We start from the raw sequence: 218,641 nt of genomic DNA on the forward strand, positions 1-218,641 counted from the left end.
ATTACCAGTTTGAGTATAATTTTTGCACAGGAGTAGACAGTTTTTTTTTTAAATATATATATTTATATAATAATAAGTAGAGACATTTACAATCCAAGGTCACAAATTGAACACCATCCAACTTTTAAAGAGGCATTTCAAATGCACACATTCTCTTTGTGTTGTCATTTTTCATCCTCACTTCCTGACTCGTGCTCGTTTTAATGTGAAACAGAATCATGACTCATTCGTACAGTAAAATACAGCTTGGGAGAGCTGGTGAAGATTTTGTTTGCTCGAGTCGGCCCGCAAGTTTGTGTGGTTTCAGATTGCCTTGCTGATTAGACCGAAGGCAGAGAACAAAGTGAACGTGCTCGCATGCTTCCATTCAATCAGGCATCAAGCGAGAACTTTCTGCTGACGGCTCTTTCATCCTCTTCGAGCTGTCCTGAGAATAAAAATCATTTGAATTGAGCTCATTTGTCTTCATCATAGACTGGCTCATCTTTCGTCTAAAGTTTGTTACTTGAGATATTTCAAGGGGTTAAAACTCGACGAGAGGAAGCTGAGTGTTGGACTGTACACACACTATAAGCTGACATTCATTGCTATATACTTAATCAATGCTCAAATCATCAAAACAGTAATCTTTAGAATGAATGATCCAGCCTTTACTGATTAGCAACTCTTAGACTGCGGTTCGACATGAAGTGTGACGAAGACAGAGGTTCCACGGTACTACTACGGTATGGAGTTGACATGCATTCATCGATGGGAAATAGAGGAGATAAACAGAGACATCTACTTATGTCTCTCATCTTTCAGGTTTGAGACAAAAAGACATCACCAATCTCACATGTCTGATCCTGTATTAGATAGATCTCAACACATTGTCTTCAGATCTGCCAAGTTCCCATGCATGCATATTTATTTAATTTTGATATACCATCATGCAACTATATTGGCTGTGTGTGTGTGTTTGATATGCCAGTATAAAGTACTTGGAAAGAAGAACACGCTAGTATTTGAAAGTATACTTAAAATAATTAACTATTAATTTAATACCAGGTCGACTTATTCAGGATATTTATGTATGTTTTCATTAACTGACTTTAAACCCGTATGTCCTGAGTATATTTTTTCCCATTAAGCATTATTCTTGAGTCCCATTTCCCTTATTTATTTTAACACATTCCTTTATTTAACTGTGCTGTTCGCCAGCAATCACTTTTAAAAAGTGGAACAATAAACCTACAAGAGATAAGCACGCATAAAATGTTTGTTTTAGCATCAGTGAATGAGCTTCTAGGTGGTGAAGTGGTAAAACATTTGCTTTGTGACTTGCATATGACTGCATGTTATAATCCCACTAATGCCGGTCGATGGAAAAAAAAATCTCAGTCATTTTTTGCATCTGTTTTTTTTTTTTTTCTCCTAGGGAATTGTAGGAGAAAGAATTCTGAGAAGAGTTGCTACGTAAATAAAACATGAGAAAGAATTGTTAATAAATATGCTGAGAATAGCAGCAAAGAGGGATTGTTCATGTGAAGGGCTGTTCAGTGATTTTATACTGTACCTGTATATGTACCTGTTTATGTACCTGTATATGTACCTGTATATCTACCTGTATATGTACCTGTATATGTACCTGTATATCTACCTGTATATGTACCTGTATATCTACCTGTATATCTACCTGTATATGTACCTGTTTATGTATAGGATCTGCTTAGGATAGTGTTCCGATATATAATATGCATCACAGCTAAAATACAACCCACATATTTGGATTTCCGTGTGTGCAGATAAGGATGGTGTCAGAGAGACTGAGAATGTCCACCCACATCTTTCTAAAAAAACTAAACGAAAACAAAGAAGCATCCCCAATATTTCAGTAAAGTCCACCAATGAGCTCGGAGGTGTGCAATAAGATTTTAATGTACACTACAAGTTAATAATCATGACTATACTGTATGCTGTCCTTGGTTTCCAATCACTGCAGGCACGTCTAATGATTTACTTTAATCAAGCTGCAAATCACGGAGCGTTCGAGTCAAACCGGTACTTTTAGTTTACTCTTTAGTGACTCAGCAGTGACCTGCTACACTAATGCACTTATCCCAGCGTTTCACTAGTGCTTTTAATACCATTTGGACTATTTGTCTATTAGAACGTTTTTTTTTTCAGTACACCAAGATGAATGATTGTGTGCACAGTTGCCAGAGACAGATGTTTCTCTTCCGCAAGTTGGCAACAAGCTATGTCAATTTTTATAGATCAGACGTTCCACTCGTTGAATATTCACAAGAAAGACTGCTACAGTATGAGCTTCTGGATCATAATTAACGGGCTTATAGCCTTTTTAAAGGATTTGCACCATTCAAATGTTTTACTGCGGCTAGGAGTCTCATCACCGTACTGTGCTTGAAGTCTTCTGTAAATGTCAATCGATTTTGTCATGTGTGTGTAGTTTAGATATGGGTTTCCTCCAGGTACTCCTGAGTCCAGAGTGATGAGTCCATCAGGGTACAAAGGGAAGCGAGAGTCCACTTTACAAGTCTCTGGAGGCAGAGTTATGATCTGGGTCTGCTTCGGTCGGTCAGGTCTAGACTTTGCAACGTTATGTGGCAAAAAAATAAAGTCAGCTGATGACCTGAATGTACTGAATGAGTTCATCTATGGAGTTTTTTTTTTCTCTCTGATGGCACAGGAATACTCTATAAATCAGATCGTGAAAACGTGGTTCTAAAAGCATGAGGAATTCTTTTCACACATGAACTGGATGCCACTTTGTGCTCTGTAATCAATGCAAACCTCAGGTCAGGGGTAAATGTTGCAGAAATATATAAACTAGCTTTCAGTGTGTTAGGCTTCCAGTGCTGCTCACAATTTCAGTTTCGTTTCAGTTTTTTAATGAGATCTGGTTTTGTTTAGTTTTCTCAGTCTATACAAATATTTTAGTTTTGAACGTTGTTTTGATTTCTATTTTTAATTATAAGTTTATAGGTGACAGGTGTAATTCATGACCCCATCGCAAGTGTATGTAACGTAAAATAAACTGACTCTGAAAATAATTACATCCATATTACTGATGAGCTGTGCATTCATATCATTAGAAAAATAAATATCTAAATAATAATGTGGGTAATTATATTAAAAGGTTTGTAACCAGGTTATATTACTAGTTACTAACAAAAGTCATATAATTACAGTAGCGCCTTAAGTACAGGACTGTTTTCTTTGGAAAACACTTAGTCTCGCATACTTTGGTGCACACAATAGACGATTCATATTCCTTTCTCCCAAAAAAACACTTTTAAGTAAGAAATCTGCAGAAGCGATTACTGGATACTTATTACGATTCAGGGAGTTTTGAAAATCTATTTTGTGCTCATAAGACTGTGTAAGCACCAACAATAGGAAATATTCACACACATGTGAGTAAGAGAGAGAGAGAGAGAGAGAGAGAGAGAGAGACTTTGTGGTTTGGCCTTGACATAGCCTTCTATTTCAAATTTCCATGCAGAGCAGAAAACAAGAATAAAGCTCAGGAGGTGAGTGAGGGTGTTGCTGCACTTCATGTGCACATTAAGACTTTTTCGAAGTCTGTGCACGCATCATTCAATCAACCAATTTGCAATTTCAACCCTGAGCTTAGGTGTAACTGCTACCCGCATGTAATGCCCGTCTTCAAAGCCGTTTGCTCTCTCAGATCCATCAAAATACATGCAAATCAGCATCATGCCACGAGCGCTCATGCTGCAACCTCCATGCTGATCTCTGCACGGATACCACCGGCTTTGGTGCTTTTCCTGCTCTGAGTGGAAACCGCACGAACCAAGAGAGCGGCTTGGAGCGGAGCAAGAGAAGCAGGACTCATAATTACAAGCCATAAATACAAACCCCGATACATATTCATCCTCTGATGAAGGATCAAATGCCCTGAGCCGTGTCAAGGTTTCCACCCATGGTCAGGGTTGGACAGGTTTTTTAGAAGCTTTTAAGAAGCAGGGAGAGCTTTGACACAAGCAATAATACCCATGCTTAGGGAGATGCTGAACAGATGTGGCAAACACTCTCTATAATAAAAGAATGGGGTGTTTGCAGCACATTTTTGTATTGTAATAACTCCATTGTGGTTGTGGTTGTGTGAGAAAGATAATGTGTGTAAGTGTTTGTGTGTGCAGTGAAGTCTATTGATCTTACACATTAATTTGTTCCATATGCAGCTCATCTGTGTCATGCTGTCTGATAAAACATAATTGCTGATGTTTACAGAGAGGAAAGAGAGCACTTTTGTGTCTCTCTCTGATGTCCGTTCTCCTTCGACTTTGGCACGATAAAGTGACACAATGTGACTTGGCAATACGGAACTTGAAACAAGGTTAACTTAGGACAAGATGTGTGTGTGTGTGTGTGTTTTTTTGTTTGCATGTGTATGACTGAATGATGGGTGTGCATTCAGGCTTCTATATAAACACATATATAGCATATACAAAAAGGTGGCGGAAGCGTATAATTACATGATCGTGTTCACAAAATGTCTTCAGAAGGATAGGACCTCAGGGAGACATTAGGCTGGTTAACATGAGAAAAAAAATTTAAGTAAGAAGATATGACCAGTTTGACAGCAGAATGCAATAAAAGCCAAGATTGTGTGTGTCAAAACATTTCATTTGAAAACTTTGATTAACCTCATGTTAGAAGCTTTAAACTTCCACACTTTGAGCAAGGCACAATTATCTGCTTTACAAGCAAAAGCCATAGCATCATGATGAGCCATTCGCATCGCTTCTTTATGTCATGTGATCAGCAAAGCGAAGATACTTCCTGTGCAACACAGCGACTGCCACGAGTGGTATGAATGTGTTCAAAGGGGGTTTGGAGAATGTTGAAGGCAAGACAATGTTTGTTATAACAAAGGGACAAGAAAATTGAAAATTTAGTCCAAAGCAGTTAGTTAAGGTGTTGAACTGCTGATTGGGAAATCCCAGGTTTAAACCCCACCAGCACAAAGTCCCAACTGTTGGTCTCTTGAGTAAGTCCATTAACCACCAACTGCTCAGATGTATAATGAGTCGCTCTGGATGAGGCCTTCTGCCATAAACGCTATAATGCAAAAGTACCAAAATCGTTCCACCAAAAAATCTCCAACTTTACAACAAAAATAAACGTGTTTACAGCCTGGTACAAAAACAGCTTTAGTCCCCTTAACTAGATTTCTCATGACACCTGTATGGGGTGAATTGTCCTTTTATGTAACTCATCATGCCCTGTGATGTATTGGCACCCTGTCCAGGGTGTACCCAGCCTCGTACCCTAAGCCTCCTGGGATAGGCTTCAGTTACAATTCAATTAAACCATAAAGTTGTTAATTAGGGCCACGTCTGATTTGAATGACAGCTCCATTGCAGGTGTCGAAACGTTTTCTGTCTGCTATGCATTACTTTAGCGAACCAGCTAACTGGAATCACGGTAGCAAACTTAGCATAAGAAATGTAAGAACCGACATGGGATGATGTGTACAGTATGGATAAAAGAATGCAATCAAATGCAAGCTAACGTTAGCATATAAGCATACGTGATCAATGTGTGATCATACATGCCTGTGGTAATTACAAGTGTGTGTGTGTGTGTGTGTGTGTGTGTGTACATGAAAATGTGGTTTATGTCACTGATATCAAAATGAAACAGAGACAGAAAAACAGAGAGAGAGAGAGACAGAGGGGTAGGAAGGTCGAACTGGACAAAAAACATGATTTTGTCAAATAATATCTATGGATCTAACAAAAAAAGATGAATGCATGTACAGAACAGAAATGGCTGAGTGATGGCAGTGTATAGGAGTGTACACGCTTACATCAGGGAGTGTAGACATGTGTTTATTCAGTCAAGACAGATTAATATGCTATTCTGCCCTTGTTCAGTCCAAGTTACTGACAAATGAGGAAAAGTCTTGCAGCAAAAGTCGGAGGAAAAATCGTTTTTAACGCTGGATACCATTTACACTCATAAGTCAGGGGTCAAAGGGGAGGGGGTCAGGCACAGATGATAAGAATAGAGGCAGTGGAGACAGACAGGACAGGGAGAAATATGAGACACACACACACACACACACACACCACTGATGCCTCATATAGAAACACTGATCAGAGCTGCCCAGCAACTACTTAATGATAAAGTGCTTATGAAAAGAAACTACTTTGTTTGCTTGTTTAAAAGAAGAATTTCATTAAAATTCAGACATTGCTTAACGTTTATTTCTTTTTTTTTGACAGGAAACACAGAGAACCTTTACTAAGGTAAAGAACCCTCATGCCAGCCTTCAAGAGAATCATTATGTAATTACAGAATCTCACATTTTTCCCTCTTTACTTTCACTTCACAGCTGCATGAAAGTCGGAAAAAGACCCGCGTCCCGGTCAGTTCAGCTGCTCATCACTAGCAGAATTTGACACCAGCCACACCTCTGCTGTTCCAGTTTGTGCACCATGTGAAGAAATCAGACCCTGTCTAATCACAAAATCATTCGCCTCTATTTCCTCCAGCAGCATCTACGCTTCAGCTCACAGACGGGCCGGTTCTAAACTGCTGACACGAGCTCTACTCAGATAGACCTGATCAGACAGGCACTACAAATAGAAGCTCCACTGGGACGTCGATCAGGATTTAACTACCTTCACAATCTGATTTTTCTTTTTCAACTTAATGAAATACATTTGTTTTATATTATTATGAAAATACTCATGTCTAGAAACTTTAATATCAAAACTATTCACTGTGACACAAAAAAAACCACTAAATGTAAACCCAGAAGTGAAGAACTGAAAGTTTCGCACCCTTACCTTGGCCTTGACACACTCTCAAGTAAAACCTTATTTGATCGGTACAGGCTCTAAATCCGTGCAACGTTTACTCTTGAGCTGACTTGTCCCTCGGCTTCACTCAGACACACATGCATAAAGACACTCCTACTACCAGCTTAAGTGCTGCTGACAGTGAAACACACACACAGAAGGTGGTGGGGTGGGGTGGGGTGGGGTGGGGTGAGGAGGGAGGTAGGAGGGAGCGCTCAAATTTAGAGAGAGGCAAAGAAAGAGAGAGGGATTGACCCTGACACACCAACACACATATAAAACCAGACAAAAGTAAAGTTTTTTAGCATTGAAGGTGGGATAGATATGGTGTTAACCTTTTGGCTACAGACGACTTTGCTTTTAATTCCCGTTGTTTTACACTTTATTGGCCCCTCTCTCTATCTCTCTTGTCGTATTCTCATCCAATTAACACGTCTACTTCCTGTGTCTCTTCCCGTCTGTCCATTTTAAAGCTCCAGTCGTCTGGAGCAGAAAGACAGAAAGCACCATCAGGTTCTTGCCATCGGCTATTTAGCTCACACCTCTGGTTGTGTTTGGGACATATCACTCACGCAGGAGAAATAAACAGACTTTTCAGACTAATCTAAACCATTATACTCACGCATAATCATTCATAGAGGTCTGAATTTATTTTGTTCGCTAGTTAACTTAGTAAATGGTTTATGGATTTTTGCAAGGGAGGAACTTTGACTGAAATCTGTGCCTTTTAAGAGAAACACATCAAATAAAAACAAAGAGGTGGCAAAGAGCTCACAATAACTTCACCTTCAGTTTGGCTTGCACTGTCAAAAGTTGCTGCCCCCCCCCCCCCCCCCACACCCTCATTTCTTCATATCTAAGTTCAATAATGTATATTAAATGAAAGAAATGGAAATGAATGATTTCCTCTGACAAGCTGCAAAGTTGTTTTTAACAACCCCAGCAGCAACCTCATTTCCCCTCTCGTCTGTTCCGAGCACTCAGCAGCCTGATCAGCTGTCATGATCTGCACCTGGTTCTCACTGGTTCATACTTTAAGTTAGATGTTTTTTTTTTATGTTTGAATGTTTCATAGGTCACTGAGTGGCGTAACAAACAAAAAACATTCCTCTTAAACTGCTCAGGTACAGGGACTGGACTGAAAATAAGAGACAAAAATGAGAGACAAAAAGTCTGTGGAACTAATCCCCAATAATACATAACTCTGGAACTAAAGTATGAAGACATAAGAGGGGTTAGAGACTTTTACACAGTACTGTAAGTACTTCTTTACTCTGCAAAAAATGACATCTGAGCGAGTGAAATAATCTTGGCTCTAGCAAAAAACTATTTCTATAATTTCTTAATATACTGTAGCTTTACAACAAAACAAATATAGGATTCTTAAACATGTTTCTAGTCAAATGTTACTAAAATCACAAGCAAAAAATGTCTTTAATAATTTTGCTTTTTTCAAGAGATTTATTCCTTAAAACTAGCAAAATTATCTGCAAATAAAACAAGACATTTGTCGAACATTTGCAATTTTAATCTTATACTTAGTTTGTTGTAATGTTATTTTAAGAATTTATAGATATGTTTGGTCAGGAATATATCACTTCCTTAGATGCTAAGATTTTTTTTTTGAGTTCCCCAAAATGCATTGGGTAAACTTCCAGTTCTGGTATCACTGAAATTCCATCTCTTCGATCCAGTTCCAAATTGTTTCAGTGTCTATAACTTTAAATGCAAATGAGCTACTGCCCAACACCCCTTTGTGAATGTGCACTTTTCTAGCAAGTCACAATATAAGGACACAAGACTTTCCTAAAAACTGCGCCCGAAGTTAAACGGATTTAGGTCTATGTAAACTGCCTCTCTCTTTTTTTTCTTCTTGCCTGAAATGGCATCATACCAAGCATAACAATCTGAAAAAATTTAATGTTCAAGCACATTATAGACAAACAAAAAAATTTTTTTTTTTCTCTGTGTACTGTACAGACACTGCAGATCCATGTACGTAGCTACCCAAAAAATAATCAAAATGTTTAAAAGAAACGCATCCAATAAAAGCAACGAGTAGGCAGGGCTTACAACACCTCGATCTTCGTGATAATTAAACCCACTATGAGACATTTCTATTAAGCACATATTATTGTCCTATTTAACAAAAATCTGGGTCTGAGGGTCTGTGTGCATGTTCTCCCTGTGCTTAGTGCGTTTCCTCCGGGTACTCCAGTTTCCTCCCAAAGACATGCAGATTAGAGTAATTGGCGCCCAAATTGCCCAAGGGTGTGAATGCCTGTGTACAGTAAATGTTGATTGGAGGTCATTAAAATGGGAATAAATACAATGGTCACCATTGGCCTCCACAGGCCCTAGTTAGACTATGGAGGTCCCTAGATGGATGGATGGATGGAGTAATATTTAAGTAAGAAATACTAGATGTATTTGACACTATTTGAGATATTTTCACATGCTGAGATTTTTACGATGTCATTTTTGCAGTGTCCTCCTAAAATCTAATGTCTTGTCCAACACAAAGCATCAACAGCTTTATAGTTTACTAAAATCAAACAGTATAGTTATGTTAGTTAGTTAGATAGGTAAGTTAAATAGTTATGGTATTGGTTACAGTTAATCTGGTATTTCGGCTCTCAATATTAAACATAATTTGTATCTAAGGGTTATGTCTGCATTTTTTGTGTGTGAGAGTGTATGAGTGTGTGCGATAAAAGGTTAATCCTGAGGTCATCACTGTTAGAAGCCAAAACAGCAAAAATCCCAGTATGCAACTTCCAGCTATAGTGGTGAATAAACACACACAGTGCATATTTATCCGCCTAATACAGTCTGTAGGTGAAATGTAGATTGCAAATGCCAGTTTCCCATGGCAGAGTGAAAGCCCAGGTCAAAACACACACCCACACACAAGCACACACAGAGTCAAAACTTTCAGCTATTCCTACCTGATCCAAACCAAGATATATCCAATGAGAATAGGTCTATCTAAATATGTTAAGAAAAAAAAAATGCGATACAGATACTTAGTAACTCTTCCCAAAATGACTAAAAGTAGATCTAGTATTTTTTGGACAGCATGTATAAAGTATACCATACAGTTCTGCATAAACAGAGTATACTGTATGTGTGTATATGCTCATACACGGTATACACAGTCCTTATTCTAGCCACAGATTCCCCCGCTGTACCCCCGACCCCCTGGGTCTCGGTTAAAATAGGCACCTCAGTAGGAGTCTAAAAGAGGAGCAGCGGCACCTGGTCTCTGTCAGACAGATGGCCAAACCCCTTGTTTAATTACAGCCACTGACTAACACAGTAAATTCCGGGGAGGTTACAGCACTGAGCACTTAACGTTAATGTTGATATCACTGCCATATCAGCATCATGCAATCATAACTATTAGACATCCTTATAAACTGCCAAGATTACTCAGTGCATGTTCTCAATGAGCGCATCCACCTATAAATCATCAGGAAGTTATATGCAAGGTTGCTCAAGCTTTAGATATAGGCTATATATATATATGGTCCTGATGTATGCTGGAATGTAATTCATTTAAAACGGTTTATGATATAAGGATCAGCAGTGGCAAGTGACATCAGAGGTGGAAATTAACGTATTGAATTTAGGAGGAGAGTATTTTCTGTATTTTTTTACTTTACACAATTTTCTTTTTATGGAAAACACCAAAGTGATTGATGGTTACATTGAAAAAAGATTCCACCCATCTCCGGGCTGTGGATCCTTCTGACATCCGTACTTGTCAAGGTAAGATAAGAAGTGATCTAACTAACTAGGTAACTCACTGAGAAAAAGTCATATGAACACATTTGGTTGGTAGTAGCTATATTGTTTTCATAACAAGCTAATAATTGTAATGTTTTGACGCATCCTTTAACGTTATTGTATTCTGTATGTTTGCAGGGTAGCAATGATAGTAACTAGCTAACTACTGAATAATAGAAGATGCTAACAGTGCTACCCACCATAATTTAATGTCGAGCCCATGAACACTACGCTACCATCAAAACAGGGATAAAACATTATTGACTCAGTCACTTTGCCCATAAAATTGCTGATCTTTTGGGATTTCCCCAGAATAACAGTGTTTATCCAGAGTGGTGTGCATAACAAAAAACAGCTTTGTTGCCTTGTTAATGAAAAACTGGTTCAAGCTAACAAGAAGGCTATGCTAACTCGAATAACCACTCTTAGGAGCCAGGGTGAGCAGCATTTGGGCAAAACACATCCCGCTACACTAGACAACTGAGCATTGGCCAAATACTGACTGGTCCAATGAATCTCGATTTCTATAATATGGGGTAGTTTGTAATGGCAAACCAACTCTCTACAACTTTCTGTCAATATGCAAAACATTAAATGTGATAGGCACATCTGAAGACAATATGTTGTAAATTAAATATCAGATGTGTGTCATGTCTGTCAACATATTGTGCATTCACAGCATGAAACATCTTAGTTAGTATTGGAAGATATGTGAAACGTCACCTAATACTTGTTAAAAATGATTTCTTTTAGCCATAATACAGTATTGTGCATGATTCCTAACTAGTAGCTACATTGTCTTAGCATGTTACCTATGTCTTAAATCTGGCGGGACAAAAAATTGATTGCAAGCAAGCTAAAAAAAACGAAGTGTGCACCAGTTTTACTACGTATCTTTTTTCCATGCTCTCATAGCTTCTAATCATCATACTTTATACAATCAAAGCCACTAAACACCTCACTTCACCCTCGCATGATGCTTTTTGAAATCACCATGACAACCTACACATCTCCCCTAGCAAAAGGGACGACACAAACAAAAACAAACCACAAGCCACTCCAGAAACGCTACCCAGCAAGTCCCCTAAAAGGCTCCAGGGATGTAAATAAAACTAAAACTAAACAATCCATTCCACAATACAGTACATACAAGTGCTAGCCTCAAAATTAAACACATCGTTCATCAGTGAGTAAGTGTTGCGTGATGATGAAACCTCAAGACTGTGAAGAGCTGACCAATCTGTTTTTCTGTGGGTTTTTTTTTTAGAAGGGGTATTTATAAAGGAAATATTTTGGTTAAAAGTTAAAACCAAAACTTTTTATTGGAAATCTGAAATGTCACAAACTGGTAGATTCCTTTAGAATGAACAAGATACAAAACAAGCATACACACACACACACACTATACAGATAATGTGCAACATCATGCTTATTATTTATTATCATAGCTGTGTGCAGATCATGTGCACAGATCAAAATAGTTGCAAACCATAAAACAAATCTACAGCCATGACAGTCACAAATTCACAAGGATCCTATAACAGCACCCCCTCCCTTCCAAAGCCAAAGTGATCTAAAGTTGAAATTACCAGACACATGCATGACACAGGTCGTTTGCATTTGTTGATGCCCACAAAGCTGCATAAAATAAGGATGAAGTAATAAAATAAAACATTCTTAGTGGCATTAATGGGAGTTATTTGTCACTGTTAAGCCCATATAGATAGTGATGTGCAAATACTTCAAATCAAAAGGGAAAACAATCCTACAAAACCAAGTAAATAGTAGGTAATGAAACAAAGTCAGTCTTTATTTATACTTAGTATATTCAGCATATACTTTATATATAAGGCATTGGACTAAGCTTCAGGTCCCAAAACCCAACGACCACCAAACTGCCCCTTTTAGGGCCTTTAGCAAGACCCTTAACCTCAACCGCTCTAATGCATGATGAGTTATAAAATGTAAGTTGTTTTGGATAAATGACATGTTATACACACATGATACTTTTATTCATGACCAAATGAGCTGGTGCTGACACACAGCATTTAATAATCTAGCAGTAATAATATAATAATGCATGGACTGTTAAAAAAATGCATGGGCATATTTGTATAAATACTGTACATGTGAAACATTTTTTTTTATTTCTTAGGGATGAATCTTTGACCAAAGCTGTATAAGACTGTATAAGGCCTGTGGCTATGGCCTAGTATCATGTCTAGTGTCTGTTGGATCCAAAACTTACCTTAGTCTTAGCTCTTAACTGAGATAAGCCACATGCATGAGTACTAAACTATGGGAACAGTGACTGAAAATTGAGAATGTCGTTCCAGGCAATATAGGGGAAAATGGGGGTCGTTGTTAAGAGGTTAATAAACACTTTCTAAGCTGGTTACTCTGGTTGTTAAAGAAAAGCATGAAAGTTTTTTTTTTTTTTTCCTGAAAACCCGTGCTGCTGGCATTATTTTTAGGGCTAGCAAGGGAATCCTAGTGTAAAATGATCCCGAGGCTTCCCTGGTTCTTAACACATCAGCTGATTGCAATATACTAACAATACGATTTTGGCTGATTTTTCCGAGGCATTAGGCAGAACTAAACTGGTTATCAAAATGAAGCTTACTGTATTAACCAGGAATCTAAAAGCATCCCAGTATATATTCTGTAATATGAGAACAAATCACAGAAAATCTGACTTTACATCTGATGTGTTGTGAAGGGTGACATTTTATCTGTGCAACACACAATTTATGTAACATCACAGTTTAAGATATACCAGATCGGTCTTTTATCAATTACTTAAGTAAGCTGTGGCGAAGAGAACTGACTTACACACCGTCTTGTTTGCTGCAGCACCTCATCTATTTGTACAGCAGAATAATGATATTTTTCATACTTTATGTTTTTTCATTGTGGCACGCTGGCGTAGTGGTTAGCACTTACACCTCTACAGTTAGACATTCGCATCTCTCTATAGGTCTGTGTGTGTAGTTTGCATGTTGTCTTGTGTTTGATGGGTTTCCTATGGGTACCCCGGTTTCCTCCTACAGGACAAAGACACGCTGATCAGTGTATGATTGGGTGTCTGATCCAGGGTGTACCCCGGCTTGTATCCCAAGTTCCCTGGGTTGGGCTCCAGACCCTTCGGGATCCTTCACTGAATAAGCAATACAGAAAATGAATACTTTTTTAACTAATGCCACTAATATTAAACATAAAATGATCAAATTTGCAGCTCCTCGTTTAGAGTATATGATTTAAAGACGATTAAGCTTTACACTACATTAGTTTGTCTTGACTAATGTAGTTTGTCAGACTTTGAAGCGACATCGGATACGAACTCTTTGTTATATTTTCCAGTGAATCAGTCTCAATAACCAAAAGGAAATCTATTGAGCATTTTACTTTTTTTAATGAAATATTTTCTTTTAAAAAAGATTATTTGTGCCTGGTGATGTCAATTTTACTAAAATAGAATTAAGTTTGTTAATGTACTTCGTTGTATCTAATAAATTTACTACAAAGGCAGACATTTTAAAGATTAGTTACCATTTTTCATAATTGATGTAAAATTTAACCTTGAATATTTCTGCCCTTTACTTAAATGTGTTAATATCGGATTTTTTTTGTTTACTGCACCTAGGTATGAAAACATGCTCCTTCTTTTGCTTTCTCTCTGACACTCTTACCACACACACACACACACACACACACGCACGTGCACACACACACACACACACACACACACACACTACGTCCCCACAGCCCTCCTCTTTATACCCATATTCAGTCAATGCAGAACACTCTTTTAAAGATGACAAGAGATCTTCCAACTGCTTTTAGAATTAATCATAAATCATCTCCATCTCCCTCTCTCTTTCTCTTTCTCTCACTACTGAGATCATCCCCTAGGCCTGAAGATAAGTATCTGTCTTGGCATTTACTCTGAAATATCTGTCAAACATAATGCTTTCTTGTTTGACTTTTACAGAAGTGCCATGTTTTTATTATGTACATGGTTAAGCTGAGTTAATAAAACTGTAACCTCAGGTTTGTAACTCCCTGCAGTCTGAGTGCCTCCAGTGTTCTTCAGCGTAATTATTCCACTCGTGGCATCAGCGTGCTCGGTTACAACCTCGACCCGGATATTCGGTTCACTCGGTGCTGGAATGGAGTCTGAATCCAGTGCTAGCGTGAGTTTAATTACAGCCTAGTGGTCCAATGTATCTCTGTAAAACCTTATTCCAGCATCTCATGGCCAGACCTTAGTGCGTCCAGGCTTTCAGTTCAAAGGAGACGCCATAGTTATTTATGTTGAAGCATGTTATTCAGTAACTACTATGGATTATTCAGTAACAACAGTGAAAGTAAAAGGAAAGGTACGCAAGGTCAATAGTGTAGAGTGTAGCTTTGGACACACTCCCAGAGACGAATAAAGAGGGACTGAACATCTGAAATGCAGGTTCGAGTATTTAGGGCTAAGTGGCACGAGTAAACACATCCAAAACATGATGCCAAATCAAAAACAGGGTCAGGCAGTGAGTCAGGAGATTAGCAAACAGAGGCAACTCCTAATAAAAACACAAAAGCAGAATAAACATGCAAGGCTTGGTCGGTTCAAGACTACTGAGTACCGAGTTTGAGTCCCGAGCTTGTTTAGGTAGGGTGTGGTGGGACTGAGGACAGGTGTATTTGTGCACAAGTGACAACGGACGTGACCTCGGAGGGTTGTGATGGGTGTTGTAGTCCAAGATGACCATGTGTGCAGGTCATGGTGTGCCGTGGGAAATGGAGTTCTGTGTGGATCCTAGTAACATTATTTCATCTACAGCTAATATACTGTAAAATCCATGAATACTACCCTGTGCTTATCATTATGCCATTTATGTTTTCCGGTTCAAATTAGGTTATAGGTCAAAATATGTGCATGATAAAAATCTTTTAGATACGTATGTCATATGCGAGTGCCTGTCCTACTCAGGCTACACTACATTTCCCAGTCTGTTTCGGCTCATTCCTTATAGCATTACTGTCGGTTTTCCATGTGCAGTGGAGGAGAAGTAAGTGAGCATGTAATTCAAGACAGAGTCATGCTGACCCAGGCCAGGCTATCCTCCGTGTCTTCGGACATTTATTAGGATTGATGGCCGACCTTTATAGCAGAGAGAGAAGGGGGAAGGAAAAGGGGAAAGGAGGAGATAGAGAGAGAGAGAGGAAGGAAAAAGGGGCAAGAAAGTTTCTTTAGTGCAAATGGAAAAACGTAAATCTCACAAAGAAGCGTATCAGTATCAGTTGATGCAGATGTTGATTGAAAGCTGCTTCTACTTTTTAGGTCGTGCAAGCATGAAGCCATGGGGATGTGCACGCTTTAACTAGAAATGCAGATGCACCTGTAGAAATAAAAATAATAAGTTGCACAAACAAATAAAGGTGGCACAATGGTTGAGGGTTCGATTCCCTCCTCGGGTCTGCCTGCATGGAGTTTGCGTGTTTTCCCTGCACTTGCTGGGTTTCCTCCGGGTGCTCAGGTTTCCTCCCACAGTCCAAAGACCTGCAAGTTAGGCTAACTGTTGTTGCCAGATTGCCTGTAGTGTGTGTTTGAGTGTGCCCTGCCATATCCTGTCCAGGGTGTACCCCGCTTGGGCCCTCAGTCTCCTTGGATATGAACGACTAAACAAATAAAGAAATAATCTAAACAAAAAAGCTTATTTTATTCTCACAAGTCTGTTATAAGACATTGTGTATGTAGAGTAGAGTATCCTGACCCTGTGTTTTCCTGCTTGTAATCAGGCCAATAAGAAACTGGAGGGATGTGAGCCCCCTGCTGGCCAATCCGAATCACACATCTCTACAATCACACTGGAACAGAGAGCACACCTAAGACTTTTATAATGGTAGTAAAACACCTTACTGTATACTGACACAATAAAATTATAACCAACTTTGACCCTAGTAGTCTGTAGTCTAGGGTTTAAAAGACATACTCATGAAAATACTTAAAGCCCAGAGTGTCCACTTTCATATAAATTTATATTTATTTATGATTTGAGACTTAACATGGATCTGAATTCTATTCTTATGGCCTCTGATAATAAGATTTAATGTTGGTGAAATAACATGTTTACACAATGCAGTTTTAGGACCAGGGACTTGACAAGCTGTGCCTTTTTGGTTTAAAGTTTAAGTGTGAGAGAGAGAGAGAGAGAGAGAGAGAGAGAGGCTGGTAAGGCAAAAACCCACTGTGTCTGGAAACGTACTGACTTTAAGAAGCCTCTGACACTGGAGACTCCTTCCATACAGAGCCATACGTGTTATCATTCCGAATCTATTTCTTTTTTAAACTTGCTCTTGGACATATTTCTGTGAATGTGCCGTTACTATACAAACAATTAAATATTTAAATCAGCATATTATGAGGGTAAGTCAAAAATTTTCCGCACTCTGGTTGTCAAATTTATTTTACCCTTAAAGCTCAAGCGGCACAGATAGGTACGTTTGGCAACACAGCAGGTCACTGATAAAAAAAAAAAAAAAAGTGTTTATATGGAAGCCTTCCTGGGGTGTGTTTACAGGAAGACTTCAAGCTTCAAACTGTGTATTTGGCTTTTTGGATATGTTAGGTAGAAAACAAGTTATTATAAGAGCGAGATCAGGACTAATGGCCTAGGTGATAAAGCATCAGCGTGTGGACAGTGTAGGCAGAAGTGTGCAGACGAGAGGAGATGGTGAGAGAAGATCACAACGCCCTTGGATAGCAGTCCCCTGTGTTTAATCCAAAGTTTAGGTTTCATCTGATAATGTTCCATTACTGGTCCTTGAGAATCCCAGAAAACTGTAAAAATCTATTTTCTAGCTGATGGCTGACTTTCCTTGGTCTGAGATTAGGGATGTTTCTGTTCCAAACTCTGCCGTTTACTCTCAGACTCATAGTGATGAAGTTATGTCTTATCACCAGTAATGATTTTCTTTAAGAAACGTTCACCTTCCTTAGAGTATTTTGGTCCAATTTCTTTTTTTGCAGCTATCCAAATGCTTCAGTTGATGGTTTTCCAGGAATTGGTTTGGCACCAGATAAACCCTCAGACCACAAAAAAAAAAAAAAAGGAATCATTTAAGCACTTCCTTTATTTCTACCTAAATTCTTGCTCGATTCCTTGGAGAAATCATCAGATCTTTTTGGTAGGGGTGGGAAGCTGTACAGATGTACAGTAGACTCAGTGGTGGACTTGCTCTTCCTAATGTCCAAATATTCCAAATGAGGCTGCACATATAAAAAAATATATATATATTTTTTTTATAAACTCATCTGAATCCACATGGTGCAAACTAAAGTTAGTGTCTTTTATTTCATCACAACTTTGTATTTAAGTATTTTCCCAATTTTTCTTCTATATCGCTCAAGCAGTAGGAAAGCCAGATCACAATTAATCTAATCAAGAATATATAATTCTATCTTATCACTTAGTATTTGTAGAATCACTAAAACCAGGACTGCTTGGAAAGATGAATTGGGATTGCAGGTGAGTTTGGAATGCTGGGAGGAAGCGATAGACAGGATACGCTCCAGTACTTCCCACTCAGTCTGGAGTGGCACTGGCAGGAATCCATCCTGATGTTGGGAATAGATGTGACAGGTGCCATGGCTCTGCGTGTAATTTAAGTTGAAACCATGTCCATTAAGTGCTATATTTGGCATTACAGATGATTCGGCTGCATTGAGTTCTGCACATTAAGATGTTATGGCTTTCTCATCTTTGTTGGCCAGACGTTCCAGACTTTTACATTGGAAATCCATTAAGCGTCCCTCTATCTCTCAGTGGTTTAAAGATTTATTACTTTTTCTTAAGCTGGAGAAGATTAAATACATCCTGAGAGGCTCTACTGAGATGTTCTTTTACAAACGTTCGGGTATTGGCTGATTGATTATTTAAACTGGGTCATGTGTATATGCATGTATGTGTGTGTGTGTGTGTGTGTGTGTGTGTGTGTGTGTGTGTGTGTGTGTGTGTGTATGTATGTTGTGACATCACCTTGACATCTTTGCCTGTTAGCACCACTGTGTGTAACGTATCTTTGTATCCGTCTCAGCGTCAGGACAGTATGCGATTCTTCACCATGTACATGTTGTGTTTGTATTCGAGTGTTTGTAGATGCTTTAGGAATGGCATTGTCCGCCGTCATAAGCAGTATAGCTGTCATACAAACACACCTCACCACTATTTCACACAGCTGTGCGAACTGAAGAACTACAGTACAGCTCTTAATCCTAACTTCTTCCCTTCTTCTCTATTTCTGCCTTTTTCTCATCCTGTCTGCATTCTCTGAGTCTAGGCTTTTATTCCTATTCCTTTCTTATTATGAATTCATCCTTGTTTCTGACTAAAACAAACTTTTGTACGAATGTCATGCCTGTTTTGTTCCTGTCATGCCCTCTTGCCCTCGTAAGGAAACACCCACACGATCCAGACAACCTCCGCTTTCACCTGATCATCATCAACCCTTCGCTCACCTGCAAGTCATCACATGCTATAATTACAGGTTCTATAGGCTTAGCTTGTCAATAGATGCATGCAAAGGTTGGCTTTTTTTATAGTCATGCAGCTATAAATGATTGCTTTTCCAGTTTGTACTTTCTTTGGTTATGTTTTTTTTTTTTTTCTTTTTTACTTTATTATTATTGTCTTGGATTCGTTTCCCTGCTCTGTGTTTTCACATGTTTTTGACTTGACTTGTTATTCCATTGAAAATCTTTATGTTTATTTTGTACGCCTGAACATTTGTAATTTCTGTATCTGGCACGCAGAGAGAAATATAACAAAGAGTGAAATACGAGCCAACGCTTTCTGTTCCAGTCCACCACTGAATTGTCCCAGCAGCAACGTGTAGGTCAAAGAGAGTCTGTACTGTATACCCCTGTTATATGGAGCTGGGGACACAGTTCCAGTGTGATCTACAGTATGCTCGTTCTCATAAGCAGTATATGTACAGTATAGGGCTGAAATTAGTGGACACACAACCTTGACTTACAGCACAGTGCAATAGTATTGATCCCCCCTCAACACAGTGAAACGACCCACTCAAACATACCTTTTTTAATTCATTCGATCTAATTGAAGGTATGAACCAGTGAGAAACAGGTTGCAGATGATGACAGAAGGTCAGGCCGATGATTAGGGTACTGGTGTTCATCCCCAAGGTGTTCGGTGGGGTTGAGTTCAGCCTGGACACTCGAGTTTATCCAACTTCAGCAACCTTAACACACCATGTCTAATGGAGCACTCTCAATTTACAAAATATTCGCTGGAGTAATAAAAAATTTACACCACTTAAATATTTTACTGTGGCTAAGAGTTTCATGCTTAATGTCTTCTGTAAATATCGGTCAGATTTATGTCTTCATTCACCAGAAATTTCATCATGAGTCCCGCTTTAACTTGAACACCCTTCATATGTAGTATTTAACATATCTGCTAATATATTATAAGATACTCTATAACCTTATACTTTCACTGTAGAAGTACTTTAAAGACATCTGTAGCAAATGAATGAATAAACTGTTTTTCACCGGGACATCACAGGGTCATCCAGGTCAGAACACCACTGACAGACAGCTGCTGTGTCTGTAGAGCAACTGTGCACCTGCAAACCAGGTGGAGCACGGTCTGAGGGTATTCATGGCTAGGTTCCACCAAGTGATGAGTCTACACCTGCATGAAGGTTTAACAATGACATCATGCATGTGTCAGCGGATCTTCGGGTTTGTTTAAGGCTGTGCACATCTTTGAGATTGCTGATCCATTTGACCTCCATCAGTGCACTCAGCACTCAGCAGTTAAGTTAATATGAATGGAGAAATAATACACGTTATGCTTTTGTAGAGCATTTCACATATTGCATGTAACTGGTGAATGATTAGAAGTGGTAGTGGTAGAAGTAAAAGTGGGAGTTTCTACAGTAGCAATAGTAGCAGTAGGAGCACTTACTGTAGTAGCAATACCAAGCGGGTTAGGGGATGAGGATGAGGATGAGGATGAAGAGCAGTATTAGGACTAGTAGCATCAGTAGGTGCAGTAGGATTTGTAGAATCACAGTTGTAGTAGCAGCAGGAAGATAATTAGGAATAGTAGTCACAGTAGATGAAAGGAAATAGGTACAGGAGTAGTAGTTCTAACTGAGTAGTAGTAGAAGTAGTGGCAGTAGCATAAAAAGGAGTAGTTGGAGTAGTAATAGCAGTAAGAGGTGTAGGAGTAATGCCGTTAGTAACTATAGGAGAAGAAGAGATAGTAGCAGGAGTATGAGTATACTGTATGAGGAGTACTTCCAGTAGTAGAAGTAGTTGCAATATTAGTAGTAGCAGGAGAAGGAGGAGTGCTAGCAGTAGCAGCAGTTGACCCACTCCTCCATCTAGGAACCTCTGTAGTCCAACTAGGGATCGTGGAAGGATCCCTAGTTGTCTAGGATCTCAGTGTCTCAGGCTTTCGAGTGAATGATATTACAGTAAGATACCAAACGCAAAGGCACAGATGCAGTTGACCAGAATCTTCTCGTGCAAGAATGAATCTACATTTAAAATATATATAGAATGGAAGAACGCAGTCCTCTCATTAAAAGAGAATTTTCATCTTTCCTGGCTTAAGTGTCAACCCTTTAAATGTCTGTTGTTTTTTTGTCCTGTTTACTGTAATTCACATTCATTTAGATAATAATGTTGGCTAGACACTTTGCAAGTGTTTCAAAACCCTGTGGATCATCTGGCAAGAAGTATAAGTATATAGTTGTGGATGTTTAGAAAGAAAAGTTCAGGAAATAGTAAAAATGAGACATTTTCTACAGCAGATAAGGCTATTTTTCTCTACTAGGAGAAACAGCTAAAAACAAACACAAACACGCACAAGGATGGAAAAAAAAACCCAACCGCTAGAACTGTTATTAGGCCAATGCTTTTGACATGATGTCATTATTGTGAGCCAGTGCAAACCAAACAACAGCAGGTAAACACAGAAAGCAGCCATTTCGCAGCTATTATTGAGGCCTTCAAAGCCCAAGCTCTTTAAATAAGCACGCTCTCCGTGTAGCTGTGAGTTATGGTGCATTTAGTATGACGTCAAGCCGTTTTGGGAGAACAGAATGTCCGTGAGTATGTGTTTGTGTGGGTTGTAAAAGATAAGCAAAGGAAAAGCACGGCCATGCTTGTTTATGCATATGAGAAGAACATACAGAGTAATATGGAAGATATTTCTGGCCGGCGATGCTGGAGGCAGTGGAGTGTTTAACCTTATACCTTATAATTACTGCTGCTCGCCTACACTTTTGTAAGAGGTTTTGTCATTTAAAAAACTAAAAAAATAAGGTCAGCACTTTTCATTAAAAAAATGCACTTTGTGTATGATGTTAATCCCATAAAAGCCAAGCAGCACAGATCTGCACTGGCAACACAGAATTGGTCAAAAACTGAAAAAATCTAAAATGTCAGCCTTGCCGGAGTGTGTTCACGGGGAGGCTTCAGACGTTAAACTGTGCATTTGGGTTTTCGCATATGTCAGGTAAAATAATGAAAGTTATTATTTATTTTATGTTGTGTAAATTTGGCTATTACTGGAATATGAGAATGATGTCACAAAAATGTAAAACTCTTAAAATGAGCTTATTTTTGGCTCAGTCATGTTTGAGTTATTAAAATTGATTAAAATTCAGTTTATCGTATTGCCCACATACTGATTACTTTCTCTTTATGCTTAAGGGCCAGAGCAGGGCTGTCAAAAATTACAAAACTAAACATATTACAAACTTTACACATATATATATATATATATATTGAATATTTCCAGTCATACAGTTTGTTTTATTATGGAATCACACTATTCCTGATATAAAATTACTACACCTTTAAAGCTGAGTCTATTAGCAGATACTTTCACTAATTTTTATTTTTGCTCATTAATATCTAAAGATTTATCCATTATTTCTATTAGATTTATCGTGCTTTTTTTAAGGAAAAAATCAATACTTTTAACTATATATAAGATGTTTTTACAAACTAAGACAAAATAGTTTTGCAGTATAACTTTTTAACAACTACAAATCCTGACATCGTGGCTTGTCAGGGTGTGGCGAGGTGACTTGGACTGCTTTGTAGCTCCATGATTTTGATTCATGAACATATGACTTCTTATGACCTGTAGGTTTACAGCACGCTTGCGTAGGACTAAAAAAAATCTAAAGTGCTAAGAGTTCCTGGTAAAGCTACAGTGTTAGCCACAAATCTCTTGTCGAACAAACCTGAGATGGCTCATTGTCTTATTCTCTTATGATATTGTTCTGTTCAAAAGTCAGCAGCGATAAAATCTGGGGGAACTAATTTAATCTTCCTGAAGGTTTTCAATCACAGAGGGGGGGGAATGACTTGACTCCTGGTGCTGGATACTATTGCTATCTAGGATAGTATTGATACGCAGTCTTTGAAGACGTCTATAGTTTTTAGACATAATATGACATGTAATAATTCTACACATAACTGACTGTAACCACCCAGACACACCAGTCAGCCGAGGGGGAAGGAATACAATTGTGCACGCAACTCTTACAATTATAAGATCCAACACCACACAGGTAGTTTTTTTTTTTTCGGTACGTGCATGATGATGAAAAAAAAACTCAACTCGTTATCTGTACAAAAGTAATTGCACTGTTAGTACTGTATAAATCCAGTGGTTTCACAAAGAGGTGTGCTGTTGGTCACAGACTGCAATTGGATTTGCCAACCAGTATAACTTGTTTTAACTAATAATTATAAGTCTATGTATTTCAATTAAAATGTCTGAGAAGCTTACATTGCAACACTTTGCTAAAACAACATTACTGCTAATAAAAGGGAAACTTGTTCTCATCAGTGTGACTGCAGTGTGTATGGTGTACTTTTTTTGTGTGCGTGCGTGCGTGCTTGCGTGTGTGTGTGTGTGTGTTGTGGGAAATCTTGGCAAGGTTATCCCATCTTGTTACCACGAGCACTGGCGTGGAGCATATTTAGAAGTGAGATGGGGATCTCCTGCTAAGACTTGGCAACCCCATCAAAGAGTTTGCCCAAGGGAAATAAGCGATAAAATGGGGAGGAACCATTAAAAGGAAAATAATGAAGAGACATATGAGACGCTCAAAAGCATGTGTCTGTGTGCGCTCAGGGAATTCAAATGCTTTCTTCAAAGAACAAGCAGATCTTCCTCTTCACTTTGTTTCCAATTAGTTTTACAATAATGGGAAATGTTTTCTCCTGCTGAGTGCCTGTCTGTTGCTTATTTGTGTGTGTGTGTGTGTGTGTGTGTGTGTGTTTTCACTATGCTCCATGTCTTCCTGCACACAAACAGATGTGAATGCTGAACACTAAGCTTATGTTTATACACATCTTTAGATTGAAATGCTTATGCATCACTTGGCCAAAAGTATGTGGACACCTAACCCTTACACCCAGATTACTTTAAAAACGATAGTGATAAAAAACATTGTTAAGGTTACATATACCATAATGACTACATATAGACACTATATATATTGCATATCTTCCTGCACCAGGGCCAGCCTCCCACACTTGGCGGAAGCCCTTCTCCAGTAGCAGGATCTCACAGTTACCCATAGTTGTTACTGTTGCTGGGATTGATTTGGGGACGCGAGTATGCCCCCCAATTTTGCTTCCTAATTTTGCTCCCTATGACTCTCAGCATGTGATCTCCGTGTGCGAATGCTTTTCTGTAACCACTTCAGTTTGGCCATACACACCAGTGTGAGGAGGTGGGGGTCATGTGTGTGTCTGGTTTGTTCTGAAAATTTTACCTATACCCCACTGTTCAGAAAAAATGTTACGTTACCAAAAATTCACCCAGAAAGAGAATGGCTTCCCTCCCTCTGGTTCCCTTCTATTCTCATCCCAGGGAGTTTTTCCTTTTAGCCGTAGCTCATCAGGAACAATCTGATCATTATAATTTATACATATTTCCTATATATATACAGTTTTTAAACTTAATTTCGTATTTTTTTTATTCCGTACAGTTGCTTTGTGACTGTTAAAAGCACTATATATTTAAAAAACTTAATTAAACGTTGCATTTAGGTATTATGATCTTGATAATATTGTTGAATGCTATCTTTAAGGTATTTGATAATCAATAGCTCTAGAATAACTTGGCCTTTCTTTGAAACTCCTTGTATGCTACTAAATTATTGATTCACCTGTTTAACATCACTTGTTTCTCATTACCTTGTTATTTCTACTTTTCATATTGTTATTAGTCTTAAACTGACGATGCCCCAACCTTTTTGAGCCACCAGATTTGAAATAAGTGCAAATGATTAAATAGAACTTTCTTTCGTCTTTTCCTGTCAAAGGATCGTCACAGCGACCATCTGATCCTCACAGAACTTGGCACAGGTTTTTATGCCGGATGCCCTTCCTGAATTTTATGTGTTTGGGACTGGGACTGCATGCAGTGGCTGGGTAAAATGGAGCGTGGCAACATGTGATAATCATCAAATAATGTGTTGTTGTAGTACAAGATTAAGAGACTTTATGGACGATTTCATTTTGGTTTCATTGGCAATTTCCATTTCTATATAGTACCAACTTTTTTGGATTTGGAATTGTAGTTCCAGTAACTCTTCCAGTGCACTCCCAGTGTCAGTCCCCAGCCCTGATAAACTGAAGAGGGTGTGTCAGGAAGCGTACCAGACTGGGTGATTTATGGTTGTCACCCCAATGCCCCTCCCACACACATGTACCCATAAAAACTCCACTAAAATTGGGAGCAGCCAAAACAAACAAAAAATATCCTGACACATGTGTTCAGTTATGAGGATGAGTATTTCTAGGGTCTCTGCACTGCCCTCATGTCATAAACCTTGTTGCACTCAATATGAAATTGAACTCTTATTCCATGTCGACGTCGAGACCTTTTAATCAATTATTCTCTCTGCATTCACGTCCAATTGCTTTATAAGCAGCAACTGAGGTTTAATGCCAATTATCAGTGTGTATGTGGGTGGCACAGTTGTCGGGATCAAATGCCAACTGAGTAAAGGAGGTTTATGGATTTATTGCTTTATGATTATGTTCCCACAAGAATGATTCTACTTTAATTTCAATGTAGAGACTGAGGGAACATTAGGCCAAGAAACAGATGTGGAATACAGAGGAGAGACTCCATGGACACACACGTACACCAGTATACAGTATACACTACACACACATGTTTACAGCAGACAGTCACAGACAAACAAATATTTCTGTATACAATATTTCTGAATACATAAACACGCAGAGGGCTGGCTGGGATAAAGGACAGCAGGGGAGAGCACTCTGTCTGTTTAAACGATTCAAGAATCAAAGAGCTTTATTAATCGGAGAGGGAAATTGCTTTGTCTTAGTTACAGTTGCTGTTTCAAACGAGTAATTAAAAAGTAATAAATGAAACAAGGGGTATTAAAATAACTTTAAAAAGCGGACATAAAAGGGGGGGGGTACATAAATAAACCTGGTATTTACCTAGTAAACAGTAAATCCCGTATGGCACTAATAGCACTTGGGTTATGACATGATATGGCACTTAGGGGAAGAAATGAGAAGAGAAAGAGCATTGCACAAATAATCCAGTTAACGATATTGCACTTGAAGAGTGGTAAGGCCCAATAGTACTGGGAATTGACCGGGGGAACAAGTAATGTATTATTAATAAATATTATATAATTACAGACAGTCACTACCCACCCAGTGTAAACATTACAGAGATGTGTAACTTTACGCCAGTTGGTGGAGAGGATGTCCTGTGGCGCTCTGTAGAACACTTACTGTAGTAGTAATTAGTCTCTGGCTGAATTTGTTCCTTTGGTCGGAGAGCACGCTGAATAGCGGGTGAGAATTCTGGACAGAATTCGTCTCTTTGCCACAATCTCAACAGAGACAAGCTCCATGCTTAGCACAGATCCGGCCCTTTTAATAATCCTGTCTACTCTCATTCTGTCAGACTTTCGTATTGCAGCCCCAACAAACCACAGCATAAAGAATGACACTAGCCACAATGGATTCGGAGAACATTTGAAGAATGGAGTTGCAGACATTAAAGGATCTTAGCAACATGTGTTGTCCTTTCTTGTACATTCTCATTGGGTTAACACACACAATCCATTTCCCAGAACACCACCGTGCATACTGTACTGGCATTAGTCTATAGTGACATCTCCATAAACCCATAACTCCAGGACCTAAGCCCTTCCTCGGCCCCACATCGAGCTTATAGCGAACATAACACAATCTTTTCACACCTGCAAATAACTGGGCTTGGAAAGAGGTCATCCATCATAATGTTCCCACAAAAGAACGAACTAATAGTGTTTCATTTCAAAGAACAGGTAAGCTTCATATACGTCAAAAATGTCACCCGGGTATTACTTACAGCCGGGGTAAATGATAGTCTAAGTGCAAGTCCTTTAACCTTACCTCCAGGGTTGAGGCTTGCCTGGTATGCTGTAGACGTTACACCTTTCAGATATTTAGTGTTTATTTTTCTCTCCTTGATATTGTTATCTATTATTAATTACATCAGAGCATTTGTGAATGAATAATGACCTTATTTATATCAAAGAGTGAAGGAGTGCACATTTATATATATATGTATAAACTTTCCGTACCCACTGCACTGTATATATATATATGATATAGGAATGTGCACTACATACTCACACAAACAAAACAGCAGCCTCTTCCACCAGGGTGTACGTCACAAATTATATGATATTTTAGACCAGGGAGTGATAAAATTAGTGGTTAGTTTAGTTTGGTAGACAAGACGTCTACCGAAAACCATAGCAATGTTGGCAATTTTGAACTCAAATTATTGACACCCACTATTTTTATTAATATAAGGAACTTATCATATATAAGAGTCACTTCTTTTTTGATTTAGATATGGCTAAATATTTGACAATAAGTGCACCCTTTACTGGGATTTCCTTTTAAAAATATTTTTTAGTGTAGACCATAAGCCTTTAATTAGATACGACCTCCTAGTCAGTATGTTATTCTCAGCACTTCTCATGGACAAAGTGACAATTAAAGGCCTGTCGTGTCTTCTGTCTTCTTTCACTTCCTTATTTAAAGTGCTCTCCCACCCTGGGAGCCTGTGATTCAAGAGAAATCCAGGATGATCAGGAGTGAGAGAGAGAGAAAGGAAAGAATGTTTGCAAGCCTTATCTAAGACACCGTGTATAATACAGAACAGAAGCCTTGCTGTGTTTATCTTTATCTTTATTTATGCATGTTTCCTTGAAATAAACTCAACCCCGAGACGATGGATTCTCATCACACTAGCACACCGAGTGTTAGAACAGTACACCATGTTCAGATGCAGGATATCTAAACCAGAATCACAGATTTTGTAATGACACAAACCAGCAGAATGCGTAAAATTAAATAAAAACAGGACCCTTTTTAAAAATTAAAGCAATGGTCCTGAAACAATGAGTTCTCTGCTGTGCAAAAACCAAAACCCTAAAGTAGAACTTCAAGTACTTTTAGATGTAATCTGATATTAACCATATTAGCGTGTGGATTTTATGCGGAAATGATCCGATATTTGCACTTCATGCAGTTTTTTTTCTAAAAGAACAAATCCACAACTCATAAGCTACTAATACATATCAATTTATTTAATATTTCACATTTAAAATAACATTATAAAATAACATGTGTGCATAGAGTTTGCATGTTCTCCCTATGATTGGTGTGTTTTCTCTGGGGAGATCCCAGGTTCAAACCCCACAACCACCAAGTTGCCACTGTTGGGCCCTTGAGCAAGGCCCTTAACCCTCAACTGCTCAGATGTATAATGAGATAAAAAAAAAAAAAATAAAAATAAAAAAAAAAAAAAAATATATATATATATATATATATATATATATATATATATATATGTAAGTCACTCTGGATAAGAGCGTCTGCCAAATGCCTAAATGTAAATGTGTGTGTGTGTGTGTGTGTGTGTGTGTGTGTGTGTGTGTGTGTGTGTGTGTTTTGTGATAAATTGGCACCCCATATTATATATACAGGGTGTGTATATAGACTTGTGCCCTAAATCTCCTGGGACAGGCTTCAGACCCCCTGACCCCCCACCCCTGTATACAGGATAATGCTGAATAGACGATGAGAGAGTGAGTGAGTGGTACGTATTTATGCTTTCTGAAAAAGGTACTGTGCAAGTTTGGTCAAAATCCCATTAATGTCCTTTTTGTCCAGGAAATAAAAATTACTTACAAAATAAGAAAATTACTTGTGGATTTTCTTACTAGTTATAACATCATAGTGGCAATCACACATAATAGATAACACTATAGCAATGTCAGAAATGGTCAGATGATAAAAGAATTATATCCATTACTAGGAAAGTGCTTCGGTCTATGTGTTAAACCTAAGCAAAAGCCCTATTCCTGGGTTTACTCAGCACCTCAGTAGCTTTCCTTCTGGCATCTCCACTGGGGAACACGTTGAGCTCCATCTTTTATTTCAGAAGACAACTGTAGTACATTTGTGCCATCTAGAGGATAGTAACAGTGCGCTCAATAATCTTTGACATATCAAAGATTCTTTCATAGTCCAAGAATTACACTACCGATTAAACGTTTCCGATTAAAAACCGATTAAACTGTTCAGTATAGAATAATTGGACCAAATAACTGTAAATTGATCCTAATGGCAATAGCAATGTAATCAGCTGCATGTAGGGGCAGTGGTAGCGCAGTGTGTTACTGCTCTGTGCTATAAAGCCTTTAATCCTGTGCCACAGTATCATAGCTGACAGTTCTACTCTGGAATGACTTTTTTAAGGTAGGATATGTGGGGAAAAGAATGTATAGGTGACAAATTAAGACTGAAAATGAACTGTGCTCAAAAAAGACAGAGCAAATCACAAATGAAACATAACTGACCCCTCCTTTAAGAGAAGCTGGGTTTCAGAAACCACAGAGTTGAAGTTCCATAGGATACAGCACAGTGTACACATTAGTGGACCCCACATCCCAAACCCAACACGTTCACACCTCATGACCCATATAAAGTAAAGAGACATGTCTGCATCATATTTGCCATGAAAAATTATTTGCCCCCTTCCCAAATGTTTTTTTTTGGCATATTTGTCACACATAAATGATTTAAATCACCAAACAAATTTTAATATTACACAAAGATAACCCTAGAAAATACATGTAAATGCAGTTTTTAAATGATGATTTCAATTATAAAAAAAAAAAAACTCAAGAAAAATCATGAATAAACTGTGATTTTTGGAAAGCTTAGTTAAATTTCGCTTCCCTTAACCAGGCCTGATTATTGCCAGACCTGCTGAATCAAGAAGTCACTTAAAGAGAACCTATCTAAATAAAAACATGGTAAAAGATCTGAAAAAGCATACGATCAAAAGATATCCGCGAACAAAGTGACATGTATCACCAAAGTAAGGGTTTCTAAAAATAAAATAATCACAAAGGAGCCAATACTTTTTCACAGCACTGTAGTAGCTGGGATTATGCTGTTAATGTGTCATGTGAAGAGGCAATACCTATTTAAAAAAAAAAAAAACATGCAACATTCATGGTTCAGGATCCGTCAGAATCAACTGTATTTATGTTTCAGTGTTCTATGTTTAAGAAGCCGAAATATATCCTTCCGTTCCAGAAGAACACCCAGCCATGACCTAACCATGGATCTGAACAATGCATCTTCACATATTATACATATAGATGTCCTGCTTTATATGGATGAATGGTTGGAAAACCCCAACAGCACATCAAGAGCCAGCAAAAGCAACAACAACTTTCGTATCTTTCAAGTCACGAAAAATGTAAAGTTTAACAACATGTGTAGTGTATCAGTTGAATTGGCATGTGCAAAATGAGAGAGTAAATCTGAGAGTAAAAAGAAGACTCTAAATACCACTCCATTGTCTATTAGCTTCCTTTAAATGAAATTAATCTTAACTAGTGCTACAATATTTTCCGGAATAAAAAAGTCAAATTACCTAAAGGGAATATAGAAAGGGAGCAAGAGGGCAAGCCTTCATGCTTACTGTAAATGCATGTCTCTGTGCATATTTTCACAATCTTTATCTGTTCTGGACAGTTTACATATGAACATCTTACTTTCAGCTCCTCTCCTTACATATTACCCAAGAAGGTGTGGAGAGGTGGAGAGGACAGAGCGCAGTGGAATGTGTCAAGTCATGACATGGCTGACATGGTTAGGGGGAACCTATTTATACTGACACTCAGTTACAGAGACAGAGAGATAGAGAGACAGTTGGTCTTCACCGCTAATTTGCAACTCTCACGTCACCAACGATTTGTCACTATCACTCAGAATTATCTGGACAGTATGGTACAATCTTAGATATACAGTATCTTCTACTAATTAAAAGATGAATAATCCCAAGTCACAAGTCCCCCTTCCTGCTGCAGATGAAGATGTACTGTATAGAGGGAAAAGAGACAGGCATGTGGTTCATAGGAGTGCAGTTGGAAAACACTGCAAGACACTGTATTCCACTGTATGTCACTCTTTACCAGCGTGCCATCGTAGATCTCATTTTGCAGACACGGTTATAATAATAATGGGCTACTGAACACTGATCTGTGTGGAACCTTGGCGCAGGTTCTCCTTGGGTTGGAATGGGTTTCATCTGGATTCTGTCTCTGTAGTTGGCCTGGCTTTACTAAATTGTCACCGTGAATATGTGTAAAGAAAAAACTCGAGTTAGACCGATTTAGGGAATGATGCATTTAGACCACTTAAATAGACTAATGCACCTCTATTCTTTCTGAAGAAAGGTACTGTGCAAATTTGGTGAAATTCCAATGAACGGTTTAGGAAAAAATGCAAAGAGCAGATTTAACATCCTCCCTAAATTTTATTATTATTTTTTTTATTATTATTATTATTATTATTATTATTATTATTATTATTATAGATAAAATCCCATTTATTTAGATTGAAATTAAATAGCTCATGCACATTTATACTTCCTAATAAAGTTTATATGAAGGGTTGGTCGAATAGTTGGAAGAACATTTAAAGACAGTAATGTGTAAAGACAGTAGGTAATGCTAAAGCAATGGAAGTGAATTAAAAAATACATTTAAAAATCATTTACACAAGTGAAATATTGTCCATTGCACTCTGCTTCCCCCTGCAGGATATGAATGGAAATTTACAAACAAAAAGTTGAAAGTTATAGTTTGGGGCGGCACGGTGGTTAGCACTACCCCGCCTCGTGCCATAAGTTTACTGGGATGGGCTCCAGGCCTCCCGCCACCCTGTAACAGGATAAAGCGGTATAGACAATGAGTGAGTGAAGTTTCTTACTAGTTATAACATCAAAGTGTCAATCATACATAACAGAAAACACTATATCAATGTCTGGTACACATCACAAGAAAATGACAAAGCTAAATATACATCTATCCTTCTTAGTAAAGGTTCAGTGAGTGTTTGGTCAAATTCTCATTAATGATTTAAGAGGAGCTGCGAATAGAAGAAAAGTGTGACATTGACGAACGACAGATATGTGTCATCTATGCTTTGTAGGAAGGCGACACAGTTATTTGTTATCAGTGAAATATCAGAAAGTGAACATTTCTTAAAATATTTAAGCCACCGAAGTGCATCAAACATGAAACTTCTTTGTCTAAATAATTAGAGGTCTAAATAAAGAAAATGCCACAATAATGTAATTTATCATGCCATGACCCTGGGTGTGCCAAGGTGCCTATGTGCCAATGCCAATGGCAAGCTGAGCCCATGCCATTAGATTTGTAAGCTGGCATGTTCAGAACCTCGGTAGATCACCAGATTTACATTTAGATGTTATCTTTGCTTTGATCTTTAAAATGACATTTGCCCATATTTTCTTACACAATAAGTCTTAGCCACGTAACAGCATACTAAGGTTTCCTCCCAATCATTTAATAAGCAAAGCAAAACAACTGATTTAGTCACATGACAATTTTATTAGACAACTATTTAGCTAGAAGATATTCTTGCACAATACTTGTGTTTATTATCTTTAAAATTATGCTTATTACCCACCAATCAGTATGATTTACTATTTTTTTTAAAAATCAAATTAAAAAAATTTAGATTTTTATTGTAAATGTCTGTTTGTTTTATTGTTTTTCTTTATAGTCACACCTAAATGCATTAAATTCACCCTCATAACACTGGGATTAAAGTGTCCATTGCAGGTCATTGTGCACACACATTCAGCCATGTTTACGCACTTATTCACACCTGGGGCAATTAATCTAAATTGATCCAACCAAGAATAGAAAGAAATTGAAGACCCTGGAGGAAACCCAAATGCACATGGGAGGAACATGCTCAGAAATTTCCCTTGAGCTCAAGATTGAATCAAGAGCAAAAAATCACAAGTCATTGACCCGGAGTATTCTTAGATTTGACTTTCAACTAAATAAAGTTAGCTATATTTTTAACCTGCTTTGCACGAAACAAAAAGACAGTATGCAATGACATTTCCATCGGGATCTCCAAGCTGTTTTGAAATACGTCCAACCTTTCTAAAACTGCAAACCGCTTTATGCAGGACAACGTAATGTTTCATTCAATGCATGCTCTGTTTAACATCGCCTGCGTGATTAAGAAGTGCTTTCCAAACTATTACTTAAATTCTTAAAAGCATCATGATTATGAGTGGTCCATTTTCAAATACTTTAGTTCTTTACACTTTCTTGAAGGGGAACCGCTCTGGAACAGGACCAACAGGGAGCTTAACTGCCTTGCAACCTTCACTCTAAAAATAGATGCTTGCGATAGCACCTTCCAGTACTGCCAGGAGAAATAGTTGTTCCTGCTGTTCGACCCCTGAGCCATAGCTGTTTCATGGCACACCGCCTAGCCAAGAGGTAATCTCATTGTCGGTCAACAACATACCGGGTATGCTGATGAATAGTAGGCAGTGTTTAATGGATTTCACGTTTACTAGTTAAACCTGCAGGATTTTTCATTAGCTACTGTACATGGCTCAAATGGTTATCACTTTTATTTTTTTGCTTATTGCGAACTTTTGGGAATGGTTTCTTTCAACCATCAAGCAACAACATAACACATCTGTACTTACCTGACCAAAGGCTGGGGGTTTCCCGTCACCCTGCATTCTAGAGTGATGGGACTTCCCTCCGCTACCTCTTGGCTCTTAAGCTTCTGAGTGAATCGAGGAGGTGCCATTGATCCATCCGTGCTGATCTCACCAACCTGGTGCTCGTTCCCGTCTATTTCCGACTCTATCTCAGGTTTGCCTTCAAGACCAGCTGATTGGGGCACTTCTGGAGAAAAAGATGCAGATGATGAAGAGGACTGAGCTTGCTGCATTGCCAGTTTGTGGCTCTTTGGAGACCGGTAGCCACTGTCGGGTGAGGAGGAGTCATCATCTTCCTGGTGATCAAAACGGCTCGACCCTTTAAAAATAGAGGAAAGCTCCTCAATGAAGGTGGCAGCCCGGCTGCAGAACTCAGTGGTAGAAGCCGCTCGCTCATTGACCTCCAGACCTCCATGGACCAACCGGGGACGCTCCTGCTTGTACATGGGCACACTAGGCTTGGGGTGGGGTGGGGGTTCGGGTTTGTTGAGCTGAACGCTCTGACTGGATGTAACCTTGACAGATGTAGCTTCAGCTGGATTTGATGAAGCCATTGCAACAGAATTGTGTAGCGTGCTGCCTTTGGTTTGCAAATGAAGAGGTGGATTCTCTGTTGCAGTTAAATGCTGAGGGGTGGAGTTCAGGGAAGAGGGTGGGGAGTGGAGTGCTGGCTCAAATTCTTTGGGTAAAGATGCAGGAACGGGCACATCAGAGAAATCACAGGGATCACCTGCGTCACTCATGGCTTCTCGAGCCAGGTCCAGACTGCGGTTAATCTCATCCTGACTTAGGAAGGCAGAGAGTTCCAAAAAGTCCCCGTCCCCCCCTTCAAACTCTGCCAGGTACACTTTTCCATCTGAAGATGCCTCCAAGAACACGTCCCTGTCCCCATCCTGAGACACACCCCCTGGAGGACACGCTTCCTTTAGAAGCACTGCACGGGGGAGTGTGTCATTCCAGCTCCCATCCTGCATCCTGCAGTAGAATGAAGTGCACACACACACACACACACACACACACACACACACACACACAAATCAGTGTAAATGTATAAACTTTTAATTAGAAAGTATACAGTTTAATATTTCTGTATCATATGATGTTGATGTCTCCAACAGAAACTGTATCAGACTCAGCCCGAGATCCTGCTCTAAGAGTAAACACACTGGTTCGACAGGGCAGTTGTTATACAGTGACTCAGACATTCCTCGGGCACAGCTGACGGGTATTAACTAAATAGATTAACTCTCATAAAACACTACACCTGATCAACCTCTATTACTGTTATCACATGACATGATTTATTCATTCTCATTAGGTCTGGTCCCTTAAAATAACATTAATAATAATTATTATAAATAAACAAATAATAAATGCAGCATTGGTTAGAACAATATTTTCCTATCCAAGGTATCTAAACACCATTTGTGATCAGACGTTATACACAGCTAAAAATGTTATTTATTTATTTATTATGATTATTATTATTATTATTATTATTATTACTTATGGCTTTACATTATACAGTATATAATATTGTAGCATCTCTTTCGCAAGTTGGAAATGAGTGATCTGTCGATTTTTAAAGACCAGGCATTCCACTTGCTGAATGTTCACAGGAGCGCCTGCCGTGGACTCCGAGCCACCTTAAAACGTTTGAGCAGTTCAAATGTTTTACTGCGACTAAGAGTCTTAACACTGTACTGCGGTTAAAGTTGGCTGTAAATATCAATCACTTTTACATCTTTATTCACCAGGAATATAATCACAAGTCCCGGTTTGACTTGAACACCCTTGTATTTAAAAATAATACATTTCACGGTAAACAATTAGCTTACAGTCTGAAAAAAAAAAAAAACAGTCTCTGCCCTAAACATATCAAGTGTCACAGAATGCCTATGAATACACAACTGTGCATATCTGTATGTGATACACAAATAAGACGTCCCAGTTAGTGCTTGTCTAAGATACATAGATCAGGATTTCTGTCAGGAGACAAGTGTTCTACAGTATATTAATCACACCAACACTATAGCTTTACTTTAATAGTAAGTACAGAGGATTTTCTGAATACAAGCCCTGGAGTCAATTGTGAGTGTATTGGTGTGTGTTTGTATATGTGTGTGTGTGTGTGTGTTGGGAGCGAATGTGATGGTGTGACATTCTCTCTCTGTCACGGCGACCTGGAGGCCAGCTGTTATTTTTAATCCCAGAGGGGTACGTTTCACAGCTTTAAACTCTTACACTTCTACAGATAAAACAACAAACACACGCCCTCAATTTTTAAGCCTATTATTTAAATGGAAATGTAAACATCTCTGTGGAAATACTTAATAATTCATAGTGGAATGCAAACAGATCAACAGCATGAAGTAAAGCCAAATTTGCCTGGTGTCATTCTTTCATTCATTTATGGCACAATGGATATAAAAGCAGTGTGTGAATGTTTAAATAGTTCTAGCTTAAAGCACACATAATTCATAATTCATTTCTTAAACATGCAGCCAAACAAATAAAAATGTCTGCTAATCACGTAAAGGACTTCCAGGTGTTTAGTAGAATTAGAGACTGCAACACATCAAATTCAGGGATAAAAATGAATGTTGTTAGTATTTGGTATAAGAGCTGATAATATTCTTCTTTTTACCTTCAAATATTTTTCCTCGAACTTCTGTCCCACTATGTCTAAGTCCAGTTTTTCTGAAGTTAATGACGGTCAGTCAGGTAAAGCACAAGATTTTTCCGCACTAGTGTATATCTTGTCTTTGTCTTTTCTCTCCCTGTCTCTCCTGTTTGGTGTAGACAAGCAGGAGTTGTACAGCGAGCTGATCAGTGCTGTGCAGTGGCTGAGGGTGGCCTGCTGTCCCACCTGTCCTGAGCCCTGACGGCTCACCCGGCGCCGCTATATTTGGCCCACTGGCTCAGGTTTCACAGCTAGAGAGAGGGGAAGGAAAAAATTGATAGAGAGGCGGCTCCTTACCTCTAACATCACAGACATGCTCTCCCGACAGTACAGCGTTTTTCAGTCTTAAACTCATGTTCACACACCTTAAAAATAACTTTTCTGTTTCTTCCATCTGTAGTTGTTGTATAATTGGTGGTATACAGTAGTGTTCAGCAATGTCACCTCGCACCTCCGGGATGGGGAGTGTGAATCTCGACTCACTGCTCTGTGATTTGTGGATTTCCTCCAGGTACTCTGGTTTCCTCCCACAGCCCAAAGACATACATGACTATCCACATTGTATGATTAGGTTGTTTGAGTAATGTAACACCAACACTACCATGACCACTGACTTGAAGTCATAGGTCATAGAGATCACTGCAGCCAACCATCACTTAGCAATAATGGATAAATAGATGGTATATCATTTATAGTAGATACTGAATAATATGCTGCAGAATGCAAAACTGAATCAGGATCAAAGATTAAAGATCATGCATCATGTAAGCATAATGTAAACAAAACCCACAGTATGTTTCTAGGAGTTCACTCTCTAGTACCAACAATGGTCCAAATTGTCGAACCATATTGACGCTGTCAAGGGGTTTACGATGATTTTAAAGTCTACATTTTTATTAAAATGCAGCATAACATTGCGTTTATCAATGCCAATATAAATTACTATGCCATATGGTTAAACAGTGGGCACTTTAAGACTCCAGAATGTCCCCAGGATGTCTACATTTAAGACCTGAAAAATCTTAACACCTTAGACATCTTCTCAAACTAAAGTCATCTTTAGGGGTCTTCACAGAGCAATAAGTCATTGAGGGATGTTTACAAATAAGGGACGTTCAAGTCAAACCGGGACTTGATTACATTTCTGTTAAATAAACGCGTAAAACTGATTGACATTTACAGAAGACGTCAATACAGTAAGAATTTATTGGACGTTTAGGAACTCACCTGGGAGTAATATAACATAGAAAATTATCCAATGTCTTTTAAAATGATGTACATGTAATCAAGCAGAAATCCTATATAAAGTCCAGTCCATTATATTTGTTCTCAGCTTTTATGTTATTTCGTGAAAGTTTAGACAGACATGACTGACCCTGATGATCTAGTCTAAAATCTTTCTTAAACTAGAACCTAAATTTTAAGAAACGTCTTTGTAAATAACCAAATTGCTATTTGCGCTCACACCTGTCAAGACCATGAGTGTGTGTCTATTTTTATAAATATCATTATATAGCCTTGCTATAAAATAAAGAGACATGAATAATAATAATAATAATAATAATAATAATAAAATAAACATAGTGAGAGTTAAATCAGACGTCCATGTGGGCCAGTTACATAAAGCACATGCTGAATATAGCATCGCATGGCTCATACAGGCCTGACACAACACACTGCTTTTAGTGAGGCACAAACACAAAACATATTTAATCTCACTACCATATTTGCGTGTCCCATTTGGCATTTCCGTGTAGTCTGGCCAGCTTCTTCATCTGATTTAACTTTGCGCTGTCTGACATGAGGCCAGTTTTTAAACTTAGAAAGAGAAACGGGAGCCAGTCTGCTGTTTAATGATGGCTGACTAGCTGCAGAGGTGCTTGAAAGTGACCACGGTGACTCTGTGTGAGTCCGAGAGAGGCAGCGAGGCTCTATTTAAGGGCCCTTATCATATTCGCTGCTGAATGTCTGACAGCTCGGAGCTATTCCCGTTTCCCAACAATTCACTGATTGCAGTTGAGCCATCCTGACTGTACACAGAGGAATGTCTATCATGAGAGGTTTATCAGAGTGTGACCGTGATCACAGACCGGTGCTGTGTGTCGTTTGTGTCATGTCCCAAGCACTAACGCTTTAACAGCCCTCATTTAGCAGCCTGGGTATTCCTAAATCATAAGTACAAGCGTTTATATTTTAATATTCATACTGTAGAAGTCCTATGTATACATCTTTAAAACAATGTTAGATCTCCAGTGATTGGATGTTTAGGTTGATTAGGTCCTGCTTGATAAATCCTGTATACATGGCCATAACTATGTATTGTATTTAAACCAAGTAATTATGTACTAAAACAGCTTAATAAGGTGTGATAATTGTGCTATGCCTCCAAACTAAAGTGTGCCGTATCTGATTAATCTTAAATTGTGAGCATTATTAATGTTTAAAGGCACAGATTATGCTCCGAAACTCTCATGGAAAGGAAGTGGAAATTAAATAAATTCATCCCCAGAGCAATTTAGTGAAATTTAAAAAACGACCACAACAATATATTATACTAGTGTTACTACCTGTCGCTGGCGGTTAGGGAGTAGAAATAGTTTAAAGGTTAAAGCTAAAAATAAGCTGATCAGCTTTAATGCACTGTACAGTGATATCATTATTTCAGGGTGAAGCCCACGTACATGACTGTCTGTCTTTCTGTACAGCAGAACTCTTTGCCTAACTTACAAAGCAATCAAATTTTGTAATGTTAAAGAATAAAAGTTTTTAAGAATAGAATAAAGATAAAGAATAAGTTTTGTCTTGGAACGACTCCAGCATGTTAGAATTCACTCATGCCACTTTAGCATTGTTATTTCAGCGGTAAAATTATTAACTAATCCGAGTAAAAATGTTCAGTTTAGATTCAAATAATATCTATAGGTGCTGGTGTTTGTTTACATTGAGTAACTAGCTTACTACAGTAGTAGCTTATCTTAAAGTAAATAATAATTAAATTATGACCACGTAACTGATCATAACATCACTTTTATTCAAAATTTTGATTTCAGTTATGGTGCCAGTTAAACTTCAGACAGATATTGAAGTACTGCAAAAGTTTCTTTCAATGCTGTCCAGCAGTCGATTTAAGACGCGCCCACAGTTTGATGTATGAAAGGTCGCTTATAAAACTTGCACAAACTTGCACATAACTTTACTTCTATTAACATTTTGATTTCACTTATGGTGCAAGACGTAGTTTTCATAGAGTATGTCCCATTTTTCAGAGTAAGCCATGATAAGTCATGCTGTCGTGCCTGTGTCTTGAGGATTGTAACAGCTTGTAGATGCATGACGGTCATTCGTTTGCCTTCCTTCCACATACTCTGTGCATACACAGTAAACTACCGCGTTGGGTGGCTCTGTTGAGTGATGCGTATATCCACAACCCCCTTGAGGCAAAAGCGCTGAATGAGTAAAAACAACTGGTAGATGCTGTCACGTAATCTGGCTGGACAGACAGAAAGACAGATGCACATACAGACAGAAATTTCTCTGAGACTGGTTTCGGGTCCTCCAATGTATGAAACATAAAGATATTATTGAAAGAGTGTGTTCTGACCAATGTACAGACAATTATTTTATTCATATAGATTGTTATACTGTATTTCTAAGTTTAGGTTGTTTTAAAAAAGCTACAGTACCTGAAGGGCACTAGCATAGTAAAAAATATTTATATAAAAATATTATACACAGTATGAGTGCAGATCAATCCCTTTTATTCATTATTACGCAGATGAGGATGGGTTCCCTGTTGAGTCTGCTTCCTCTCAAGGTTCCTCTCTATTACCATCTCAGGCAGGATTTTTTTTTTTTTTTTTTGCCACTGTCACCCTCGGTTTGATCATCAGGGACTATCTAATCATTTTGATTCATATAAACTTCCATAATTTATGTTGATTGTCTAAAGCTGCTTAGCAACAATGATATTTCTTAAAAGCGCTATACAAAAAATTTTTTATTAAACTGAAAATTCAGGGGATATTAAGATTATTTCTAGTCAAATGTTACTAAAATTGCAAGCTACAATTTCTGGATGCATTGGCAGATAATTCTACTTCTTTCAATAAATAAATTCCTAAAAACTAGAAATTTTAGATATTACCTTATTGTTTATTATTAGTTCTGAAATTAAAAAAGATTTAAAAATATTTCACTTGCTAGGATACCTTTTAAAGTTTATTTTACAAAATTCACACAAATGTAATATTCGAACAGATTTGAAATCATTTATGGGCGTGGCTCCACTCAGAGTGGGTGTGTTCATGCTGGCCCTGCCTCCAATAACAGTTTAATGATGTCGCGTGCCAGGCGTGGTGTAATTGGGTCCAGCAGAACTGATCACACACATTCACATCACCCCTGCGCACAGACTTACACTGCATTATCTGTTATTTACACAATAATAGTGTACAGTATATGTGTTAGGGCCGTAAAAAATAATGCACTAATCTGAACCTTTAGTCCGCATGTTGTCTAAACTAGCTGCACATGTACCAGAGCTTACTGAGAATTATGTGCAAGTAAAAATGGCACATAATGGTTTAATCATAATAAAAATATATATAATTAACATCTATGAATAAAAAGATTATCAAGACAACATTTATTATAAAATACTTATCATCCTGCTTTCTGTAGTAAAAAAAAAAAAAAAAAAAAAAGAATGTTCCAATAGAATTTCTTTAAAAGAGAAAAAAAAATGAGGAAACATAATCTGAATACAAACAAGAATTTCTGCTGAATTATTTTTGGTATAATTGCAAGTCCAAATCAAATGCAGTTATTTCAGGAGGAGATACAGGAAGAGCAACTGTTTTCCTTAACATAAGAAAATAATGGATTTGACAGAATAATATTTAATTAACAAAATTACATGAAATTAAATTACATTTATTCTCTTCTCTTGTTAGCTAAAACATATTTATGATCTAAACCCCAGACTTGGCATGTACCATGGAGTTTTTTTGTTTGTTTGTTTTTTGTCCCTCGTCAGTGTCCGTAGCTAACGAGATGAAGCTGCGTTCTGATTGGTCCGCGCTGACTGTGACTCTGTTTCGCGGAAGTTTAACGGTTTAGAGCCGAGCTGCGTTCAATAACAGCAATACTGAAGTGTTTTATATCATTTAGTTTTACACTTAATCTTTCGTGTTGGTGTGTTGGGTGTTACTTTAATAAACACGGCGGATCCTTCTAGCAAAGAGCGACAGATACTGTAGTCAGATAGAGGTTTACTCCTAAAGAGCGGTTCTGGTTCCGTCCACAGTGTTCAGGATGCGAGCGTTTCGGCAAGTGGGAGAGAAGCAGCTCCCCAACCCGGTGCTCTACATGGCCTGGTCTCCGAGGAGGGACCTGATAGCGCTGGCCAACACTGCCGGGGAGGTCAGCGGCACACTATACACTATACACTACACACACACACACACTATATACACACACACTGTACACACACTCTCTCTCTATATATATATATACACACACTGTACACACACACACACTGTACACACACACACTGTACACACACACACACACACACACACACACTCTACACACATACACACACTCTACACACATACACACACTGCACACACATACACACACTGCACACACACACACACACACTGCACACGCATACACGCATACACACACTGTACACACACTGTACACACACACACTGTACACGCATACACACACACTTCTTATTCTACTACAAATCAGTAGCTTAGACTTTTTATCATATCCTGTTACACTGTTCAGGACCACCTGCCTAATCAATCCCCCCCCCCCCCCCCCCCCTTTGCCACCATAACAGTGATGAAGTGTGTGTCCTGACACCTGTCTGTCACAGTCAGCATTAATCTTTTCCTCAATTCGATCTACACTAACGCCTAACGCTTCTATTGGACCGGACTACACGGGCCAGCCTTCACTCCTCATGTGCATCAGTGAGCCTTGGCCACCCTTTTCCCAGTTCACTGGTTTTCCTTTCTTGGGACACTTTTGGTTTCTCCTGATCGCTGCAGTTTGGCAACAGCTTACAAAAGCTGCAGTTACTCTGACCCGGTTGTCTAGCCATCACAATCCAGCCCTTCTTACAGTAGCTACATTTTCAATATCCTGTCATGATGGCGGCTGTAAGTTGGGATGTATTAGGCAGTAAATAAACCTTTTTTCCTAAGGTTGATGTGTTGGAAGCAAAAAAAAAGTAAAAATGTAAGGATTTGAATTATTTCGACAAGGGCCAAATTGTGATGGCTAAAGGACTGGATCAGAGTAACTTCAAAACTGCAGGTCTTGTGGAATGTTCCCAGGCTGCAATGGTCAGGACATACTAAAAGTAATGGCACAGACAGAAAGAAAGAAAGAAAGTATTTTAAACACCTTTATTATCTACAATATATTTTTTATTTTTTAATATTTTGTAAATATAATTGTTTGTTTATATACATTTTCATTACTGTTTAAATAAAATTTGACCATAAAATTAGCGGTTTAAATTTTACAGTATCTATAATCCACATAAAATGTAATTGCGATATAGTTTATTATAATATCTCTGTTACATCTATGTCAGCTCTCTCAGCACAGTATTCCCCACACTGCAATATTAAGCAATTAAATAAATTCTTTCTCTCTGTAATTAATTAGATTTTCACTTTTTTAACTCTTTTCCTCCTTACTTTTAGCTGCTGCTGCACCGGCTGGCAAATTTTCAGCGTGTTTGGAGTTTAGCGCCGAACGAAAACACAGGAAAAGAGATCACATCCTTGGCCTGGAGACCCGATGGCAAGAGTAAGAGTATTATAATTCTTATTTTCAATTTTCAATTTTCAATTATTTTTTTTTGCAACACAACTCTGATATGGCTAAACGAGGGGCATTCGAGTCAAACTGGGACTTTTGATTGTGCTGTACAACAAAACATTTATGAAAGTACCCCATATTGCTCTGTCACTAGTCACTATGTTTCTAGTGGTGGGATACCATCATCCGGGGATACCATCAAGGTAGGAAGTATTCTCACTGCACCGGAGCCATGATCGGACTGCCTGCTTCACGTCTAAAATGCAGAACGAAACTCCTTTAATGGCCCAAACGGACCTTGTAAAATTGAAAATTCAAATATTTTCTTCATGACATTTCCCTGACAGTCTTGGCGTTCAGTGTGGGCGACACCAAGCAGGTTGTCCTGTGTGACGCTGAGAAGGCGGAGATCCTCCACCTGTTTCCTGTTGACTGCCCCGTGTCCTGCATGCACTGGATGGAAGTGCAGAGTGACAGCAAGTGCGTCTTCACTGTGATTCAGAATAGTGCGTTTGAGAGTTTTGAAAGTTTGTTTTAACACTTCATATCACTTGTTTTAAAGCTCTTCATCATCATCATCATCATCATCATCCGGCGATTCAGAGGACGAGTCTAACCGGTTCCTGCCCAAACTACCAACCCTACCCAAGAGGTCAGTTTTAGGGTCTGTGTTTTGTGTTAAGGAGATGTTTTAGAGAAGAACAATTAATTACAAAAGTTCTTTTGTGTTTTTGTGTTTTCAGCTACAGCTCATCATCAAAGATATTCAGGTGAGTGAATGGAGTGAGTTGACATTGCTTCTGGAGTAAATTACAAATCAGGATGTAGTTCTATTTAGGTAATTCTATTTAAAGTAATCACGTTGGTGGACAGGGTCTTGTGTGTCATCACCCAGGATTGCTTCACTTACTCATTTTCCTCAAACTTTATGTGAAAGTCCATGCACATATTTTAATTTATTTAGAGTTACCTTTAAAACAAGTTCATGTTTGCACTTATATTACACCAGCCTTAAGCCTTCTTTCTCTCATTAGCTACTATTTAATTTGAGTTTAAGACTAAAGTTGTGATTTAATTGATCATTTGTTGGTCAGTTAACTGAGTCAGTAAGATCAGTCTTCAATTCAGAATCAATCTACACCTTTTAAATTATTTAGCCTTCAAAAAAAAAAACTATTTACAAAAGTAAATGGTTTAAAATCGACAAATTCTCTATAAATAAACCATACCTAGCATTTTGCAAGAGTATGGCTAATTTTTCTTCTTTTAGGATTATGAGTGGTTGGTGCAACACTGCCTCCTACAGGAATGGAGTGTAGAGATATTAGCAGAAGCAAAAGTTATTCAGAAAAAATATATATATTGTACCAGACTTAACAATTAAACAGTCACCATCAGAAGTTATATTATAGTATTTTAATGTTTATTAAATAATTTTAGTACTTTTCTTTTATTATTATTTGTTAAACCTGTAAGAAATCTAGCTGTTTGAGCTATTAGACAATCACAGTAAACAAAGATTTCATTGAATCGATTCGCCAGCTTGCCTCTGATTGGACAGCTTTAATACATCTAAGATAAACCACAAGGTTGGTTCGTAATGAGAAGTTTCTTAACATGTTACTGATTATATGTTTCTCTACATAAAATTACATGTGTAATTTGTGTATTATTAAGCTTGAATTACATCAGCGTCCACCATTCATAGATTTTTAAATACCCAGTAACCCAGTGTAAGTATCTATTTAATGACAGAAATTTCTACGCACTTTTTCTAAGTCGCTCTAGATAAGAGCGTCTGCCAAATGCCTAAATGTAAATATAAAAATAATCTATTACCGTGAGAAACATTTTTAAAAGCTTGCCTTTATGACCCACTAAACTGAAGAATTCGGCTGTACTGGTGTTGTATGAGCTCATGCCCTTGTTTTTCTTTTTCTTTTTTCTTTGCAGTGAAGAGAAATCTGATGAAGTCACTAACCTCCTGGGGGACGTCAGGTTAGTGGTCAGCAGTGGGATTTTATTCCCTATTATTATTATTATTAATATTATTAATTTTTAACCTCCTGACTGTTCATTTTGGCCCGTGACCATCCCACTCTGTGTGTCGCAGGTTTAACATCCTGGTCGTGGGAGGACCGTCTGGTTTTGTAGAACTTTATGCCTATGGCCTTTATAAGATTGCTACACTGAAAGGGGTGCGTCAGGGGTTTGCTACTTTATGTTTAATTCTCTTCATCACCTCAATTACTTAGTCTGCATGAATCTACAGTACTGAAGCTAAAAGTACTAATGATTCTGATTGCTGGTGACTGTTTTAGATCACTGGAACATGCAGGAGTCTCTGTCTGTCCAGCGACCTCAGATCTCTCTCAGTCATAACAGAAATAAGATCCACTGACAGAAACTCGGAGATCCAGTACATCCAGGTGAGAACACCACTGGGACCAGGTCTGAACCTGTGACAAAAGCATCATCATGCCAATCTCAAACTCGCAGTATTAGTGCCGATCCAAATGTCTGAGATCACTGGATTTTTTTTTTTATTGTACTTTATTGCCTCCTGCAGCTTTTATATACAGTATTTATATTATGTTTATTTTGCTAAAATTAATGATTTGTAATATATTTAATTATATTCAATTATTATCACATACAGATACCAATTGTAACATTTATTTATTTATTTATTCATTTGTTTGTTTGTTTGTTTTATGTGAGGGAAGACTTCTACCTTTAATTTAAATACATTGATGCATGTTTTTTGTTGTGTGCATTCTTTTTCTAATTTTTACATATGATATTATTGACATTTACATGAATTCCTGAGTTTCTCAGTATTCAGAATGTCCTCATTTTGTTTGTTTACCTTAGTGACAGTATGCACTTATGCTGGAACACAACTGTGTGCAAAATATTACAATCCATTTAGATCAAGTCCCGCAAGGTGCTGTCTGTTCAAACACTTCAGAAGAAGAGATTTCTTATTTTTAAGAATTTAAGAATTTTCTTATTCACCAGATTTTTAATTTTTTTATTTAATTTGTTACTCGCTGATTTGGGGGCAGAAGTTTCAGTGAGAGACAGAGTGGGGAAGGGACGGAGTGAGTGAGTGAGGGAGGGTGAAAGTAAAGGAAGTAGAGAGAGAGAGAAACAAAGTCGGGGAGGGAGTAAGTGAGGCAGGGAAAACACGAGTGAGAGATGCCAGTGATTGCTGGTGCAACTGTTTATCGATGTAACTTGTTTCTTGAATGTTCTGCAGAATTTAATCTGACTGAGTCTCACTGGTGGATGCAGTCTAAATGGGTGGTTAAACATTGATCAGATGCTTGCCTTAAGTTTGTCTTAAGATGTTCTGTTTTTCCTATCCAGTTGGACACAGGACTGCTGTCCTCGTGTCTCCCTGAGTTAACAAGGATGGCTCGCAAATTCACACACATCTCCACCCTGATACAGGTTTCTATTTCGTCCCATATATTTATATGTTTAGGAACAGCAGCTGTTTTTATCTATCAGTGTAATGATAAACTCAAAATGATGAAAATAAAATAATTTTTTTTGTCATTTCTGATATGCGTCTCTTGAAGTACCTACGTCTGTCTCTCACCTGCATGTGTGAGGCCTGGGAGGACATCCTCATGCAAATGGATCTCCGTCTCACCAAATTCGTCCAGGTCCAATAACGCTGTCTTTATTGCTGAATTATAAATATTTATTTCTGTTTATATGGTTATAAACTTTCTGATATGTTTGAGAAAGCTCCTTCTGCTGCTGCTGTTTTACAGGAGAAGAATACAAGTACTCAGGTTCAGGATGAGTTTCTGGAGCTGTTGCTTTGGGGACATGCCAGGTAGATATACAAGGAACTGTAATGATGTCACACTTATTAAAGCTCCAGGGTTAAACCAAAAAAACTTGAACTACATAAAAGCTTTTTTTTTGTTTGTTTGTTTGTTTTTTGTAAAGTTCATAAAGTGCTTGTAACCAAAAAATTGTTTGTTTAAGACCAGCACTACTGATACTACTAGTTCATATGGCACCTTGAACGTATAATTTAGTGTTAAAAGTCTGTATTAGTATTCTCTGTCCAGCAGGGGACACTGTGTGACAGCCAATGATGTCTATTTTGGTTCTTCCCCCAGCCCTGAATTGCAAGCTCTTCTCATGAATCAGCTGACAGTGAAAGTAAGCCTGGAGCTTTTCTTTTTTTAGTTGTTTTTACAAAATGCATGGAAAGTCTAAAGATTGAATCAGCTGTCATTAATGCTCAGTGGTCTCACTTAATATGCTTGTTTGTACACATGTTTGTGTGTTTTTGCCATTGAAAGGGCTTGAAGATGTTGGGCCAGTCCATCGAGTCATCCTACTCAAGCATCCAGAAGCTGGTTATCAGTCACTTACAAAGGTACAAGGAGAAACACATCAGTAGCTTATGTGATATATGCGGTATGTGATATACAGGGTGGAGTCTCTTGCGTTCTTCCTCCCAAACGTAAAACCAAGCCAAGAACATCTTATCAAAGTGCTGCACATGGTCTCAGGACAGCGTAGACACTCTCATTGTTAGAACTCTTCTGCCTATATAACCTTACAGTCCAAAGTGATTGGATAGTATGGTTATGATTGACAGGAGAGAGAGTAATTCTGCTCCTCCCATTCAGAAAGCACGGCCAGTATTGCAGATGGTTGATCTGGATTAATTTACTGGACACTGAAGCTCTGCACTGAACAATTAACTTTACAACTTGTGATATTCTGACAATAAGGCAAATAATTTTCTCTGGCACTGTTAAGGAGCAATATGGGTATTGCTGATATTACCATTACTATTATTATCTCTTGTTGTAGTGCATCCACCTGGTTTGCAAAGCATAACAAAAAGCCCCTATACATATGGAAATGTATTTTCTATGGTCATTAAAATGTGCCTTCTCCCCATCAGTGGCTCAGAGGCTTTGCTGTATCACCTGAGTGAAGTAAAAGGCATGGCTTTGTGGAAGCAAAAGTTTCAGCCTCTTGGTCTGGACCCTGCAGCTATAGAGGGTAAACTGGACATCAGATTATTCTGTATTTACAGTAATGCAACACATTTGAAGTGAAAATACGGTGGAAAACAAGGAATAATGTGTTCGGTCCTTTAAAGCAGCACTCTAATGATGTGTGTCTCTTCCAGATGCCATCACAGCAGTAGGCTCCTTTACACTAAAGGCTAGCGAGCTCTTACAGTAAGTTATAGCACCTCATGTGGACACAACATGTTCTTCTGTTATGCTTTGCATAAAAAATGTGCTTGTAAATGTGCCATGAACTGTTCATCACTGAGTATTCAATATATGTTTGTGTGTTTGTCTTCATTGCAGAGTGATTGATAAAAGTATGAAGAATTTTAAGGCCTTTTTCCGTTGGCTCTATGTCGGTAAGGCTGGAAACGTTCAGTTTTTATTTCCTTGTAATGCTTAAAATAAACCATGACCACATGTGTGTCACTGATGTAATCATGGTGTGTTGATTTGTTTTTTGGTAAGCAATGCTTCGCATGTCAGAAGATCACGTCCCAGCAGAGCTAAACAAGGTGAGAAACCCAGAAGCGGCTCCATGAGAATAAATGCAGAAAGTCATGGATACGATGATACAGTAAGAACGGCATTAACATCAAGTCAGCTGACGAGCTGAGTGTACTGAATGACCTGGGTATCACATCTATGGAGTTTGTCTTCCTTGATGGCACGAGCGTGGTTCTGGGAGTGTGAGGAATTGTTTTGACACACACGAGCTGGATCAGAAGGCCGCACAGTGGTGTAGTGGTTAGGGCTGTCGCCTTGCAACTCCAGGTCATGGAGTTCTCCCTGAACATGCTTGGTGGGTTTCCTCTGGGTACTCCAGTTTCCTCCCACAGTCTAAATTGGTGTTTCCAAATTGCCCATAATCTGTGAATGAGTGTGTAAGTGTACTGTAAATATGTGTGTGCTCTGTAATGGATTGGCTCCCCGCGACCCTGAAGACTTTATACCACTGTGGAGTGGTTTGATTGTCACATCATCAGTAAAAGATCTCAGGAAAAAAAACACATAACTCTGGATGAAAATAAATGTTGCTAATGTTGTTAAAACTTACACTGTAATTTATTGTGATCCAAAAAATATTAGCGTGTGAATGTTTTTTTTGTTTTTTCCTGTGAAGTATACAGCTTTTTCAAATCTGACCTTTTTTTCCATAGGCAGATTAGGTTATAAATGTAGTGAAGGCAGACTGTCTTTCTGAAATCAAATTAAATTCTCTTGCTTCTGGTTGAGATTTGTGCGGTAGAAAACCGTATTCCAGTTCAGGATGACTTGCTCTGTGCAGAAATGTATCCTCTGGCAAATCTGACTGTGTATTGCGTGCACTAATCATGCTGAATGTGTCCCCAGATGACCCAAAAGGACTTGGCATTCGTTGCAGATTTTCTGTCTGAGCACTTTAGTGCTGTGAGTAACCACTAGCACTTTATTAAAGATTAATATCTCTCTCTATTATTACTACTCTATTATTATCATGGCTCTTTGTCCGACAGAACGAGGAGCTGTTTGATCGGAAAGGGAAGTACTTCAACGTGGAGCGAGTGGGGCAGGTGAGGACAGGTTTGCCAAGTGTGCGTCTGTACATGGGTGTGTGTCCTGAAAGATATTTGGCACAACTGATTTTCTCTGATGGGGTGTTCAAGTCAAACCAGGACTCGACCAGACTTTCACATGTTTGGGCCATTAAAGGAATTCCTGGGAGGCCTGCGCTTCAGGCATGAAGCAGGCAGTCCTGAGAGAACTTTTTATTTTGATGGTATCTAAGCACTAGTAAAACACTAGGATAAGTGCATTAGTATAATAGGGGATTATATAGAGAAATAAATGAAGTTTTTACTTTCAAAACAGTTTTTTTTAATGCAGAATCAAAAGTCCTGGTTTGATTTGAACATCACTTATAGAACATCATCACTGAAATGGAACTCAGATTTATGCAAGGAACATATGCATCTAGATTTTGCCTAATGTTATATAGATACATTTGTGCAGGAATATATAGGTGTGTTTAATAAGTATAATGTTCTAGTTCAGGTTTAACTTGTCACACGATGAAGCAGATATTCATTCTGTGATTTTTTTTTTTTTTTTTTCCAGTATCTGAAAGATGAAGATGAAGATTTGGTGTCTCCTCCAAATATAGATGGCAATCACTGGGTGACATTTGTTCAGCAGAGCACACACCTGAAAGGCAAAGACAGTTCTCTTATCATCAACTACACACACTTTATTAGGAACACCCGTACCCATGCAGATTTATGCAGTTATCCAAACAGTCAGTCATGTGGAAGCAGAAGTGCAAAGCATAAAATTATTCATATGCAGATTAAAAAACTCTATTTAAACATCAGGACACACATTCTCCAGTGTTTTCCACTGATGTTTAATATGAACGTTTAAGGTGCATTAGAGTTTGTTTTGTTAATTTTTTCAAGGTTAGGTCTTCTAGCTGATTTTGACCGTTTTTACGGTTCACGTCTGTTCATGAAGTTCTGTGATCAGGATCATAGCTGGCCTGTTGAGTATAAAATGACTGACAGGACAAAACAGGCATAACAGACTGGGAATCAGTTTTCCCAAAGGGTTTTCTTAACAACTATATATATACACCACCAAACATCAATAAGTAACCATAACTACCTCGGTGTAACAGCACATCCAATGACAAAACAAACATTCCCAATGTTAATATTTGAGATACTGTATTATAAAACTGCATAATCTGTTTTCTCAAACCAGTTCGTCATGCATTTCTTTATTGCAACATTGCACATTTTGTGAATTGTGAATAATCAGGATTAATTTTAGTCTATGACTATGATTAACTAGATCTTTATTTATACAGTATATATAAATTATACAATTTCTTTTGGGGATTAGTAAAGTATTCTATCTATAATGATTTAGGGAAGTTAATGCAAGAATCCTCATCTCTTCTTTATTCATGTATTATTTTAGCTGTAGAGCATTTTAGTTACAGTAGGGTCAGATTAATGTTTATCTTTTTATTGTAAAGATGTATGCACTTCTGTAATGTGTGTGTGTGTGTGTGTGTGTGTGTGTGTGTGTGTGTGTGTGTCTCTCTGTATTTGCAGAAAGCCCACTGCTGTTTCCCACTTACCCACAAAAGTCTCTGCACTTTGTGAAGAGGTTGATGGAGGGCACCATTGACCTTTGTCTGCAAAAACCGGCTGTAAATCATGCACACACACACACCACACACACACTGTGCATCTCTCTCTCTCTCTCTCTCTCTCTCTCTCTCTCTGTTACAGTGACACAAACTCACACACATGCATAACTTCAGGAGTTCCTGGTTTTAGACTTTTATCACTTGCATAAAAAAAGGAGTCATTGCAATGTTCACATTTCCGCTGAAGAAACCAGATTACACACCAGCTTTGTATTTATTTCTCTTGTTAATGTTTGCCTTGGAGTTATTGTCGGGTTGTGTGTGTGTGTGTGTGTGTAAAAAAGTGTGCTCTTTGAATTCCAGTCAGGCTGAATGAGCCATTATGAATTGAATTGCTGTAGCATGCAAGCCTGAAAATCCTCACACGCACACATATCAGACACACACACACATCACACATACCTCCTATTCATCTTTCCCAAGTCTGTATATCTTTTGATTCCATTCGTCTCTTCACATGATCCACCTGTTTCTCCTGCACACACCCTTCATTTAGAAGGAGATTTGTTTTTAATATAAAATAAAAGTTTAGTTTTTTTATCTTGCTCTGTTTTCCCACTGCTCTTCATGTGCATTGCTTTTATTTTTTTCTCAGGAGGTGATCGGGAGCTCAGTGAAGCAGGCTGTGTGTTTGCGGCTGTACTCTGTGCCTGAGAGGTAGCGCATATTGCTGTTTAACGCCGCTGCTAGCAGTAAGGTTGTTTCTATGACCGGTGATGAGGTGATCTTAATGCTTATGTTTTTGACAGTTCCGAAAGCACACCACGGCTGTTCGAGCTTCCATCACTGTAAGTGTACACCAGTAAAACTTTACCTGCTTATTGAAGGCTCATCACTAAAGACTCTTCAGTATCATGGAGCCATAATAGACACATATAAAGTATTTGTTTCATCACAATGTCTCAGCGTTATGAAATCAGGATCATAGCCAGATTAGGGGAGAAATTGGGGTTGCACCAAAGATATCCTAAAGAGGCTGTGGGAATTGTGTACACGTTTAAGACCTTACACAAAGTAATGTGATGCATTAGTGCAATAAACTGCTCATAGAGATATGAGTTCCTGCTGGGGAATCCCAAAGTCCAGCTAGCAGCAGAGTACAGTCGTGGCCAAAGGTTTTGAGAATTATATACATATTGGAAATTGGAAAAGTTGCTGCTTAAGTTTTTATAATAGCAATTTGCATACTTTGCCATGAAAATTAACTTAATCCTAAAAAAAATCTTTCCACTGCATTTCATTGCTGTCATTAAAGGACCTGCTGAGATCATTTCAGTAATCGTCTTGTTAACTCGGGTGGTAATGTTGACAAGCACAAGGCTGGAGATCATTATGTCAGGCTGATTGGGTTAGACTTGACATGTAAAAAGGAGGCTGATGCTTGAAATCATTGTTCTTCCATTGTTAACCATAGTGACCTGAAACGTGTGCAGCCATCATTGCGTTGCATAAAAATGGCTTCACAGGCAAGGATATTGTGGCTACTAAGATTGCACCCAAATCAACAATTTATAGGATCATCAAGAACTTCATGGAAAGAGGTTCAATTCTTGTTAAGAAGGCTTCAGGGCGTCCAAGAAAGTCCGGCAAGCGCCAGTATCGTCACCAGTGCCACCAGTGCAGAGCTTGCTCAGGAATGGCAGCAGGCAGGTGTGAGCACATCTGCACGCACAGTGAGGCGAAGACGTGAGGGAAGATGGCCTGGTGTCAAGAAGGGCAGCAAAGAAGCCACTTCTCTCCAAAAAAAACATCAGGGACAGATTGATCATCTGCAGAAAGTATTTTGAATGGACTGCTGAGGACTGGGGCAAAGTCATATTCTCCCTGATGAAGCCTCTTTCTGATTGTTTGGGGCATCTGGAAAAAGGCTTGTGCGGAGAAGAAAAGCTGAGCGCTACAGTACCATCAGTCCTGTGTCATGCCAACAGTAAAGCATTCTGAGACCATTCATGTGTGGGGTTGCTTCTCATCCAAGGGATCCATCACTCAGAATTTTGCCAAAAAACACAGCCATGAATAAAGAATGGTACCAAAACACCCTCCAACAGAAACTTCTTCCAACAATTCAACAACAGTTTGGTGAAGAACAATACATTTTCCAGCACGATGGAGCACCGTGCCATAAGGCAAACGTGATAACTAAGTGGCTCCGGGACCAAAACATTTGTGAAAACTAATATTTATGTCATTATCAAAACTTTTGGCCACTACTGTAGACTTTCTGGACTGGTACAAGTTTAAGCAGAGGTGTATATGATACTCAAGTAAAAGGAGAATCATCCATTTACATGTGTACTTAAGTAAAATGTACTTAAGTATTAGAAATTGCAATTGCAAAACTCCACTTCTGAATTTAAACACCTGTCACATTAATAGGCGTGTCTCTAAGGAAAGGCAAGTCAGGCAATTAAGCATAATAGTCAGTGTACTACAAATACTACATTCCAATGTGGTTAGGTAATGCAAATGTAGGTCAGTAACAGTATGATTGAAGAATAGTAAAAAGTATCATCTAATAAAACTACTCAAGTGAAGAGACCTGAAATATGTCCATAAGTACAGTAATGAAGTAAATGTACTCACCTCCCACCGCTGCCTTTAAGTAGGGCTAATTAGGGAAGGGAATGACCGGGGATCTTCCGATATGATATTATGCCAATTCAATTTGCATTGCAGTTCTGTAAATGTCATGAACACTCAAATGCAAACAAATATACATTTTACATTTATTGCAAAAAAATTGTCACACACATGTATGTGTACAGTACATGTATTCGTCCACAAAAAAATCCTGATACATAACTGAAACAATTTGTCCCACCATGTCCAGTGTCTATAAACCCTAACTGCCCCTTGTAAAAGTATTTGGCCCTTCCCTTTTTTTTTGCGTATTTGTCACACTTAAATGATTCATATCATCAAACAATTTTTAATATTGCACAAAGATAACCAGAGTAAATACAACCAGAGTAACCAGAATAAATCCAAATGAAGTTTTTAACTGATTTTATTTATTAACAAAAAACTAAAAAAAGCTGTCTGGCCCTATGTGAAAAAGTAGTTGCCCCCTAAATGTAAGAACTGGTTGTGTCACCCTTGGTGGCAATAACTGCTATCAAGCGTTCGTGATAACTGTCAATGTTTTTCACATCGCTCTGGAGAAACTTTGGCCCACTCTTCTATGCAAAAGTGTTTTAATTCCGGCACATTGGAGGGTTTTCAAGCATAAACAGCCTATTTAAGGTCATGCTACAGAGGAAATTACTTTTTCACATAGGGCCATGTCACAACACTGTATGTGAAGGTGTATGTGTGAGTGGTGCTTTGTGATGGATGGGAATCCTCCTGGTCAGTGTTCCTGAGAAAGATCCATCTTGACCCTGACTAGAATAAACCGTTTTTCAAGGATGAATGAATGAATGAATGAATGTAGTTAGTGACTGTACAAGATCCCTCAACAGACCACTATTTCTGTAATCTACTTGACTTTACCATCTTTTTTAATGAGCATTATGATGGGATGTGGTACTATGTCATCGTTATAATCATTATGATATTACTGTACAGTGAAAGTTGTTCATATTGTTTTTCCCTCCTGCAGATGGAATGATAAAAATGCTGGTATGCTCTGTGTGGTTTTCTGCATGCCAGAGATGTCAACTTCTAAAATCTGCATCCTGAGAAGGTCATCAGACCCAAACAGGTGTTTGTCAACCTTTCCTCTAATATGTGATTTGCTTACATACTCAGTACTACTGTGTACGCGGTGCAGTAAAGAATGATGCTCGCTTTCCAGCTGAAGTTTGCTAAAGTTTGTTTTTCCCCCCTTTTTTTTAAGATCTCTCCAAAATGGTTTAGTGGCGATAGACCTCAACAATAATCTCAACACCAGTGTTGATGACGAAGTATCTGAGCATTCGTAAGTTTTAATTAAAGGTAAAAGTACCTTTAGGTGCATATTCAGGTTAACGTAACTGATTAAAAACGGCATTGCATTGCAGCAATCGCTCCTATAGCTGCCTGGATGCTCGTCTCTATGACGACGAGACGTTGACTGTGGTATTGCAAGCTCAAGAAGAGAATGAGAACAGGCTCCGCCTTTTGGCTCAGCTTCCTCTTGGCCCCGCCCTTAGTTGTGGGGAGGAGTTTAGCTGGGATCCTGCTTTCAGGTACATCCTATTACTATCTACTATTACTCTAAGTTTATTTTTTGTGTTTAAGAAGAGGTGCTTTATACAAGATTATGACTGTAATTATTGGGCTAATATTGTTGTATTTGCCTAATATTGAGACTTGCTATGATCAGATGATTTTTATTATGTTTTTACACACAAAAACACCCCCCCACATCTGCATGTTTTTTAAACTTATTTATATATTCTTTAAAATGAGAATAGGACATGGTTTAAAAATATTAGCAAAGCAAAAGACTTTTTCTGATGTCCTTAATCTTATATGTTAGTCCCTTTTACATGTTTTAATGGTTTACTGTGCTGTACATCAAGCTGACTGCAGCCCTGTTTGATTGTGGAGTAGGTTAGACCAGCAGAGCGGTGAGATCCCTGTTCGAGGGCTGACATGGGGAACCATGAGCCGAGATCTAGAGAACATGAAAGCGCAGTTTGTGGCTGTGAACGGAATTCGCAAAGTGTCCTGTGTGGTAAGTAGTTTGCTCCTGTTATGGAAGGTTAATGATTACTGTATTGTTCTTCTTTAATATTTTTTTTTGTATCATAGAGAGTTTACTGTTATATGTTTGCTTTACAGCTTACTTATAAATCATTTATTCGTGTGTCTGTATGACTACCTTATTTTAAGTCTGCAGAAACTTGCTAATGCTAATCCGTTAAACTAACCCCTGACGTTTTGAACTAGCTGAGTTCGAACCTGCGTCACGTCCGCGTGTTTGAGATGGACGTGGAGGACGAGGAGGAGGAAGAGCGGGCCGATGATTCGCAAGATATCAGCTGTGACCAGGATGGACTGGTGGAAACATCGGCCAATCAGGGTGCAGATAGAGACGGAGCAGAAGTAGAACCAAGTGAGGAGATGGGGGAAGCGTCTGGGAACATCTTGGAACAGACTTCGGGGTCAGACACGTTATGATCTTTGAGTGTTTGAGTCTGCCTGGTTCAGCTAAACGCTAAAATCTAAACAATGACCAAGGTCAAACAAAACATTTAATGTATATTTGTACTGTATGAAATTCCCATCTTACTGCTGTACTAAGTTTACTTCTAAGAATAAAGGGATGTTTTTGAACATATTGTGCTTGATTTTGTTTTTATGTTTGTCATTTATGTTTATAAGGTACATTTACTACTAGACTCTTTGTTGTGTGGGTTTTATAGCTTTTCACAAAATAAAATTTTTGCTTTGATTATTAAAAGTTAACTTATCCTATACATCTGTATCACTGTGGCCTCGCACCTTTAGCCTTCAGGGTTACGTTTTTTTACGGTTTGCCTCTGGTTCGCTGACTTTTTATTGCCACAGGACATTGCTGAGCCTGGACCTGACCACCTGAAGCGACCTTAGATCTTAACACTGCCTCCAGAAGCCTGTACGGTGGCCCCTATGCATGATGAAATAGGGTCACTTAGACACGTCAGACCACATGACCTTTTTCTATTGCTCCAAAGTTTATGCTCCCTAGCAAACTGAAGCCTCTCTTTCTGATGAGTCTTACAAGTGGCTTTTTTATGGTTAAGGCGCTATCCGTCCAGGTTTTAACAATGTGTTAAAGGGTTCTTAAACCAGTTAATCCAAACTAAGTTTCTTTGCTTGATGCAGCCCAAAAATTTGACTCTTCTGAAATAGTAACTGTTGGAGCTGTGGGCAAAAGCTTTGACGCCGATTGATACAAATATCTGCTAAATATCTGCTGATACAAAATAATCTGCTGCAGTGTTTTTAGATCTTTTTGTCAGATGTTACTATGCTTTATTGAAGTATAATTACAAGCAGTTTATATGTGTCAAAGGACTTTATGGACAATTACATTAGGTTTATGCAAAGAGTCAATATTTGCAGTGTCGACCCTTCTTTTTCAAGATTTCTGCAATTTGCCCTGGCATCTGTCCTGTCAATCAACTTCTGGGCCCCATCCTGACAGTTGGCCACTCGTTCTTGCATAATTATTGCTTGGAGTTTTTCAGAATTTGTGTGATTTTGTTTGTCCACCCGCCTTAAGTTCTAAATGGAATTAATGTTTGGGCAGTTTCCTGGCCATTGACACAAAAAGTTTTTTATATTTATCACTTTTGCCTTATGGCAAGGTGATATTATTCATCAGTAATTGTTCTTGGATGGTTGGGATGCTTTGGGCAATTTGGAAATGCCAATTAGTCTAATCTGCATGTCTTTACTGTGGGAGAAAAGCCCACCAAGCATGGGGACAAGGACAGAGAGAGAGAAAAAAATTATACACACTTCAGAAAAGGAAAAACTTGCTTAAATTTATTCCTATAAATTACATATTGATACATCATGCTATTTTTCTTTTATTAAAGTGGTTTTTTTGGCTGTATATATAATGTGTGTATGTGTGCAAATATCACTGAATGAAGATGAATATTATATAAAAAATAAAATGCATTTGTTTTGCCTTCTCACTCATGTATTCTTTATAAATAGTAGCCTATACTGTACAATTTACATCGGTGGTATACCTATTGCAAATTCTATGCAGTTATGCAGGCTTTTAAACACAACACACACATATACAGTATGTGTATATACCGTACATGTATCTAATTAGTGGCGTTCCGGAAGCATGCTTGTAATCCAAAGCACTTATACATCAAAGTAAATTTCGGAAAGAAATAATGGACATTCAGATGATTAATTACACAACCCAGAAATATTAAAATGATAAATACAAAAACCAAAAAAAAAAAGGAATAAAACAAAGTTATGGAATAGTCTTCCAATTAATGTTTTGGTGTTTAAGTCTAGGCTAAAAATCAATTTATTTAGCCAAGTATTTTTGTGAATAGATTTGCCTTAGGTAAAGGAGCAGACCTGGAATTAGGGTTAGATGATATTAGGTTACATGGACGTTAAGTATTATGGTGAACTGCTATGTTTAGATGCTGTCTTCCCCACTCTCATTGATCACTCAGGTTTGTTGATGGTAAAAGTGATTGGTTGCGTTACATCTCAGGAAGCCCTAATGTCTGTGTTTCCTTCAGTCGCTCCCTTAAAGTTATTTGTCTTGGTGACCCGCTTGGTTAAGGTCCAAGTGAAGTCGTCTGATACGTCTTGGTGACCCGCTTCTGGTTGGAGATCTTTGCATAGTTGCCCTGTGTTGTCTGCTTGGGATGTGTGTGGTGATTGGGGACGGTTCCACTTTACCATGAAGACGGTCCTGGCCTTGGCTGATGCTGACAGCTGTTCTCTGAGGACTTGTGACTGCAGTTGTTTAATAGTTCAGGAATTTCCTTGGAATTTGGAATTTCCCACAGTCTATCTGAGCCTCCAGTAACGAACTGGACTCCATATTAACTTAAAGACATCAACTGTTATATTAAACTTTCAGCCTTCTAACACACATTATTACCGCCAAACAATTCCTGCTATCCGTTATCACCCAAATGAGGATGGGTTCCATGTTAAGTCTGGTTCCTCTCAAGGTTTCCTTCTATTGCTATCTCAGAGTTTTTTCTTCTGTCACCCTCAGCTTGTTCAACACGGCGACATTTTTCACATTTCATGCAAATTTCCATAGTTTTCTTTTGATATTGTAAAGCTGCTTTGCAACACGGACAATTGTTAAACTGTTGCGATATCTTTTTATAGCCTTTTCCTGCTTAAATTTTAACTTCTTTATTACGCAGGTACATTGGCTGTTCTTTTGTCTTCCCCATGCAGTATCCAGCCAAGTCAGTGCATCGGATCCTCAAGGTGCTAATTACAGTTATAACGTCATAGGTGTGGAGACTCTCCTATAATAGCTATTTGACCACTATCCTAAAATAAGAACAAAAATGATTTGCATTATCTGCCATTTATTTGAAAAATATGACTATGTTTAACAGTTTCTTTCACATTTTTTGTTAGACTACACTATACTGTACATTATTGACGATCTGTAACTGCTTCTACATGTTATTGTTTATTATGTTACACATCTATCTATCTACTGTACGTTATTTAATTACGTCAATGTATTTTCTAAAATTTCTTAGTTTTTAAAGGAGAGGGGAAACGCGCGTTCGTGTCAACTGTCACTCCCAAAACGTGCACGCTCCCGCTTCGCATGCGTGATGACGTAGCGCGTCAGCTTTTTCCGCTTTCCGTATTTGGTGACTGACGGACAGTAAAGATGGCGCCGGAGCCGCTCGTGTGTTTAACTAGTGAGAGAAGATGACGGTCCTAATCACGGGAACGTGCCGAACAGCTGCGTCATTTACTGAGGACCGTTAAGGGACTTAAGGACGAACACTCGAGCGGCTTGTGGACTCGACAGAACCGAACATTTCCCCCGTGTAATTTCTCCTGTTCGGCCCGATGGAGGATATCAACTCGAACATTAACGCTGACTTGGAGGTGCGGAAGCTCCAAGACCTGGTCAAGAAGCTCGAGCAGCAGAATGAGCAGCTGAGGAGTCGCTCCGCGCTGCTCTCGTCGTCCGGCGGTTTAGGGGGCAACGCCAGACCGCTGAGCGCCGGCTACGACTCGCCGCTGTCAGCGGGACTGACGGGCTTCACCGGGGCGGGGTTCGGCAGTGTACACAGGGGCTTCGGCGGCGGCGGAGGAGGAGGAGGAGCGGCGCCGCTCGAGAACTCGCGCTGCCTGAGCCCGAGGCGCTCGTACCATGGCAGCTACGGCTCAGCGTATGACTGCGACGGCTCTCCCGCGGCCACAAACACCAGCAGCAGCCCGTACTACCACCGCGAGTCTCTGGATTACAGCGACGAACGCGAGTCCTCGGTCCTGGACGAGGTGGAGGTCCTGGACCTCGAGGACATGGACTGTCTGAACGAGGACGATGACAGCTGGTGAGTCAAACAGCGGGGTGTAATATTATTATTATTATTATTATTGTGTGTGTGTGTGTGTGTGTGAGTGAGAGAGAGAGAGAGAGAGATCACACCCTTAAATTCTTTGAGAGTTCAGCACAGCAACTGTTTTCCAGCATAACACTCCAGGGTTTAAACAATGACGTCATAAACGGTTAGTTAGTGGTGCATTAGCTCCTGTCCTCTTTACACCCGTCCAACACCCAGGGACCGTGGAGGCCAGTGGGACCATTGGATTTATTTACATTTATACGCCTGCCATAGGACCTCCGTTCTCTTCTTTACTATACTCCAGATATGTGTGTGTGTGTGTGTGTGTGTGTGTGCGCGCGCCATGACTGTCACTTTCTTGGGCACTAAATGCCATGTGAACTCACTACAGTGTGCAACAGATTCTCCCCCGCAGGCCTTGTCAGGGATGGATCTGGATTTTAGATAAGTGTTCTAACACTGGGCTCCAGGGATACACAGGGGGAACCGAAATGTGTCAGTGGTCAGGAATCATGACCAGCTTCTCATCATCATCATCAAGTATTATTGAGCATTTGAGTAGGTATTATCTATCCAGAAATGAAATCCAAACTTATAGACAACATGACCAACTAAGATTTAACAACTTCTCGTTTTAAGTAAATGTTCAATAAGATAAAAAAAAAGACATCTCCATGGCTAAAAGACAATATAGTCCTGAACATAATATTTAGTTTCTAATATCTTAAAAAGATTATTAGGCCGTGAAACGCAGCATGGCTCAGGTTCAATTCCCACCCAATGCCCAAACCCCTGCCACTGGATGCAGTGCCGGTCCCAAGGCCGAGGATTGTGTCAGAAAGGGGATTTGTAAAAATCGTGTGTGGTTCAGATGGTCCGCTGTTCTGACCCCTTAACGGGAGATTAACCAAAAGATTAACGTTAGAATTAATACTGTCTGTTACACTTACTTTCAGTCCGAATATTTCTACATTACATTTACATGCACAGACATGCAAGAAGTAAACATACCCCAGAGTTCCCTGATTAAAATTTCCAGTGCGTACATTTTGATCAAGTCACATTTTTTTTACACGATAAACACTTTGTTGACGTCCTTCTAACCACTCTCGGAGCAACAACTCACCCAAGCATAGAAGGAGTAAGTTAAAGAGCAGCATGAAGACGTCTTTCAGATGACCATGTCGACTAGTTCAAATAGAAGAAAACTGATAGATAGAAAAAAGATTTGGTGTACAAGTTTTATCATAGAACTGTGGTTTTCTGTTTACTACTTGCATCTCTGTGTAGTCGAGTTTTGTTTTCATACAGGAAAGATATGATTAGATTAGACTAGACTAGACTAGACTCTCTGATGTAGGCAGCTTGTTTGCAGCTCTAAGAGGGGTACGTGTTGTTGTCACTTGTGATTACTGTATAAACAGTCATAGCAGGCAAAACTGATCTGCCCAAAAAAGTCAGAATTAAACAATGTAGCTTGTAAAGTGAACGCAGCCATGGAAAGCTATTATTAGACAGCCCTTGAGTTAGCTTCATGCCGACTAAATATGTCCCAAACAACACTGCTGACAAAGACAGGTGTTCAGTAGTACGCGTCAGGGAGAGATCAGGGGCACAGTGCTGTTTGACACAACCTTTCACTGTGACCTTGTTAAACTCACGCTTATAAAAAGTGTGCTACATAACCATTTTGAGGTATGAGTGTCAGTCTGTATTAAAATATTTAAACTCTGTCATACATCCGACTGCCTGTATTTTACAGCTTTACACAGACAGGAACAGGTCTAGGTCTGGAGTTTGTATAAGTAGGTTTGAGCAGAAGCACTGCAGAGTTTCTGGGGATGTGGGAAATCTCTGCAGCAGCTGTGGGTCATGCCTGATGAGGGTTCGACCATGAGGTCACTGATGAAATCAGTGACGAAAGGTAGAAACTATTTCATGTCTCTGTGTTAACATGCCTGTTGGTGTGGAATGTGGATGAGTTCAAGACGCTTCTTTGTGATCTAATCAGACAGAGCAGATAAGCGAACTATTCAGAAGCAATAAACGTAACAATGCTCGAACTGATAGCAGTGAAGACATCTCACAAGCAGTGGAAGGGAGAACCACTTTTTGAGTAGCAGCTGGTATTCATATTAGACATTTAATATTGATTTCTTTAAAATGTACTCACATTTACTACGATGTAAATACAATGAAGTCTAAATTCCCCTTTTCCAGTTCTAAATTAAATTTCTTTTCCTGAATCCAATTTTAGTTATTTTAACGTTTACACACTGACACCGGTGACCTTTAACATTATTAGCATTTAATGCTTTCCTGTCTCTTGCTCAGTCTCTCTGAGAATAGCAGGAGAAGATGGATTCTGTGTTTAAGGTAACCTCCAGCTAGGAAAAATGCGAAGAAGACAATCGGAAGTCACTCTTAAACTTAGAATTCCTTTTCGTAAATTTAAGGGTATTTGATGTCAAATCAACACGTTTGCTCACATGAACAATAAACCGTCTAGCAAATTGTACATTTTATATTCATGCTGTCCTGTTGCCAATATACAAGGTGTCCATGTTTTTATTTTCCCGCACGTTATAGCTTTAGGGAAAATGATGTCATTGAGAGTCCTGACTGTCTGCTTTGAAGGGAAATTAAGTGCCTGTCTCCATTCCTGAGTCATGCTGTAATAGTGAATTACTATTATGAGGCATTAACCGGATACCAGAAATACTCCTGTAATCCTAACTATTTTGCTTTGGTCTCCTTAACTCATGGAGCTAATCAATGCTTCTCTTCTAAATCTTCTGAACAGACCTTTGTTTCTCTGCTTGTCCACTAATAAGTGTACTTTCTAAACTCATTTGTCTATCACTACGAATAACTTCTAGTACAACAGTTTACAAAGAAGAATCGCTTGTTAAGAAATTCTCTTGCTTTCAGTCTATTTATTCATCCTATAATTATTATAAAATAATTAGTTTCAACAAAGTGACCTGATTGCACGAATGGCATTCCATGAGTGATGATAATAGACAGTAACCGCACTGGAGTGTTTAACTATATGTATCACGTGGCATCACAGGTGTCTAATAATCGTTCGATAATCGTCTTAAACAACACACTGTCCACTTGAAAACTGCTTCTAATTTGTTCCGAATCGCATCTGTGTTGTTTTATTTACACTAAGCCAAGCTAGAAAGCAAGCTAGCTTATAACACAAGGCTGAATTCCAAATCCCTCTCAAGTGCCTGATCAAGGACACTATTTGTTGTGTGGAACTGTACACTCTACACAGTTCACTTAACATTTCCACTTAACGCTATTTGGGATTCAACCCTGGAACCCAGGAGTTAACAGAGCTGATGTTTTAAAGTGGAAATATTAAGTAAATCTCAGTACAGTCCACCACCTACATGGTTTATTCTCCTCACCTTTTGTCTATGTAGTACTAGTAAGAATTAAAAAGAATGTTAAGTGTTAAAATAATTGGATTGGACAAACCAGCAGCGGGAGAGTGAGACATATAGATGGCGGTAATGCAACTAACTGAATGCCAGTCGCTATTAAACAACGAGTAAGAGGATAAAATAATTGTTGTATAAAAGAAATGTCATGCTGTTGTCCTAAATATCAGCCTGGCTATAAAACAATATCACGTTGCTCGCCCTATCATCCGGAGGTCGCAAGTTCGATTCCCAGGTATTGTTGTAACCTCTTGTAGCCGGAAGTGTAGAGAGAGCTGATTGCCTGAGCTCTCTCAGAGAGGCGGGATGTGCTCCCATATTAATCACAGACCGGAGAGCGCTGTCCTCCGAGTGTGTTACGCCGCCCCTAACGGTGCGTGAGTGAGCAGTTTGAAAAGATGCAGTCGGCTGGTTCAGGGGAAACCCGTAATAGTCTTTGGCCCTCCCAACTGAGTGGTAGTAGTAGCCTTAATAAGGGAGCCCCCTAGTGATGGGGAGGAATTGGACACGACTAAATTAGGGAGAAAATCAGGAAAGAAATCAAAAAACAAAAAAAATATATATCACAGCCGTGGTGATATTCAACAATGCACCACTCTCTCATGTGATACTGCTTTTAGAGAGCTTCAAACCAGCTACTGTGACCTTTTTCCCAAATAGATAGAAAATGTAATTTTCTCTGTAGCCTTAAGACAAATAAAACAAACATGACCTGATGCCATGATGTTGCCTGAGCAGCAGTTAGAGCTTAGAGGAAGCATGTGGTGGCCTTTACGCTCCCTGTGCATCTACTAGAGGAGGGTCATCTAACATGTGGAAACTGGCCAAGACTAAACTAGGGAGACAAAGAAAAAGACTCATCTGAAAAGAACTGAATAAATGTAATTCTATATTTTGAAATAATTAGCCCTTTGTGACCTGAGACACTGACCTGAGATCAGTCCTTTCTGTTCATATTACTTGTCGAAAAAGATTGCCATTCATATTAAATGAAAGCTAATGCTTTTTAATGTGTGTGTGTGTGTGTGTGTGTGTGTTTTGTTAGGTTGTATGAGGCGAAGCTGAACAGCCCTTTCCAGAAAGCCCTCAGTCCTATCGTGTGGTGTAGACAAGCCCTGGACAACCCCAGTCCTGACATGGAGACAGCCAAACGTTCTCTTATCCACAGACTAGACCTCACAATGACAGGTACTACACACACACACACACACACACACACACACACATACAAACATTACAGTATATAGACTTTTTTTCTCACTGTTTCTCTTTTTCCTTGCTTTAGTTGCATAGCTCTCATGACTTTCAAGAGGGTCTCCTTGTTCCTTTTCTTTCCTCCACTTTAGCTCTTTTTGTCTGTTTTCCTCCCATCTCCCTCTCTCTGAGTGTGTGTTCAGCATGTGGGCTGGCAGCTTACAAACCCTGTCCTTTGCTTTAAGATCCTGCACATCCGGCTGTGTGTGTGTTTTTGTGTGTGCGTGTGTATTTTTGTGTTTGTGTGTGAGCATGTAAGTCCCACACTCTAATTATAGGAAAAGCTCAGGGTGTTCTAGGAGATCTCTGAAGAGGTGCTTATGCCATTTTTACTTAGGTGTGCTCTTATGACTGCTGATTTAATTAATACTACTGCCTGTGTACATAAAGTCAGTGTGATGCATTAAAGCCCTCCCCCAGGCATTCTACTACTATAAAATTCACAGATTTTTACAACACACACACAAATATATATTATTTTTGACATAATAGAACAATCCCTCATTGGAGGTAGCAGAGCTGAAGGTGTTGAGGTTCTCCTTGGGAGTGACAAGGATGGATAGGATCAAGAATGAGTTAGATGTTTTGGAGATAAGGTCAGAGAGGCCAGATTGAGGTGGTTTGGACATGTTCAGAGGAGAGATGGTGAATATATCGGTAGAAGGATGTTGAGGTTGGAACTGCCAGGCCAGGAGGTCTAGAGGGGATTTATGGATGCAGTGAGAGAGGACATGAAGTTAGTTGGTGTGAGAGAAGAGGGTGCAGAGAATAGGGTTAGATGGAGGCAGATGATTCGCTGTGGCGACCCCTGAAAGGGAACAGCCCAAAGACAAAGAAGATTTTTGACATAATAGAAGATGCTTTCATGCAGACACAAAGAGTGTTAAATACTTGCGCAGTACTGGTATCCGAGCCCACAACGTTTGGGTACTCGGCCATTGTTTTGAAAATCTCTGACCCATTACACCATTCTCGTCGACATGGGATGTGTTTCAAATGCTTGTCCAGCTGCAGAGCTACCATAGATTCATGGATTAGGGCTGTAAAGATCAGGCTCCGTCAGAAGTAGAACAGCATTGGAACTGGTACTCATATCCTTCTGCACCCAGATGGTCATGTCATTAGCTGCTTGGTAGCTCAGTTGTCCATCTTTATGTTTAGATGTATGGTCCCTGGGGCCAGGGGTAGCTCAGTGGTTAAGGCATTGGACTACGGTTCGGAAGATTCCAGGTTCAAACCCCAAAGTTGCCATCGTTGGGCCCTTGAATAAGGCCCTTAACCCTCAACTGCTCAGATGTGTAATGAGATAAAAATGTAAGTCGCTCTGGATAAGAGCGTCTGCCAAATGCCTAAATGTAAATGTCCCTAGTGTAGTCTTAGATATAGACACAACTTGTCTACAGAGGGCAGGTGGTGCAGACCCAGACATATATGGACCAAAGTATTTGGCCAAACCTGTTAATTATTGAATTCAGGTGTTTCAGTCAGTGCACTTATATCCAGTAAGGGACAGTCTTAATGCTTCAGCATATCTTAGGCAATGCTATGCTTCAAACTTTGTGGCAACAGTTGGAGAAGCCCTTTACTATTCCAACATGACTGTGCCCCAGTGAACAAAACAAGGACTATAAAGACATGGTTTAAAGAGTTTATTGTGGAAGAACTTGACTGGCCTGCGCTGAGCCCTGACATCAACCCCATCGAGCAGATTAAGGATGAACTGGAACAGAGATTGTGAGCCAGGTCTTCCCGTCTAACACCAGTGCCTGACCTTATAAGTGCTCTACAGAATGAACAGGCACGAATTCCACTTAAAAATCTTGTGAGCAGCCTTTCAAGAAGAGTATAGCTACAAAAGGAGATTAACTCCATATTGATGTATATGTAGGTGTCATTGCACCTTGGCCAAGTACTTTTGTCCATATAGTGTATCTATCACTTGTTTAACAAACGTTATTCTTCATTAAGGCCTGAGTGGTCTACGATTTACAAACCTGTTTAACAAACGCACGTTGAGGGTCTGTTCATGCACTCAGCTTGTGGACTGCCAGATTTAGCTCCATAGAGTTTTTATTGCACTTAGTGGCTGCAACATGTGCTAATGGAGACTCTGGGGTTGAAGTGGTGTTGCCCCATGCGTGTGCTTTAAAACTTTTCATCAGATGAGAAGCAGCCGATATATGGGTTAAATAAAAGCGGCACTGTTGCCAGATCAAGTTAAAATCCTCTGTCGATGTCAAGATCTGATTTGATGGCAAATAATCTGGATAGAATTAAATGTATTTTAATAAACACAGGCCAGTTGTTGGTGTAGACTGCGTTTCTCTCATATACTGTACAGAATCATCACAAATATGTTCACCCCATGGTTACCTTGTGAAAAGGCTAAAAAACAAAAACAAAGTTTTTTTGTGAGTTTTGAAATGTAACTCAACTAGAAGCTTTGCCCAGGTAATTATTTTAGCCCTTCGCAAAGCACACCTGCTGCACCAAACATCTGTTCTGTACAAGTTAGGAGTCACAGCCTTTCGACTCTGCTTATGAGCAGCTGACACTTTTGCCTGCGAGGGAAGGAACCTGATGAGAGGCTTTACACTCACCAGTCTGCAAAGACTGTCACCTCGAGTCAGTCTGTTTACGTTAGTGTGTAACGCAGTGAAGCCTCAAGAATTTTTCTTCAAGCTCATTGATTTTAAAATTGCAGGGATTGTGTAGCTTGTATGATGTTTTTATAAAGCAAGCCTTTTCACTAAGATTTACTGAACGGAGTTAATGTGCTGGGAATCTCTGCATGCTGCTGAGTCACAGATGAATTTTCTCATTTCTTAAACGAGGTCTACGAAGTGAGTTTGTGTGTTATTGTCTTGTTCAGTCCATGGTAACCAGCCTGGTGTCACTCCTGCATGGAATCTGGAAGTGGCCCGGCTTAATGGTTAGCAACCATATCCATGTACAGTAAATAAAAGGGAGGTTTCGTCTGTACATTGGTCAGAACTCGCTCTTTTTTTATATATATATATACACATATATATATATATATAATGTGTCCATGTGTCTGTATGTCAAAGCGGGGTGGGCATGTGTCAGACTGTGTTAAATTGACCACTGGACAGAATTTTATGAAACTTTTCCATTTTATGAAACTCTTTATCCTGCACTATAAGTTAAATCAAAATGTTGAGTAAAAGCGATGTAATGAACAGTTATGTGGCAGATTTAATAATCTACTTTTAAAATAAGCTTCTAATAATCTACTTGCTCAGTGGAAACAAACACCTGCACCAATACGTATTAATTAGAAAAGCTAAACTAAAAATATTTACTGGTATTAGTTTATATTTTTACTGCTAAAGTTGGTATAAGGGAATTTTAACGCGCTAGAGTTGATTAAAGACAAAACGTAATCTTTATTCGATCAAATTTTTTATTTTTCATCTGTAATTTTTTGAACAGGGTGTGTATTTGAAGTATTTGAAGAAGTACAACTTTGCGTAAACAAGGCGTAAGATACAATCAAAAATAATAATATATATTAAAGCTGATCAGCTTATTTTTAGCTGTGACGTTGTAACTATTTCTACATACTTTTTACCTGTCAATGACGGGTACTAACGCATTTATAAATAAAGGCTGGAGGGAAAAACAAGGAATAAAATGTAATATCTATCAGCATTATGTAAGGAATAATTTGTTGCCTAGTATATGAGGTTTCACTAATGGATCATTATTTCTGATAGAAAATTCTGACTGTATTTATTTAACTATTGTTTCTCACAATTAAATAACTTTAAAGGATTAAAAAAAATCAGTACAGAGGTTATGGGTTGAGTTTATTTTACAGATAAGAATCCCTGCTTTAGGCCATGGCTTAACCCCAAACACACACTCACTTTTTCCTCCCTCTGTTCATTTCCCCTTCCTTTCTGTTCAATCTTTTTTGGTCCATATTTCTGTTCCTGCATGCTGTTGAGTTTCTATTTTTTCTTTTTTCTCTTTTGGCCTGTGTTTTCCACTCTGACACTCACACAGCCTTTCTCCCCATGTCTCTCTCTCTCTCCCCTCCTCCTTTGACTTACCCTCCACCTTATTTGTGCTTGTTTCTTCCTCTGACCCTGTTTGAGTCTCTGCGTTCTTCTTCGCAGCAGCTGTCGGCTTTTCTCTTAATAACCCTCCTGTCCTTTCTCAGCACAAAAACATTTGTTTATTCTAAGTACTTCTTACTTCTACTTTTGGGTGTGATTTAAAAGCAGAAAAGTCATAGTTTGGTAATAAATTGGTGCTTTGTGTGTCCAAATTATTCCAGTTTCCGTCAGACAGAAAGGCCAAGCTGCTTATCCACTAATAGACTCTACAGACGCATTAGTCCTGTGTGGGTGTGTGCACACCAGGAAAATAGTCCCAGTTTATTTGTGCTGGTAATTTAAAATGAGTCAAGATATGACCCTGCATTTCTTTAAAATTTACTTTGTGGTTTGGTCTGTCAAGTAGATATATAGTGACAGATGATCAGACGTCTATAAAAAGACTCCTCTCTATTAACTGTACTGATGTGGAAAAGCCATCATTTTGACCCAGTTATGGTTGAACAGTCTTACGTTAACAGGAAGGTATGTGGATCTGTCTGCTTTTATGTGGAAAAGTGTTAGTAATAAATAAGACATGATGCAGTATTCCCCCCCCCCCCCTTTTTTTTTTGCAAGTTGTCCTCTTTTTCCACGGCGAGCTGTGAGCTTGAGCTGTAATGATATGGTGTATTGCATATTTTACAGTTTCACAGATGTGACATTTATATGTTCTGTTAGATTAAACCCAACAAAAACTTTATTGGATTAGAATTGCTTACTTATCCTTTAATACGCTGCCCGGCCAAAAAAAGAACTCATTAAATGAAAAAGAAAAATTCCATAGATGTGATAATCTGGTTAAATGTTTAAGTAATCTACATTCATGATTTTTTTTTTTTCCCGTCCACATTTCTTCCACAAAGCGCCATCTTTTCAGGTTTTGTTAATGTAAACTCTCCTAAGTCGTTTTTTTTGCTTGATGCAGCCCAATAATTTGACCCTTAATTCATTTAGATCTTATCTTCAATCACATCCCACATGATCAAAGTTGTTATACTTTGGCATCCGTGCACCCTGTCTTTTATCGCTCCAAGTTTTAGAAATAATAACCTCTATACTGATGAAAAAAAAAATCATACATAGAGGGTGTGTGAATTTCATCTTAAGGGTAAAAGTGTAGCTGATTACAGAAAGATGTGGCTTTATACCCAGGTTTAATACTCTCATTGAATTCCTCTTCAATTGTTCATTTAACAGCTCTTCTATCTTAGGGGATTCTGTGTGTTAGTGGTTTTTAACGTATGTTTGTTTGTTTAAATTTGCTGACCCTTAAAGCACAAACTCTGAAAATAATACAGACGTAGCAGGAGAAGAGTAAAGATTAAAGATGTTGATCAGCAAAACAGGAAGTGGGAGGAGTGTGGAGGATGTAGGCACAAAGAAAATGGACTCTAATGGTGTCTTGAATGTCAATCTGTGAGTGTGTGTGGATGGTCATGTGAGAGTGCGTCCACTGGGAGAGTAATGTATCCGTGCTCTTGAGATGCCAGTAAGTAAGGAGTTCCGGGTCTCCAGACCAGCCTTAAAACTGCTAGCATTGGACTTTCACGAAGAGTTCAAATTCAGTACTGCAGCGTAAATGACTAAAGCCGCTAATGGTATTGTGTAGTAAATGGCCACTGTGTGTGTGTGTGTGTGTGTGTGAAGGATACATTGTGGCTGTATGGAGTGAATAGAGTCTATTGTCTAAGAACTGGACACATCACTAAAGCCTTTCTGTGCTGCTCTTGCTTCTGTCATATGCTTTAATAGACTTGCAGCACATCGTCATGCGCACACAGTCAGCAACAGAGAGAGACGTGATCACTGTCTTTAACCTTTAGCTTTCACTATCTTTAGGGGCAATTCCACATGAAGTAAAATTGATTTCATAATGTGCAGCTTTGTTAAAAGCCGCCCCAATGCCAACACTGGTTGCATTTCAATGTTAAATTTGTTGATTTGATGCGGTTTCCATACCCGAGTACCCTTACATACATACTCATAAAGGTAACAAAATTGGAGGAAAATGTAAAATTGAACCAGTTATAAAATTGCAATATTTTATAAAATTTTAATACAGTCGGAAACCTCTAGGTTGTGATATTGTATCAGAAGAAGACTGGTGATTCCCATCCCTACCTACTTCCTTTATTTATCTGAATGTTTGAGAGGGTGGTGTTAGTGATGTCATATTTTAAATTGTCATCCATTTGCATGTTTTAACTTTCATGCCCGATGCAAACTGTTTTGCTGATCCGTGGCCCAGTATGATGAATTGCTTCATCTGCAATACAATACTCAGTATATTTCCTTCTGCACAGGAAATAAAAGGCGGAGTCTGTACGGCAGTGCCTACAGTCCTCAGGTGGCCTATGGAAGCTCGTGCAGCCCGAACGCATCCAACAGTCCGTACAGCAGTGGCTTCAACTCGCCTTCCTCCACTCCCTCCAGAGTGCCTATCGTCAAGCAATTAGTACTGCCAAGTAGCACAGGTGGGCATCAAGCAACATTGCAATCAACACTGCAGCCACATGCATTGTATGCCATTCTATACAACAACAGTAACAGTGTGTATGAGGTCGGTGTGTTTCTATGTGTTTGCAGGTTATCAGCGTGGCTCGGTGGACAGAAACCCCCCGCCAGTGAGCCCTCAGTCATCGGTAGACAGTGAGCTGAGCACTTCTGAGATGGACGAGGACTCCGTGGGATCTTCTACCACCTACAAGCTCAATGATGTCACTGATGTGCAGATTCTCGCCCGCATGCAGGAGGAGAGTGAGTGACTCTTCGTGTGTTATCTAATTCCAATAAATCTTTGGTTTTACATCAGAATATCTCCCAGTACATTTTATTTCTCATATTACGTGACTTTAACAAATCATCTATCAGTGGGTGAGGTCTATGTTTTAGGCGTTCTCTGTGACGGTACAGAGATGTATACAACTCCTCTTTGTGCTCTTTGTATGCGTGTTAACAGGTCTACGTCAGGACTACGCTGCTACAGCGTCACGGCGCAGCTCAGGCTCATCGTGTCAGTCCCTGAGACGTGGCACGCTTAGTGATCAGGAGCTGGACGCACAAAGTCTGGAGGACGATGAGGAGGCAGCAATGCCCATGGCCTACCACCACCCACCGATCACCCGCTTCAGCCCCTCACCTCGTGTCTCGCCCCGTGTCTCACCTCGCCACTCTCCCCGCTCACGCTCACCCGCCCGCGCCTCTCCACAGCCGATCATGAGCCGCCTGCAGCAGCCTCGGCTCTCGCTGCAAGGCCACGCCCATGAACCCCACACAAACGCCATCAAGAATGAAGGTGGGTCTGTAGGGTGTGTGTTATCCGATTACACAGCAACACTGTTGGGGTGTAAGGAAAGGGGGGTGTCTTCGTTAGTGGGACCGAATGCGGTGACCTATTGATGCTGTGTGTGTGTGTGTAGAGAAATTACGGCGCAGTCTTCCCAACCTAACACGTTCCGGCTCTGGCCCTGCAGCTGAACCTGTCAAAAACAGCCGCAGCTGTGAGTCCAACCTGCAAGTGCCAAACGGATCGCCACGACACCAGAGCCAGTCAACTAGTGAGTATATACACACACACACACACACACACCTGCTCGTTAAAGCAATTACCAAATCAGCCAGTCACTGCAGTAGCAGCGCAGTGCGTAAAATCCTGACCTGCTCACTCAGTGTGTTTTCTTTTTCGTTCTTGTAAATTTGTTCGTGTAAATTCTTGAAACTGCTGTCTGAAAATCTCAGGCGATCAGCAGTTTGTGAGATACTCAAACCAGCCCATCCTGCAGCCATGTCGCATGTTAAAGTCACAGAGAAATTGTCCTGGAGCTCTTGTCCTGTAGCTATATAATTTTATACACTACATGGTGCTGCTGCTACATAGTTGGCTGATTAGATAACCTCAAAAATAAGCAGGTGTACATGTCTTCCTGTTTTAACAGTAAGTGTATATGGAAGTCATAGTTTACTAGTTAAATTCCTTTATCTGTTTATCCTGCACACTGCTGCTGAGTTTCTTTGTTTTTTTGTAACAGCATATTTCCCGCAGATTCTAATTAAAAACCAAAAAATTACATTCAGCAATTTCCAGGATTAAAAAAAATTATTCAAAATGCTCTTAACCAGTAAATGATTATTTTTTCACTTTGGCTGTTAGACTACTTCTCTGCATACATAAATGTTTCTGTTTTTATAATTTCCTAGCTGCGTACCCTTTCTTGTTCCTGCCACATTTCTCTTCTTCTTTTTTTATTTTAGTCACTTTAGTTCATGGCATTATTTATCATGTTAATTATCTGGAAAAGTAATTAACATTAATTTGACGTTTAGTAATGAGAGAAGGAATGCTGTTAGGAAACAATTTGTTGATGGGAGAGTGATTGATGCTGTGTGTAGAAATTAAATCATTTTCATCAGCTGAAAAAGTGTTACTGGTGAAACTTCCCACTTTACTCCTTTCTCTCTTTTTCTTTTACTTGCTATTATTCAGCATGGTGACCCTATCTCTGTCGACTGCCCCTTCTCTCTTTAATAGTAGCTTGGCTGTGTTATCGGCGCTTCCTCTTTACGTTGAAAGGATTCTCTTTTCCATGGCACCCTCTAGTGGCCGGTGACTCTTTGGCTAGGTAAAGGTTTTTCCCTCCCTCTCTAATGGAAGCATGGCTCATGCACTTTGCTTCACCTGATAAACCCTCACGCTGGCTGGCCTGGCTGTGCCTTCTTAGGCTGTCCTCTTTAATGTTTACTGATGTTATTTACTGATCCTAGATCAGTGTCTTGATGGTTACTATATTTAAGGCAGACCTCAGGACAGCCTGAATCAGACCATGATTCCTGATTGTCTCCCAGCAGCGCAGTACCAAAGGCTTTCCGGGCCGGCACGCGTCCCCCCGAAACCCAAAGAGCGGCTGCAGAGCCCCACGTCTCTACGAGGTAAAGCAATCTCATAGGTGAAGCCTGGATCCTGACCACTGGAAGTTATTTAGAGTTATTTATCTCGGGTTCGTATTGTTAACAGAAAAAAACGCTGCTAGAAACTGAGTGAGTTCATGGAGTTTTCAGGCAATTACTGATCTGAAGGTTATGAGGATTTATAGAGAAAATATTAACCGCAACGATTATTTCCAATGGTGGCGCTTAGTTTTATTTTTCACATTTGTACTTTGACTTTGGAACGATGACTTATGGATGGTTGTTTTAACAGCAGAAAGCCATTTTTTTTCTGATGATTTTTCCCTCTACTGTCTGGCTGAAGTACAGTTCTTAAAACTCCGCCCACTCCCACGTGAGTGAATGGGAAAACTTACTTTTTAACTACGTCTGCTCATATTATTTTTGTAAATGCTTTTTTTTTTTTTTTTTAGTTCAGTGGACCTTAATTTCTCCTTCAGTGTGTTTTCTTTAAGTTATTTGGTAAACTCAAGTGAGGTGAACAATGTGGTGGCTACGTGCGAGTTACTGAAGTGAAGCTAACTTAACTGCAATGTTCATTTCAATTCAACTGAAAAAGCCTTGATAAGCATTCAGTGGGAGTAAATAGTGCCATTTTTTCCAATCATGTATACAGTCATTGGTTTAAATTCATTACCATGTACATCGATCAGCCATAATATTATGACCACCCACCTAATATTGAGTATTTATATAATAATTATAGTAGTATTTGCCATCAAACAGTAATTGCACTGTGTGTTCTGACACCTTTCTCTTAGAGCCAGCATTAACTTTTTAATCAATTTTAGCTTCTATTGGATCGGACTACACGGGCCAGGCTTCGCGTCAACGATCACGGTAGACTGGGAAAATCCAACAAGACCTGTAGTTTTGGAGTTGGTCTAACCCAGTCGTCTAGCCATCACAATCTCACCCTAAGTGGTGGGATGTATTAGGTTGCAAGTGTTTTTTCAAATTGTAACATCAGAGCAACTCATGGCTGGAATTCCCAGGCAGTAGTGACCTACTTAAAGTGGTCCAAGAAAGGAAAATGAGCGAACTGGCCACAAGGTCATGGGTGGCCAAGACTCACTGATCCACATGTGGAACAAAGGCTGGCCCGTGTAGTCTGATCCAATAGAAGTGCTTGTGTAGATCAGATTAATGAAAGGTTGATGCTTGTTCTTATAGGAATGTGTAAATGTGTAGCACATCAATGTTTGGGGGAGATATTTCGAATTTACTTCTAACTGAACGTATAATTTTGGATTTAACTAATCAACAGGTTGATCCTGTTCTTACTAGGGCTGCAACTAACGATTATTTTAACAATCGATTTATCTGTCGATTTATCCCCCGCCCCGATTAATCGCATAAAAACCAAAAAGCAAAAAAAGCACTAATTTCCAACCCCATTATTCAAAAACAGAACTGAAATCTTTAGAAAGTGCACAAACATGTTGCTCCTTGAGCTGTTATAATAATAATAAAATAAAATAAAAATGGACTAACACAAAAACATACACATGTATGCTTTACATCTGCCAAATATACAGTGGAACCTTGGATTACGAGCATAATTTGTTATGTGTAATGTGTATAATTTGTAATTTGTTAAGTGGCTCGTATTCCAAAACACTAGTTAACCAAATTTCATTTTTAAAAACACACTAACGAAATCACTGCTGTAAAGTAAAAGTTAAACAAATTAACCTGCATTTTACTTTTAAAAAGAATTGTAACAGAGCAGTAGTAGGTGTGTTAGGGTTAGGGTTCTACAGCAGGCAAAGAGAAGGCTAAACATTGAGCAGAGAGAGAAAATGGATTTTTAACATCTAATGATACATTCATTTCCTTTACATGCGCGCTGTACACACATGCATACAGACACAAAATAAAATATGTTTGATGCACACACACACGGATGTTGATTATACCAGTAAAAAACCCACTAAGCACTAAGATCCAGCAGCCTCAGCCATGTATCTTTGTTCTACCCCCGACCGAGTGTGTTCACTCCGCTCCGCGCTCAACAAATTTGTTTTAATTTTAAAATCAAACGTCGCCTCGTCGCGCGACACAATGAATCGATTATGAAATTCGTTGCCAACACTTTTAGTAATCGATTTTAATCGATTCGTTGTTGCAGCCCTAGTTCCTACAGCTGAAGAGATGCTTTCCTGGTTTCATGCTGTAATTTATATGAGGGAAAATGCCTTAGGCAGTTGAAATGTTTGCATCTGCCATCTGATGGGGTCTCATGAGTCTCATGAACTAAACCAAAGCGCCTTGAGGAGCTTAAATTAAAATGCCACCATCTGTTTTTCTGGGTTTGTTATGCCTTTATTTTATTTCCTCCTGGTTATCTCTAAGACTTGCTCACCTGACATTAAAAAATGCTGAATCGTTTCCTCTTCTCAATCTGGATGTGAGAGGAAAATAATTGACACATTCAACATTACTTTAACGAGGGCTGCGCCCAATCCACCTTCTGTGCACTACATAGGATCCTTTAATACTGTATCGACACCATAATGCTCAACAATGACTATCCTGGATGTTTTTGGAAGAAGCAAGATAAATTAAAAGATATGTTTACCTATAACATGGGTGACCTTCTCTTCAGGTCAAGTTAGATGACTAAGGATGTATAAAGTCTTGCTGCGAAAGCAAACGAAACACTCCTGCATGAAATAACTGACATCCACATGCACATAGCGGGCCGCGGAAGGCGACGGCCCCTGAACGACTGGTTGTGAATGTATTTGAACCCAAGAATTTCCTGTTTTTATCTTTAGTTCCTCTTTCGTGTTGCTTTGGAGAGGAAGCAGATTTCAGTGAGTATTCACTGAGGTGCCGGCTCTTTTCCATATCGTGATATGTATTTTGTGTGTGTGTGTGTGTGTGGTCTGATTGTGTTTTGTGGTAATTAATTTTCCATTTTGTACTAGTAAGGATCCTCTCTTAGTAAGTATAGTGATCTAAGGAATGCTAGAGACATTCGCACCTTCATCGCAGCTCATTTATTCGTTTTACTTGAACATCAGTTAATTACTTGTGAGCGGAGTTTTTTGTTTTGTCATATATATGTGTGTGTGTGTGTGTGTGTGTACACTGGTGATGTGGTGTAAAAGTCTGTTAGTGGATTCAGTGTTCTTTTACACACAAGCTATAATATTGTGTTGCCAAAAAAAGTGGTTTATGTGTGTGTTTCAGCTTTTATGTTCATCCAGTGTATTTTTAAGCGTTACAACTGATCCATCCTATTTTTTGGTTTGTTTTTAGTTTTTTTTTTTTATTGTGGTTCATTCATAGTGATTTTTTTTTTAACATTGCTTGCATTTTGTTATACATCTTACATACACTTGATTTGCGATATATCACTTTGTGATATGTCACTTTTTTTTTTTTTTTTTTTTTTACACTTCTCTGCTCTTCAGTTCCCCCTAGCAGTAAGATGCGCACACCGGCAGCACCATCGCCTCTCGCCCTGCGGCAGCCCATGAAGGTGGTGTCTAATCCTGGTTCAGTCACGGCAACACCCACTCGCTCTTTAGCCCAGCCTCGTAGTGCTCTGCCCCGCCCCAGCGGCCCTGCTCCCGGGGGTTTGCCTGTGCCTCGCAGCAAACTAGCCCAACCAGTGCGCAGGTATACACACACGCACACACACACACAGCCGGGGTATAACTCCGACAAATATTTTGTTCCTCTACACACAAGATTTGGGACAATTTCTACTTCATTTATAAAACTTTACTGCCTGTAAGTCAACTTAAGTAACTTCTCCAGACATCTTTTTTACTTCCTCCAGACAATAAATAACTTCAATAATCTTAATCTTTGTTATGTAACTTAAACTTCCTATTAGTTTCTTCCCATAATCGTATTTACATTGTATAACTCTAACTTTGTATTCTAACTACTGCCACCTATAAGACGGTGGTGGTGTGTGAAATACACTTCACATGATGATATTTTGTCATTTATAGTTTGAATGGCTTGGAAAACCTGAATATCGCTCAGGTTTTCACACTACAGGATTGCTCACAGATGAGGTCTTTACGTTACACAATGTTCCACCATAGAGTTTAAAATCCTGATCCATTACGAAAATAATGTTAGCACTGTCTATCATGTGACTGTCACTGCTTTAAACGAAAAGGAGAAATGAAAATAAATGAAGGAAATGCAGATTGAGGCAGTGCTGGAAGAGTAAAGTGAAAATAAAATAAATGTTTTGCTTTTCTTAACTATTGTTTATGTGAGATGTGACTGTTAGTGAGGCAGCGTTAGAAAAGTACACTGTCTCCAAGTCTCATTGTAATTTAAATTCATTTGGTGTTTGGATTGCAGGTGCATGAGGGCAGATAAACTTGATTTCCTCTCTTTATATAATTCAATATAAATCAGTAATTATGTGAGAAAATCAGGACAGATGAGTTTAATCTTAAACATCCATGAGTTTATATCCAGTTTTGGGTGTAACGCGTTAGAGTGCTTGGATTACTTTTTTGATTTAACGTGTAATCTAATGCGGTAGGTCCACTATTTAAGTACTCAGTTATTTAGTTATTTAAAAAAAAATGTAATCCATTATTCAGACAATTTATGTAATCCGTGAGCCAGACAGCAGTCTTTCCCAATCTGTTAGCGTGTGTGTGTTAAAGTCATCCTACAAGCTCTGCCCCCCAAAACCCTCCCCCCTCTGTTATTCCTGCTGTTATACCCCTAATTCTTGTATGCGGTTTGACTTGGTTTCCATCTTTTCGCGCGTTGGTCCTCACATAATCACAGCGCCAAAACTTGCGGTGAATTATGATGAACCGTACTTACGGTCACCGCACGAACCACGTAGGTGAGATAGGGGTATTAGTAGTTAACAGATTATGGGCCAAACTTGGCTGAGTGATGATGGTAGAATAATTATAAAGGTCTTGACTAAAACAACATGCATGAGGAATCACAAAGGAGTTTTCATTTTCTGCAGTGAAAAAGTACTCGAACTAGTTACTTTTATCAGAAAGTAACGCTGAAAAAAGTAACTGATTACAAAATTACTGTCTTTAAAAAGTAATGTAATTAGTTACTTTAAAAAGTAACGTCCCCCAACACTGTTTATATATTTTAGTGTACACTTACATTGCAGGCAAAGGTGGGCTTTATTTGATTTTAAGACCAAATTTCTTTTCTTTTTATTTCAGGCTGTTCATACCGTTTCCGTAAGTTATTTCTTTTTGCAAGTTGTACTTCAGCTGCGTTTTTGCATTTTTTAAGATCTTAAACAGATCAGTTGCGATATGCACCTCCACCTTTGCTGATATCATCCCATAGTATTGATGAGGTCTCACCAACAAATTTCTCCTCCACCATCCTGTTTCTTTATTTCCTGGTGTGAAGGAAATAAGATTCCTCCTTGATTCAGTACCAGATATGGAAGTGCCCTGAATCAGAGTTGAAAAGATCAGATTCTGTATGATTGTCCTGTTCAGTCATAACAGTGTAATTAAAAAAAAAAAAAAAAGACCTGAGTCACATATGAGCAACAAAAAAAAAAGATTCTGGTCACTTTTGCCTGCAGTGTAAATGTTCATATATGGACATGGATTTTCTCCCAAAGCAATTCAGATTCATATACTGATAAATTTCTACATACGACCATAAGACATAAGACATCTTATATGACATCTATAAAACATCTCGAGGCATACGTATATGCGCCGTGTTTGTAGACTCGTTATCTGAGAGTGTGTATGTGTGTGTTTCCCCTGCAGGTCTCTGCCAGTTCCTCGCACCTACAGCGGTATCAGGGATGAGAGCTGGAGAGAGGGCTGCTACTGAGATGCCTACAGCACAGAGACGGACTGTCTAACCCGGCACTTTACTACCCAACACAAACGACAGAGAGTAACGCTCTTTCTATCCCCAAATAATCAGCACGGACACTCATATCATGGCTGGCTGGAACTCAGCGAATGCCAAAGAACCTGACTGAGATATAGACATTCTTGCCACAGGGCTGCGCTCTCACCCCAACCAAACAGCTCCTACAGAGAGAACAGATCACAATCATCTCTCTCTAATAACCTAATAAACACTTTATTGCATTTATGCCCTGTGAAAGAGCCCCTCGACTGTCGCTACACACAGTTTTTCCCCCCCTGTAACGGGCCTGTTGCAATCTTGTCAGGGTGGAATGTTTTGTGAAACTCTTCTGATGGTATTTCACAATGTGTAGCTTGATGGCCATACCTAAAAACAAACACAAAAACAAAAAATTCAAGTGGCTGTATGGTGATCAAACCCCTTAGTGTCTTTCAGCAGGAATGTCTCGTCATTTCTATGTGACAATTATTTATTTAGAAATGATTATGTAAAAAAATATTTACAGAATATATTCCGATTCAGTATTTGCTTTTGATTTTTTTTTTTTTTTTGGCCATTTTATTTCTGAATGTTAAAGATAATGTTAAACCTCAGCTATAAAGCTATGTTTCCAAAGCTTTCTTTCCCCCCTTTTTTGATGGATCCATGGCAAGCGCATATGTGTGTTTTAACAAAGTTTGGGTTCAGTGGGTTTTTTGTGAACAAATATGCCATACACCAAGGTTAATACAAGGGGCGTTCAAGTCAAACTAGGGACTTGTGATGAAATTTCTGGTGAAGGAAGGCATAAAACTGATTGACATTTACAGAAGATTTTAAGCACAGTACAGTGATGAGACTCTTAGCTGCATTGAAACATTTGAACGGTGCAAACGTTTTAAAGGAAGCTGTATGATCACCCTGCAGTGTAAGGCCTAATTCTTGAAAAGCGACAGATAACTCGTTGCCAACTTGTGGATGAGACACATCTGTGTGTGGGAACTGTACACACAATCATTCACCCACACCACTTGCACATTACAGGAACTCAGGTGGGAGTTATTGTCACATCCCAGTACAGGGATGTGACTAACTGGTGTCCCCAAATTGACCTCACTCCAAGTCATTTCCACATGTTTGGGACATTAAAGGAGTTCTTGGGAGGCCAGTGTTTCAGACCTGAAGCAGGCAGACTGATCATGGCTCCAACTGAGAGAACTTTCTACGTTTATGTTATCCAAGCACTAGTGAAACACTGGGATAAGTGCATGAGTGTATCAGGGGATTATATAGAGAAATAAATGGAGGCTTATCAGAAATATGCTGCACAATCAAAGGTCCTGGTTTGACTTGAACATTCCTCGTAGTTTAATACATTTTCAACTATAACCTTAAATAATCATGGACTGGAGGATCATGGGTATTACTGTATGTTGTATGTCCAAATGGGGGTAGTACTCAATGTCATTTCCCAGAGTGCATCATGTTCCAATTTGGCAGTCAGATTATTGTAATCCATTCGATGTTAAAGATGAAGTGTTACGACAGTAGCATTTGTGCATATTATAAACTGGCGGATAGTGACTTTGTCCGTCTGTCTCCTTTGCTCAGGGGTAGGGAGGGGGGGTCATAAGATGACATTGTGATATGTAGTGTTGGTGAAAAAAAAAAAAAGAAGAAATGAATTGAAAAGTATAATCACATGAGCTTGTCTCTGCAATCATGTCGATGATGGAATTGATTTCAAACCCAGTTTTTGATCAGTTTTCCAAGAACAGAAAAAATAAAATAAAAAAATAAATTGTAAAAAAAAAAATTGTGGTTCATAGTCTAGGAACAGAAAGTCGAAGATCAAGAAAGAGATCAGGAACAAACAAAACCGCACCTGAGCAGCAATGCCACTGCAGACATTTGCAAACGTTTTAAACATGAGTGCCTATAATTTATGAGATTGTGATAGTTTTTCTTTGCATTTTATACATTTAATTTTGTGTGCCAACTGAGTTGATTTTTTTTTCTTTTTTTTTCTCTTTTTCTTTTTTTTTTTTTCTTTCCGCCATTATTATTCGCTTCAGGGGTCTCTGCATTTGTTTACGTTTTTGGCTGATATGTTCTTATTATTTTCTTGGTTTTGTAATTGCTTTGATAACATTTATATGTATGTTATTACAAACGCTTTGATATTTATGAGTAAATGCTCTGATGTAATAAGAGGCTTATTTATTAAATCCGAGCGAAACCTGTGCACAGTGAGAGGCAGTGTGAGTGGGACGTCTGAGCCTGGTCTGGCCATGAGGACACTCATGCCACACCATTTTGTGGACAGTTTTGTTAAAACATTTTTATATCTCCACAAACATGATGCTCAGTTTTTTTTGCCTGTGTTCACATTTCAAATAAAAAAATGTTTAAAACAGCACATGTAGTGGTCTGGCTAATTCATAATTTAAAGCCTCGGGAACAGGTTTACCCTCTAGGAAGAGAACTGTTAGTACTGGGAATAAATGTCATCTTTCATAAGATTTAGTTTATCGATATTTATGTGAAGTAATTACAGCAGCTTATAACAGAAGGTCGCAATCTTGGATGTTCCTTTGATTTAATTAAAGTTGTTCTTTCCATTATGGAACATTATGTACTTGACTTCAAATTTCTCTAATGTTTAGGGTTTTTTTTTTTTTGGTAACTGAGTGTTACAAAGCAAGGCGGCACAGGGGTATAGTTGTTGGCACTGTTGCACCTCCAGGGTCCGGGTTCGATTCAAGACCAGGCTCGATTCCCATCTCCGTGTGCAAGGAGTTTGCATGTTTTCCCTGTGCGATGTGTTTGTCCAGTTCAGGTGTGTAAATAATTTCTCATGCTTCCCGAATCACTCTTTTACAACCTAAGTCCTGAAATATCCCTGTGTCATCAGGGAGGGAACAACTCCATAGATGTTCAGGTCATCAGCTGACTTTATTTTATTGCCAAATAACGTTGCTGAGCCTAGACTAGAGCAACTGAAGCAACCCCAGTTCATAACACTGCCTCCAGAAGCGTGTACACTGGGCATTATGCATGATGGGTGCATCACTTCATACACTTTATTTCTTACCCTGATGCACCCATTACTTTGGAATAGGGTCCAAAACCTTTATGCTCCCGAACAAACAAGCCTTTTTACTAAGGAGTCTCACTAACAAGTGGTTTGCTTTTAAACACACTGTTTAGTCCCAATCCTGTAAGTTCTCATTACACCGTGTGTATAGAAATGCTCTTACTGTGCAACTTCAGCAAGTGTTCAGCGCTATCCTTCTGATAATTTCTAAAGGTTTTGATAATGTGGTGAAGGATCCTTAACCAGATTCCAGATTCATGTGAACTCGAACTCCCCTTAGTTGTTTTCTTTGCTTGATGCAGCCCAATAATTGACCCTTCTGAAACAGTGACTGTTTTTGCCATCCAGTGTATTTTCAAGATAAACTCCCTGGCCAAAAAAAAAAAAAGAGTTGTTACTTTGGAAAGAGACCAAATCAAAAACTCAGGAATATTAGGTAAGTCTGCATCTATTTAAGATATTTTCTCTTGCTAAGAATTACTGCCATTTTTTAAGTGTTTAGTCTGAAAGTAATCAACCATGCATCATAGACTTTTATTATCATTCCAGATTAAATGCGTCACACAAACAGATTTTTCACATCTAGGTATAAATTTATATTCATGAAGAAAGTATACAGGATGCTGCAGTGGCATCTGCACAATTTCTGAATTAGGATGTGTATAATTTGATTACAATTAAATTGGTTTTTAAATCTCTTTAAATCTCTTTTAATTATAGTAGGATCAGCTGTACATTTATTTGTTGTATTTCCTGTAAGATGTCTGGTTATACTCTGATCTCTCCCATTAATAAGGTGTTTACACACACACACACACGCACACAGTGTGGGCAGTTTGTAGTCTTTCATCATGAAATCATTTATTTTCTTATCATCTTTAGATCAGAACATAATAACCTTCCTCTTTACTGTTGTACTGTTTATCACAACGTTACTGTTCACTAATTTCAACATTTCCACTATTCTTCATCCTTCATCACATCTTCATGCTTTCTTTCTTCACTCTTCCAAGCCCAGCTCTTTGCGCGTAAGTGCTGCAATGACTTTATCCTTCAGCGTCTCGGGCGCAGCGCACTTCGGCTCAGGCTGCACCGCCGCTTTGTTTAACCTCTTCCACAGGTACTCTATTTTGGCATCACAATTCCAAGGGTTAAGGGTCAAATCAACAAAGCTGATCCCTAAACCAAGGGTGTCAGGTGCAAGGAAGGTCAGCTGGTTCTCTGAGAGGTCCAGGTACTGCAGCCGATCAAGGCCGTGGAACACTGTGGCTGGGAGAGACTGCAGCTTGTTCTTCTGTAGGAAAAGGTGAGTCAGGTTGGTGTTGTGGGTAAAAGTCTCATTCTCCAGGGTCTTAAGTTTGTTTTCTTCCAGATAAAGTCTCTCTAGAGCATGAAGAAAGTGAAAGCTCTCAGATGGAAGTGTCTCTAAAAGGTTCTGTGAGAGATGCAGGGTTTCCAGGTGGCTCAGCTTCTGGAGTAGAGCAGAAGGAACTTTCCTCAGTTCGTTCCCTGACAGGTTGAGCCACGTGACACTGCTGTTAGCGGGCAGCCAGTCACTGTTGACGCTAGTGAGCAGGTTGTCTTTAAGAACCAGGTTGACGAGCGGGGCATGATAAAACACATGAGCAGGAAGCTCTTTTAGCTGGTTACCTAAGAGAAAAACACAATTACAAAAAGTAAATTAATTTTTACCACCATAGTGTTGGCCTGTAATTTACACACAAAGCCTCCATCTGTATATCTGAATATGCTGAAGCAAGGAGGACCATCTTAGTCCAGCTTCAGATTGTGGCTTTAAATCTGTACGTTAAAATTAGTGAAATTAATATATTACTGCAGTTTCCCAAAATACACATGTGGACAAAATTGTTGGCACCCTGCATGTTTCAGCTCTTTCCTCAAATGTTCAGTAGGATTTAGATCAGGGCTCATAGAAGGCCACTTTAGAGTGTGTCCAGGACATAAAAGATTGGATGACCAATAACTTTCTTTTACTAAATTCAGTCTAATGTTTTGTCCTTGGGTGTTTTGGGTCATTATCCTGTTGGAGAACAGCATAGGGACTACTTTTCACCCTGAAATAGGCAGACTGACTGATTACAAGTTTTGAAGACACCTGTGATGCTAAACACAGGTCACACTTTAGTGTAACATATCCCTATAGTCAAATTATTCTCAAAGTCTTTTCTAGGGGTACCATCATTTCTGTCCATTCTTGTTAAAGTTAGTTTGTTTTTTAATTGCTTCTGTTTAACCACAATTCAAAAGCAATGTCTGTTTTTCATTAGTTAATTTTCATATACTGTATTTTTTATTTATTCAGTCATTCTTGAGAACTGAGACAAAACATGTCCAGCACATGATAGTGTGTTTTTCTGTAAAATTTAGAATTTAATTTTATATTCTGATTCTGATTTGATTATGATTAATTCTATATAAGCTGAATCAACTTAGCATAACAAAATAGCTTTTCAATCCTATTTAAGAAAGACCTGAAAAAGTCCTTGTCCAGAACAAGGGTTTACATTTTAAATAAACAGCTAAAAAACACACTAAAACCTGCATGCTAAGTAAAAGTACATGATCATTCATTAATGGCTGATAAAAATCATTCATTAAATCTTTTTAACTCTAATTTTTAATATACTGAATTTGTATCCTGAGGCTCTGTCACTACCGTCAGTCATTTAAAAAAATATATATATATAAAGTCAGGCAATCTTCTTCCAATCAACCAAAACTCCAAGCACCCCTTCATGTCTCCTTGTTTGTTCTATAACCTGTTCAACTGCCCAGGTTCTTATCATTTTGAGAATTTGTTTTACATTTTGAACAAATCCAAAGTTAGTTTTATTTTAATACTTAAAATACTTTTTATTTTCATCTGCAAAACACTAGTTTTTTTTTTAAATAATTTCCTGTTAGAATTATTTATTGTTTTGTTTAAACCATGATTCATTCCTTTGAAGAGGCACACATATACACACTCATTTACCTCACTATAGGCAATTTGGGGAAACCAATTAGACTAACCTGCATGTCATTGTTCTGTGGGAGGAAACCAGAGAAAACCCAACAAGCACACGGAGAACATGCAAGCTCCATGCACACAGACCCGAGGCAGAAATCGAATACAGATCCTGGAGCTGCAGGGCGACAGTACTAGGTGGATATGAATCCGACAACTAAAGACAGATTCACAAGTAATCTGCCGGATCTGTCCCAATTTCTTATAAAACCCCTAAATGCAGACGATCCAGATGAAGTGACTAACAACATGGGCACTATTTTTACCAGTACATTAGACACTGTTGCTCCCATCAGATTAAAAAAAGTCAGAGAGATAAAACACTTGCACCGAGGTACAACAGTCATAATCGCACCCTAAAGAGAGCAACCCATAACCTTGAGCAAATATGGAGAAAAACTAAATTAGAAGTTTTTAGAATTGCAAAAAAAAAGACAGTATGTGCAGCTATAGACGGGCTCTAAAAGCTGCTAGGACCGAGCATCTGAGCCAACTGATAGCAAGAAACCAAAACAATCCCAGGTTCTTATTTAGTACAGATTTACTACTTATTTCGCCTAACAAAACCTATGATGCCTGCAGAGAGTATCCCATCAAAGTTTAGAAGTGAAGACTTTATGGACTTCTTCAATGAAAAAATCAATTGTATCAGGACGAAAATAACAGAGGTTCAACCTCTAATAGTATCTCACGATAAAGTTCAGTCTAAAGCTTCACATTTAGATTTTCAGTGCTTTACAGGTGTAGGACAGGAAGAGCTGTATAATCTTATCACCTCGGCTAAATCAGCAACGTGCCTATTAGACCCAATACCAACCAGATTTTTAAAAGAAGTGATTCATACAGTTGAAGAGCCGCTTCTAAAACTTATTAATTCCTCATTATATCTAGGTCACGTCCCTAAACCTTTCAAGTTGGCAGTTATTGAGCCAAAAATTTTAAAAAATCAAATTTTGACCTGAATGAAATTACAGACCGATTTCAAACCTTCCGTTTATATCAAAAATATTAGAAAAGGTAGTATCAGCTCAAATATGCACATTCTTGCAGGAAAACAAAATTCTTGAAGAATTTCAGTCAGGTTTCAGGCCCCATCATAGTACAGAAACTGCATTAGTTAAGATTGCAAACGACTTGTTTTTAGCTTCGAACCAAGGCTGCATCTCAATACTAGTCTTACTTGATCTTAGTGCTGCATTCGCACTATAAATCATAAGGTACCTTACATAGGTATCCAGGGACAGGCATTAAAATGGTTTAGATCATACCTGTCTGATTGATACCATTTTGTATATCTGAATGGAGAACCGTCTGGTGTAATGCCAGTAAAATATGGGGTCCCACAAGGGTCAGTTTTAGGACCTCTGCTGTTCTCAATATGAATGCTTCCCTTGGGTAACATCATGCGTTTAGAAGGATGTACTGTTACTACCAGCTCAACAATAAAAGACCTGGGCGTAATATTAGACAGTAACTTGTCCTTTGAAAATCATATTTCCAATATCACAAAAACAGCCTTTTTCCATCTTAGAAATATCTGATGCAGAAAAGCTAGTTTATGCATTCATGACCTCCAGACTGGACTATTGTAATGCATTACTAGGTGGTTGTCCTGCATCTCAATAAACAAGTTTCAGTTAGTGCAAAATTCAGCCGCCAGGGTTCTCACTAGATCCAGAAAATATGATCATCAAATCAGCTTACCAAAATTGAGCAATGTGTGCAGGACATAAGAAATTGGATGCTAATTAACTTCCTAAGTAGTCATAGGACCGCATACAGCTAGGAGTAAAATTTTAGATCACACCGTAACTTTAGATGGCCTTTCTGTTCCATCAAATGCAACAGTGAAAGACCTTGGTGTGATCATTGATTCCAGCCTTTCATTTGAAGCACATGTAGATAATATTACCAGGATAGCATTCTTTCACCTCAGAAATATTGCCAGAATAAGAAATTTATTGTCGCTAAACGACGCAGAAAAACTAGTTCATGCTTTTATCACCTCTAGGTTGGACTATTGTAATGCCTTACTGTCTGGTTGTTCAGCTAGATGCATAAATAAGCTTCAGCTAGTCCAGAATGCAGCAGCGAGAGTCCTCACCAGAACCAGAAGATATGAGCACATCACCCCTATCTTATCTTCACTCCATTGGCTCCCTGTGCAATTTCACATTGATTTTAAAATACTACTCTTGACATATAAAGCATTAAATGGTCTCGCGTACCTGAGCGAACTGCTAGTGTCTTACGATCCGCCACGCCTACTTCGATCAAAGGATGCAGGCTGCTTGTCAGTACCGCGTATTATGAAAAATACAGCTGGGGGCAGAGCTTTTTCTTACAAAGCCCCAAAGTTATGGAATAGTCTTCCAAATAGTGTTCGGGACTCAGACACAGTCTCAGTGTTTAAGTCCAGGCTAAAAACCTATTTATTTAGCCAAGCATTTTTATAAATAGATTTGCCATAGGTAAAGGAGCAGATCTGGGGGACTCATGGACGTAGAGTATTATGGTGAACTGGTATGTTTGGATGCTGTCTTCCCCACTCTCATTGATCACTCAGGTTTGCTGACGGTGAGGTGATTGGTTGCTTTACATCTCATGTTTGTGTTTCCTTCTGGCTCTCCCTTTTAGTTATGATGTCATAGTTAGTCCTGCCGGAGTCTCTGCTTGCACTCTACAGTTAATATACATTCACATTATACATTGTGTGACTGTGACCATACCTAACTGCCATCTCTCCTCTTCTTCTCTTTCCCCCCCTCTTTCTCTTTCCTCTCTCCTCCTGTCTCCCCCTTTTACTCTTTCTCTCTCTCTGTCGAGCTACACATGTCGTTCCTGAGCTGCCAGTGATCCAGACTCCCTCTGCCCTCCGGACCTGTCTGACCCATCCTGGTGCCCCGCTTCTGGCTGAAGATCTCGTCACATGGATGCCCCGTGTGTCTCTCTGGGATGCGTCTGGTGTCTGGGAATGATTCTCTCTACCTAGAAAATGGTTCTGGCCTTGACTGGTGTTGGCAACTGTTTCTCTGGGGACTTGACAGTTCGATAGTTCATGACTGGAACTTCTTACAAGTCTACCTGGGTCTTCAATAACTACCTGGACTCCATATTAACATCAATTAACATCAGCTATTATAGCTGAACTGCCTCCGACCCTACACACTGTATAAATGCAGATCATTTACTGCTTTCTGTTTCACCCAGATAAGGATGGGTTCCCTGTTGAGTCTGGTTCCTCTCAAGGTTTCTTCCTTGCCACTGTCGCCCTCGGCTTGCTCACCAGAGACAAACTGACCATTTTGATTCATACAAATTCACATTTCATACAAACTTAAATAATTCTTTTGACTGTGTAAAGCTGCTTTGTGGCAATGAAAATTGCTAAAAGCGCTATACAAATAAAATTGAATTGAATTGAATTGATCATATAACCCCAATATTATCATCCCTGCACTGGCTACCTGTTCAGTTTAGAATGAATTACAAAATAGTATTACTTACATACGAGGCCTTAAATGGTTTAGCTTCCACATATCTAATACATTACAATCCATCATGTTCCTTAAGATCACAAAACTCTGGACTTCTGGTAGTTCCCAGAATTTTAAAATCTACAAAATGGGGTCGGGCATTTTCATATTTAGCTCCAAAGCTTTAGAGTAGCCTACCAGACAGTGTTCAGACACAGTTTTCCAGTTTAAAAGTAGACTCAAGTCGCATCCCTTCAATCTGGCATACGCGTAACTCATCCCATAACCTCATACTCCAGTACATCTATCCTGTTCTTTATTTTTCTACCCATCCCGAGGCATCTGAGATTGTGCCAGCTTCAGTAGACATACGCCAACCCTGCGAGGATCCTAAAGCATTTAAAAAAAGACCAGCTCCAGCTGGATTCTGCTTCATGATGGTTGGAGCTATACATGCTGCTCCTGTGCTCCCAGTGATTCAGACCCCATCTGCCCTTTGCATCTGCTGACTCGTCCCTATGCTGAACTGGACTTCATGTTAATTTAAAGAACTTCTGTTGTATTAAACTTTAAGCTGCATAACACTAATAATTTTATATGATTTCTATCGTTATCACCCAGATGAGGATGGGTTCCCTGTTGAGTCTGGTTCCTCTCAAGGTTTCTTCCTATTGCCATTTCAGGGAGTTTTTCCTTGCCACCCTTGGCTCGCTCATCAGAGACATTTCATTCATCATTCATTCATTTATCTTTTTGTTATCTAGACACATTTTTTTACACATACACATAAATTTTCTTTTAAAAAATTTCCTTCATTTTTGTAAAGCTGCTTTGAGACAATGACCATGGTTAAAGCGCTATATAATTAAAATTAAAATTGAATTAAATTGAATTTACCATTAAGCCACTGTACCGCCTATATCACAATTTAGTGGTTTTCAAAATGTAAAATCTGGATTCAAAAAGAGTTTGATGCTAAAACTTGGTAAATTAAAAATGTTTGTAAGATTTTTTGGTAAGAAAATTTATTCCCAAATGTTTCCAAAGGTAAAAATATTTTTTCCACAATATAAAATACTGCATAAATGTTTACAATAAAATGTAATAGTTTTTTATCTCTAAAACCTTTGTTATCCTTCAAAGATCTCTTCTCCTATAACTTACTAATCGTTACCCGCGGCTCCGCCCGAGTACATGAGGTTTACCCCCTGATGCCTGTGTGGCTACCATTACCTGTGGATAGAGTGTACGATCAACTCGATGCTTTTCCTCACGCTGCTCCAATGTTTTAGCAGCCCCTACCTCTGCCTGTCTTATGCTCTTATTGCTGTAGACGCTCTCCAGTCTAATCCAGGGTTTCCAGCCCTGAGCTCAACCTGACGTATCCATTTTCATTACAGACGACACTGCCTACTGTTACATTTCTGGGGAAATGCTTGTGATACGATCACAGTATGACGTAAAAGTTAATGATGACGAGGCCTACCATTACAGTCAAGTGACATAAAAGATGATAATCGCATGTGACTACCTGTGCAAACACCCCTGCCCTCCACTCGCTGCCCAAATAAACAAACAGAATTTGTGTTTCATATATACTGTAGATATCAACGTCATCAGATTGCAAAAAGAAAGGATACATTTTTTGTTATAACTTAACAAGTTCATTAATTTAAATGAAACTTAATTTTTAAATACATTTTACCTCGGTAAACCAGCGAGGTTTTGAAATACAAGCAGTGTTTGTGCGTCACTCGTACTGTATAGTCAACATCCATGCGCGCATATACTCTTTACTATAATGCTGTGACCATGTGTGTGTGTGCGTAAAGCATTTTTTATTTTGTGTTTGTATGCGTGTGTGTGAGTGTGCATATGTGTGTGAACAATATGCAATTGTCATACATATTTAAGTCATATAAGTGGACTATGTAGGTTGGTCAGAAGAGGTTATCAAAAAAAAAAAACCTTTTTTTTTTTCTTCTATATTGCTACACAAACAGGTGCATCTCAATAAATTTAAATATCATTGAAAAGTTTGTTAATTTTCAGTAATTCAGTATCACAGAAAATTAGAATATTACTTAAGACCAATTGAAAAATAATAACTTTAACACATAAATGTTGGACTACTGGAAAGTATGAACATGTACACCACTTAATACCTGGGGCTCCCTTTGCATGAATTACTGGAATGCAGTATGGCATGGAGGCAATCAGTCCGTGGCACTGCTGAAGTGTTATGACAGACTAAGTTGCTCTGATAGCAGCCTTCAGCTCTTCTGCGTTGTTGTCTCTGGTGTCTTACATCTTCCCCTTCATAATACTCTGTAGATTCGCTACCCTGTAGATTCAATACTGTAGGTGTAGGTTGGGCGAGTTTGCCTGAAGCACGGGGATACCATGGTACTTAAACCAGGGATTAGTACTTTTAGCAGGGTGGGCAGCTGCCACGAGTTGCTGAAAAATTAAATCAGCATCTACATAAAACTGGTCAGCAGAGGGAAACATAAAGTGCTCTAAAATTTCCTGGTAGACGGATATGCTGACCTTGGACCGGAAAAAAACACATTGGACCAACACCAGCAGATAACATGGCTCCCCAAACCATAACTTACTGTGCAAACTATACACTGGAACTCAAGCAAAATTTACTTTCATCTGGAAAAAAATTACTTTGGCCCACTATGCACCAGCCTAGTCCTTTTTGTCCTTAGCCCAGGTAAGACTCCTCTGATGTTGTCTCTGGTTCAAGAGTGGCTTGACACAAGGAATGCGACAGTTGTCGAGAATGTCCTGGATATATCTGTGTGTGGTGGCTCTTGAAGCAGTGACTCAGTGCACTCCTTATGAATCTCCCTCAAATTCATAAATGGGCTCTGTTTTACTGTTTTACAATCCTCTCAAGGCTGCGGTTATCCCTCTTGCTTGTGCACCTTTGTCTATCACATTTTTTCCTTCCATTCAATTTTTACATTTTTAATGTGCTTGGGTACAGCACTCTGAAAAGCCAGCCTACTAAATCCGACTAAGAGACCATTTAAAGACTCAGGAAACCTTTGCATGTGTTTTGAATTAATTAGCTGATTAGAGTATGACACCATGAGTCTCCAATATTTCACTTCAAAATTTACAATATTATAATTTTCTGCGATACTGAATTTTCAGCAATTTTAAAACCCTCGAACCTGGAGGTGTGAGGCCACAGTGCTAACCACTAAACCACTTACACTTTACAGAGTCGCAGGGGCCTTGTGCCTATCCCAGGAGACTTTGGGTACACCATGGACAGGGTGCCAATCTATCACAGAGCTCACACACTATGGGAATTTTTGGGAACACCAGTTGACCTAATCTACATGTCTTTGGACTGTGTGAGGAAAATGAAAGTACCCAGAGGAAACCCACCAAGCATGGGAAGAGCATGAGCAGCTGGGACCTACCTGTGGCAAAGAGCCTTCACATGAGATTTTGCTGCATAGCTCATTTATACAATCACAACCAAACTATACCATATCAGGACACTGAGTTCAATAAGATCAATAAGATCTGAACTTGTGATAATGCAAGAAAACAGACTTTTCTTTGATTTTTCCAGTGAAAACATTACATAACACCATACTGTTACACCACATTATGACAAATTTTCCCTTTTATTGTATGTTCCACTGTCTTTCTGTATCTCTCTGTCTTTTCTGTCTTTCAAAGGGACCAGGACGACTGATCCGTGTAAAGGAAAGAATGAATGGGGCCATGTATCATGGGATTTTGAGTAAAAACCTCCTTCCATCAGCAAGGGCATTGAAGATGAAACGTGGTTGCATGACAATGATCCCAAACACACCGCCCGGGCAACGAAGGAGTGGTTTTCGTAAGAAGCATTTCAAGGTCACGGAGTGGCCTAGCCAGTCTCCAGATCTCAACCCCATAGAAAATCTTTGGAGGGAGTTGAAAGTCCGTGATGCCCAGCGACAGCCCCAAAACATCACTGCTCTAGAGAAGATCTGCATGGAGGACAGTGTGAAGACCTTGTGTAGACTTACAGAAAACGTATTAAGATGAAATTTTGTGTAAATTATGTGATTTTCTGGATTTATTTGTATTATTTTGTCTCTTATAGTTGAAGTATACCTATGATGAAAATGACAGCCGTCTCTCATCGTTTTAAGTGGGAGAACTTGCACAATTGGTGGCTGTTTAAATACTTTTTTGCCCCACTGTATTTAAATTGTCACAGATGAAACCAGACGAAATTCCCAAGTTGTCTAGATTAACTGAGTGTGTCCAGGACATAAAAGATTGGATGACCAATAACTTTCTTTTACTAAACTCAGACAAGACAGAGATATTACTCATCGGCCCAAAAACCAGCACACAACAGCTTTCACAATTCAGCCTGCGTTTAGAAGGATGTACTGTTACTACCAGCTCAACAGTAAAAGACCTGGGCGTAATATTAGACAGTAACATGTCCTTTGAAAATCATATTTCCAATATTACAAAAACAGCCTTTTTCCATCTTAGAAATATCGCCAAACTTAGGAGCATCTTATCCGTATCTGATGCAGAAAAGCTAGTTCATGCATTCATGACCTCCAGACTGGACTATTGTAATGCATTACTAGGTGGTTGTCCTGCATCTCAATAAACAAGCTTCAGTTAGTGCAAAATGCAGCCGCCAGGGTTCTCACTAGATCCAGAAAATATGATCATATAACCCCAATATTATCATCCCTGCACTGGCTACCTGTTCAGTTTAGAATTAATTATAAAATAGTTTTACTTACATACAAGGCTTTAAATGGTTTAGCTCCCACATACCTAACCAGTCTTCTGATACGCTATAATCCACCACGCTCCTTAAGATCACAAAACTCCGGACTTCTGGTAATTCCCAGAATTTCTAAATCTACAAAAGGGGGTAGGGCTTTTTCATATTTGGCTCCAAAGCTTTGGAATAGCCTTCCAGACAGTGTTCGGGGAGCAGACACGGTTTCCCAATTCAAAAGTAGACTCAAGACGCATCTCTTTAATCTGGCATACGCATAACTCATCCCATAACCTCATACTCCAGTACACCTATCCTGAATGGCAACTACGCTAATTCTCTCCATCTGTATTTTTCTACCCATCCCGAGGCATCTGGAGATTGTGCCATTTTCAGTAGACAAAGGCCAACCCTGCAAGGATCCTGAGGCATCCAGAGAAGGACCAGCTCCAGCTGAATTCTGCCTTATTATGATTGGAGCTACCATCCTGCTCCTGTGCTCCCAGTGACCCAGACCCCATCTGCCCTCTGCACCTACTGACTCCCTGTGCTGAACTGGACTTCATGTTAATTTAAAGAATTTCTGTTATATTGAACTTTCACCTGCACAACACACATGATGTTATTTCTACCTGTTATCACCCAGATGAGGATGGGTTCGCTGTTGAGTCTGGTTCCTCTCAAGGTTTCTTCCTATTGCCATCTCAGGGAGTTTTTCCTTGCCACCCTTGGCTCGCTCATCAGAGACATTTCATTCATCATTCATTCATTCATCTCATTATTATCTAGACACATTTTTCTCACACATACACACTTCCAAATATTTTCTTTTCTAAAAAATTCTTTAATTTTTGTGAAGCTGCTTTGATACAATTTGAGACCATTGTTAAAAACACTATATAAATAGTATATAGTATATATATATATATCGTATAATATAAATTGAATTGAATTGAATTAAATGTGAATAATAACTACATACACTTTTGTTTTTTTAACTTTTACTCTGAGTGTTTATTTTATTCTCTGAGCTGTCTGGTCTTTTACCCTTTATATAGTTGTGTGAGCGTCACTACATGCAGCCTGTCAAGAAGAAGCAGTGCACATTAATATATATATCTAATAATACTGTGAATATATATAATAATGTGTGAGAAGAAAAGATTTTTATAGCCAGTTAAAATATTTAAAATTGTAAGTATGTAAAGTCTTTAGTTCATTTTCACACACACACACACACACACAGACATACACACACCTGTAAGGTCTATGGTGTGCAGGTGATGAAGACCAGTAAGCAGGTCCTCAGGTAGACTGCTCAGGCCGTTTCCCGGTAGGTGGAGCTCCTGGAGAAGGGGCGTGACTCCCAGCTCGTGGGCGGAGACGCTGCTCAGGTTGGTGAACTGGATGGTTAGGGAGGTGGTGTTACCTGGAAGACTGTCACTAGGGTAACGCGAAAGCTCCGCGTCCGGACACACGACCTCTACAGACCGTAATCCGAAGTGACACGTGCAGCGAACTGGACACGAGAGGGCGCCATGGCAACGGAACGAGAGCATCACCGCGAGCGCGAGGAGGCCGCGATACTCCATCTGAAGGAAAAAGCAGTAAAAATGTTAGATACAAGTTATCACACACACATATAAATATATATATATATATATATATATATATAGTAGCCTAAGTATATAATATGTATAACTTTCTCATCACCAATGCCAATATAACCAATAAATAGGCTTTAAATCCCAATATTCACAGAAAATGTTATGCACAGATCAGGAAAAAAAATATAAACGCTATAGGAAATGCACATAAAGTATATTTTCTCCCCATGGGAATCTTATAATCTATTATTATTATTATTATTATTATTATTATTATTATTACACTCTAAAAAGAAATGTTTAGACCTAACAAAAAAAATTAACGCAACGTTTTGCATTAGTCTTTTTGAGTTATGACAACTTCATTTAAAATTATTTTGAACCAACAAGCTTCTTTGCGTTGGGGGAATTAGCTTTTCCTCTTCAGTCAAAGATTATTTTAATTACCCCTTACTTATTAACTGTTAGACAAAAGGCAAGTTTTTAAGTTGATAACTCGTATAAATTATGTTGCTCCAAATGGCTTTACCATATTGTTTTAAAGCAATTTTATATGTTGTTTAATTACTATAATAGTTTATACAAAATTTCAAATAGCAACCATTTAAAAAATTAAGTGACTCCAAATAGATTTTTTTTTCAGGTTTCTTTTTATGTAGGGTTTTTTGGTTTTTGTTAATGTAGTAGATTTAAAAGAAATACATTAGTTCAACCGTTATTTTTGTGCAATTAGCTTTTATTTTCAACTGCAGTTAAGTATGTGAACAAATCATATATAAATCTTGCACACAATGCAAATAAAAACCTCAAAATTCAACTGGTCCTCATTAAGAATAACTAAGCATAATAAATTATGCTATCACAACAAAGTTAGGCAAATCTCTATAATTATATGAGTCAAAAGCCAAGTAGCATGTTATAGAACATTCCAAGAGACTAAGCTCTGAATGACACCAGTCATTTCCAATGAGAGAGATAAATTTACAGTTTGCACTCACAGCCCATTTTTTTAAACAATATTGACAAACTTAACAACACACTAATCTAATTAGATTGATGTCTATTGAATAACTATTGATGCAAAATATTAATTTCATACACCTCAGTGATACTGTCAGAATCACAATGCCAACATTTTACATACCCTTTAATGTTATGAAAAATACCACAAAACCCAGACAAATATTAACTTTGAATTGTATTACAAAAGTAACTAAAATACAAGCAAACTAAAATAAAAAAAAAAAACACTCTGCTTTTACTTTTTTGCTACTACAATTTGCCTACAGTGGAAGCACACATCTATGTGAATGAACAAAAGACTTTTAAAAACTGTGGCTGTGACTGAGATTAGTTAACATTATGAAGCTTACAGTCAAATGGTCAAATTAGCAAAACTTGAATAATGTTTTTCCAAACAGCTCTCTTGCTGAGCAGATATCTCAATGAAACAAGTGCAAATTCATTACTTTAGTAGAACTATTAGATGTAAATTGAAGTGTTACTCACCATGAAATTTTGTTTATATTGAGTTTGGTTAGCCCATAAGTCTGCTAACACACAATCTTACCACTGGAACACGTCCAGGCATAGGGGGTAGGATATAACTTAAAAAAATTAACTTATTATGCCAACTTTTTAAAGTTAAGACAACTTAAATTTTGTTTTTTAACCCATTAACAATTAAATTCGAGTTTAAATTACATGCAAAATTAAGTTAATATAATTACCAGCATTATTATTTGATCACAACTTATAAAAATAAAGTTTGCAACTTAGAAAGTTCATCTAAATCAATTAATTAGAATGTTTAACTTGCATCCATGTATTAAATCAAGTAGTGGTAAAAGGTCCTCTGAGTTAGTTTTTAGAGTGTATTATTAGGGAAGAGTACGGCGTAGTTGAGATCATCACAGTAATACCATCAAATAATATGAATAAAAATAGGCCTTACCTTTAAACCCTAAAGAACTGGAAATGTAAAATAAGTTATTTAGTGTTTAGCTGTTTTCTCTTCCACCTTAAATCCTTTACAGACTGAGACTTTATCAGCTCTGACAGGAATATGGGTCATTCACTGAGCAAATAGAGTCAGGACTTCAAGTCCAGTTCAGTAATCAAAGCCTAGAGAGAATTAGACTAAGTCCCCCCCAGGCATAACTTTATTATTAAAGGATTGTAAATATATAGTAAATATTAAATATCTCCTGACATAAGGTTTTGAATTAAAAACTAAGCTTTACGCACCATGTGTGGAAGCTGCAGCAGGTTCCGGATCGATATGGGTAAATCATTCATACACAGTTCTCTCTCTCTCTCTCTTACGCACACACACATTGCACAATATGCATGGTTTTTTTGCGCCTGTTTTTGGACAGTCCACATGACAGGTGTACCTTGTCCTCCACTAACAAGTCACGTTAGCCAGTGTCGCCCCCATCTTCTTCTTCTTACTACTACTAATAATAATGATAATAATAATAAAGAAGATCAAAGGCATGGCCAGTGTAACTCAGTGACTGTGCCAGTCTGAAGCTCACGCGCACTATAAATCCAACTCTTCAACGATGGAACGAGGACACAACGATATACAAATAAAATCGTGTTTAATTTAACTGAGTGGTCACGTCTTATGACAGCTGTGTGCGTGTGTGTGTGTGTGTGTGGAGAAAGAGAAGCGCAGTGGAGACTAATGAGAGAGAAGCTCCCTGAGCAAGGGCGGCTCTTCAGCTGAAGGCGTTTGTTTGTGCACAATATGGCCAAGTGTGCAGATGTTGAAATAAAAATAAGGAACATCTGGATTGCCTCTGATGATGAGCCGCGCGGCTGACTGTAATTTGTTGCTTTGTGGAGTCAGTGTGTGTGTGTGTGTGTGTGTGTGTGTATTTGGAGAGGTTCTGGTGCGTTGGTTGCTTTCATGTTTAATTTGGCTTTAGTTATTCTTTCCAAAAAAACGTGCCATTCCACACACACACACACACACACACACACACACACAGATTTACAAGTTTTGATTACGCACACCACTAAGGTATCCAACTTGTGTTTGATTGAATTTATTCCGTCCAGAACAGCATGACTGTTTAGATCATATCCCAGAGGTGACAGGAGGAGATCGTGCCCTCAGAGGTGCCACTGCAGTCTTTACACACACGCACGCACGCACGCGTGCACGCGCACTCCCGGGGCACTCCGTGCAGCGTCACGTCACCACAATGAGCGCGCCCTACTGAAGGCGCATTCGCTCCGAGGCTCTCCGGGTTCCTCCTCAGCTTCATCCCGGGACCTGAGGACACGATGGAGATCTCCAGCAGCAGTCCATCCAACGCGGTGCTTTTAAACTCCCCGGAGAACGACATGAACGTCTCCAAGACCCTGGACGTTGCCTTGGCGCGCGAGGGCGCGTTGGAGCTGGCGGTACCCGCGCGCGTGGACGTGCCGTTCTGGGACTCGCCGCTCAGCCACGGCCTGAACGTGTTCGTGGGCTTCATCCTGTGCTTCACCATGCTCGGGCTCGGCTGCACGGTGGAGATCAGTCAGATCGGTCAGCATGTGCGCAGGCCGGTCGGGGTGCTGCTCGCCGCCATCTGCCAGTTCGTCATCATGCCGCTGGTGGCCTTCCTGCTGGCCCTCGCCTTCTCTCTGGACGACGTGAACGCCGTGGCGGTGCTGCTGTGCGGCTGCTGTCCGGGGGGCAACCTGTCGAACCTCATGACCCTGCTGATCAACGGCGAGATGAACCTCAGGTAGAAATACACCCTTCTCCATCAAGTGTTTCTTCTCATCATCATCATCATCATCATCATCAATCAGGACAATTATTACTTGAGAAAAAAAAAAAATAATAATAATATATATATATATATATATATATATATATATATATATATATATAATTTTATTTATTTTACAATGTAAAATTAAAAGATAGCACAACAGAAAACCTTATTATGAGTTTGTAATAATAAAATAATTATATCAGAGACCTGGTGGTCAAACAGGAGCGACAGATAAATTTAGATAACTTCTGAAACACACCTAGCACAGGTACAATGATTTTGTCATGACAGTGTCATTTTTTAAGCATTGGATATGTGATAAAATATTTTAAAGACATTAACCGCGAGTACATGCTTCGTAATAAACCTCCAAGATATTTGTAATTACACCTTAAACATATCTTAGGATCCCTGTGGATATCAGCGAGGAACCATCCATATCCACCTACATCTATGTGCTTCCACCCACTGTAATCACACAGGGATCTTTAGGCCATGACACAAAACAAATTCTCTCAGAATTAAAAAAAACAAACAAAAAAAACGTTATTTTTCATTTTGAGATAAAAGAGTTTGTAATTTTAAAAAAGTGTCAAATAATTTAATAATATCCAGAATGTAAATAAAATGTTACACAATTTCCATAATCTTTTGATTTTGTATCAGAAAACATCCATATGTGTACATAAAATCTAACTAATAATACACCTACTCAAAAAATAAATTTAAGGTTTATTTATATAAGTGCATAAACATTTTGTGTGTGTGTGTGTGTGTGTGTGTGTTGACAGTGTTATAATGACCATCTCGTCCACGGTGCTGGCGCTGCTGCTCATGCCGCTGTGCTTGTGGCTGTACAGTCGCCCATGGATCGACACGCCTGTGGTGCAGTTGCTGCCCCTAGGCGCTGTTACTCTCACAGTGTGCAGCACACTCATCCCAATCGGTCTCGGGGTCGCACTCAGGTCCCGGTACCCCCGCGCTGCTGACATCATGCTCAAGGTAACATCCTACACGTCAGATAGCATAAAGGGCCACATCACAAACCACATGTGAGTTCAAAAGCACTAAATAGTTTATAGTTTATAGTTTTATAGTTTGAGCACCATACACAGGCTTCAGCAATGTGCCCATGGGCGTGTCCATCCTGTAACAGTTTTGGGCCTCTTAGTTTAATGCTACAGAATCCAAAAGCATCCTATATAATATGCATATGTACGATATGCATGTGATGGTCAGGTATCCTCTCCCACACATACACACATATATAGTCTATAATGAAGTTAATGAGTTATAGGCTGAATATTGATCAGGGATTAAGTTTATAAAGTAAGTGATAACAGGAAGTAACTCATATTACAATTAATATTAATAACTACACTGGCTGATCAAAAAAGGATTGACCTGAATTTAAGTAAGCAAATAGTTAGGAGCCTTTTATTGGAAAGTTACTGAAGTGATGAATATGATCATTATGAAAAATCAATCACAATATAACAGACTTTTATGTTTAAGGAATAAACTTAAGTTTTAAGTCAGTACCCTGAGATTGTGCTGCGTATCAGAGTTTAGTAATGCAGTGATGAAGTAATTAAGTAAACTAGACAGAAGCCTTGGAAAAGAAATTATGTTCAGTAAAATAAAACTGAACAAGAGTTCCTTCTTTCCGTTAGTTTTATCAACAAACAGCTTAAAAAGACCCTGGAGGTCTATAAGAGATAGAGCAAGGGAGGGAACGAAAAAGGGAAGAATAGAGTGATAAAGGGTATCAAGATGTGTGTGTGTGTGTTGTACACGGTGAAGGGGGAGGAGTGGACTATAAATTAAAGTGAGTGCATAAAGGCAGGAGACAATGTCACTCTGATGGCTCTGTCCATTTGTCCTCAGTTAAATAGCACATGTCTAGGTCTATACATCTGTCATGGTACACATTTTAATCAGGGACATTTTTTTTTATAGATTGAATAGAAATATCAAGAGGCAGGTTTACATCAATAAAATACAGTATGCATAAATCAATCTTATTTGTACTGGCAGAATAGTTTGGATGGTTTTGACCTTTTGTTACATGTTCAGCAAAATGTTTATATTCAAAACAAGATACTAGTACATCAGGATATCATTTAAAATATTAAGGCCGGAAAGGAGACTATAGTGATTGTGCATTAAGATAAACTGACCAGAAACAAGAAACTGAATTAATGATACCATCCAGGAGCTGCGATGTAATCAATCTATAAATGGCTCAATTTGGTATGCCAAGAAAGCTAGCAAGCTGTAACAACCACAACCACAACAACAACAACAAAAACAACAATAATAATAATAATAATTATAATAGTCCTGAGAGATATGATGACATAAAATCAATATCATGATAACCTGCGTCATCAGTTACAGTAAAACCTCGGATTGCGAGTAACACAGTTTGCGAGTGTTCTGCAAGACGAGCGAAGATTTTTAATACATTTTGACTTGAAAAATTAGCAAGTCTTGGTTTACGAGCACCGAGTATCATGTATCACGTATGTTCTTTTTGTTTTGATGCCGAGCGTCACAGGATCACAACTGAGCCAACAGTTTTTCTCTCTCTTGCGCTGCAGAATTGTGGGTATATGTCTCGATTTATATCTACTTTTTTTAAAGGTAAAGTGCAGGTTAATTTTTTCTTTTTATTTATATTTTGAGTGTTTTGAAATACGAGCCTGCTTCCGGAACAAATTAAGCTTGTAATCCAAGGTTCCACTGTACTATTTTTTTGGTTGACATTGTGGGTATTGTAATATCATTTGTTACATTTTTATTTTACTATTTCATTATCAACAACTCATTATACGGTTTCCAATTTGTGAGCCTTATAAAAGAAAAAATGTCAAACAAAAATACAAAGTGTAAATTTTTTACATTCTGTGATAATTTTTTTGGTGTTATGGCCTAAAGATGCCTGAGAGATTACTGTGGTATGCACATACTGTAGAAACCATAAAGATTGATATGGATGTTCTTGTCATGAATGGGGTGTTGTGGCAAGGTGTTGAACGCCGTGGGCGGAAGGAGCAGGCATAGAGGCAGAGGGGTGGTGTTAACCAAAAAAAGAGTCTTTAATAAAGGTTAAACAAAGTATAAATAAAAGATACAAACAAAGGAACAAACAAACTTAAACCATACTTAACTTTGTGCTAACAGGGGCTCTCTGGCAAGACACAGACAGGGGAACAAACACACGTCCTGTGACGAGACACAGGCAGGAGGAAACACGAAACACGTCCTGTGGCGAGACACAGGCAGGAGGAGACACAAAACACGTCCTGTGGCGAGAAACAGGCAGGGGGACAAACGTAACAAGACACAAACGAGGCGTGGAGCTGAAACTGGACATTAGAGAGGACGGGAGACACTAGAGAGGACGGGAGACACTAGAGAGGACAGGAGACACTAGAGAGGACAGGAGACACTAGAGAGGACAGGAGACACTAGAGAGGACAGGAGACACGTAAAGACGAGACGAGAGACCAAGAGAGGGACAGGACAAGGGCTAAAGACATGGCAATCAGCTAGGCATGGCTTTTAGCTAAACATGGTTAAGCATTGCTTAACCATGGCAGTTAGCTACACATACACCTAGCTAAGCATGTCTTTAGCCCCAACATGCACTAAGCTATACTTACCTAATAGCTTAAACACACTAGGGAATAGGGGCACAGAAACACAGACAAAGACTACCCAGTGGCTAGGCGAGGCAGCCCTCCAAGACTAAGCGAGGCAGCACTCACAAGCTAGTCGTTACTCCAAAGCCCGGAGGGACCGCACTCTAAACCTAGGCACACTGGGACGCTAGGGAGAGAGGAAACACAGACAAGGGATACCCAGTGGCTAGGCTAGGGGACCCTCAAAGGCTAGGCTAGGGGACCATCAGGGGGGCAGCACTGTATTGCTCTGAGAAGTAGAGCCCCTGAAGACAGTGCTGTGTTGTCCCCCAATCCGGGCGGCCGATGCAGTACTGGCTTTTCCTCCGCCGTGCCGCGGTGGGTGCCCGACATCGAAGCCGGGTGCTGGACGCTGTGCTGGGGTGTCGCTCCGAAGGCGGTGAGCCTTGAATAAGGGCTACTGGACGAAGGTGGGGGGCCTCCACATGAGGCCTGCTGGTGTTGCTGGGACCTCCTCGAGGCGCTCGGCGGCTGCTGCTGGGACCTCCTCGAGGCGCTCGGCGGCTGCTGCTGCTGCTGGGACCTCCTCGAGGCGCTCGGCGGCTGCTGCTGCTGCTGGGACCTCCTCGAGGCGCTCGGCGGCTGCTGCTGCTGCTGGGACCTCCTCGAGGCGCTCGGCGGCTGCTGCTGCTGCTGGGACCTCCTCGAGGCGCTCGGCGGCTGCTGCTGCTGCTGGGACCTCCTCGAGGCGCTCGGCGGCTGCTGCTGCTGCTGGGACCTCCTCGAGGCGCTCGGCGGCTGCTGCTGGGACCTCCTCGAGGCGCTCGGCGGCTGCTGCTGGGACCTCCTCGAGGCGCTCGGCGGCTGCTGCTGGGACCTCCTCGAGGCGCTCGGCGGCTGCTGCAGCGGTGGCCTCCTCGTGAGGCGCGAAGGGTGCTGCAGCGGTGGCCTCCTCGTGAGGCGCGAAGGGTGCTGCAGCGGTGGCCTCCTCGTGAGGCGCGAAGGGTGCTGCAGCGGTGGCCTCCTCGTGAGGCGCGAAGGGTGCTGCAGCGGTGGCCTCCTCGTGAGGCGTGAAGGGTGCTGCAGCGGTGGCCTCCTCGTGAGGCGCGAAGGGTGCTGCAGCGGTGGCCTCCACGCGAGGCTGCCACTTTAAAGTCCCAGCCCCCTCTGCTATGCCTTGGTGGGTCGAGCATTCTGTCATGAATGGGGTGTTGTGGCAAGGTGTTGAACGCCGGGCTCTCTGGCAAGACACAGACAGGGGAACAAACACACGTCCTGTGACGAGACACAGGCAGGAGGAAACACGAAACACGTCCTGTGGCGAGACACAGGCAGGAGGAGACACGAAACACGTCCTGTGGCGAGACACAGGCAGGAGGAGACACAAAACACGTCCTGTGGCGAGACACAGGCAGGAGGAGACACAAAACACGTCCTGTGGCGAGACACAGGCAGGAGGAGACACAAAACACGTCCTGTGGCGAGACACAGGCAGGGGGACAAACGTAACAAGACACAAACGAGGCGTGGAGCTGAAACTGGACACTAGAGAGGACGGGAGACACTAGAGAGGACGGGAGACACTAGAGAGGACGGGAGACACTAGAGAGGACGGGAGACACTAGAGAGGACGGGAGACACTAGAGAGGACGGGAGACACTAGAGAGGACAGGAGACACTAGAGAGGACAGGAGACACGTAAAGACGAGACGAGAGACCAAGAGAGGGACAGGACAAGGGCTAAAGACATGGCAATCAGCTAGGCATGGCTTTTAGCTAAACATGGTTAAGCATTGCTTAACCATGGCAGTTAGCTACACATACACCTAGCTAAGCATGTCTTTAGCCCCAACATGCACTAAGCTATACTTACCTAATAGCTTAAACACACTAGGGAATAGGGGCACAGAAACACAGACAAAGACTACCCAGTGGCTAGGCGAGGCAGCCCTCCAAGACTAAGCGAGGCAGCACTCACAAGCTAGTCGTTACTCCAAAGCCCGGAGGGACCGCACTCTAAACCTAGGCACACTGGGACGCTAGGGAGAGAGGAAACACAGACAAGGGATACCCAGTGGCTAGGCTCGGGGACCCATCAAAGGCTAGGCTCGGGGACCCATCAAAGGCTAGGCTCGGGGACCCATCAAAGGCTAGGCTCGGGGACCCATCAAAGGCTAGGCTCGGGGACCCATCAAAGGCTAGGCTCGGGGACCCATCAAAGGCTAGGCTCGGGGACCCATCAAAGGCTAGGCTCGGGGACCCATCAAAGGCTAGGCTCGGGGACCCATCAAAGGCTAGGCTCGGGGACCCATCAAAGGCTAGGCTCAGGACACATCAAAGGCTAGGCTCAGGACACATCAAAGGCTAGGCTCAGGACACATCAAAGGCTAGGCTCAGGACACATCAAAGGCTAGGCTCAGGACACATCAAAGGCTAGGCTCAGGACACATCAAAGGCTAGGCTCACTGGGCAACTCGGGGGAGAGGAAACACAGGATAGCTAGAGACACAGAGGGGCTATGGCTAGAAGCATGCTAGTACTGTAACTGTACTATAAACTCAACATAGCATTTAGCTAATCATGCTCCTAGCCACACATACACCTAACTGCTTACCTGCTCTAGCTAACCACAAGAACACAGGAGGACAGGACTGAATCAGCTCCACTAACACAGACACACAAAACATACACAGAGACATTGCCAATAAGAGAGCCCAAGTCAACACAACTAAAATCAAAGTACAAATTAAACAGATAACAAAAACAAACCAAAATGCCCACATAACTGACAGTGGTATTCCCAAAAATGCTCGACCCAGTTTCCCAGTCTAAACAGCTATTTATAGATTAATTGATGGCTACCTCGGTTCAGGTGTGCACTGCATCACCTGACCGAGGTGCCTGCTGGGAAACTGAGTCGGCCAACAAAAACTACAAAATAAAAACAGTGACCTCTAGTGGAGGACCCTTACAGTTCTTCCTTTCGTATCCACAGGAATACTTTCAAAAAATATGTTTAAGGTGTATTTAAGGTACCTTAGTGTACTGTATCAAAGTAAATTTGTTAGGAAGCCTGTATATCACAGACATGTCTTGAAAATACACCGGGTAGTATTTAGAAGGATTGGGCGGCATCAAACAAAGAAAACAACTAAGGAGGTTTACAGTAACTGGGTTACAAACCTTTCAACACAGTATGAAAAACCTGGAGGAATAGTGCTGAACTGTCAGCTTTGAGGAAGAAATGTGGTCAGAAAAAAAATAAGAAGGGACGCGTGTCCATCATGCATAGTGACCACTGTACAGGCCTCTGGAGGCAGTGCATTTTAACTCGTGGCCGATCCTTAATTAGTGACATCAGTGAGAAAGCTTTTTGCAGATCAGACATATATAAATCATTGTACCAGTTCTAGGTGTGTATAAAATACACTCAGAAGTTAACTAAATTCCGGTATTAGCGTTTTACCTGTCTCTCCTGTTTGCCCACCAGGTGTCGCTGTGGTTGATGCTGATCACACTGGTGCTCCTGTTTATCATGACAGGTGTCATGCTGGGCCCTGAGCTGATAGCAACCATTCCTCCTGCTGTATACGTAGTAGCCGTGCTCATGCCGATGGCGGGATACGCAGCAGGCTACGGGCTGGCCGTGCTCTTCTCACTACCGCCCAACAGCTGCCGCACTGTGTCACTGGAGACAGGCTGCCAGAATGTCCAGCTCTGCACGGCAATCCTGAAGCTCACGTTCCCTCCACAGCTCACGGGCGCAATGTACATGTTCCCACTGCTCTATGCACTCTTCCAGGCTGCTGAGGCTGGCGTCATCATCCTGGTGTATCGTGCATACAGAACCGAGGTGCTTCGCAAGCAGGACCTGAACGAAGAGGATGATGATGACACAAGCATCACTTACAAGAGAATGAAAGAGGAGGAAGATGGGCCGTTTGACACATCGTATGGTTCAGTTACTGTAAACAACCCCAACTCAATTGAACTGGAGACTCAGGGAGGGGCAAAAAGCCCAACACCTCTGTAGAAGACACAAAAAAATTGGACATCACTGTGAACAGATGCTTGAACCGTGCAATACATCATGACATTTCATGTTTTTATGCCATTCGCTCATTGCTAAAGTATTGAAGCCGTAACGCAAATTTGATTCCTTATTACCTCGTCTTTGTTGATGTGGCCTTTAACAGCTCTGAAGCCTTTCATTTAAAATGAGATCTAATAAATTTATTGCATGTTTAAGAAACTTCTCCACTGAGAAAGCTGCCATGAGAGCTAGGAGAAGAGATATACGAGTTAAACCTTAGTCTTGGTGTCATTATGCATTTGTTGATATATCAGTGTGACAATCTGTGCTTAGGCTCAGTTTGAGTACATAAAAAAAAATCCTGGAAATTTATACATTCATGTTCCTAAATGCTCATGATACCATATTAATAATAAATATTATAAAACTGACATAATTCAGCTACAGGACTATTCAAATAAATGCCCTACACCAAATGTCAAAAATAAAGTTATAGATTCATACATTCATTTTATTCAGAGTTAGTGTAAAAAAACTAAGGTTAAAAATAAGCTGATCAGCTTTAATGTAGTCAGTGATATTATTACTTCAGGTTGAAGCTCATGTACTTGTCTGTCTGTCTTTCTGTTCGACAGAACTCTCTGCCTAAGTTATAAACAAAGAAATAAAATATTGTAATATTGAGTATCTTATAAGTTGTACTTTTTTCACCATCAGCCAAATACAATCGCTGTTCGGTAGTCGGAGAGAAAATCACAGATGAGAAATCAAAAAAGTAAATCGGAAAGAGATTAAGCTTTGTCTTTAAAAGACTCCAACAGGTTAAAATTTACTTATACCACTTCAGCTTTCACTACCTTAAAGGTAAAACTATTCTATTTACTTCTTCAATTAATATTTATTGGTGCAGGTGTTTGTTTACATTGACAAGTAGCTTATTTTAAAGTAGATTATTAAATCCACATAAGTGTTCATAACATTGCTTCTACCGAGGATTTAGATTTCACTTATGGAGCAGGTTTAACTTCAGGCAAACGTCTAACTACTGCAAAAAAAAAAAAAAAAAAAAGTTTAATCCTGTCTAGCCAGTTTTGCATGATGCTGTGACAGATCTGGCTGGACAGACATACAGCACAGACAGAACACATTCTGAGACTGGTTTTGGGTCCTTCAGTTTATGAGATATAGAGATATAAGTGGAAGAGCGAATTCTGACCAATGTACAAACAAAACCTTTCTTTTATTTATATCACTGATCATTGTGCTCAAATTGTGCTTGTTGAACATTGCGTTCCAGATTGCTGTTATAATGCACTCCAGTCTTTTGAGAAGGCGAGTGCCAAGAGATTTTAGACTATGGCTGTGAAGATTTATACTCATTCAGCTAGAAAAGCATTAGTGAGTCAGTGTCTGGGTTTATCTAAAAGATGTTTAGTGAAGGACATGGCTTCCAGGTTCTTTCCACTCTATCCTTAACATGTCATGGAGCTTGGTGTGAGGTTTTGAGGCATCGTCCTGCTGAAGTGGGTTTGGGCTTCATAGAGCCAGTGAAGGGAAGATGTAAAGCTAGAACACATATATTTTATACAACTTTCAGAACTTGTGTGCCAGGATGTCCACACACACACACACACACACACACACACACCAGATAAATTCATGTTGATGATTAAATGGAAACCCAGTACAGTAGTGTTAGTTTGGTGGTGTGACCTGATGGTTCCTGTGCTGATGAAGTCAGTCAGAGTTAATTGGCTTTAATTGCACACCTGACTCTAATTCACGCGCCTCTCTCTCCACCTACTTAACTCGCGCTCTCGCGCGTCCTCGGGTGGCTAAGCGGAAATAATAATACTAATAATACTACAAATAATACTACAATGGCTATGTACGGAGACGAACCACTCGACAGCTACGTGTACTCCTCGTACAACCCTTACTCGTACAGATGCCCGAAGCCCAAGAGCTGGCGACAGAAGAGCTACCTGAGCGCGTGCGGTGACGCCGAGGGTTATTTCGATAACTACCAGCGCGCGCAGCTCAGGTCGATCCTGTCGCAGATCAACCCGAACCTCACCCCGCGCCTGCGCAAAGCCAACACCAAGGACGTGGGCGTGCAGGTCAACCCGAAGACCGACGCCTCGGTGCAGTGCTCACTCGGACCGCGCACGTTGGCGGCACGCCGGCGGGACGCAGTGCGCAAGCGCAGACCGGACGGCCAGACTCCCGGCAGCCCGGTTAGTCCCGGGGTCCGGTTCCCGCGCACGCAGGCCGTGTACTCTCCGATTGCCACGCGGGGACTCGCGGCTCTCCTGCAGGACCATGGTGATGATGATGGTGAGGAAGAGCAGCAGAAGCAGCGTGGTGGAAAAGCTGAAGTGGTGGAGAGCACAGATCAGGGTGAGGAGCTGGAAAAGGGTTTGGAGGAGCAACAACCAGAAAAGCAAAAATCCAAACCAGAGCTTAGTCCCGGGGGTGATGATGAGGATGATGAAGGCGAGCAGATAAAAGTGGATGATGGGATGAAGAATGAGAATGGTGGTCAGGATGACTCCAAGTCCAAGGGCAGAGTGCGCTTCCAGGTGAGAGGAGAAATTGTTCTGTAATACATCTATGCATGTTCTTGCACTTGCAGAACAAATTAACTTTATTAAAGCTTTTACACACACACACACACACACACACACACACTTTCCACGACCTGTATCTTGTTTGAATGCTTAAACCACTTATTCAGGCAATTTACAGATCTACAGAGATGTTTTATATAATTTTCATAACTTTGCAGTAGTTTGTGAGTGTGGAGGTCGGTGTCCATGTACACACGTGTCCATATCATGTATAAGGATAAATTCATGTAGAAATATTTGCTTTGGCGTCCTTTAAGCAAGATCTTTTAGACTTCAGTATCTCACCTGATCCCCCAAGTATAGCTTTGTAATTGTAATTTGGCATAATTCACTCTGGACTCCCTCCTTCTCCGATAAGTTTTTGGAGCAGAAGTACGGCTACTACCACTGCAGAGAATGCAACCTTCGTTGGGAGAGCGCCTATGTGTGGTGTGTTCAGGGCACAAACAAGGTAATGGCATCATTTATTTTATTATTATTATTTTTTTCTTCCTCCAGATTTATGCCATGTCAGTTTTTCTGCCTTACAGGTTTATTTCAAGCAGTTTTGCAGAACATGCCAGAAGGCTTTCAACCCATACCGGGTAGAGGATATAACCTGTCAGGTGAGAAGCCCCCAGCCCCCTTGCCTCATTTCTTGACAATTACTTGACCATTAAGTGACTTGGCCATTTATTATTCGTGTTTCAGAGCTGCAAGAAGGCTCGCTGTACCTGTCCTGGGACGGCACGCCACGTGGATCCTAAGCGGCCGCACCGACAGGACCTGTGTGGACGCTGCAAAGGCAAACGGCTCTCCTGCGACAGCACGTTCAGTTTTAAGTACATCATATAGTGTGTTCTTTAAGCCCTGGACAGAACCCCTGATGGCGGTTCACTGCTGGGACAAGGATCTCTGCTATCCATGGCCTCCACCAGAGACTACCTCTGAGACCGAAGCAGAAGTCTTGAAGAGGGAGGCATGGTGCCTGTCCCCAGAGACTGATGCTTTTTGTTTTCGTTCACGTGTTGAACTGCAGCAGCGGTCCCAGTAGTAAACCATTTCAGGAAAAAATTAAAAAAAATTAAAATTACCAGCAGCACTGGTGTCTTGTGGTTTGCTGTGACCTTTTTGATAAATGCAACAAGTTGCTGTTAACCAGTGTTTCTTTAAATTAGTAAATGATCTGTTCTCCTATTTCTAATTTGGTTAAAGATAATGCAGAGATCTCAGTTTTTGGTTTAGATTATCACCTGGATATGCCACATTAAGTCATTCATACCTTGATTTACATTTTTCTTTACAATATGGCATTTGGCAATCATGCCTCCACTTGGTGGCATTTGAACCTGGGACCTTCTGATTACTAGCCCAATGCCTTAAACACTGGGCTAACCCTGCCATTACCCCTTTTTGATATTTATATTTGCTCTTACAGGAAAAGAATGATTGATGCATTTGCATAATAAAGACAAGTAGCTCTGAAGTGTTTGTCTGGACAAGCAAGAACATCTCTTAATCTTTTTTTATGATCTGCTCTTGTCTGTGGCAACCCTGAAGGGATCTATTGTAAGAGTGCAGGTGGACATTTAATTTCAAGCTAATATTGTCTTAAAACCTGTATATTAGATCCTGTACCAACACATTTTCTTAAACAGATAGTACCAGCAATAACAGAACCCCTGTTGAGAATAATTAATTCTTCACTCAGCATTGGGTATGTTCCAAAATCTTTTAAATTAGCAGTTATTAAACTGATTAAAAAAACCTGACCTTGACCCCTGTCAGCTGTCCAATTACAGGCCAATATCAAACCTCCCCTTTATCTCTAAGATTCTGGAAAAGATAGTAGCACAGCAACTATGTTCATCTTTACATAGAAATAACATACATGAACTGTATCAGTCAGGATTTAGGCCTCATCACAGCACAGAGACAGCACTCGTTAAAGTAGTAAATGACGACCTATTAGCCTCAGATCAAGGTTGTGTAACCAAGCTTGTATTACTTGACCTCAGTGCAGCTTTTGACACCATTGACCATAGTATTCTTCTTTACATATTAGAAAATGTAGTAGGAATTAAGGGCACAGCCTTCCCCTTGCTCAGATCCTATTTGACTGATCGGTATCAGTATGTAGACCTAAATGGTGATTATTCTGCATGTTCTCTAGTGAAGTTTGGTGTTCCACAGGGTTCAGTTTTAGGCCCACTGCTTTTTTCCCTTTACATGCTTCCTCTGGGCAACATAATCATGGGAAGCATGGTATTAGTTTTCACTGTTAAGCTGACGACACAGTTATACATCTCAGCAAAACCTGATGAGATAAACCAGATTAATAAAGTTGAGCAATGTGTGCAGGACATAAGAAATTACATAAAGCTAGAAGTAAGATTCTAGATCACTCTATAACTTTAGATGGTCTTTCTGTTCCATCAAGTGCAACAGTAAAAGACCTCGGTGTGATTATAGATTCCAGTCTTTCATTTGACGCTTATGTAGATAATATTACCAGGATAGCATTCTTTCACCTCAGAAATATTGCCAAGATAAGAAATATTGCTTAAAGTGCTATACAAATAAAATTGAATTGAATTGAAAGCATTAATTACTGGTAATCATACTTTTACACTTGACTAAGAATATACAGCTGTGGCCACAAATTGAGTGACAAATAATTTCAGTCCTGTGTTATGCCAACAGTAAAGCATCCCGAGCCCATTCATGTGCAGGGTTGCTTTACAGTAAAGAGATAGGGCTTACTCTCAATTTTGCATAAGAACACAGCCATGAATAAAGAATCGTACAAAAGCATCCACTAAGAGCAACTTCTCCCAACTATCAAGAACAGTTTGGTTGATGAACAATGCATTATGCCTTTTCATGCATAATCAGGTACCTTGCCTGAGGAAATATCATAACTAAGTGCCTTGGGAAACAAGATACCAATTTGTGGTCAATCCACAAAGAGGCAGGTGGACAAACAAAAACTCATTCTCAAACTTCAAGCATTGATTAGCCAAGAATGGGCTGCAATTAGTCAGGATATGCCCCAAAAGTTGCCAGGGTGATTTGCAGTGGTCTTAAAAAAAAGGTTTAACACTGCAAACACTACTGTCTCTTTGCATGAAAGTAATTGTTAAGAAAAACCTTTGACACTAATAAAATACTTCAGTATGTAACACCTGACAAAGATCTAACTGTAGACTTGTAAAAAAATAAATGTCATTCTCAATTTTGTATAATTTAAAAAGAGAAAATCCAGAAAATGTGCATAATATTTCCTACCCTTGAAAAGTGCAAATTAGAAAATCAGTTTGTTTAACATGCGAACATATAAAACTAAACTAACTGCACACAGTAATATTTTAGTGTGACTGTGCAGTTGGTATTAGTCACCCTAAGAAGAGAGTGAACGAGACAGATGTGTTCAACTTGCTTTTTATTTAATCAGGACAGGGTAAGGCAGGTGAAACCAAGAGGAGAAACAAACAAAAAGGAATATGAGGGGGGAAAATGGATAATGCACCTCTAAATAAAAACTATTTTCTCCAGGTAAATAATATATTCATTAAATAATTAAGAACAGCATCCAAAGTGTACCAGAGAAGCAACAGAAAGAAGTCCTTTAAGGAATGAATACAGTGATTAAAAAACAAAATAATGTGCCGTGACATCGCTCTGATGCTGTAAGTAAGCGCTTTATGTTGAAAAGCGCGTTGTGTGGATGAGACAAAAAAGATGCACAGTGCTTTTGAAAAAGCGCATTCGAGCTAGGAACCCATCATCGGCACAGCCCTGAGTCTGAGAGATTTCACAGAGGCAACATGGATGACCAGTAGCCCCTGGTTCCCCCCCTTTCGTCCGGGACTTTAAAGTATGGCGTCAGCAGAAGCCTGCGAGCCAACGTGAAGATCACAGTGGAGATTAAGGAATGCATATGTCCAAGGAGAGCTGGAAAAAAGAGTGATGGGAACAAACAAGGCCAATCACTTGCTCCCAACCACACTTATTGGTTAAAAGAAAAAGCTTGAAAGTTTATAGATTTGTATATCTAGGGCAAAGAGGTTTGTTAGTGACCTTTACAGCTGTATTATTTTATATATATATATATTTTACTGTTTTTTTTTTTTTTTGCATTAGCTTCATACTCTATTCTGTTTGAACAGTGCATTACACAAATGTACAAGGGAAAAATACTGCTTTTACACTATACATTTTTCTAAAATATATACAGAGTACAATAAGTTATTGACATTTCCTTAATGAGTTGCAGCCAGTTTGCACAAATGTGTGTGCGTTTTATATGTGCTAATGTGCATGTGAGAAGGTATGTGGAAAAATCAGCCATACGTAACACACCCGCTCTCACACGCTGACATATGAGTCTATGGTTGTCTACAGGCAGCTACTTATTTGGTTATAGAGTACGAGTTTTGTTAGCGCAACCCAGTGAAAGCTAAAGTTTCTGCTTGATGCAGGTCAATAAAGTTAATCTTCTCTTTATACAGAGTCTGAGGGCCGAGCCCTCACTTCTCGATTATACATTAAATACCCATTTACATTTACACCCTAGGATAGTTAGCTCTAATAAAAAATAGATTTCTCAAAAAATAGTTCTTGCAGTGCTTTCTTACTTTCAAGCATGCGTTTGAAAACTCTGATGTACTTATTGTTTTGTCTTGCACACTGTTTCCATAGCAACCCCTCCACCAAACAACCGTTACAGTATGACCCAGTGCTCTATGCCCAGGTTTTTTTTTGTTTCTTTGTTTTTGACACACCAGAGGTCATAGGTCATTCTGCTAAAGATTCCATTTTAGCATCATCATTGCTTAATATCACTTCCTCAGTCTGGGCATCAGTGCTTCTGCACGTTACATTTAGAGAAAAATGAAAAAAAAAAAGGGAAGGAATTTGTGTCTGTAGCACAGTTTAAGTCAATATAATCCCTAAACATACACACGCACACGTACACACACACCACACGCGCACACATACATGTATGTCCATTAGCCCTTTAAGGTGAAGTGCCAAGAAATATCCCAGCCCTTAGCCCCTCCCAATAAAGACAGCGTATTTCTGTTCCCTGCTGGAACCTGCTGGCTAGCCTAGCCATTTTACAGTCCGGAGCTGAGGACCGTATTGCGAGTGTTGATCTGGGTCTCCGGAGTAGGCGTTTGGGTGTAAATGTGGCTCTGGGAGCTCTGTGCCTGGCGTAAAGCCTCGCGGATCTGCAGGTTGAGCTCCATGAGACGCCCGCTGGCCTGGGACAGATCTCTGCTTGGCCCCACCACAGCTATGCACCCGGTCTGACCCAGCGTCTGGTGACGGAAGTAGATATGCAGCAAGGTTTGCACAGCATTGTCCTTCTCACTGCCGAAAATGTCGTTAGGCCACAAGCATCTGAGAAAGAACAGGAAAAAAAAAGATCAGATTGCATACAGTATTGTAATGCACATCTTCTGGAGGAAAAAAAGGGGCCTACATATATACATCTACAGTGAGGGTCAGAAATCTGGCTGATAAGCAAGTACTTATTTGACACAGTAACAATAAAATTTTTAAAAATTATATAACGTGATTTCCGGATTTTTCTTTTTAGATTCTGTCTCTCACAGTGAAAATGCACCTATGCTGAAAATTGTAGACCCCTCCATAATTTCTAAGTAAGAGAACTTGCAAAACTACAGGGTGATCAAATACGTATTGACCTTACTGTATATATTCACATCTGTAAATTTTACTTTACTGTGATAACACTCACCATCTAGATAACATTTTAACATCTGCTTTTAAATCAGCCTAGGATTATGCTCATGTTTATAACTTTATTTTCTCTCCCCTTTTGGTAAGTAGAAACATTCAAACATCAACCCCCCAAACAGGAAGTGCATCGAAACTAACAGACCATACGAACATAATCGGACTAAACCATGTCACCGAACCAAAGAAAATGTTACCGCACTAAACAAAAAAATTCCCAGAAACCATCAAACTAAACTAAAAATAACCAAACTAAACATTTACTCACCAGACTAAATGGAAAATATCCAGAATAAACTAAATATTACAAAAATAAATAAATCACCCAACTAAACTAAATAACACCAGACCAAAAAAAATGTAAACAGGTAATCCGGCCTGACCAGAAATAAAATCAGAAAATAGAATCTGAAAAAACATTGAAATAACCCAGCAACTAATTGAAATAACCCAATCAACAATTGTGTCAAATTGTAGTGCTTGTGCTAGTGTGTCTTCGTGCTAGAGTACATCATTTTAATTAAAGAGACTGAAGCTTATTAGTGTTATTAGAATATAAAGGTGTGGATACACAATGCCAAAAATGTGAAAAGACAGAAACTAGTAAAAACAAACCAAGTGTGTTTGTTTAATAACTATAATAATGCATCATTAAATTACATACACACATTACTCTGAATTTACAGAAGGTTTAAACCAGTAAGTAAATATTTTCAGTGGCTGAACATTTTTTAGTTTAGTGATTTGTCTGTAAAGCCTTTTAAGTCTCAAGTCTGTGTGTATTTACCTAAAGGCTTTGACTTGTGCGAGTGCAGAACTGAAGTCTCGTGCACGAAGGCTCTCGATCAGAGAGTGTATCGCCGTCTCGGTGCTAGACTGCACTGCAGCAGATACGCTCACTCCCTCCTGTCCATCGCTCACTGACTCCGCCTCTTTTAGACAGCTTTCCAAAATGGCGAGCTCCTCTGACATGTTGGTAACCTGTCAGTACACAACACAAACGTTTCACACTTAGATTATTTGTAAAAACCTAACAATGGGCAGTTAGCTTCCTACAAAACCTTAAAAATATATATACAAATTATATTTGTCCATAAACCCTTGTGGCTTTTTCTAGTGAGAGCACACACCATGTTAGAGATAACTCTAACTTAGTTAGCATTGATCTGTGATTAGATGAGTGGCTTTGCCCAGCCCTGAAGTTAATCAGTCTTACTTAGAGAAATAATCCAGTTACAGATATAGACCAAGGGCTTGCAGTGTGCCCAGATACACACACACATTTTACATCACTCTAACAAAATATTAAAGATAAAATGTAAAATATTCAAAAGAGTTATAATACAGATATTAATTACACTTTATTCTTATTATATACTACAAATTCTCATCATTCGTATGTCAGTCTAGTACTACACAGGTCAAACAGGCAAACATATACATATAGACACACCTCAGCCTCTCTCTTTATGGTTTCCACTCTGTTAACGAGTTTGCAGTAGGCCTGAAAGAGCAGCAGCAGTTGGAAATGAAGCTTGTACAACCTCCGACACAGCTCCAGCTCCTACAGAGACACAGAATCAACCGTTATTCGCCAATAGGTTTTTATCACAGCTACTAGCATAAGCATAGACACATAATTGCAAGGATGGATTGATGGATGGGAAAACAAATAAATGAATAAATTAAGGTCATGGGTTAGAGAGAGAGATAAGATAAAGAGTTAAACCAAAGTTTCTCAACCTTTGGGTTGTGAGCTCTCTGGGGGGATTTTTACCTTCTGAATTTATAAAATTCTGTGCAGATATAGCACTTTAAGAATAACAATTAAAGTGGAAAAAAAAAATAAAAATAATAATGATTAAAAATTGACCTTGAAAATAGTTGCAAATTTTGCATGTTTTTAAAATAATTTTCTGATCAAAAAATGTATCAACTTTTCATCAATATTTAATAATAACCAGACATACATTTCTGCACAGTGTTTTCTTTAATTTAAACAATTCTAGCAAGTCCAACAAAATAATGAATAAGGCAATGTAAAAGATAGTTTAAACAAACAGAATAATCAAATATAAAAATAAAATTAAAACAATAAACCTACCAAAAAAAACTTCTCTTATCTCTGTGCTCTTTCATAAGCAAGGACTTAAAATACAAAATGCCTGTGCGACCTTCTTGTGCTGTATTATCTAAAATATATGTGAACTACAGACAAGTATTAAGCAAAACACTGATTTACAAGGTGGCAGGTGGCCTAGAGCCTATCCCAGGGGACTCCTAGATGTGATACACCCTGGACAAGGTCCCAGGGGAGGAATTGGACACGACTTAATTAGGGAGAAAATCGGGAAAAATTTAAGAAATAAAAAAATAAAATAAAAACTATTTCAGTGGTCTTGACAATATGATAATGGATAGATGGAAACCTATAAAAGAGGTGCCCGACTTGTGCATCTTTTATTTCGAAGTCAGATTCTGTCATGGACCCTGCAGGAGAAGGGTTTGCCCTTTTAATGTTATTGCTACAGCAGAATGTTCGTATACAACAAGTATAGTAGATATATTGAATAGTAGAGCAACTATATTTTTGTGATTAACAATGTTTCTTATTGCAAATATAAATAAAATTTTAATGTAACTTATACAATGTGCTTTTATTGTAAAAAGAATTTAACGAAACTTGGTGTATGAATATTATATTAGAGTATATGAAAGAAATTTTACTCATGTTTTACAAAGTTTTGAATGAAATGAAATGATCGAACCACAGATATTTTAGATTAAGAGGTCATAAATTTGCATCGGTGCAGATTCGGTACCAAATTCGGCTTAGTGGACTGAGAGTACTGTATAAGCAAAACGCTGATGATCAATATATTTTTATTATACAGCTTGTAGTAAACCATACGGTCACAAAGATATTCTACGGTGAACTGTGCTGCCAGCATTTTTTTATTTATTGTGTAACTGATGACGTGGTGGTAGCAATCCCATCATCTAGCAATTAATATTTTTTGAATGCATCAAACCTTCTTTAGGTCCAGTCAGTTATCCAATTTAATGATAAATACCCACAGAAGCATTGTGTTTATACACTACAGTTGTCAATAAACTACATGAAATTATTAACACTTTGTTATAAAACGGTTAGGGGTAAAAAGGCAGGTTACAGCAGGCTAAGCTTTAAGTTCAGTAGGATAGATAATCAGTATTAAATGCATTTTCAAAGTACAATATTTTGACATAAAATGGGGTTTATCTGAAAGTAACACCACTATAACTCCAGGACCGTCAAGATCTTTAGCATTTAAATGAGCTCTATTTCAAATTCAAACTTTTACTTTTAACTAGGACAGAGTAAAAGAATAAATAAGAGCAAAATTTGTTGGACAAACAGTAATGTATATTTATAATAATCTTATAGCAGTACAAATATTTGCAAACATGCATAAAAGCACAAACGTATGGTCCATGCCATTTGTTGATTCAGTTTCAGGGTTAATGTCCTGGTGTGCACAGAATAAAAGAACTGAAAAAAGTTAATCTCTCAACATCATCGCCTGAACTCAATAAGCTGTAGTGTTAAAGCTTGTTGTAAACAAAAAACTTGGTGAAATTATACATGACAATCAACTATGATGCATTAACCTGAAGGAATACAGAAACATGCATTAACGTGTTTTTAATAAACTAGAATAGCAATAAAACTAAATCATAAGTATTGAAGTATACCATTTTATGGTGTAAAGTTATAATGGTTGTTAATTTTTTTTTTTTTACAATATGACTGTTTTGATTTAGTATAAATCAGTAAATAAACTCGGGTGTATTCATAGTCCAAACAGGTTGAGAAACCTCGACTTAACTCCCTTTCTGTGGGTAGGAAGTGAAAAGAAAGCCTGGACTGAGCATGCTCACTAAATCAATGCTAATCATAATCAGGAGTTGCTTGCAACTAGTTAAAGTTAGAGCAAATTTGCCAAATATTTAAAGCAAAAGAGCAAAGAATTGGAAGTAACAGTAATGCAAAATGCAGAATCTACAGTTTTGTTTATTAAGGTCGGACGTTCTCCTTACTGTAACCACTAGACACATCATGTAGCACTATCATAAGCAAATGTGTGCAGAAGTAACCTGATTTATTTAAGGCAAGAGAGATAAAGAGGCAGAGGTGGACTATTCAAGAATCTGACCAGTTTAGAATGGCTAGCATAAGATATTTGTGTCTACAGTGAATGAATAAATGGATGGATGGATGGATGGATGGATTGATCGGAGTGCTTTAAAAGAATGACATAATTACAGAAATGTCAAGAATACAAGAACCACTTACTGCTAGAATTTCCATTTGCTAAGCAAAGGGGAGGAACAGGTCACCGTAAGAACAAAAACAGAAGAGGATGGAGAAAAAAACATTAGTCAGAGTAATAACTTCCAAACCACAGAGAAAGAAAGAGAGAGAGAACAGAGACAGTTGCAGTGGATTTTATCATGACCAGAAAATAGATCACAGCTAGATAAATGCAAATAAAATTACAAAAGCAGACTTATATCATCACATATCTTCTTCGGGAAAAATAACAACAAACAACATGGTCTAAGAGAGATCAAGATTATGAGAGAGAAAGGATTCCTGGAAAGGAAATTGAAGTACTGATATCCATGTGTACGTGACAGTTGTGTTCAGTAGGTAAGTAAACAAAACCAAATAAAGAAATAATATGATATAATACTATACATTATGTGTGCTTGTATTGTTTTCGGGGACAAATGAAAGCTTAAAAGTGCGACAAGAATTAAAAACATGTTAAGCAAGTGAACATGCTTTTCTTAGAGCTCTGGAAAACTTGTATTGCAAGATTTTGAGATTATATACGATTATACAGATCTACACATAGATTTAATTTAACAAGGTTTTAGATTTTTTTGGCAAACTGTACTTCACAGGTGCTCTCCCTCTAATCTGACTGAGCTTGTGACTTAAAGCTGTACAGTATTCGCTGCCAAAAGTGCTCCTGGCCAAAGGGCCTAAGGTGTAAGGAGCAGCTTCAGCAACAGGCTGCTGTCACTGACCTGCTCCACTGACAGACTGAGGAGGTCATTCCTCCCCCATGCCATGAGACTGTTTAACCGCACACGTGGGAGTCAGGCCACAGCATAACATCCTTACTATATGCACAAAACCACTGACTTTGCACAATAATATGCACAGGAGCTTTTACTTATTTTTATTAGTTTTTTTTTTTATTTGTTTATAGGATTGTTTTTACCTTATTTTTAAATGTAACTATCTGTGGACTCCTGTATCTGTGAATTTCCCCATGGGGATGAATAAACTAAGTAAGTATTTATATATCTACACTATCTATCTACTCTATCTAATCAAATTTAATCTTTTGGCCTGTTTTGCCAAAATGGGTGGCCAAATTTTATAATTTTGACCTGGAAATATGTTTCTTGGGTGCATAACAAAATCTCAGCTAATTTTAGTTATAGTTTCAATAGCTGTCAAATTTTGAGATTATTAAACTCAATACGGTACTTGATTCACACAATTATCATTGATTACTCTGGGTTTTTGACAGCTCATCCAGTTCATATACTGTACAAAAAGTTCAGCTGGTAGACAAGATGGCAAACTCCTCTCACATCCTGTATGATAAAATCAGCTAAAAAGTGTAAAGAGCTATTCAAGGGAGTGGGCAACGTGAGATAAAACCCTGGATTAAGGTTTAGTACTAATTATTTGTTTTTATCAGTACATTAGCGGGATTTTCTAATGTGATTTGGCAACCTTGTCATGGACGAAGGGAAGTTGACAGACGTCAATTCAAAGTTCGTGAGCATAGCTAATGTTAGAACTGCTTTTGCACGTGGATAACCAACACTGATTGTCCAACTTTTGATGCTGAATAACTGCTTTCTTATAATATGAATTTGTTGTATTTGTTTATATTATATGAATTTCTAAATAAATTCTTACTCCAAATGGCCCCCAGTTCATAATATATGGCCATAAAAGCTGACGACAGGAGCTTAGTAATGTCTTCATTATGCAAAGTTCTGAGATGCTAACAGAGTTAATTTAAAATTGCATCGATACATGCAGAATAAAAATTATATTTAGATATTATTTACCAAAACACTTTAAGGACCAGTGAAAGATTGATAGCAATGCTGCATGCTTTTTTTAAGTCGCTTCATGGTCTGTCTTTTAGTAATATAAATTATAAGCTGAAGAGAGAAAATTAAATCAGGGAGAGGGGATGTGACATTACAAGATCAGAAGTGTGCATTTACTGTATGTGTGTTATGCTTTGAGAGGTTGATGGGCACTGCGTTAGGCCAGGTTTATACTTCTGCAAGGAGTATTTACGTATTAATACAGGATGGAGATTTACATCTTTTCACGTCCTCGCATAACAGAGTCGCTGTTGGTATTTATGGTGCTCTGTATCCCATGGCATTCATGTGAACACTGGCTGGGGACAAAGTGTGTATGATGTAAAGAGTGTATGTACTCAGAGTCCTGTGCATGCATAGACATTCTTCTGTGGGCTTCAATCAAGGATTACAGAGTAAACGTACACTCACGTTTGTACAATATGTCCATTAACAACTTAACTAAGTTTATCATTTGATAAATTGTTTGCTACAGGCTACATTTTGGCCATGACACTCTCATTAAAGCTGGAAGCACAGCACCCACAAGAGACAAAGCAACTTAAGTGTAAAAAAGCCAAATTTTAAGAACTAAAAGTCCCTGACAAAAATGTCAAATAAGTCATCTATAAATATCAACACTAATGAGTAGATTAGGGTTTTTCCCCTGCTGCATTTCATATTTATGTCTCACACAGAGATATGGTCACATTATTGAATAATTGTATATAAAGGGCAAGGCTTCATACCAGCTGCACCTCTTTATAACCATCAACTGAATCCTGCAGTAAAGCACATTACTGTATTTATTTTTCTAATGTTGTCTCATAAAAAATCTATTATGTTTGTTATTCTGTGATTGAAAGAACTGTGGATTTAAATGTTAAATACTTCAACGCATGAGACACTTTATACTGCTTAATATAGATGAGTAAAAAAGTGGAAACTGTTTCCATGAGAATCCACTTTGTTTCTTCATTAGCATTTTACAAAATGTTTTGCCTGTTATGCTTTTTGTTTATTATTCTTGCTATGAAACATTGGCTTTCCCATCTGTTACTCTCACTGCCTCTTCATAAATTCTGGTGTTGTTGATACTGCCCCCTAATGGACACACTCATGTTACATACAAGTATAAGACCTCCCAACGACACCCTGACAAGCACGACTCACAGGACGTATAACCCAGCTCCTAGTGTTTGCTCTATGTCTAGGAGTCAGTTCAGATTTCGGGGTGTGTGTTACCTGAGCTTGAGTGGTTGGTCGACGGCTGCTGTCTTTATCCCCGAAGGTCTTTCTGCAATTCTCCAACCACTGTGGAGAAAGAGACGACAGGACCGAAGTGAAGAGTAGCAGTTAAAAAATTAAACCACTCATCTGCACGAGGTTAAACCAAGTGGTCACGCACAACAACATGCCAATTATTGTCAAAAATAGTTTAATGATGTTGACCTGCTTTTAGGAAAAAAAGGCATAAAATCTCCTCTGTGTATATTTTTAAATAAAAGTTCAGGTTAAATGGGAAAATAGCAATAATTGTAGCAGAAACATTCCCATGGAGATAGTAATGAGTGTGTAAACAGGGGTAGGTATAATAAATACATATACATATTTAATATATTATATATATATATACATAATACATATTCAAATAAATACAAATACATACAGTAGTCTGTTTCAGTGAGGCTCAATAGTTCAATGTGTCGCATTCAATTAACAATCTTTTTTCCTTAACCCTCCCATCAGAACAATCCTTCCTTCCCTTTTCTTTTCTCTCTCTTCCGCCCCTTTAGCCATATAACTGATTATGAGGCTTGTTCAGGCTATTCTTAGCTCCCAAACGCAATTGCTGGGTGGGAGCTAGCGGAAACTGATGCTGGCTAAACTCACTCACATCCTGAGATACCGAGGATGATTTAATGTCTTGAGCTACAACCATGCAGATGACCGTGATATTTATCTGCCTGCATGCTCAGCTTCATCTCTCTCTCACTTTTTTTTCACAAAGCCTTAAATCTATAAGACCATTCAAGTGACAACAAACAGGCACCTGTGACAACAAACAGGCAATCTTTAACCTGGAGTTTGCTTAAGGACTAAAAACTTGGATGCACAGCCTTTTGTATATAGAAAATGGGATATAATTTATATGAAGCTGGTCTAAAGAGACAGAGAGTTGTTAGCACAAATGAATGCGTGTTGAAAATGGTTATCACGCATAGACACCCGACGCTCACCTGCTCGGCTGCTTCTCTTTTGCCGTTGTATGTGTCCAGGTGCTCCTGCAACTCCAGTATGCTGAATTTTAAGGTCTCCAAGAGCCCACAAGAAACCAGCTGTAACAAACACATCCAGACAAATATATACTAATGAAGTTAAATATCACGTGTCAAGCGCTAGGTTCTCTACAATCTAGAATATCTGTAAGTAGAAATTTAACTGGACTAATTTTAGTGTTTAATATTAAACATTTTAAGAAAATCTATTGTTTAAAATGAAGGAAAAACTTGTTAATATTTTTTATTGCAACTGTGATTAGCAGTAAAGCCAGCAGAGGAATTTTAAGTATAAAAACCTGCTAACTATTTTTCGAAACCTTTAAAGGTAAAAAAAAAGTTTCCCTTTTATTGCATATTTGCTATGACCTCTCTCTAAGAACAAATGTTTGATGTAAGGAAAGCTTCAAACTTACAGTTTCGGCATCCAGTAAGACTGTAGGGCACTGTGAGCAGGAGGTCATGACCTCAAGGGAGCTGAGGAACTGGTTTCCCATTCGCTGGAGCCCATCACTGAGGAAACGTACTGAAGCATGGGTAATGGAGTCGAATTTTCTTTGAATGTGCTGGAAAGGGGAAAAGAGTATTTTATTTATATACATACAAACATGTACTGTATATATATATACACATGTTTGTGGGAGCCAGTTTATGCGTAATGCTGCCTATAACAAACACACCTGGAAGAGACGAGAGAAGACGTGAAAAGTATGGACAGCACAGGATCCGTCTGTATCTGATAGCATCTGGTTGACATGGCAACGCCAGGCATCCTCCTCGTCATCATAGGAGACAGGCTGGAATGCTGCCAGGATGACGGACAGAAATGGAGATGGGGGTGGAGAGGACTCGAGCTCAGGGAAACCATCTGCGTCACCTTCATCCTGACTGCATACACACACAAACAAAAATCAGGACCACAGTCCATCTCACAATTAATCCCACAGACACACATCCTCATAATCATATCTCTCTTATACACACATTTATAAGAATTTATGACAGAAGAGAAAACAACCAAACAAACAAAACCCTGACAGCATGCTCTGTCTCTCTCGGATTCCACACTGCCCCCTAGTTTCTCCCTCTCTCTCTCATTCCCTCACTTCCTCTTACTACCCTCATAACCACCCCCTCCCCCTCCCTCGCCTCCTTCCTACTGCAGATGCTCTGTGCTGCAATGTAGTTTTAGCCCGGACATACCGCAGAAGAAAAACATCTCCACTGCTCTCTCTTACTGTATAAGCACATGCACACATAACCAGCATGCACACACACAAACACACACACACTTACTTACAGGCCGGAGGGGCCAAATATCTTGATAAAGCAGATGGAGTAGAAGTATTTAAAGCCTGCGTTGCTGAGTGGCATAAAGGACATCTTTATCTTCATTCTCATCCTTAAAAGCAGCCTCCTCTCCTCACTCTACCCCAGCACCGCTTCAACTTACTGTCTCTTTGGCATGCTACCTGTCCCTCTGTGCAGTATCCATACTCACTGTCCCTTTCTATGTCTTCTATTATTTTTCTCACTCTCTCCCTCTCTCTCCATCTCACACTCACTGTGAGCGATACTGTGCTGCTTTATCAATCGATTTTATTTTCCCCTCACCCCACCCCCAACGCACACGGAGGCACTTTTATATGTGCGAGATGGATCCCCGGCACACATTACACTCAGACAGAGCAGATATCAACCCTCCATTGTTACTGTATGCTTCACTGGAACACAGGTTAAAACTGCAGTACTGCATTTAAATGCTGTTAATCAATCATAACGCCTGCATCTCCTAAGAGAGAAAGCAACTGATGAGAAGCTTTTTGCTTTAGCAGTTTTATGGCAGTTTGGGGACTAACTCTTTCTGTGCTGGCACGAGCTATAGTCACATCAACTCATTTGCTAAAGCAATGAAAAAAAAAAAAAAAAAAAAACATTGGCCAACCTTGAAACCAATGTCCGGGTGCCACAGACACACCTGGATTAAAGCCAATTATATGCACAGCCAGGACTTTACTAAAATAGTTTCTGTCAATGGTCTATTGGACTAGCTCTCACAAAATGTACAATAAATAAAAACCAATCAATAAAGACAAATCTTTTACATCAACTAAATAATGACTTCATCACACATTTCAGACCCTCAGTGATTTTAAATTCTCAAATCTGACGGGTCAGATGGTGTGTTATTTTCGTGTTGCTCAAATAGCAGTTGTGGCCATAACAAGAACAAGTTTATATTATATTTGTAACTGTTTCCACAGACACTGACGTTAGAAGATGTTTAATGTTTATGGAAGGAATCTCTGGTAACAGTAATGTTGTCCCATCATAGGAAAGTCTTCCGTACGTAGAAGAGTTTTATGCTTTCCTTTTTCTTTTGTGTTGTTAAACGTAAAAATACAGTTAAACCTTGGATTGCAAGCATAACTTGTTTCGAAAGTGTGCTTGTAATCCAAAACACTCCGATATCAAAGTGAATTTCCCCTTAAGAAATAATGGAAACTCATAATTTATTCCACAACCCAAAAACATTCATCTAAAAATTATTAGCACAAAATATAAAGTAAAAATAAAACAAATTAACATGCACTTTACCCTTGAAAAGAATTGTAGCTGGCATGAGACAAAAGAGGAGAGGAGCAGGGGGTTACTGTCTCACACACACACAGACAGAATCACTGATCTCTAATCTTTTTGTGTGACTTTAACAAAGCATTTCTCTAATCACTCTTGCTTTTGCTTCCTTTTGAAGATTTCGTGGAAAGTGACATTACATTCATTAAACAGATTCATCTCTCGCACCGCTACAGCCTTTTCCTTCATGGGGGGCCATTGATGCAGTATAGTTACTAAAGAACAGTCACACAAAAAAAAAAAAAGAAGGAAAGGAAAAACTATTGGTTCAGTTGTAATCATGTAACGCTCGGCAGACAAAGTATTTAGGTATTACTCGTATTTCAAGACCTTGATTGTTTATTCAGTTAAATTTCTTTTGCTGATTTTGCAAAACACTTGCAGACCAAGTTACTCGCAATCCAAGGTTTCACTTAATGTTATTTTAGATGTGAAAGAGAATGAGAAAGATTATTATTATTATTTAAATATCCCCCCCCCCGATTTTCTCCCTAACTTAGTCGTGGCAGCCGACCGCATCTTTTTAAACTGTTCGGGGCGGAGTAACACACTCGGAGGAAAGCGCTAGTCGCTCCTTCCGCATGCGCAAGCTCACAGACGCCCCTGATTGTCTGTAGAGCCGTGATTAATGTGGGAGCACAAAGTACCTCTCACCCCTTACCTCTGAAGAAGCTAGGCCAATCAGCTCTCTCTAGACCTCCGGCTGTGAGATGTAACAGCATCACCTGGGGATCGAACCAGCGATCTCTGGCTGATAGGGCGAGCACTTTACCCTGCGCCACTCAGAGGCCCAATAAAAAAGATTATTTGCTGTCTACATCATTGCTGTAAACTCTTAATGTCCTTGTCATGTGAAAAATTTATTTTGCCTACTTAGAATATGGTAAAATGACAAACAATGGCTGTAAAACACTAGTACTGTATTCTCCTGTAGTTTTATAAACAATAACAAATATCCAATAAGAGCAGCCAATCTGACAAAGTCATAATGTGATCATATTATTTACAAGGTTTTTAATTTATATTCACATCAGATTGCAGTTTGTCTAATGACTAGGAACCCTGGTGGCTATCTGGTGTTCAGAGCACCACAGTCACATGTGACATACTTTATGTGCTTGGCAATCTATTTCACCCCCTCCCAATCACCAGAGAATGCCACAAGGTCACAAGAAACCTAAAGACGACTTGGAAAGGTGTTGGGAGAAGACTTAAGGCATGGGAAATAAGAAATGTCATCAGAAGATGGGCAACATGGACAAAGAACAGAGGATGACCTCATGCTCAGTGCTGTACTGAATGACAAGAACAGTTTACAGACTGCTCTGTGAGTGATATCCAACATCCATCTAGCAAGTTAACTTAATTAGAGGACCTAACCAAGAAGCTCCTAATGGGCTCTCAATGAATGAAGAATACTGCTTAAAAGCTGAGGCAAATATCAGCATGAGGCTCGAGGATCAATCAGGACTTATAAAAGTTTACCAAATATATAAATATCCAGCCTACAGAGCTTTCATAAAAGTCATAAAAAGCTAGAGTATGATCAACATAGCAAGTATTCATGTACCTTATGGAACACGTTAAGCTGTACATTACTAGATCAGACATCTCACCTGCTGCTCTCACTCACCTGGACATGCCAGAAAAGTCAGCCTCTTCTTCTTCGCACCTCTCATCGAGTTCCTTGAGTGCCAAAGTTACGTCCTCATCGCACACTGAGTCTGGTGCCGTCTCCTCTTCGCAAAGCGAGCCAGGAGGACTGTCAATGCCCAGAGATAAAGGAGCAGGGTCTGGGTCGTCAGGAGGGTCAGGGAGCTCACACAGCTCTGGGGGGTCTGAAGGTAAAGGCGGGGCACTGCAGAACCCCGTGTCCTCACTGACGCTGCTGCTCAACTCATCCACCGCCGTCACGCTGGAGTCCTAAAAATACGGAATGACTGTCAAGAACAGGGCACGGTTTCTCCGTTACAAACTTCATTTCTCTGTTACAAACACTGCTTAAAATAAACTTAAGTATATTTTTCAGATATTAAAAGCTATTTAAAAAAATGCATTCAGGTCTTTTAAGGAAAACAAATGTTTTCACCCTTCTTGGGTAAACACACAACTGCTTACTGTAGCCCATCCATCCAAAACGCGCTCTTATTATTAACTAGAGGCTTTGGTTTGCACAGTAGACACACTGACACATGGTAGCGCATTGTGCAAGTTTAAGTTAATTACTTTTTAACCTCCTTGACATTACCACCAGACTGACAGAATCAGAAAGATCCAATAAGAGGTCTGTAGTCATAAACTGACACTGATTAATATCAGGTAAGTGTTAATAATAAAAACATAAGCTAAAACCAGCTACAATAGGCCTGTCTAATTAGCTGACCAGGGTGTACACTTTTGTTTCAGCCTTGATATGTGTGTTGCACTTAAATTTCCCTTATTCAGAGAACGGTACTCAAACAGAGAGGTGCTCTGTCTAAGGTATTCCCACAGATGAAATAAACAGGACATGTGTGCGGAAGATAAAATATTATCTCGTAGGATGGTTGAAACGAAAGCAGGAAACGTGGTGAGAGCAATCACGTGTATGCGTCATTAAAACTATAGTGTGTATATATATATATATATATAAAGTATAGTGGTTCCCGTGGGATGCAACAGAAAAATGTTCATTTTCGGATCGGCTGTTCTTTCGGGGGGAGGGGTGATGTACTCCCACTAATCACAGAAACACTAACCAATCATGAATGTTTATGAGACGGTGACTAGCGCTTTCCTTTCAGTATGTTACACCTGTTTATTGCTGTGTTTGAGCAGCAATAAAAAAGGCTGGTGTCATGCCCTTCTGAAGAAACAAAAAAATTGTAACTAAGATTGAAAAAACACCCAGAATGCCTTTTTGCGAGAGAAATACAAGCCAATTAGCCTGAGGTCGAATCCTGGCCACACACAAGGGGAGGGACACTTAAAAGCAGCAAATTGCAAAACAGACCTGGTGTTCCATAGACTCTGATCCTTTTAGGAAAACAAAAGACATCAGTATATGAAGGAGCAGAGCTAATTTATCACTACACACTTGCGATGCAAATGAAACCTCTAGACTACAGCCATCGTAAATCACTTGCAACACTCCATGCTTAGACTAGTAATGAAATTTACAGTGTCAGTTCAAATGCAGGGGAAATAAAATCAAAATAAAACAAAACCCCCAGCATATAAACAAGAAGGTTCTGGTAGTTGACCACGTAAATGCTTACGTAAATGCAAGGCTGTTTAATTTGCCGTGCCGCACATCTGACCACAGTAAATTGCAGATCTAACAAGTCAAACCCGCTACACCTTTTATTTATATTAGAGATTAGTGACACCTATATTACTAAGTGTAAGTGAAAAGTGCTAGATTTTTGCTGCTTTAGTTTATTATGTTTCCTTTCTCAAGAGGTTAAATGTATTAACAGAAAAGCTGGTGGCAGTCAGCCATAGAAGGACTTGGTATTAAAGAAAGCTTTTAGGGGGGTTGACTGTAATGGAGAACCTGATGAGATTAATCAGACCTCATTACACTAAAAGCTGGAGGAATGACATTGGAAGATGTCCTTGGGCTAAATTTAAAACTGAACTAGGACTGACTGGACTTGGAGTGTTTAGAGGTGTCCGGATCATACAGTTAGAAGGAAATATTAAATGCTTCTTAATTTAAAGCAATTAATGCAGTTTTGAATAACATGGACCTGAGAGAGTTCTTTGACCTGTAAGTTTAAAAACCTATCTTAGATATTTACATTATCTAGAATTGTTCAAGAACATTTCTAAAGGATCCAAATCTTTGCATTTTTTAAGCACCCATTTACGAAGACCAAGTCCAGTGCTTAGTATGTGAATGATAATCATTTTTCTAAACAACCTCATGTTCACCTGCTTCCATGATTGCTGTGGAGAGACTGTTGTGGAATATGATGTACAGGTTCAGTGTGTGGCTTGGTGGTAGGTCAGTGGTTACGATGTTTGAAGGAGGGATGGGAAAATGTATAAAAATTGCTATTCACAAATGACACAAATTACGAGAGTGAGTCAAAAATACACAATGTGCAGGACACTTATATTAAACTTCTATTGTCTTATCAGCACTTTGCGTTCAAGGCTACTGTCTCCCCAGTCACTGCTGTGCCGGACTGAACATATTACATCAGTTCATTTGTTACTGATGTGCAAGCAAAAATGGATGCACCACTTGTGATTTGCACGAAAGAAGAGCAGCGCGCAGTGATCAGTTTTTTTGTGGTGTACCTCCTGCTGAAACAACTCAAGAGCATAAACAAAAGCATTTGGTTATGAAAAATGATGCATCTGCCTTTCTAAAAGTTAATTTAAATAAATTCTACATCTAGGGTGCGGATCATTTTTAACTCACAATTGTATATTGTGATATGCAGTGTAGTCTCATTGCATCCTCAGTTACCTTTTAAGTTTGCGGTTACAATAACAGACAGTCATCCATAGACAGTGCTTTGCCTCGTGTATCTTTAATGATGGATATGGTAATATTTAATTTTTATTTGTTTTATAGCTTAGGTTACGAAACAGAAATATAAAAAATATTATTTGCACTATGATTTTGCTGCATGTATTGTTTTTTTTAGTTCGCATAAACAAACCATTGCAAGAAAAGGGAAAAAGAAAAGAAAATCGTATTGAATCGTGAGCATCATATTATGTATTGATTTGTATGGAGACAAAAGCACATAGTCTTAACCCCTTTGTCAGACATATGACTGAGAGGTCAAAAGTTCAAGCCCCCAGCACATTAATAAGGGCATGGATACGGGCATCTGCCAAAGGCCATAAATGGAATTCGAATGGACCAGTACACTTTACTTTACACTTTATATGTCTGGTGTCTAACTGGTTGGCTTGGAAGCTAGAATATAAAATAAAGTGTTAGTTACACAGATTTAGTATGAATAGCAATATAAAAAAATTTAAATAAAAGAAGTTCTACATGACACAATGTGAAAAAAAATCTAAAGTCATTCATCCATCTGTGGGTTGGGAATGCACAAACCATGACAACTGTCATATTAGATGACATGGATCTTTGGGGATCACTGTAATAAAGTTACTGCAGCAAAAAAAAAAACAGTTAAATAAGTGTTAGTTAGTTAGATGCGGTAGGAAGCAATGCAAAGCTTGTTAGTGAAAATTACCCTAATACTGTGTTAAGTTTTTTTTTAATACTCACACTTGCATGCTGCTCCGGGCTAGGATGTTTTGTTCGATGAGGCTTTAAGAATTAATTTCTGTGCTTTGGTTTATTCTCTCAATCCAGTTTTAGCACAGCTGGCCTGAGGTGTTTCATTCCTACTAGCAGCAATCTTCACCCAAATCAACTGAACTGACAAGCAAGCCCCACCCACACACAGGGTTCGTACAGTTTGCTGAAATGTTTTACATTTTGTTTGTTTCCTTGATCCGTAAACCAAACGTTTGTTAATTCTTGTGATGTCAATTCCATCATGCAAAAACATAACTCTAGTTGTATTTACATTCTTAAGATCATTTGATTTTAATATACAACAAGTGTTGTTTTTGTATGTGGCACATATTATAACTGTTCATATGGAACTGTCAACGCGAGTTGCTTTCATCCCCTTGGCGTAACGCCAGTTTAACTTACAGCAAACTTTTCTTAATATTCTGTCTGAATTTCAAGCATCTGTACGAACTCTGCACTCTGCAAGAAATTACTGACCTACTGCAACAATTACGTCAATGAGAAAGCATTTACTGCATCACTTTGAAAACAGGAAAAGAAAAAAGCAGCAGAAGACTTTTTCTGTGTCACTGATTCGACACAGTGAGCTAGCTAACAGGGATTATAATGCATTGTAATGGTGTTGCACAGGATAAAATTTTAAGACCATTACTATATAACACCATGAATCCCTGATAGCTAATAATAAAGTCAAAGGTCTGGGATACCCTTTAACAGCTGTAAAGACAAGTCAGGCACACCAGAAAAAAAACACCAACCATAGATAATAGGCAACAGCTAGAAAGCACCCGTGCACCAGAATTTATTCAGGCTCCTGATTGATCCCACCTCAGGCAGCTGGCTGATATTGCTGTCAGAATGCACGGCCTCATGGATAGGGCTGTCTGGGCGGGGCAACAGCGGGGTGGGCAAAGCCTCCTCAGTGAGGACACTACTGGAAGACTCCTGAGACTGATGTAGGGAATCCATGTGATTGGACGTGGCGTCATCTGTAGCAGAGTCACTGTTGAGCTATATGAAGACACAGAGGGTACATTTTTTATGTATATTAGTATATTCACTTCTATATTCACAGGCTAGATTTACATATTTGTTCTACAGATACTTCTGAATTATCTTACTTTGCATGCAAAACATGCTACTGTTGTGCAGAAACTAAGAATTATAAGCCTGACTGTTATAGCCAAACCATTACTTTTGCTAGCATTTACAACCTACTCCAGTGTATGTCCAATTAAATATCTCAGTCATTGTTTTCATCACGACATGCTGCATGCTAGCAGATAGAATAGAATTTATAGAATAAAGCTGGGAAAAAAACACCTTAATGTTGCTTATACACAGCAGGGAAAGAGTAGGAGTTGAAAAAGGAAGTGGAGCTTCCACCATAAAGCATAAAAAAAGCAAATTTCTGGCCACTGTTCTGGTCAGCTCAGCTGATACAAGCTCGGCTGGTGCGCCACCGCAAGCAGAAAGTAGTTAGAGTAAGGCTACTAAAAGCCTAGAAATATGAATTAAATATAGATGACGCATATAAATGCTTGTGTGTGTGTGTGTGTGTGTGTGTGTGTGTGTGTGTGTGTGTGTGTGTGTATACAGGGGCGGACTGGCCATTTGGAGCACCGGTTTTCCCCGGTGAGCTACTGGTCAGTGTGTATCATGTTGTATACCACAGTATGTATGTTTGTTGCCCTTTAAGAGTTGCTGATGCGTGAGGAGGAGAGAACAGAGCAGGAGCTCAGGTGTGCTGTTCCCCCCCCGAAATGCTCCGAGTCACTAGAAAATGATGACTGAAAAACAGTCACTAAAATGATTCAAACTTCCCATCACTAGTGTGTTTGTGTGCGCATGCGTGTCATTGGACACCGTGCGTCACACACACAGACCCCTCCAACTTTCGCCTACACAGACACACACTCTTTCTCTCTGCTTTACACAGCAACACTGCTCTGTCGTAATTCTTTTCAAAGGTAAAGTAAGGTTAATTTGTTTTATTTTTACTTTACTTTTTTTTTTTTTTTTTTGGTTTATGAGTGTTTTTGCCTGCTTGCGGAACCAATTATGCTCGTAATCCAAGGTTCCACTGTATATATTTGGCAGATGTAAAGCATAAGTCTATGTTTTTTTTTTTGTTAGTCCGTTTTTATTTTATTATTATTATAACAGCTCCAAGAGCAACATGTTTGTGCACTTTCTAAAGATTTTAGTTCTGTTTTTGAATAAAGGGTTGGAAATGAATGCTTTTCTTGTTTTTTCATTTATTAATTGAAAAAAATAATCAAAGAAAGAATTTACCCATAAGAAATAATGAAAATGATTCGTTCCACAACCCAAAAACATTCATATAAAACATTTATACAAAACATAAAGCAAATATAAAACAAATTAACCTGAACTTTACCTTTAAAAAGAATTCTGACAGAGCATTGTTTCCATTAGTGTGTGTTTGTGTGCGTTTGTCTACGCGTGTGTGAAGCTAAAATAATCTCATCTTACACAGTAGCCCCCTGCCTCCTCTAAAATAAAAACAGGACGACTTTTTGGGGGGAGAGGAACTTCTTTAACAAGGAACCTCTCTAATGACACTTGCACACACTAATAGAATCACTGCTTTCAGACAGAGAGATACTCTTGATCTTAAAGGAGAAACTTCTCTACTTTCACTTGCTTTTGCTTTATGCGCGCACACACACGTGGTGACAGTGTTATAATAAACAGTACATGCGCACCTGGATGTTGACTATACAAGTGACGCAATGCGCATCGAGACTGAGCATGGAAGATGATTACCCATAATCCCACAGCACACGAGACAGAATAACCATTAGCTCAGTTGTGATCACGTGACGCTTGGGAGACAAAGTGCATGAGTACTATTTATATATCAAGCTGTCGCTCGTCTATTGAAAATTTTTTGCTCATCTGGCAAAATGCTCGCCAACCAAGTTACTCGCAATCCAAGTTACTCACAATCCACATACACACAAGCATTGCCATGCTTAAATAAAAGCATGCTTTTGTATATTTCAGATGTTTTTAAAGCCAAGTTCATGCTATAAAGTGTTTTAATTAGTCGTCAGGGAATCTCACGTGTTCATGCATATTTAGCAGTTCTAATAAAGTAATTAAAGGGAAAAAAAAAATCATGTACCGGTATATCTTTACTTACCACCAAAGAACAAAAAGCATGATCAAAAATAAGGGGTTTAAGAAAGGTACTTTGGGAAGGTGATGTACAGTGGGACAGTAGGCTTGGCTGGGCAGAAGAAGGGGGCAGGTAGAAGGTATTGGACAGAAGATGATTGGGTTTTGTGAGCTACGGGCAGAAGCAAGCGTCTAACCACCCACAGCAGAAACACGGCAGCATCTAAGCCCAGCTCGGCACAGACACACCATGCCGGCGGCCCGTGTAAACCAGAGGGCCCCGGATATTATAGGGGGGAAGGGGTTATAAGACTTACGAGATTGGAGCGGGTGAGAATCTGGCTAGCGCTCAGTACCTCCTCCTCAGATGACTCATCCGTATCTTCTTGGTTGGTCAGATTGAGGCTTGGCGTGCTGCCTGTGTACTGGCACTCCTGCAACGATGGCGTGTCCCCTTTGTCCATGCTGTCTAGAGAGCGCCGCCGCACGCCCCAGTTAAAATTATCCACGCTCTCACCCTGGGAAAAGTGATTACAGATATAAATGCTGGTCAGTGCACAGCAACACACAACATACAAATCTTTTTAGTTAAGTCTGTCATTCTTTAAAATTTTTGATGAAAAGCATGTGCATGGAAAGAACAAAAGAAATACATCCACTCTCAACAAGAAACACTGAGAAAGAAATAATAATGGGTCCATGATTTTAAGACAGAGAGAGAGAGAGAGACACAAACACAAACGCAGAACCACAAAAAAAAAACATGATGCAACAACCTTTCAAATTTGATTTGGATAGTAATTAACTGTTAATTAATCCTGTAACTGTAATTAACTGTTAATTAATCCTGGTATAATTTGATAAACTCACGATAAGTTACTAGTTCAAGCGGAATGTCAAGTATCGTAATGCTTACAAACCATTAGGAATCTAAGCCTAATTAAGTTTAAACAGATTAAAGATGTACACAGGAACGCCATGAAACAAGAAACTTGGTGGTGTTGGTTTTATTTCATACGAAACACCTTATAACCAAGCACTGAGTGACGGCACTCCACAATCCACAGCCTGACATAAAGACTTACCTGCATCTCCTGAACGCAAGAAAAGGAAAGAAAACAACAACAGCAGGGTTAGAGGCAAAAGTCAGAAAGACCAGAAAAAAAAAATGCATACCGTCAAAAAAAAAAAAAAAAAAAAAAAAAAAAGGTTTGACCAGCACCTTCTTACCATCTGTACAGAAAATCACTGTTTCAAATAAATGACAAAACTAGGAGTGGTTCGAATGAGTCATTTATTATGAATGAGTTATTTATGAATTTGGTCTTTTATTAATATTACTCCTCACATAACATGATCCTAATAATAATTATTATTTCATTCATCATTATCCATGATGATAATCATTCTGTCATCGATGCCCTAAACATTGTTCCGAGTCAACTTACATTCCTTGTTGAAGTTAATCAATTCCAGGAAGCTAAAGCGATTTATAGAAGACAGCTAGCGGTGTGACACCTGTAGTGCAAGGTCCCCATGTTTATTTTAATACTCATGAGCGAGCTTGCCTTATAATGAAATATGAGGTTTAAGTATTACACACCACTGCTACATAAGAATATGAAAAGAAAATGTAGTTTAGACTTCTTATTATTATTATTTAAGTTAAAAACTGTGCATGTCTAATGTTATTTTTAGGCAAGTCTATATAAATATAACGACTTTATTTTTTCCCCCCTACACATAATCTTACTAACAAGAAGAAATGACAATAAACTATTTTACACATGCATGTGTTCCCAATGGCTTTAGAGAAAAAACTGAAAAAATGTCTAAAATGTCAAATTGCCACAAACAGATCAGTTCTCACCTCTGCATCTTCCAGTTCCACATCCAGGAAGTCAAAGTCTTTGAACACTCCAAACTGCTGCTCACTTCCTGCGTCTTCTGCCTGCCCATCCTCCTCCCGTGTCACTTCCTCTACTGTGGGGATGAGGCTGGTTTGCTGGTCACCTGCATCCAGGTCCTCGTTTGAGGAGAACACCACCTGCAAAAAAAGGGAAGAATATTACATGTAACAGCTATAAAACTAAACAGGTGTGTACTGAATGGGTCACTGAATGGTTGGTACTGAAATGTGTCATTAAACTTACTGAAGGATTTTTAGGCATGCCAGACTCTGGTCCACACAAAGACAATACATTCATCAGCTTCTCCCGAGTTCTCCTCTAGAATCAAAGCAATAAGGATATAGTGAATGCTAATGGTGTCTATCTGTACAGTTAAAAGAATGAAAAGGTTTATTTGCTCTACCTGGGATAGTTGAGGTCTCTTCCAGCTGACCGGTACCAGGCCATTCGAGTTTGACCCAGATGATGTGGAAGATGTGCTCCTGGTCACGGCGATAACCTGAGGCTTACCATTACGACCGGCCGCGGTGCGCTGATCTCCATACTTGTGCCCTATTATGGGTGTCTAGGAGGTTAAAGTTCAAAGGATATATTATACTTAATATTAATAATATCTGCAATAATATCATAAAACAGCTGCATAGTAATGCTCACATAGTACTTTATTAGACTTAAACCGACGTCAAAATGAGATGAAACCAAAGAAACTGCTTGCTTTTTTAATAAAGAAAACAGCATGTACCTCAGAGATGTCAAAATGAAAGTCTAAAGTTTTTCCAGGCAGCTCTTTGGAAGCATTGTTAAAGATGCGTGTGAAGGTAATTTCGGGCGAGCCTGAGGACTCGGCACTGTAGGAACGCTGCACCTCATCAGGGACCACAAGACAGGCAGAGCGAGACACCACCAACTTTAGAATATTCTGGGCCTCTCTCCAGTATGGGCTCTGTATTAAAGGACATGGAGTTGATGATTATTCGAGAGTTATAGAAATTATTTGTGAACTGTTTAATCAGAATGTTAAAAGTCGTGTTTGAACAAGAAAACACAGGATGTTTAACAGATATTGCAAGCAATGCCTGTGGAGGTTTTTAATAAGACACTGAGTTTGTAGAATATGACCTGATAAGGACCACAAGAACTTGTGTTAAAATTAAAACAAGACGTATGAGGGTGAGTCGAAAATGATACGCACTCCGGTTATATTAAAACTTCTGTTGGCTGCAGTGTCTTGTCAGCGCTATCCGTTCAAGGCTACTGTCTGTCCAGTCACTGCTGTGCAGGTGTGAACTGGTTACATCAGTTAATTTGTAACTGTGGTGCGAGCAAAAACGAATGCCCCACTTGTGATTTGTATGAAAAAGGGCAGCATGCGGCGATTAATTTTTTGTGGCCTGAGGGTGTATTTGGTACCAAAACAACTCGCAGAAGAACAGAGTGTTTGGTTGTCTGCAAACAAAATCTGAACCGATACTCTAAAACAAGTGAAAGTTTCTTGAAGAGGTCCTTGCACATCGATGCATGTCTGTGGACACTCTGCAAAAACTTCATTATAAAGTGTTAAAGCATCCTCCCTACAGGCCCAAAATGTAACGACTTTTACCTGTTTGGTCCTCTAAAGGCAGCCCTAGAGGGCGAAGATTCACATCTGGTAAAGAAATGAACAAGCTGTGCATTTTTAATGAGGGAATGCAAAAGCTTGTTGACAAACTGTACTGACTACTGACAAGCAAGGAGATTATGTCAAAAAATTATGTAATTGTCTTTTCTAAAAGTTAATTAAAATGAAGAAAAGTGCAGATAATTTTTGACTCACACTTGTATGTTTCAAAAGTAAATTTTAGTGTAGCAACCATGTGTATGTTGTGAGATGACACACCCATTACTGAGATCTCTTCAACTGTACTAACAATGCACAAAAAATAAATCACAGCCAAACATAAGATATGCCCAGTCTTTACCTACATACAGTACTTTTACTTCTTTACAATCTAGTATCAAGACCATCACTGCAAAATGTATAACTCAATAAACATAGGGATGTTGTGTTTTGTCCTCACCTGTACATATTTGCCTATAATCTTCATGATCTCGAGGTTGAACTGTTTAACAGGGGCAGCTGACAGGTCTATGTGGCTCAGCAGGCTGTAAATGATCTGCAGCAGTGACTGCTGCATGCTGGGTAGGCCTTTCTCTAGTAACTAAAAATTAATGAATATAAAAAAAATAAATAATAAAAAACGAGTGAGTTTTTTTTTTTCCCCACTGAAGCAAAGTGGAAAAAGTGCATTTGGTTCCACAAAAAAATCCACAATTACCTCAGCTAGATACGTCACTAGGTTAAAGGTGATGTCCGCGAAAGCGTCATGGAGGTAGCGGCAAACCACATTGATCCAGTTGTTGCTGTCACGTGAATAGCTGTGTGTGGAGTACAGACTCATCATATGTGCCAGGTTGGCCAGCGTGGCCGATTTCTCCTCAGCACAGACTCTGGCGATGCGGTCTGCTGTCTCTTTGCAGAATGCTGTGGGGCTGTCGAAGTGTAGGATCAGGTGAGGCAGCAGGCACAGGATGTTCAGTGGAAAACCTGAAGCGAAGAAGAAAAAAAACAAAAAAAACAAAAAAGGTTTGTAAAAGAATCGGAATTTATAAATATTTGGTTCCATTATTACCATGCCTAGCCAGAAGAAAAATGACTAAATAAAACAGAGAAAGGTAGGGAGGAGTTTATTTGTTTTTATATTCAGCTTATTTGTTTAGAGTGACATCCAGTGTCTTAAGTAGGAACTTCAGATGTCAGGTTCTTTCGAATGTTATTTACAGTATTTATTTGCAATGGGGTTATAATATAATAAAAGTAATGTATGCTCCTTTTGCATGAATTACTGCAACAATGCAACGTAATATATAACTATACCCTGCAATTCACGCAACTTGGATTCTGTGATTCTCTCCTCGCCTCACTTCCTCCAGACTCTGGGACTTTGATTTTCAAACAAAATGCAAAATGCAATTTTGTCTGTAAAGAGGACTTTGGCCCACTGAACAACAGTCCAGTTCTTTTTGTTTCTGGCTCTTGAAGCACTGACTTCAGCTGTACTCTTTGTGACTCTCCTGATTTCACAGTCCTCTCAGGGCTGCGGCTAATTTTTTCTACATGCAACTTTCAATTGATGTGCTTTGTCAGCAAAATGTAATCTTTAACAAGGAACCTCTCTAATGATCTCTCACTTGCTTTTGCCTCCTTTTGAGAATTTCGTGGAAATGTGGAAATCGTCATTAAACAGATTCATCTCCCACATTGCACCTTTTTCTTTACGGTGGGCAGTGCAGTTATAAAAGAACAGTCAACATTTGGAAGCAAAATAAAACATATGCTTTACGCGCTCACACACATGGTCACAATGTTATAGTAAACAGTACATGCACGCATTGATTTTGACTATACGAGTGACGCACGAACAAAGACACTGTATACACACAGTATATATACAGGTGTATATACATACTGTACGTGGACAAAATTGTTGGTATCCTTCAGTCAATGAAAGAAAAACTCACAATGGTTATAGAAATAACCTGACAAAAGTAATAAATAAAAATTCTATGAATGTCAACCAATGAAAGACATTTCTTTTCAAACATGCTTCAACTGAATTATAAAAAAAAAAAACTTATTTAAAAATAAACTTTCTGACACTGGCCAGCACATTACTCTCTAGAATCCCTTAATAATCACAGTGGGGACAGTGTTCTTTTCTTGATATGATTCATTTTTCCGTCTGTAAACATAGAGGTGATGTGCCTTGGCAAAAAGTTCCATTTTTGTCACATCTATCCATGGGACATTCTCCCAGAAGCTTTGTGGCATGTAGTCAGCATATTCCAGTCTGGCTTTTTTATGATTTGTCTTCAACAATGGTGTCCTCCTTGGTCGTCTCCCATGTAGTCCACTTTGGCTCAAACAATGGATGGTTGAGCATAAGTGGTTTCTTGAGCATAAAGTTCACCTTGGATCTCTTTAAAAGTCCTTCTGGGCTCTTTTGTTATTATTCGGATTATCCGAATGCGGCCAAGTCCAAGGAGGTTGAATACAGTCCTATGGATTTTTAATTCCTGAATAGTATGTGGAACTGTAGTCACAGGAACATCTAGCTGCTTGGAGATGGTCTTATAGCCTTTACCTTTAACATTCTTGTTTATAATTTCCTTTTGAATCTCCTGAGACAACTCTTTCCTTTGCTTCCTCTGGTTCATGTCGAGTGTGGTACACACCATGTCACCAAACAACACAGTGACGACCTGGAGCCCTATATATAAGCCCACTGACTGATTACAAGATTGTAGACACCTGTAATGCTAATTAGTGGACACACCTTGAATTAACATGTCCCTTTGGTCACATTCTTTTTTTCTAGGGGTACCATCATTTTTGTCTAGGCCTGTTCCATGAGTTTATTTTTTTAAATAATTACATTGAAGCATGGTTGAAAAGCAATATCTGACTTTATTGGTTAACATTTATATAATTTTTATTTATTATTACTTTTGTCAGATTAAAGTTATTTCTGTGACCATGAAAACTTTGTTTTAAGTTTTCTTTCATTGACCGAAGGGTACCAACAATTTTGTCTACGTGTGTAAACAGTATATATAGGGCAATACTGAGTGACATTGTTTTTTGCAGAACAGAAGGCAATATGATTTGAACTGAATTGTGTTTCATTTTAATCAACTATACAAACATGACTTAATAAAAAAATGTTTCTATGACCAAATAATAATAATAATAATAATAAAAACACTCATGTTTAGTTTGACATTTTTGGGATGTCATTCTCAATCTGAGAATTCTTCTGAAGGCTCCTCATTAACACACTAGTAGGACTTCCATATAAGCGGTCCTGTGCTGTATAGCTGCATGGATTCGCACTGCTTGAGTTTAAAGGGTTAATCTGCCTTTTTTTGTTTTTATGTTTGTTTGTTTTTTTAAAAAAAAAGGCTCAGCTTCTTATTCTTTTTATAGCAGCTGGCTCCTGTACCCGTTTATTCCGTTAGCGTGAGAGGGAACTGTCCGCTAATAATTAATCGATCAAGGATGGCAGATGGATGGCAGAAGGTCAGCAAATATACTTGGACAACCCACCCAAGTTATCTTTATGTGTGGGAAACACTGTGTATATACATGTATATTACTTGTTCATGAATATTAATATTGCACGCTGACCTGCCACCTGTGATGGATCCACGAGCGTGTAGCGACACACACTGATGAGTTTGCTCAGCAGGTGTATGGTGAGCTCCTGTGTGGCAGCTGAGGTGAAGCCCTTGAGGAACAGCTGCAGCAGACCAGGGAAGTTGTACCAGCGCAGCTTGGCCTGTACACGCTCCAGTCGGTCCCTGCTGTCAGTTTTGTCCAGCGGCAGCTGAGCCAGCAACCTGTTCAGCAGGCGCAAAGCCAGTAAATACTCAAACTCGTAGTCGGACTCCAGGAGCGATGCTGCAATCCAAAAGAGCGTCGCTAGCAGGTTTGTGGGGTCCGCCGGCGGAACAGAGTCTCCTGCACCCGTCCCAGGACCTCCCCCTCCCCCTCCCCCACCAGTCAGCACCCCACCCTCACACAGGGATGATAAACTGCGCGTCCGAGCCAGATTGCCATGGTTAGCTCCTGAGCGGTCGGCTACGTCCAGTGTGTTGCTCCTCCTCCGGTCGCCCCTGCGTTCGCCCATAAGACTGGCACGTAGCGAGTTGCTGCGTATATGACTGTAGTTCACGTGTAACAGGCCACCAGCGCCCAGATTCAGCTGGCCCGTGCTCTTCCTGTTGATGGCAAACTTGGTACCTAGCAAAAGATCATGGCACGACCCTCTGCAGAAATATAGATATTTAAGTTAGACTTTAATAACACACTAACGGCTTCACTTTTGCTTAATTAACAATAAAATGTAATTAAAATTCAATTAAGTGCCTAACTATGTACTAAAGTACTATATTACAATACTATATTAAGATATAGCTTATAGCTTATAGTTATATAGTATATAACTATACTTCTATACTATACTATGTAATAATAATCATCACTTAAGAAAAATGTTCTTACTGCGATAATGCAGTGAGCAGGTCATAGTTCTTCATGCTATCAGCCAAAGTATCAATACCAGCTTCCAAAGTTAATAGCAACTCTATCACAAAGCCCTGAGAAGATAGGACAAGAGAGAAAGTGAGTAAGTGTGAGTGAAAACAATAAGACTGTCCATAGATATGATTACTTGAGATATTTATGGAGAAAAATTGTAAAAAAAATAAATAAATAATAATTTAAAAGTATAAAAAGTTCGTAAACCCATTGAAACACTGTAAATAAATTTATAGTTAATGATTTAATTTGATTAAGCCAACAGGTCTAAATACAAATGAAATACACAGCGTGAATGAAGACATGAATGAAAGATTAAACCCTTCCTGTGCATGTACAGTATAAATTATTCAAAGGAGAACAGCAGTACCTTCAGGAGTATCTTTTTTTTATAAAAACTAAATCTGACCTCTGTAACCATCATAAAGCTGTAGCCTATGCTACTGAGGTTACCTGAGCCTCCTCTCCTGGGTCTCCCACAGTCTCCACTAAACGCGACAGCACATCTGAGAGCGTCGAGGCCGTGAGCGGCTGCTTCAGAGCTCTGAAGATCTGAAAAGAACGGCCGGCATAGTGGCGAGAGGAGCATGACAGAGCAGTCTGCAAGGCCACTTCACTTAACAGCTGCTCCAACTGAAATCCTGTTCATATAAAAAAAAAAAAAAAAAAAAACAGTTCCCATCATGAAGACGCTGCGGAACTTCTTCCTCTGACTATACGAAACCTCAGGCCAGGTCAGTAACAAAATAGTGAAAACCAAACAAACCAAAGCACACACTAACCTGACGGACTCTGTTTGAAAACGGTAACAACATGTCTCAGGAAGACGCTGAGCTGCTCTGCGCTCTTGATGTTGGTATTTTTAGGAGACATGTCCTCGTGATTCCACAATGGACCTCGTTTCCTGTAAGCCAATGAGAGGCCACCATAAGTCCAGGAAGTGACTCAGTAGAGCACAACAAAAGGTAGACAGAGCACGCAGCTTCAAAAATATGATCAACTATGAAAAATCTGGGGTCACACATATCCACACACATGCAAAGCAACAATACCCATTCCAGTTAGATATGGCTGTGGACACAAGACAATAAACACAGCCTAAGCACAGACAAGTCTGCAGTTTACTAATTATGTGTACAGGCTCACACCAACATTGTCTCTCAAAAAAAAAAAGTTAGCAGGGTTTTTCAGTATTTACGCATCCAGTACCAAATAACTCAAACACCAGACAGGGTTGCACATTTGACATTAACATGCCTACATATTTTGCATTACACATCATTAATTTGCTATTCACAGATAATTTATTAACAGCTTCAAAATATGGGAAGGACCATTCTAATAGTAAGTAATCTACTACATGTATGCATGTCTTGCATTGACTCACCTGGAGCTGATGAACTCGATAAGGTTTTTAACTTTTTCGTCCTGTTCAGCAGAGAGCTGTACCTCACTGAGCAGTGTGTGGGGGAGGTGTGGCAAAGCCGTACCACCTAGACTGATACTGGAGGAAGTGGAGCTGGAACTCAAACCGGAGTCTGTCATGGGGGAGGGCTGGTATTCTGGTACCAACTCTGACACACCTGATGAAATGAGTTTTACAATTACAGGACTGCAAACACCAGCATACATATATAATATACACAAATACAGTACATACACATACGTGTACATACCTGTAAGGTTGAACTCTTGGGGGACAGGTTTAATGGTGAGAACCCTGGGTTCGTGGAACTCACGGTTGCGCAGGAGAACAGAGGCAAGTGATTGGACACTGGTGTTGGTTCCCTGGACGACCAGCAGATGGAGCAGCAGCCGCTTGCAGTGCTCATAGACGTCTGGGTGCTGGTGGTCAAAACCTATAGAGAATCAAAAATAATTATATTTATTATTATTAATTAATTAATATTAATTTATTTCTCTCATCAACTGGACAAAAATTAATATTACCAGACAATGAGAAGAAACGTAAATGATGAGATTCTTAGTGTCTAAATGATAAGATATAAGTGACTTTTTCACCACAAGATACAAATGCTACACAGGTCAGAAATAAAAAAGCCAGAAATAAATTTGCTTGCTTCTTGTGCTTGTTAGAAAATATTGTAGAAATATCTGAATTTAATGAAAGGAAAAAGGAAAAAAAAAAAGTTCTGCAAACAGTTATTTCATGCAAAATGTATGCAGATGTATTTCCAGGACTAGGGTTGGAAACATGCATGTGATTGGTTTACCTATAAAGATGGCATGCAGTAGAAGATGCACGTAAGCGCTCCATTCCACTTTGACTCCGTGGTCCACGATCAAGTCAGTGAGCAGGATGACAGCAATGTTACACCTGTAAAAAGGTTGTAATGTAAGTGACGGGAAACAGTGACCGTAAGGAAGAGACTATTTTATGATGAGCTTGTTAAAGAGATGTTCATCAAATGAACAAATACAATGTTCTTTATGTACATCACAGAACCATCTTGAAATAAACTTCTTTAGCGTTCATATCAGTGCTAGCACTGCTGTGTGTTTAGACTGCCTCTTTTAAAAGTCATTCAGGATAAACCAACTTGACAAACAAACAAATAAATGTAAAAGAGTGTAACCTGTGAAGGGAAACTCCAGGTGCAGTTGTTTCTGGCAGGTAGTCAACCAGTGGAGACCAGCAGCCTCCCGTGGGTGGAAACGGAAGGGGCTCAGGGCAATTATGCTCCATGACCTTCAAACGCCAGTTAGCATAAACAGGCATAGAATCACCTGGGGGTGGGTGGGGGGGGGGGGGGGGTTTGGGTAATATGGCAGAAAAAAAAAGGGTTGTAACTTATGGACATGACTGGTTATTATTAGGCACGAATGATGACTTAATATAAAAATAATAAAAAAAAAAAAACCCTTACTTTTCTCATCTTCATACGAGCCTCCAGAGCTGCTGCTGTAACGGGATTCCAGACGGTGGTGCTGTCTGTTCAGATTGCTGTTTAGCCCACTGTAGATATCTAAATGAGAATAACTGCACACACAGAAAATAGCATCAATATCACTCTGAGCAGTGAATGCAGGGTAAATGTATGAGAGAAAATAGGCACTAAATAGTCTGCTTACTTATCCTCCATGTTGGGATCCTTCATCTTGTTGTCATGGTGGCCATCAGGGCCAGGAACCATAGTGTTACTGCTAGAGGCGGTACCTGTTACCAAAGACAAAGAAAAAACTTATTGGGGAAAAAAAGTACGATTAATACAAAGGCTGATATTAAAATGAATACATCCCCAAGTTAAAAGAAATTATGTGATGCTCACCAGTGACAGAAGGGATTTTGTAGGAGGACGTGATCCGGTAATATGGTGGGTTATCCATGTGGGTTACAGCAGAGCTTACAGCATCCGTCAGCTCCAACTCGGTCATAAGCTCCTCCAAAAGCTGCATGGTTTTGTCTCTTCCCAGGTAGACCACCACACGCTTAACCTGCAAAAACAAACGAAAAGATTTTTGCAAAAAAATGTGATGATAAAAAGCATTTCTGTATAAATGGCTAAAAAGGTGACTGACTTACATAAGTCAGGAGACTTGGCTCGCTGTTGACTCCAGATATGCTGATGAGGAAATGCAGGATGATCTTGAGATTTTTGGGCCAGCTATCTGCCAATGTGGTCCATACATTCTCAATCTCTGACCATGCAAACTCATCTCCATACTGGACACACACACACACACATACACACGTTAGGCAATACTTGAGTGTGTAGACTTCATGTTTACAATACTCCAAAGATGCTGAGTCATCATGGAAAACCCAGCCAGCATATGTACCTTAGCAGTCATAAACATGAGGTTGTTTAGGATCATGGTGGTTGCCTGTGGAGATCCCCAACCCTCTCCTCGAAGCCACCTGCGACTGTTCACCATCATCTCACGTTCGCGTGTTTTTTCCTCCTCCTCCGGATCCTCCTGCAGCCGCACCGGTGGCTTAAAATCTACCAGCTCCACGTTGTTCATCCATGGCAGCAGGTAGTGCAACATCACCTGTCTACCACCAGGGTGTGCCATCTGGATTCTCTGACTCACTTCTGCATTTGTACAAACAATGAAGAGCGAATGCTGATCAAAGATATGCAAAGTAAAAGTGAAATTTGGAGTCAAGATGTCAAACACTGGACTTTGTTTTGTACCTGAAAAAATCGGGAGTGTGAGCTCAGGATATGTTCGTGCCAGCTCTTCACTGAGCTGGTAGTAAGACACTGAGTACAGATGGGGCAGTGGTGATGGTGGAGTCAGGACTCCATCAGTGCGTTGGATCTCCAATTTATGGGCATAGCGGAAGAGCTTCGGCTCCAGGATCTAACATATACATTGATTATAATTAACACCACTGCTTTTTCACTGATTGCTTCAATATTTTGCACAATGAAAGCATAAGGCACATATTCAGAAATGTTAGATGGAGCTAAACAAGCACTATTTCTACCTGAAGTAGCTGCATGGCCACTTCATAGACGTCTCTAGAAGAATCTGCAGCCTTAAAGAGGATTAGGTTCAGTAGCACCACCGTATCAAACTGATAATCCCTGCCACAAATAACCAAGATATAATAAACACACACTCTCTCCTCAGACAACACTCACAAAGAAGCACTCATATAAAGACACGAAGGTTTACTGTTCTGTACCTGTTTTGAAAGACGTTAGCAATGGCTCGGAAGCAGCCAGTGGCGACTCTGCGTGAGCCTGTGTAGCAGCGATCCACGGCCCAGAACATCAGATTGCTCTGGTCTGGGTTTAGTTCTAAGAGCAGCATCACTGCCTCACAGCCAAGCTGGTGAACCTGCAAACACATTTCACATATTCACACTGGCTGTAATAAGAATTAATTAAATAACTGCTTTTCAAGCTGTATCACGTAGAGCGCTTGCACTTTTAAAGAGTGTATGGATTATTACCTTGCGGTCCTGTGAGTCCAGGATGTTGTCTAGCCATTTGTAGAGGTATCCATCAGAAGAGAGGCCGACGTTATCAGCCACGGGGCCACAACAAAGGACCGCAGACATGGCCTGGAGAAAACAGGTGTAATCAAGTAAATCACTGGTGGCACTTAATCCTGTTTTTGTATAAATCTGAGCAAATTGGTGTGTATGTATGTCTGTGCTTACTTTAAGAGCACAGTACTGGTGTCTGTTTATCTGCATGTTCCGGTCACTGTAGCGGTCTAAAGGAGTGAACATAATGCTGAAGGGTCCGGCCCAGTGACTGAACAGCATGAACAAACTGTGTCTTAGAGACTGCTGGGGGAAAATACTCCTCCTCTGGTGCACTAGGGAACACAGACATGAAAACAGGAATTTATTACTTTAATAAAACTTTCAAAAACTACAAGACAGTGAAATGTGCCTTTAAAGAATAAAAAATACTGAATAATGTGTAATGAGTGCATATTTTGGAGTGAGTGCTTATAAAGGATGTACCTGGTACATTTTGGATTATGTTGGCCACCAGGGCGCTGAAGTGCGAGCGGATGTCTCGGAGTGTGTCTGAGTCTTTGTCATTTTCAGCCTCAAGCAGTTGACGTGTCAGATCAACGTACTCTAACAAGGTACTGTTCAGAGAATGGCTCTCCCCATCCAGCCCCCCACTTCCACTGCATGCACACAGAAAAACAGACAATCAAGCCCAGAAACACAAAATATAACAAAGGTCATACACTTTGGAACTATATGGGGAAAAAATCCTCAGCATCAACCACAATAATTAGTCTGCTCTCATCTCTTTAAGATTTTTAAATGGAAAAGGTTTGCCTATTTCACAAATGATTAATACAGGCAGTTCCCGACTTACAAACATTTGAGTTACAAATTTCCGCAAATACAAACAGTGATACAGACAGTGGTTTTACAAACATTCGTAGATGCAAACAAATCACGGAAGTAACTCACGTGTATTGTACAAATAAATGTTTACAATTATAACCAATGTTTTCAGTGTGTAAGTGAATCGACAAAACATCCAAAGTCTGGTATATTGTATGTGTGCGGGACAAATGAGTCGGCCTCACTGGTTTCAATGAATCAGTCCGGGAGCACGATGACAGAAAATCGCTCTCAAGCTGTCCCTATGGCGAATAATCCTAATTTTGTAAAATCCTCACCAAGACAGAGTTCACAGTCCGAAACAGTGGAAAACAGCTGACAGAATGACGTCCGGGATTCCCCTTGTGATTTAAAGGTGCAGAGACAACACTTTTGAGATACCAGTAAAACCTTGGATTGCGAATAACTTAGATTGCAACGTAGTTCGCGAGTTAGCAAGGTTTTTGTACTACGAGCAATTTCTGCCGAGCCAATGATCTAAGCCAATAGTCGTTCACTCTCTCTTTCTCTCCATCTCTCAGTCGCGCCCTGCGGGACTGTGCATAATCGTCTCCCTTGCTCAGTTACATTATATATTCCTGTCAAAGGCGTACAAGACTCACTTCGCCCGTTAAGGAACTCGTTCATAAATAGGGGATAAGCTGTATTTGAACATGTCACTGACAGGTATTTCTTATTACCGAAATGTGCTCTGTCTGATTTATTGATTAAAATTAATACAACACTTAAATAGTTCTGAATGTCATCTTTTGGTTTAAACTCTGGGTTTCACCTGTGAATGCTGCATTTGCTGGTAATAATGATACACCAACATCAAGACCAGTGGGCTGTCTATAAGAGAATAGCAAGGCATTTTGACACATATTAAAAGGGGGAAAATCTGCATTGGGCATAGCCAGTACAACAATGCGAAATGTGCTGAAAACCAGGAATCACTGGTGTACCAACAATCAAGACATGGCAAGTCAGTCCCCAGGCCTCTTATTCAAAAAAGCAGTGTTTCACCTCCTAAAAAGGAGACTGAAACTTCAACACAAACTGCAAATAAGAGAAGCCTCAAAACAAACCAACAGATAGGTCTTGTTAGTGGGCCAACAGCTTGAAGCAGTTGGGGACATGTAACCAAATATTAAAAGTCTTTTACTTAAGTTTACTTCAGGACTATCTTTTCCAATAGTTTGATGATTTAAAGATGGTTGCTCTCTTTCCACCAAACATGCCATGTTCTATGTTTTATAATATACTGTATCTTCATGTAAATATCAGGAAATTAAAGCGGAGATTTTTATGATTGTCTCATTATTTTCATTGTTTAATCTTAAACCCAAACCCACAAAATTTTAAAAGTGAATGCATTCAGAGTGGAGCATTTTTAAATATCTCAATTATTTGCTGCATTGCTTCAAGCAAAGCCATGAGAAAAATGATACACTAAATAAACCACTATATAACAAACTCTTTATAATTAGAAAAAAATCCCTTTGCTTTATATCATGTTCACATATTAAAATTTACATCTGCTCATGAACATGATTAAGATAAAGAGATAAATGAAGTAAAGAGACAAGTCCCGTACATCTGGCTGATGACTCCTGAATCTGCCAGCAACTCAAAGATCCGGACCAGCTGGACTCTGAGGATGTCACGACGCCGGCGCCGCTTCATATTCTACATACACAAAGGAAATAATAGTTAATAGCAGAAATATCTCAAAACACAAATGTATTTACTTTATATAGTTTATATACTTTTAAATATATATCTTTACGACTTATGTCATAAAATGCATACTAGACAAACTTGTGATTCTCCCTGTTGTCCTAACTAGAATGCGGGAAAAAAAGTTCTCACCTCTGGCCTCCTCTCCAGAGCCTCTTTAATGATGGGGTTCAGCTCCTCTAAGAGCTCTCTGATAGACAGAAACAAACATTACATACTGAGACTAACATCAGACGCACAAATGCATTTACAGCAACACTGGGAGCACACACAGTTCATGATACGATGAGGTGAAATCACAGAAGATACTGCATTACATCACACAGATATAGACACACCTGAAAGCGACAGGGTTGGTCCGGCCAAGCCCCAGGACAAGAGACTCTGTTATGTCCATGCTCTCTGAGCGCATCATAGGAACCACATGCTTGAACAAGGAAGAGGGGGACGGAATGCCAATAATCTGCACGCACACAGACAGACACAAACAAAATCTTAGCCTATATACCAAGACACCAAAGTAACTGTCCACACCTTATACATATAATTTAACATAGAACATTCAATAAATTGGCCTAACAAGCCAATTTATGGTGCACATAACGATATCTATATTTCACATTTAGCAGTGACTCTCTGACCTTTGACTCGTAGCTGTATCCACTGTCTGGGGTGGACGCCAGCGTCTCTGGAGGGGAACAGCGGACAGAGCCAGTGGCTGAGGACGACGAAGAGGATGAAGAGGACGATGAGGAGGAGGTCGTGGAGCTGCAACAAAGGATTAGGTAGTTCCTCCACAGGCCGACGTACGAGTCGCTGCTGCTCAAACTGTTCATCTTCTTAGCGTTGATCGGGCTGCTGGAGAGGTGTGGGGGAAAATATCAGGAAAAAAAGTAAGTCGTGGGGTAGATTTGTTACACAAACTAGTGTCTAACTCGGTCTACGCTTACTTTTAAGAGGTGTCTCTTTACTTCATGTATTTAAAGAAAAGCCTGATATAATCATAGACATTAAAATAAGTTGAGCCTTTATTTTTCACATATACATCACTTGATGGTGAAAATCTTACTTTGCATTTCCCCGCTTCAGATACAGTGCCCCTGAAAGCTGAGCTGGGGCTTGAACCAACAACCTTCTCAGATCAGTAACCCAAAGCCTACCTTATCCCACTAAGCTACCACTGTCAAACAGAAACTTAAATAATGCCCTTACTTGATGTCAACTTGGGGAGAGAGCAGCTGCAGCCGGGTGGAGGCAAAATGCCAGGCGTAGCTCAGTGCAGTGGGGCAGTGCTTGGGCAGGTTCTCCTGGCGCAGGTAGCTGGACAGGCTGATGACCCACGTGTCCTGACCCTGAGTCACGTGTGCAAAAACCCAAATGTGAGACGGGCTGACTACGTCAAACTGGTGGCTGATGGGAGAAGAGCTCCATTCGGCCAGGGTCTGTAGATCTATTCCACTGGGACAGTACAGCAGGCTAGTCTGCACAGAGAGCACATGAGCTGAGTAACAGGGAATGATGTACTTAATATGATGACATGGGGGATGAAATTGCACACTGAATGTGTGTGCACATTTCCTACCTGATCTGCACCAGTGAGATGGATAAAGCTCTCCAGTACTGAAGCACTCACCCTATCCATCACATCTATAGCTAGCTCCTCATCACCCTGAAGCAAAGTGAAAAAGCATTGTGAAAAAGAATTTGTTTAAAAGTAAAAAGATAGATACAAAGAAGCTCCTTGTAGTCATGGCAGTGGTTACCTTGGCGATTCCCAGGGCGTTGTGGAGTGCACGCACTTCTTTAAGGATGTTTACAGCTAGGCGGCGTGTGGCCGGCCTACAGCTACACAGCACCACTAGAGCTAGCCCCTCCACCACATGCAGCACGTTGACGAGAGGAGAGCGCTCCAGGGGTAGACACCCACTCCCCTTTGAGCCCTAACACACAGAAATATACACACACGCACACACACACTGTGTTATAACTTCTTTCAAGTCTTTATTCACACAACATGACCTAAAATTTGATAAATCCTTTTTAAAAATCCATTTCTGCATACAACATGAAGTCATGTCATGTTATCATCTCAAAGATATAAAGCGGCGACTGAGACACACCTGTGAGTCCTGGCTGCGATTGCTGCTCTGTACAGCTGCTCTCCATTGACTGATGAGCTGGAGGAGCATCTTGACGGCATTGTCCAGCAGTGTGGGGTGCACGTCCGTCACCTCCCGCACGATGAAATACACAAAGCCTGAGAGCACGTCCTCCCTCCAGTCAGAGAAATCTACCATAAGAGCCTGCAGAGTGGTGAACGCCAAGCCACGCAGCTCCTCGTCCATGTGAATGGTTAGTCTGCAGCATAAGCACACATACAAGTGAATTACAGGTCTGAAAATATCCATCATTGCACGTTTAAACCTGATTTATTTATTTATTTATTTTTTAAAGTTGAAGATAAGAAGAGTGATTCTTTGTCAAATCACCCAGAGGCAGGTAACAGAACACTATGGATTTAGCTGATTTCTATTCCACCAGTTTGAGAATAAAAGCCTGATTATGTTTAGAGTCCGCTCTCACTCGTTGGACCATTTTAAAATCCTCCCCAATGGGCTTTGTGATTAGAGCTGTAAATCATAGGCAGACCGTTGTTTTAATGCAATTTCCGATTTGATCCTATAGATCTTTTGCACAGGACATCACAACCTTTGTCCAAAAGGGATGTTATTAATGGATGCGAGTGCTAAAACCCACATTTAAAAATAGTAATGCAAGCACTTTTAGCACGAAAACACAACAGATAATTTTGTGTTTATTTTAAAGAACACTTTGTCTCCTTATTAACTGCTTCTGAATAGTTATGAATCTCCTCTGAACCTTCCATGTTGTTTTGTACATCAAACGCGAGTTACAAAGCTAACGAGAAGACTCTTAAATTGCTCACTTACCCCTTATCAAGGGACTACTAGATGTGAAATGGCATTGTGCACCTACAGTACATGGTACTCACAAGACTGCAAAAGGTCAAAGGCACTAATATTACATGTAAATGTCTTCCTAGACAGCTATTTTTACACACATTAAAACTCCTAAAAGTATTTATTTTATAACTTATGCTGCTGATTTGTAAAAATGTTATATCTCATACATTCCAGTAGGTGGCAATAATGCACCAACTGCCCATAGACTAGGAGTAGTAGTAATAAGAAGAATTAGCAATAATTGCTATATATTACTAATATTACTGTAGTAAAAAAACAAACAAAAAGCCAATTTGGAGCATTTAGCATAGAAAAGTTTACTTAAACCATCAAAAAAGTCTAAATATGTAAAAAGAGTTTGTAAAAAATGTTCATGGATCACAGATCATAAACAGTGGATCATTGATCATAGCTTGCAAGCCATCAGTACGCCAGGACTGGGTATAACCTCATCAGCCACTTTTTTTAACTTTTCCGAGAGCGTGTAGAGGGCTGAAGTGACGGGTCATTACCTGGCCAGGAGCTCAATCAGGTCTTGTCTGCTCATGCCATCGGGGATCAGTCTGGGGATGGCGGCTACACATGTCCGGAACAGATCAATTTTCGGCTTCCTCTCTCCACTAAAACAGGATGTGGTGAAACATGTGCACATTGTATTACACACCTTAAACATTTTATATGGAACTGCATTCCAGCTGTAACTATAATGCAGCACTCATTTGGATTGAACAGATATAACCCGAATCAATATAAAACATGAAAGAAAGAGGGAGCATGCACTCACGTGATCATGTCCTCTGGTTCTTTATTAGACATTTGCATGCTGGTCATGCTCATAGAGCGGCCCACCTCTTTATCCAGGTGCCTGAGGATGTTATCTAAAGCCTTTCTCACCTGAGGATAGTACAGAGACATTCCTACACGCACATGAACACACACACAAAGGACAAATACATTAAACAGGAGAAACACAAAAGATACTTTTTGCGTTTTGAATTTACAATAGAACTCCATTTTCCATGAGGCAGTCAGACAATATAGTCAGTATTGACTATAAAAAAACCTTTAGCTGCAGCCTCTGAGAAAGTCTGAAAAATGCTTTCAAGTATAAAACAATGGGCTGAGATACACAGAAATAATAAATCAGTGGCTGGAATCCAGACAAAACAACAAAAACTTTCTTACATTGCTATGTTCCTAAAAAGGGGAAAACTGATTATTCAGAAGCACCACACAGCCAAGACACAAAGCTATTCTGTTTTTAGGATTCTTAGTCACAGCCAAATAGAAAAGACTGCAGAGAACAGGCAGGATTTCTTACCAATGACCTTGGCCTCCTCATCGGTAAGCGTGGTATTAAGGAAGATTTTTTTGACTCGTAAAGTGTTGCCCGAGGGCAGGATGACACCAGTAGTGGGCATAGGTGGTTCCCCGTCTTTCTGTTGAAGGCTGTCTGCTATTACTAAGAAAGCCCGTAAACCAATATTCATTCTCTGACGAAGCAAAAGAGATAGGTGTAAGAGAAAGGGAAGGTAAGAGTAACAGTACAGTGGCACCTTGGATTGCGAGTAACTTGGTCTGAGAGCGTTTTGCAAGACGAGAACATTTTGTAAATAAATTTGAACTTAATAAACGAGTAGTACGCATGTGCTTTGTCTGCTGTGTTCACAACTAAACCAATGGTTCTTCACTCTTGCTAGGTTATCATGTGTAATCTCCTCCCATGCAGGGATTCTTTTCAAAGGTAACCTGCAGGTAAATTTGTCTTATTTTTATTTTACAGCAGTGATTGTTAGTGCGTGTGCGCTTGCTAGTGTCATTAGAGAGGTTCTTTGTTAAAGAGGTTTCGTGACAGAGCTGTGTTTCTGTTAGAGTGTGTATGTTTGTGCGCGCATGCACATGCATGTGTGAAAGTCTTCTCCCTCCCTCCTTCTCTCCTCTTCACACATGCACATTGAACGAATCATTTGAGTTTCCATTATTCCAGAACAAATTATGCTTGCAATCCAAGGTTTAGCAATGGCTTTATCCTATATATACACTATGTGTGGTTCCATACCTCTGGGTTGATAGTAAAAGTCTTTTGAGACTTGCCAACACAAAGCAGGTCATAGATGATTTCTTTCATGGCAAAGTCCAGCCTTTCCTGATAACCACAGACACACGCATGGACAAATGAGAGCTCATTAAGGACATAAAGAGCTTCAACAAATACTTCCACATACAAAGTCTAATTTTCTACACCAGAAACACTCCTGTTGAAACTGACCTTTCATTTACCATTTACTGGTCAGAATGTTCATGAATTATCTGCATGAATCATTCAAGGCATAATCTTTTGCTCTTATTCTAACTGTGATATCACTAAACAACTGAGGGAGACCACAATAACCTCGTATAACCACAATAACCTGCTACAGTCAACCTCATCTGCTATACATCTGCCCTTCCTCAGTTTTAAACATTCAGATAGATAATAACAAAGCAAGCCCAAACAAATCGCATGTTACTGTAAATGGTTGTTAATGTGACAAATAAAAGTTACATTTGTGGAAGAATTTTTACTCTGCCTTTCCTCCAAATAAAATAAATGAAGCGCAAGTAAGTTTCTAAATCCGCAGACACCGTAAGCGAGATGACTTGATGTGAGTTTTCAAGCTTACCTGAGCAATGAACTGAATGATCTTGACAAAGATGTTAAGTGGTGTGTCCCTGGGTACCACACTGCGGGAGCCCTTGGGAAAAAGTGCTGAAACAATACTGAGAAGGCGACTGGAAGAAAAAGAAAGGAGAGGTTAGTGATCTTTGCGTACTATTTGCAGTCATAACCACAAAGCATTTTTTCACTTTAAGATTCTTACACTTTTTTACTGTACAGTCTGTAAGTCCTAAATAATCTATAGCCTATTTTTTAATTTTCAGCCATTATTGGAAAATTCTATTTCACTTTAATTGTACCCTTTCTTTTTAGATCACAGAATTTCATAAGAATTTCACTGCACATCTTACTGTTACAAATAAAATTAGAATTTGTATATTTAACAATTCTGTGAGTGTCACTAAACAAAAAACACGCCATGTTTTTTTTTTTTGCAGAATGTGTCTGGGTTACCTTTGAGTGGTGGTGTTGCTCTCGCACTTGATCCTGATGATGTAAACCCACAGCAGCCTGTAGAGCGACTCCAGTGCTACACGAGACATTTTGGGATCTTTGTTCTAAATAAAATAAAACATGCATATAATCATTAAAGAGTATCTCATATTTGTGAAAATATCAGACATATAGTATACAAGAGGCATTCAAGTCAAGTGATGAAATTTCAATTATTGGAGTTGCTGCGAGGCCAGCGTTTCAGACATGAAGCAGACAGTTTGATCATGGCTCCGGAATACTGAGAAAATGTTCTAACTTGATGGTATCCAAGCACTAGTGAGATGCCGGGTTAAGTGTGTTAGTGTTGCATTAGTGTAGGGATTACATAGAGAATTAAAAAAAGTTTTGACTTTTATAACTGTGTTCTGTTATTCTGCACAATTAAAAGTCCTGGTTTGACTTGAACACCCTTGTACACATCCATACACTGAATCTAATGTGAATAAAATCAAACTAATTGTGAGTATATGCATTGATGATTCAGGTCCTTGTAGGCTTCATTTAAGTGATTTAACAAGCCACAACTCAACTTAATCTCAAGAAAAGATAACTGACATTCTTATTAAAAGAAAAACCTGCAAATAAGCCTTTAACATATAACCAACATGCATTAAACTACTCGTACACTCCAGGTTCATTACAAACACCCACAACTTCTAAAAGCAGACCAAACTGATTCCATTATTGCAGTTTCAAAGACAGACTGTGGACTAAAGAACATACACGGGTATGACGACTACAAGCAAGGTTAAATAGACCACTTTTTTCTAAGACAAGGAGATTGAGCTTGTGTGTGCAACCTAAATAGTGTCTTTTCTAAATGCAACTCAAATCCACACCTGCTATTAGAAGCTTAATTGTCTACTCTGCTATTACACTGGAAAAGGGGTTTAAAGCACAAATGATCCATGACTCTAATTCACCCATGTACAGTAGACAAAGCCAATCAGGAGACCTCCTAAAAACAAGATCAGCTCCGCTGACAGTTAGTCACCACTCACCTGGAGGGTTTCAATCTGCTTACGGATGCTGTTGTTTGATGGCATCTGGAGCAAATGAATTTGTGAGATGGGGAAAAATGAAAGAAAAAAAAAAAAGACAGAAAGAAAGGAAAAGATGGGGAGGGGAGTTTGATCAGTGGGAAAAAACATGCATGTTAAAAACAAAAGAACAAAAAGTGATAGTAAGAACTAGAGAGAGAGCAAACATGACCTAAAACAAACCAAACTTACTAACAACTAATAATAACACATAGAGCAGTTTGTGAGAGTTTTGTACCAAGAGTTTGGAAGGAATCTGTAATACATCCTTCAAGTAAATCATGGGAAGATGCAAAGATAATAGAGAAATGCTGATGCTGAAATCTATTGTGCTAGGTATGGAGTAAATATGTGCCTCAGGACAGTTGCTGCTAGAAACTAGAGATTCCCAGATGGGACGTCACAACAACATGGCGGCTAACATTTACTGAACAGGAACAGATTTAAAATATATATACATTTTTTTTAAACTTACTTATTTAGCTTTTGTGCTAAAAAAAAAAGCGGTGACTCAGATTTGCAGCCTAAATTTTACAAGACTTAAATGTCATTTTATAAAAATAATTATAAAGCACTAATAAGGTTTAAATAACTGAAGCTCTTCTTCAGTATTCGGAGATTAGATACAAAAATACGACTATGCTCCAGGGATTCTTGTTTTGCCAAGCTTATGTACAGTATTGAAACATTTTTATATCAAAATTTCACGAAAAAAAAAAATTACCAGTACAATGGATTACAGCATGATGCTAGGGGCTGTAGCAGAGTAGAGTAGTGTTAAAGCACTCTAATTAGTAACAAACAGCTTAAAAGAAAGAGAGGCAAAGTAATTTCAAAGGCTTCAGGTGATTGGCTTTGGTGGAGGGACAGAGACAAACATGAAGCGAAAGGGGTTATATAAAAAAAAAAAAGAAAAAGAAAAAAAAAAAAAAAAAAGACAACGACAGCTGTGGGAAAAAGCAGAACTGAACAGGGAGAGATCATGGATCTATCAAGAAGGAACCAACCCCATAATGAGCTTACAGAAGCTTCTAACCATCATTCATGCCAACTCTTTGATCAACAGCTTTAATCATTGAATTTTACGCACAAAAACAAAAAATCGCCATGATTGGCTTAGAAATCAGTTTGGATTACAGGAGCAATGAAAGACACCTCGTACAACTGAAGCAAAGCCGATAAGATTAGATTAAATGCTAATTGAACTGGAATCACCAAGAATCAAGTGTAAAACAAAAAGAAAAAAAAAAATCACACTGAATTACACACATATGATCCATCATGAACATCAACTTTAAATCAGGAAAATTCATTGAGAAAAAAAAAAATTACCCTCCATCACCAGGAGGAAAAGGCAAGAAAAATGTTCTGACAATATGCAACAGATCAAAGATTTATTAATTGTTCTGCACAGTTTCGGCTTTAAGCAACACACAAGCATACAGGATCTAGACATGCACGTTATATCAATGAAGAAATAAAAAATAGACTGTTTTGTATATGATATACTTTAAAAAAAACAGTTATTATTACTTATAAATTAGTACTTGCTGTAATGTACCTTTAATTGAATTAACTAAATTGGTTCTTTTGTACACTTACAAGCAGTAAAAACTAACCACCACACTGTACGTTATTGCCCTGCAAGTGTGAAACAATCCTGACATCCACGTTCTAGGAGTGTAATACTGAAATTACCCTGCAGACCTGCCAAACCCTAAAGAAAACTATTGTGTAGTTGGTGGAGGTGGGATTCGCAGGTAATAACAGTACATTTTCACAAATAATGCTAGAAACATTAATCTAAAGTATATACACATGGGATTCATGGGAAAAGCTGCTTCTTATCTTGCTTAGTTTAAATGTAAACGATATAATGATAGCAGAAAATGTTCTGAAGTTTACCTTACTTCTACCTCTTCCAGGAAAAAAGCAATAAATAAATAAGTTTCCACATCAGCATCATGTCTACATTTTAAATACGACCCAAAAGCGGCAGCTCTGATTATCAAGCATTCCAGATTCACACAGATTCGCTCACCTGAAGTTATTTGAATGAGAAGAATTTCCTTTTATGTATTATATATAATTTATATTATTACTGTAATTATACTAATGTCTGCATATATTTTTGAGACTGACATCATATTACGCATCTAAAGCAGCTGCTCACTGAGCTTTATTAAAATAATGTCACAACACCTTCTGTCACTTTTAGAGGTAATATCCAAGGCAGCCATGAGGAGGTCAAGCAAGCCCTAGAATATTAATACAGTAAAAGTAGTTTTGTGATGTTGATGTTATTCGCCTTAGGGACTGTGACTAAAATTCTAAAGCATTATGCTAGTTTAAACTGAGTATATGATGCAAAAAAAATAAAAGACAGAAAAATAATTTGACTGTACTGGTTATGTTGTACCTTTAAGTGTGAGAGGCAGTTCTGCAGGAAGATGTGCCAGTTATTGAGGAAAAATTGCTTTTGACTGACACACAACAAACATGTGACCAGGGGAAACAGGGCCTAGAAAGAGAGAGATACACACATATATACACTCAGTTGGTGTGAGGAAAATTAAATGTTTATTGTAATTGCTCCAAACTGTAGTATTTTCCCTTCTTAGGCCTCACTGTGCTTAATGAAATATAAAAAAAAAATGTAAATGCAATTTTCTTCCTAATGGGGTATGCCCAATTTGTACCCACAAGCTACAGTAAATGTCACATGACTGCCATTAACCAGGAAGGTTGAAGCAAGCACAAGCTTCATCAGCTATTTTCCATATCTTTTAAAACTGCTTTTTAAGATGCTCAGAAAGAAGCGCTGTCTACCGTTTTCCACATACTTACATTTCACCTGCTATTTCTAAGTGATCACCCGCACCCAGACTAGAAAGAAATTCGATTATGGTCGCTGAAACTGATATAATTATTTAGTTGTTATCACATCCATGTTATTCCGCCTAATTACGTTTTCAACCAGATTACCATGACTGGCAGTGGTTGCAGTTTGACAGGTGTTTTGTCGCCTGACCTCACTGTGAAAATATTGTTTATTTCACACTTCATGGCCTCGAGCCAGGCCTAGACTGCCCGTAGCTGCTGCTATATCACCGTGCCTCCATCCAGTTATGTCTGGCCTGGGTTGAAGTGAGGAGGTGTTCCAGGCAGCGTAGGACCGACCAGCCCACGGTGTATCAGTGACTCTTGTCTCTGCACCCCTACAACTTCCACAAATTTACTGCTGTGTGTACACAACGCTCTGTACGCACATCGTTCTCTGAACTGTTTACCATGCATACATGGTTCATTTTAATAAACACTACTTGAAAATTTGCAAGTTTCACTTTCGTTTACTCTTGCACACAGTTGCAGGTTTGTTTCTGTTACGGCTGAAAGTAACAGCAGTTATGGCATCAGTTATGTTTATGGTTTCAGTTAGTCAGTCAGTCTAGACTGTAATTGTTTATAGAAAAAAACTGTAACAGGGGCAGAAACAAAGATTCCCTGTGTATGAACACAGAAAGAGAGGTGCTTTACCAATGAGTGCTTCTTCCTGGAACTGAGATCGTAAGTAGTCTGGTAGAGCATCTCCACAAAGTTCTTTAGGCAGGGCACATTCACCTCATTCTTTACAGTCTTAAAACAGAAACACACACACAGTGTGAAGTCATGGCACTGACATAATTATTACTGTAACTAACAAATGCTACAAACTACAAATAGATATTTAATAAATATACATATATGGGCCTTACAAAGAATCATGCAAAAGTATATTTAATACTTTCTGAAAGAACATTTGGTCATTTTTGGCCCTAACTAAATCACGAAATAAAGATAAAAATCTTTAAATAATGGAAACTGTAACAAAGCAGCTTTACAAAAATAAAAAAATCAGATATGAAGAAATGTATAGCTTTTTAAATGCATAATGATATAAACTCATTTATTAAATTTCTACATTTGTGCAATACATACAGATTTACACAGAGTAAGTTTCACATTTATAAGTTCAATCCAAGCATTGTGACAGTGATCTCAATAAAGAATCCAACTAAACAGCCCTCCAATATCATCAAACAATTAACCTAATCATCTTTCGTTTTCATTCAGGGACATACTGAAGACTGATTAGCTCCTCAAAGCACCACTGCACTAGTTTTCATGGCTGTGAAATGTTCCTCTCCTTGACACAATCGGTACGATGAGGAGTAGGGACACTGCCCTAACTCGAAGATAAGGCTGCATATTTGCATCTGGGATACGCAAGTCAAATTTTGTGGTTATGTATCGGAATGCAACTCCCAAAAATAGTTCGAGTCTGAAGCATGGTGCCAGGTGGGTTTCAGGATCATACACAGTTATATACACAAGTACAGTAAGCATGTAGTAGAGGGGCAGTAAGGTACTTACAGCAGCTACAGGGATGAGGATCTCCACAAACAAGCCAGCTAGAGCATGCTTTATATCCTTGTCTTTTACCTCAAGAAAATACTGGGCACACTCCTGTATCAATAAAGAAAACACACAAAATTCATATTGTTAGTTATAAAAATGTAATAAAAATTTATCAACGTAATATCAATCAGGAAGGGACACTCCTGTAACAGCAGCTGTAAACTAGACGCACAAAATTGTTTAATTTAGAGGACTTTTTAAATTGAACACATACTGAGTGCAGATTTTTACTGCGAGTTAATAAAAACAGGCGTTACTCAACACTGAACTACTGGCATGAGATGGGCATTATGGTCACGACAAAAGGTTTAGGAAATCAAACACAATTACTGCGCAAGAGTTAACGAGCTTAGAGGAAGGAACCCATATACACTGCAATCCAAACAAAAACACGCACGCATCCACACACGCACGCATCCGCGCGCATTCAGACACACACGCGTGAGTATCTACGCATCCACACACGCACGCATCCACACGCGCATCCACACGCACACATATGCGCATCCACACACGCATTCACACGCACACATACGCGCATCCACACGCACACATACGCGCAGCCAGGTTACAGTCTACGGTTTGTTTGTTCATGAACAACAATAGCATGTACTTGCTGTTTATCCCCCTTTCGGTTATAAGACCCTCCACTCTTGCCTTCTAGATGGATTTGAAATGGGGCTGTTGGGATTTGAGTTACATCGAGATCATTAGTGGGCTCAGGTAATGATGTTGGCATGTCAAGGAGGCTCCAGTTCCAGTTCATCCCTAAGGTGTGTCAGTGGGGTTTGAGTTCAGTCAGGGCTCTATGTAGGACATTCAAGTTCTTCCACTCCAACCTTAACACAGCATTGAGCTGGCTTTGTCATGCTAGAACAGGTCTGGGTCTCTTAGTTCCATTTAAAAGAAACTATTATACCACAGAGTGATAGTTTGCAATGACGTCTGGATAAATAAAAAGCAACAAAGCCAGAACATCACAGTACGTCACGTTTCCGATTTGACAATATACACTGACAAGCTCTGTGTCTGTAAAAAAAAAATCTTCAGTATTGTTGTGATTGGTGTCATGATCTGCTTCCCAAATTAAAAACTTCTTTCAACTGTAATAGTAAAACCAGATAGGGTTGAGACTCAATACCAGTTACAGTTATAATACAAGTAAGTGATTGAATGCATATATAGATTTTGCATATAGCTTTACTAAATATGACATTAGCAAAACTGTGGAGTAGTGGTTAGAGCTGCATCAATTCTGATGTCTAAACTTTGTCTGCAATTCACTGATGCCTATTGTTTGGTGTGCATGCGTGTGTGCGTGTGTGCGTGCGTGCGCGCACCAACCTGCATAAACTGAAAGGAAGCTTCAAAGTCTTCCACAGGATACATTTTAACTCTAAAGAACTTCATGCCCATGATGAGGCTGATGATGCTCTGCACCACGTGAGGACTCTGCTCTTTCTGCCGCAGCTCTTTCAGCTCTGTGATAAATTTCTTACGAACTGCCTGAAACCTGCATGGAGGCACACATCCACGACACCAAATTAAATGCATGATATTCATTCCTCTACATGTCTATGCGGTTGAGTTGTGGTTTTCTCTACATAGTGATCTAAGCTAATAGAATCAGACAGCAGGCTACGGGCAATTTTTATATTAGTACATAATGTGCTGTAGACATTATTAGTAGATTTAAGTAGTTCTAGGCAGGAAGTCATGGAGCACCCATAGAGTAAATCATTTTTTTATTACTACCATCATAGCTCCAAGTTAAATTAGATTACTGGGTGCTTTGTGTAACAGTGCTGAAAATTTAGCATGTGTTGAAGATGAATTATGTCAACGGTAAATGTGTCTGGAGCTGCTCAGAATGCCCCGTGCTTAGTTTGTTACTCGGATGGTGTGAGAAACTAACAGTAATGCAAAAAAAAGGAAACAGAACATGCAGAGAAATCCTGACTCACTTGGACTGAGTGAGGACTCCGATGACCTCGGCATACAGATCTGCAATGATGTGCACGTTACCAGTGTTGGGGCCAGAGTACCTGTCACACAAACCAACAAATTACATACACACTGTTTTCTTTTGATGCATTCGCTTAAAGTTGTTAACCCTGAACACCAAACACATAAAACCAAAAAGGAAAATGCTGCTTCCTCAACTCAGAATTCCTATTTGGGAATGTGAGGGTCCCCTAAACTCTGAGTAACATGCCTGCTCAAAGCAGTAAACACAGTATCACTTCTTACCTTTAAATCATGTGTGTGTTTGCACATTTGAATTTTGAATCACTTGCTGTTATATTTTATGTACAAAATCTGCTTTAGATCAATCAGCATAAAGACATGTTCAATGGTTAATTCTATAATGTTGAAAATTATGTCACTACCAGAATCAACTGTGTGTGAATAGTTTAAAGCTCGCTAAAACCTGTGGGAATGTAGATGAACTGGAACATTTTACCACTGAAAATGCAAACATATTAAAGCAAAATAAAAAAATATATTTAATGAATTACCACACAAACAGAATTGTAATGTGTAAGTGAATCTATTTTTTCCCACCTCTAATGTGTACACTACTTACCCCTCTTTGTGTTTAAAGTGCTTAAAGGCCAGATTAAGGACCTCATGTACTAATGCATCCGGTACAGGATGAAGAGGAATCTAAGCAGGAAAAATAAATAAACAAACAGGGTCATCAGCATCCATAATACCACAAGGCTATGCAAAGAGTCCGATACTGATGTATTCACCTAAACTACTTACAAGGAAACACAGCACATGGACACATCTCACCTGTTTCAAAACCTCCACTAAAACCAAACAAAAAATGAAGTCTATGGCTAAGTCCCTTCTCTCCAGTAGGTAGTCTTTATCTCGATGCTGTTCATCCCTGAAGGAGAAAAAAAAAAGTTTAATGTATTAAATTCATCTTTTGCCCCCTTTTCACTGGTTAAGTTTTTCAAAAAGATGTAATAAACTGTATATATATTTTCAGTTATAATGTTATGGCTAATAGAGCTCATTTAGATACGTGCATGCGCGAGTGTGTGTGTGTGCTGGCACATACATGTCTGCATGAAGTATTATCTTAAAAAGCCAATCAGAATTAACTTCTAGCCATGATTGGCTGATTTTTTTTGTCACATGTGTCATGCTGTGTTAATCAAGAGTTTGCTTGGGCTACTACAATTGCAGACAAGAGGGTTTGAGCGAGCAAAAGCATATGCTTGCTCCATGAGAATGTAACTCCAGTATGTTTGTACTGTTAGCACAAAATGTAATGTTTCAGTGCCACAAAATGCTATCTCTACTGGAAAAATGAAAAAGTAGTTGCTAACTGATAAATTATTTTTTGACTTAACATTCTAAAAGCAAAAAAAAAAAAAAAACACACAACCACCGAGTAAAATAAAAACATGCTGGTATGTCACCATATAATGTATTTTTACCCTTTGGACTTGGTGCTGGACCTGGGTCTGTATTCGTAGGATTCATCCTCTGTGCCGCTCTGCCTCCGGTACCAGTCAAACAGCGTGCGCAGCAGCGAAGGCAAACAGTGTTCTGCTATCGAGCTCATAGAGCTTATTAACTACAACACACACAGCAAACACACATTACACACTGCAGTATGTTAGGTCTTATACCAATTCACATACATTATTATATAGCAGGACAATAACCCACTTAACCTACACCAGAATAAATGCAGTACTTTTGCTCCTTAATTGACAAATGTCAAGATTTTATTTTGTCAGGGGTAATGTAACTAAGATGAGAAAGATGATTTAAGCCTATTTCTTCTTGGTTATGTTTATGTTTTTTTCCTATATAACACTCTTTACTCGTTTTTTGGACTTTAAGATTCCATATATATTATGTTTCACACGCATCAGAAAACAAATTCAAAACCTTTTCTTCTCTCCAATATTCTACACACAATACTCCACAAAAACAAATAAAAACAGGTGTTTTGAATGTCTTTATCATATATTACAAATCAATGAAATATCCCATTTACACAAGTATTTAAATTCATCACATGATTAAGACGCCTTTGGCCGGACTGACAGCCTCAAGTCTGTTTGTGAATGATGTTACAAGCTTGGTACACCTTTCTTTTGGAAGTCAGAATGAGATACTCTATTGGGTTCAGGTCCAGACACCAGGCTGGCTCAATCCAGCATTTTTACAGCGACGGTAGTGTTACTAAAGCTAGTATGCCTATGGTGGCTGCTTTGGAGAAACCTAAACCATCACATTCTGAAAAAGGTCTTTAACTCAGGCCTGCTCATTTCTCTGTATCGTGTTTGACTGTATGGACGGTTTTAATATAGTGATATGCAGTGATTGATTTTTTGTTTTATAACAAGGGGTCTGAATGCTTATGAAAATGTGATAGTTTAGTTTTTATCTTTTAATAAAGCAAAAATTGGCAAGTTAAAATTAGCAAAACATTCCTGTATTTATAAATTTTGCCACTGTGGAGTACTTTGTGTAGAAAATGTTGAAAACTTTCCTTCGGCACAGCATAAACCGACACATTTAATACCGTGTTGCACAGAAATGCTGCATTTCTGTAGCGAATTAGAATGGTTTCGTTTAATGTCACATGAAACCATCACTATTGCTTATCAGTATGACTCTGTGCAGGCTCTAGACGCTGTGTGTGAACAGTGTACTGCTGCAGCGATGCTCACCGCCAAGGTGGGTGTGGCCAGATATACACAATGTTATATTATTAGAGAGAAAGATGTTTTGCTGCTCTACTCCAAAGTCAGACAATATAACGGCCGCATAAGACGCAAAATAGGCGAACTGGAAACTGATATTGTGAAAAAATTAATTGGTACTGATCTTAAAGCTGCACGCATACAACAACCTAGGTGACAGCCATCAGGATACACAGCGATTTCTGACATTATCATAAATCATCTTGACCCTAGCCCGAGCGTGGATGACCGCGTAGTGAAGTCTGGGATACTGCTGAGAAGAGTTATGTAACTGCTCTCTCTCTGCCCTGCTTGCATTTGGCCGACACACTCCAACACCCCGCAGTGATGTATTGCTGGGGATGACGCAGCGATTCCCGGGTCAAAGACGCTCACACAGCACATCTCCTGCCTCTATTTGACGTCTCACCTGATCAAACTGTGCATCTTCCCCTCTCTGCAGAGATCTGGATAAAGGCTTCTCCTGGACAGGAAATGGATCATTAGTCATGAGGCAGGATTTCTGATATTCAAAATAGAAATGTGTGTTGCCTAGTGAGAACATCCTAGCAGCCACTCAAAACAAAAAAACAGAATCGCAAAAACAATGTTTAACATCCATCGCCAGAAAAGTCGAACAGCTTCTGGTGAAACAGCTGCTTGTTTAAAATGGTGAGGATGTAGTGAGTGTCTGTTAAAGAAACTGAGCATCGGCGTCTGTATGCACTTTTCAGTACCGACATGATGAAGGAAAACATCAAACAAATCAGCTGTCTGCCACCAGCATGTACAAAAATACATAGCGGTAATAATCATAATAATAATTATTATTATGATGACTTAAAATCTCATACATTACATGGGGATGCACAAAAAAATAAATAAATGAAGCATGTGCTGCATGGAACATTTATTTACTTAAACTTTTTAGTGGTACCTATACACAGTACTGTGCATAAGTCTTAATGATTTATATTTTGCTTCTAAAGAGCCAGACTTCCTTGTTATTTTAATGTAGTCTTAAGAAATAGTTCTCCAGGCTTCCTAAAAAACTTTCATTTTCAGTCCAGTTTCAGAGGAATGATTTTTGTTTGTTAAGCCACACAGTGACCTTATGAAGGATTCAAGCATTAAAAAATATGCATAAACCAGTGAGAAACAGGTGCAGATGATGACAGATGGCACAGGCTGGTGATGCTGAATGCTGAGTGGTTGAGACAGATGAGAGGGGAAATGAGGCTGCTGCAATTATGAAATGTGAAAAATGATGGAATACATGAAATACATAAAGATGCGTGTTTTCAGCCTGTGAGCGTGTGGACGTTTTATGCCCCGGCGGTACTGACCAGCGGTTCAGCCATGACCACTTCGATCTTCTTTTCAGCAAGCACGGCGAACTCGGCAAAAAGGCTCTTGATGACGAACTCCCCGGGTTTGAGCTCGGGGTCGATGGTGATGCTGGACATGGCTGCGGCGTGAATGCTGCGCTTCTCCCAGCTGAGTGGAACCGACAGAGCCGTTTGCCGTCTATTCGTGCTGCTGTTGCTGCTTACTGGGACAGAGGCTGGCGACAGAGAGAGAGAGAGAGAGAGAGAGAGAGCAGGGTGAAATTAGCTTTGTATATAACAACTCTCCTTAAACTATATCCAATGGTCCCTTTCACTTCAGTAACTGGAAGGAAACTATCATGCTTTTTGTTTGTTTGTGTGTGTCTAAATAAAATGTTTCCTCATGGAGATCAGATGCAGATTTACACACAAACAAAACACACAGATATGCCTGGATATAAAAACACACAATGCAGCCTTGTCACATTTTGCATTTCACCAGATGTCAATACATCTCTGTGTGTGTGTTTAAACATGTTTCAAGTAAAAACTGTTCTGACTTGTTTGCCTTCATAGAACTAAGTAAAAAAAAAACTTTTTTTTTTGGCAAACATCATGTCCTGCTGGTTAAATAAACACACACACACACACACACACACACACACACACACACACACAAAACGAGGTGGAGAGCACGGTCAGTCGATCAGCGAGCTCTTAAACTGATCTAATGAGGCACTTTGACAGGTCCTTACTTTAGAAAAAAACACAGCGGCTCTGCACTAACATGATGAGTTTAACTTAATCTCAACTGTTTCATCTTCTAATCGAATCGTCTTCCACACCTACTGTGATAAAATATACAGGACTCTCATCTAAAATTCATAACAAGACAAATAATCACAATTGTAATCCATAAATTGCACATTTTAAGTACAACACAAGTTCCTTTCATCAAAGTCTAAAAATGCTAGGAGGGGTGGGTGTGTGTACATGTGCCAGTGTGTGCATGTGTACAGAACATAAGTTCTAGCAAGAGAATGCGAATCACATGTCTAGTGCTCCCCTGGTTAAGGAAATCCCTGTCCTCCTCAGCCCTGGGTTGTTGAGAAAGTTGCGATAAGTTTAAAAAAAAAAAAAAAAAAAAAAAAAAGTGGCTAGAAAACAATGAGAGGAGGCTAAAGAAAGACCTATAAAGCTTTACAAGTTTTTTTAGAAGAGGAAAACTGAAGGATCACACCCAGCAACAAGTTTTAACATACACACACACACAGAAGGAAGCAAGCATGCTTGTGTTTCATCAGTGAACAGATGTGACAGGAGCACAAAATCCGCTGCCTTATTTACCCGTGTACCACACTGCTGCACAAGCTGAACTCTCACCATGATCAATCGTCTATTAACTGTGTGTTCATCGTTTGATGTCAATCTGGTTGTTGCTGGTTTAATTCCACAGTTGTCTGTTATAAACTTTGCTTTTTAATGGAGATAACAAAATGGCATCCAAAACAGGTAACGGTAACTTTTGGAAATATTTGTACAATAGTAAGCGAGAGACGCTACATAAAAGTTGTAAACACCAAAATCACAGACCGCGTACACTACAGCTGCATAATACTGGAACTAGAAGTTGTAGCTACTGCTGAATTATTATCCATGAGCGTTTGTTTACAGTGCGGGTGAGGCGAGAGATCAAGCACAGAAGAGTGCAGCGAGGTCAAACGTGACGCTCCGAGTTCATGTGCAAGTCCGGGTCACTGAAGAAATTCTAGCGATTGTCCACAACCTGAGGAAAAACATCTGGCGCCTTATTTTGTTAGTGCATTTGTGTTTTTTGTGCATTGTGGGTGAGAATTAGAAAGGCAGAAAATACTGATTTAGTTACATATTCTTGATCCTTGTACTGCTAGACTGACTCCAAACTTTGATTTAAATGTTTATTTTAAATTTTTTATTAAGATACGTTTGCATTTGAGGTGGTAAAATGTTGCAGTTCCTCTATAATCCTACAGGTGCTGCACTTTAAACTGGTCATAAACTGGCAGACAGCACAGTAGGGGAAGTACGGGAATTTGCCAGGGACCACTCGATTCGATATCACTGCGATACATATGAGCCGATTTGATTTGTATTACGATTCTGTAAACAGCAGGATTTTATAATATATATATTTTTTATTATTTCTCTCTTTTTTTTTTTTTCATTTTGTCCCTAAAACATATTTAGCAAATAGTTTGCTTCTACCACAAAGGATACTGTGCTGCCTGCTAATGTTTCAAAAGCTCAGATCGTACCACAACTGTCAATTACACAGGTTACACCGAGCATAATGATTATCTAAACAACTTAAATTTTGTGACTTTGTTTCCTTTGTTCCTTTCCATTTTTTCTTTATTTTTGTCTGTGTCAGCCATTTGCCAGTGAAGATGCCAAAAAAGTTGAAGATAATACATTAAACTTACTCTTGCTCTTACACCACAGATCATCCTCAGATTCATCTCACCACCACCCAGGGTGAAATCATTCGCATTTCCTGATTTTCCTGGAGTTGCTGTTATCCATGACACACACAATAAAATAATAATTTGGGACGAGCTTCCTCGTCCCAAGCCTCCCAACAACTCTGGGGAAACCAGCAATGCACGCAAATTACTTCTTTACCTTTACTACGTCCTCTACAGGCATAAGGGTATAGTGCTATTGCATGGACTTGAAACGGCTGTGATTGGAGCAGTCTGATTAGGATAACTTCATACACGCGCTTGTAAGTTTTGCCTGTGTGCATAAAGCTTTCACACAGCTGCTGCTAATTTCATCATTTTGATTTTCCGTTTAAAACTACAAAAACCTGTAAAAAACTACAACACTCAGTATAATGTGTAGCCTACTTTGCGTCTCACTGTGTGATAAATGGTGACATCACAGGCTTTCATAGGGTCAGTCCTACACTTCACTGAAAGTATGAGTAGGAAGCTTCATAAATAACTTTACATGTACAAGTGAGTATTTTTAGTCCTAAAAAAACCTTCAATGCGATTCTTGGGGGTGATGCTGAAGCACTTAAGTAAATACGAGCCCTGAACTGAAACAACCTTATTTTGACTGCGAGAGATAAAAGATGATAAAGTGCAGGACAAAAATGTACACTTTCAACTTCCAACAGTTGTAAAAATAAGATAAGATTAAACAGTTATTGTGCTATATTCGGTTTCAGCATGAGTTTTTATGTTGTAAATTATATCTGCCCGTTCCTCACTAAAAGCTCGTGGTGAGAGACTGTAGTTGATCTGTAATCAGTACCGATCTCGCCCTGAGCTCGACACGTGTGTGAACCATCGATTCATTTCATTTGGAGCGCTGCGGCTCATTGCTGATATTTTCTCATGCTCAAACTCTCTCTTGCATTTTTGCTCACTCAACCATGCCATTATAGTCTATAGGGGTTGCCAGATGATAATAAAATTGTCTCAGTCTTTTTATAACCCGCCCAAAACACTTTTTCAAATAAAAACAATTTAAAAAGTATTCCGATTACGTTTTTTTTATTAAAAGAAAGATGGTCAGTAGCTGACCTACAAAATAGCAAAAAAAAAAAAAAAAAAAAAAACATCTTGTATTGCACTTGAATTTAACAAGTGCATCAAATATTTTATTTGAAGAGTTTATTAAATTATTGAACTTCTATAGATTGAGATTTAATATTTCACAGCTCACATTAATGATGATCACTTAAAAGTCTTAAATATGCTTTTTTTTTGCCATTGCAGATGCTTAAAAACTTTGAGCAGATGTGTAACAGCTAAATTTTTGTCGCAGTTTCCAGTTACACGGTAGACATTATTATTATTATTATTATTATTATTTCACCTAAAACAAAGGACCATCTCATCTCGTTATATTCAGCTTTTAAAAGACAAACTCGATGATTTTATTTTTAAAGACAGACACCCTTCACACTTACTTCTCTAGATGAAAAGTAAGCTAATACTTTATTTATGCAACTATTTTGTGTGCAAAATAAATAGGATTAACAATTAACAATTAAAAAATAGATTAGTTCGAAGGTTACGAATATTTTCTTACAGCAAATAAACACAAGTAATAGACTTAATGCACTTATGTTTTAATAGACTCCCCGGAGTGATTGCTAACATAGTCTGATCACAATACACAGTCTCAGAAATTCCTACCATTTTCAGTCCTAAAGATTCCCCAGGGCTTAGACTGGGCTATTTTCATGAGTTTATTTTTATAATTTCTCAAAGAACGCCTAAATTTGCACAGTGTAAAATTTGCATCACTACACCTCACATTTAAACACAACATCCATAATGCCAAACAAAGACGTGGTGTTTTGCAAATGATATAATACGTCAGAAACCCCACAGGTTGTCGAAAAGTATCAGAGTACTTCCTTGTTGTTTCTATCGAGCATTGTTAAAGCATAGCATGCTACCTGGAAAGATCAGATTGTATGTGCACTATGCTAAGATGTATTGCCAACCGATCGTTTGAACCTCTCAAATGCAGAAGTACTCTAGAATGTATTAAACCACGTGAAGATTGTAGTGTGAACGCAAACACTTCTCTTTAGGTCGCAGGACGGCAACAAGGAAGCACCTAATCGATGGCGAGATTGTCTGTGCTGATAAATATAGAGTTGTCAACATTTCATATAGTTGTTTTGTCATCTCAATGTCCCATTCATTTAGAATTTTCACAAATAAAACATGTAAAACAGATTTTACTGGTAGGAAACAGACACACTGGAGGAAATATCGTATGAAGCCTGATTAAAAGCACTTGAAACGCGGCAAGGTACTAAAAAGCATCGTGTTCCTTTACAACATGCTTGTTACACTGGTATAAAGTCCATGTAAACAATCCTGCAGAGATGAGAGAAAACTAAAGCTGGAAACACTGCGGCTTTGATGTGGGTCACACTTCTGACTGGAAGAAAAGAAAAAGGTTGAAGTGGAGAGAAAGGGCTTGTGGGTAAACAAAAATATAAACCAAGGGCTGAGAACTCCGATGATGAAATTGGGTTTTCCAACTTTATTAGTTATCTCTCGCTGATTGCGCCCACCTCTCAGATGATATTGTCGCCAAAGTGCGCAGACATGTGCCAACCATGCTGTATTACGAGTCAGCTTAAAGTATTGTACTACATACAACAAGGTGAATAACACATTTTTACAACCCAATTAATTGCTATTTGACTACAGACAAATCCGTTTCCAACTGTGGTTGTTAGTGTTTAATCTTTAATTGATTAACGCCTATTTTAAATTGACCTGATTTAAAAAAAAACAAAAAACAATAATGTTTGTTTTGGATCTATTTCTCTGTAACATCTATTAGCTTGTTCACCACTAGAGGGTGCAGGTTCGGACATTTTTTTTTTTTTTTACACTTTTGAATGAAGACAGAATGGCATTTTTTTTTTTATTTACCAATTGTAAAAAGCTAAATAATTTATTGTGCTGTTGTAAATGTGTAATAAAACTCCAACTGAAAAATGAATGTGTCTTAGTATCATTAATTATAAATTAATGATCCATTACTGATGTTTAAACATTGTACAACTATGAGTTGAGGGAAAATGTGAAATTTGCAACTGTTTCCAACCATTTGATCTTTAATTCGACCAACCTGATCACTTGGATGATTTGATCCAACCTGACAGCCATCACTAATGATCAGACCTGTCAGCAATACCTGATGCCATCAATGTGGTAAAAAGCTTATGATAAATAAAAAAAGACACACAACTGAAGTTGGGCAAAACTTTCAGGAGACAGTTATATGGCCTTGCGGCAGTAGCTACACTATTTTGTGGTACTTCTTTATAACTAGATCGCTTATGTCATTCGTTGTGCATCCAAAGACTAATAATTTATGATTGAAAAATATTTATGTAATGTGCATTGTACTAGTTTGGTTAGTAGATTACCAAAGAGCAAAAAAAAAAAAAAAACGTAGAGGCAAGTAGTCAAGTCAAGTCAAGTCGGCTTTTATTGTCATTCCACCCATATACAGTTCAGTCACAGTGAAATGAAACAATGTTCCTCCAGGACCAAGGTGCAACATACATCCAACAACGTAAATTTACAACAGAACTTTACAAAGGCAACAAGAATTCCGACTTCCTCTCTCTTATTCTTTGTAATGACATATACGGTACTTGGCATGGAGCAAAATTTCTATCTGGCCCCAAAACATCCCTCTTTAAAAAATTAAGCTAATCATGGAAGGAAGCATTATGGCACGTGTTAAACACAAGTTTAAAAGAAGATACTGAAACTCTGGTTTCTATCCTGGCTTGCTTAGGCACAAGCTAAAAAAAAAATAATAATAAATGCCTGTATGCTGCTTTTGATACAAGTTACACTTGCTTCGAAAAACAGTTTTTAAGCATGTTGTGTGCTGTGCAGTTAATGGTTATTTAATCAGTCAAGGCAGAATCTACCATTAACAAAAATGTATCTGCTACTTATGCTCTGTAAAGTCTTCAACAGCGGCTCTAATCTAATTGTGGATTTCTGTGAGGGGGGAATTGCAAGGGAGATTTCACATTGGTCTCGGGAATTATGCAGCATACTCGGGCTGCAACTACTAAATATGGAATCAATCGTACCTAAAAACAGAAGTAGAAGTGACTTCGGTACGATTCAATCGTTTCTGATGTGAAAACACGCTAAATTAACGTTTCTGCAGCAAAGGTACGTTTTGGTCTTGATTACCTGGGATGGTGTTCATGTGAACCAGTTTCATAATTGGATTTTGCAAATGCACTTGACAATACTGTTATCGCAAGAAATATTCCAGAACAGGTGACCTTTGTGTCAACTGACTGTCGCTTTTACTTAAATCACCTTATGCTGTGTCTGTTATTTCATAGTTTTAATGGCTTAACAATGTTATGGCATTAATTAGTTGATAGTCCAAGTAAGGATTTAATAAAAGAGTTTATACCGTACCGTATGTTGAATATTGAATATAATTTTAGAGGAAAATTTTTTTAAAGCAGCATTTTTAAAAAATTTTTTTGGTTTGTTTTGTTGGGGCGAAAAATTTGTCTACTTTTCGGAAAATCTATGTGTCCGTACGGTTTAAGGGAAGTTTATATAAAGGACACGTCTCGTATCATGGTGCTTCAGTGTATCGTTCATCGCCCACTCCGTAGACATTTATAAGGATGTGAAAAACGTCAGCGAACATGAGGACAAGATAAAACCTGTTTTGGTTAGATGTAAAGATTTAAAAGCCAGGTTTATATATAAAACTAACTGACAGCATCAGACCAACAAAATGTATTGCACTCATCTGACCCCTAACCCATATAAATCTACCACATTTCAGCAATGCAGTGTGTGTGTATAAAGTGTGTGTGTGTGTGTGTGTGTGTATAGAGTGTATTTCTGAAAGATCCACTGGGATTTTTAATGTTTCCTTTCATTGTTTGACCACACACACACGCGCAAATGCGCATGTGCATACACCTTCCAGCATTCTCTCTCTCTCTACCCAGCATGGCTTTTGTGACTCGTGTTTGTTGTTCCAGACACAACACTTCACATTTTCCCTGCATTTTAACTCCATTTCTACAACGCCGTCTGAACACAATGAATTTTTCGAGTTGTGGACGGTGCTCCACTCCCATGTACTTCCTTCTGAGTCATGTCTGTTTGGTTGTGTGACTCAGTTTGAGGAACAAACCTCAGTCTGATGTGAGCTGTGCCTAAAACCTGCACTATATTGCAGTCCCACCCCTGAATATTTGAAAGCTTTTCATGTTTAAAAACAAGACTGCGATAACTTGTCAAAGCAAGTGTGCGCTCGGGTCGGGCCTGTGCAATTTTTAATGAGAGTACAATGTTATCTTGTAAAACTCTATGCTGTGTAATGGGACAGCACGTGCAGGCGCATGCGTGGTGGTGTGTGCGCGCGCGCGCTGTGTCCTAAGCATCAAAGTGCTAGAAAGCAGATTGATGAGCATTTGTTCAGATAAGAACTGTAGACATAAACTAAAATTAAGTGTTTTGTACAGTATAAAAAAAATAAATAAATAAAAAAAAAAAAAAACACACACTCACACATACAATTAGCTAACGTTTGCATGCACTCTCAAACTCTGTGTGCGTGTATGCGCATTCCCTTTCTGGTACTCACAGTTCCCGCTCCATGACTTGAGAAGAGATTTGATGCTGATCTCAAAGAACACCGAATCCTGCAGACTCAACATGACGTCATCACAGAGAGGTCGGCCAAAAACAAAACACGACTCGCACGACTCCCCCAGTCAGCCCCCTGCAGCACCCCCTAAGCCACCTTCTGTCACACCAGCAGGACAGCAAATGTACACACACTTCTGCAGCAAGGTGTGTGTTCATTATGAACACTGCTTGAAATCATGCTGCCAAACACTCGCTCGCTCACACGCAGAATGAAGTTGGAAGAGTTGAAGACCAGAGTGATAAAACACCCAGGAGAAGAGAAAAGCCGGCGAGTTATAAATCCAGAGTGAAGTTTAAGGCATGCTGTTCGGTCCGAGCAACGGAATTGTGGCGTTCTGAGTGACTGAGATGAGCAGCGATATTCCTCTCGGCTTTCTCTTCCTGTGTGCGCAAACCTCGGCTGCTCAGCGGATACACACTACTCTCTCTCTCTCTCTTTCCATTTGCTTGAAGTCAACCCCTCCCCATCCTACTGCTCTCACTCTCTCTCTCTCTCTCTCTGGGGCTTGTAAAAAATAAATAAATAAACCCCCCATGAATAAATAAATAAATAAATAAAGCATTCATTTCAGTGGCTCATAGCACAAGGAAGGGGAGGAGAAAAGGGTGATGTCATGAGCACGCTGCGAACGCTCACTGGCTTCTCTCCAGCGCTTCTCACACACACACAAACGAGCAGAACGACTCACACTCTGTCGCTATTCTTTCCACTCTCTCGATCCGTCTACGAGTCTGAAGCAAAGCACACACATCCTGTATTCGCCACGCTGATGCTGATGCTGATGCGTCATCCCTGACTGCAGCGCGTTTGGGTGGGAGAGGAGGGGGGGGGAGAAAAAGAGAGAGAGAGAGAGAGAGAGAGAGAGAGAGAGAGAGAAAGAGAGAGCACGATGACGCAAATAAGTCATTCATGCAAACGCTTGCTGCATTATACGGCTTATGGTCAAGGAAAAAAACGAATTGAGACGCATTCCTTCCCACCCACTCCCTGGTCCCTCGGTTTTTTCCATTTTCAACAGGAAGCCAGCTTTCTAAAATAATAATAATAATAATAATAATAATAATAATAATAATTCCACACCATAAAAAGTTTGGGAAATTTTTAACCCGCACACATCCTTGGTATATATAGAACATCGGCTCGACTCTCACATCCTGGTTCACTTCAGGGTTGTATAACACTTTATTTGATTGCCTTAGAAAGTCAAACACTTATAAAGGGTTCAAGTTTTTTTTTCCTCTTCACAAAGTAGCTGAAACTCCAGGATGTGATGTTACGCCTGAGATCCTGAAACACTTTCACTGTTCAATTCAGTTCTGTAACTCATATTACGCAGACAGCATAAGATGAGCTTTGAAGCATTGCTGGAAAATTCTGAAGGCCATCAGCAATTTTTAAGGAGAAAATAGGACATATAATCGAATGGTTAGACTAGAACCTCTGTTCCTTTATGTACTGGTTTTCCTGAATCATTCACTCAGGCACTTTAGTAGAGCTGTGAAGTTTAACCAATCTTTTGTTGATCAATTCAATTAATTAAATCGTTTTTTGATTTACAATCCATTTACACTCTATTTAAGTAAATGTTCAAATGTTAAATTTTCTACAATTGACACATTTCCTAAAGAAAAAACAAACAAACAAACAAAAAACCTGGACCTTGGTCTCTGCAGAAAATGCAAACCGCTTTAATCTTACACATTTTGCGAGAATATCACTACTTCTTCTTCTACTTTTATGGTTTTATATGATGCAAAACCGCCACTTACTGGACAGGAGTTTGGTGAAGAATAAGGAAAGAAAACTACTAAGCAACTTGCAATAGTTCCACCAAGTATATTACAATAAATAAATAACACTTTAAATGAAATACTTTTTTTATAGCAGTTTTATATCCTGTAATATAGATGCTTGAGACAAATCAGGAAATAAACATTAGTGCAATCAAACCAAAGCAATACCCAAAAATCTAACTGAATTGAATAAAACGCTCAAATATATATATATATATATATATATATATATATATATATATATATATATATATATATAAAGAGGACAATCTGTCCAATTTCTTCTGAGGTAGTTTCCCCTTCGACAGCATTGCCTCAGGACATTTATTAGGGATGTACATGTGGAATTCTGTAAAGCTGATCCGAGATTCTGTGGATCAAACCCCCGTCGCTTCAGGTTATACACCACCATAAAGTCGCATATTCAAATACTACATGCGTGAAAAAAGCTTTTTGCACTAATAGGCGATCTGAGTGACGGGCAGCAGACTGGATGGTTTGCATCATGTGCTTCTCTTCCTGTTTACAGTATCCTGAGGGACACCAGAGTTTTTTTTTTTTCTCAGAGTGCATAATTAATGGACAGTCGCTAGTCTATGAGCCGTACATCACCAATATCACAAAGGAAACATCACTGACTCCACCATTAACATCGAAGCATGACCCTTCGACCTTTCTCCAACCCGCTGATCGACCAGTGGTCTCCATTTTCATACTTTGAAATTGAGAAGGCTGCTAATCAGCGCCGCACTGGAATAACTTCTCACCCGTTCACTACTCCCAAAGTGCATGACATCATCCAGGCCTGACAAGAGGAAGAAAAAAAATTGCCCAAACACTGACTGCTCTGATAGTCCATTTATTAGCATTGCTTTCTTTTCTACTCTCTCTCTCTCTGAGCTCACATTCTCTCCATCACATGACCGGCCCTCCCTTGTAGAGTTATGCAAAGCAGGAGGGCATCATTGTAAACAAACACACTGCACAAAGGCCTGCATTGTAGCTCAAACACTGCACCATAGCGGCACTGACGAACTGAGCTTTCACAACACACACACACACACACACACACACACACGTATGCATACACAGACACACGGGTTCAAACATGGGGACTGGCTTGTGTAGATAAATAAAAACAAGACGCCTGCTTTCAGGAGTTTGATTCTTCACATCCTCAGTGAGAAGAGAAATGTCGCTAATTTTGTTTAAACATTTCTGAACTACGCCATCACGTCCTTCCAAAAATAAATAAATAAAATAAAATAAATAAATATGTTTGTCGCTTTAATCCTGAGAGATTCTGTCCTTTTAAGTAGCCAATATAGCTGAGGTCATACTGCAAGCATTATCTACTTCCTTCACACACTCACACACACATACACACACACACACCCTCCCATGTTCCTTAGAAGTGTTTGGGGATAAACAGTAAGATCCTGCTTGCAGCTCCTGGAAGGTTCTCCTCTGTCAATAAGTAAAAGCTGTGTGAGCACAGGAGGCCAGGTGACAGAGCAATATGCTGTCTTATACTCATTCTTTCTTTCTCGCTCTCTCTCACTTACACACGCACGCACGGCCACGGCTCTTGCACCCTAGCCATGGATAAAATCCTAGACTGCATTCAACTTGAATTTTATTTATTTTAACTTATTAAGGACCTTGTATAACCTAAGGATCAGTTAAAGTATTACACAATGCAATGTGAAATGTGTGCACGCGTGTGTGTGTGTGTGTGTGAGAAAGTGTATTAAAAAGGCAGAAACTAGACAAGCAATCTTTCCATCTTCCCAACAGCATATCCAGAATATCTGTGTTCCACACTGTCTCAGGGACCTTTGATTCTGTAGTATGGAATGATGATGATGATAGTTGGCTCTTTTGCAGCCATTTTCATGCTTCAGAAGACCACACCCTCCTTGACCTGTTAACCTACTTTGTGAGCAAGATAAAAAGCCATTTCCGGTTCGTGCTGTACAATTTCAATTACTGTATTTCCTTTTCTTTGTCCAATAACCAACACTAAACAATGTACTGCACTTTCCGGACCTTTCTGATCGCTCAGGCTAGAAGCTCTGGGGTGGAGCGGGTGAACTGCGCCTGGTTTAATTGAAAGCTGACTCTCGTGTCTCCATGCTGTCTGTGAAAGGGTTTTTACCGCCCCATGAGAGTGCATTTCCTGGACTAAGCAGATCTTATAGATGGAGAGAGAGAGAGAGAGAGAGAGAGAGAGAGAGAGAGAGAGAGAGAGAGAGAGACTGTGAATCAGGGGTGGGACAAAATCAATACAGACTGTAATTTAACCCCACAGTGTCACTCTGCTTTCCACAGGACAAAGCAGAAGAAAGCGTACTGATGATGCAATGTCCGGCGCCGAAAACTTCTCCTGAACTAAAGGTTTGTATAAGACCTTAAACCTGGACATGCTCACAAGGTCACTGGGTCTCTGGCCTACATCTGATTCTGAGTCTTACACAATCCTTTCTGCCCAATACGACTTGTTTATCATCAACCCCACTTAGTTTGTCCGTTTGACCTCCAGATGTGCTCTAAAGACAGCAGCTCTCCGTTAGGAAGTGCTCGCAGAGGAGTCGGTGCACAATCACGGCGCACACTGATGACATCACTGGCTCTGAGTGTCAGCAGGGCTGATGTCACTGATACTGTAGAACTTGCAGGAAACCAGTACATCAGCCAGCAGTGTGTTCTCTCTCACACACACACTCACCAAATTCTTGCATTCTTATTTCCCAGTCCTGTGTTATTTATGTAGGACACTCAACAAGGGCCACAATCACGGGGCGTGCCCACACGTAGCTGGGTATGTCATTGTCTGTGTGCTAGTCTCCTTGATTTGATGTCAGCTTTGTTTATGAGGATATTCTGTGCAATAGTGAACTTACATACAGTAAACTAGCGACTGTGTTAACTTTGCTTACTGGACTTTTTACATGCGTGCACATACACACGCAGTTACTCACACATTACATTGACGAACAGAGGTGCCTGAATGTACTACGAAGCTGATGCTGTGTACAAAACTCTGACGACACAGGCCACGCACACCGAGACGGCGGTTTTGGACGAGACCCATTGAACTTCTACAAAGCATATAAAAAGCAGTATAAAAATCTTTTAAAATTTTTTATACCCGGCTCTGTGTATACATGGCCACAGAAAGCTATTTTGTATGTGTGTGTGTGTGTGTGTATATATGACACACACACACACACACACACACACACACACAAATAACTGTATACAAAGAAGTTAAAATGCTAAAATGACTGGGAACTGTAAAAAAATAACCCTTGCCCCTTTTGAAACAGCAACATTTTTCTCTTTAACGTAAATTAAAATGATACCACCATGCAACGTCAACATTAGTTACCTGTCGCGGTCAAGCCAAATCCCACATTACTGCTAATGTGCTAACTATTTCTAGTTTTACAGTGGTGTTGTACAACAGAAATTGTGCACTAAATGTGCACAGGTAGGATTTACTTTAAATTAGAGCTGAACATCACACTGCGACTATTTTAGACACATATTGCGATTTAAACCGATATTTAAATTATTAAATGTGCCATGTAGTATTCAATCACATTTATCTATTTAACTTGGTTTAGAATTGTAACAAAAGCTAAAAGAAAATTAATATTGAACCATGATATTTCTAAAATCGCGATACTTATAGAATCCTAGTACAGACTGAATTGGTACCTGGGTGATTATCGTGATCAATATGGTATCAGGGGATCCCTGGTGATTTCCATCCCTACTTTCTTTTCAGTTCCTTCTCCTGGAATTAATTCAGCATTTGCTCTCACTGCTCTTATTTTCCACATATTTAAACACCAAATTGCAAAATGCCCAAGTTTTAATACTGTACTTAGCCAAGTTCTAGGGGAGTCCTTGGAAGTGACAAGCTCCAAATACAGAGATGGAGCAGATCCCAGATCGTACAGCTCCCTCAGTTTAGTAGTGTCTATAAAGACTTGTAGTAATGTACAGTAGTACATATTAAATGGCTAGCTCAAATACATGAATACGTCAAAATTCCTCAGGACAACTGAACCATCACAGACCAAAATTATAAAGAGCAAAAAGACTTCATCTCATTCAATCCTGACGGCTGTTGAACACAGATAAGACAGTGTGTCAGGAGTGTTTCTGAGAACTGCCCGAGAACGTCACGACTTTTAATAACAGTAGGAAGTCTGGTGCGTTTGAAGGTTCTTAAACAATGGCGACGGATTAGTAAAAAGGAGAAAGCGTACAAACATGATGCAGGAAAGCTTTGATGGAGATTTATATATTGTAACCTCATCTAAAAGTTCACTGAGAATTAGGGCGGTTTCACAGTAGGGACCTGGGATTGTTTCCCCGAGCACATTTGACCCCAGAATCTGGTTTATTTTGATCAGTGAGGACATGAGCGTTCCAGGCTTGGGAACAGTGTCTGGAATTGGCTGATAAAGGTGGTCGCAAAAAATGATACATACTTGGGCAGGATCGCAGGGAGGCAGGGGTAGCTCATTGGATAAGGCATTGGACTACGGTTCGGAAGATCCCAGGTTCAAACCCTGCAACCATCAAGTTGCCACTGTTGGGCCCTTGAGCAAGGCCGTTAACATTTTTTATCTTATTATTCATTGCTCAGATGTATAATGAGATAAAAAAATATAAGTCGCTCTGGATAAGGGCGTCTGCCAAATGCTTTCTGATCGAATCAGAAATGAAGGCCAACTGAACCTGAAAACGGAAGTAGATCACTGTTTAGACATGACATCATCAGTGCCATGTCTAAGCTTACCTATTGCAACGAAACCGTGTCAGTCCCAGCCTCTGACCTACACAGCCATAACTAATAAAGTAGACTGGCATAGAACAATGATTGACTTCTTTATTCTCTTCTTCGCCTGTGTTCAACGGCGGCTCACGAACCAAGAAGGTGCATGTGGCAGTATCGGAGTGTAATACCTCAACATGTAAAGCAAAAACAATGTGGCTGTCCAATTTTTCCTGGGAACGATACAAATCAATCGTTCCTAATGTGAAAACACCCTTATAGTGCAGCGAGCAAACCGTACCCAGGAACAATTGCTCCCCTCTCCACCGAAGGCCTCTGTTCATATTCTTAATAGTCTATGTACTCAGGTACACTTGCATATTTCTACTCTCCGATACAGCAGGTGGCAGTATGCATTTAGTCAATTTGCGAATCGCCATGAAAGGCAAATTAAATAAATTAATCTTCGTGCTATGCTTAATATAACTGATATTTCATGGGGAAAAAATGTCAAAAGCAATGCTTTCACATGCCTTTCTACTGTATCAGCTTTGGCTTCGTTAGTCAAAGGATGAGAGTGGTGCCTGCTACACATACAGAGATTTTGGAGTAGACAAAGGACACTCACAACGTCACGTTATCATGTCCGATTGGAACCCTGCCAGTGTATGCCGTTCCCGAGCCTTGTGTTCTCACTGTCAAAATGAGCCAAGGTGCAAGAGGCAAGGGTACTCGGGGGAACGGTCCCGGGCCCTAATATGAAAACTTACAAAAAACTGACATAGAAACCTTTGCTGCACTTAAATGAATCAAAGCCTTAACTGAAGTCACTACCTGGAGCCTCATGTCAGTGTTCATCTACAGGAAGCAGAGAAGAATATCAGACATAAATAAAACACGATGCAGAAGAGGTATAGGGGTGTGTTAGGGAATTATTTGGAAAAGGGTGCGGCTCTGAGTGGTGTTCTCTGACAGCAAAAAACATCATTTTTTTATTTCTGTTCACAGACAGTCGTATAGCTCTAAACCTCTGCAGACTGTTTTCACATGATGGTGGTTAAAAAAAACCGAACTAATTGGAGCTGTGAATTACTGGCAGACTGGATAACCGACTCAATTCTTGGGAATTGTGCTTTCTGTAGCATTACTGTTTGTTAATTTGTCCTACACAGCTATAGTTCTTATTAGTTTTAAAGCATTAAAGTTTGATTCAGTTGTGAATCGTGATTCTTTTGTGTGCTGATTCATGGGGAATCAATAATAGAGATGCACCGATTAATCAGCCAGTGAATTAACAGTTTTTTAAACTGATCATCCATGAACAAGCAGCCTTGGACAGAACTGATTCTGTGCCAATTCTGTGTCGAGCTTTTAAGTGGTGCAACAGAAGCGTATTTTTATGGCACTACACTATTTTATGGCATTTTTTTATGGCGTATATATTCTTTACACACGTTAGAAGCCAACATGTGGTGCTATTTGTGCTTGATGAGATAAAACGTCGTAGTCACGTTATAATTCTACAGGTGTTACACTCTAACCTATGCACACACTGGCCTCCAGTGTGTAGGAGGGAACTTTGTTTTGCTAAGTTTGTTTAGAAATTATAGTTCTGGCGGATAACCGAACAGAGATATGTGCTGCTCAGTAACAATGTAGCACTGTGTTTCATTTTATGTTAAGTTAAATGTTAAACTCTTGTATTTGAAGTTAGTTTGTATTGTTTTAAATACCATGCTTGGTTTTTAAGTTAGAAAACTAACGTAAAAAGGAACGGGCAACATTTAATTACTCACATTGAATTCAGTATGGAATAAAGCTAAGGTATAAAACATTTAGGGTATGACTCAAGGTACTTACAAAATCAAAATATTAATCGAATCGACACCTAGGGATTGTGATATCTTATCTTTAAACATTATGACCCTAAGACACTCTGATAACTCTTCTTATGAAGTTGTTCTAAAGTCTACAATTGAAAAAAAGAAAAACAAAACAAACAAAAATTACGTTGCACAATAAACATATTGAGGTTTTTGAATTACCAGGTGTGTATAAACACAAAACTGAAACTCTGTTAGTAAGCCAATTACGATGATGCATCAGAACTACTTTAAACACAAACATGAGTATTTGTTTCTAAGCAATTTTATTATCCTGATGTTCCTCTTGCATCTAACCCCACAGCAATGCCATCAAATCTAGTCTGTAAGATCTTGAATAAAATCAAGAACAATCTGTATTTATCTATCTAAAGCTGCTGTGACCTTTTAATTCATACATGGGCATCTTAAGATCTCTATCTCAAAGGAATGCTTATGATCCCAAACGCCGTATCCAACATGCATACATAATACTGTCGAGCATCGCTGCTGACTCTTTTTTGCATGGACCATATTCAAATGGATTGTGACAGCCAGGTTACAAGGTCATCAACTGATCGGATCTCCACAGCCCACCATACAGTCTTCTGTTTCTGTAATTTTGCCTAAAGTGTATTAACAATGCAATACATCCCCAACACATATACAATGCACACATCACCTTTTTATTATGAAATATTATTATGTTGTATGCAGTCGGTTATAGAGACGTGACTAAACTGGGGCAGGCTTCACTGGCCTTGTTAATAAAGCCGCCAGGCAGCTTCCCAAACCTGTAGATCAGGGTCTAGAGTCTGTTTCTGTATATAACATACTGAGGCAAGGTGGAGATCAGCCACAGACATGAGCACACGCACTCGCGCACACACACACACACACACACACACAACTGTGTACATGTCATGGCAGGCAAGCTAGCATACAAAGATGTTTGCACAACCATGACTCATCAACTTTATGAAGCTTGTTATGGATGTGTGTAAATCCTGGTGCACACAAATCATATTAAACTTGTGACTTCCAGTCACTTCTTGATTTATTAGCATTCCAAGTGTTTTTAACGCTGTTAAGTGACGTAGACATGGTAATGATTAATCGCTAATGAATTGCTTTTAAGAATATAACCTATTAAAAATGTATTAGCCAATAAGGTTTGTTACAACAGTGTAATCTAACATTAGCTTAGCCATGCTTCATAACCAGGATCTTTTACTATTCGTTGCCAACAATAAGAAAAAAATCGGATCTCTGCGATTCCGAATTACAATGCAGTTCCTCTTACCCAATCTTTATTTTCACGTTTGTGCTCAGTGGAAAAACTAATTGGTGCTGTTCTGAAAAACAGCACAAACTGTCATGGGTTCACCAGCGCTTCACTAATCAGTGTGCGTGTGTGTCAGAGAGAGAGAGAGAGACTGAGTAAATCAGTGAGCAATCAAAAAAAGACTTTAACATAATAATAATAAAATAATAAAAAAGAAAATAAACATGAGGAGGTCAGCGTTAATACCACTATAATCCTACAGGTGGCGTTCTCCAAGCTGTTTACAATTGGATTCTGTTATCGAGTAAATAATTGCCAAGTAAATAATATAAAATCTGGATATTTATAAAATTGAATCGACACACGGGTGTATTATATTATTATTATATCGGTTAAATTATTAACGATTTTTATTGAATATGTGAAATCTGCAAGCCTAACTGTAAATCGGCTGATGCTGACAGCTGTTCTCTGAGGACTTGTGACTGCAGTCGCTTGGTAGTTCAGGACAGGAGTTTTCTACAGTCTACCTGAGCCTCCAACAACAAACTGGACTCCATTTCAACTTGAAGACATCAACTGTTATATTAAACTTCCAGCCTCCTAACACACAGTATGAGTGCAGATCAATCCCTTTTATTCGTTATCACCCAAGTGAGGATAGGTTCCCTGTTAAGTCTGGTTCCTCTCAAGGTTTCTTCCTACTGCCATCTCAGGGAGTTTTTCGTCGCTATCGGCCTCGACTTGCTCATCAGGGATGATCTAATAATTTTGATTCCTACACATTTTTCACATTTCATACAAACCTCCATAAATTTCTTTTGATTATGTAAAGCTGCTTTGCAACAATGACTATACAAATAAAATGGGATTGAACTGAATTAAGCGTAATTCTACAACTCGCATTTAAGACATGCCAAAGATAAATGTTTTGTTAATTTTTGTTCCCCTCAAGATGATGTATGTGTGTACATGTGTGTGCTCACAAAATAAAAAGACCAAAGCTGGATAGAGCGTTGCGTGTTGTCATGATAACTGACTGACAGCCCTCAGTAAGCGCACTAACAGTTTTATTGTAACGATCGTTGACGAACATATCAGATCTCGATCACTGAGGAAATTTTTTACAACGTGCATCAGGCTTCGGACGACTGGCGATAGTACTGAGAATCACTGACAGGCGTCCCACTAGTTTTGCACAAATTAAATGTCAAAAAAAATTTAAAAGCCTGTTATAACTCACTGATAACATGTATCTTTTTCATCCATTATGTATCCTGTATGAATGTTTATAACCTGCTGTATGACTCTCTACGATCTGCTATGGCATTATCTTTTTAGCCTTTAAAAGCACAGAATCTACAAGATTTTTATCAGCAAAGATACCTCAGGTTATTGTAAAGGTATATACGTTAATATTGAAGTGGGATTAAAATCATCAGAAAACTGCAAAAACATGTAAAAGGAAAGTTTAAAGAAAGCAAAGTACATATTCAAAAAAAACTCTGCATTGCTTAAAAAAATAAATTGTAATTTTTAACATATGATGAATCTATAAACCTCTGATACATAAACAGCAATAAAAATTACCACAGGAGAGGCAAGTATCTAGCAGGTTGTATTTTCTGTCACATGATCAGGCTCCGTACATAACATTCAAAGAGACGCTGGAGTAAAAAAAGAGACTCTTGCTCTTATTTCAGTTTGGAAAGAACCAAGGTTACAGAAACAGCTTGAAAACACAAGTTATACAGAGGTTGAGACATGCCCCTACACCTGTGCTACATTTGAATGGATCACGTGCAAAAGTATCTAAAGGAGAAAGAACAGTGAATGCTAAAAACAAAACAAGATGTCCGGGTCAGCAACTTTTAAACGAATACAGCAAGTACCAGCATTTAAACATATTTTTCCGCCTCAGTGTAAGGTCACCTCTGCATAGAAACGCTGTAATCGTGCATCTGGAGGGAAATAAAACTATCTGGGTTTGTGGAAAAAAAAAAAAAAAAAAAAAAGCATGGCCAAATCACCCATAACCCCAGTAACCCATGTTAAATTAACCCAAATCACAATAGGGCTTGTGACTTAAGGAAAACAGGAGTACGTAATAAATTAATCAAAACCGATCAGGATAAACAACTTATCTAATAAATACAAGACCAAAACGTAGAAACTAGTTAGTCTAGAAAAGTGAATTTCTGTCCTATCTGATTAAATGAGTTTACTCTACACCTGTCCAGAAAACTGCGGATCCAAAAATACGAGGAGGATTCCAGTCAAACCTGGACTTAAGTTACAGAAGATTTGAAAACTTTGGAAAGGAAGAGACGCATCAGTGTGTGTGAACTGTACAAATAATTGTTCACCAACACCACTTACACGTTACATGAGTTCGACTGGGCGTTATTGCTACTTCCCACATACAGTCCTGACCTCACTCCAAACCATTTACACGTTTGGCCTTTAAAGAAGTTCTTGGAAAGCCAGAGTTTCAGACGTGAAGCAGGCAGTCCGATTATGGCTCCGGCATACCGAGAAAACTTTCTTCCTTGATGGTATTCAATCACTTGTTAAATGCAGGGATGAGTGTGTTAGTGTTTTTACAGTCATTACTGCATTTAGCGAATTATTCTGTGCAATCAGAAGTCTGGTTTGACTTGCTTTAGAAATATTTCCTTATCAGTTGTAATTAAGCTCAGAAAATGGCTTAAAAGAAACATGTTAACTGATTAGATAAAGTTTAATGAGATGAAACTTAATGTGATGATAAAGAAAAAAAAAGAAAATGAACACTAGTTTAGGTTTATAGTCTTAATGCTGAACTAAATTTTAGTTATTTCTTTTATCTGTATACAGAAGCAGCAATAATGATCACCGACCGAACCTTATGGTGCGCGTTACACCTGCTCTATACCTTTGACACGATGCCGGATGAGTTGAGACAATCTGTTTGTTTGACCTGGCCTTTCTTGGTCTTCATCAATAGTTGGACCCATTGACAGCAAACTAAGGCGTTTCACTCTCAGCAACCGTGCACCCGTCTCCCGTGGCAACAGCCCCCCAGACTCCAGCGCTCCTCCACCGTCTCCGGAGATCACGGTGGGCACAAGGCTCTTGAGGAACTCCATATTTGTGTAATCCAACACTTTTACTTCAGACGCACAGTAAACAACCTTTCATCCTTTCAAGGATCAAGTAATCCTCGATTTCCGTTCTTCTTACTGTCCAACACAACATCCAAGCAAAAAAAAAAAAAAGTCACATTTTCTAGACTTTTCCACTCAGATGGCGTTCCTCTCTTTGTAGTATTAGTGTTTAATCATAACATTTCTCAAATCCAGAGAAAGCACGATCTGACGAATGAAGAATTAGGAGAAGAAGAAGAAGGAGGAGGTGACAAGTACAGGTACGGCCGGCCCTGGAACACCTCACAGCTACCTTTCGCACAGTCCAGCTGTGTTTACTGTCTGTTCTTTGTGGCTTCAAATGACCTCGTCTTGCTACCTTGCACGTCCACCGAGGATAGACAGGTTGGGAAGACAAATAAAGAAACGAGAATGCGGCTTTCTCTGGGGTGATGAGGTAATCATGGTAGGCGGAGTGCCACAGGTTGGGTGCCAGGCGCTATCTGGGCGGGGTCAGGACATGTTTGACAGAAGATAACATGCGCCTGGGCTTACACCCAATTAAAAAACACAGGCTCTACCAGCCACGCCCAGGCATGCGCCTTCTCAGGGGATAAAGACACACACTTACACGTTCACCCTTGTTTTGGGGAAAGAGTGCAAAGCAAAAGCAAGAGGGTGTGGCATCTTCAGTGCTTCTGCATACACACTGATAACTCGCTGGGGACCAGCAGATCATGCTTTAAAGACAATACTGCGATTTCCTCTCTTTCACTCCACCAAGGCCTCATAAGTTTAACGTCCCAGATTTTCGAATGTTTTCAAAAGAGTATACTGTATGGAAATCAAAACTTTGTTCAATTCATTCCATTCCTCATAAACCTTTTTATTTGGAAATGTTTAAAACTCACTAACAGGTTTGAAATTTAGAGTAAAATGTGATAATGATTACAGTAGATACACGTGCAGTAAGTAGAGCTTTAGACCACATTATCAGCAGGTTTTGTTTGTATGATACACACTGACTTGGGTGTGCGCCGGTGAATCGTTTCCAGTTTGTGCTGCGTATAACATGAACAAAAAAAATATAAGTAATAAAATGACAACTCTTGACTATTACAAATGACCGCATTTTATACGAGTTAAGCCAAGGGTGGTGTGGGGGGCAATCAAAGATAGACGCAGGGAGGCATTTTATACACAGGCAGGACTCATTGTGCTGACTCACTGCTACACATTGAAATGTGGCTCGGCTTTTGCTGACAACGTGCATCGCTATAATGCCGCCGACTCCGTCTGCCCACCCGTCTTTCAAAACAGACACAACACAAGTACACTACATAAAGCCCCTTCTCCATTTTCCACATACACACACAAAAGTTCTGCTGAATAGTCTGGGATTAAAATCAGGCGGTAACTTACTGGACTGGACTGGGGCCAAAAAAAAAAAGTTTTTTAAATGAATCTTTATTTTAAGTAAGTATTTATCTGTCGAAAATGCGATGAAGTTGAAGATGACACCGATCCTAAAAGTTCAGTTGTGGTACTGTGGTCCAGAGCACCACCCAGAGGCCAACTTGGAATGACAACAGGATGAAAATACACACACACAGACAGACACACACACACACAGACACACACACCTTGTTGGCTCATGTTGTGTTTGTGGTGCAAGCAGTCTAATTTAGAGTCCTACATAAAAAAACTGGACTGCGCAAAGGAAATGCGAGAATGTGTGTATGCGTGAGTGTATGCATGTGTGTGAAAACAGACTCACACAGGAAACGCTCACACCCTCTGAGACATGTGAAAATGTCAGGCTGATGATGTAACGCTTTCACTTCCGCCCTCTGATGTGTGAAACGGTGTCCAACACACACCACATACACCACACACACACACACACACACACACACACAGTAGCAGCAACTCGATATCTCTAATATTGAGAGCAAGGAAAGAGGAGGTCACTGACCTCTGAACAAGTCTGCCCCCTAGCAGCTGCTGCAGGAAGCACCTCATACACAACCTCATGCTGAAATTTAGACGTTTAATTTCTTAAAAAAATATATAATTATAATAATACACTGCAAGGTGTTGATCCTGACAGAAAACACAATCAGTGGACATTCTCTTTCTTTCTCTAAAAGACACACTAAAAGTGTGTATATTACGTTTACGTCTTGTTGCTTTTTATCTCGAATGTTACTAGGGAAAAAACAACCACAAATGAAGTAATCAGTAAAAAAGAAAAGGAATGCAAATGAAGAAATTAGTCAAACAGAGGAAGCTGATAATACTCCTGAGTAACAACACGTTTGAGAAGAAAAAACGGCTGTATTTCCTCTCATTCTCACATTTATGATGGATATAAAAAGAGTGTACACAACCCTGTTAAACGTGCAGGTTTTTATGTTAGAAAAAGGAAACCGAAATAAATCCTGCGTCACCTTTTTCCAATCTTAATGTGACATAAAGCAACCAACAAGATTTAAATGAAAAACAGGGAATACGGGGATTATCTGGTTTTATGCAAGTATGTACACCCCACAACTAGTACTGCATTTCAAGTGTGTTTTGCACTAAGGTACCATATTGTTCAGACTTTCCACTCGAATCATGAACGTGATACGAGTGTTTCTACGATTTGCTCAAATCACATTGCAAACTGCAGTTTAAACTTCAATCTGCATATATTTTTAAAAATAAATAAATAAAAATTTCATGGGGAACACGGCTTTGATTTTTAAACGGACATAACTTGTTTAAATGGGCTAAAAAACTTTGAGTTTCTCAAAATTCAATAAAAAGCGCTGTCATCCATTTTTTAAAACACACTTATGAGTGTGCAATTAAATTCCACACAAATCTAGTACACAATCTAGGGGGAAAAAAAAGTTAATGATATACAGTGCATCCAGAAAGTATTTACAGCGCATCACTTTTTCCACATTGTGTTATGTCACGGAATTTTTTCTCAGAATTCTACACACAACACCCCATAATGACAATATGAAAAAAGTTTACTTGAGATTTTTGCTAATTTATTAAAAATAAAAAAAAATTAAGAAAGCAAAATTGAGCTCAGACGCATCCTGTTTCCCCTGATCATCTTTGAGATGTTTCTGCAGCTTAATTGAAGTCCACTTGTGGTAAATTTAGTTGATTTGACATGCTTTGGAAAGGCACACACCTGTCTATATAAGGTCCCACAGTTGACAATTCATGTCAGAGCATAAACTAAGCATGAAGTCAAAGGAATTGTCTGTAGACCTCAAATCTGAAGAAAGTTACAGAAAAATTTCTGCTGCTTTGAAGGTCCCAATGAGCACAGTGGCCTCCATCATCCATAAGTGGAAGAAGTTCGAAACCACCAGGAGCTGGCTGGCCATCTAAACTGAGCGATCGGGGGAGAAGGGCCTTAGTCAGGGAGGTGACCAAGAAAATGATTGTCATGCTGTCAGAGCTCCAGAGGTCCTCTGTGGAGAAAGGAGAACCTTACAGCGTTTACAACCATCTCTGCAGCAATCCACCAATCAGGCCTATATGGTAGAGTGACCAGAGAGTCTCATCAGACCTGAGAATTTTGTTTCTAATAGTCTGAGAGACCTTCAGGTGCCTTTTGGCAAGCTATATTTGTGCCATGTGCCTTTTACTAAGAGTGGCTTTCCTCTGTATACATGTATACAATATTAAAACATTTATAATAAAATATATTATTTAAAATATTTATATAATATTTTAACAACCACCTTAGCAGCAACCTCACTGCCCCTCTCGTCTGTTCCAACCACTCAGCATTCATCTGTTTTTCACTAGTTCATGCCTTAAGTTAGATGTTTTTTTTTTATGCTTGAATGATTCAATGTGTGGCTTAGCAAACAAAACACATTGCTCTGAAACTGCTTAGGTACATGGACTGGATTAAAAATGAGAGCAATGAAAGTCCTTTACGAAGCCTGAAGAACTATTCCTTATGACTACACTAAATACTGAAAAGTCTGACACTTTAAAAGAAACACATGAAGCAGTGGCTTAAGTCTTTTGCTCAATACTGTGTATGAAATGTTTTCCTTAAGACTTAAGTCAACTATTTAATGCTGGTCTCAATACTGGGAATCAGATGGCCGTTATCTTTAACACAGGGATGTTCTGGGGCTTTTTTTTTTTGCTGGTCAGCGCCTGGATGCCTTCAAACACACCGAGCTGCATAAGTATAGGGAATACGTTGCCCATGTGAATGTGAGACAACCAAACTAAATTTTTTTTCTATTGAAAATTTACCTTTTTTTTTTTTTTTTTTTTTTTTTTAATCATCCAGCTAATTTTTCACCAGTTGACTCTGCTGGCCAGAAGTCCCCAACGCACAGCTGATAACACCATACCCCACTCTACTGTAAATGGTGACAACTCTTGTTTTGTTCTGTTGCACCGTTTTGTTTTCCTCGTTTGATTTGTTTTTTGCTCCTTTTTAAGGGTATCCTTTCTGGATGATTCAATTGTTTATCAAGAGAATAGAAAAATCTATATCATAAAAGAACTGAGTGGTGCATGAAAGGAAATAACTCTACTACAGTGTTGGTCATCACATGATGCTGCAATACAACAAAAATCATACAGTTTAAAATATTAATTATAAATTTACACCAGTATGAGTGTCTAATTTAACTACTAGAATCCGGTAGAAGAAACCTGTCCCAGTCTGAGTCGCAATCAGCCCAGGAATGTCATGGAGGAAGCAACGGGAACAATACTGAGTAGTATGCTCTCCTCCCACAACACTCTCTCACACACACACAAACGCGCACACACACACATGCACACACACCTCAACTTGGGGAAAAAACAGGAAAACTTTTTAGCACTTAGACAATAAACTTAACAGAAATACATGAACAAGATAAAGATGTGGGCCAATTCTTTATCTCATGAGAACAACACAGAACATTTATTAAGCACACCCCCAGGGAAATTTCCTTAAACGTGCAAGCAAGTGACATCACATCTAACACACACAGACAGTACAAAATGTAAGCATTTCTCCTAACACTTTTACAATCACTGATCATGACCTAGACCAGTAAATATTTTACTTAGACAAATAACATATCAAATAACAACATACATGATGTTCAGGGGGACAAGATATCTACATCATCATCATCTGACCTTAAGGCTTTTTGGATCAGTTCTAAAATCGAAGTAATTCATTCTCTTGTAAGGATCATATTAACCATATAAGTTTCGATATAAGACAACGAACATGTCGTCTGCTCTATTCAGTAACCAAGGCATTAAAAGAATAAAAATTAAAAAATTCTAACAACATTTAGGTTACAAAGTCATTTGGATTTCAGGTGGTCTTAAAACATAGTTCACGACTTGCTCAGGGGCGTTTAAGGCAAGTCATATAAAGTCGCTAAGTTAGGAAGGTGAGGTCATTCTGAAATGCCTTCCGACCGCAATCTTTCACTTCTCCAAAGCGAAGAGTAGTATTTAAGGTTTGATGGCGTCATTTCTAAATCAAAACCAACCACACACACGCACATATATACATAAAGGAAGCTGACATACCTGGGAGCCATAGAGCAGCGGCAGAGACGGCAGGTCAGGGGGAGAGAGAGAGAGAAAACACCAGCAGTCCAAAATCTCATCAACTGGATGAAAACAAAAACAACAAAAATTAATCGATGCTATGCACTGCAAACCTGCTGTGTGCCAAGACGACCATTTTTCCATACTGTTAATAAGCATTTTAGTAAATCTACATAATATACATCACAAATTGTACATACTGGATAAAGCACTGTATGTGTGTCTGTGGAACAATATGCAAAACACTAATTCAATTTGATGTTGCAACAAAACATTTACTGCCTTGATGCGTGTCATGGATATCCAATTTCAACTGATTAAACCTGCAACACTAAAAACATAAAAAAGCGAAACGTAATACTGACGCGGGGTTTATGTGGTACGTTCAAACCGCAGTTTACCGTTTTTAAAGAATGGAGAACTACTTAAACACAATGTGCCTGGTTGTGTACAGGTTGCCAGGTCTCAATAAAATGGTCACCCTAGCTTTAAAGGGGGGGGGAACCTTAACGTACGGTTTACTGTAGGAAGAGACCAGAAGGAAACACTGGGGAACACTGGAGTGGAGAACAAAAAAACATTTATCTTGGTCTCATCACTCCAGGGTACAGCGTCCCAGTAGTCTTCTTTTTTAGACTTGGCCCTGCAAATTCTAGTCTGGCTCTTTTTGTGCCTGGCCTTTAGGAGAGGTTTCCTTCATAGACGACACTCATGCATCCCATTTCTCTGTTGTGTACACCGTATTGTTTCACAGGAAACAATCACACCAGTTTGGCTTTCTACTTCTTTAGCTAACAGCTGTGAATTTGTATGGAGATGTTCTTTAACCTTTCCCATCAGAAGACGCTCCTGTTGTGGTGTTAACTTGCATGGACAGCCTACACGTCTCTGTGAGATGGTTGCATTTTCATCTTTGTTACATTTTTGTATCACTTTTGCAACAGTATTTTTGACTGATAAGTAAAACCTAAAGTAAAATTTTCTTGTAGCCTTTACCTTCTTTTACCTTTCTTGTGTAAAGAAATTGCTGTCCTTCTCAGGTATTGTGACATTTCTCTTCCATGTGGTGCCATTACTGACAGCATGAAATAGGAAGGGGAGGGGTATTCTTTGTTTAGTGATGCCCTTTTATAGTCAACTGTCTGCTTGACAACTGTTTAAGGAATAATTAGACTCACCTGTAGTTGAATACTAATAATTGTTAATTAGGATTTTGTTAATTGTCTAAACCTGGTCTTGCAAATTATGTATGCAAATTAACTAATTGTGTTTGCAATCAATGGCCCGCAGTTCTGAGATATTTTGAAGTAAATGCTTATTCTGAAAGGAAAGGTTTTCTGACAAATCTGTTGGGGTGTACTTATTCATGCTGAGCACTATACACACACACACACACACACACATTTATGCTCAATCAGCTAATTCTGGCTAAAATGATTTAGGCAAACAGACATCTCTGAAGGGCTTCTTTATCTCAGATGTGACCCTGAGACTTCCAACAACAAGAAAGCTGCATTTAAAATAAAATGCCAACTATCCTACATAAATTACAGGTTTATTGGAACAGTGATTGACGTCCTCCAAACCGGTTCTAGACATAAAGGAATACACTTCGGGTGTGATTGGTTCTCATCTATTTGCAGGGAAACAAGCTCAGAGCTCACACTGATTCTGCGTTATGGTATGTTGTGTTCATTACCCACTTTATTATGCTTTGTTATTGTAAGCAATGGCCAGTCCATGGAAGTTGTCCTGTTATATAAAACTAGAACATGGTGCAAAAAAAAAAAAAAAGAAAAAAAAGAAAAAAATGTTGGGGACCACTGCTGTAAGCGATTTCAATGTCATATAATTATTATATTTATGCATGGAAACAACATTAATTATGAATGTAACATTAATTAATAAAAATAGTCCTCAATTTTTGTGAATTTTTTTTTTTTCAGAAATGTGACCCACAAAAGCCTCTGATTGATCTGTATCAAGCATGAGGTCACTAATCCTGACACCAGAGAAGTAAGAAACACTGATGAAGTGAACCGAACACACAGGTTTATTAAACACTCAGCCTTTATGTGCAATTTGGAAAAAATGGCAAACATAAAGCCTGTCTTGTTAAACCGCATTTTGGATCTAGAAAAATTCTAGTCATTTTTGTAACTACGTTTTACGCTGGATAGGTACAGCATTCATGAATTACAACGCAGAGAAAATAAAAATCTGCGTTTGTACTCCTTCAAAAGCCACACCCTCTGTCTCTTCTTCCACACAGATCATCCCATCCTCCAAAAGCCAGCAAACTCCGCCCCCCCCAGTCCTCCGGCAGCCTAGACGAAACCCACAGTCACCACCAAGGTCTTTTTATAGACGTGACGAGCAAAGTATCTCTACATCTTATTAGCTGTGATTGCTGCTGTCGCTTCCTGCAGAGCTCTGACATCAGGGTGCTGCTCACAGTCAGATAACGGAGTGTGTTTATGCTCACGGTGCCCAGACCAAACACCGATGAGTTCATAGGAAAGCCAACAGAACGATGATCACACCAGAGCCCCGTGAAGGGCCTGTGACAGAGATGGAAACACAGGAAAAGCGAACTTGCTAAGTATGTGAGCTTTGATATACAGGTGAAACTTGAACAAGTTAAATATCGTGCAAAAGTTTGACCTAAAAGGTGAAACTAATATACAAGATAAACTCATTACATGCAAAGCAAGATAGTTCAAGCTGTGATTGAATACATGGAGCAGGGATATCTGAACAGAGAAGGGATGAAGAAAAAGACAACGGAAGAAATGGACAGCTAGAGGAATATAGACAGATCTGGATGTATGGATGCAAGAAGGAAGGAAAAATAGCTAAGCACCAGAAATGGATGGGTGCAGAAAAAAGGAAAAGGGTTAAGAAACAAAGACGGTTGGGCAAATGAACAAAGGGAAATGGAAAGAAATGATAAAAGGATGCAACGAATAGGTGAATGAATGGAGGAAAATAAAAAGGATGTAAGTGAGAGTTGACTGGATGGATGAAGGAAGGATTTAAGGCTAGCTGGAGAGAAAGGGATAAATAGATGGACGGACAAAGGAGGTCACATAAGGTCATGACCCCCATTTGCTTCTCAGGCGACCCTGGTGTTTGTATGTAGGTTTAGGTTATGACCTCCTGCGGGGTGAGACTTTCCCCAAAATGATATCTGATGCAAATAAAATGATGAAATTATGATTTAATAAGAAGCCCATATACCATACAAACATGATGTGATTGTTATTTTTATGGATTGTCATATCAGTTTGTTAAAAAGTTCTAACTGAATCTTATGGAAGTTACAAAGCATTCCTCTTTTAATCCTCACCTCTGCGGAACTGAAACCGGTGAGATTTCGGTTTGATATTTAACCAACAGCAACGAACTCGGGCAAAGATCAGACGTAATGCTCCTGCTGTGTAAACTCACAGCTCCGTAAATGCGTGCAAAACACTAAGTGCGAGATCATAACAGTGTACACTTGCTGGTTAAAGCTGTAAAGAATAAACGCCCTATTTGGACGCAATTATTGTATATATGGTTGTGAGCTGCAGTCTTGTTTGACAGGTGGTACAACATGAATATATTTCTGTCCACAGTCCATCAAATTAAACAAAAACTGACATTTTAGCAAAAGCACTGAACCATGTGCTAGATCTAGGTTAGTAAACAAGGATATATTTTCAGTAGGAGAAAGAAAATGGGGTGGCATGTCGGTGTAGGGGTTAACACTGTGGCCTCAGACCTCCAGGGTCGAGGGTTTGAATCCCACCTCGGGTTTATGTGCACAAAGTTTAACAGCGTTTGCACTTTCCCCCTGAGCTTGGGAGGCTTCCTCGAGCTACTCTAATTTCCCACAACATTTCAAAGACAAGAAGATTAGGCTTATTTGGCATTCCCAAAATTCCCCATAATGAGAGAGTGTATCCTGTGCATCCAGGGGGTACCCTGCCTAGTGCTCCAAGTCCCCTGAGAAAGGCTTCAGGTTAGCTTGCGACCCTGTACAGGATAAGCACAATAAAGAATAAATGAAAAATTAAGAAAAGCATGCCAAAATTAAAGCAGCCATTATAAAGTATAAACCCTTACTTTGTCCTTATGTTCACACACCATCACCTTTTTAATAAGATATACAGTAAACAGCCAACGTCTTTTCTTTCCTTCTGCACCTCTCCGATTAAGATTACACGACCACATAATGCATAAACATCCACTTTTGCTCACTTCTCCTGTAAACTAATCCAGAAAGGGAACTGACTGAATCAACAGGCAGCAAGACACAAGACTGCGACTGTGGTTAGTCCCGGTGTTAGACCGGACAATGCCCTTTATTTTGTCCTTATTCCATTCTTCGAATTTTCAGGTAGGTTTGATTTAGTAGCCCCTCTCACATATCATCTGGACCTTAGACCACAACACAGTAAAACCCCTCTGGCTGCCTTTAATCCCTCATTGGTATAAATGCATGTCACCGCTATCAAACATCAATCAGACAGAAGAACAAGACTACACTCCTGACCACATATAAACTAAACAGCCATCTATTTTTGGCTAAACAGCACCACGCTAGATGTGCTGTCAGTGCTCCACCTTTCCTCTCAGCCACTCTCATTCATTTTTTAAAAACCAAGAACATGCAGGCAGAAAAACAGGACAACTAAAGACAAGACATGGATCACCTGCTCTTCATCTGTCTTGTTTAGTTGCTCCTGCACCTTCAGGTTTCTCATGAGAATGTCTGGAACCCAATGTGTTCTTCTGCTTTTTACGTTTCTCCTCATGGTTCCACGTTCTGCATCACATGATGATCCGGCTCATTGCTCCCTCAGATGCCGTGTTTGACCGTGTTCAGATTATTTCGGACGCCTAACCAGTTCACCACTTGTTTTTTAGGCATTGCGCCCACAATTTTATAGCCTAGTATACAGTAAATATAAAAGTTTTATTAAATATAAATAAATACACAACGGCATTCTCTGCAAAACTCATTTAGCATTTGACTTGTGGGGGGGTATAATATCACACCGTCATGAGCACATGAAACAACACTGGAACCTAATACCACACACAGCATGGCTGAATTCTTAAAGCTGACTTGTCATGAGATGTATTTTAATCTCTGCATGGTTCAGACAGCTCATACACAGGGCACCTGAACACTATAAGCCAATAATAGGAGGGAAAAAAACAGTTATTTAGCAAAGTTAAACTACAATAACCCCGTTGAAGTGAAGACGTTTTTTTTTTGTTTTTGTTTTTTTTAGGAAATGTACATTTAAAGTTTATAGAAGGCGTCTCGAGCATCCGCACTTTTTAACATTTGGAGAGCTTCGTAATGTTTCCCGGCATAGGAACAGAGGAGTTCAGGACAGAGGAGTTAACGCTTTCTGGTTTCTCGGTAAGGAGACAAGCTGTTATTATAGAGAGCGAGTGAGTGTGTGTGAGAGAGAAAGAAAAACAAAGACAAAGCAAGACATGAAGGGGGTGTGAGAGAGAGAGAGAGAGAGAGAGAAAGAGAAAGACCCAGAGAAAGAGAAGAACTTAAACAGAGGGTAAAAAGGCGCGACAGTAAGGGAGAAATAAGACTGTGAGAAAAAGAGAAAAAAGTAAGGGAAAAGGGGGACAGTGAGTGCAAAAGAGAAAGAATGAGCAGGACAGAGAAAAAGAGGCAAGAAAGACAATGAGCAAGACAAAGGAAGAGAGATAGCGAGAGAGATAGAGACAACGCAATCATCAGTCGTCTAAAATTTGTTCCTCTGTGAAAATTTAATGATGTTAATTAATAAATTAAACATTACAATGGTATAAGCACAATAACACACTCCTGACTGCATCATTTTACCAAAATAAAAAGGCTAACACACCGTGTCTCTAATGCTGTACGGTCACGTCATTGAGTCGGGCCTAACAACATACAGATTCCCCCACTGCAGATCGTCTCTGTAGTCGAACGCAGCACTGCAGATGTAACGCCTGAAAGACTGCAGCGGGGAACAATACAGGGACATGAGGGGAAGAAAAAGGGCAAAGATCAATAGCATAATGTCTCAATATAGACCTCAGCACTGGAAACAGTGTTTTAGAGAAGTAGGGCACAGCAGCAGGACACCCTGTGCAATGAAATTCTGCTGCAGGAATGCGTTAAATAAAACAAATTCGCTTGTTGAGTATGACGCAAAGTTCCACTTCTGGGGCCAATCTCGCTTAGAGTCAAATGGTGAAGTTTGTCTGCCTCTGCATGATCACATCATGGTTAAAGTGATGCATCATCGACTCAAATAGAGCAGTCAGGGCAGATCTAAGGGTTTCCCTTTTAACCACTCAACGAGTGGGCTGCTTCGGGAAAATACAACATACACAACCTGAAGTTTGTGAATATGAAATTGGTCACATCTACCCCATAGGAAAAAGCTAAACCAGTCAGCTGAGCTAGCATTAACTGGGACCCACTGGCTCCAAAATTTGTTATGCATCATTATGCATTGTTACATACATTAAATGTATTCCAGTATACACAGCTACATACGTACGTACAAGCGGGGTTTGCTTAACATCACACTGACCAGGCAGCTACATTACGAGGCATTATGAAAGTTTTATTCCATCTGTTTAAATGTATTGTTACTTACCTACTCAAGCGTACTCGTTTTTTTTTTGTCCGTGATAAAATGAGAACTGAAGTGAGCTCGACTATACACGGGAATACAAAACTGCTGCATATCAAATTATAACAAATGAACTGAAATCTGGACCGGAAAAAAATTTAATCCCCGAGATATGACGCTGCTTAACGAGCAAAATATTTTATTTGATATTTCCTAAGATGCACGACATGCATCACGATGCTCGGACTGCACACAAACTTCCAGTAGAAGAGGTGGAAAATAGTTATATTTAAAGAAGCTATAGAAAATAACACAAATTAAAAATCAATGTATTTTAATCATTATAAAAACAACAGTCTAAAATTATAACCAAAATATTTAACATTGAAAAACAGAAAATATTTAAAAGTATTTCCACTGCTTCTAGTCAGTTGGCACTTCACGATATGTTAGAAATGTATAATCGGACATCATTTATCGTAGTATAGATATTATCTCACCATATCGTTACTTCATTTCCGTCCCAGAGCTCTTTACAGCCTGTTACAACACTAGACATGAAAACTACACGATGAAGCTCATCATAGCAGGAATCAAACACACCTGTAATCCAGCGAGTTTTTCCCCTGTCCTAGTACACACACACTTGCCCATCTCCACTGTTATAAAGACCCTGATTTTTTTTAACTACATGGTCTAATTCCAGGGGAAAAAATAATTAAATAAATCAGACAATATCCCGTGGTATCCATTTACAGGTAGTAAAAGTACGAGTCCGTAAAGTTACCGATGGATGCATGGATCAGGCAGATGATCTCCTCACTTCAGCTATTTTCAAATAAAAATATATTACAAATCTGCTCACAGCATCAGCGTTAAACAAAGCAGCATTCTTCCTACTTCTGTTAATACTGCATGAAGGGAGGAAAAAGGGCAAAGATCAATAGCATGTATGTGATCACTCATATAGGAGACTGCGCAAACGTGTCTAAATTACGGGCATTGACTGTATTAGACACACACATCACTGTACAGCTGTCCATTAGTAGTTAATCCCTAAATAGTACAGAGAGAGGAATTGTGGGTAATTCTACATCGGTCAAGCATTATGTTGTCTTTACGCGCTGATATCAATTCCAGCTCCTGCAAACTAACTCTAGGATGCATTTAGTAGTCTTTGTTTACGCCATGATTGACCAAAACTACACAATGCATGAACGTTCCAAGCATCCGATATGACAAAACAAAACCTTTTGTATGACAGGCTCTTCTGTGTCACCTGCAGATTTGACATGTACAAGAGAAATGCATTCATATCAAACATATCCAGTAAAAAAGACAATCCCTGGTGTGCAAAGGGTCATGATAACACTCAGCTCGAGCGATCTGATTAAACTGACTTAAGTGAGCACTTGTGATCGGATTTCGTTTTTCGAATATGCTATAGGAGTGTGTTTTTAATTGTGCCAATCTTCCGGGGGATTTGTTTGGAAGCAGAAGCCTCGAGAATATCTTGTGTACCTGTACAGGTTTAGACCTGCCTACTCTGAGCCTTATCTAGTCTACAGCATGCTTCAAAAATGTACACAATCTCAGTTAAGGCAATTGAAATAAAACCATTTATATGAGAATGTTTCAGAAGGCTCATTTACATTCAAGTACATTTTAAGCCGTGTTTTTAATCTGTGAAATGCTATTTTCCAAACCTGCATCAAGCATACAAGTTTATCGTTAGGTCAACAGGATGTTTAAAGGTGGTCTGATTATGTACGAGCTCAGACGACAGAGGAAACAAGGTGTCCCGACCACATGCAATGTCTTTATTAACCACTATCCATTAAGCTCATACAGGAGAACCCTACTGTTCTCCTACACCACCATTTTCAAACAGCATGACAATAAAATGTAGATTTTTCCAGTGAGGACAATGACGATGACGATGGCGCAGACAATAAAGCGCTTCTTTGTTGCTGGCCAGGACATTCTGTGCTGGTTTTGTGTTCACATTGGATTCTAGCCTTCGACCAAATGCGGTTTGTGCGTGTGTTGTCGGTGTTTACACCTGGTATTCACATGTGTCCTGAATATGACCTGATCACACACGGGATGTAAGACTGGGCAACTGGTTGTTAATTCTGTTAAACAATCTATTTAATTCTGTTGCAATCGTTCAATAGTTCAGAACTGAATTTTCTATAAATAGTTTTGTACCGGAGCCTTCAATAACAAAAGTGGACTTAAACGCATGGCTTGCTCATCAGGAACAATCTAATCATTTAATTTTTTTTTTTTTTTTTTTTTTTTTTTTTTTATTGAATTTTTCAACAAAACAAAAGCAGTGGTACCGGTATCTCAACAACAGGCAAAACATTTTTAACACACTCTAATGGCTATGAATGCAAAGACAAAAATGAAAACAAATCAAAAACAAGTTTGTGAAGGCATAGTCAATGGGGACCTTCAAGAAAGTTCCAGAGAGAGGACCAAATTCGCCAGAACACCTCAGATTTTTGATGCAAGTCGTAAGTTAATTTTTCCAGTGGTAAAAGTGTGGTCACCTGACTCAACCACATATTGATCGAAGGTATCTGAGCAGTTGACCATAGTAATAATATACATTTTTTGGCCAAATATATACAAAAATTCAAAACACATTCTCTATCACAGTCAAGACACAGTTCCACTGTACAATTCAAGAGATATACTTTTGGGGACAAAGCAAATGACTTTCCAATTATTTTTTGAACAATTTTGTGAATCTCTTTCCAGTACATTTTGATTTTGTCACAATCCCAAAACACATGCATCACCGTGCCAATCTCCATGTTACATTTAAAGCATAGCTGAGAACAATTGGGAAACATTCTATGGAGGCGAACTGGAGTTAGATAAGTTCTGTGAATACATTTAAAGTTTTGTTCATGAACCGAAATTGAAGCACTTTTGGGAAAGATATTTGAGCAGACAGATAGCCACTCCTCATCACTGAAAATAGACCCCAAGTCCTTTTCCCATGTCATCCTTAAGGAGTCAAGGGTCGAAGGACCAACATTGGACAGCAATGCATATAATTCAGAGATCTTTTTTTTAAGAGTACATGAAGAGAAAAGCTTTTTTTCTATTTCAGTAAGATCAAATCGTATATTACCATCTTTTAACTGCAACTCTAAAAAGTGTCGTATTTGAAGGAATTTATAAAAATCTTTACTGGGCAGACTGAATTCCTGTCTTAACTCCTGAAATGATCTCAATTGGCCATTATCAAATAAGTGACCTAATTCAGACACTCCTCTTGACCTCCAAGTCAAAAGGCCAATGCTCTGTATAGAAGTGGGAAAATCAAGATTAAGCGCAATTGGAGATTTAAGAGACAACTTGTCTGAAATGGATAAATATTTCTTAATATCCCTCCATACCAGAAGGGTGTTTGTTACAGTAAAAGCTCTAATCAGTTGTTGGATTTTTTGTACATTATAAATAAATGGTAGGGAACATAACATTCTGGGAAAGCATCTTGTAGATTCAATCCCAACCCAGCGTGAATCAAATCTATAATTATACCAACTTAACATGTGCTTGATTTGAGCAGCCCAAAAGTATAATTGGAAATTGGGTAACGAAACCCCCCCCAATTCCTTTGGTTTCATCAAAACCGAAAATTTAAGTCTGGGTTTCTTATAATTCCAAATATACCTTGAAATTAAAGAATTAATCCTCTTAAAAAAATTTGTATCTAAGTAACATGGTAGATTTTGGAATAAGAAATTTAATCTTGGAAGGATGTTCATTTTTATGATATTTATCCTGCCGAAAAAAGAGTTTGGAAGAATCGACCAGTCTGATAAATTCTGATTGATTTTTGTAATCAAAGGAGAATAATTGGCTTTAAAGAGGTCCATTTAATATTTTTACACATACAGTTAAACCTTGTATTGCGGGTTGTAGCTGTAGTGATTGCACACAAGCACACACGCGCACACACACAATCGGAACGGAATCACTGCTTTCTGACAGAAAGTTAGAGACTCTAGAAACTGGAATCTTTTACAAGGAATCTCTCTAATCACACTTGCTTTTTCCTCCCTAAATACATTAAACAGACTCATCTCCTGCACTCCTACAGCCTTTTTACCCTTTTTCTTCCCGTAGGCCGTTGTTGCAGTATAGTTACTAAGGTAGACTCATGGACACAAAATAACAAAACAAAATGCTTTACGCTTATGCGCACACACACACACACACACACATATGTCACAATGTTATAATGAACAGTACACGTGCGCGCTGATGTTGACTATTCAAGTGACGCACGCGCACTAAGACTAAGCATGGGAGGCAATTACCCATAATCCCGCAACGCGCAAGAGAGAAGAACCATTGATTCAGTTGGGATCACATGATGCTTAGCAGACAAAGCACATGCGTACTACAGAACTCATACGCTACCGTTCAAAAGTTTGGGGTCACTTGCTAATTTCTTTAAGATTTTAAACTTAAGTTTTTGTTAAGTGATTTATTTTCTACATTCTACAACAATACTGGGGATTTCAAAACCATAAAATAAGATATGGAATTAGGTAATTTCGTAACAACAACAAAACCAACAGTTAGTTGTTATTTTAAGACACAGCCTTTCTGTAATAGTTCTTGCAAGAACAGTATTGTCAAGTGAATTTGCAAAATCCGTCAAGCACCATGATGTAACTGGCTCTCATGAAGGCCATCCCAGGAGGGCGAGATTAAAACCTACCTCTGCCACAGACGAGAAGTTCATTTAGAGTTATCAGCCTGAAAAATGACTAATTAACAGCACCTCAGATTAGTGGCGTTATGAAGTCTTTAAAGAGCAACGGTAGCAGAAACATCTCACCATTAACTGTTCAAAGGAGATTAATGCATTTTTTGGACGCCTTCAGCATTCCTTTACAATGTAGAAAGAAATAAAAATCAAGAACGATCATGGAGTTAGAAAGTGACCCCAAACTATTGAACGGTAGTGCACATCAAGAACCTCGCTTATCAAGTTAAAATTTTATTTACAAATTTTGTTTATCTTGCAAAACGCAAGCTTCAAAAGACCAAGTTACTCACAATCCAAGGTTCTACCGAGTATATACATAAATGCGCGCACACACACACACGTCCCTGACTTAGGAACAAATTTTGTTCCGGGAGCACGTTCGTAAGTTGTATTCATTCGGAAATCTGACAAAGTCAGACTTATACACCTCTGATACAAATTTATAATGTACAGAGGGAAAAAAAATACAAACACACAGGTTTCGTGTTTTGGTTCCACATCATACTCTTGAGATGCTGCTGCCTTTAAATTGAGAGGAGCATCCCGTTGACGGAGCGGGGTCAGCTGACCTCAGTTAAAGGGAACCCAGGAAGACGTCCAGGGGAAAGACAGCGCTACATAGTGTTTACTGCACGCTTAAACAGTCACCATTTTATCTAAGAGCTGTTTCGGACTGAACCCTTTTCTTGGGGATTTTATAAAATTAGGATTATTCTCTATCAGGACAGCCATTTTTTTAAATCATCCTGCTCCCGTACTGATTCATTAAAACATCAACAATTAAAACTAAATTTAAATAAATAAAATTCGATAATCATAAATGAAGTAAAATGTTCAATTAATCATGATATTGACCTGAGTTAGTTTCACCCACCGCTAATTAGATACATAGGGAACTGTTCAGATGCATATGACCACATCACAACTGCAAGTACTGTATGGATTAGAATCACCAGTCACCTCCTGATAAGATATCATCAGGATAACGTGCAGGTCAAGTGGCTGCGAGGATCTAATGCATGTGATGTTCGACTTATTTGCACTCACTGCATTTTGAGACTGGTGTAAGAAGAGAAAAAGGCATAACGTGTGCAGTTCTTGATAATGTAGCACCATAAAAATGTGTTTCTGTTGCGCCACTGGTCACGGCCAGTCAAACTATAAACTAGCAAATTCTGGTCACTGGCAGGTTCATCTTATATAAATGTAACTTAAAATAATTGTTTCTTTTTTTTTTTTTTTTTTTTTTTTTTTTTTACAGGGTAGTGTGGCGATACATGAATCACCACATTAATTGTGGTTAATGTGATTCATGAGCTAAATGGAGTTTCTCCTTGAGAAAGCATCTTGGAGTCTCAGGTGTGAATATTGAGTGAATATTGAGTGCTTATAGCCTCTTTAGAAATCCCCCAGGCGTTGGGATACTGTTTAAGAATGGCATTGTACAACAGCACTCTTTTAAAACTAAACTGATGAGTAAAAATGATGCTATGGCAACAGGTAGCTTTAACGTGAGCGTTTCATTAGGAGACCATGTGACTGAAACAGCCTGTACAGGTGCACGAGATCAGATTTCTGCCTGAAAACAAATGCAGAGGAAAACTGACATGAGTGACGTTGTTCCTCTAGTGGAAATGATGTATGAAATTCGAACACTCGCTGGAGAAAAACACCAGGTGTAGGGAAGTATGCACAGCTGGGCAAAAAACATGTGTGCACTGTACTAATTACACACTTAAAAAAACGATAAGATGATTATCATAAGAAAAAAGGTGGGCGGATGTTTAGTCTATGGATAATAAACACCAAGGGGTAACAAATGAATAATTTAGGCAGCAAATAACCTACATAAGAGAGAGCTTGGAGGTTTTACCCACCCCTTTGCAACCCCTTCTCTCTCTCACACACACACACACACACACACACACACACACACACACACACACACAACAGATTCCCATAAGATCATTACGTTGCTGCAGCAAAATTCTCTTTCATTCATAAACTTTTGCCTGCAGGTGGAAGCCGCAGTTAGGAGCATACATGCTGTGAAATGAGATTTGCCTAAATGGAGCAATTAGAGCTTTTCCTATATTACTAAAACAGATTTGCAGAGATCACTTTCCTATTTTAACAGAGCTACAAAGTCTGAAGTTATTGGTTGAAAAGTGCAACAGCACAAGAAAACTTATTTTGCCAAGCAAGTTTACGGACACAATTCTAATCATACACAGGAGAATTTGTAGAACACCTGGACATTAACAAAAAATAATAACAATAATCATATTCACATAAAGTGCATGTCGAGAGATATGATCAGAACTGGGCAGGAAGTGCTCGCTTGCTCTGGCTCAGAAATGCCTCGTTAACAATCGCGTCACTGCAGCTAATTTTGATCTCAGCCACTTCCTCTAGAAAAGTGAGTAGTGCTAAACAGACTGCAGGATCTGTTTGGATTGGATTTGTCTTAAACACACACCTGCTCGGATATGAAGTTATCCGATCATGTGAGTGCAAAGGATAAAATGAATTAGATTTAAGGAAGTCAAGCTTTATCCGTTTCTCACATTTAATCACCAAATGAGTGAGTGCGTGGGGGAATATTGAAATTGCAGTCTGTTGCAATTAAATAATTGCACAGGTCCAAATTACAATTTCAAATCCTTTACATGATTAATTTTGAGCACTAGTTCTAGCAGCTGATTTAGTCCAAAAAAAAAAAAAAAAAAAGATTTGACAGCGTCAGAAAGTAAGCACTGCTGTGGTCTTCCACATTCAAACAGTTTTTGACTTTAGACGCAGCTCATGAGGACACTCAAGGACAGCAGAAAAAAAAAAGCATGCAATTATCCATGTCAAACACGCTGGAAACATTTCACAGTTCAATTTAGAAATCAAATGGCCATGCATGTTGCAGCTGTAATGTGCCATGCAGCATTTAAAAAAAGCAGTTTAAATCTCCTGGATGGACTTAATACATGCATGTGTATGAATAACGCCAAATCACACTTACGCAGAGTGTAAACCAGGGTCGTATAATAATACAGCTGGCTGAAGTTCACACAGAATGTTGTATGTGATTATACATAACATTTTAACAGACAGTGAGGATAACGTATGACTTCAGTACGAAACAGAGCGCTAAAGCGAACATAATGTTTACAGCATGAAAGCCTGCGAGGGTCTTTAACCCCTTTACGCAGACATTATTTAACACTTGTTAAGATACAGAAGACCTGATCAACAGGCCTTCTTTTAAATTAATATAGCACGCCTTTTGAAATGTCTCTAAACATCACTTTTATAAAAGAGGATATAGGATGTGGTTGGTAGAGAAACTACGATCCGGTAACATGAAACAACTGACATAAAAACTGGTCTACTACATACAGCAAAAAATACATATGACCTTTAACACAATATTTTTATTTATTTTACATTTATATTAATTTCATATTTCAGAGATCGACCTACAAACCTTATCCTCCATCTACACAAACTGTATGTGCCAAGTAAGACGAAGCAAAAAAAAAAAATGTTTTTAATGTGATTTGGCAAACTGTGTCAGAGCATGTAGCCCTTAAAAAACAGGGCATTCTAACCATTTTTTCATTATTGTTTTAATTTACATATAAATATGATACTGAATTTTATTGTATTTTAATTAACTATACACACACGACTGAGCAAAATAAATAAATAAATAAATAGCATATTTGTATAATAATTCATTTTTATGGTTGTTTCTATGACCAAAGAAGAAGAAGAAGAATGCGCAATTTTACATTTGCGTGACGTCATTACCATATTCTTGCGACACGGTGATGTAGTGGTTAGCACCTACTGGGTCCGGGTTCAATTACAACAGCACAAGAACGTTCTCCCTGTGCTTGGTGGGTTTCCTCTGTTTCCTTCCACAGTCCAAAGACATGCAGATTAGGTGAATTTGAGTTTCTTAAAATTGCCCATAGTAGGTGAATGAGTGTGTGTCCAGGGTGTACTCTGTCTCATGCCCTAAGTTTCCTAGGATAGGCTCCAGGTCTGCTGCAACCCTGAATACAGGATTAAGCAGTATAGGCAATGAGAGTGAGTAAGTGAGTGAGCATTTATGAGCATATGAGATTGCTGTGTTGCCGCACAGATCCGTGCTGCTCGAGTTTATTAATCTTCCTAAAGCTAAGGACTGTAGGAGAAAACAGAGGAAACCCACCAAGCATAGGGAGAACATCCTTGTGCTGTTGTAATTGAACCCGGACCCTGTAGGTGTAAGGTGACCGTGCTTACCACTATACCACCGTGTCGCCAGAATATGGGAATGACGTCACACAAATGTAGAACTGCGCATTTATTCTTCTTCGTCTTTGGTCATAGAAACAACACAAAACAACCATAAAAATGAGTTATCATACAAATATGTTTTGTTTTTGTTTTTTTGCTCAGTTGTGTGTGTAAAGTTAATTAAAGTACAATAGTAACTAGTTAATTAAAATACAATAAAATTCAGTTCATCATATTTATATGTAAATTAAAACAAAGTAATAAAAAAATGGTTAGAATGTTCTGTTTTTTTAAGGGCTACATGCTCTGACAGTGTGCCAAATCACATTTTGAATTTTTTATTTATTTTTTTTTACATCGTCTTACTTGGCACATAGTTTGTGTAGATCGAGGTTTTATAAAAGAGAGGCGATCACCGTGTGAAGCTGTGCATCTCTGTAGAGTATGTGCAACCGTCAGTACAGCCTTCTTATACCTTTTATCATCCAATTTATCATCGATTAACTAGTAGCGGAAATTACACCACTCTCGTGCTACCTGTTCATTACACCGCTCATGTACCTGTTTATTCTGTTATCGCGAGAGCAGTGTACTGTCCGCTACTAGACATCCAATCACGGATGCCATTGATCTCCCGGACATTTTTAAAAAGGTCGCCAAATATACTTGGGCAGACATCAATATAACTGGGTGGCCCGCACAAGTATAAACTGTGTGTGGAGAGCACAACCAAGTCTGAGTCACTTGCAAGTCCAACAAAGTGAGTCTTACAATGCTATCTCACCTACTGGGAGTCAGCCTAGTTTCGCGCTGTGGTTGCAAGTACAGTTTATCATGATTCACTGTAAGTTTTTGCAGTTTTAGCATAGTACTTATTTTTCAAATCTTTCTGCTTGAAATGATCTTTGTGCTTTGGCGTTTCTCGCTGAAGCTTATGGACCCTGCAGAATCTCTGGGGGTAAAGTGCTTTCCTGGGTAAAGTGCAAATCATTTGCGCCAAATGTGAAAACGCCGTTAGAGTTACCAGTCTCAGAAATCACCATTTAAAAGCAGCTTAGATTAAAGCATATGTAGCAGACACATTTGAAAAATAAGTGTTTAAGAGGATTATTACTTTGGATAATTATGAGGATATTTTGGATGCCTTGAGCATTGTAAAATGAAAGAAAAATCAAGAAAGACCATAGAGTTAGAAGGTGTGTCAAAATCTTTACTGGTGTATACTCACACTTTTTTTTTCTCTTTTTTTTAAACTCATGTCTACCCAGACAGGCAGTCCTACGGTGGAGTTATTAAATTAATAACATTAATAATAATTCCCTAAATGATTTTTTTGTATATTTAAAGTATTTTAGAGAAAATAATATTTATTTATTATTTAGATTATATTTCCCTAAAATATGATAAAATACTATTCACGTGTGAACACTCAATCTCTTGCACACACAAACAAAATAATCATTATTAAATACAGTTACTTCCTAACCATTAATACTAATATCTCCAAATGAACCTTGAATGAAAAAAAGTGTGTGAGTGTGTGTGTGCTGCACTTCCCTGATAACTATGTTTTATTTCTGCTCTGCTATTCTCTATGTAGCTCCCAGACTTTAGTGCCCTGGTGACTTTTCTACCCAACCTTAGGCATCTGTCTGTTACAACAACAAAACAATTCTTTAAACACTATGACCGCTAGCTGGATAAAGCCAGAGGGATAGCTAACTAGATCAGGACATCAACCCTAGTTGCTTAAGCTAACTAGTTAAGTCCAAGGCTAGTTGAGTGTTAATAAAGCAGTAAATAAAGGCATCAGCTGTTTATTTGGCACTGAGAGGCTAAACAGCAGCAGCGCGCGCGCTTCTGTGTGTGTAAATGGAAATAGAAATAGAAAAGCCAATTCAATTTATAACAATAATCTCATTTTATTTTCAGAAATGTGAAGTGTTTAGCTGAAGTGTGTGTGTGTGTGTGATGGATGAAGGGCCGCTTCTTACCTTCACGCGCTGCTCTGTTTCCCCAACAGCTTTTTAGCTTAGCTTTAAAACAATCCCTTTGTCTTCTTCTCCTGTCTCTCAGAGCGCCCTATGAACACGTCCACGTAACACAGGGGCAATCAGATGATTACGTGTTATTAAAACGTGTTACACTTTCGCCTTATTGTAATATTTTTTGTCGTTTTTAAACATCCAAAGAAAAAAAACTCGACGGATGGCGAACAGTCCCGCCTCCACCTCCGTCTGATTGGAGCAGCGCGAGGTAACGGCTGAATCCCTCCCGCCTTCTGATTGGACAAGCGCGCTGTCAGTAGGCGTAGCGTTTAGCCCTGCTATAACTGGTCTCTAATTGGAGCTCCTTACACCAAAGGCGGAAGTAACTTGCTGTTAGGCTTTTCAAACCGCACCTGATTGGCTGGCATTAAACTTTCAGGTTCTCGTCGTCCATTGGTCTATGAAGCTTCACCGTTCTTTCTTTCAGATTCAGGATTTAGCTGTAGTAACACTAGTTCCAGTGAGTTAGTTAATGTAAGAAATTATTAACTCGAAGTAGAGTTTACATAGCTTTATATGTATAATAATATTATAATAATAATAATAAAAACTTTTACGATAAAGCTAAAAACACTCAGTCACTGTCCACACCACTTTATCCTACATACTGGGTTGCTGGAGACTCAGGGCACGAGTGGGGTACACCCTGGACAGGGTGCTGTGACAATCTATCGCACGGCACCTTCTAACACCCACACACACTACAGGCAATTTTGGATTGCCAATTATCCTAATCTACATTTCTTTTGAGTTGAAGGAAACCGGAGTACCTGGAGGAAACCCAGAAAACACTGGGCTCACTCCACACACACTGACCTGAGGCAGAAACCAAGCCCCAACCCTGGAGGCCGCAGTGCTAACCACTTAGCCACTGTGCCACCTAATTCCTTATTATAAATGTTTATATTGAATTTATTTATAATGTACAGATTTTAAATAGAAAAATCTATGCATTGTTATACTTTAAATAGTTTATATACTGGTATTTTTCACCACTACTTAATGTTTATATTACATTCTGTAAGACATGAGGTTATGCAATCACTTTGTATATATACAGTAAACACATTGTCTGCGTTAAGCTCTTGTGGTTGCTACATCTGATTACATTTGTTTTAACAATATCAAGGATTTCTGGACTTTATTATAAAATTATGGAGCCATAGATGTATACACGTTTTGATGTCCGAATTGACATCATTATGCAGCACATGACTGTAAAAGTATTTATTGTAGATCAAGCAACATACAGATATATGCACTTGTTAAATAAGTCACATGGACTAAACAGCTTACTGTTCACAACATACACAATACGCCATGTTCGGTGGCAGTTGGACCATTAACGCATCCATGTTTTTTGTTGTTGTTGTTGTTTTGTTTTGGGGGATGGAACACCCATGTGCTTTCTATAGCCAAGAGGCCAACCTACAGAAATATCATGGATACTAGTGTTTATTTAGATTTAGCCCTAAATGTGCGAGCCATATCCTACTGAAACTAGTGCTGTAGTACTGTAATATACTGCATACTGTAATTAACTCATTAAACAAAGTATTTCAGTAAAAAAGGTCCCCACATAAAGAGTCAAACCATAGCCTGGTGTAACATTTTTATTCACTTTAACATTTCTAAAAATAAATAAAAAAACATTTCGTCAGTAATGCACACGTCACTGATGGCATGGTTATATATTCCTCCATGGGCAAAGACGGTTGGTTGGACACTGACACTTTTGAACCTTGACTGTTTTTAGTCTGCTTTTCGACTAAGCCCTTGACCAATTTAACATCTTGAGACATTTGTACATGCCTCCTTATTATCATATAACCAGTGAGGAGGAGAGTAGGAAGTGGAAACCAGTAAATTGTTTAATGTTGTTAAAATAGGAAAAGCAAGAAACTCAAAATAAAAGCAAAAGGTACACAAATCAACCATAACATTACAACACAAAACATTATGCCCAGCATGTATAGGTTCCATTTGTGCCACCTGGGCAACACTACAAAACCTTTAAGGGTGTTTTGTGCTGTCTGGCACCAGAATGTTGGCAGTGGGTCATTTGAGTGCTATGGGTTGTGGGTGATGCCTCCAAGGAACAGGCTTGTTTGTTCATGCCTGCTGTGCTCTCTGCACTGTGGTGCACTGGGTGTTCTGGTTCTGGGGTCGGACAGGCATGGATGAGCCGTGTGTGCCTGTGATTTGGTCACCAATTTAATGGTATAATAATTGCTAATAAATGTTAATGTTTTGTGGTAGAAATAGAATACAATAGAAATGTTCAGTATTTTAGGTAACAATGCTTACTGTTTAAGACGTCTTTCAAGTGTCATTTGTTTACCTCACTCTAAAATCAATTCGATTCATAATTCCAGCTCATTACTTCTTCATTGTCTTTCGGCTGATTTCTTTCAGGTGTCGCCACAGCGAATCATCTGCCTCCATCCAGCCCTATCTACTGCATCCTCTTCTCTCACACGAACCAACTTTACGGCCCCCCTCACCGCATCCACAAATCTCCTCTTTGGTCTTCCTCTAGACCTTTCAGCCTCAGCATCCTTCTACCAATATGCTCACAATCTCTCCTCTTAACATGTCCAAACCACCTAAGCCGTAGAGCATCGCTCGTCTCACCCCTGTCCTGTACACCTTTCCTTTCATTCTCGCTATACTATTATGTATTTACAACATTACAACATACAATATTAAATTTTTGGGGCCAAAAAGTTGGTTCGTGTGAGAGAAGAGGATGCAGTAGATAGGGCTGGATGAAGGCAGATGATTCGCTGTGGCGACACCTGAAAGGAATCGATTTTACATCTCACACATGAATGAATATCGATTTTAAAGTATACATTTAATTATATTAACTATGATTGTGCATATAAAAAATGAATCCACATTAAAAAATTTGCTTAATTACAATGTTTTTTAAATTAACCATGTGTTGCCAATTTGGGTTGTTTACTACCTAGTAAACATTATTTACAAACTGAACAATGTCACAAGTAAAGTAGTTAAACCGCTGTAGTAAAAATTTGATTGAAGATTTAATGCACTGGGAATGTAAATTTAATGCAATTCTAGAAAGAAATTCCCTTTTTTAGGAAAAATAAATTAAAAAAATTTACTGGTTAAATGACCACTACAACTAATAGTTATTTGCTTGGTGTGTTTATTCCATTTGTAATTTCTGTGGATTTAGGTTGCGTGGCAATTTGTAATGTTTATCAGGTAGGTGGATTTTTAAGAGGTCTGAATGTGTGTGGTGTCCTGACCAGGATAAAGCATTTACTGTAGGTGAGAAAGCGAGAGAGAGAGAGAGAGAGAGAGAGAGAAAGAGAGAGAGAGAGAGTACATTGTGTGAGTGCATTGTGTATCAATGACAAAAATAGTACAAAACACACTCTAACAAAAGGAAAAGTACTGCTACTTTTGTAATAATTCACTCGAGGAAAAAAGTAAACAAAAGATCATCTGATGGGTGAAAATCTTTTACTCAAGTAATTACTGTCTATAATTAACACAAATAATCAGCCTATTATTACACATCTTTATCCTACCTGTGGGCTGAGCAGGCAGAGGTATGTTTAACAGCTTAAAGAAACAGACTGCTTATTTATAAACTGCATCTCTACAAGTCTCCACTTGGGGAAGGGAACAAAGTACATTTATTTTTTACTACATTTAAGTATTTTTATTTGACGAGATTTATCTGTGAATACTTTTGACTTTTATTCCACTAAATCTAAAGAAATTGCCTTTACTTTCTACTACAACAGTAACTCTTCTACAAACCAAAATATTTGTAATACATTTCTGCATGACAATGTGTTATATTTAAAACAAACATACAAACAAAAAAAATCCAATTTATGGCCAGTGCTGAAATGCATGTATAGAAGGAGAAGAACTTTCTACTGCTTCTTCAAAAAAGAAGAAATTAACATGAACAAAGAGTTATTTTTTCGGTCTATGAACTTCGATGCACTACATTATTAAAGTATTTTCATTTTATTGTGTGAAAAACGAACTTTGAGCAAGTTCTTGTGAAATGTGACCTAACAGTATGTGTAACAACACTGATGTAACTCCAGTTAACCTCATCTTTAAATGCAAACACAGGCAATTAGTGATAGTGAACGTCTTTGCGTTATGAACAGTTGGCCAGAATTAGGCTTGTCACAATATCCAGTATCTTCTCTGATTGTACAAAGTAAATATCTTCTGTGGCGTGCTTATTCAGTCTGATTTACAGAATTCAATGTCAAAGTGTGCACCGTGAGGACCTCTTTCAAATAAGTGATATATTGGTTTGCTAGTGGTGTCGGCTGCATGTACATCTACATTATTCTTAACTAAAATAGCACAAGTATTACTTTTGTATTCATTACAATATGCATACAGTAGAAACACCTAATGTAATATCATTCTGTTGTATCTGGGCCATAACTACTTTCACAAGGCTAGTACTTTCTTAATTTTACTTATGTAGAAAGGTCAATGGGGAACTTCAACTTTTATTAAAGTACAAGTCAATTATTCAATTATATTATATTATAAAATTATAAGTAAATGGGTTTTTCTTTCAACACAGTAAGCCTCACCACACTCCTGCAGACCTTTATAAAGATTTGTATTAATAGCTTTCTACTATTAAGGTTTATATAAAGGCTTGAAGAAGTGTAACAAATTTCACCACACCTCTACAATCCATTTTCGCTTCGTGATTCAAGTAGCGTTTAATGTGGTGAGGTTTGCAGCGCTTGGTAGAGGTTTGACTTACCTCTACAAACCTCAAAACGTTAAACACTTCCTTCTTAAACTGTGAAACAAAAATAACTGCTTTAAGGTGCATAAACACATGCTTAGACTAAGGAGTTGAAAAAAAAGTGCACACTGGGAAAAGATGTTCAGGAGGATACGTTTATAGTACATAATGGAAATCGAGATCCTGCAGGTTAATTAAATAAACCGTTAACATTAGCTGGTAACTTGTAGGAGGGTGTCTACTGATATAAACCATTACTTTATATTTATATTTGCACAACTACACAAAATTTTCTATAAATAATAAGTAGTTACTTTATTTTTAGATCCATAAACATCTGTATGTGAAGAAATACAACCCCTAGGAGGCCTTCTCATCTTATAGTCATTTAATTATTTGTCACTGAGGAGACATGCTAATAGATTATTGCAGACCTTGTCCTCATCTGGCAGTCAGAAAGAGAAAGTGTAAGAAATTATCTAAAACATCCTAGTGAGGGCTGCTAGTGACATCTGGTGGTTAAAACGTTGAAGTACAGCTAGTACTGCAGTGGGGTTTTAGAAAATACTGTTTTTAATAATACAACTAAAAAAAAAACTGCTAAAACTA

The 218,641-nt window shown here is 39.1% G+C and overlaps 7 protein-coding genes across 27 annotated transcripts in view; 4 read left to right on the forward strand and 3 right to left on the reverse strand.

Moving 5' to 3' along the window:
• palld (palladin, cytoskeletal associated protein) overlaps positions 1–36,652 on the reverse strand; it is an 88,867-nt gene extending 52,215 nt beyond the window's left edge. For 2 of the 4 annotated variants that reach the window (XM_053488776.1, XM_053488777.1), the window contains exons 1-2: positions 36,453–36,636; positions 33,788–34,780 (exon numbers count right to left, since the gene is read on the reverse strand). In XM_053488776.1, the coding sequence (XP_053344751.1) occupies positions 33,788–34,779 (992 nt within the window). In that variant the 5' untranslated portion in view covers position 34,780; positions 36,453–36,636. Of the gene's footprint in view, positions 1–6,824; positions 6,945–33,787; positions 34,781–36,452 lie in introns of those variants that run through there. The other 2 variants (XM_053488774.1, XM_053488778.1) reach the window with 2 other exon arrangements.
• Positions 36,653–41,584: 4,932 nt separating this feature from the next.
• On the forward strand, positions 41,585–56,843 carry anapc4 (anaphase promoting complex subunit 4). 2 transcript variants are annotated; one of them, XM_053489560.1, is made up of 28 exons: positions 41,585–41,909; positions 43,214–43,319; positions 43,679–43,811; positions 43,894–43,983; positions 44,075–44,101; positions 45,285–45,329; positions 45,445–45,529; positions 45,653–45,760; positions 46,704–46,787; positions 46,919–47,005; positions 47,117–47,181; positions 47,426–47,516; positions 47,660–47,736; positions 48,274–48,374; positions 48,505–48,556; positions 48,692–48,747; positions 48,857–48,903; positions 49,742–49,798; positions 49,885–49,941; positions 50,486–50,579; positions 51,484–51,581; positions 52,177–52,238; positions 52,331–52,369; positions 55,183–55,284; positions 55,420–55,500; positions 55,583–55,750; positions 56,118–56,241; positions 56,457–56,843. In XM_053489560.1, the coding sequence occupies exons 1-28, from the start codon at positions 41,802–41,804 to the stop codon at positions 56,685–56,687; spliced, it is 2,475 nt and encodes an 824-aa protein (XP_053345535.1). In that variant the 5' UTR covers positions 41,585–41,801; the 3' UTR covers positions 56,688–56,843. The 2 variants fall into 2 exon arrangements, with proteins under 2 accessions (XP_053345535.1, XP_053345537.1); XM_053489562.1 differs by having other exon boundaries at positions 47,474–47,516.
• A 3,030-nt stretch (positions 56,844–59,873) lies between these two features.
• Positions 59,874–82,632, forward strand: slain2 (SLAIN motif family, member 2). 8 transcript variants are annotated; one of them, XM_053488971.1, is made up of 9 exons: positions 59,874–60,583; positions 65,096–65,238; positions 71,732–71,902; positions 72,015–72,185; positions 72,388–72,723; positions 72,902–72,985; positions 74,220–74,354; positions 77,795–78,002; positions 80,126–82,632. In XM_053488971.1, exons 1-9 carry the CDS (start codon positions 60,093–60,095, stop codon positions 80,190–80,192), a joined length of 1,806 nt encoding a protein of 601 aa, XP_053344946.1. In that variant the 5' UTR covers positions 59,874–60,092; the 3' UTR covers positions 80,193–82,632. The 8 variants fall into 8 exon arrangements, with proteins under 8 accessions (XP_053344946.1, XP_053344943.1, XP_053344944.1 ...); XM_053488968.1 differs by having other exon boundaries at positions 59,875–60,583; positions 72,848–72,985; XM_053488969.1 differs by having other exon boundaries at positions 59,875–60,583; positions 72,848–72,985; positions 74,271–74,354.
• Positions 82,633–83,859: 1,227 nt separating this feature from the next.
• Positions 83,860–98,497, reverse strand: si:dkey-90m5.4 (leucine-rich alpha-2-glycoprotein). 2 transcript variants are annotated; one of them, XM_053489286.1, is made up of 3 exons: positions 98,440–98,497; positions 95,844–96,177; positions 83,860–84,963 (listed from the first exon to the last, which is right to left on the reverse strand). In XM_053489286.1, the coding sequence occupies exons 1-3, from the start codon at positions 98,488–98,490 to the stop codon at positions 84,314–84,316; spliced, it is 1,035 nt and encodes a 344-aa protein (XP_053345261.1). In that variant the 5' UTR covers positions 98,491–98,497; the 3' UTR covers positions 83,860–84,313. The 2 variants fall into 2 exon arrangements, with proteins under 2 accessions (XP_053345261.1, XP_053345262.1); XM_053489287.1 differs by lacking the exon at positions 98,440–98,497 and adding an exon at positions 98,147–98,299.
• Positions 98,498–99,388: 891 nt separating this feature from the next.
• Positions 99,389–108,129, forward strand: slc10a4 (solute carrier family 10 member 4). The gene is made up of 3 exons (XM_053489200.1): positions 99,389–99,938; positions 100,763–100,973; positions 107,109–108,129. Exons 1-3 carry the CDS (start codon positions 99,490–99,492, stop codon positions 107,649–107,651), a joined length of 1,203 nt encoding a protein of 400 aa, XP_053345175.1. The 5' UTR covers positions 99,389–99,489; the 3' UTR covers positions 107,652–108,129.
• Positions 108,130–109,492: 1,363 nt separating this feature from the next.
• zar1 (zygote arrest 1) lies at positions 109,493–111,359 on the forward strand. The gene is made up of 4 exons (XM_053489297.1): positions 109,493–110,233; positions 110,640–110,732; positions 110,812–110,886; positions 110,972–111,359. Exons 1-4 carry the CDS (start codon positions 109,532–109,534, stop codon positions 111,113–111,115), a joined length of 1,014 nt encoding a protein of 337 aa, XP_053345272.1. The 5' UTR covers positions 109,493–109,531; the 3' UTR covers positions 111,116–111,359.
• Positions 111,360–113,685: 2,326 nt separating this feature from the next.
• fryl (furry homolog, like) lies at positions 113,686–213,431 on the reverse strand. 9 transcript variants are annotated; one of them, XM_053489055.1, is made up of 63 exons: positions 213,208–213,431; positions 195,488–195,570; positions 168,837–169,054; positions 167,921–167,974; positions 166,231–166,370; positions 165,575–165,671; positions 165,363–165,442; positions 164,740–164,820; positions 164,120–164,288; positions 162,731–162,823; positions 161,855–161,953; positions 160,737–160,838; positions 158,279–158,323; positions 157,236–157,339; positions 156,787–156,895; positions 156,183–156,269; positions 155,445–155,616; positions 154,908–155,040; positions 154,636–154,743; positions 153,260–153,497; positions 152,903–153,079; positions 152,722–152,808; positions 152,352–152,620; positions 151,781–151,997; positions 151,478–151,602; positions 151,272–151,329; positions 150,997–151,088; positions 149,019–149,191; positions 148,707–148,867; positions 148,497–148,607; positions 148,227–148,381; positions 148,026–148,125; positions 147,730–147,898; positions 147,371–147,627; positions 147,114–147,254; positions 146,860–147,025; positions 146,663–146,747; positions 146,458–146,570; positions 146,167–146,317; positions 145,804–145,907; positions 145,246–145,428; positions 144,957–145,152; positions 144,352–144,473; positions 144,023–144,210; positions 143,534–143,628; positions 142,658–143,298; positions 139,749–140,017; positions 139,491–139,631; positions 138,176–138,376; positions 137,837–137,998; positions 137,677–137,751; positions 137,394–137,570; positions 135,841–136,041; positions 133,208–133,390; positions 128,741–129,030; positions 125,151–125,358; positions 124,887–125,036; positions 124,432–124,530; positions 123,437–123,505; positions 120,363–120,380; positions 117,480–117,590; positions 116,814–117,007; positions 113,686–115,666 (listed from the first exon to the last, which is right to left on the reverse strand). In XM_053489055.1, the coding sequence occupies exons 3-63, from the start codon at positions 168,954–168,956 to the stop codon at positions 115,381–115,383; spliced, it is 9,201 nt and encodes a 3,066-aa protein (XP_053345030.1). In that variant the 5' UTR covers positions 168,957–169,054; positions 195,488–195,570; positions 213,208–213,431; the 3' UTR covers positions 113,686–115,380. The 9 variants fall into 9 exon arrangements, with proteins under 9 accessions (XP_053345030.1, XP_053345024.1, XP_053345026.1 ...); XM_053489049.1 differs by lacking the exons at positions 195,488–195,570; positions 213,208–213,431 and adding an exon at positions 189,703–190,343 and having other exon boundaries at positions 151,781–151,994; XM_053489051.1 differs by lacking the exons at positions 195,488–195,570; positions 213,208–213,431 and adding an exon at positions 189,703–190,343 and having other exon boundaries at positions 135,880–136,041.
• Between the last annotated feature and the right edge of the window lie 5,210 nt (positions 213,432–218,641).

This window comes from Clarias gariepinus, chromosome 27 (assembly GCF_024256425.1).
Source record: "Clarias gariepinus isolate MV-2021 ecotype Netherlands chromosome 27, CGAR_prim_01v2, whole genome shotgun sequence".
NCBI lineage: Eukaryota > Metazoa > Chordata > Actinopteri > Siluriformes > Clariidae > Clarias > Clarias gariepinus.

Coding starts and splice junctions, on each gene's coding strand:
- fryl (XM_053489048.1), bottom strand. CDS start 189,916: ATGGAGTTCCTCAAGAGCCTTGTGCCCACCGTGATCTCCGGAGACGGT. Junction 157,340..158,278: donor AGCAGATTGAAACCCTCCAG/GTGAGTGGTGAC, acceptor TATTTTATTTAG/AACAAAGATCCCAAAATGTC. Junction 143,299..143,533: donor CTGCTCACTGCATTATCGCA/GTAAGAACATTT, acceptor ATATTTCTGCAG/AGGGTCGTGCCATGATCTTT.
- si:dkey-90m5.4 (XM_053489286.1), bottom strand. CDS start 98,490: ATGAATGATTTACCCATATCGATCCGGAACCTGCTGCAGCTTCCACAC. Junction 96,178..98,439: donor TGCTGCAGCTTCCACACATG/GTGCGTAAAGCT, acceptor TTTTTCCTTCAG/ATGGAGTATCGCGGCCTCCT. Junction 84,964..95,843: donor GCACACCATAGACCTTACAG/GTGTGTGTATGT, acceptor TTTTTCTCTTAG/GTAACCAGCTAAAAGAGCTT.
- slain2 (XM_053488968.1), top strand. CDS start 60,093: ATGGAGGATATCAACTCGAACATTAACGCTGACTTGGAGGTGCGGAAG. Junction 71,903..72,014: donor AGTACTGCCAAGTAGCACAG/GTGGGCATCAAG, acceptor ATGTGTTTGCAG/GTTATCAGCGTGGCTCGGTG. Junction 72,724..72,847: donor AAACGCCATCAAGAATGAAG/GTGGGTCTGTAG, acceptor GTGTGTGTGTAG/AGAAATTACGGCGCAGTCTT.
- anapc4 (XM_053489560.1), top strand. CDS start 41,802: ATGCGAGCGTTTCGGCAAGTGGGAGAGAAGCAGCTCCCCAACCCGGTG. Junction 46,788..46,918: donor ACATCTCCACCCTGATACAG/GTTTCTATTTCG, acceptor CGTCTCTTGAAG/TACCTACGTCTGTCTCTCAC. Junction 48,557..48,691: donor AAGGCTAGCGAGCTCTTACA/GTAAGTTATAGC, acceptor TCTTCATTGCAG/AGTGATTGATAAAAGTATGA.
- slc10a4 (XM_053489200.1), top strand. CDS start 99,490: ATGGAGATCTCCAGCAGCAGTCCATCCAACGCGGTGCTTTTAAACTCC. Junction 99,939..100,762: donor AACGGCGAGATGAACCTCAG/GTAGAAATACAC, acceptor GTGTGTTGACAG/TGTTATAATGACCATCTCGT. Junction 100,974..107,108: donor CTGCTGACATCATGCTCAAG/GTAACATCCTAC, acceptor TTTGCCCACCAG/GTGTCGCTGTGGTTGATGCT.
- zar1 (XM_053489297.1), top strand. CDS start 109,532: ATGGCTATGTACGGAGACGAACCACTCGACAGCTACGTGTACTCCTCG. Junction 110,733..110,811: donor GTGTTCAGGGCACAAACAAG/GTAATGGCATCA, acceptor TCTGCCTTACAG/GTTTATTTCAAGCAGTTTTG. Junction 110,887..110,971: donor TAGAGGATATAACCTGTCAG/GTGAGAAGCCCC, acceptor TTCGTGTTTCAG/AGCTGCAAGAAGGCTCGCTG.